The following is a 288,358-nucleotide window of genomic DNA, read 5'->3' as shown; positions in this document are numbered from 1 at the left end:
AAATGGGTTTGTTAGAGAAGAAAGAATGAATAAGTTAGAAGGGTTTAAAGTTGATTGCTCTGATTTTATTGAAAAGGAAGAAGGTGACAAAGGAGTTGAAGACTTTGAATGGCCCATATTTTGAAGCTTATTTGAATGATAATCACTTAAACTGGAGAACTTCAAAATTGGCCCATGTTTTGAAGCTTGTCCGAATGATGATCACTTAAACTGGAGAACCTCAAAACTGACCCATGTCTTGTCCTCGGACTTTTTGAAAGAGACAAGAGTATTTGGGACCATTAAAGAGTTTAAATAGTATTTTTGTATACTTTTGTAAAATTAGCTGTCAAACCCAATATTTTTAAAAAGTTAGCATATTTGAAAATATGCATAATTAAGTAGAATTTTTTTAAATTTTCCAATAATAAATAGCTCATATAGTCTTTACAGTATTATTAGAAGTCAGTAAGGTATCTCAAATGGCCAAATAATATTTTATAACATACTCCTTCCGTTTCCAAAAAAAAAAAAATTCCACATTTTCATATATATATATATATATATTTTACATTTATATTTTAACCTTCATGCATTGAAATTATAAAAGGTAAACATCACATCACTATATGAATAAATTTAGTAATTCATTCACTTCCAATATGACAAAAAAAAAATAAAAAATAAAAAATTACTAAAAGTCATTTTCTTGAGAAGTTAGATTTCCAAAAACAGCCTCACAGAATACCCTAGAGTTAAAGTGTGCTATTTAACAAAATGAAAAAATAAAATATATAAATAAAATAAATTTGTTTATTAATCTTGAAACATTTTTTTTTTTTTTTTATAAGTAATCTTGCAACATTTTTTTACCAAACATGTTTTCATATTTTTACTTAAAAAAATTTAGCAACACTCAATTTACTGTACATGTTTTCATATTATTATTTTCAAAAAATTTGCAACAAATTTTACATTAGCAAACATACTTCTAATTGCAATTGAGACACACTCCACAACAAAAGATAATTTCTATTTCAAATGAAAACATAAATGCAGTATAAATGGAAGAAGATTTAAAAGAAATTACTGAAAAAGCACCAAAGATGTCCATAAATGAATAGCACTTTGAAAAGAGCTTAGCTCTACCGTTGAGATTGAGAAGGAAATGACATAATACTGTAATTTCCAATTAGAAGGATACTTATTGAATGTCAGTAAATAAATATAAATTTGCAAATTATTTTTTAAAATTTTCTCAAAAAGAAAAATGTTTGCCCATAGATATAGAAACTATTTCACCCTCCGATTTTTGAATTCCCACCAATAAATTTTAACTTAGAGACTTGTTTACGAATCAAACAATAAATAATAAATAGATCATCTCAAAAATTTTATAGACATCTAATATTTACAACATTATTAGAAGTCCACAAGGTAGCTCAAACGGCCAAATGATATTTTATAGTAACATATTACTCACTCACAGCCTAAAAGGAGACCCAAGATTTAAAAGTATGCTACATAGAAATAACAAAAAATAAAAACAACAACAACAATTTTGTTTCTCAATCTTGTAATATTTTTTTACCAAACATGTTTTTATGTGATTACTATCAAAAAAAATTGCTAACAAATTTTATATAGCAAACATGCTTCCAATCATTATTAAATATACTCCACAATAAAAGGTAATTTCTGTTTCGAACTACAAATGAGCAAGAGAAAATTTGAAAAAAATTACAGAATAAACAATAAAGATGCGCAAAAATGGAGATGACTTTGAAAAGAGCCTTGCTCTACAATTGAGAAGGAGATGAAAGAGATGACATTTTGAAATTATTTTTCATTTTTGTTTCACCTCTCATAAATGTTTCAGTTTCAATTTAATCCAATTTCACACTCCATATTTTCTTTGCTAATGTATTATTTTTTGGACATCAAAATCTTGTTATATAAATTTTGACACATCCTGCAATACTAAGTTTTCTTCTACATTATATTTAAATGCAACATATAGCTTAAAAAATTAATTTAGCGGCAAAAAAATTACTTGCTTCTCTGGTGCAATAATAAAGTATTGATTGTGATGTTGAAACTGAATTTAATGCGAATGCGATTATAGAAGATTCTTTAATAACATTTTTAATTCTATCACAGCATAACGTTTTTTTTTGTTAGAAAAATAATTTGTACAACATTTAACATGCTGTAAACATATCTGCCTATCTGTTGGTGCAGAGGTAATAAAAAATATTAATAAGAAAGAAAAGAATGATGATACGAGTATTCCAAGTTGTGTGGCCATCCTTGTTTTGACTTTTGAGTGTGAAAAGTTAAACATAGGAATGCTTATACCTTATGTGTAGCGTTCCGACACTGATACACACATCAAATTCTGTTTAAACAGTAAACCACAAGTACAGCGTGGACACAATCATATAGTAATATAAATTTTTTATTACTATACATCTATTTAGTAATATTATTAAAAAAAAACTTTAATTTATTTATAATTTTTATACTAAAAATTGTTCTGAAATGAATTAAAAAATGAAATTATATCATTATTGTAAAAAATTTTATATCACATATGCTATTATTTCACTACTTTGTCATAATAGTATTTATATTATTTTTAAGATTATTGGGTAAACTTATGTTAGAATTATTCGAGAAGTATCAGCGAAGTGTTCGGAAAGTGTTGATGAAGTATCCAGAAAGTGTCGCGAAGTGCCCCAAATAATAAAATGAATTTTTATTTATGGACATGTGAAGTGTCGGACACGTATTCGACGAGTGTTCGAGAAATGTCGATGTCCGACATTGGTACAAAACGGGTATGGCTCTTTCGTAAAAGTTTCCGTTCATTTTTTTTTTTTTTTTGGTAGTATTTAATCAGACTCAATTTTGCATATAATTCAACTCGAAAAAAAAAAAAAAAAATTACATTGCATATGTAGCCAGCCAAAAATCATATACACATCCATCTTTCACGGCCAATAATTTCTCTCTACGTCACCACCAACAGTGGTAGTGTGGTGGTATCTCCTACCTCCCGGGTTCAAGTTTCCACATGAGTAAAAAGGATGAATTTGTTGCCAAAATATAATAATAATAATAAATAAATAAATAAATAAAAGAAATAAAATCAACTAATCCCTCCCTCATAAGCCTTTTTCCAACATTCAACTATCCAATATGTAGTATCAAATTTAATTATAAGCGAGGGATGTACAAAGGTCATGCAAGCATATAATAAAAGGACTGCACCAGCAGGAAGTTTGATTCGAAGCTTCGTGGCGCTCTTGCTGCTTTTTCTCAAAACCAAATTACCAAGCATCAAATAGCGACATCACTGTTCTAAATGGATTACCAAAATGAAATGTTCCAAACGCAGCATACATGTCTTAATTCTAAGCTGATTTATGAACTTTAAAGCAAGTCTGAAGTACCTTCGACTTTTGCTCTTATTTATTAAATTTGTCCGCATTGTTGAATGCTTTCTTAATATTGAATGGTTCCTTAATTCCACAAGATTAATCAACAATAACAATTCTTCATCTTGTTCTTTTCTTCTTATTTTCATTTTATTAATTTTACTTTTTTAAAAAATATATATTCCGTAATCAATAAGAAATTGAGTTTATGGTCTTTGGCCTAATTACATTTTGGCTATATATATATATTGGATATATATGTTGGAGTTGCTTTGCAAAATCAACCGGATCCTCTGATACCAGTTGTTGTGGCAAAAACGCAAATAACAACGCTGTTCAAGGAATAAACACAGGCAATCACGAAAAGAAAAATAATAATAATAATAATAAAATAAATAAATAAAAATAAAATCAATCACATAATAACATAAGATGTGTATGGTTCATTCAAATCTTAGGGTTACGTTCATGGAACGCACCAAACAAATTCTACTATGAAAAAGATATGAAGAATTTTCTCTCAATCTCTCTCAATTGTTCTTTCTTGTGTTGGTACAAATTAATTAATCATATAACACGTATGATGTTCTTTTTTTTCTTCTCTTTTCTCCACACCTTAAAATCTTATTAGAGTTTGATATATATAGTCCCAAATAATTTGTCCTACAATACTATAAGAAATTGCATTTTGTAGAATTTAAAACCAATAAAAAAGTTAAAACACATTAAGAAACTGAATTATATGAAAAATTCATAAGTAAAAAGATGGTACCTTTCGTTTTTAGCACAACATATTGAGGCGTGTCCGGTGGTTTCTTCTATGGGAATTGAATTTGAAGTTTTTAGGATAATTTAACACATAAATTTGCACAACCAAGAGATAGTAGGAGGAGAAGATAAACAGATTTGAGATTTAAAACAAACAAGCGCATTCATAAATAAGACGGATTTAATTGCGAACAATTTGATATGCATTGGGAAGTAATGTTAAATTGGGGTATTTTTTTTTTTTTTTGGTCTTAGTAGGATTAGGCAACTTGATACTGGTTTAACCTTTTATATACATATATATACTCCATAATTGATGCCCATTGATACCGGTTTAACCTTTAATAATGTCAAAAGCCCAGTCCAATTTTTTTCCCGGTCCAAACAGTTTTTCTAGAGAGAAAATGGAAAAAGAAAATAGAATAATCACCGGTTTGCTGCATGAGCATATTTGAAAAAAATTAATATTCAGGTTCATTAGTTTTGCTGTTTCGCTTTAACAATAGATGTACTAGATCTGGCTAGTAGACTGAATTATACGATGACATGTTTGGTTCAATGTCTTATAAACAAATGTGGAGAAGTAAAAAATAAAAAATAAAAACAAATAAATAAAGACGAAGAAAATTCTCGATAAATAAAAACAAAGAAAATTCTCTTCAGAAAATTATACAGTAAAAGAAAGCTGGTTCTTAAAAAAAAAAAAAGGAAGGCAAATGTAGAATGGATATCCGAATGGGCTTCCTAAAGTGGTCTATTGGTCTTGCATTGTCAGCCTAGTGATTGCGTGAAAAACAAAATAATTCCCAATTATGAAGGGTACTTATTGAATGTTAGTAGTAATTTTAAATATAAATTTGTAAATTAATTTGTCAAATTTTCTCAAAATAAAAAAACAAAAGACATAAAGTTTACTTGTTCATCAATCAAACTATATTAATTTGTTCTCAACTTTTGTAAACATCTAGTGTTCACAATCTTCTTAGAAGTCTGTAAATAACTCAAATGGCCAAACAATATTTTATAACATATTTCTTTCGTCTCAAAAATAAAGAAAAAAATAGTTTCCAAATTTTCAATTTTTTTACATTTCCATTTTATTGCAAAGAATAGGAGAGAGAGAGTTAACGTCGTTAAGGTAAAGGTTTTCCTATCTTAAAACATATCTTAAAATGGGGTGTAGTTTTCTAACTTTTATTAAATTAGTTGAGGTGATTTAACATAAGTCATAAATATATCTTAAATGACATATGCTTCCTAATAAAATTAGTTGAGGTGATTTAATATAAGTCATAAATATATTTTAAATGACTCATATCTGTTCCGTAAAAAATTCAATTTATGATAACTTAAAGGAGTTTTAACTTAGAGGATCCAAATCCACCCACATGAGACCCTAGATTTAAAGTGTGTTGCATAATAAACATAACAAAATGGGAAAAAATCAAGAAAGTTGTCTATGAATGTTGCAACACTTTTTTACCAAACATGTTTTTATATTTTTACTTTAAAAAATTTTGCAAAACTTTTTTATTAAATATGTTTTCATATTATTACTTTAAAAAAATTCAAAACAAATTTTACATTAGCAAATATGCTTTCAATTACTATTGAACACACTCCACAACAAAAGATAATTTCTATTTTTGAATGAAAACATAAACAAACTATAAATGAGCAGAAGAATATTTGAAAGAAATTATCGGAAAAGCGCCAAAGATATCCATAAATGAAGAGGAGTTTGAAAAGAGCCCTCAAATTTTGTAAACATATCTTTACAATATTATTAGAAGTCGGTAAGGTAGGTCAAATGGCCAAATAATATTTTATAACATACTCCTTCTATCTTAAAATAAAACAACATTTTTTATTTTTTTGGTTACATTTCTATTTTAACTTTCTAGAAATTATAAAAGGTAAACATCACATCACTATAAACCCACTATGAATAAATTTGGTAATTCATTTAATACCAATATGATAAAAAATTGTTAAAAATGTGCTACATAAACATAACAAAATGTTAAAAAAAACAAATTTGTCTATTAATCTTATAACATTTTTTACCAAACTTATTTTCATATTTTTACTTCAAAAAATTTTGCAACACTTTTTTATCATACATGTTTTCATATTATTACTTTTAAACATTTTGCAACAAATTTTACATTAGTAAACATGTTTCCAATTTCTATTCAAACGCACTCCACAACAAAAAATAATTTATATTTGAAATGAAAACATAAACACAGTATAAATTGAGCGGAAGAAGATTTGAAAGAAATTACTGAAAAAGCACCAAAGATGTCCATAAATGGACATGACTTTGAAAAGAGCGTTGCTCAACCATTGAGAAGGAGATGACGTTTCGTTTCAGCAATATTTTTTTTTGCAAATGTATTGTTTTCTAGTCATCAAAATTTTGTTATATAAATTGTGACACATCTTGCAATTCTGAGTGTTTTTCTACAGATTCATTTAAATGTTAAAACTACATTTCATGCATCACTTCCATCCTTCGGCGAGATAGAACTTTCCGTTCATTCTTTATGGTGTTATCGAACACAATAAAACGCAGTTTAACAAACTAAATGTAGATGGTTCTTAAATTATTTTAATTAGAAAATACAACGTGAATTTAATGAGGTTAATAAAAAGAGAAGAAAATAAAATAAAATAACTTTTTTTATAACATTTATAATTATATCAAAGCATAATAGACAAATAATTTTTTTATAACATTTCAGTAAATAGCATGCTGTAAAAATCTGTTAACGCGGGTGTAGGTGCAAAATTTCTCCCTATTAAAATAAATAAAAAGAAAAATACAACTCACTCAGAACAAGCAAATATAATACTCAGAGACAATTGTATAATACTCGATGTTTTTATTGGAGGTCTAGGCCTCTATTTATAAAAAAACAACGTGGTAGAATTATGGTAGGACTCGTCTGGTTTGTCCTCCAATCCATTCCATATATGACATTCTTTACAATTGTAATCCTTTCTTTTGTACAATTCTTTCCATGCAAAACTTTCCTTGCATAGAATCTGCTTTCTTTGCTGAATCCTTTACCTAGCAGGATGGTTTACCTTTAATTGAGATTGGGCTGTGTGTGGGCTGATCCAAATGATTCGGTAGATGGGCTTGGAGTTCAACCTTGGCTCCACGGGCTATTGACCCTTCCATTGGGCCTAAATGAGATTGTATGCATCTGGGCTTGGTTAATGGGCCGTATGGCCTGGGTCAGCAGTCTATATGGAAGCAAGACTTTGCCTGGGCTTATTCCGGATTGGGTTCTCCCAATTTGGGCTTAATACCGATCGGACCCTTGCTGTATCTACTATAAATTTGTAGTGTGATGATGTGGACTATTCTTACTAGAGGGGGGATTTTCTCCCTCCACACTTTGCCCCCAATTCCCTCTTTAATTGGACTACGACTCCTAATTAAAAGGGAATTGAAGTTGCACGGTTGCTAATTCTACAAAAGACAGTTCAAGGTGTGTCCATTGCCATTCTGACTAAAAGGCCTTTTCATAGTTCATTCCAGACTCTGCGACGTTCACTGTGCTTATTGCTTCAACGTGATCTCAGGTTAGTTCCTCATTCATTTGTTTAATTTCTTTCACATCATGAGCTCCTCATCCACTCACGACCGTACAGACCTTGTAGATTCAGATTCCACACCTTCTTCTTCTCCCAATCTCATTAGGATCCCTCCCCCTAGGGTTTCTGACCTCGTTAAATTCACAAACGATTCAGTTGTTCAAATGGATGCCCCCCTTTCACAAGCTGAAGTATCCACTTCTAGGTTAGATTGTATGTTTACTAAAGAGGAGAGAGAGGTAATTTTGTCTGTTCGGCATATCAAGTTCTCTATTGAGTCTGTAATAGAGGATTATGAGATTCCTGATGGGGTAGACATTGTTGAATACCCAGAAGGGGCTGATTTCAGTTCCAGCGAAGGCGTAGGGGACAATGAATTGTTTCTATCAGTTGGGCACCTTAACGCTCTCGGTTCCCTCTTCACCCCTTCTATCACATAGTCTTCAATAAGTTAGGACTTGCCCCTCTCCAAGTAAACCCTAACTTTTTTTAAGTGGTCTCGGCACTTCTAGTTCGCCGAAGGCTGGAGAGTCTTGACTTGACTCTTGCTAATTTACTCATTACCTACACCATCGCTAAGCATGGGACTGAGCTTGGCCGTTTCTACTTCACTTCCCCTCTTCAGCAGAGGATATGTACCCCTTCCTCCGAGAAGAAGTGGAAAGAGAGGATGATAATTATAAAGGGGAATTGGTTTGTGGATAAATCGAATGCCCTCCCTATTCCTTGCAAATTTGGGAAGCTAGGTATAGAATATCTTCCCCCATTCCATGAAAAATGATCTGGTTGTTTCCCCTGTCAGGTTTTATTATTTCGTCATACTTTTAAATTTTTTGGTCTTCTTTCAGTAATATTCCCCTATTCAGCAGCTAAGAAGAGACTTGTTTTTCTCAAAGCACAAGTTTAGAGCGAGCCCCCTTCTGTTGAGGAGTTACTCACTTCATCCAACCTTCAAGAAATTGCTTCCAGTGCCACAGCTGCAGACCTTATGGATTTGGCACTTTCATTCTTTGATAGCTTCCCTCTGACTGAGGAAGAAAAGCAGAAAGCTGAAGCTCTTAAGTAGAAAACTAATGAAGAACAACCTCTGCTAGTCATTAGGTTGACTGAGCATGTGAAGGAGGTAGATGAACCTCCTCTTAAGAAGATAAGATCAAACCTTCCTTCCAGTAGCAAGGGCAAAAATATCCACAAAAACAAGGGGAAGAAGGCTGGGAAAACTGACCCAAAGGAGGAAGTCTGGGATTATGTTCAAGCCGAATCTGGGGAACCTTGGAGACCTGTTTTCTCAAGGGCTAACAAATCAATCCTTCACTCCGAGGATTCAATAGTCTCTGACCCCTCTGTTGCCTTGGCGGTTGCTTAAGGGATGTAGTTACACAAGGATGAAGAGATCGTTGGGAATCTGGGGTTGGATTAGCTACTACTGTGATATCCCTCGGATCCGAGACACAGGTTAATCAGGCTCAGGCCCAAACCCGAGGGATATCAAACAATTAAAGTATTTTAAATCGAACACGGAATACAAAGTGAAATAAGAATTAAAATTTAATAAGTTGGAAGAAACTAAAAGAAAATCCTTGTGACAAAATTAATCAAATCCGATAATCCAAAACTCCATAAGTTTACAACTCGGGAATCCATCCATTGGACCCCTTATTAAAATTCTCAAACCAAAACTGAAATAATAGAAATAAAATCCAAAGCTAACATAGAGAAGATTCCTACATAATTGGAGGAATGAATATCTGTATCTGCTCTGCACGTCCGAGTTCTAATCCTGGAACTGACGAACACCTGAAAAATAAAGGAGTAAGTCAGGCCCACATGCAAATCCTGATCTATTATAATCCAAGCAGTAATCTGATACGCAGATACATCCTAAGAAGACTCAACAATATCTAGAGTAGTCCATATATGTATATAATACACACTATAGGACGCTCGCTAGTCCAGTAGGTCTGTCTCAGCCTGAATAGAAGGCAACATGCGAATACACACCCGAAGGTGGGCATGAGTACCTAGACCTACCATGGAACAACACCTATGTCCAGTTATCCATCCTAGGCAATATACGCACCCTAACCATGGTCCTGAGACTCAAGCTCATACCATGACACATATAATAAATATATAAAGTCCGTACTCCTCCTAATACAGAATATCATCCATCTGTGTAGTGGTCTGATATATGTATAACAAATCCATCCTGAAACCATAGTAGGTTATTCAATTCACAATTGATATGACACACGTAGGCGATGGACTTAACCTTTATGATTAATCCATACCTTAATCCAAATTTAGGTAGGGCTTAGTGTCTGAACTAATCCGTACCTAGTATGGCACCGTCCCATACCGGCGCATACTATCCTCCAGTTTACATAGTTAATAACACAGTATAATTATTTATTAACCACATCTCAGAATAAGCATAAATATAGTTTAGCATGTACACAACCAATTTATGCATCCAATATAACATTTAGATATCCCATTACAGTTCTTTATATAAATGAAAAGACTGTACATTTAGCTCCTCCAGTTAACATGGTTGATGAAAACAGTATCAGATACTAATCAACCATACTCCAAAATTTGCATAATTACAGTTTAACATGTGTATAACTAAATTATGCATCAAATAACAATTTTAGAATCCCAGTTCCAGTCCTTTAAATTGATAAATTAAGATTATACAATTTACTTCTCCATATAGTACCATAACTGATGCATTGTATAGCAGATTTTAAACATTAGTTAATTCCATCTAAGGACACATATATTTACACAGTTATATGCTCTTAACACAGCTGAAAACATGATTCCTAATTTAAGATCATGCAGAAAAACCAATTACTAAAACAGTAAGCAGTTTAATGTAAATATTCAATTATTCTTCTACGAGTCCTCTATTTGATTTTGGATTAATTCCCATCCTCTATAACTGAATGTGAGCTTGCTTCTTAACATTATTATAAGTCTCAAACACTTAATTACAACATTTAGTAGCTTTAAACAGTTCCAGAAAATTCAATTTCAGCCAAACGAACCATAAAAACCAGTTTCTGGACGTTTTAAGAGAGAGCAGGCTCTAGAAATTAAAGAGCCTGCTCCTTTTTTCTTCAGAACAGGCTCTAGGCTCTTTAAAACTGGCTCCACACACCAAGAGCCGGCTCCAACCTTCTAGGAGCCGGCTCTAAGGGATCTTAAGAGCCTGCTTCCTTTTCCCTTAGCAGCCTTCGTCCGTTTCGTTGTCTTCTCCGATTCCTGTGAGTATCAGTTCTCTGTAGTAACTTTTAATACATGTTTTAAGGTCTAATCCAATTCCAGATTGATTATAAAACAATGATATACAATCAAAACTTGAATTGAAAATAAATTGCTACACAACGGAGCAAGGTTATAAAGTTACAGTTTTATTACTATCTTTTTGAAACAACCAAGAACATGTTTAATTCCATGAATTTATACATTGATTAAACATGCATAAAGGTTATAATTAAGCCTTAGATTAATCCTTGGAGTCTTCCTAAACATGCACAGAACACAGATTAAAGAGATAGAGCAGAACAAGACTTACCTTGAGTTTCACTTTTGAAACTCTAAACCACTGTCTCTGAAGTTTCTGTCCACGTTCGAGACTCCTGTTCTAAATCTCAAGTGCTCTAGGTTCAATCCAGAAGCACTCCATCCAGTGTATCCTTGAACCTCTCCGTCAACCTTACCAGTTTTCACTCTCTGTATCTCTCTGTCTCACGGTATACGCATCAGTGAATAGGGTTTTTCTGTGTAACCCTAAACCAACGTATAATGCTGTATTTATAGGCTTTAGCACAACCCTAATTCTAATACAAAAACCAACCCTAAGTCGGCTACATCCGTGTAAATAAAACCCTAATATAAATATATATGTGCCTCCATACAGTCATGTTAAAACAATTTAAATATAATTAACTTAATTCAATTAAAACAACTAAATTATATCAGTTAAATAATTATCTAATAATTAATTCAATACAATTTATGCAAATATAAACAATTTCAAATAATGCAAATATAAGCAAACCGCTAGTTAAATAAATAAAACAAATAACAACAATTAAATAAATAAACAACTAAACAATTAAGCAAAAATAAACAAATAAACAAGTAAACAAAAATAAATGCAATGTAAACAATATAATAAATACCAAGACTATCCTTTTAAAATTAGGGGTGTTACAACTACCATCCGCCCCAGTTGATGCTGTGAAGGTTTATTCTTTTCCCTTCACTTGCTTAATTCTTCAGATTTCTTTTCACCGTATATTTACTAACATTGTTATTGTTGATTATGTAGAGTTTGTACCAGACTATGGCATTGTGTGCCACTGCTGAAGCTCAGTCTCTTTCCATTAATAAATTGGAAAGAGACTTGGGCAATGCTGAGAAGAAGGCTTCGCATTTTGCTATGAATGCGAAGATCGCTTCTGATGTGAGGGATGTCTACAAAAATCATTTGGCAGCTTCTGAGGCGAAGGTGGAGACTCTAAAAGCTGAAGTCCAGCGCTTAAATGATGCCATTGGTACCTGCATTACTGCTGGGAGGCAAATGCAAGGACGCTACTCCACTATTGTGCATTTATCCAGTGCAAAGGCTTTTAGGTTTGGCTTCAGCCAGGGTTCTGGTTACAAAGCAAAGGATCCAGAAGCCTTTGGTGCTGACATGGAAGTGTTCTTCATTTATGCTGAGGGTCCAAAAGCCCAAGAGGCTGAGGTGCTCTTTGCTAAGATGGTGAAGGCTCATCTAGAGGATCATCCAGCTTCAAGCTTGCCAGCTCCTCCATCTTCTGACTTGCCAGCTCCTTTATCCACAAGTCCAAATGTAGTGGATGCCTTTGACTCTGCTCCCTTTGATCCAAAAAGGATGTAAAGTTGTGTAACTTTTTTTTTTTTTTTTTCTCCTGTTTTGAAAGAATGAATGTAGAAACTATATATTTTTGCTCTTGAAATGCAGTAACTACATTTATTCTGAAGTTTCTTTGATGCTTGTGAATGCTTTTGGTTTTTACATTACTAAACTGTAATAATGTGCTCCTATCTTCAAGGAGGAAGGCTCATTGCCTGAAAACTTCATACCTATTGTGGTCCGAAGCAAAAATAGGAAAGATGATAAGAAGGGAATCCCTTTGACTGTTTAATTAATATCTGAGGATGGTTCCTCCGTCTAGTATTCTAACCGTCAAGGGAACCCTTCTTGCCACTGATTTGTACGGCATAGATATATCAATACTTGTTTTCCTTGTATTATTTCGATGTGGGACAAAACTTTCCAAGAATTATATACCGTTAGTCCATTAAAAAAGAATCGATGGGCCTGTTGCCATAGAGAACTTTTGCCCCCAAGTTGGTCTTGTACCTTACTGTCGTAGCCCCGGACTTAAATCGTCCGAGGTGGTATACTCTTTGGCTAGGAGCCTGAGAGGAATTGTATTGCACCGAACTCCTGTTGTCCGAAGTGATATGTTCCTCAATCACGAGCTTGGGAGGAGCTGTACTGCGCCGGACTCTTGAGGTCCGAAGCGATGTGTTTGGCTATGAGCCTGGGAGGAACTATTGTATGCCGGACTTTTGAGGTCCGAGAGCTGTGTTCCTCGGCAATGACCCTAAAAGGAACTGTATTGTGTTGGACTCTTGAGGTCTAAAGTAAGACGTTTGCTTTGTCGCGTCACTCATAGCTTCGTTTTCACTTCGCACGCTCTTATCTCTCTCGGCTACCACTTTAGAAGATAGTAATGAGTAGGGTTTATTTAGAATTGTATATATAATATGTTAAATTGGTAAGTGCAATAACATGACAAGGGATAATAGGAGTAACTCCATATATAATCGGGGCGGAGGTACCCCTCCCCCACCCCAAATCCGGTCAGTTTTTTTTTCCCAATCTCTATCCTACCCTATTTAAATAAACAGTTCTCTAAACCCATTTTAAACGGGACGGGGTGGGGGTGGGGCAGTTCCAACTAGATTGGGGTAAATTGCCATCCCTATTTGTAACAGTTGTAACCCTAGTACAATGGATTTCTTAGAATAAAAAAAGAAAAAAGACTAAAAAGGGGGAAGTAATGGTGATCAAAATCTCTTCAATTCTAGTACAAGGAAAGTTAATGTAACAGTTGTGTATTGTCTAGATAGAAAGTTACTACCACCTACTACTAAAAATATAGATAGAAAGTTAAAGGTAGTAGAAAGTTAGTAGCCCCAAAAATAATTTTATTGTAAACTTAATTTATCGTCAAAAAATTCATAATAAATTTTAATTTGGTCTTTCAAAATATTTATTAGCCCAAATCAAAAAATATATATGTTACTTAATTTGCATATCGATCTCATGTCCCATGCCTTCGTTGAGGTTATGGAAGAAGCTTGGTACCTGGTTATATTTGTTTTTTGGAAGTTGAAAGAATTACACACACACTCTACTTCTACTGAGGTTCGTACTTCCGACCTCCCTTTGGGAAGGAAGGGGTGATACCACTGGGTCAATTGGTCATTTGGTGATCGATGGTTATATGTTAATATAAAGTTATATGGTCTAAGACAAATTAACACGCATCTTAAATTAAGTCTGGTTCAAACCCATAAAATATATTTGTATTAAGAGTAATTTTTAAAAATAATTAATATACTCAGACATGCATACTTCTACAAAATTGAACCATCAAAGCTTAAGATTTTTTTTTTTTTTTTTTTTTTTTTTTTTTTTTCGGTGGAAAAATGGAGGACATACCACTCAAGTCAAAACCTTTAACTAAGTTATATCACTATTTATATATTTTTTCGACAATATAACAAATTTTAGCAAGATGGGGTAAAAAAATATTTGAACAAATGATTCGTACAATAATAAAAGTTAGGATTGCTAAACATGAAAACACTTGGTCATATATGTATTTGATTCATCTCTCTCAGTCCTCTGGATTTTTATAAAACCAAGAATGAGTAATGGATTAATTTATACAATTTACACCCAGCACTTAATGCTGGCCAAAATAATAATAATAATAATAATAGTAGAGAAGCTGTCCAATTGAACAAGGAAGGGAATGCGCCAGATGGCATTCAACCATTGGTGACTGAAATGCTGATGTCACTGAAAATGAGTAGAGCCTGGGTACAACTCTATAAAATATTGACCAGCAAATGGGTCTAGGCCACATGGTTGCTTTTATCAATTATTTATTAATATCGTAATATGTCACAAAGATAAAGATACACATAAATAAGTAGTAATGTGTTTTTTTTTTAAACTACGAAAAGATAAATGATTTTTTACTGCAAAATTTCAAAGTTGTTTTACAAAAACAAGATAAATTTAATTTGCTTTAAATTACAAATATATTTTATTTCTTGATTGAGAAATTTTTTATTGCTCATTTGTTATATAAATATGTATTTGTCTTGATAAGTCAAATCCATGTGATTGGTAATAAGTTACTGAGTTTTTTTTTCTTAAAAAAACATAGTTTATGATTCGATTCGATTCTAAACAATAGAAATTCTGATTTTAATTTTAAATTTTTATGAATCGTTAAGAATCGATTCAATACCAATTTAATCTAAATTTGTAACGAATCAGATCATATACATCCTTAAGAGTTTATACTATAGGTAGGGCTGATTGATTAATTATTTTTAATTTGTTCTTTAGTTCTCATGTGGAAATTAAAGCACTGGACTTTTTTATTTTATTTTTTATATATCTAATTGGTCTTTGTAATTGAGGGGGAAGTGCAGAAAACACCCCTGAAGTATATTTTTCGTAGCACTTTTATCCCCTATTTGAAAAAATGTGCAATAAACACCCCTAATCTTTTAAAATTGTGCAAAATTACCACTCCGTCAGAAATCTGTCGTAAATTACTGCTGTAATACCTATTTTGCCCTTTTACTCTTCCCAAAATGTCCAAGGGGGTATATATGTTACGAATCTCATAGTGTAGGTGTGTTTTATGCACATTACCTTATATATATATATATATTATTTTTTTCTCTATATTTACCCCTTTAGTGTTTTCTCTCTCTATACTTCTTCTAACATTTCTCTCTCTCTCTCTGTCTATTTTTTTTTAGCTAGAGTCAACTTCTTGTATGGCTGGAGGGATAGTGGGAATATTGATCCGGCTTTGCTGGTGGTGAGAATGCTTGGTATGCTTGCTTGTCTGTGAGTATTCTTCTAGTTCTAATCCTAGAGCCTCATTCCGTCAGTTGAGCTCTTTCTTACTTCTCAAACCCCTTTCATCTTTCCTTTATGCTTACATACAATAATATTACATGGAATCTTCAACCTCAAGAAGTCGTTCTTACTCATATGGAAGGGCGAAAGAATGTTACTGCCATTGTAAAGTTAGAAGTCCTTTAAAGATTTCAAATACAGAGAGAAATCCGGGTAAAAGGTTTTATGGTTGTGCAAACTATAGAACTGGTTTATGTGGTTTTTTAAGGTGGAAAGATGAAGAATTGCCCGAGTACTACCGTAAATTAGTTTGGGATCTTATGACAGAGGTGCAAGAGTTGCAACAAACTAAAACATCAACAAGAATTTCAGAAGCACCCATGAATGTGAAGGATGAAAGGTTATTGGAGTTAGAAAATATGATAGTAGACTTGAGAAAAGAAGTGAAAAAAAATGCTCCTACTGTTGGCGGAATATGTTGTGGTTCATTTGGCATTTTTCTCTTTGGCGTTTTTACCTGTATTGTATTTCTTAAGATAGTGATGTGAATTTCTTATTTGACTTCCTGTATTGCATGCTTGTATTTTAGTTTCTATTGTATTTTAATGCCTGTATTGTGGTTCTTGTATTACGTGAAATATTGCATTCAACTTTAATGCTTCAACTATACAAATAAAAAACTGTCATCACTAAACATTTAACCAAATCAATTCATTCATCTAACCTGTCATTAATCATAACCATTCAATTAGTGCAAACCATATATATCAAACCATTCAACTATACCAATGCCAAATTTTTCAAACCATTCAAAAAAAAAAAAAAAAAAAAAAAAAAAAAAAAAAAAAAAACATACAATGCACATCATAAACTTGCAGGAACTGGAATAATTAATTTACCAAAATAATCATCCTAAACAAAACCCAATTTCACCTTCAGTAAATGTACCACTTTCAACACACACACAAAAAAAAAAAAAAACCCATGTAAAACCATTTTCATCAAGTCATCCTAGTCAAAAAGTAAGCAGGCCTACACAAGTCATCCTAGTCAAAAAGTAAGCTGGCCTATACAAAAGTAATACTAGTCCCTGCAACTCCACAACTCCAAAAGTAGTACTATTTTCACCATCTACACAAAAGTAATTGTTGTAGTAATTTAAGTCATACACTACACAGTCCTGTAGTCAAAAAGTAAGCAGGCCTATACAAAAAGTAATATTAGTCCCTGCAACTCCACAACTCCAAAAGTAGTACTATTTTCACCATCTACACAAAAGTAATTGTTGTAGTAATTTAAGTCATACCCTACACAGTCCTGCATATATTGCTGAGATACCAAAATCCATTAATAGTCCCTGCAAACTGGCCAACAAGTAATGACCTGGAACATTAAACAAAGTATGAATAAGAACCCGATCAATGCAAACTATCCTAAAACTAAATGCAAACTGTCCTAAAAGTAAAAACACATAAATGCCACCAGTTTATATAAATGTCAATTCAATGCAATTCAATGTGTATAAGCATCTAATTTTGTACTTCACTATTTGATTCCACATTATGGGTTATATTCTTACAGGCTGTTCAGTATTATTTGATCCACTCTATAAGAGAGGTAGGAGATCCCATTTACTGTAACATGGGATTGAATGCAAATTGAATACATATTTAACAAATGCATTAGTATTTTCATTTGAACTGAGCAACCTGCCCGCCTGGATGGCTCTACATCATGGTAGGGGTGGGTTTGTGGGACAAAATATAAGATAGTATGAGGTCCTTAAATTGCATAATCATTAATAGTAAACATAACGTTCCACATGAACAAATCCTTTTAGCATCAAATGTTATGGATTACAGTTAACATTAAAAATAAAAAAATATCATTGTTGTGATAGATTTCACTGTTTGGACTGATAACAATATATCATTCATTTACTTTTGTATGTCACAGTGTATACTCAAAATTGTGAAAGATTTGCAACCTGATGGTATTTCCAACTGTCCCACCAAAAAAAAAAAAAATTCCACTGTATGTTGCCCCACCCTTGACTTTGGGATGATTTTGAAAATTGTTTTCCTTTTCCAGGGTGTTCGTGGGAAGAGGATTCCCCTTCCCAAATATGTTCTATTGATATCCTTATTCTGGAGATGCACTAATAAAGAAACTAGTCTAACATAATAGGCTTGATCCAGAATATTGGGACAATGACAAATAAAAGGAAGGAGTATGTAGACACATGAGTGAATTAATGGTTAATATAACAGGCCCCAACAAACTAACCTGGTAAGAAAGAAAAAGAAAATGAAAATATTGAATACAAACTTGTACAAAAATAGAAACAGAAAACGAGGGGGGATAAAAATAGATAAAATTTAAAAGGAAAATAAGGTTTATATGGCTTGTCTACAAGCATCATATGCTGACATGTCAACATATTTCCCAATTATGGTTTTTGAGTGTTATAAAGAGAAATATTATGAGAATGATTAAATTTTTAATTTCAAATCAGGTTTATATGACTTGTCTACAAGCATCATATGCTGACATGTGAACATATCCCCACAAACACTAAAATAAAGTTTGTATGAATTTCTACAATTTATAATAAAATCAAACATGCAAGGCAATAAAAGGCACAAATAAGTATTATGTTAATGCAAATACCTAATACCACCAGTCTTGGCTGTCTTGGGTTGCTTGTGATAGGAGAGTAGGTATGTCAACAATTTGAGATTGTGTAACATTAATAACCTGTTTATACAGTTTTGAACAATTAATTATGTCATATTAAAGGCACAAATAAGTATTATGTTAATGCAAATAGAGTGTTAAGCACAATATATCTCACTAGTTGTGATTGGAACATCTACAAAGTTGGAAGTCCTAATGTCAACACTGCCTAATGCACCCCTTCCTTGTGTTGTCAGTCCACTGCTACTACTGCCCCAACCACTGCCAAATGCACCCCTTCTTTGTGTTGTCACTTCACTGCTACCACTGCCCAATGCACCCTTCCTTGTATTGTCACTCTAATGTTACCACTACCCCTAGTCTTTACTGTTTTTCCTCTCTTAGTCCTTCTAAAAGTCCCATTACCTCTTCCTTGTGTTGTTCCTGCTGCTCTTCCTCTCCCAATCCCTCTAACAGTCCCATCACCTCTTCCTTGTGTTGTTCCTGCTGCTCTTCCTCCCCCAGTCCCTCTAACAGTCCCATCACCAACTTAATTCTTAACATCTTAAATGTCACCACTAGAAATATGCAATATTCCAAGTTGAGGGTTTGAAGGCCTGCCTCCCTTGCTTCTTGGTGGTCTAGACTCTACTGGTTGATTTTTGCAGGTCCTTGCATTGTGATCATGAGCTTTACACTTTCCACACACAATGTATGGTCTTTGTCTGAATATATTTTTTGATTTAGATGTACCTTCACTATGAACTTTCATTCTTGCTTTCTTTGGCCTTCCAGGAGGTTTCCTAGTTATTGGAAAGATTAAAGGCACAAGTGACAGTTTCTTCATGTGCCTAAGGACCAATGGATTGATCTCGAATGCATATCCCTTCAAAAATGTTGACCTATGGTGGTAGGCATCAACATATTCTTCAATAGGTAGTTTTTTCTTAGTCATAACAGCAATGGCATGCTTGCATGGGATACCTGTGACATTCCATTCCCCGCATGTACAACTTATCTCTTGTAGATTTACAGACTCATTGTCAATCTCATCTTGGACATCATAACAAGATAGTGAAGAAAAATATACTACACAATTCTTTGATTCCTTCTTGTTTGCCAACACTTTAGCCTTTGCAGCTGGACACAAGAGCCCTTTTTGTTGTTCCATGTATTCCCTCCTCTCATGAAACCTTGACATTAAACCCCTTCTAATCATCTCAAACATTGTAATGATAGGTTTGTCTCTTGCCTTTAATATGTGTGAATTCCATGATTCACACATATTATTACTATTAAGACAACACTTGGAAGCATCTGTGAACTTAGACTTGGTCCAAAACCTAAATGGGATTCTGCACAACCAGTCATATGCCTCACCATTGAGTTCCCTTATATTATGCATATGTTTCTCAAACTCAGGTTTATTGAATGCATTTGCAGCATTCCACACCATTTGCTTCAACTCCATGCCTGGATATTTCTTCTTAAAGTTCTCATGCAAGTGCCTAACACAAAACCTGAGATCTTGACCACCATCCAAAGATGCAAGTGTGTCCACCAAGCCCTAAAGGTAACATATAAAACAATTTCTCAGTTAGTTTTACATATAAACTGCATTTAAAAAAAAAACTGAATAACTTCAAATAACTGAATTACTTAAAAAATAATAATAATAACTGAATTACTTCAAAAAAAAAAACTGAATAACTGAATTACTTCAAAATAATAAAATAATAAAACAAATTTACCTTCTGTCTGTCTGAAATCCAAGTTATTGCTTTGTGGGGACTAATAACAACCATTAACTCCTCCATGAACCAATCCCAGCTGTCTTTAGTCTCTGCTTCAACAACAGCAAGTGCAATGAGATAAAAACTGCTGTCTCCATCTCTACCAACAGCATTAAGCAGAATCTGATTATAAGGAGTCTTCAAGAAACACCCATCCAGTCCAATAAAAGGCCTACAACCCTCCTTAAGGGAAAAAGACTCTCTCAAATCTTGTTGACATCCCATCAGGCTCCAACTTTGTCTTTACTTTGCAAACACTACCAGGATTTGTCTTCATTACAAGGGCAAAATATTCTCTAATTTTGGAAAACTGGTGCTCATGGTGACCTTCAATAATCTACAAGGCCTTCCTCTTTGCCTTCATCACTTTGAACCTAGACACTTCAATCTCCAAGTTATCAGCAACATGGTGTTGGATACCATCATTTTTCCATTCAGGTAGCTTCCTAAATTTGTGCACATACTTCTTTGCAATGTAGGTAGAAGTTGCTTGCCTATTTATCTCAACTTCAGGGCAATCAGGATCATGAGGTTTAATTGTACTTAGCTCAAAGCTGCCATTTCCTCTCAAAGAAGCATGTATCCTTCATCCACATCCATTCACACATGTAGCAGTGACCCTTGTTCTTTCATTCTTCTTAAACCTTGTATCATACCTGTTAGCAATAACATGCTCTCTCAAGACAGCTTTAAATTCTTTAGCATTTGTAAACTTCATGTCTATAACCAATTCTTTGTTCCTTTCATCCCTTGCAATTTTGGTTTTTGGTTGTTTAGGTGCACTATTAATCTCTTCATCATCAGATTCACTGTGAATACTCTATAACTCATCACTTGGTGCATATAGGGACACATCATCCAATTCCTCATCATCCACTTCAATATTACCAAACTCATCATTCTCAACATTCTAATTTTCAGTATTGCCATCACAGTCAGCATTCTCATTCTCAGCATTTTGATTTTCAGCATTGCCATCATTGCCAGCATTCTGATTTTCAACACTGAAACCACTGTCATTATCAGTGTCAACTTCTTCTTCCACTGATCTAACAGCTTCATTATCCTCTTCATTTGGCTTGCTGACATAAATGTGGATCTGTGGAATATTTTTGTATGTCTCAAACATAACCATCACACTTAGGTCATTAAAAACTTGTAATAAATGCCCATGGATGAGATCCTTGTAGAAAATCTTGCTATGTGCATTCAAATGAAGGCTTTTGAGCATGCCTTGAAGTTCAATGTATGACATTGTATCACTATCCACATTATCAAACAGCTCCAACTCACCTCTAACATACTTGTTACGCTTGTCGAAATTGCCCGAATGAGGCAGATGAATTAAATGACTTGTCTCCATCTTCTAAATAGTTACAAAGTACACAAAAGCATTAACAATGACTAAAACTTTGAAACTATCCATGCATATCAGAGCGGGATCTATAGATCCGTCGTACAATATACATGGCATGGATACTAAAAAATATGGTTAGTATACATGTACAATAAAGAATAATGTGAAAATAAAAAAATAAATTAAATGACTTGTCTCCATCTTTTAAATAGTTACAAAGTACACAATAGCATTAACAATGAGTAAAAGTTTGAAATTATCCATGCATATCAGAGCGGGATCTATAGATCCGTCATACAATATGAATGGCATGTACACTAAAAAGCATGGTTAGTATACCTATACAATAAAGAATAATGTGAAAATAAAAAAATAATAAAGTTATTATAGATATGCAATATAAAAGTCTGTATACATGTACAATAAAGAATAATGTGTAGCAATAAATAATAAAATTGCAGTGTGTTTGGAATAATTATTCAAAGACAAGAATAAAAAAAAAGCCTAACTTTTTAGGCTATGTGGTCCACCATTATAAGAACCACCAACTCTTAACCACATAAACAAACAACAAAAATATATAAAATGACAAAAATGTATTGAATGAAGATAGAACTAGCTAATTTGACAACTTATAGTAAATATATATATACATATATAAATAATCTGTTATGCTAGGGACCACAAAAACAATCAATATGTTATGCTAGGGACCACAAAAGCAATCAGAAAAAAATTTACAAATATTATCAATCCTTTTGTAGTTGTGTGTGTGTGTGTGTGTGTGTCATGTAAATTCAACTCCTGCATTAGCTGTGAAAAGAAACATGATCTACCATTCTTTTGGCTCGTTTACAAATATTATCAAGTTCATTATATTTAATTTATCTTATTCAAGGTTTCCTGAAGCCAACAAACAACAAAGAAGTAAAAAAAAAAACACTTATAGAAATAGCCAATTTGACAACTTATAGTAAAAATATATATAAAAAAATAATTTGTTATGCTAGGGACCACAAAAACAATAAATATGTTATGCTAGGGACTACAAAAACAATCAGAAAAAAATTTGAAACAAAAACCCTAACAAAGAAGTAACAAAAAAAAAACTACTGTATCAAACAAATACAAATTTAGCCTTTTGGACAAACCACTGTAATATGGATCACAAAATCAATCAATTTTCACAAAGTCAAAAGCAAAAAAAAAAAAAAAAAAAAAAAAAAAAAGGAGTCGTAGCATGTCAATTACAAAATAAAAACATAAAAGCTTAACTTTATAGACATATTGGAGAGAGAGAAATATATATATAGAAATCCTAACATATATCATAAAGAAGGAAAAAAAAAACCTTAACAAAGAAGGAAAAAAAAACCTTAACAAAGAAAGAAAATTACCCTAACAGAGAAGGAAAAAAACCCCTAATAGAGAAGGAAAAAACCCTAATAGAGAAGGAAATGTAGTGCGGTGATTTAACATAGAGAAAAAAAAAATACCCATCAATAAATTACATATATTAAAACTCTAATACAGAGAGAGGAAAAAAAAAAAAAAAAAACATAACAAAAGAAGGAAAAAAAAAACCTTAACAAAGAAGGAAAATGCAGTGCAGTGATTTAACCAGAGAGCGAAAAAAAATACTCATCTAAACTCTAATACAGAGGGGAAAAAAAACCTAATAAAGAAGGAAAAAACCCCTAACAGAGAAGGAAATAAAACCCTAACAAATAAGAAAAGAAACCCTAACAAAGAAGGAAATTAAAATCCTTACCGAGAGAAAAATCACATGGACATTAAAAAAAATAGAAAGATAAATAAGGGTTACCAAGAACTTATATTCAGGTTTCGTAGAAAGACACGAACCAACCTTCGATCTTTATACGATTTATACGTTTAGGGTTAATGGAACTTAAAGCTAGGGTTTTTGGTTTGCAATGGAAAATCGTGATCGCGATCGCAACCTAAGGCTAGGGTTCTGGTTTCTCTCTATAGAACGTGACCCCTCCTTGTTATGATGAGAATATGGATCTAGGGCTTCTGGTATCAAGAACGTGAGGTTTTGATTGCAACAGGCTAGGGCTTGTGGTCGCTATCTCAAGAACGCGAGACAGTGATGATGCAAATGAATGGAAAATGGAATGATTTACAGTTTTAATGAAAATGGGTGTCTGGCAAAACAAAACGACGTCACTTATTTAGTGTGTTCTTTTTGGTCTTTTTACAATTTTTATTTTTATTTTTTATATATATTTAATAAAATGCTTTAGTAAGGGTATTTTGGTCAATTTATGTTTTAAATGCGTGAGGGGGACCTAATTGCACCAAATTGAAACTTGAGGGGTATTTTTTGCATGGGAAGGGTGTGATATGCACTATATGCATACTTCATGAGTGTTTTTTGCACTTGACCCGAACATCTCCAAAAAGCCCGCGAGAAGTCTGTGGAGTCCTTTACCAACCTACTTCTTTTGATTTCAATTTGAGGATGACTTTGCTTCTTGGAATCTTAAGTGTGCATATATTCTTGCTCTAATTTTTATTTTTATTTTCTTAGCCTTTTGGATCAAAAGATGGATCTGGTTGAAAATACTTTATGGTCTATGTCTATTCTACAATGTATTCAATAATGACGAGTTTTTTTATTTATTTTATGATGTCATTAGTACACTTAAAAAACAATTAAAATTGAAGATATTTCTAATACATAAATCACACAATTATTTGCATACTCACTAAGTTCCCTCTCCATATTATTTAAATTTTATTAGTTGTGTCTCAAAGTCCATGTGGTTAAGTCTAATAATAAAATATTTTACAAACATCTCATAAAATGATATATAAGAGGAATCTTTACTTTTTGGATGGATTCATCTTGTCCTTCAAATGTCCTGTGAGAGAGTCCCAATAATCTGCTATTGAAATCTCGTCTTCAGAATTAAGATCTTCATTAGGATCTATACTATTTTGAAATTACATGAGATTTATTTATTCATTTAAAAATATAGTAATGCTACAAAGAGATTCCAATGGATCTAGAGGTTTTTTTTTTTTTTTTTTTTTAATTTTTATTTATGATAAGTCAAATGAATTATTTAACAAGTCTTCTCATGACTCTTAATAGCATTGCCCATAAAAAAAAAAAAATCATTAGGAAAAGAATCACCAAACAGGGTTGCTTCGCCCGGTAAATTACACCTTTAATAAGTTTTCTTCAGTCAAGCCCAATGTGGTTAACTTTTTTCTGTTTCCTTAAAAAAGAAACGGTAAGAATATTAGTAAAAAAATAGTCTTTAATGCTATGAAAGCTTTGTAACAGCTGTAACCCTAGTACAATGGATCTCTTACAATCAAAAAAGAAAAAAAGAAAAAAAGAAAAAGTGGGAAGTAATGGTGATCAGAATCTGCATAGAAAGTTAAACGTAAAGAAAGTTAGAAGCCACCAAAAATAATTTTATTGTAGATAAACTTAATATATGGTCCAAAAATTCATAACAAATTTTAATTTGGCCTTTTAAAATATTTTCAAAATCTTTATTAGCCCAAATAAAATAAAAAAATTACTTCATTTGCACAGACATTTTATTTTTATTTTTTATTTTTACCTTCTTTGGAAAAGTAAGAGATTGATATTGCTAGGCCAATGACCCATTGGTTCATATAGACCTATATAATATTCATTATATGAATTTAGAAGAGGAAAAGAAGAAAATTATACAAATGTACCTCATGTCTAATAAAAATGAATAATTTATTTTTAATGATATAATATTTGTAAATATATATATTTTTTAGTTGATACCCACACAGGTCACACACATGTCTCAATTGAGATTATGGGAGAAGTTTGGTACCACTAGTATACTGAGAGTTAGTTATATGTTAATACAAATCTAAAATAAAGTTATATGGTCTATGACAAATTGACACGTGTCTTAGATTAGATCTAGTTCAAACCCAAAAAGATGGAACTAAACAGGAATCAGCCATCGATCAACCCATTTTGGGGAATTATTCTATGATGAATTCAATTTGAGCAACAAGTATAATATTCTTAGAGTTTAATATGACCTCCAACATTTTGAATGCTTAATCAAGCTTAACACCTAAACTCTTTTTTCTAAGCTCGGCTTAATGACTTATAAATGTGGATTAGTTTTCAATTAAAAAGTAAAATTTGAAAATTGCTGGATAAAAGAATCACCAAGGATTGCTTCGCTCAGTAACTATACCTTTAATAAGTTTTCTTCAGCTCAGAAATTTCTCTGCCGAAGTAAAAGTAAATGGCAGGGCATGGCCCCCTGTCCTTTTCTTTCCCTTGGGCATCCTAAAATAGAAAATTGTAATAATTGTCATTTTGTAATTTTTCCAAGAGAGGAAACAAGTTTGGTTGCTTGTAGGAACACTTTATTTAATAAGCCAGTGGAGTTGCCACCCACACCCACCGACATATATTATATCTATTATCAACACACTCACCGACACAGAGCGAGAGCGCAGAAGTACAGTTTCTACACCTTGATATATAGTTGATAGGAATATACTACGTATATGGTTTCAATGAAACCTTGGAATCCTATGCTATGTGTTCCCATCTTGTAAAGGTGTGGTCCCCACTCCCTATTCCTAACAGCTGTGCATCTCCGTGTGGTCCCCACTCCTAACAGTTGGGGTATCTATATAAAAACAATGAAACCTTGGTGGGTGATTTGTTAATATATATATATATATATATATATATAGATGGTCTGCATACTTGTAAAGCAGGGTGTGGTCCCCACTCCTAACAGCTGGGTATCTCTGAGTGGTCCCCACTCCTAACATGAGGGGTATCTACATAAAAACAAGTTGAACATAATAATATCCTTATAGTTTAACTCCTAGGAATGTAATAATATCCTTATAGTTTAATTTCACCTCCAACGTTTTGAATGTCTAATCAAGTTAGAACACTTAAACTCTTTTTTCTAAGCTCGGTTTAATGACTTATAAAAGATAGACAATCAGTAAGTGTAACATATTTAATCAATATCGCTTAAAATTACATATAATTATTCAAAACAATAATAAAAAATGACATTACCATATTGTCATAAAAATATAAATAGAAAGGAAAAATGTAATATGAAGAAAGGATATGTGATCTAATAATGCCTCGACTGACTACTAGATGAAAGCATGTTCTCAGGCACATGGGATAATTAATATATATATATATATATTTTTCGGGCAAATGAAATCATTTAACCAATCTTCTCATAACTCTTAATAACATTACTCATTACAAAAAAAAATTCATTGATAAAAGAATTACCAAACAGAATAGCTTCGCTAGTAAATTACACCTTCAATAAATTTTCTTCAGCTCAGAATTTCTCTGTGGAAGTAGAAGTAAATGGCAGGGCATGGCCCCCTGTCCTTTTCTTTCCCTTGGGCATCCTAAAATAGAAAATTGTAATAATTGTCCTTTTTGTAATTTTTCCAAGAGAGGAAACAAGTTTGGCTGCGGAAGACTTTATTTAGTTCGGCAGAGTTGCCACCCACCACATATATTGTCTCTATTATCTGTTGAGAAACGTGTTAGTTTTAAAAATTTTTCGAGGGATTTAAATTCATAAATCTTAATTCATTATATAGAGACAAGTTTTATACAAAAATAAAACATGATGTATCATTCAATTAAAAGATTGAATACTTACATTAAGGTTTGAGTAAACCTTAGATCTCTCCTCTAAAGTGAACGTTCTCACTTATTGTAGATCCCTTAGCAAGATGCATTCTTCTTGAATCTCCATCTTCTTGGTAATTGTTTTGCTTTTAGGAATCACTCATATGCCTCCATGAATGACCTTGGAAAACTAGGTTTGTGGGAGCCTCCATTAGATGAGAACATAAACCCTAATTTTCTAGAGAGAGAAAATATATTCCTTTTCCCTTCTACTAAAAATCACTCCTAAAATATACATAGACCATGTATATTTATAGGCAACATAAAGGTAAAGAAAAGGAAACAACTAATCCTTCTCAATCTCTAATTCACATGTCTCAAATCTAATATGATTCCAATATCAAGTTGGGCTATGAGTGAGAATCCATTGGGCCTATTATTTTATTGGTTACAATGAATTAATAATTGGCCCGGTCCATGGACCCAATTCAATTAATTCATAAATTAATTTCTACTCCACTAAAAGAAATTAATTGAACTCCAATTAAATAATAAATAACCTCTAAGTCAATATCGCACTTTGACCCCTCTATGCATAATTAATTATCGGATAAATAAAGCCATCAATCCGACTACTTAATTAATATATTTATTTTGGTACCTTTGATTATTTTCGGCTCGATCACAATAAAACATTTGTTTGACAAAAATAATAATTTAATAAATAAATATATAATAAATCATTTTGTCTAAAAACATACGAAGGCCTTCGAATTTACTTTGTGATCAACCATAATCAATACAAAATAAATACAAGTAGCAATGATGCAAATATTGAAAATATAACCCTCTAACTATTAATTACATAACTACCCAAAGTGTCGGTCTAAGGATTCCGAAGAATCCGCTGAACAAATCAAAGTAATTATTAATTAATAAAAGAGTCTATAATTTTCTCATGCTTAAGAGTCAAATGCTATGACGGTGTTAGGGAGCAACTGCATACGACGGCTCTCGCAATATATCTAAACCTAACGCGGATTCAGTTCAAGTCTTAATTAATTATGAGTCCATCCATAATTACCGACTATGAACAATTTATAATTACTATGTATATATCATGCATTGATTGCCATCACATACATATATATAAATATTTCTTGTAATCACATGGACACTATCAATTTCATAGTGAATCGAAACATAATACATTGAATTCACCAATTATATAAATCATAAATATTTCAGATATGTCAGGAACATATGTCACTATAATCCAGATAGGAATTTGCTATGCCAGGGCATATAAATCCCAACAGCTCCCACTTGCCCTCATAGCCAATTCAAATTGCATCTAACTCCAATGTTATCTAGGTGTTGATCAAAACTATTGATCGATGACACCTTTGTTAATGGATCAACAAAATTGTGTTCCAATGCAATGTTCTAGCCACAAGTACATTTTCCTGCCGGACAATATCATGTAGAACATGATACTTCCTATCAGTGTATTTTGTTCATTTATGGAACCTTGGGTTATTGGTTTGGACTACTTCTGCACTATTGTCACAACATAGCTCAATAGGCAGGCTAGTATACTCCACAACCTCTAAATCAGTGAGATCAAACTAATAGGCTTCCTTTGCCGCCTTTAAGGCTGCAATATATTCCACCTACAGGTTTGAGTCAGCAGTTAAAATCTGCTTAACAATCTACCAACTGATCTCCCTTCCATTAAGTGAACATACACTAAGTCATGAACCTCATAGTATCTACTTCTGATTGAAAATCAGAACTAGCATACCTGACTAGGACCATATCATCACATCCATAAATGAATATGATATCATTGGTTCTCCTTAGGTACTTAATGATATTTTTCACAATAGACCAGTTGTCAAGTCCAGTATTGGACTGATCTCTACTGACTATCCCTACTATGTAGCGGATGTCATGTTTGGTATAGACCATGGCATATATGAGACTCTCATATGCCGAAACATATTGTTCCATTCTCATTTGCTCAATCTCCTTTGATAGTCTTGAAAAACTACTTACTAGAGAGAGCCATCCATATCAATAAAGCAAGAACTCATTCTTTGAGTTATGCATGCCAAACCTGGTCAAAACTTTATCAATGTAGGATTATTAAGATAAGCCTATTTTCCTTTTAACCTGATCTTGCAAAAGCTTGATCCTAGGAATCTAGCTTACATCCTGAAAATCCTTCATTTAAAAGTAATTGAACAACTACCTCTTTATTGATGACACAACTTCCACATCATTCTAAATGAGTAGGATGTCATCAATATATATAGAATTAGAAAAATAATGACATTCCCTTGTACACTCATGATTTATTCACTAAGAAATCTTCTAGTATCATTTTGTAGATTAACTTGCCTTCCATAGGAATCACCCTACTAGAAAGTTCTACAAGATCCCAGAATTTATTAGAATACATAGATTCCAACTCTGATTTCATAGTAAATCACCAAAACGATCTGTATCCACATCGGTTCACGCTTCCGTGTAGCTTACTGGGTCCAACTCATGTTTAACAGGGCTATCCATAATGGTCTCACCTAAAAACATGATTCTGTCGAATTGGATGATAATCCTCCCACTACATCAATGTACCGATGCAAGAATCTGTGTAGTAGATGATGCTAACGCATCAATAGGGAATTCATATATTATTCTCAATCTCTATAATAAGTGTGTTCATATGTGGTACATCTGGTACTCATACCAAATTCTCTAACATTATGCTACTAGGTATGTGATTCATAATATGATTCTCCTATAGATAAACAGTGAGTGAAAACAATCAACTTTTATCTTTGAGATCATAAAATAATCCATCCTAGTGACATTTAGAGTAGCTATCAAATCTAGCATGCCTATGATCTGCTTCCAACTTACTTGTCCATATCAAGCGCACATGTGCAAGACTACCCCATATGTGCATATGATTCAAACTAATATTTAGTAAAAAACACAGCTCAACGGTATCCTTGAGACAGACTAAGATGGAATGCAGTTCATACTGCACATCGATGTCATTAACGCTAAACTCTTAAATGAAAGAGATAATGTAGCATAGCTGATCATAGATCTAACCATGTTAAGTGGAATTCTGTTATTCCTTTTTGACACCTAAATACATTTAGCGTCAATTGCGGAAAATTGGTACATAATACCCTCATTGACCATATAGTCTTTGCACTATCCCAAGAAATACTCATATCCTCGATCAGATCGAAGTGCCTTGATAAGTTTACCTAATATGTGTTCCACATCCGTCTTAACCTTCTCAGAAAATACCAAGAGTTTAAGACTTGTGTTGCATCAGATAAACTTATCCAAAACGTGTAATCTTGCTTGGATGTTCATAAGACCACACGTGTCAGTGTGTACCGACTCCAATTGTCCTTTATGTCTATTTCATCTGGCTGATTAAGCCCTAAGAGTTATATATCCTTCAAAACAGGGTTCACAAGTTTGGTTTAGGCTCCCCTGCCTCACTAGGTAATTAACCTTCTTTGACCAATCTTTGAATCTTATTTTGATTGATAACAACCCAAAAATAGACATTAAAAATACAATGAGTCAAGAATAACAATTTTTCTCTTAACATTCAATCTAGAAGATGCAACATTAGTTTTTACATCCTGCAAATCTTAAGAGTTTGTGATTATAGTATATTAACCATCTTTCAATGCACCAGAAGCAATCGCATATCTATTCAATTTTATAAAACTAGTTTTACAAAATAACAACACAGTTTTTATAAACCAAAAGTGAAATAAGAATGAGATTGTGTTTCACTTCTGTGCATAAAGATAGTTCTCTAATACTAATATCCTCATACTCTCTAATTTTAGATGTAATACTCCCACTGACTTAACTACAACCTTGGCATCAGGTTAAAAGATAAATATATATCCATATCATCAAGGCTTCTGGATTCCTGAAATCCTTACAATAAATTGCAAACATGTTTAGTGGCTCCAGAATCTATCCATCAGGAATTAATAGACGCAACCACATAACATGGCTCAATGATTAAATATATATTTTCCTATGCCACGTCATTGCTTAAACAGTTCGTCCTTTAGTGTTTTAGTTAGCGACAAAAGAAACAGTTTTCTTCGCCCTCAACATACACTGCCTTATTCCCTTTAACCTTTTTGAATACCCATGTTTTGTGCTAGCCTAGTCCTATTATCATCCTTCTTCTTTGCTTTGCCCGTCCACTTGGGCCTAGAAGAAGATGGTATAGACTAGGTTAGATTGATAGGAACACCCATACTCTTGATTATCCCTTCATCTGTTACCAATTCTATAAGAATATCAGCGAGTGTAAACTCAAACTGATTCCTTATTTAGTTCACTCTAACAGAGTCGAACGAGTTTGGTAACAAGGCAATAATCATGTCAACTTGAAACTTACCACCCAAGTCAGCCTTATTGATCTCCAGCTAATTTTTAAATAATAAACAATCATTTTTCAAAATTCGATTTCATACTGAAGTTCCTTAGGCTATCTTGATCCTATTCAAGTCTGATATAGTACTTTGGCATACTCTCTATCTAATCTCACCAAAATATCTTATTGACATCTAACATGATGCTTGAAGAAAATAAAATAATGTAAATGTTAGCTTTGGAGCGTATTCGAGGTAAACTCTAGAATATTGCACCAATTCATCTCATTTGCCTTATTTCACTTATTCAAAGCATTAATGTTCTCTTGGGTATCTTAAAGTAAAAGGATTAGGTTTTAGGAGTAGTAAATACATTTGTACCACCACGTTGTGAATAAAATATCTAAGTTCATTTCTCAGTCAATATTAATGAGATCCAGTTACATTGAATATGTAAGCAAGCAGATACACTGGATTAGACATAATTAATCTGAATATAAATGCATTCATACAATATGCAAGGTGAATTATTAATACTATCATGCATATTTAAAATTAAAATGAGTTTATTAACCACATAATATAATAAATCTCAATCGAATAAGAGATCATTATCATTATTGGTGAACAATCCATTTTAATTAATGTGGGTCCCTCAACACTGTAGCATAATAAATCAACCAATCAATATGTCAATAACTTATCCTGTTGGAGGAGTTCATTATTACTATTGTTGAGATTCATTTACTATTAGGCGAGCACTTCCATTAAAATAGTATGTGGGTCCCTTAACCACTGCATGAAAAATCGGATAACCAATACACCAATAACTTATTCGGTTGGCGAAGTTCATTATTGCTATTAGCGGGCAAATCCCATCATCTCCATATCTCTTAAGACAATGCCTTGTCTATCTATATGAAATGATTCACGATTATGTTTAGCCTTTCTAAAATCACCTAGTGTAGACCACTCCGTTGGGGAACTAACACTATTGATTTTAGATTGAGTGTATAACGTTATTAATGCTCTAATGAAAAATAAAATATTAAATATTTTGTCATTATAATCTAGACTCTTTAAATCATGCGTAGGGCCTTATTTTTAAAGATCTAATTACAATGAACATTTAATACTATTATTTTCATGAGACAACCATTCTTGTAATATTAAGACTCTTCAAATCATGCGTGGGGCCTTATTTTTGAAGATCTAATTACAATGGTTTTAATAACGAAGGCCATGGGGTAATGTATAAAAATCCCCGCTCCCACTCAATTTTTAATCATTCATAATTAGGGTTTTGAATTTATTCATTTACATGATATAATGTATGCAAAACGTCTTGATTTTAATCCAATTAAATTTAGAAAATATTTGGACTTAAATGATTCACTAATATTTAATTTGAGGCACACTTCAAAAATAATTTACAAAAATAATTTTTCGTTTCCCAATAAGTGGTCTCTAATTAATTAGTAATCAAATCCAATTAATTTTTATAATTTAATTAATATAAATCAAGTTATTTAATTAAATATCATGGATCCAATGCATGAATACAATAAACAATTAATTATTCCATGCATCAGTTAAATAAATAAATAACAGACAGAAGCAATTTAAATGGCCAATGGATTCAGCTTTTAACATTTAGTTACTCTAAGTATTGTACGGGCGTCCTTCAACAGTCCGTCAACACCTATAGGAAGCTGGTACGCGTTAGGATAAGCAAAATGCCGCTTGGAACGCCCCCGGAGGACCCTACACGCACTGGCATGCGCCTAGGGAAGCTGGTATGCATCCCCACGCGCTTGGAATAGCCATAGGCGCGTGGCACGCGTCTTCACGCGCTGCCACACGCCGGTGACATCATTGGGCGCGTGGCACGCGCCATCACGCGCTGCCACGCGTGTTGAGCTTCTGAATGTACTGGCGCGTGTTCCTCACGCACCAGCTTTGTTCCTAAGGTGCTGATTGCACCATCCCACGCGCCACATGTGATAAAAGCTCCTATTTTGATTTAATCCAGCGGTAACTCATCAGGTTGCATAGTATGATTGTGTACCGCGTCACACCTGATTGATCAAGACTTCCAGCAGTACCTCTCGCCGTCGGCTAGCCTCCGGTCACCGGAAAATCGCCGAAAAATACCAGAAATTAAATAAAATAAATAAAAAAAAATTCCAGAAATTAAATTAGGCCTTAAAAAATTCCAGAAAAATTCTGAAAAATTTCTAAAAAATCGTAGAAAATTCCTGAAGCCTAATTTAACCCTCTCGGACCTTCTTGAAGCTTCATAACATCCTTTGATGAAGATTACATGGCTTTAAATAAATTTACAATTTGAAATACAATGGAAAAAATTAAATTACATCATTGAACTTTCAAACGGCTAAATCAAAGCCTTAATTACATTCATCCAAAGATAAAATTACATTCCAATAACCTATAAGCTTCATCCATGGCCCAAATATTCATCAACATTCATCCAATCACAAATATACATATATCATGATCATATAAAAATATATACATATGCATATATAAATTTGGATCCATGAATGATGATTTTCATAAAATCATGATCTCTAGTAATGAATCAAACCATGCTCTGATACCACTGTTGGGAAACGTGCTAGTTTTAAAAACTTTTCGAGGGATTTAAATTCATAGATCTTGATTCATTACATAGAGACAAGTTTTATGCAAAAATAAAGCATGATGTATCATTCAATTAAAAGATTGAATACTTACATCAAGGTTTGAGTAAATCTTAGATCTCTCCTCTAAAGTGAATGTTCTCACTTATTGTAGATCCCTTAGCAAGACGCATTCTCCTTGGATCTCCATCTTCTTGGTAATTGTTTTGCCTTTAGGAATCACTCATATGTCTCCATGAATGACCTTGGAAAACTAGGTTGTGGGAGCCTCCATTAGATGAGAACATAAACCCTAATTTTCTAGAGAGAGAAAATATATTCCTTTTTCCTTCTACTAAAAATCACTCCTAAAATATACATAGATCATGTATATTTATAGGCAACATAAAGGTAAAGAAAAGGAAACAACTAATCCTTCTCAATCTCTAATTTACATGTCTCAAATCTAATATGATTCCAATATCAAGTTGGGCTATGAGTGAGAATCCATTGGGCCTATTATTTTATTGGTTACAATGAATTAATAATTGGCCCGGTCCATGGACCCAATTCAATTAATTTATAAATTAATTTCTACTCCACTAAAAGAAATTAATTAAACTCCAATTAAATAATAAATAACCTCTAAGTCAATATCGCACTTTGACCCCTCTATGCATAATTAATTATCGGATAAATAAAGCCATCAATCCGACTACTTAATTAATATATTTATTTTGGTACCTTTGATTATTTTCGGCTCGATCACAATAAAACATTTGTTTGACAAAAATAATAATTTAATAAATAAATATATAATAAATCATTTTGTCTAAAAACATACGAAGGCCTTCGAATTTACTTTGTGATCAACCATAATCAATACAAAATACATACAAGTAGCAATGATGCAAATATTGAAAATATAACACTCTAACTATTAATTACATAACTACCCAAAGTGTCGGTCTAAGGATTCCGAAGAATCCGCCGAACAAATCAAAGTAATTATTAATTAATAAAAGAGTCTATAATTTTCTCATGCTTAAGAGTCAAATGCTATGACGGTGCTAGGGAGCAACTGCATACGACGGCTCTCGCAATATATCTCAACCTAACGCGGATTCAGTTCAAGTCTTAATTAATTATGAGTCCATCCATAATTACCTACTATGAACAATTTATAATTACTATGTATATATCATGTATTGATTGCCATCACATACATATATATAAATATTTCTTGTAATCACATGGACACTATCAATTTCATAGTGAATCGAAACATAATACATTGAATTCACCAATTATATAAATCATAAATATTTCAGATATGTCAGGAACATATGTTACTGTAATCCAGATAGGAATTTGCTATGCCAGGGCATATAAATCCCAACATTACCAACACACCCGCCGACACAAAGGAGAGAAAGAGACAGCAGAAGTAGCTGACGAGGAGAGAGAGCAGAGGTACACAAATTACCGACATATATTCACGACCCTTTTCACCCACCCACTAGGACAAACCCACCGACCGACAGAGAGAAGGGGAGAGTGCAGACCCACCGACAGCCACCGACAGACAGAGAATGAAAGAGAGCCCACCGTTTATCAGGTACTTTCATCATTTTATTATTATTATTATTAATTTTTTGTTTCTCTCTCTCTCACCATTACCAACTCATTTGATGAACCTTCCTCTTTCCCTTTCTACCTTTCTTTTTCCTCTTTCTTTCTCCCTTCCTCCCTCATCCTCCTCCTCTCTTTCATTTCCCCAAACTTTCATCCCCTCTCCCTCCTCCTCCGACTCCAAAACCCTAACCCTAATTCCACCCCTCGCGTCTTCTTCATTGCCGCCTCCCCGCACCACGCCAGCGCCGCCGTCTAGCCCTAAATCTAGCCACTGTCGTCGTCAGAGTTGAAGACAACCAGACGGCCAAGAATAAATTGCCGCCATCGCCGACGTTACGATTTTGGCATGACCTGCCGTCGCCATAAACCACCTCACCGCCGCCGTGATTAAACCTGATGTGTGAAGTTGCAGAGAGGGGTATGAAATGGGTTTGGGTAACAAACAAAACCCATACATACAAGTTAACAATGTTTCTTTAGACAATTGAGTGATTAAGGCATAGAAAATCCTATTTCGGTAATTAATAAAAAAAATTAGGAACCTCAGTACCCTATCTCTTCTTTTGACCAAAATCCTAGTTGAGAATCTACTATTGGAAGCAGTGTGAGGTAGTTCCCCCTTCCAACACTATGGAATTCACTCAAAAGCATGTATTTTGTAAGTATTTTAATTTTCAAGAAGTAACTTAACTTTAGAGCTTTACCCTATATTAAACTGAAATATATGGGTTTTGAACTTCTGATCTTGTAGATTTTGTATTTTGCAGTTGCAGAGAGAGGGAGAGAGAGAGGGCAAGTTTAGAGTTGAGAACGAGAATAGAGATGGAGGCGATTGGGGAGGCTGAAATGATTTGCCCTAAATTTTTTTTTTCTTTTTCTGGTGGCCCATCACCCATGGGCCTGAGGCCCCAGCGAAAGCCTTTGGTATGGGCCTGCCCTGTGCTTATTTGGCTTGGGCCGTGGCTGAGTTGATTTGGGTGAGCTAATTTTGGGGTGAACTAGTACTATTAATAATAATAATAATTATTTTATTATTATTATTATTATTATTTTTTTTTTAAAAATTTTTTGGACTGATTAAAATTTTACAAAAGTACTTATACTTTTTGTTAAAATTTTAAAAGTGTCCTCACTTAATTTTTAGTTTAAGTCATTTACTATCATACAATTTTCTAGATCCGGATATAAAAATTATATGGATTGATCAAATGCCCAAAAAATAGCAAACATAATTCTTTCACTCTTTAATGAATAATAATATAAGAGAGAGAGACCTTAGTGAGTCAAAGTGACATTTTTAGATAATTGATATTTAACTTGAAAGAAAAGATTTGGAATTCGACAGCAAATAAGAGTTTAATTTAAACAATAGAATCTCAATTGTGAAAATAAGAAGCATATGATTGATCTTCTAGATGTAATGGTTTTGATTTATTTAATTGCATCATAAAAGATGATGACAGCTATGATGATCATCATATGATATGAACTCCATAAATGCAGCCTAACAATTAAAAAACAATTTAAACTTTATGAAGAGTTGAAGCTCTTTTTTTTTTTTTTACTAAGAGTTGAAGCTGCAAAAGTTACTAAAACATGACCACCAATTTGAGCATTGTTACACTTTATGGTTGATTTTTCTCATTATAACAAAGACTTTTAATTAGTAATAAATATCTAGATGATGGGTTTTTGGAGATGAGAAAGAGAGGGATATCTAGATGATGGGTTTTGGGAATGGAGGTGGGTTGGCAGAAGGTGGAGATGAGAAATCTAGATGGGTTTGATGTATTGACCGATATAAATTGATTTGATCCAATTTTATTTATTTATTTTTTAAAATTATACTAAGTTAGGACGCGTGTTCAATTTTTATTACTCCACATTACTTATCATAAGGGAGTCCCTTCTCATAGGATAGGAGACAAGCATTATCCATATAAAATTGTTTGTTGTATAATACTTTCTTTAAGTATTTTGTAATGTAAAGTGTTACATAAATACATGACTACATGAAGACAAGGTATAATAAGAATATAATAGCACAAAAAACAAAAGATTTGGCTTGGTGATTTGGGTGATGAGACTATTTACAAATAATAACATTGTGAAAGAGGCAATTGAAATGACTTCTCTAAAGGCCAAAAACTCATGAGCCCGGTTGGATTTAGGAAAGCAATCCATTAACATCTTATAGATTGGATGTCCCAAAAACAGAGCATATACAGTATATATATACACACTTTTATTTAACATTATAAGAAACTCACGTCGACCCGTTTCCTTTAATATTGGGTGAGAAAGTTTTACTAAATTAAAACGGTTGGGTAATCAACTCTCAATTACCCTCTAGTCACTCTCTCATCACCGGATTGATGAATATCCGTTACTAACTGTTGCTATATTGTGCATAGATCGTAGTATCTGATCTCACGGGTCAGAATTGATTAATCTGATACCTGTGTTTGGGTTTGGGCCATTAGTTTTGTTTGGGTTATCTTTGTAATGGGCTAAATGTTCTCATAAGTTGTGTATATATTATATATCTAGAAAAAGTATAATTAAAAAATGAAAAAGCTAAAAATAGATGGAAATTAATATGAGAATGAAATTAAATTTTCTTTAACAATTGTTTTAATTTTTTAAAAATGTAATTTTAAAATTTATTTTGAATACTTTGATTCCACTTTGGCAATGATTTATCATTATTACCTCAATGAAAGATTTTGTTAAAGAACAATTTATAACTAAACAAATTTCACAAGGTTGAACAAAATACGACTATTATGATCAAAATAGAGAAGTATTTTAGTAATTTATGCGTTGTGTAGTTACAAAATTTTTCTTTTACAATTAAAAATATTAACATATATAATAGGATTATTGTTATTCGCATTCTTGTGATCTTGCTCCCACAATATCATTATTGTTGTTGGAGATTAATATATAATTTTAAATATTTTTCTTGGAAACACCATTTTAAGAAATTTTCTAGAAGAAAATTTTGTTCATTTTTATCAGACATGAGCGAAATTAGTATAATTTCCTTCTTTTGTCTCTTAAATTAATATCATGGATATTATACATGCCTATGTAAATGAAGTAAAAATTTGTTGCGTAGAGTCTGCAATGATAATGAACTTACATTTTTGTTTCACGTGATTTGGGTTTTCAAAAGCATGTATGGCTAAAATGTTCTGAGTTGAGGAGTTTTATGGAGACACAAAGTAATTTTTTTTTTTTTCCAAAATCTCTCGTATGTTTTGGAATTGTTGAAGGAATTGTATATATATTTAAGTTACACCTCTATAACAACTTTAACTTTTGGAGTAAATGGTTGTTAACATGGTTTCAAAGCCAAATGTCTCGAGTTCAAACCGTACCATCACCTTAATTAATAATTATTTATTTTTAAAAAACAAGTGTTGGAACCAAAAAAGGCCACATGAAGGGTGCCGCTTTTGGAATAGATGGTTATTAATATGAATTATTTTGAAGGGCCAATTGTAAATTTATATATATATTGAGACCATAGGTTTATCTACAAAAAAATTATTTTGGGGGGCTACTAAAAAAAAATTTTGAGAAATTTTGAGGGGACAATGGCCCTTCTTGCCCCCTACTAGCTCCGCCCTTGTATTCTAGTTGAGAAAGGAAGTCCTCAAAGCAACTAGTTTGTGAATGTTTAAATTGCTCCTTTTAAATGAAAAATCTCAGGTTTTAACATCTGAGTCTGAAAGAAGCTTGATAGAGGAGGTCAGACTTGTAAAGTCGATTTTCAGTCAAATTTGGAACATTCACAATGGCCCTCCAAAATGAGTGAAGTTAAATTCACAATGCCTTTGTTTTAATTTTTGTGTATGTTAATAATAAAACTATATTTTTCTGTCTCTTTAAAATATTTCCGAATACATCCTAATATAGGTTTAAGAGATAATTAGAGAATGTATGCAAATATATTAAATAGATATAAAAAACATAAATTTAATTCATGCCTTTCGAGAATGAACCTTGATGCCGATAGAGGTTGGTGAGTATAAGATGGAGAACATAGGACAATCAGAGTGTGTTTGAGGCTAAATCAACCATGAAGCAAAGGGATCCAAATGGTAGAATTCTGTTAGGCAAACCTCAAGTTCTCCAACTTTTTATCATCCCCAAATGACACAGTAGATGTCATTGATAAGTAATTTTACATTGAGTGAAGGTTTTCGTTTTGAAATCTCGAAAGGAAACTATAGAACCCAAAGCTTGTTTTGATTTTTCTTTTTATCCAAGACCCTGTTATTAGCTAAAAAATGTTGCATTAGAGATTCACAAAAATTCATTTTACTGTGTTCTTTCTTTAAGTTGTGATAAAACATCATGTCTAACTAATATTACGGAAATATCATTGTTGACATCCACATGACTCGTTAAAAAAACTATTAGCTTTGAAGTTAGTTTCTGCCCGACCAACTTGCACAAAATTAACTTGAAATTTCAACATGTTTTATATTTTTATATCTGACATAGCTTACTAGTTTTAGGCTCAATGTAATTAGATAAAACAAAATTTCATCATTTTTACCATCCCATAAGTGCAGAAACATAGTGCGATGGTATATATGGAGTTGAATCATATTAGTGACTTTATATCCTTTCCTAATATTGTTTCTATTTTCCTTGCATTCTCATGGGTGCTACACTTAATAGTAAAAAATATTTTCCTTGTACGTTATGAATTATAGTTTTATTAAGAGTGCTTTTACGATTAACTTGACAGTTTTCATCCCTCTTAAGGTTGCTTACTGTAATTAGATGTAGAGAATAATCCTGCATTATTGTCCTCTATTTGATCAGCGCAACGGATAAAATGGCCGCATTTTTTTTCTAAATAAAGAAATAATTGATATTCTCATCGAGTAACACATACATATCTATTTATAGTTGGAATTCCTTATTTGTCAACAATAGATTTTGATATTTATTTGCTTGATTTTACTGTGTCGAGAGAGGATCACTTTTCGAGTTTTCTTTTTGTTTTTTCTTCTTTATTTATTTATTTATTTTTAGACAACATCACTTGATCTAGCTATCTTTATTGTTCATTCTGTTTTTTAAAGATCAAAGGAATCAATTATGGGTTAGAAGAACATTTGTAGATTATATATTTTTATTGCATCTATTAATGTGAAATTTGATCTCGTTGTTCTATGTTTTGATGATATGAAAGATTGTTGATGGAGGCAAAATGTATCTCTTTCTCTATGTTATGTACTTGATGTATATGTGAGTTTCTAATTTCCCTGATCACTGTACTTTTTTCAGATTAGTTGCCCGAATTTGAGTGCGTGTTCAGGTAAAACTTTCGTCTTTGAATCCCTTTTTATTAAATTAACTTTATATTGAAGAGTGTAGAAATTATGAGGCTGATGGTTGGAGGAGGTATGTACAGTAGTTAGTGTTCAATTGCTCCTTGGAGCAAAAAATTATATACTCACTTTTAATTGTAACCTTCGGATCTAATCCTACGGCAATTACTGCATTTACTTTTATTATCTTTATTTTAAGAAACTTACATTTTATTTTCATACCATTAAATATCGTAAAAGGAAAATGACAGAATTAAACAATTTATTAAACGAAACAAGAATAAAATAATATGGTTACTTTTTGCCAAATTCGCAAGCAGCCACTAAGACAAAGTAAAATTAATCTAAAATTAAAAGTCATCATTTTTAGTTTTTTTTTCCATACTTTATCAATTCTATTGATAAATTATGAAAAAACTTAGGATTTGCAATGATATTATACATGTTTTGGCATGCTTTTACTGATCAACACTTTGAACATTTAATTTACCAAAAAATATGAAAAATAAAAAAACATTGAGAACATTAAAGTGGATATATAATAATATATTAAGAGTTGTTTTGCATGATTTTTCTAAAAAATTTATGAAGCCAATAGTAGTCTCCTAATTCTAAATTAGTTGCTGAACAAATTCAAAATATCTTATTAAGCTGAGTATAAAACATGGATCAATATTAAAATTTGAGTTTTGATTATAATCAATACTTCTCAAACAATCTTTATTTAATGGCCATTTTATTTATCTCTTTTGATTAACTTTTTTTGGTTTCTATTGTTGCTGTTTGCAAATTTGTTGAATAAACAATTGGTAGTGATGGGGAAGTATTTTTTTACTGAATTATTTTATTTCTGTTTCCTTTAATAAATTGTCTAATTCTGTCATTTTTCTTTAACGATATTTAATGGTATGAAAAGAATATGGAAAGAAAATGTAAGTTTCTTAGAATGAAGAAAATAAAAGTCAATTAAGTAATTGCCGTAGGGTTAGATTCTACGGCTACAATTAAAAGTGAGTATATAATTTCTTGCTCCTAGGGAGCAATTGAACACTACTGGGGGTATGTATCTTCATTCTATAGTCCATAAGCAATTGTAACATTCCACTACAACCATTTACATTGCAAATTAAGAAAGTTGCACTCATTTCTTTCTCCTTACTCTATATTGGACATTATTTTTAGAAACATGTTTGCTTATGGGACAAATGATGGTTTCTATCTTAGTAGTTAGGTCTCTTCTATGGGTTCTAATTTCTATTTTTTGTGGATACTTTTGCTTCTTTTGCTCTTCCTTCTTTTAACTTTCTTTTCACAAGCATGTTCATAAGGTACTTTTTAACTTGGTAAACAACTTCATGTCAAATAACTCATTCCTAAAGTACATATAAGTGATTTCATTTGAGAAGTTAAGGGTCTACTTAGTTTGTAACTTTGAAAATAATTTTTTGTTTTCAGAGAACTAAACAAAAACTATGCTGGATTCAGTTTTCTAAATTCTGAAAACTCATGAGCTGTATTTTCTAATGTATTTATGTAAATTCTCCAAAATTGATTTGGTAATTAATTTTTATAATTAGGATAGTTAACCGATACATTGTAATTTATTTCTTCTTGTTATATTATTAGGGTTAGGGTTTTTATCTTGTATAGCTGTCGGCTCATCTACCCTCTATTTCCATGTATAGATTTGCTTAGGCAACACTCACTCACCTACTTCCCATCGTGACTTATATAAACCCCATCTGTGGTTGTATATTTTTATTCAATACAGTAATACAATACATTGTATTATCTCATTTTCTCTATTTCTAGCCGTTACAAAAAAGCTTGCTTTCATAGAACTATCTTTTATAGTTCCTTGAAAACAATGTTATATTTTCGGAATTCTTGAAAACTGTTTTCAGAGTTACAAACCAAGCATAAGTTTCTAGCAATTTTATAACCATACAAATCTCCTTCGAACTTTAGTAGTTTGATCTTTTTTCTTTTTATATGGTTTTAGTTAGCACTTATCAAATTGATTTGACTCAAGTGAAATCAAGGTTGTATTGTTCATCATATTGATGGTACATTAGATTACTTTGTCTTTAGCCCCCCCAACATGCCAAGAACCTTATTCAATTAAGATAAAAAAAATTAAACAACTAGATAACATCATGTTTTATCATTAAAGTGAGAAACCACTTGCTTACCATTGGGCAATCACTGAGTTGATGCAGATTTTTCCAACCTTGATAAGAATCTTGCTTGATTAAATTCAGTTACATATTTGAATGATATATTATGGTTCAAATCCTTATTCAAATTTTAAGCTTCAATCAGAATTGAATCAAGATCCGAGTAGTGATTCCATCTGATTAAAATTGGAATATGATGAAATATTTTTTATATTCTTTATAATTGTTTCTCAAGTGTTTTTTTAAATAGTTTAATTAACTATTTAATTTATGTGCATCAATACAATTAAAGGAAAAGAGAAAATGTAGTGTTATGTAATTATAAATTTTTGTTGAAGCCACCTTGTTAAATATATAAATTTAATTGTAATGTATATTGTTAGTTTGATGTATCAGTTTATATATTTTGCTGTAAGGATATATTTTCTCCTACCTTGTTAGATAGTCAAGTATTCGAGTTGTGCAGGTTTTTTCTTAACATTACGAGTTCCCTAGAACCCCAAATTTGTAATGTACTCGTAACTCCGGTAACATTTAAATATTCTCCCATGGTTGTGGATGCATCTCTGATGCATGCATATGACATACTCACATAAAGCTTGCTGGAAAAAGTATCTGATTCTTTACTTAGTTGCCAAACTACATCTCTCTATATGTCAATTTGCTTGTTCCGAGAAATTGTAAAATATTCTGAACTTCTAGCTCAATTTGTGTTCGGAACTTCTTGCCTCAATATATGTGGATATTAAACTTAGCAATAGGAATGTCACACTCTCAATGAATGAATTAAACTTAGAAGGATGCATTGATCCAAATAATGAATGAAGGACAACAGGGTGAAAATAGATAGATGGTTTATTATCAAACTACAATGTAAACATAATTCAGGTTTTTTTGTTATTGGGATAGGTGAATTCTTATAGATCCATCCCCCGAAGGAACCGGATTCAATTGGATTGGAATATGTAATATCATAATAATGGTAGAAATAGAATCACTTTTATTTTGATATTCTATACAAAATCCCATAGTATTCTCAATTTACTGAAATTTTAATTATCATTACAAATAGGCATAGCTTTGTGAAGTTTCTCATGTCATTTTCAATTACACCTCTAAGGCCTGTTTGGCATGCACTTTGTTTTAGGCGTTTTGTTTTTGGCTAAAATAGAAACAGTGTTACGTTTGGGAACGATATTTTAGACGTTTTGTTTTTGGCCCATGTTGTATTACTGTTATGGTTTGGGCCATCAACAGTTGTTAAAACAAGAAAAAATAACTTTTGGTGTTGTAGTTTTGGGTCACTGTTCATTGTGTAAAATAAAATAAGGCCGCATAAAACATGCTTTTGTTGCTAGTAACAAAAATAGCAGAAACAAAACGTATGCCATACGGGGCCTAAATGTTGTACAGTCTTACCCTCAATAAATTTTCATCTATCAAAGGGCCACAGTTTTTAGTTTCTTTTTATGGTACAGTTTCCGGTTTCTTTTAATTGATTTCAGATTGTTGAGTTGGTTTGCGTACTTAATTAGCTTCATCTTTACCCTTTTGAGTCCTCTACATCTATGCACATCTCAACTCAACAACTTGAATGATCTCAAACAAATTTTTTTTTTCCTTCAATACTACCCAGAACTAGAATATTGTGTTTAGATTGTGGTTGTGTTAAGCTGTAAAACTGCATCCAGTTGTTGGCACATGATTGTTTCTTTTCTGGACCTTCACTAACCAAACCCTCATTATTCTTAATCTAACTAGTATTTTCCTCTTCTGTTCTATCCTTGCACCTTCTTATATGTGTTTTAAGTTTTTCTTTTTAACAATGACACTATCTCAAACATGGATGTTGCTTATTGTTTCATTCCTGCTTGACAATAACACTATCTCAAACATGGGTGTTGCTTATTGCTTCATTTATATGGGTTTCTAGTGTAAAAGTCTTTTTATTTTTTTCCCAGAGTGTTGTAGGTTTGTACAATTGTACTTGTTTTCAGATCAGTTCTCTCAGGTTTTATTTTTCTTGAATATCACCTAAGCATTAGCTTCATTAATTGGAAGTGCCCAATCTAGATTTACAGCTTTTCCCCCTCTTTCTTATCTGTTTTTGTTTTACAACACAAACTGGCGCGCACACTTAAAAATTAGTCTCTCCTCTCTGCCACTGGCATAATATTTCCTCATCTTCCTCCTTGGTTCATTGTTTATCCTCACTCACTTTAGTCTCCATCACCCACAGCTAATTTCATATAACTGTTGTAAGCGAAAAAACAATTTCTACTATGCAATTTGATCTTCTGCACAAACACTTACAAGATCAAACAGGCCCTTAATCACGTCTCTTACTGCACGAGTTAATTGTTTTTGCAGATGCCTCGAGTACCTTTTACATATAGTTTTTTTCTTCTTATTGCATTTAGTATGGACTTTGCAATTTGGCTCTAATCAATTTGCTGCTTTTACATAGTGATGATTATGGGATCCCAAATATTTCATTTTTTTTTTTTTTTGAGGATTTCCCATGTAAATATTTGATATGATTTGTGTGACATTGTGGTGAATGGACTTAATTGTCATTTATTGCCTCAAATATCAGCAACAATTCCTGCTTCTCTATTGTCTCTTCAAGCTCTACTGTTGCTTAATGTTTTTACAAGTTGTCTCTTAGTTCATTATAAAAACCATAATTGTACACTAATATTTACATCAACAACCAAACCTTTTCCCCCGTCTGTTTTTCTGTGTTGTGATGAGTCATCTTTTTATTTTGTTTTTCTTAGGATGACATTGCAAGAACTGCATTCTCTGAAAACAAGAATTGATAACATGGCAGCAATCAATGCTGAAGATCCGGAGCTTGGAGAGCTCAGGAATAATCTGGAGACTATAGTCGACAATTTGCTGGGTGTAACAAGCTTTGTGATATCCAGTGAAGATGATTACCATGGACTATCATACTTGAAAAAAAATCGAGGATGGAAGCCTGGGAGAGTGACCGTTGATCCGGAACTATCCCCAGGGCTGAAGATTAGAATTACAAGAGGGTTGGCGGGGCTGGGCATTCATGTGAACTGATTATTTTAAGGTTCGACTGGGAGATATATATGAGATATTGAATCTATCCAGTCTAACTATTTTTCTCATGGTTTGAATATTCAGTTGGAAAGTGTTGGTTAGTTGCACGGTTATTATTATTATTTTTTCTTCTTCCAAATCGTACCTTCACAGTGCCAAAAACAAGAAATCTGCAAGATTGCTAAAAACAAATATTAAACAAAATCCATCTTAATCCTAAGCAAACTCAGCATTTATAGGTCGGGATGACCTTCCCAACTTGTCAGCACTTAGGCAGGTCAGGGAAGGGCAGCTTTGTTTTACCCTTTTGAGCAACAGGGGGCTTTAACTCATCCCAAAGCTCGGCTACTTGTCACGCCCCGCAACCAAGAGGCTAAACCACACAGGCGCCACACAGATGCCCAGCAGATGATGACATGGAGCCTGCATGGACCGGAGCTTTCTAGACTTCTCTACACAAGTATGGAACTTTTCAAAATTCTCTAGATTAGTGTGGAGTTGTTTAGCCTTTTCTAGACTTGTCTAGAGTTGTATAGAATTCTCTAGAATTCTCTAAACTTGTCTTGCACATTCTATATAGTTCTAGAATTGTGTAGATATTTTTTTGGAGGATTCTAGACACTAAATCTAGGACACACATTTGTACACATTTAGAATGTTCTTGTAAGGCCAAAGGCCTATAAATAGGAGGTGGGAGTTCATTTGCTCCTCACCAAGCAACTAAGTTGTAATCTTCTCTTCTTAAGCAATTCAAGTTCTATACATTCCCAAACTCTCTTGCTCACTTGCCTAATATCTTCCTACATAGCCAAGTAAGCAAAGCACTTGTCTAGCCTTAGTATTCACTAAGCTAGCACACTCGGGTAGGCTAACTTAACACTTCAAGGGGGCTTGAAAGTGTCTAAGGCCGCACGGGAGCTTGGAAAGGTTCAAGTCTGTGACAGTTGGTATCAGAGCTAAGGTTGTGAGGCGTCACACCTTGTATGGAGGAAGCTATGGTGGAGCTTTCAGACGTGACTGGCACCTAAGAGGAGGATCCACGTGGAAGGGAAACAAATCTCCCTTCGGTCGGAGTGAGGACGAGGGCTAGGTCGAAGGACATCATGGCGGGCTTAGAGGCACGTGTGGCAAACATGGAGGGGTCCATAGCCAACATGTTGGAGCAGCTTGAGGATGCTCACCAGCGCATGGATGGGCTGGAGTCGGAGGATGCTGAGGTCCAGAATACTGTCAAAGGGTCACTCAATGCCCTAAGTGGTGACTTTCGACAGGAGCTCCAAGCACTTCGAGAACTTATGTTGGGCGAGTTTGCCACCCTACGTGGCTATGTTGATCAGGAGCTTGGCACTTTCTGCGAGCAAATGGAGGAAATGTGAGCGGACTGGACATTGTGCAAACGGGCGGTGGCGTCCGACATAGCTACTACAGGGGTAGTAGCACCCGGGGTTGATATTCCCAAGCCTAAGTGCTATGGTGGGAACCGGGTAGTGAGGGAGTTGGAGAACTTCCTCTTTAGCATGGAGCAATACTTTGAGGCTACGGGCATGACCGATGAGACCATCAAGATACGCACGGTGACCCACTACCTCATCGACCATGCCATACTATGGTGGTGGAAAAAGTATGGTGACATGGGCAAAGGTACGGTCTCTATTGATACTTGGGCTGATTTCACTAGGGAAATTAAGAAGCATTTATATCCTAAGAATGCCGAGGATGAAGCCAGGGGCAGACTCCGAAGTATAAAACAGGTTGGGTCGATTCGGTACTATGTGAAAGAATTCACTAACTTTACTCTTGAGATCCCGGATTTATCCGACAAGGACTCTCTTTTCTTCTTCATGGATGGCTTACAGTTGTGGACTAAGACGGAGTTGAGGTGGTGCAACGTGCAAGACCTTGCCACAGCTATTGCAGAGGCAGAGTCCATTATTGATTTTAGCTTTAAGAAGGAACCCTCGTCCAAGCTAAAAGACAAAGACAAGGAAAAAAGGAGGTATGCCGGCAAAGGTGGGGGACACAAGGGCTCTGCACCCAACAAGGATTGGTCCCGTAAGCCAGGTGGTGGCCATGGTGGCAAAGAGGGAAGGGAGAACAAGGAAGGAGCACCCAAGCCTAAGGGTTCTTGCTTCATATGTGATGGACCGCATTGGGTAATAGATTGCCCAAAGCGGAAGACCCTCAATGCCATGACGAGCCGCTACGAAGAGCAACAATAAGAGGAGGCACAGATGGGTTCACTGCAAATCCTTAATGCCTTCAAGGCTAAAACTGAAGTCCCTAAGGCGGCGGCTAAAGGGCTAATGTTCGTGGAGGCGAGCATCAATGGGACACCTACACGTGCTTTGGTGGACACGGGTGCATCCCACAACTTTGTGAGCCTTGACGAGGCCAAGAGGTTGGACCTCAAGTATAGCAAAGAAGGGGGCTCCATGAAGGCAGTTAACTCGGCGGCAAAGGCTATACATAACATGGCACACGGCATCCAAGCATGCATTGGCGAGTGGGGTGGCCACATAGACCTATCGGTGGTACCCATGGACGACTTCAAACTAGTCCTTGGGTTAAAGTTCTTAGATAAGGTAAGAGCCTTCCCCATTTCTTTTGCTAACACTATGTGTATTATGGAAGGCAACACAATATGCATGGTCCCGGTGGAGCGAGGCGCCAAGTTGGAAGCCCAAGCTTTGTCAGCTATACAGTTCAAGAAGGGTTTCAAGAAAGGAGAGACTAGCTACCTTGCCATGTTACTGGAGACACCCGATGATGAGCTAGTCCCTTCCCTGCAAGAAGAGGTGCCTAAGGAGATATGAGCCGTGCTAGACGAGTACATGGACGTGATGCCTAAGGAGCTACCCAAGAAGCTTCCACCTAGGAGGGAGGTGGATTATAAGATCGAGCTGGAACCGGGTTCCAAACCCCCTGCTTTGGTGCCTTACCGGATGGCACCCCCAGAGTTGGAGGAGTTGCGGAGGCAACTCAAGGAGCTGTTAGATGCGGGCTACATTCGACCCTCGAAGGCCCCATATGGCGCACCGGTGTTCTTCAAGAGGAAGAAAGACGGGTCTTTGCGCATGTGCATCGACTACCGGGCGCTCAACAAGGTGACTATAAAAAATAAGTACCCCATTCCTCTCATTACCGATCTTTTTGATCAGCTTGGTGGAGCACGCTACTTCACTAAGCTAGACTTGCCCTCGGGGTACTACTAGGTGTGGATAGCGGATGGGGATGAGCCTAAGACTACATGTGTGACGAGGTATGGCTCTTATGAGTTTCTTGTTATGCCATTTGGCCTCACCAATGCACCTGTTACTTTCTGTACTTTGATGAACAAGCTCTTCCATCCCTACTTGGATCGCTTTGTGGTGGTATACTTGGATGATATTGTTGTGTATAGCACCACTCTGGAGGAGCACGTGCAGCACTTGAGGGCGGTCTTCCTAGTTCTACGGGAGAACGACCTATATGTGAAGACGGAGAAATGCTCCTTTGCCCAAGAGGAGGTGTTGTTCCTAGGGCATAAGATACGGGATGGCAAGCTGATGATGGATGAGGCAAAGGTGAGGGCTATTCAAGAGTGGGAGCTGCCCACTAAGGTGATAGAGCTACGCTCATTTCTTGGGCTTGTCAACTACTACCACCGCTTTATCAAGGGTTACTTAGCGAGAGCAGCCCCATTGACAGACCTTCTCAAGAAGGCGCGTGCTTGGAGTTGGACAGAGTCATGCCAGGGGGCATTTGATGACTTGAAGAGGGCAGTTACAGAGGAGCCGGTACTTAGCTTGCCCGACCGCTCCAAGTCATATAAGGTGCACACGGATGCATCAGACTTTGCTATTGGGGGCGTGTTGATGCAAGAGGAACACCCTATAGCTTCTGAGATGACGGTGGTCATCCATTGCCTACGTACTTGGAGGCACAACTTGCTCGGGGCACAATTTATGATTAAGATGGATAATGTTGCCACTAGCTACTTCCAGACACAAAAGAAGCTCAGCCCCAAGCAAGCTCGATGGCAGGACTTCTTAGCGGAGTTCACCTATCATTTTGAATACAAACCGGGCAAGGCCAATGTTGTGGCGGATGCGCTTAGTCGCAAGGCCAAGCTTGCAGCTATTAGTTGGCCCCAGCACCCTCTTGTGGTGCTGATCAAGGAGGGGTTGCAGCATGACCCTCTAGCCAAAAGCCTTATTCAGCTGGCTAAGGAAGGGAAGACTCGGCACTTTTGGTTAAAGGATGATTTACTTCTCACTACAGGGGACCGACTCTTTGTGCCCAGGTGGGGCAACTTGCGAAAGAAGTTACTACGGGAGTGCCACGACACCAAATGGGCTGGTCACCTAGGTATGCGGCGCACACTAGCACTCCTTGAAGATTTATATTATTGGCCTCGGATACGCGATGATGTGAAGACATATGTGAGGACTTGTCTTGTGTGCCAACAAGATAAGATTGAGCAACAGCATCTTGCGGGCCTACTGGAGCCATTGCTTATTCCAGAGAGACCATGGGAGAGTGTCTCTATGGATTTCATTACCTGCTTGCCCAAGTCAGAAGGTTGTGGGAGCATCATAGTGGTGGTAGATCGGTTAAGCAAGTATGCCACCTTCATACTTGCACCAGCAGACTACACAGCAGAGAGGGCAGCAGAGTTATTTGTTGACCATGTGGTCAAGCTTTAGGCAGTCTCGCAAAACATTGTCAGTGATAGAGACCCGCGCTTCATCGGTAGATTTTGGACGGGGTTCTTCAAAAAGATGGGGACGGATCTCAACTTCTCTATGAATTTTCACCCCTAATCAGATGGGCAGACGGAGTGCATCAATGCTTTCTTAGAGCTTTATTTAAGGCACTATGTGAGTGCCAATCAGTGAGATTGGGCCAAACTCCTTGGGGTGGTACAATTTTCTTACAACTTGCAGTGGAGTGAGGCTACCAATCGCAGTCCATTTGAAATTGTTACCGGACGACAGCCTATGACACCCAACGCCATTGCTTTGACTTGAGATGGTAAGAGTCCGGAGGCTTACAAATTTGCCAAGAAGTGGCATGAGGAGTCCAACTTGGCTAGGGCATACCTTGACAAGGCGGCAAAGAAGATGAAAAAGTGGGCCAACACAGAGTGAAGGCGGGTAAAGTACATAGTGGGAGACCAGGTGATGGTTAAACTACTACCCCAATAGTTTAAGTCCTTTCGGAGCATGCATAAGGGGCTAGTAAGGAGGTACGAGGTCCTGTTCCCTATTGTCAAGCGGGTGGGCAAGGTCTCCTACATGGTGGAGTTTCCACCCAAGTTGAAGATACATCCAGTCTTCCATGTCAGCATGCTCAAGCCCCATCATGAAGACACGAAAGACCTTACTTGGGGCATATCGCATAGGGCACCCACGGCCGTTGTCACATCTTTTGACAAGGAAGTTGATCGCATCCTTGCGGATCGTGCGACGAGCAGGAGAGGTGTGCCTAAATATATAGAGTACTTTGTGAAATGGAAGAACCTGCCAGATAGCGAGGTGAGCTGGGAGCACGAAGATATACTTTGGCAGTTCGCGGAGCATATCCAGCGGTTCAAGCAAGAAGACGCGACGAGGGCATCGCGAGCTTAGGTGGGGGAGAATGTCACACCCCGCAACCAAGAGACTACACCATGCAGGCGCCACACAGATGCCCAGCAGACGATGACATGTAGCCTGCATGGACCGGAGCTTTCTAGACTTCTCTACACAAGTATGGAACTTTCCAGAATTCTCTAGATTAGTGTGAAGTTGTCTAGCCTTTTTTAGACTTGTCTAGAGTTGTATAGAATTCTCTAGACTTGTCTTATACATTCTATATAGTTCTAGAATTTTGTAGATATTTCTTTGGAGGATTCTAAACACTAAATCTAGGCCACACATTTGTACACATCTAGAATGTTCTTGTAAGGCCAAAGGCCTATAAGTAGGAGGTAGGAGTTCATTTGCTCCTCACCAAGCAACCAAGTTGTAATCTTCTCTTCTTAAGCAATACAAGTTCTATACATTCCCAAACTCTCTTGCTCACTCGCCTAATCTCTTTCTACATACCCAAGTAAGCAAAACACTTGTCTAGCCTTAGTATTCACTAAGCTAGCACACTCAGGTAGGCTGATTTAGCACTTCAAGGGGGCTTGAAAGTGTCTAAGGCCGCATGGGAGCTTGGAAAGGTTCAAGTCCGTGACATACTCCAGAGTCCAGACGTAACAGAAGTAGACAACACAATAAATTTGGAAATTAACCCCCGAAAGCAAAACCGTTAGGTTTAGAGTGGCAATGTAAGATTGGTTCAAACATAACCAGCATCTAATGTTTCCATAACCTTTAGTGACCAAGCAGTAGTGTGTCATAATTAGCTAGTGTGGTCTACAGTTTAAATTTGTTCACCAAAAGCCGGACAGTATGCTTCAGCTTTGCCATATATACTTCAATTCCTAAGATGTCAGTAGTGGTAGAGACCATTTAATACTTCGTTCGTATATACTCTCATACCTCAATTTTGGTTGGACAACACCCCAATATAACAACCTTATTATACTAGCAACCATGAGATATTCCCTGAAGGCCAAGTCCAATTGATATCACATCTTCCTTCAAAAACTAATTGTTACTGAATCCACAAACAAAGGTATTTCTATTGCACTTGTCACATAGCTGAACCATTTGGCAGTCCAGCATTCCAAGGGAAGATTCCAAAGCTCCTATATAAGAACCTTCTCCATAGATTCATTAACTAAATTCATTTTTGGCATCCATTGTTTTAGAACCAAATAACAATTGGCAAACATCCAAGGACCACCTTCTAAAACAGATTTAGGAGGAAGAAAATCTAAACAAGAAAAATCCACTGCCCCCCACGGGGGGCGAAGCTTCTTGGTAAGGCTTTTGACCAATGATAAAGCCAGATTTTTACCTATGAAGTTGTTGACAAAGAGGTATGCTGTGTTAAAGGTCCAGCACCCTTAGAATCATTTTATTATTATTGTTGCTTTCTCAAGCATTTTTCCCAAATAGCATCCTTGCTATCTCTATCTCTCTCCCTCTCTATTTTAGTTTCGTTCTATTTCTCTCCCTATATCTCTGTCTCCCTATCTCTTCTCCCTATCACTTTCTATATCTATATTTTCTCCCATTTCTATTCTCATATTATTACTATATATTATTCACTAATAAAGTCCTTTTAATTAAGGCAATTAGAACTCAAAGAGGAGTTATATTTGTTCTCTTTCTCCTCGAATCGCCTAATAGTCAATTTTCTCAAAGAGACTGCAGTTGACAACTCACACTCGAACCATACAATTGGTTCTGAAATGCCATATTACATCAATTTCAACTGATCTTAGGAGCCGATTTTAGCGTCAACATTCTTGGCACGCCCGGTGGGACCCCACTAGGTGAGTGATTTATAGTAAAAAATATGTAGTCGTTTTCTCAATCGACATACAAATATTCTGATTAGTCAAATTAGCCGATGTACCAGTATTCTAATCAGCCATATGGTTGGCTAGACGATTATCGGCAAGTTCTAGCAAATGATTATCGACATGTTCTAACAGTCGATTATCGGTAGACGCCAATAGACACTGATTATCGGCATATTCCAACAGTCACCGATTATCGACAAGTTTTAGCAGCTGATTATCGGCATGTTCCAATAGTCGATTATCGGCAAGTTCCGATAGTCGATTATTGACAGACGCCAAAAGTCGCTGATTATAGGCAAATTTCAGCATCAGATTATCGACAAGTTTCAACAGCCGATTATCAGCAAGAAAGTTATGATACCCCTCGGATCCGAGACACGGGTTGATCAGGCCCAGGCCCAAACCCGAGGGAATATCAAACAATTAAAGTATTTTAAAGCGAACACAGATGACAAAATGAAACAAAAGTGATGGAATAAAACTGAAAGTAACATTAATTATAAAATCCTCCATATATAACTGAAAATTGCAAATCCAATCCTCCAAAACTTCAAGGTTATAACTTGGGAATCCACTGATGGACCCCTAACCAAAAGTTCAACTGAAACTGAAAACTGAAAATAGATAATGCTAGAAATATCGAGAGAAGTCCTACGTAATCAGATGAAGGTGAGACTGTCCTCGACAAGCACGATCAAGCTCTAAGGCTGGAACCGTCCTGTACCTGAAAAGAATAATAAAGGAGTGGGTCAGACCCACGAGCAAGTTCTAATCTAACTGCAATCCATACAGTGACCCGATACGCAGATACACCGTAGACACCTCACAATATCTATCTAGTCCATACGTATAAATATATCCACACTAAGGGACATTCACCAGTCTATAATAGGGGTCTCAACCTGAATAGAAGGCAACATGCGAATACGCACCCAAAGGTGGGCATGAGTACCTAGACCTAACAGGGTACACCTCAACCTATTATAACCAGCTACGCATCCACTGCATATACGCACCCTAACCAACGAGTCTGAGACTCAAGCTCAACTCGTGGTACCATAACCATATATATAAAGTCCGTCCAAATCCAGGGTATGCAGTTCAACTATTTATTAAACTGTCATACAATAAACCAACTAGTTAGTCATTCAACTTATTCAGTTGATATGACTTAACTACAATCCGTTAATCCAGGAAGTCATCCAACTTGTTTACAGCTGATCTGACTTAGTCACAATTAGGATTCGATATCTTTCAATCCATTCCATTAATCCATTAGGTTAGGTTTATGCGTTTTGAGCTAAACCATCCCTAGTATGTCACCGTCCCATACCGGTACATACCATCCTCCATATCCATGTAAATTACAGTATATATAACAGTTCAATAATTTACAGACCAAAAAATACCATCCAAACAATTGCAAAAAAATATTTAAAGCTTCAGCAATTTAAATCCAAGCATTTAACCATATAGTTGCAGGAGACGATTTAACAAATCAACAACTAACATCCAGAGCATGCATAGACCAAATTTAATATGTCAGGGACTCCATCATGCATGTGAATAGGTTAAATAATCCTATTATTAACCAATAAATTGCTAAAACAATTCAGAAGATTGTTTAAATATTTCAGCAGTTTAAGTCTAAGCATTAACCATATAGTTGCAGTAAACAATTTGATAATTCAGCAACTAGCCTCCTAAGCATGCATAGATCAAAATTAATAATTAAATGACCTTATCATGCACTTGAATGCATTCTAAAACAAGTTTTATAAACACATTATGTTCCATCAAATTGCTGAATTTTAATTCAACAATTAATTCAACTTCCATTTGTTAAGTGCCTTAAGTTTTACACTGTTTGTCCCGACAACTTAGAATTAAACTTTACTCAATTTAGGGTCTTAATAACACTCAAAAATTCATTCCTTGATCCCTCTATAAAGTTCTAAATTCATTCAAACAGTCTCCATGCTCCAACAGTGAACATAGTATGTAGAAAATTAAAAAAAATCGTAAAATAAATCAAAAATAACAAGGGAGCTTGCTCCAGAATTTGGAGCAGGCTCTTTTCCAGCCTAGAGCCGGCTCTAGGACTCCCTAGAGCCGGCTCCACTTTGTTGTGGGAGCCGGCTTCCACTTCTATGGAGCCGGCTCTCACCTCCTTTGAGAGCCTTCGTCCCCGGTGCCTCGTTTCAGCTCTTGTGCTCCTTCTCCGGCTTATTCCTAACCCTCTGTTAGTTTTTAAAACCAAACTTAGGTGTCATATTAATACCCAGTAGCATCCCAATGGCTTGATAACAACAATTAAAAACAATTACAGAGACTAAATTTGCTACCGAACTAACCTGCGTTAGGAACAAAACTGAAATTATAATTCTATTCCAACCTCTCTGTTTCTCTTCACAAACTGATCTTAGGAGTCTTATAACATCCCATTAACATCCCTAGGGTTTGTTTACAGAAGATAGAGGCAAGAATCATAACCAAAACTCAACAGATTTTTAATATGCTTTAATGAACAGAACAGGAAGCAACAATACACGAACTATAAACAGATTTGGATTCAATGCAAACAAATCATCAACAAGCATACATTGAACACATAAGTTTCATTTACTAATTAGTTAATCCCTAGAGACTATCTAGGTGCACAGAACACGAGCCAAAGGGAAGGAGAAAGAGAAGAACTTGCCTGTGATTTCAATTATGAAATCCCTGTGTCGTCTCCAAGTTTTCCTGCAATTCTGAACGCCGCCAAGCTTCCTATAACTCTGTCTCTAATCCTTACTCAACCTCCTTGGTCCTCTCTGTACAAATCCTCTTAAGCCTCACTCTGTTTTCCCACAGCTGCTCTCTGTTTCTCTCTCTCTGTATCTCACGGTCTCTGTTGTTTTTACAGAAATTACGTTTAATTATTCTCAAACCCTAAACCACCGTGACACACATACTTATAGGCTTAGTGATTAAACCCTAATCCATGTAACCTTAAAGCCAGAGCCCATCTCGGCCCATAAACCGACCTAAGATAAATACCTATGTCGGCCACCTATGTAATTGCAACCCTAAATTTAACTGTAACTTAAAACAGAATTAAATGAAAAAAATAATAAATTGAATTAAATCCACTTAACTAATTAATTTCAATTAAATAACCCAATGAAATAATTAAAACACTTAAACAATAAAATGCCAATTAAAGAATAAAAGATAACTTAATTCAATTTAAAAACACATGACACATAGGTAAACAATTACATCAAAACAATAAATAAAAATAATTAATCCAAATAATCATGCAAAAATACAATAAAAATAATAAATAAATGCCGAGACTATCCTTTTAAAATTAGGGGTATTACAAAAGTTGGCCAGAATGTAAGCAGAGGATAAAAACATTAATGGCTCAAATACGGGTAAAGCCAACAGTTGCTGATTATCGGCAAGTTTCAGTAGTCGATTATCGGCAGATGCCAGCAACTGATTATCGGCAAATAATAAATCAGCATGTCACCCCCGTATCACAATATTCGGTATTCGGGGGGCAGCCGATGGCCAATCAGCAAGAAAGTTGGCCAGAATTTAAGCAGAGGATAAAAACACTAATGGCTCAAATACAACACCCACCAGTTATGCCGATTCCCCTCAGAGAGAACAGCAAGAAATGAGGGAGATTGATTAGGGTATTAAAGAATTGATAGCTCAGTTTATCCAAGCTGAGGTAGCTCAAGGGCATAAACGTGCTCAGCCTATATACAGGAAACCTTATCCTGACTAAGTGGTAAATCATCATGTCACCCCTGTATCACAACCTCTGTTACATGAGGGGCTGCTGATAACTAGTACCGAAATTGGCCAGTTTTGCCAATCTCAGTAGGAAATTTTACCACAAAATCGGTAGCAAAGTTTGCCAAAATATTATCAGTTACTGACTGCCAATTATCGACAAGTTTCAGTAGCCGATTATCGGCAGGCAGTAAATCAATCACAATAGATGACTTATCAACAATAAAGTTGGAAAAGCTATTAGCATGTTACTGATGAATGGAAGGGTACAAATCGGCTGAAAGCAAAGCGGCCTATGTACTAGAATTCTTTGCCGATTATGACATCTAATAATCGGCAAAAACAATCATCAATTGAAAGAATTGTTTTAACTCACTGTTCTAAGCGCAATTTCAAGAAAAGAAGAAAAAAACTAGCCAATGTTAATTTCAAAAGGTTACTAAGAGCTCAGTTGGGAAAATCGGTTGAGGCAAAATCGGCTGAAAGAAAATCGGCTAAGAGAAAATCGGCTGAAAAATCAGCGGCTGTCGGGGGGCATGTGATTGCAAACCCCCAACAAAAGTTAGTCGATCCATATACTCCATTTTAGCGTGTCGATTATAGTGAGGTCATGCTTGCCGATCAATAGAATTTTGGGCATGATTCAGTCTTACCGATAGAGCTGAATGCAATATCGGCTGAAAAGAAATCAGCTAAGAAAACTCTTTCCTGGCAAAATGTCATAGAGATAATAGGCAGATCGGCTAGAATGATACTTCATAATAATTTAATTCATGCTGATTATGATCATATTTTGCTAGCGGAGTTGGAAAATGCATGGAGGGGTAAGTCCTTCATTGGTTTATGGGTTAACAATATCGGCAAACTTTCTGAGAATCTAGGAAGAAACCTAAATCGGCAGATTTGGTTAATATAAAATAAAGATCATTTTAGAGGTGATTTAGAAGAAATAAAGCTTTGGAGCTCATTGATTTGTAATCCGATTCCAAGTCAAAATTTCCTTCTAATGTACTTTAAATTTAAAATATCTTATCGGCTTGGACGGCCGATGGCCGACAAGACATTTAAAATTGGGGGGCATTATTGACACCCTTTTTGGTAAATTTTGTGGGTAGTGACCAGGAGGTGACATGGCAGTAAGCTAGAACTGAAATGAAATATTCGGCAAATACACAGGCATTGACGCGGCAATAGTTTGAATTGAAATAAGATCATATTTTTACGTGAATTCAAATTACATACAAAAGTGGAAGACATATTTGAATTAAATACTGGATATGGATAGTATATTCAGTATTTATCTTTTAGTGGATCTTAGTTACATAGTTATGGGTTATCTATAGGATTAGATTTTATTCGAAATTAATATTTAGTTATTTGATGATGTATTTAGAATGCTTATGCATAGGAGTTTGTTTTATGAATTCTATAAATAAACAAAGAGGCATGCTGTGTTAGAGGTCTAGCACCCTCAGAATCATTTTATTATTATTGTTGCTTTCTCAAGCATTTTTCCCAAATAGTATCCTTGCTATCTCTATCTTTCTCCCTCTCTATTTCAGTTTCGTTCTATTTCTCTTCCTATATCTCTGTCTCTCTATCTCTTTTTCCTATCACTATCTATATCTATATTTTCTCCCCTTTTTATTCTCATATTATTACTATATATTATTCACTGATAAAGTCCTTTTAATTAAGGCAATTAGAACTCAAAGGGGAGTTACATTTGTTCTCTTTCTCCTTGAATCGCCTAATAGTTAATATTCTCAAAGAGACTGCAGTTGACAACTCACACTCGAACCGTATAATTGGTTCTGGCACGCCCGCAATATATCAAATTAGAATCAGATCTTAGGAGCCGATTATAGCATCAACAGAAGTACACCACCAAGGTTTTTTTTTTTCCCACTTCAGTCAGCTGCCGGAATAGACTGAAATATGCCAAATTCATTGTTCAGGGGTTTATTTTGTAGTTCATGGGGTTAGTTGCAATATCCCAATAGTTCAGGGTTTATTTATTTATTTATTATTTATTTTTTTATATATATATTTTTTTGCATTTTACCTTATATATGTATGTATGTATTTATCTTCGTCTCTCTGTTTCTGGCTCTGTTTTACCCATCCACTTTGCAAAACCATAGGGAGAAAGAGATAGCCAAAATAATAAAGAGAAAAGAGAGAAAAAATTGAAAAAGATCATTGGCTTTCCATTGAGATGTCGTTCAAGAAAAAAATTCTATTCGATGTATTGCTGAAAGGAAGAAGTGGCTTTACATGTCCATTGAAGTTGAGAATTTAATGTCAACTCCAATGGATTCTTCCTTAATCTAATTGGCGATCAGAATGACATGTCCGCCAATCCAATAATTGAAGTTGCCTCCGTTACCTCACTTTCTCTCCATCAACTGCAAGACATGATAGTCTGAGGTTGGAACCGCATGCCTATTTCTGTCACTAGGCTTACTACTCTTCCAATTCGCTAGTTTTTCATGGATTTTCCAGCAATTCTCCCGAGTATGGCGCGGTTTGTTGCAGAAATCGCACCAGACCTGTGGCTTCTCTTTAGGTTTTCACTAAAAATTGACTGCTTTAGTAGCAACAATCTCGGCAACAATAAGGGCAGAACTCTCAACAGATCCGCTGGTAGTCTTCTTCCCCAAGATTACATGTCTGCGGCTCTCTTCTCTTCGAACCTCACCAATTAGAGGAAGTAGAGTCCTTCCAATGATTTGTCCCCGTACTTCATCAAATTCCATGTTGAGCCCAGCAAGGAATTTGTAAATACGATGAGCCTCCACGGTCCGTTTGTAGTGATTGACATCTTTAGTGGATTTCCATTCATAATCATTGAACAGATTCATGTCCTGCCAAATGCGCTTCAATGAATTGAAATATTTGGTGACCGAGTCTTCTTCATGTCAAATCTCATAAAGTTTTAAAGTCAATTTGTAGATCTAAGACTAATTTCCCAAATTAGAGTACATCTGTTTCACGTTGTCCTAGAGCTCCTTGGCCGTGGAGTAGCACATATAGTTGGAGCTAATATCCTCATCCATGGAGTTCATAAGCCAAGTCATCACCATTGAATTTTGTACATCCCAGGTCACGTAGCTGGTTGGACCATCGTAAATAATTATCACCATTAAAGCGAATATTGGTGATCTGAATCGAGTGAGAATCGGTATTAGAGGCTTGGGTTATCGGATTGGTTGACAGGGTTGTGACAGGCGAGGTTAGCATTGAGGAAACGTCAGATATGGCTGATCAACGAAGAAATTGTACAAAAAAGAAAATTAGGGTTTTTTTTTCTTTCTTTTTTTTTTTTCCTTCTTCTTACGGTGGCTCAGATACCATATAAATTTGAAAGGAAAGAAATTTGGAATAAACCTTTTCTCTATATTAGCTCACAATTCACAAATTTACACGGGTTCTCTTTATAGGATAGAATACACGCACATAACTAGTTGACCTAATTAATAATTTCCTAATTTACAACATTTGACCATTATTCTATTTACAGCAAATATCCTTCAAATATTATATTTACAGCTAATAATATTTGGTAGTATTACTACCGAATTTTTCATTTTCAACAGAACTGCATAAGAGAACAATACAGTGGCCTTCTTCAAAGTGCTCGCATGTACTTAACGCCTTACACAAAAAGAATTGACATCTTAAAAATGCCGGTTGGGTATCAACCTCCAAAGCTTCAACAGTTTGACGAAAAAAGCAATCCCAAGCAACATATCGCACACTTTGTAGAAACTTGCGGTAATGCTGGTACAAACGGAGATCTCTTTGTTAAGTAATTTGTTCGTTCCCACAAAGGGAATGCATTTGATTGGTACAAAGACCTCAAAGCTGGAGGTATTGACAGTTGGAAGCAGATGGAATGAGAATTTCTTAACCGTTTCTACAGCACTCGTCGTACTGTAAGTATGCTGGAGCTTACAAACACAAAATAGATGAAGGGTGAACCCGTGGTTAACTATATCAGCCGTTGGCGAGCTCTAAGTCTTGACTGCAAGGAGCGTTTGTTTAAAATTTTTGCAGTTGAAGCATGTATGCAAGGCATGCACTGGAAGCTTCTTTACATCCTACAAAGGGATTAAGCCTCGCACATTTGAAGAGCTTGTTACTCAAGCCCACGACATGGAGCTTAGCATGGAAAATCATGGTCCCAGAGAAGATGTTCCTGATATATCCGACAACCTTCAAGAAGATGAGGAAAGTGAGTTCGAAGAAGAAGACAATATACTTCCTAACTCGGATGACGAAATAACTTCATCTTTCATTATAAGCACCATCTCGAAAGACTTGCAACAAGAAACGCACCATGGTACCACAATGACTTCAATCAAAAATGCAAAATCACAGGGGGCATTAAGTCAAGGAAACCAAGAAGAAAATTGTTAAAGTGATGACGAGATAGTCCGTGCCCTCCTGTATAAGCTTGGATTGTTGTCTGATTTTTGCAAAGTTGAAGAATAATTAAAATTGAAGTGCTCCCCGATACAAGCATAAATTTTAGATGACACTCCTTGATATGAGTATAAACTGTTTATTTGAAAAAAGGACAAAAAAAAAAAAAAATCAAGAACTCCTTAATACGAGTTTAAACTATCTCCCAAAAAAAAAATTACACTCCTTGATACGAGTTTAAACTGTCTACCTGGAAAAAAAAAAATCAAGAACTCTTTGACACGAGTTAAAACTGTCTACCTGGAAAAAAAAATTAAGAACTCCTTGACACGAGTATAAACTGTCTACCTGAAAAAAAAATCAAGAACTCCTAGACACGAGTTTAAACTATCTCCAAAAAAAAAAAAAAAAAAAAAAAAAAAAAAAAAAAAAAAAAAAAAAAACTCCTTGACAAGTTTATAAACTTTTTCGAAAAAAAAAATTGAACTACATGATGACTTGATCCCTGTTCAAGGTACGTAGGCATCTTGGAGGCCTGTTCCAAGTCCAGTCCACCAAAAAAAAAAAAAAACCTCCTTAGAGTATGCAAAATGGCAAAGTGTGTTCATCACGAGATATCAAAAGGGTTAGTCTCAATTTGTCAATTTCACTTGCTGTCAAGATATTATTATCAATTATCATGCAATATCAAAAGCGCTCGTCGCCCCTGTCAACTTGGCACGCCACCAAATTGTAGCTGTAAAGAAAATTTTGGTCTGTCGCCAAATTGTAGCAACAAGAAATAAATTAGGCCCACCACCAAAGTGTAGCTGCAGACAATAATTTTGGTTCGTCACTAGAATTGCAGCTACAAAGGGAAATTTTATTCGTCAGCAAAATGTCATTACAAAGGAAAAAGATCTTTACCTTTTCGTTGAGCTGTCATTCAAGAAAAAAATTATGCTCACCATCGAGGTGTTGTTGAAAAAGATCTTTGGCTTTCCATTAAGTTGTCGTTTAAGAAAAAAATTATGTTTGAGATATTATTGAAAGGAAGAAGTTGTTTTGCATGTCCAATGAAGTTGAGAATTTAATGTCAACTCCAATGGATTCTTCATTAATCTAATCAATACCGAAGTTGGTGAAGTCGTAAGTGGCTTTGCATGTCCAATGAAGTTGAGAATTTAATATCAAGTCCAATAAATTCTTCATTAATCAGATTAAGACCAAAGTTGGTGAGTTCACATGTAGCCTTACTTGTCCAATGAGATGAACAATGTTCATTGTCAGGATTAGGCAATTGAATGCGTGTCCAAAGAGATGAACAATGCTCATTGTCAGGATCAGGCATTTGAATGGCATTGCGACCAAGAAGTGAGTTAGATACACTTAATGTGGTTCCTTGGCCTCTTCGACTACTTTCGCTCTCTAAGATAGTCATCTTTTGCTTTGTAAAACACTTGAATTCCACCATGATGGAATAACAAACAAAAATTTGAAGCTCGATCAGTGTTGTCTAAAAGGTGGGTTTCAATTTCTGCTACAGTTGACAAAATCAAGTTGGTATACCCAATCAAGCCCTTCAAAAACAAAATCCTTTAGAGAATCCTTAAAAACACTTGAATTCCACCATGATGGAACACCAAGCAAAAATTTGAAGCTCGATCGGTGTTGTCTAAAAGGTGGGTTTCAATTTCTGCTACAGTTGACAAAATCAAGTTGCTATAGCTAATCAAGCCCTTCAAAAACCAAAATCCTTTAGAGAATCCTTAAAAAAAAAAAAAAAAAAAAAAAAAAAAAAAAAAAAAAAAAAAAAAAAAAAAAAAAAAAAAATCCCCAAGTTAGAGGAACGTGAAAAAAAAAAAAAAAAAAAAAAAAAAAAAAAAAGCCGTGAAAAAAAAGAGCTTGAAAAAAAAAAGATAACTCATTCTTATGGAATCGAAGTTTATAGCACTTTACTCTGCTGGAGAAGAAGCTGAATGGTTGAAAAGCATATTGGAAGATATCCTAATATGGAACAAGCCAATATGACCCTTGACAATATATTGTGACAATATGGCTGCAATGCTTCGAGCTAACAGCGAGTGTTCCAATGGAAAATCTAGACTGGTGTGATTGAAGCACAATCATGTGAGAAAGATCCTTGCTAATGGAATTATTTCTACTCAGTATGTGAAGTCCAAATCAAATTTGGTAGGTCCATTGTCAAAGGGCTTGGGTAAGGACCAAGTGTCCGAGACATCGAAAGAGATTGGATTAAAGCCTGTAATTGAATAAGTTGTACTATTATGGGAACCCAACCTAGTGATATTTCTCCTGGGTTCAATGGGAAAACAAGTAACATAACAACTCGTGTGAGCACATCAATGTTCCTTTCCCTATGATGTGATGTGGTGCTCAATCCTGTAACCGAGGAGCTTGAGATTTAGATCTCTTAATGAATCTATAGATCGATTTTCGATTGGAGTGTACAGGATCTCTTCTGATAGATTCACCGACTAACCTTTGAGGAGGCTGAGACTTGTATCTCTTAATGAATTCTACAGATTGGATTTCCGATTGAGGTGTACACAATCACTCTTAATAGATTCACCGATTTATCTTGCAATGAGGAGGGTGAGATTAGATTCTCTTAATGAGTCCATAACCGGTATTCGGTTGGAGTGTGCAAGGTCACTCTTGATGGACACACCGATTTGAGTGTGGAAATAGGGCCGCTTCTATAGGATCCAGACATGTTTGATCCTTAACGACACTCAGAAGTATGGATTCCGGACACATGGCTGAAATGTGTCAAGCTTTAGTACTTTATCTCCGAATTGAAATGTGTGTGTAGTATTTCTTATTCATCAACGTGGTTCTTGGTTTAAGACATCGTTCACCAAGTTCCAAGGTGAAATCAAGGGTACTTACACTAGGTAATGGTTCAAGTCCAAAAGACACCATTATTGATGCACATGATTGTACGGATCAACAAAATGAATTTAAAACAAGTGGGGGATTGTTGGAGTTATGTTTCAAATTAATTTTTAGTAACTCCATATTTATGAAGACTTTAAGTCTTGGCTTTACTATATATTTATGAAGACATAAAGTATTTTTACAAACTCTAACTCAAAGGATCTTCACCTGATGCAATTAATCAACTATATTGATATATTATTTATGAGTAATTTTAAAGTATATTAAATAATTTATTTAATTGTGTCTTCTATATATGCTAGTATAAATAATAGGTTTTACGAAGCCAACAAAACACACTCTCTCGATACAAGTAAGAAAGAAAAAGAGATTTTATAAAAGTGTTTTCAAACTATTGAGTTTAAGTGTGTGAGTTTCATATTTTTTGTTAATCGGACGGAGATAAATACATAGGTTCATGAAGAACAAGTGCAACCTTCATGAATATACAGTTTTTATATCTGAGCTTAGTTGAATCCTGGAGATAGTGCTGCCATTTGTCTTCCGTTGCATGTGGGAGAGGTTTCAACCATCTTTAAGAAGCGGTTACGCGCCTCGAAGCCTCGATACTCACCGTTTTTAATATATTGGTTCCAACACCACTTGGAAAGTAAAAGAAAGGGGATGATTCCTACTCAACAATTTGATTAAAGTAACCATATTCGAATTAAACTTATACTGAGAGCAAAAAGTCCTCGATACTAGCATGGTTGATTGGTTGAAAGAAGGGAAAAATTAAAAAATAAAAGAAGAAAACATTGTGTTAAAGATGAATTCATATTGTCTGAGGACCAATAAGGTTAGAGATCTCAAGAGATCCTACTCCATGAGGAAATCTTGAACACTAGTAAAAATAAAGTAATCGTGTAAATTTTATGTTGGAAGTTCAAATGAATCAAATTTCCATTTGACAAATTTAATTAGAAAAACAATAAACCTCACAGTTTAGAAATACGGGTTGTAAAGTAAGACTCCTGTAACACAAATTTAAACAAGAATGGATATGCCTCTATCATGGGAGCAAAAACAAGAAGGCTTTGTTCATCACTTGCATTAATTCTCAACTCTAATCACTTAAAAAGCTAAGGAACAATAATTGGGTCTAAACAAGTAATGGATTACATAGGTCATATTCACAATTATGACACGGACATTAAAACCCTGAACCATAACATGACATGTTTAATTAAATAGGTTAATTGCGTCGACTCATTCACAACCCAAATCCAATTAAGATTAACTCAAACACGCTTCTCTTGTGTCATGTTGGCGAATCGTGTCGAACTTTGCCTACCTAATATAATGGAACCAAAATCATAGTCACAACTGCCCATCCGTTTAGTGGTATCTCCTACCTCCCAAAGTGCAAGGTGAGGATTCATATCGCCATAAGGGCAAGATGTGGTGTGAGTTTCTTGCCATAGAATTAAACAAATACTATTAAAAATATAAAATCTCCCTATATCAGATTGTAATTAATACTTCATTCTAAGCATTTTCCCAACATTCAACCATCCAAAATATAATACCAAATAAATTTATAAGATAAGGATTAATAAGCAAATAGCTTATACAAACATATAATTAAAGGATAACCAAATCTGCTCCTACAGGAAGTTTGGTTCCTAGCTTCTTGGCAAACTTTCTCGCTGCTTTTTCTCTCTTCGGCTGCGCGAACTCGGTGAACTCCCATGGGGTTCCTATCGCTAATGGATCACGAGGATCAAAAGTAATCTTCTCAAGTTTGATAGCACTTTTAATTAAATACATTGCAAGCTCAACATCATTTGTACGCCCAACAAATCCAATGAATTCCACCACCTTAAGATATTGATGGGTCCGAGAGGTAAACTTGTGGTGTTTTCTTTTTTGGCCAGCCTTCCTCCAATGCAGCTGAAACAAGGAGGAATGGAGTCATAACTAGACCATTAGCATACAAAACCAAATTATCAAATATCAAATCATAACAGTTCAAGTTAGAATCACGTCACTCCATGGAATAGCCACCACAGGCTCCATGGAGATCTAATATTAATAAATATAAAGGGGATACTCAAATATCTACCTTTTTACAAATTTTCTACTCTTCTGAAATATTCTCCAATATACCAATTTCTATAAATTCTTCCATGTTCTAAAATCCTCATCCCTCTACAAGCTATACTTATTATTTCTAGTCTTTTATATTATTGAAATGAAAATATAGCAAGAATAAGAAAATAAAAGGTATTATATCAGAATATATATGTATTCGTATGTACCACATTTTAATAAGCCAAAGTGTCCATTATTAATCACTAAAAACCTCCTGCTACTGCAGGGTCCTCGTGGAAAGTAAAAGAAAGAGGATGATTCCTACTCAACAATCTAATTAAAGTAACCATATTCGAATTAAACTTACAATGAGAGCAAAGAATCCTCGATACTAGCATGGTTGAAAGAGGAGGAAAAATTAAAAAAAGAAAACATTGTGTTTAGAGATGAATTCACATTGTTTTGAAGATCAATAAGGCTGTAAGGTTAGAGACCTCAATAGGTCCTACTCCAGGAGGAGATCTTGAACACTCATAAAAATAAAGCAATCTAAGAACGTGTAAAACTCTTAGGCAGTAAATATTAAATTAACATGGGAACATTCATTATTTACAAAATAAAAAATACTTGAACAAAGAGAATAGAGCAAGCTAAACATTGTAAGAGCATTTTCCCTATTAGTAGTAAAATTGTAATTTTGTAATTGCCATAAAAAAGTAATTACTAGAGAAAATTCAAAGTTTTTATGTTGAAGTCCAAATGAATCAAAATTTCCATTTGAAAATTCAATTACGAAAACAATAAACCACATGAAATGCAGGTTGTAAAGTACGACTTATTACCTTTAACACAAATTTAGACAAAAAAGGACATGCCTCTATCAGGGGAGCAAAAACAAGAAGGCTTTCATCATCACTTGCATTAACTCTCAACTCCAGTTGCTTGAGATTATTTAATATAGGAAATTGAGCAAACTTAATATCATGCTGAATAAACCAAAGAAAAAAAGAAAAAAATTATGTTAAAAAAATAAAAAACGATGGGGATGAGATAAAATGAATTAGTTAAAACTTACTAACCTCAAGGCTGATCAAATCCAGCGTAAGGCTCTCTAGCTGAGAAAGATAGCTCGAAATCTCCATAAAGTTATATATTAGATATATGGCATACAGACCCCCGATATACAAATCAACTGGCATCGGGACATTCTTAAATGGCAGGATTATTCTTGGTCCGAGATAGTGAAATGACATGAGATTCATTGCAGAAATCTCAATACTTTCCACATTGATGCAATAAGTTATTGCCAAGCGCTTCAATTTGAGTGACAGCTCAGGAACTTTCAGATTTACGAGACCAATAGAGTCGTGCACAAATAATTGTTCTAAAAATGGACAGTTAATTAAAAAGTACTCGAGAACTTGTCCAGTTACATTCACGTAATTCAGCTGGAGATTGGTCAGGAAATTGCAGCTAGTAAACCCATGAGGGTGATTTGTAATACGATAAATGTAATCCCCTTCCTTTCTAGTATACCGGTAAGTGTCTAAAAAGTCTAAATCAAGACTTTTAACTCTCTTTTCCAATGCAAAGTTAATCCAATTGTCAATATCAAATCTACAAGTTTCATCAAGATCAAATTGAACTCTAAATTCATCCAAACTTGGACCATTGTACGTTTTTAAGACTTGATTTACCCAACTCAAGTACGAAGGCCTTTCTTCTTCAAGTTGCTTATCACCCACTCTAATTCCATCTATTATATGTGCGGCATCAAAGTTCAAAGCAGTAATGTGTGTCCACATATACCTCCATCTCTTTGAAAGCACACTAGTTCTTCCAGCTTCTTTCATTGTCAATAGTGACAAGATTGAAACAAGGACAACATCAGGAAGTTCACTAATGCGATCCTCCAAACACGTCCCTCCTTTACCAGCCTTCTCACTATTCCAATTAAGGGTTAAAAAAAAAACAATAAAAATAATTAAGAAAGTCTGATAACAGAAACACTACAGCAGTGCCGAATTTTTGTAACAAAATTTCTTCATTTAAAAATTAAATAAATAAAGACGTTCAAATCATACATAAGTGAAAAGATAGAGTAAATTTTTTTACCATATTGAGGTGGTTTTCTCCATGGGTTTTGATTTTACAATTTTCTGCAGGAGAAGATGAACATATTAGAGATATCCACCCTAGCAGCTTGCTTTAATCCACAGAGACAAAAAGAGAGCAAGAAAAACAGAGCAATTTGGATTATATACGTACAAAAGGAAAGATGTTAAATTGGATTTGTACGAAATAGGTTTTTATTTTTAATTTTTTCCAATTTTACTAGGATTAAAATTAGGATTAGGCAACTAAGTCTCTGCTTCAACCCAATATGAGAGCTGATTCCTTTACAAAAATATAAATTAAATAACTTATTTCTCACGATAATTTCCCAAACTAATAGCTACTATTTTTGCCCAATAAACAATTATATTAATTTCAATAAAAACAAAATAAGTGTCCAAAAAATACCTGTATCAGAACAATGATTTGAATGCCCTTAAAATTTTAAAAAAATTCAAACTTGATTTTATACATATATATACACACACACACACATATGAAAGGGAAACTTACTAATTTTAGAAGGGTTTATTGCAGGTTCCCAAATAGGCAAAGAATAATTACTTAGAGAATTCACAGGCCGGATAGAAAAGATATAACTCAGGTTGTAAATTTGGAGAATACTTTTTCTTCAAAAGACTCAAACATGGCAGAATTTCAAAAAGTATAATGACATATTTTGGTTAAAATTTATAAAAACAATTCTAAAAAATAAATATATAAACTGTTAGTTTTGAAGAAATCGCCATCATCTCTTTTCATGAAATACGATTGACAAAAAAAAAAAAATAATAATAATAATAATAAATCATGATAAAAAATAAAACCTGACAAGATTTCGATCTACTGCAGTGCTTGACTTTATGATCCGTTGGAAAGAGACTTGTTTCGAGTCGTGCGGTAGATCTGAAGAGCACATGCCACTCTGAGCATCTGCACTTGTAGGGGTTTACTTTATCTTTTTAGGAAACCAACGGATTGTCAACTCTTCGGGGGACTAGGAAACCAACGGTTGAGATGGATTGAAATTTAATAATGGCTGATATGAAACTTGTATTCATATTCGGACGATGGACTAAACTTATATTCATATTGGTCTTCCTGGGCTAAACTCGTATTCATATTGGTCCTCTTTTGTGTATATATAGACAAATGAGAAGCCACACTTGCATTTGCTCATGTAGACATAGAATACGGGCTCAATGGCTGATTCATTTGAATCGGTCACACTGGGTGGTGTGTGGAAAGGTGCGTTTGGTCTTATTGTCTTTTTAAAAAATAAAAATAAATATGTAAATACTAAAATGTAAAAAATTGGGTCCTTTCAAGTAGATCTAGAAATAATTAGAGCCTCTCTTGTTTTTTGAATCATATGTGCATGTAACCTCATAGGTCAATTCTTTGGGTGTCCCATTTTATCTCAAGCAGCAAGACTAAAGCAACATCCATTTAAGCGTGTGATATCTAAAGACATCGCTCACAAGCCCTTCAATCACCAGAACTTCAGCCATGGAGATCTAGGAATGATGGATTTTCGTACAGAATCTAATGCCTAAATTAGATGGTGTTGATAAACTACAGTTCATTATTTGCAAATAGATGCACATTAAATGACTAATAAAGTACTACTTCCAAGAGAGAGTTGACTTAGTGAATAGAGTTCATTGCCAACTTACTATACAAATGAGAAGCCAGACTGCCTTTGCTCATGTAGACATAGATAAACAGGCTCTTCTCTGCGCAATATCCGACCAAATTCACGAGCCTCAACCGAAGATGAAGACAAGTAGAGAGCTTTAACGACCCAACCGGAAAAGCTTTACCGTCCATCCATGGAAATCGGTGAAGATCAGAGCTACACCGACCACACCGGCGAGAGCTCAACTTCGAATCTATGCTCCTCTTGGTGACAAAACGAAGACCCAACTAATGAACTTCAGCAATTAATCAATCGGCCAAGACCGTAGAGCAAGCAACTCTGGCAACAATGAACACCGGTGAAAGCTCCTGGTTCGTTTTATGCTAATACAGCGCATAAGCTTCATCCGGCGAGAAACACTGCGTATTAGCTTTATCACTGTGCGCCATCCGAAAACCAACCAAGATCAGGAAGCTTCAAGCCTTCAACGTCGTCACGCTCACGACCCAACTGGAGAAGCGTACAGAATTTCAGTGACCCAACAGTCCGGCGATCTGCCATGTGTTTGTGGAAGAACCGATCGATTGCGCCGGCGAGGTCGGAAGATTGGGTTTGGTTTGGCAGATCGACGAATGTGGTTTTGAGGAGAGAGAAAGGGGTGGGGCTTAGGGTTCCAAGAATTTGGCAGATCGACGAACAACATTAGATATTTCTATGTGATTTCTACTTAAGAAATTTGGCAGATCGATCGCTGATACGTGGATAAAGAAATATTGTTAGGTAATTCTATATAATTTTTACTTAAAGAAATATGTAAGAAAATTGTTAGTACCTTTAATATATTATATAATAAAAAAATACTGGCTAATAAGCCAACAACATTATATTATTTTAACTGTCTTCCTTCTAAATAATTCTTTTTATTTATGAGGAAGTCTTTTACTACTTGGTTATCAGTACGGATAATAAAATCTTCTAGTGCAAGATAGATATGAAATTTCTTTATTATTAATTTAACGACCAGAAGTTCTTTTTCATAAATAATATAAATCTTTTCGTTTGGTTTAAACTTGCCAGAATTATATCCATAAATCAATTCTTCTTTTTGAAGCTTTTTTGGAATATGAGTTTTTCGGGCTTTTATCTGGTGATTTGTGAAAATAGTTTCATTCCACTTGTCTTGTGGAATACCTTTTAAAACACATCCCCAACATAAATCTGAGGCGTCAGTTTCGAGAATAAGTTTATCTCCTATTTATGGAAAATAAACTTCAGGGATGTTCACAAGATCTCGTTTGATCTGTGGAACGATTTTCTTGTCGTCATCGATCCATTCAAAAACTTTATCTTTTTGCAACTTCTTTATTAAAGGAATTTCTTTTTAAGACAAACCTTTAATAAAAGTGCAACCATAATTCAAGATACCGAGAAAACTTTGAAGTTGTTTTTTATCTTGAATATCATCAGAAAATCATGAATTTTAATAATGATTTGATCATGTAGTTTTATCCCTTTTTGGGTTAAAACTAAACCTAAGAAATCAATAGACTCTTGTTCAACTTCTATTTTGTTTGGAGACAAAATAATTCCATGTTTTTGGAGTTTAGCGGATAGAAGTTGTAAATGTTTTTTATCATCTTCTCTTATTTTAGAGAAGACCAAAATATCATCGATGTAAATAACAACAAAATCTTTAAGGTCATTAAAAATCTTGTCTATCCATCATTGATATATCTGAGGTGCAGTATTGAGACCGAATGACATTACAGTCCACTAATAATGACCTCGTGGTGTGCTGAAAGCAGTTAATGGCTTTGATTTTTTTCTTAATTTTATTTGCCAAAAACTTGCTTTGCAATCAAACTTGCTAAAGATTTTTGCTCCGTGAGTTTGATTAATTAGAACATCTTTTCGAAGAAAAAAATAACCATCGAAAATCAAATGTTTATTAAGCCACTTATAGTTGATTACCATACGGGCTTTTCCTCTTTTGACCTCACTATGGTTTCTTACCATAAAAATAGGGCTACTATGAGGACTTTTAGTACATTCAATGAGCTTCTTTTCTAGAAGATCTTGAAGTTGATCATCAAACTCATCTATATCTTTTTTTAGATATATCATAGGTTTTACTCGGATGATGATATTGGAATCCCCAACATAAATCTGAGGCATCAGTTTCAAGAATAAGTTTATGGATTCCGATATCATCATCCGAGTACAACCCATGATCTATCTAAAAAAAGATATAGATGAGTTTGATGATTAGCTTCAAGATCTTCTAGAAAAAAAGCTTATTGAAGGTACTAAAAGTCCTCATAGTAGCCCTGCTTTTATGGTAAGAAACCATAGTTAGGTCAAAAGAGGAAAAGCCCGTATGGTAATCAACTATAAGCGGCTTAACGAACATTTGATTTTTGATGGTTATTTTATTCCTCGAAAAAATGTTCTAATTAATTAAACTCGTGGAGCAAAAATCTTTTGCAAGTTTAATTGCAAAGTAGATTTTTGGCAAATGATATTATAACTTTAAACAATACATTATCCATTATGGACTAAACAAAAAAAAAAAAAAACAAATAAATAAATTAAATTTTTTTAAAAAATTAAATTTTAAGCGAAAAAAACAAAAAAATAAAAGGTTTTCTAATTTATTTTTGGTTTTTTCCAAAAAGAAAAAAAACTTACAGCCAAACAGTGCCATAAGGCACTGTTAAAGAAAAAAGCTCCCCCAAAAACGACGACATTTTTGCAGCGAAAAAAAAAAAAAAAATTACAACAATCGTGCTTGGGTTGTGAGGTAGCCCTCGAGCCCTTGTGGGCCCACTCATTTTTTGCGAGATTGGTGCAGCACTTCTGAGCCATTTGGCTGGATACTCTAAGCAACTGTCTATTGCATAGCTGCTCAATACTCCAACCAACCCTTAAAAAATTTTAAAAAATAAAAATAAGAATAAGAATAAAAAGCCTTTAGACTCATTTATCATCTTTCTATTGAACTTTGACTTCCATATAATAAAAAAAGTAGTAAATATAAATAGAAAGTTAAGGGTATATTGTCTAGATGGAAAGTTAAAGGGGTAAAAATTATTATTATTATTATTATTATTATTTGGACGTATCATGCCATATCTAGTTTTGTTATAGGTATGGTTAACTTTTTTCTGTTTCCTTAAAAAGGGGGTAGGAGTATTAGTAAAAAAATAGCCTTTAATGCTATGAAAGCTTTGTAACTAGGGATGCCAATGGGGCGAGTTCGGGTAGGTTTCTTATTCCCTATCTCGGTCCCCGTTTAAATATGGCACCCCCAAAACTGCCCCATAACCGATTATTTTTTTACCCGTAATCCTCATAACCGCCCCCGCCCCATCTCTGCTTGCCCCGTCCCCACTCCGCCCCACCACTGCCCCGCCCCCTATTAAATTTGACAATTTTTTTCATTTTTTATTGCTACAAAATCAAACTGTGAAAGATAATCAAAGTAAAAACTAGATGATCAAATCAAACTATGAAAACAAAACCTAATTGTGAAAAGATAGAACTTATTACTTCAATATATATATATATATATATATATATATATATATATATATATATATAAAATTAGGGTTTTAACAATGATAGGAGATATGTGGCCGGAAAAGAAGAGAGATGATATGGTGAAGGACTAAAGGAGCATGATGGTGAGGGACTGAGAAGTACCAATTCACTTCATCGCTCGGCTAAGGTTGTGGAGATCTCTAGCTGGAGAAGAAAAGAGAGAAGATCTGAAGATGGTGAAGGAATTCACTTCATCGTTCAGCTAAGGCTTTGGAGATTTGTGACCAGAGAAGAAAAGAGAAAACCTGATGATGGTGAAGGTCTAAAGGAGGCCGTAAGACGTTTCTTTTGTCGCGCCACTCACTGTGATGACCCTGTGGGCGGGTGTGCTAGGGGCGGGTGCGAGACACTGTCAGGCTACCACACTGGCGAGTTATGGGTGCACAATCTCACATTGCCTGGGTAAAGGAAATGTGAAGTGCTTATATGTAGGTGTGTCACTTCAATTGGTATGAGGCCTTTTGGTAAAACCCAAGAACAAAATCGTGCAGGTTTAGGCCCAAAGCGGACAATATCATACCAAGTGGTGGAGTGGGTTGTTACAAATGGTATAAGAGCCTGACCCAGCTGGAAGTGTGCCGACGTGGACTTCGGGCCTCCAAGGGGGGTGGATTGTGATGACCCTGTGGGCGGGTGTGCCGTGGGCTGGTGTGAGACACTATCAGGCTACCACACTGGCGAGCTACGGGTGCACAATCTCACATCGCCCGAGTAAAAGAATGTGAAGTGCTTATATGTAGGTATGTCACTCCAATTAGTAGAGGCATTTTGGGTAAAGCCCAAGAACAAAATCGTGCGGGCTCAGGCCTAAAGTGGACAATATCATACCAAGTGGTGGAGTGGATCGTTACACTCACAACTTCGCTCTTACTTTTCATGCTCTTATCTCTCGGCTACTGCTTTAGAAGATAGGAATGAGTAGGGTTTATTTAGAATTGTATATATAATATGTTAAATTGGTAAGTATAATATAGATCTATATAATATTCATTATATAGATCTATATAATATTCATTACATATAAAGTTAATGTAATAGTTGTATATCTTCTAGATAGAAAGCTACGACCACCCACCACTGAAAATATAAATAGAAAGTTACTAACCCCAAAAATAATTTTTTTGTAGACTTAATTTATGGTCCAAAAATTCATAATAGAATTTATTTTGGCCTTTCAAAATATTTATTAGCCCAAATCAAAAAGTATATATATGACTTCATTTGCATATAGATCAATATAATATTCATTATATGAATTTAAGAGAGAAAAAAAAAATTATACAAATGTACCTCATGTCTAATAAAAATGAATCAATGAAGACCAAAAAGTATAAATGGAAAGAGTACACCAAACAAGAGATAGAAGATCTCTTATTACTATATATATTACTAAAGGGGCGCAAATCCTCTACTGTGAGAATCCTATGCGGTCCCCTGTAGTGACTTTTAAGTGGCCTATATTTTGCCACATCATTCTTCATTTAATAGCTCTTGAGGTAGCGTTTGGGTGCACCAATTACAAAAAATTAAAAACCTTCTTCACCACCATTTAAAAGTATCTTCACCCTCAAAATAAGGTATGCATATAATGCAGACTAAGTAATGTCACATACAAAATTAACTCAATTCAACATACTGTATTTGACAATTACACTAACATTTATAAGTACATTTCACCACCATTTATAAGTATGTTCACTCTCAAATTAAGGTATGCACATAAATGATGATGTTACTTTTAGACTCATGTGATGTTACTTTTTAGACTCATGTGATGTTATTTATAAATTGTGGTGAAATGTTACTTATAAATGGTGGTGTAATTATCAAATACGATCTCAATTGTCAAATAGTGGTGACTGACGTGGCCAAATATAAATCATATAGAAACTCATTGCAGGAGAACGCATGAGAATCCAGGATTTGTGCCCTATGATTTGTCGGTAGGAAAGAACCATGCGGAAAACAGGGCAGGGATTCTACTACCACCCACCACCGAAAATATAAATAGAAAGTTATAGAAAGTTAGTAGCCCCAAAAATAATTTTATTGTAGACTTAATTTATGGTCCAAAAATTCATAATAGATTTTATTTTGGCCTTTCAAAATATTTATTAGCCCAAATCAACATATATATATATATATATATATATATATATATTACTTCATTTGCATATAAATCTATATAATTTTCATTATATGAATTTAGGAGAGAAAAAAAGAAAATTATACAAATGTACCTCATGTCTAATAAAAATGAATAATTTTTTTTTAATGATATTATATATGTTAATATATATATTTTTTAGTTGATACCCACACACCCATGCTTCCATTGAGGTTCTGAAAGAAACTTGGTACCACTAGTACACTGACCGTTGGTTATATGTTAATATAAAGTTATATGATCTAAGACAAATTGACACGCATCTTAAATTAAATCTGGTTCAAACCTATAAAATATATTCGTATTAAGAGCAATTTTTTTAATAATTAATATACTCAAACATGCATACTTCTACAAAGATTGAACCCTCAAAGCCTTTTTTTTTTTTTTTTTTTTTTTCTCCGGAAAAATAGAGGACATATCACTCAAGTCAAAACCTTTAACTAAGTTATATCACTATTTATATATTTTTTTTTGACAATATAACAAATTTTAGCAAGATGGGGTAAAAAAAAATTGAACAATTGATTCGTACAATAATAAAAGTTAGGATTGCTAAACATGAAAACACTTGTTCATATATGTGTATTTGATTTATCTCTCTCAGTCCTCTGTATTTATATAAAACCAAGAATGAATGATGTATTAATTTATATAATTTACACCCACCACTTAAAGCAGGCCAAAATAACAATAATAGAGAAGCTGTCCAATTGAACAAGGAAGGGAATGCCCCAGATGGCATTCAACAATTGGTGACTGAAATGCTAATGTCACTGAAAATGAGTATAGTCTGGGTACAACGCTATAATATTGACCAACAAATGGGTCTAGGCCTATGTTTTTTTCAAACTACACGCAAAGATAAATGTGTTTTTTACTGTAAAATTTCAAAGTTGTTTCACAAAAACAAGATAACATTTCATTTGCTTTAAATTACAAATATATTTTATTTCTTGATTGACAGATTTATTATTTCTCATTTGTTGTATAAATATGTATTTGTCTTGATAAACCAAATCCATGTGGTTGGTAATAAGCTACTGAGTTTATTTTTCTTAAAAAAACGTAGTTTAATTCGATTCTAAACAACAGCACTTCTGATTTTGATTTTAAATTTTTATGAATCTTTGAGAATCGATCTGATACCAATCTAAAATTGTAACAAATCAGATCGTATACATCTTTAAGAGTTTATACCATAGGTAGAGCGGATTGATTGATTAATTATTTTTATTTTGTTCTTTAGTTCTCATGTGCAAATTAAAGCACTGGACTTTTTCGTCTGTTGGTAAAGGAAGATTCTGGCTGTGGTTCAACTTGAATTTCTTCGTCAACAGATTCTAAGTTGTTGGACTCGTTAAATTCTTCAGAATCAGATTGATCAGAAAGAACATTGATTTGTTCGTCTGATTCATTATCACTTTCAGATAAAGTTGTTTAATATCTGAAGTGTGTAAGGAGATCTTCATTTTGTAGGAGACCTCTCTAATCTGATTGATGATGTGGTTACTTTTATCAATAGATAGTTGAGGATTAACATACATCTGTCTTAGACAATCTAAGAAGTCGACGATGTTATTAAATTCATCACGATTGTAATTCTTTGACTTTTTATCATGAATTACAAAGATGTCCTCAGTTCCATAGTAAAGGTTTCTTACCTTTATTGTGGAAGTTGAAGTAGATTGTTTATCTACCTTTGGAGGAGGATCTAGATCAGAAGGGTAAAGATCAGATAACTTTGATTTCTTCAATTTTTCTAAATCGAGAATCATTTGATTAATCTGAACTTTTAGATCCTGATTATCAGTTTGCTGGATAAGCAGTGTTAACATATCCAACTTTTCATTTAAGGATACCATTCCTTGTTATAAATCATCGATAGATGTCTCTATTTGAGAGTTCGATGATTCGAGGCTATTTTGGAATTTGTGATGGTAAAATATATGCTTCATGTGACATTTAAGATCTAACAAACATTATGCTAATATGTCATGAGATAATTAACAATATGCTAAGAAATCATTAATTAAATATGCAACTCTATATTTAATTAAATATGCAAAATAAAGTAATAAATTAATAAATAGTAAATAAAGAACCTAGACCGAGGCTAGTATTGGATACTATGTCCTTAAGACAGATTCGCCCAGCTATGGTGCTAACGGACTCAATGGCGTCTATCTCCCAAGATACAATGGTTTACATCCACCAGTAGCAGCACTACAAACTCGTGGATACGGCAAACCTTCTTCGTGTAATACTTTATCTGACTCAAAAATGCGTCTATGCTATATAAATGTTGAATTGGGTGCAATTCGAATCAAATGGTTCGGACCAATCTTAATATGGCTCGATGAAATTGGATTAGGGTCTAAGTGGTTCGGACCACTTAACCTATGGTTTGAACCCACTTGGGTTGGGTTCAAGTCTAGAGAGGGAGATAGAAGAAAATGAAAATGAACCACTTGCAAATGATCCAAAGGGGGGTATTTATAGAAACAGAAATGCCTTTTCGGATTTGGTGTATCTCTTCATTATTGGACACAACCATTGCAATAGGTTGCAATGGTTCACATGGTGTCTGTTCACCACTAGACACATCTATTCCAATAGGTTGCAATGGTTCACATGGTGTCTGTTCACCAATAGACACATCCATTCCAATAGGTTGCAATGTGCCTTTTCAAGTGGGTGCAACCACGGGTTATGATGGTTCGGAAAAAGGTGTAACCATTTGAAAAAAATTAAAAAGTGGTTTTTTAATTTAAAAGGTGTAACCCTTTAGAAAAACTAAAATATGGTTTTTTAATTTAAAAGGTGTAACCTTTTAGAAAAACTAAAAAGTAGTTTTTTTAATTCAAAAAACCAACCACCCAAAAAACCCACCCATTTGTGAAACCCATTTAAATAAGCCCAGCCTAAAATTAGGCCCAATCCAAAATTCCAAAAAAGAATAATCTGGACTTTACAATTAGGCCCAAGCCCAAGCCCAAGCCCAAATCCTAAACTTAGCTTATTTAAATTTCAATTTGTTTCAACATTTTTTTTCATGTGGGACAAACACTTCCCACATTTTGCATACCCATTTAAGCTTATCAAAACACCACACTTTGGAGTTAATTTCTCATTCACCCGGAAACGGATTTGAGAAAGTAAATATACCACGTTCATCTCCTTACGGAGAGAAATGCGCTCGTCTAGAGATCCGCAAAAAATTATTAGCGGAATCTATTCCAAATCTCATCCAAAGTTTATGTTTTTAATGCCCCCGTTTCCAACAATTTGTTATTCCAATAATTAACTATATCAATTAAAAAATTCATTCCTGCGCCAATCTGGTTTAGATTTTGCAGATCTGAAGTTTCGTAGTGTGGAATATGAGTACAATTATTTGGGTCTTTTCCCACTATAGTACATATACAGCTTATAGACTTTTATTGTGCCATGAAAAATAGTTAATGGTTCTTAAGATTTTTTGATTCTGTTTAGGTGCCTAAAACCAAAGTTTCCTTAAGAAAGCTTAAACGTCACACTGATAATAGCTAAAACATGAAAATATGGGCTATAAACAGAAATCAAACATATGAGATTTATAACAGTAAACAAAGCCCAATAAAAGATACTGTAATAGAACTGATTGATCTGAAAACTTACAATGATATGCCAAGCTCGTAGTCCAGGCTCTGATACTAGTTATAACAAAATGCGGAAATATAAAAACTAAGAATGTTTACAAGAGAGAGAGAGAAAGAGAAAAACTTAAAACTTTAGATACTGAATGCTAAACAAAGCTTCGGTTTAAATAGAAAATTAAAAAGTTCTTTTTATTATTTGATGAATAGTAAAAGGACTGTTCATGAATAGTGTTCGGATAAAATGGAATCTGCTTTAATTGTTCATGAATAATGTTTTGTCAGCCACTTTTCACTGTTGATGAATAGTAGATTTGACATGATCTTCTTGTCGTGTGCTAGATGTTTTGCAATCGATCATTAAGGAGATACTGTTAATCTTCCATGGCATTGATGAGATTATGGAGTTCATACTCATTTAAAGGAAGACTGCTAACTTGGCTTTGAGCATATTGTTCATGCCAATCAACTTCCGTTTGTTCTGCACCCATGATGATATCGGGGTGGACATCTTTTGTGAGATTATTAATTTTTGTTAAGAATTCAATAGCTTCGAGACACTGTTCTTGACCATATTCTGGATAGTCCATATACAGCTGGGTGACAAAAAGTCTTCTGCCATCACAAATGGTGTATAGCTTTATATTTTCTGTTTGAGAGATGTTAACTGTAACTGCTTTGTGTCTTAGGTGTAGTAGACTTTTGATTGCAAGTTCAAAGGGCTTGACTTTATCTACAATATGATAAGAATTCAATACTGGATGATGATCAAATTCACTGTCTTCTGTGGTTTTGAGAAACTAGATCTTATAAGGCTGGAAAAATTTTGTTTTTTCTCGCCATCCAAGAGAACTGAAAATCCAAAAAGTCATGTTGCGACTAAATTTCCAATGAGCTGTTGTTTTGTATATCATGGTTTTGATCATTGCTGGAAAAGCGTTCCATGAAGTATAATCATGTGAGGAAAAAGTAATTTTGTTAATTACTCCCCAATCAACAGGTTCCATTGACCATTCAAAACCAAGAACAATGAAAAGAGTTAATTTAGGAAAATTTCTGTTATATATCATGTTGAAATGGTTTATTTCTTCATGATTGGCCAGATAGAAAATTTTGATTGTTGTAAAATGATCTTCTGTTTTGCAGAGGATGATTTTAAACAATTTAAGAGGGAACATGTTTCTTGCTTTTTCAAGAAGATACTGTTGATTTTTGCAAAAGTATTTTTTGGAAAATCATTTTCACCAACTAACTGGGCGAGTTTTAGAAAACAATTAATATGAGTTAAAGAAAATTCTTTTTCCCACTCAATTGTTAAACATATCTGGACGCAAAACTTTTTAAGCTCTTCGGTCATGGTTGTTTGTTCAGCGATGAGCGACGTAAGAGCACTCAGGTGTTGCCTGAATTTCTTATTGCAGTCTAGTTGATGCATTTTTCATACACCATTAACTTCTTCATAGAAGTTGTTTGGAATACCAGGATTGTAAAAGTTTTTTACTTCTACTATTTCCCGTCGTCTAGTTGATGCATTTTCCATACACCATTGACTTCTTCATAGAAGTTGTTTCGAATACCAAGATTGTAAAAGTTTTTACTTCTACTGTTTCCTGTCGTTTTGCAAAGTTTGCAAAAACATTTTGTGAAGCTTGACCCACATTATAGAATACTTGTTGAGCTTCTATAAGAGTGTCATAGGCTTTGAAACATGACCCATTGAAATTTTTTAAGTGTCCAATTTTTATTTATTTATTTTTTCCTTAGCCTTTTGGATCAAAAGATGGAAATGGTTGAAAATACTTTATGGTCCAAGTCTATTCTACAATGTATTTAATAATGACAAGTTTTTTTTTTTTTTATGATGTCATTAATACACTTAAAAAACAATTAAAATTGAAGATATTTCTAATACATAAATCACACAATTGTCTGCATACTCACTAAGTTCCCACTCCGTATTATTTAAATTTTATTAGTTGCTTTTCACGTTTCATGTGGTTAAGTCTAATAATAAAATATTTTACAAACCTCTTGTAAAATGATATTTTATACTATTTTGAAATTACATGAGATTTATTTATTTAAAAATATAGTAATATTACAAAGAAATTCCAATGGATCAAGAGCTATTTTTTTTTCCTTATGAAAAATAAAATTAATTATTTAATGAGTCTTCTCATGGCCCTTAATAGCATGACACATAAAAAAAATATTTCATTGGTAAAAGAATCACCAGATAGGGTTGCTTCCCTCGGTAAACTTCACCTTTAATAAGTTTTCTTCAACTAAGCCCAAACCGAATGTGGTTAACTTTTTTCTGTTTCCTTAAAAAAAGGGTAGGAATATTAGTAAAAAAATAGTCTTCTATGCTATGAAAGCTTTGTAATAGCTGTAACCCTAGTACAATGGATCTCTTAGAAGTACTCGAGAACTTGTCCAGTTACATTCACTTGTGTCAAGAGGAGATTGGTCAGGGGTCTAGCTAGGAAACCTAACAAACAATGAATCCAGACTATCTGTAATACGATAGGTATAATCCTCTTCCTCTCTAGAATACTCATGATGGTCTCTGAAGTCTAACTTAAGACTTTTAACTTTCTTTTCCATTGCAAAGTTAACCCAATTGTCAATATCAAATCTACAAGTTTCATCAAGATCAAAATGAACTCTGAATTCATCTATAGTTGAAACGTTGTTTGATTTCAAGACTTGATTAACCCAACTCAAACACAAAGGCCTTTCTGCTTCAACTTCCTTATCTCCTAGCATAAATGCATCAATCATATGTGAGGCATCAAAGTTCAAACCATTAATGTGTGTCCACATATACCTCTATCTCTTTGATAGGAGACTAGTTCTTCCAGCTTCCTTCATCATCAATAGTGACAATATTGAAACAAGTACACAATCAGGAAGTCCGCTAATGCTATCCTCCAAACACAACCCTCTTTTATCATCCTTCTCACTATTCCAAGTAAAGTGAAAAAAAAAAAAAAAGAGTATGTAATAACAGAAATACCACGGTGCTGCTGAATTTTTGTAACAAAATGTCTTCATGTAAAAATTAAATAAACAGATATACAAATCTAGATGCAAGTAAAAAGATGGTACCTTGTGTTTTTAGCAGTACATATTGAGGTGTGTCCATTGGTTTTCTCCATGGGAATTGATTTTGCAGTTTTCTAGATAATTTAACGTATAAATCTACAGAACTAAGAGAAGATGAACAATTTGATATACATTAGGTCTGTACCAAATTGGAAAGTCATAATAACATGTTTCTTGTGTCTTACTAGGAAGTTTAGGATTAGGCAACATGATAACGGTTTAACCATTAAAAAATGAGTAATGATAGGGAACCGAAAAGACATTCCTAAATTTGATGTGGTTGGCTATAGTGTTAAACAATTATTTTTTAAAAACTGTTTAAGTAGATGAGGTGAACAAAAACACGTAAGATTCGGGACTTATTCAAAAAAATTATTTGGTGACTCTACCATTTTCCTTAAAGAATATATATATACATACACGTTTAGGTCCGGTCCAATTTTTTTTCCCAGTCAAGTCGCTTTTCTGGAGGAAAAAAAGAAAAATAAATTAGAATAATCACGGGTTTTGCTGTTGGGGCATATTTGGAAGAAAAAAAAATTCCAAATCCATTGGTTTCATCGACCAATAGAGTGGGCTGAATATGAAGACTTTTTCTTCATTAGTGTAGGAAAGTACAAAAGACTCAAAACTGGGTAGGGTTTCAAAAGTCTTATGACATGTTTGGTTCAAATTTTTTTTTTTTTTTTTTTTTTTTTTTTCAAAACAACTCTCGAGAAGTAAATAAATAAATAAAAACAAAGAAAACTCATTTCAGAAAATTGTAAAAAGAAAGCTAATTCTAAAATAAATAAATAAAAACTTTTAAGGAAACTGTAAAAGACAGTTTTCACGAAATTACATAGATCACAAAGTCCCTGTTGTGATAAACTCGTACTCACGTACATCAAAGTCTAAAAATCACTTGTACTTTGTGCACATTATGATAAACACGTACTCTCGTACATCAAAGTCTTTGTAGCTTGTTTGAATTTATTGTTAATATAAATTGTTAGTTTGTTTTTATCGTATTACAGCATAAAACAGGTTTTATATGTTGAATTATATGGCTCAAAATTAATTTGCACAAAGCTTACAAGAAAATGAAGTATATTTGATTAGATCAAATATTAGCTACAAAAGTGTAATGATGAAGCTTGCACAAAGCTTACAAGAGAAGAATGTGTATTTGATTGGGTTAAATATTGGCTACAGAATTGTGAAGGTTTCAAATTAGCTTCCAAATGAAGTTTTGAAATTCTAGGGCAACAAGAATTATTCTTGGACAGCAAGTGCCATTTGGCTTCCAAAGGAAGCTTTGTAATATACTTGGACACCAAACCAAGTATTTATTTGGCTATAAATAGCCATTGTATCTCATGGTTCAAATAATCAAATCACAAGAGAGATAAAAACAGAGCTCTTAAGTGAGCTAATTTAGAAAGAAGAAAATATTATATATCTCCCTCCGTCTTAAGTGTCGCTTTGTGGCAATATGAAGTTTTAGATGTTTTGACTCAACAAGAGTTAGACATTTCTCTGGGAATGGAGAAACCTGAAGAAATGAAGGAAGAAGATTGGGAAAAGATCAATCGTAAGGATTATGGTCAAATTTGGCTTTATCTCGAGAAGGATCAGAAATATCTTTTTATGCACAAAACTTTAGCAAGCAAACAAGCTTTGGACGCAATTGAAGGACAAGTATTTGACAAAGAGCATTGAAAATCAGCTATATTTGAAGAATAAGCTCTTCCGGTTTGATTATAAAGAAGGTATGTCTATGTCCAAAATTCTTGCTGATTTGCAAAATTTGGATGTTAAAATTGATGATGAGGATAAAACATTATTATTGTTGAACTCTCTGCCTGATTTGTATGAACATCTGGTTACCACATTACTGTATGGAAAAGAAGAAATTATATATGTTGATGCCTCTAATACCCTCATGAATAATAAGCTTCGTAAGAAGGATAAGGAGGTTAATAGAGACTCAACAGTTGAAACTCTAACAGTATGTGGTAGAACAGATCAGAAAAAGTCTGGTAGTCGTGGAAGATTTTAATCCAGATTAAAAGGAGCATCAACTTCGTGCAAGAAAACTGTTGTAAAAGATGAATGCGCCTTTTGTCACAATAAAGGGCATTGGAAGAAGGATTGTCCTAAGTTGAAAAACAGGGATGACAAGAAGATTGCTGCCAGTATTCTAAGTAGTGACGATGAAGTTGCAGAGTTTGCTTTGATTGTATCAGGTGGATCCAGTTCTCAAGAATGAATTTTGGATTCAGGTGGTTCCTATCACATGTGTCCCAACTGGGAGTGGTTCTCCAGTTTTCAGGAGCTAGTTTCATGGGCAATGATTATGCCTGTCAAACAAGGGGAATAGAAAGATCCGTTTGAAGTTGCACAATGGAATAGTCAGAGTCCTGGAAGATGTTCAATATGTACTGGATTTGAAGAAAAATCTCATCTCACTTGGATTATTGGCAGCAAAAGGCTATGAGATCACACTAAAAGACGACGATCTAAAGGTGACCTATGGAGCTCTAGTTGTGATGAAGGGTACGAGAAAGAGTAACTTGTATTTTCTCCTTGAAATACAGTTAAAGGTGCAGTAGTTGTTGTAGACAGTTTAGAGGCACATAAATCGGATGCTACCAGATTGTGGCATGTACACTTGGGACATCTAGGTGAGAAGGCTTCGTAGGGACTAGTGAAGCAGGGTCTATTGAAAGGTGCTAAGACCTACAAGCTTGGATTTTTTGAACATTGTGTTTTGGGTAAGCAGACAAGAGTCAAGTTTGGCACAACAGAACATCGCATGAAGGGAATACTTGACTATGTTCACACATATGTTTGGGGACTTACCGGAGTTGCATCTTTGGGAGGTAAGCATTGGTTTGTTTCCTTTGTTGATGACTTCTTTAGACGAGTATGGGTGTACACCATGAAACATAAAGATGAATTCTTAAAAGTGTTCTTAAAGTGGAAGAAGATGATCGAGACCTAGATTAGCAGAAAAATCAAAAGACTTAAATCCGATAATGACGGTGAATACACATCGGACCCATTCTTGCAAGTATGTCAGGACGAGGGTATTGTTCGACACTTTACAGTTAGAGACACGTCGCAATAGAATAAGATGGCAGAACGCATGAATCAAACCTTGTTAGAAAAGGTTAGATGTGTGTTGTCCAATGTTGGATTGGGCAAAACGTTTAGGGCTAAGGTTATGACATACGCATGCCATCTCATTAATAGGTTGCCTGCAGCTACGAATGAGGGCAAAATGCCCATGGAGGTATGGTCTGGGAAACCTGCTGCAAATTATATTTTTTAACAAATATTTGGTTGTACTACCTACTTTCATATTAAGGAGAGTAAGTTGGATCCTAAAGCTAAGAAAGCCACATTCTTGGGCTATAGTGACGGTGTAAAGGGGTTTAAACTTTGGTTCCCTGAGTTGAAGAAAATCATTAATAGTAGGGATGTTACATTCGATGAGTCTTCGATGCTTTGGTTCCCCGAATTGAAGAAAATCATTAATATTAGGGATGTTACAATCGATGAGTCTTCGATGCTAAAAAGTTCTCTTACAGAGAACAAGACCAAAGAAGTTTCGCAGCAGGTGGAGCTTGAAGCTCCAATTGTTCCAGCTAGACCTATCAGTAACTCAGATGATGAGGAACCAGGTACAAATAAAGAGCAGGCTCCAACCCAAGAGTCTCCACAACAACTATATTCTATTGCAGTTGGTAAACCAAGAAGAGAAATACGGAAACCTGCACGGTTTACTAATATGGTGGCATACGCACTACCCATAGTTGATGATGACATTCCATTTAGAAGCTATCAGAAATTTAGAAAGTGTATATTAGAAGAAAGCAATGGACGAAGAAATGTTGTTGGTCCAACTTCCAAAGGAGAAGAAGGCGATAGGGTGTAAGTGGGTATACACCAAGAAGGAAGGCTCTTCAGGGCAAGACAGTGTGAGATTCAAGGCTAGATTGGTGGCGAAAGGTTACGGGCAAAGGGAAGGGATTAATTACAATGAGGTATTTTCACCTATTGTAAAGCACTCTTCCATTCGGATTTTACTAGCTTTGGTTACATAGTTTGACCTCGAGTTAGCTCAACTCGACGTCAAATCTGCCTTCTTACATAATGATTTGGAGGAGGAGATCTATATATCTCAGCGACACAGATTCAAGGTTGCTAGTAACGAAAATTGGGTTTACAAATTGAGGAAATCGCTGTATGGATTAAAACAAAGTCCAAACGATTTGATCAGTTCATAACAGGGCAACAGTACACAAGAAGCCATTTTGATCACTGTGTGTATTTTCGTAAGCTTCGTGATGGATCCTTTATATATTTGCTCTTATATGTTGAGGATATGTTGATTACATCTAAAAACAAAGTTAAAATTGATAAGCTGAAGATTCAGTTGAGTACTGAGTTCTAGATGAAGGATCGTGATGAAGCTAAGAAGATACTTAGAAAGGAGATTTATAGAGATAGAATAAAAGGCACGATTTGTTTGTCTCAGAAGTAATATTTGAAGAAGGTACTACATCGGTTTGGTATAAACTCGAATACTAAAATTTTAAGTAACCATTTTGTTGACCTTAAGGATTTCATCCAATGACAATCTAGGTGTTTTGATGATAACAAACCATTAATGGTGTTTAAGGACTAATGTTTACATTGAGTGTTATATAGATTATTCACATTCAAAGAATGACCTCAATGAAGCACTAAAGATCATTCAAAGTATTCCATTATTCAAGATCACATCAAGGAAAGAAATGGATACAATGAAGACATGAAGTTGCAAGGAACAAAATGCAATGTCCAAAGATAGCTTGAACTTCAATGAGCAAGAAAGCAACTCAAAGGAAGAAAGAAAGCAATACTACCTCAATCCTAAACGATCATGGACAATGCATGAAGAAAAGGGGTAGATAGGATGGTGAGTGTTTTGGATTCAATGTCAAAGTATTTATGAATCCATTTGAAGCTCATCTCTATAGGATCATGCATATTATCATCATTCACATTTTTCTTATATCCTTAGTAATAGACTTTGCACTTCATTCATAGATATTGTCATATGAAGTCTTTGCTAAGAAAGGGTTAGTTCAAGCTTGCATAAGCTTTGAAAGAACTCGCAACTTGAGCTAGAAATGCTAGAACCATGCACATTAATCATAAGATTTACTTTGGTGTCTAGAAAGAAAAGGAAAAGGCATTGAACTTAATATTTCATCTTTAAAGCCTTTGTTACCATAATTTAGTAAATGACTCTAGGACACAATAAACTTGATATTTATCATCCTTATATGTCCCTAGACTCTTAGAAATAGGTCTTGAACTAAATTGAACCATTCATCAAAGTCCTAGGTGCTAGAAAGATGGTTATCTCAAAAGAAGCAATTTTTAGCCCAGAAAATTTCCAGACCAGCCTATGCTAAAACTGCTATAACTATTTTTGTAGTTGGAATTTTTAAGTAAGGCTAGGTGCATTAGAAATATGACTTTGATCTCTTGAGTTTAGACTCAAATTTCACCTAAAAAGGATTTGAATTGAATGAGATATGAGCATTACAAAATGCATATCTCTGGTCTGCGAAAATTCTGACCAGGTTGCACTAAAATGACCATAACCATTTCTGTGGTTATAATTTTTGAGCAAGGCCAGTGGATTTAGAAAGCTGACTTCAAGGCAATAAATTTAGACTTAAATTTCACCTCATTTGGAGTTTCATGGACTGAGTTATGTCCATTTGAAGTCATGCCATTTTCTGTCAAAATCCAAAACAAGGTGTTGCCTCCATGAAAACTAAAGCAAGCACATTTTATCAATTGGAGCCGCCTCCCATTTTTATTGGAGCCGCTTCCCAATTATAGGAGCCGCCTCTTTGCACTCCAGTAGCCAAATTGTGTGTCGTAGAATGCATTTTGTGAATTGGAGCCGCCTCCCAGTTATTGGAGCCACCTCCCATTTATTGGAGCCTCCTCCAATTTTTTGTAGAGCCGGCTCTTGTAAGTTATTTGAATCTACAACGGCACTTTTCTGCATTTAAGTCTTCCAACTACTTCTAACAGACATATTAAGCTACGGCTGTCTATATAAAGAAGGCTCATTTTGCTGAAGCAAAAAGACCACCATTTTTTAGAGACATAATATTACATTTCAAGAGAGCTTTTGTTCTATCTTCTTCTCATCTCTCTCATTCACTCTTATTCTATCTTAAGAGATTCTAGCAAAGATTAAAAGGGCTTTTGCTCTTGCTTTAATCTTCATAGAGTTTTTGCTCTATTATTCACTTGAGAGATTATAAAAACTTACATTCTTCACTTATATCATTTTCTCTCATTCATATCATTTATAGAGTTTGAGCTTCACTTATATTCATATATACTCTAGTTGAGAGCTAAAGTTTGTACATCAATCTTTGAGAGATATTTCTTGTGAGCTTACACTTGTATATCTATCTTGAGAGAGATTCAATCTTGTATTTCAATTACAATCTTTTCTACAAACTTGTAAGGGTTGGTGTGACCCAAAAGAAGCCTAGGAGAAGGGTGTTCTCCTAGCAAGGAAAAGAAGCAAGGTCTTGCTTCATGTAAAGGTTTACTCTCCACCCGCAAGGAGAAGCTATATTGGATTGGGAAGTCTCAAGAGGGATCTTAAGCCGAGGAGTAGGAGTTTCCGAACCTCGCAAAAATCGCCGTGTTGTAGTTTGCAATGTCTTTTCCCTTATCTCTCTTATAATTATGCTTTAATTGCTTATTCCATATCTTGAATATTGCATAATTACTTAAATTGTTGAATAGAAATTGTATTTCTATATATTGCGAAATTTATCCATTGTTTGGCATTGACTCTTTTCACCCCCCCTCTAAAGTCAATTCTTGGGCAACAATTGGTATCAAAGCCTAACTCTAATTAAAGGACTTAATCGTCTTAGAGTACGATCATGGCCAACAATGGTAGTATCACCCACTTAGAAGGACAACCCAATGATAAACCTCCTTGTTTTGATGAAAATGATTATATCTATTGGAAAATTAGAATGAGGGCATTTCTAAAAAGTATTGATATTGATTTATGGAAAGTTATAGAATATGGTAGTCATATCTCAACCAAAATTATTGAAGGGATCAAAATTCCTAAATCGAAAGAGGAATGGGATGAAAATGACCATAGATTAGTTAAATGTAATGATTTAGCCATATGTTATCTTTATTGTGCATTAAGCAAAAATGAATTCAATAAAGTTATCTTTTGTAAAACGGCTAAAGAAATTTGGGACTTGCTTGAATTAGCCTATGTTGGATCAAGTCATGATAATGAATCAAATATAAATGAACCCTCTTGCATAAATGAGATGCATTGTAGTTTTACTAACATTACTAATTATTTGAATGTTATTGGTAGAACTAACTCATCCACCTATAGCGAAGAAAGTGATGAAATGCAAAAGAAGAGTATAGCTCTCCAAGCTTCTACCAAAGAAGCAAGTAACATCAAAGAGTTGGTTAATCATTGTCTCATGGCCAATGAAGATGAGGTAAATTCTAATCATGAATCCTTTGATTTAGAAACTTCCTATAATGAATTAGTTGATGAGCACAATGAATTACTTGATGCGTTTAAAGAGTTACAAAGTATGCTAGAAAATATGCTTGTAAAATGTGCTTCCTTTAAAAAGGAAAACCATGATATCATTCAAAGACATGAAAAAGTTCAAATAGAAAATGACTTTTTGAAAAAGGAAAATCACCATCTTGTGCAAAAATTAGAAAAGATTCAAATTGAAAATGAGTCATTGAAAAATAAAATGAAATGTGTATTTTCTAAAGAATCTTCATCAATTGATCTTATTCCCGAAAATGAGTCTTTAAAGAAAATAATTCATGATCAAAATGACATGTTAGCAAAGCTTACCAAAGAAAAGGAGAATTTGAGTACTATACTTAGAAATCAAAGAGATGTCTTTTTCAAAAATGAGATACAATATGATCCTCACACTAAAGATGCATGTTTGTTAAGAATAAAAAGGCCTTTGAATGATCACTTTGTCAAGAGTGGTACCCAATCCTCTAAATGCAATTATTGTAAAAGATTAGGACATAAGATTCATGATTGTCCATTTAGAAAGAAGTTGAGGTCAAAGAAGATTTGGGTTCCAAAAGGAACTTATGTTCCATTGCCTAACTTATATGGACCCAAGAAAATTTGGGTACCAAAAGAAGAATATGCAACCCTTTCTTATAGGGTTACTTAAGGGCATCAATTAAGGATTATGAAGGAAGCATCACTCTTGGGAACAACTTCAAGGGCAAGGACAAGTGGATTCTCAAGTTGGTGCCTAGAGCACAAAAGAAATATCATGCCAAGAATTTCTCAATCACAAAATGGAAAGGATGCATCACATTGAGAAACAATTCCCAAGCTAATGAAGTTAGCACCATGGGTAAAGAATTTCTTTCTCATTAATGTGCTTTTATATAAAGAATTCAATCGTGAAATTCGAAGCATGACATTCTTAATATGCTACTAGTTGCTAATAGATGTAAAAATGTACATGTTATAGATTTTGATAATTTTGCACGAAAGTAGTTTGTTTTGGCATATGAGTTATGAACATGCTAACACGAAATGATACTCTTCTTCCAAATAATCTTTAGATTAAGTATTCTCAATCTTTGTGAAAGATTTACCTTTTGGAAGATATGCCATCAAAGGAAAGCATACACTATCTCATGAAGACCATTAATGCTATTTCATTTGAACCTTATCAAATCTATCAAAGTAGCAATGTCTAAAACATCATCTATATGCCTTTGTGATCTTAAATGCTTTATCCATTTTATTGTGTCACTTCCATGCATATAGAAAATGAGGTTGTTCATCTTGAAAAGGTTTAGTTGGACTTAACAAAATAAGAAATCAAATAAGTCCTCAATTGAAAATCTCAAGGAACAAAACTCCATGGAAGAGCCATCTCATAAAATCTAAGAGTGAGAGTTTATAATGCCTTCCTAAGAGTGTTTGAATAGTTCACTTCATTATTTTGATCCATCATTGGAGAACATTCTATATGTGCTTGATAAAGATCTGATTCTCTCTTAAAGTTGTAAACTTTTATCTATGTTTCTTTTCATTCACATCATGATAGTTAACGTGTGTCATCATTGGCAACTAGACTAGAATATCTCTCCAAGTCTTCAACCTTGAAGAAGGAATTGAATGAATGACTTTGTGCACATGTGACTTTGATTAAAGGAACAAAAATGCTGTATGTTTTTGCATGAAATGATTTTTATCAAATGCATTTTTAAGTGATTTTAAATTCAAAAGTCTTTAAAAATAAACCACACGGATTTAATTTGCACTACATGCTTAAAATGATCTCTAGCCTATGTGTTTAAAAATAAGCTCCTAGAGCTCCTTTCAAAAGGCTTTGTGGTTTTCTAAAGAATGATGGCTTTTGAACAAACTTAATATCTTCATATATTATAGCTTTCAAAACCATTGCTGAAAATATGTTGATTGCACTTAAATTTTATCCTTGAATCAACATTCATGATTTACGCAAAGATGTTTAGCACTAGCATGCAAAATGATTTAACTTAGCATGTTGAGTAAACATGATTTCTTCTAAGGATTAAAACTCCTTAAGTTCATAAAAATAAAATTCACATATCTATTTGACAATTTAGTCTTGGGAATAAGTTATTCAAATAACAATTTGTTCTAGCTTAGATGACTAATGTGATAATTCAAGTGTAATATGCATTTCTAAAAATCCTATTCAGCATTCAAGGACAAAGCATATAGAAATTAAATACCATTTTCTTAGGGATCATGTTTCTAAGGGCAATATTAATCTTATATTTGTGACTACTGAAAAGCAAATTAGCTGACATCTTCACAAAACCACTCCAAGAGGAGAGATTCTGTCTACTCAGAAGAGAAATTGGAATGATCACAGAGCAGAATGTCATGCAGTGAAGTAGCAGCAGCAGAGCCGGCTCCAATCTAAATAAGAGCCGCCTCTATAGAAAACAAGAGCCGGATCATCTCATTCAAGAGCCGCCTCTCCAACCTGCATCCAAGAAAATCACAAATCCTAACTCTCGGTATCTCTAGAGCCGGATCACCAAATTTCATGAGCCGGCTCCCCAAAACCTGCATCCAAGTCCTAACTCTCGGGATCTCTCAAAACTCATCAAGAGCCAGCTCCAAAAATCAAGAGTCGGCTCCAAAAAGCTCTTGAGCCGGCTCCAATTTCCCATGAGCCAGCTCCAATCCATTGTCCCTCATTTTAATACCTCGGTAGTAGGTTTTTTTTAAAAAAATAAACCATCTTCATTCCAGAGAGCATTTTGGCTAAGCAACATTTCATCTTTCTTGGGCATCTTCACAAGTAAGTTTCTTTCATCAAATTTCCGTTAAAGATCTTGTGTTCTAGCTTTTTAGATGAACCTTCAGTGATTAATTTTTAAAATTCATCACTTTTAATTCATCATTCACTAAACCTTGGTACACACTGTAGCTTTTCTCTCTCACATGTAAAAGACTCATTCTAATGAGAATTGCTTAATCTATGGTTTCAATTACCTTTTGAAAATTCCAAATTTCTAGTATTTATGCAGAAACTACCATGTGTCTTTTGTTTAATCTATTAATTCATTATATATAGATCATATTTTAGAGACATATTGCATAACGTTTATTATCAAACCCAATCTGTTTTGAATTTATCTTTGAATAAGTTATAAACATGTGTTGTTTATGGTTCATTTGGGCAGTGTGTTGCAAGGTTCTATTGAATTTATATGCTTTTGTGATTCTAATTGCTTATCTACATTTTATTGGTATCACTTCTTGCATATATGAAATGAGGTTTTTCAGACTTAAAAATGTTTATATGGACTTGAGATAATGAGAAATCAAATAAGTCCTCTGTTAAGATCCTCAAGGATAAAATCTTCTTTGAAGAGCCATTTCATGAGAAGTAAGAATAGGAATTTATAATGCATTCCTTAAAATTGTTGAAGTTTTCATCACTTTAATCAATCATTGGTGAATATTCTATAATGGCTTGCTAGAGAAACCAATTTTTTTGTTATGTTTTTTTACTTTGCTCTTATACTATGAAAATCTACATCATAGTAGGTATTATGGGTCATTCTTGATAACAATTGGCATAATTATGATTATCCTTAGGCATAATTATTTATTATGATAATCTCATCATGATACTCATCTTAAAATGTTTATATGAAGATTTTCATAAAAAGTGGCTTGTTTTGGATTATGTGATTTGAATTTGCTAGCATGATTCAACTCTCTATCTTATCACGTTATGTCATTGCTTCATTGTTCCATTAGTTGGACAATCATTGAATAATATATGATGGGAGCATGTTCATCGGGGGAGATTATCAATAATCTCTTATGTATAAACATTACATGTTATACTAAGCTTAAAGGACTTATCTTTTTTTGTTAAACATGTCTTAAAATGACTTATTGGTCATTATATTCATTCCTATGAACTTTCATGATTTTGATGACATTTCCCTCTTTCTTGAGGATATCAAATGTGAAGAAATATATTAGGGTAGAAGTAGTCTTGAGTTCTAAAATTTGCCTCTAAAAGGTTGTTTGCCTTTAGGCTTATTCTAGTTTATGCTTCATTTTTGTTTCACGTTTGATTATGTATACTTTTGTATATGACATGAACCTTAAATGATGATTCGAACTCATGTTGTCAATGAAATTGGCCTCTTATGATATAATTGCTTATATGTTTCATCCTAAACATATTATAGTAACAACTACTATTGCCAATTCTTGATTATCATTACGTCACCATGTCAATTCTCTATACTAAATGATCAATACTAAAAGAAGATGTCTTGACCTCCCACCTTTTTGAGATGCCAAAGGGGGAGAGAAATGTGATGTGTTAAATGATCTAAAATGATTTATGATATATCAAGCATGCCATTTTATAACATTATGTTCAATGAATGCACTTTGATAGGGGGAGCATTTTTCAAATGCTACTCCATTTGCTTATGAACACATCAATGTTTTGTCATCATCAAAAAGGGGGAGATTGTTGACCTTAAGGATTTCATCCAATGACAATCTAGGTGTTTTGATGATAACAACCATTAATGGTGTTTAAGGACTAATGTTTACATTGAGTGTTATATAGATTATTCACATTCAAAGAATAACCTCAATGAAGCACTAAAGATCATTCAAAGTATTCCATTATTCAAGATCACATCAAGGAAAGAAATGGATACAATGAAGACATGAAGTTGCAAGGAACAAAATGCAATGTCCAAAGATAGCTTGAACTTCAATGAGCAAGAAAGCAACCCAAAGGAAGAAAGAAAGCATTACTACCTCAAGCCTAAACGATCATGGACAATGCATGAAGAAAAGGGGTAGATAGGATGGTGAGTGTTTTGGATTCAATGTCAAAGTATTATGAATCCATTTGAAGCTCATCTCTATAGGATCATGCATATTATCATCATTCACATTTTTCTTATATCCTTAGTAATAGACTTTGCACTTCATTCATAGATATTGTCATATGAAGTCTTTGCTAAGAAAGGGTTAGTTCAAGCTTGCATAAGCTTTGAAAGAACTCGCAACTTGAGCTAGAAATGCTAGGACCATGCACATTAATCATAAGATTTACTTTGGTGTCTAGAAAGAAAAGGAAAAGACATTGAACTTAATATTTCATCTTTAATGCCTTTGTTGCCATAATTTAGTAAATGACTCTAGGACACAATGAACTTGATATTTATCATCCTTATATGTCCCTAGACTCTTAGAAATAGGTCTTGAACTAAATTGAACCATTCATCAAAGTCCTAGGTGCTAGAAAGATGGTTATCTCAAAAGAAGCAATTTTCAGCCCAGAAAATTTCCAGACCAGCCTATGCTAAAACTGTTATAACTATTTTTGTAGTTGGAATTTTTAAGTAAGGCTAGGTGCATTAGAAAGATGACTTCGATCTCTTGAGTTTAGACTCAAATTTCACCTAAAAATGATTTGAATTGAATGAGATATGAGCATTACAAAATGCATATCTCTGGTCTGCGAAAATTCTGACCAGGTTGCACTAAAATGACCATAACCATTTCTGTGGTTATAATTTTTGAGCAACGCCAGTGGATTTAGAAAGCTGACTTCAAGGCAATAAATTTAGACTTAAATTTCACCTCATTTGGAGTTTCATGGACTGAGTTATGTCCATTTGAAGTCATGCCATTTTCTGTCAAAATCCAAAACAAGGTGTTGCCTCCATGAAAACTAAAGCAAGCACATTTTATCAATTGGAGCCGCCTCCCATTTTTATTGGAGCCGCCTCCCAATTATAGGAGCCGCCTCTTTGCACTCCAGTAGCCAAATTGTGTGTCGTAGAATGCATTTTTTGAATTGGAGCCGCCTCCCAGTTATTGGAGCCGCCTCCCATTTATTGGAGCCTCCTCCAATTTTTTGTAGAGACGGCTCTTCTAAGTTATTTGAATCTACAACGGCACTTTTCTGCATTTAAGTCTTCCAACTACTTCTAACAGACATATTAAGTTACGGCTGTCTATATAAGGAAGGCTCATTTTGCTGAAGCAAAAAGACCACCATTTTTTAGAGACATAATATTACATTTCAAGAGAGCTTTTGTTCTATCTTCTTCTTATCTCTCTCATTCACTCTTATTCTATCTTGAGAGATTCTAGCAAAGATTAAAAGGTCTTTTGCTCTTGCTTTAATCTTCATAGAGTTTTTGCTCTATTATTTACTTGAGAGATTATAAAAGCTTACATTCTTCACTTATATCATCTTCTCTCATTCATATCATTTTTAGAGTTTGAGCTTCACTTATATTCATATATACTCTAGTTGAGAGCTAAAGTTTGTACATCAATCTTTGAGAGATATTTCTTGTGAGCTTGCACTTGTATATATATCTTGAGAGAGATTCAATCTTGTATTTCAATTATAATCTTTTCTACAAACTTGTAAGGGTTGGTGTGACCCAAAAGAAGCCTAGGAGAAGGGTGTTCTCCTAGCAAGGAAAAGAAGCAAGGTCTTGCTTCATGTAAAGGTTTGCTCTCCACCCGCAAGGAGAAGCTATATTGGATTGGGAAGTTTCAAGAGGGATCTTGAGCTGAGGAGTAGGAGTTTCCGAACCTCGCAAAAATCGCCGTGTTGTAGTTTGCAATTTCTTTTCCCTTATCTCTCTTATAATTATGCTTTAATTGCTTATTCCATATCTTGATTATTGCATAATTACTTAAATTGTTGAATAGAAATTGTATTTCTATATATTGCGAAATTTATCCATTGTTTGGCATTGACTCTATTCACCCCCCCTCTAGAGTCAATTCTTGGGCAACACATTTGACCCCTCATTTCAACATCAATACTTTATTATCTCCAAGCACAGATGAAGAGAGTGCGCAAATGGCTAATGTTCTATATGCAAGTGCAGTTGGAAGTTTGATATATGCAATGGCGTGTACGAGACCTGGCATGTCACAGGCTATTAGTATGTTGAGCAAATATATGTATGACCTAAGAAAAAAGTCATTAGCAGACAGTGAAGTGGATTTTACGATACACCCAAGGTACTGTGAGAGTTAGTTTGAAATTTGAGTGGGATGATAGACTTGGTCAGCATTTGGTTGGATATGTGGATTCGGACTATGTTGGTGATTTGGATAAACGTCGGTCAACTACAGGTTATGTGTTTAAACTTGCTAGAGGACCGGTGAGTTAGAGGTCGACATTATAGCCTACAGTTGTTTTGTCTACTACAGAGGCAGAGTACATGGGAGTGATAAAGGCCATTAAAGAAGCCGTATGGCTACATGGGTTGCTTGAGGACTTAGGGATTATTCAGGAGCATGTTGATGTCTACTGCGATAGTCAAAGTGTTATCTATTTGGCAAAGAACCAGGTTTGTCATTCACGTACAAAACACATCGACGTTCGTTTCCATTTTATTTGTGAAATTTTGGATGAAGGCGACATTCTCCTTCAAAAGATTAGGACTGCGGATAATCCCGTAGATATGCTGACAAAGGTTGTGACTAAGTTCAAGTTTGAATACTACTTAGACTTGATTAACATCTTGCGAGTTTGAGTGTCTTTGGGCGCATTTAGAGGCAGTTCAAGATCATGCTTTTGGAATACTTCATTTTGGGAAAGGTGTACAGATTTTTCGCCAAGATGAAGATTTGTTGAATTATATGGCTCAAAATTAATTTCCACAAAGCTTATAATAGAAGGAAGCATATTTGATTGGATCAAATATTAGCTTAGCTACAGAAGTGTAATGGTGAAACTTTCAAATTAGCTTCCAAATGAAGCTTGCACAATGCTTACAAGAGAATGAAGTATATTCAATTGGATCAAATATTGGCTACAAGCTTTCAAATTAGCTTCCAAATGAAGCTTTAAAATTCTTTGGCAACAAGAATTATTCTTGGACAGCAAATGCCATTTGGCTTCCAAAGGAAGCTTTGTAATATACTTGGACACCAAGTAATTTTTTTTAGCTATAAATAGCCATTCTATCTCATGGGTTCAAATAATTAAATCACAAGAGAAGTTCAGTAGAGTGAGAAAAACAGAGCTCTTAAGTGAGCTAATTTAGAGAGAAGAAAATATTATATATTTTCTTATTTGTGAGCTTTTTATAACCCTTTGGGTTTTGATATTAGTGCATTGATCTTGAGCTGCCCGTAGATGTAGGCACATTGCTGAACCACGTAAATCCTTGTCTTCCTCTTTTGTGTGTGTTTTCTCCAATTTATTTTGTCAGTGCATTCTTCTTTAGTATGTGATAACAACCACCATTAGTTATTTGTTGGGCCCATGTTTCCGCACAACATTATATATATATATATATATATATATATATATATATATATATACTTACTAGGATGTGTTTGATACCACTCATCTTGGTACTATTTCAGGTTATAAGTAGAGACTTCCTAGGGGTCACTCATCCTGGTAATACTCCAGGTTGTATATTTGGCTCCCCGGGCCACAAACTTCCTAGGCCACCCATCCCCATCCAAACCCTCATCCTAATTAGACACAATATTATCTGCTTTTGGCTCTCCCGGCCAGAGATTTCCAAGGGTGTCACTCATCCAAACCGTCACCCTAGCTAGACACGATATTGTCCACTTTTGGCTCTCCCGGACCCAGTGGTACTACTCCAAACACGTTTCACTGCCATTATGGTTTTTTTTAAATGTATTGTGTCAAGAATGGTGTTGAATCTACATATAGCTCTTGTCACATTCACTTTTGTAGCTCACCCAGTGTGATAGCCTATCCGTGCCACCTGCACAAGCTTACACACCCTCCCACAAGGTCACATCCACTTTTGTAGCTCACACAGTGTGATAGTCTAGCCGTGCCACCTGCACACGTTCACACACCCGCCCATAAGGTCGCCAGATGAATAATCTTTTTCTATTATTTGATAATTTAACTCAGTACTTAATTTAATTGATTATATTTCATATAAAGACCACTTTAAAAATAGGTATCAATTAAACTAAGGTAAACTTTAAGTGAAGAGATTTTTTTTTTAGTAAATGAATGAAATAGATTTCACATATTATTACCAAACATTAAACATATAAATCTTAAAAAGAATTTTATTATTAGTACTTAAACTTTTAGAACTTGAAATTCAACTATTAAAATTTTCAATAATTAATTACACTTTACTTGTAAAATAATAATAATAACACACAATTTAGTTATTTCTATCAATATATCTCATACATAATGCAAATCATATTCTAGGCTAATTTTTTTTGTTCGTTCATGTTATGAATTAATCCCTTTTTGTATACACAATAATACAACTAGTTAGGAATTAATCCGCCCAAGATCACACACAAGTATACAATTACAACAAAGAGAAAATAAGATAGACAAACACAATATTTAATGTGGTTCGGCCATACCTGGCCTACGTTCACTAAGAGAAGAGATTACATTAATCATTATAGAAGAGATATTACAATGGTAGATCACACACACACTATCTCATTAGAAATAACATCAAGAGAGATGTCAAACACCGGATCGTACGCCACCACGATCTACCACTCTACGAGGCTTCCACTCGCTATTCGTGTTCACCACACAACATCCTCTCTACCTACACACTCACATATTTCTATGAGACTACAACACTCTACCTTTCTGGTGCCTCGGTGCACCCACTTTTTCCCTTTCTTCTATTCTCTCATCTTCCTCTTCTCTTCTCTGCATTCTTTATCACCATGTACCTCTATTTATAGGCATCCCCATCACTAATGGACGGCTAAGATGCAATCTCACCAATGGTGGAGATCGATTCTCTAGAATCTTCTCCCACCTTCTTCACACTTCTATATATATCTACAAGTATCTATAACATTCTAGAACTCTCCATAATACTCCACACAACTCTGGAGAACTTTAGAACCTTTCACACACTTCTACAATATTCTACACATATCTAGAATCTTACACATAACTCACAATTTCGGAATACTCTAGAAACTTCTCTCTTTATATATATATATATATATATATATATATATATATATATATATAGATATATATTGTCCTTTAATTTTCGTCATTTTTAACAAATCTCCACATTGACGAAAATTCTCCACCTTAATGCAAGATCTTAACATTTCATCCATCATGCATTTGAATTTTTCGTTTTTCTTCTTTGGATCTGCACCATTAATACACAACGATCGAACTCTTCAGGACAAACTTTCAGGTCTACACTTAGCTCGACATAGGGACTTCTCTCGAGCGTGACAACTTTGTAATTGTGCTATGAACTCCTCTCGATTCTCGACTTATCTAGCCTCCTGCTAGAGCAACCTTCCATCGTTTCCTTGTAGAACTCTCAAGTGTACTCCCCAATAGATAAGGTCCCTCATTGGCAACGCCGTCTCGTGAATGCTCGCCCTTGTTGAGACTAAAATTTTCCTTCCATCAAATTTCTCGATTGTATACTTGAAATCCGCTATAGCTTTGATACCACTTGTTATGAATTTATCCCTTTTTGTATACACAATGATACAACTAGTTAGGAATTAATCCGCCCAAGATCACACACAAGTATACAATTACAACAAAGAGAAAATAAGATAGACAAACACAATATTTAATGTGGTTCGGCTGCACCTGGCCTACGTCCACGGATAGAAGAGATTCCATTAATCATTATAGAAAAGATATTACAACGGTAGATCACACACACACACTATCTCATTAGAAATAACATCAAGAGAGATGTCAAACACCGGATCGTACGCCACCACGATCTACCACTCTACGAGGCTTCCGCTCGCTATTCGTATTCACCACACAGCATCTTCTCTACCCACACACTTACATATTTCTATGAGACTACACCACTCTACCTTTTCGGTGCCTCGGTGCACCCACTATTTCCTTTTCTTCTATTCTCTCATCTTCCTCTTCTCTGCATTCCTTCATCACCAGTACCTCTATTTATAGGCATCCCCATCACTAACGGACGGCTAAGATGCAATCTCACCAATAGTGGAGATCGATTTTCTATAATCTTCTCCCACCTTCTTCACACTTCTATATATATTTACAAGTATCTATAATATTCTAGAACTTTCCATAATACTCCACACAACTCTGAAGAACTCTAAAAACTTCTACACACTTCTACAATATTTTACACCTTTATACACATTTAGAATTTTTCACACAACTCTAGATAATTTCGGAAGACTCTAGAAACTTCTCTCTTACTATATATATATATATATATATATATATATATATATATATATATTGTCCTCTAATTTTCGTCATTTTTAACAGTTCAATATTCTATGCTAAATAAGATGATAAAGTATTGTTAGGGTATTAAAGCAGTGTACACAATACTGGGGATATCCAAACATGAGGAGGGTCCCAATAATTATGTTATATTTTCATTAGGCCCGCATGAATCCTGCAATTTGCAGCGTCCAGTACATGGAGTCCATTGGGTATGTATCCTACCAAAAAGATTTGATCAACCAGGTGAACTTCAAACTGCTCCAATAATTCAAGTGTTGGGTACACATCTGTAAATGGTGAGCCAATTTAGATTTGATTAATGTCACAGAGAAGGTCAACGTAAACAATCAATGAATTTGAGTTATAAACTTATAGTACTTGTAACATGCAGATAAGTTCAAATTTTAAATTATAATTTTTAATTGTGATAGAACTTATCTTTTGGATGACATTTTGGCTGGGAAGGAGTTTGAAGATAAACACATGGCGTGATTGGAATTGGAAGTCAAGCGAAAAAAATCTACAAGAAAAGAAGAGAACCGCTTAAATTAAAAATATATATATATGCGGTTGTGATCAGCATAAAATGACGCGAGGCACAATCTTAGAAGCAGCCAACCAATGCAACCTTGGAAGAATGATTGAGTTAATGAGAAATCATACAACAATACCAACGCTATGGTATCCCAACATGCGGGAGTATTGGATGATCTGAACATGTCATGTTATTGGTATGTAAATTACATTTACATGCTATCAATCAATTTAAATATTATATGTTCTTCGGATTAGTACATGCATGCATATATATATATATATGTACAAATATCTATTTTGTTTATAGATCTCCCTATATACAACGAAATATATTTGCTTGTTTTGTGTAATATGCTTGTACTTATTTTACATTGTCGAAATGAGTTCCAACACTTAGCTGAAAGATCCTGTGTTGGACAGTTGGGTGATATCTGTTTGTCGTTTCTTAATTATTATATATATATATATATCCATGACATAGAACTAAAATAAAGTTATTCCAAATTATCTATTCAAAGTATATAATATGTACTAAACTAAGATTATAGAACAAAATCTTCACTAGAATTGATTTGCTAGTCAAACTAATTCCTAATATCTATTTTAATATTTTAAAATTAGGTTAAGTGCAAAAGTACCCCTCTATATAGTACAAAAAAGTTTTTGTGTGTGATATAAAACTCCATATATTATTAATTTAGTACAAATACTCCCTATTTGCATAAAACGGCTATAATATCCTCTTGTCAATAAAATAAAATAATATTAAATAGACCAAGCAATTTAAAATTACCATTTTAGACAATTCTCAAACTCACCCACAAAGTTAACATTTTTGTGACAAATATATCTTTAAAAATACTCACATGACTTTTAATTTAATGGCTAATTGAGTCATTTTACTGTAAGCAATATCCATCTCTATGTGGCAATAATCCATGGCTGGTAGAAAATGATGCAGGACCAATAGAGTTATTAAGAGATTAAAAAATTTTAAAAAATTACTATTTTGAAAAAGCTTATGTAAATTATGTTTATTTTTTTTTATTAATCAAAGTAGGGTAAAACAATACTAGGGACCAATTTTTTTAATGAAAAATAACAGAGCTACATATATATATATATATATATATATATATATATATTATATTTTGTTTCATTGACCAAAAAAAAAAAACTAAAGAACATATTTGAAAAAGTAAAAGTAAATGATTTTATATGTATAATTGAAAAATTAGAAATTATTTATCAAAATTTATTAGGAAAGAATAAAAAAATAATTTGAAACCATTACATAAAATATGAAATTATATCGGTATAGTATTCATATAATTTCAGACCTAAAGAAATAAATATTTACATTTAATATGATTAGTACTAAAAGCAAAATTGTATAGTATTCATATAATCTGTGACCTACAAAAATAAATATTTATATTTAATATGTTTCGTACTAACACCAAAATTGTTAAACATTCATATAATATTTGACTTAAAGAAATAAATATTTGCATTTAATATGATTCAAACTAAAAGTAAAACAAAATAAGACAAAGTAAAAAAAAACATATTCTTTGATCTTGGTTATATGAGAAAAGGGCAAATTAGGATTCCAAAATTTATTTTAGGAGGATGCATTATGTACATAACCTATATTATATGAGAGTTTTCTGCACTTAATCTTTTAAAATTATATAATTTAAGGAGAGAATATTTTGATATTTTGAAATAAAAGTGTTAGAAAAATTAAAAAAAGTAATGCTAACAAAAGTGCCCGATAATTCTTGTGACAACCAATCACAAGAGTCCTTGGGTGTTGAAACCCAACACCAGAGCAACGTATTATAAAGATTAGTGTGAACTAGCATAGCATCTTTGTACCATTTAAAATGACCCCACGTGCAAATGATCTTAAATAAATTATAAATAACAATTTTTATTCAAAGGATATTCTATTAAACCAAAACTAACCAAAACTAAGAGATTATATTATTTATGATATTCTATCAAATAATAAATATTAAAAAATAATAAATATTAAATGTTTAAAAAGAAAGATTGAGAAAGATTTGAAGGGATGTTTATCCCTCTTATGATAGTAATTTAATTCTTATAAAAAATAAAAAATATTACAACTAATGCAATTTTTCTTTTAAAAATGGCGAATTAGACTAAAAAAAAGTTAATTGTCAAAAATTATTGTCTAATCGAATTACATGAGATACAACTCCTAACCCTAATATTTAATACTTCGTCAGAACATTCAACTACCCAATGTGTTATACCAGATAAATGTTAAGAGAAGAAATAATAAGACTATTTCCTCGTACAACATAAACAGCCAAGGAGCTAATTGTCAATAATAAATGATCTGATTAAAGTAATTATATTTGAATTAAACTTATAATAAGAGAAAAGAATCATCAATACTAGCATGGTTGGGGGAGGGGACACTACGTTATCCCCTCTCCAAGACATGTTTGATTCAAGGATTAAATCAGAAACGTTACGATCAAGAGGAGGATGCAAATTATAGCACAATCCTATCACCCGATAAATTATTAGATAATTTTGATTTATTTGATATTTGGTGGACTAATTCAATATAAATCCTTCAATCATAAAACTTTGTATTTATTAATATATTCTTGTAGAATCATTTTTTCAATCTAAAAATATGTATTTAACTGGTCCACCAAATAGCAATGGACCAGTTTACCGTTGCCGAACACTCACGTGCGACATTTAGATAAATAGGTTTGGTTTGACTAGTTGTAGTGGTTCATTCTTCTCTCTTAAGTTTAGCAAACCAACGGATGAGATGGGTTAAAATCTAATGGCTGAGATGGAGTCTTATTTGGATATGGGCTAATGGATTGTCAACTCTTTGGGCCTCATTAATGAAATGGTGAGTTGGGTCAAACTTGTACATAAATGGGCTATATATTTTAGATGTGGAATGGTATTACGAATGGGCTTTTGTGCTAAAGTGACATGGCTATTGATCTTGTGTTATAAGGCCAGCGATGCTGAGTTTAGATTCAGGGGTGTTCAAATAGCTAATCCGTTAAATTGATCTGAATCAATTCGATTTGTACTGTTCAATTCGATTTTTTATCTAATAATTGGATGATGTTTTAAAAATTGTCAATCCGTAATGAAGAAGTCGATTAATGAATTAAACTATGAAATAATCAAATCGATACATTAACTCATCCGATTCGATCGTGAATTATAATAATATATAATATTATATGTATACTGTAGTATATTATTTCTATTTATTTATTATTTGTTTTTAAAATTCAGCCTACGTGAGCTTATCCAACCCTAGGTTTTCTAACATCAGGTCTGATTGTGCCGCCTCCCAGTCTCTCGACTCTCTCTTCCTCAGTTCCTCATCTCAAGCAGCCATAACATCTGAAATATTGCAAATCTCCATCACTCATCATAAGGTACACAATCTCTCTTTACTTTCTCTCTTCATCACTCATCCCTTCCTAGGCCCCAATGTCCCTCTAATTTCTCTCTTCAAAATTTCGGCTTAAAAAAAGTGATACGGTACACAATAAAATAAAAACAGAGAAAGAATCGCAAACCCTAGAACTAGAAATTACCAGAAGCAGAGAAAAGGGTTTTGCAGATCAAAAAATGAACATATTTTATGTATTTATCTTGTTTCTCTGGAATCTTCTGAGCTGATAAATTTTTTGGATTTTAAGTTTATTTTTTTCTTTTCAATATTGTAATTTGTTGCAGTCTGATCTGAGTTCTATGATTCAAATAAATGAGCTTTCATTGTGCATTTTTTTTATGTGTGTATCTGTTGTAATTTGCTGTGGTTGGGAGGGGCAAAATGGAAAGAATGTTTGGGATTTGTTTCTGAAATGTGGTGCGATGACCAATCATTTGGCTTTTGTAGTTGAATGCTTAGATCTGATTTACTTCTCTTGCTTGTTCGAATTGGTGTGTTTGACCAATTTCTATGTTTTTTGTTCTTTTGTTCTTGTATGATGTTTGGTCTGTTTTTGTTGTTGTTGATAAGCCCAATCCGTGGGAGTGTATGAGTGGGCAGTGCGTGTTTATTTTGTGGTTATATAGAAATCCCCTTTTATTTATTTTTCCCCACCTTGCATCTTTCTTATTACTCTCTATGAATATCTGTTATTGTTTTCCCTTCGCATATTTATACATGGATAAATTTATATATACACACAATTTGTTATTTTTGTAACTAGAATACCCGTTCTGTATCTTTCTTCTATTAATTAGTACAGACCGCATAATGTAAGTAGTAGCAGAAGTATTGGACATAGTCCGACCCAATCCATTGTCATATTTTGTGAGATGATAGCTGTCATTTTAACTTTACACCGACCCATCAGAAAAGTAAACAATGTTTTTAATGAACCATCAATACAATATAGTACCACATGTATATAGTTAGAGAGAGAGGCAACAATCTTATTACCTCCCTGTCTCTCTTCCTCACACTTTCTTCTGTCCACCGACCTTCTCTTATTCTTATTCTTCCTTCACTCTTTTCTCCTCCGCCTCTTGACTCTTCACATGTTTATGAAACATCTCCATCTTTGTTTTAACAGGATACATCTCTCCATCAACTGATTTTGAAGACAACCCTCTCATTCTCAACTCTCTTTCTACCGGAATTATATTTCAGATCTAACAATCTAGCCATGCCTCCTCAATCATCAGGTACCTAACTCCTCTAATTATTCTTACTATTAAATCTTTGCTGATATATTGTTTTATTAATGGTTTCCGTACTTTTTTTTGTTAATGTGAATGAAAATGCTTCTAATTATATATTTATTTAGTCTGAAGTATTGTAATTTTGTTTCAATTTTGTCTTTCTAATATAGGTGTATTTCTTCGGAATACAGAGAAAGAATGGGGAATGGGTAGAGTAGGGAAAAAAAGGTGCACCCCTTTTTCGAAGGGAGAGAACAATCCACGTAAAATAACTGAGCTGCAGCGGAGTGACAAAGGTCTTCCCTCGAACTGCTCTGTAAATAAACACTGATATTGCAGAAGCGGGGAAGTCACGTAATAAAATGGAGGTGCAAATGTGCAAAGGCTACAAGGGGTGATACTTCATGCTTCACTTGCAAAGGCTACAAGGGTCCTTTCTTACTGCTATGCTTCCATGCTTCACTTCCTGATGGAGTAGGTCGTACCTCTCATTACTTGGGAATATGAGTTGCCACCGACAAGTTTGTATTATCTATTCCAACACTGAAAGTGCTCTTAGAATGATTTATATAATTCGATCTGTAATACTTAAAAATCTCTTGGCTGCTTTACTTGTCAACACTAAAAGTGCTCTTAGAATGATTTATATTATTCGATCTGTAATACTTAAAAATCTCCTCGCTGCTTTACTTGTCTCGCTTGTTCTTTTCATTCTCTATCCTTGTCAATGGGCCACAACTGTAGCAACAAAATAATAAAAAAAAAATGGTTGTGGAGTTCAATTGCAATCTCAACGACTCAACCCACCTTTATATGATACAGATTTGGAAACTTGTTTAGGCCATCATTTGTACCAAATTATGTTCGAATAGGAACATGGCAGGAGAGAGAGTTTACCTAATTATTCCAAAACTATGGACACTTCGTAGATTTTTATTCTTTTGAGAGTGTTTTGTATGTTTAGTTTGTGGGAAGCAAAAACTCATGGGAAAGTTGGGAGACAAATTACTGTGATTCATTTCAACAGTAAAGATGCCGAGTAGGCTTGTTGGGTGGCATGAAACTAATCCACAACATAAGAGTACATTGGTTTTAACTACGGTTGTAACTTGGGCTGGCCCAATCCAGCTTAATCTGAGCCCAGCCTCAATGCGGTTTTGGGTTGGATTGTGCTGGGCCGAGGTAACTTAAATTTGGGCTTCAACCCATGAAGCCCAACCCAAATATTTTTGAGTGGTAGATCCACTTGTGTTGCTTCATCAGAAAACAGAAATCATTATAATAAAATTGACCTTAATCAGATAAAAATAAAAATAAAAATAATAAATAATATATAAATAAATGGTCCAGAAAGGTATAAGAGAACAAAAAAAACTGGGATTTAAGACCATTAAGATACTTCATATCTGCAGTTCAGTATCACTTGCGCCAACCAAGTTAAAACACATGCAGATGCAAAAGCAACCAATGATTTCAAAACCCACCCATTAAAGCTACGTAAAATGTTTTTATTGTATTTTTATGTAAAATGTTCTTTTTATTTTTTATTTTCTATTTTTTATTATTTGGTGTTTGACAAAATATTTTTTAAATCAGTTTTTATGCACAACTAAACTCTTTCTTCAATGTTCCTCACCAACAAAGAATAGTACCCATAATTAACTCCCTATACTTCCTCTTGCAATTAGAACTTATTTTCTCAAGATTTAACTACCCAATATATAATACCAAATAAATTTATAAGAGAATGATAAATAAGCAAATAGCTTATACAAATATATAATTAAAGGACTACCAAAGCTACTCCCGCAAGAAGTTTGGTTCCAAGCTCCTTGGCACGCTTTCTTGATGCTTTTTTCTCCTCGGTATCTATGAATTCAAATGGAGTTCCTTTAAGAACAAGTTCATGTATCAAAAGTAATCTTCTCAAGGTTAATGGCCCTCCTAATTAAATACATTGCAAGCTCAACATCATTTGAACCTCCAACAAATCCAATTAATTCCACTACCTTAAGGTACTGATGGGGCCGTGATGTAAACTTTTGGCGTTTAATTTTTCGAAACGGCCCGATCCATATCAACTGTAACAAGGAGTAATTCAGTCATATGGTGCTTTATGCGGTAACAAGTACTCGGGAGAGAAAGAAAAAGAATAAATGATATTCAAATTCCACTTCGAAGTAGACCATTAGTATATGCTTTATACATGCAGGTAGACCAATTACCATACAAAACCAAATTTATAATCATCATAATGGTTCGGCCGGTGAGCACATGTGAAAGTTAGAAACAACTAGCTCGAGCCCTCCATGGAAATCAAACATCAATAAAATAAATATAGGATGCAATAAAAACAAGTGGTTAAGATTTAGTTTCTACCCAAATATCAACCTCTTTTACAAATTTTCTACTAGCTACCAATTTCTATAAATTCTTCCATTTTCTAAAACCCTCATCTCTTTACAAGACTGCATGCTTATTATTTCTAGTCTTTTATGTTATTGAACTGAAAATATAGCAGGCATAAGAAAAGCAAAAGTATAATTATATCATAAAATATCTGTATTTGTATCTACCACATTTTAATAAGCCAAAGTGCCCACTATTGATCACTAAAGATCCTGAAAGATAAACTAAACTCTTGCTACTGCAGGGTACCCTCGGGAAGTAGAAGAAAGATGGGATTTCTACTTTGACTTTGGCTTGCATTCTTAGTTTGAAAAAGAAAAGATACCAAAAAAAGTAGTATTGTAATGGACAGTGTACCTTGTCACCTTTCTAAGAGCTGATGAACTAATACATTGGTGGGTTTATTCTAAAGCATGTATGCACGGGCCTAAATAACATGGAATCAGTCACATCCTCAATCATGAAAATAGAGCAATCTAAGGACGTGTGAAACTCTTAGTTAGTGTTGTATTAAATCCACGTGGTAAAAAAAGAATGATATATATTTATTTACAAAATACTTGAACAATCAGGAAAATAAAACAAGCTAAACAGTGTAAAAGCATTTTTCCTATTATTAGTAATATTGTAACTTTGTAATTGCCATAAAGAAGGGGAGAATTGAAAGATTTTAACTGAATCAAAATTCCCATTTGAAATTTCAATTACAAAAGCAATAAACCTCACAGTTTCAGAAATGTAGGTTGTAAAGTAGACTTATTACCTTTAACACAAATTTAGATAAGAAGGACGTGCCTCTATCAGGGGAGCAAAAACGAGAAGGCTTTCTGCATCACTTGCACAAATTCTCAACTCCAGTTGCTTCAGCTTACTAAATACAGGAAAGTTGAAAGACTCAATACCATCCTGAATAAACAAAGAAAAATTAAATCTTATGTTAAAAAAAAAAAAAAAATGAATAAAATACAAATAAAGGGAAGGAGATAAAATCAACACAAACTTACTAACCTCTAGGATGGTCAATTTCAGAGCAAGGCTCTTTAGCTGAGAAAGATAGCTTGAAATCTCCAAAAAGTTATATATAAGATCATCACAATAGTCACCCTCGATATACAAATCAACAGGCATCGGGGACATTCTTAAAAGGCAGACTTATTTTTGGTCCGACATAGTGAAATGACATGAGATTCATTGCAGAAATCTCAGTACTTTCCACATTGAAACAATGATATATCGCCAAGCACTTCAATTTGAGTGATACCTCAGGAACTTTCAGATTGACAAGACCCTCAGACTTGTTCATAGACAATTGTTCTAAAAATGGACAGTTAAGAAGTACTCGAGAACTTGTCCACTTACATTCACCCAAGATAGCTGGTGATTGGTGAGGGAGTTATAGCTAGTTAATCCATGGGGGTGATTTGTAATACGATAAATGTAATCCTTTTCCAATCTAATATGCACATTGTCTGTAAAGTCTAATTCAAGACTTTTAAGTCTCTTTTCCATTGCAAACTTAACCCAATTGTCAATATGAAATCTAGAAGTTTCATCAATATCAAATTGAACTTTAAATTCATCTATACTTGGACCGTTGAATGATTTCAAGACTTGATTAACCCAACTCAAATTGTCAGGACCCAAATGTTCTAATAAAATCATCAATTCATTCAAATCCAAATACATCAAACTACATCCTGAATCATAAAAAAAAAAAAAAAAAATGCTTTTTTATACAAAGTCAATTTCCTCAAATATATACAAAAATTCTCCAAATAAATAAAATAAATCCTGTAACGCCGACTCTTCACCCTAAGCCCGTATCTAGCAATCCCCGTTCATCTTCGGTACCTGAAATTGGAGGGTGGTGAGACAGAAAGTCCCAGTAGGAAAAACCATAACAAAAATTTCACGGAGGTTTAACAAAACAGCTTCACAAAATATACACATTCATATGAATATATAAACAAAATAAATATGCATTTAATCAAAACATTTAATAAAACCATTTGAAGCAAAACCACCCCATGCCATTCAAGGTATAGAGAACCCTACATTGAAAAATGAATTATTTCTTCACTGGATCACCAAAGCCTCAAGCTCCAAACCTCCTCTGGAACTCTCGGCTCTCTCTCTGTGCTCAAACTCTCGCATTCCTCTATTTTTTTTTTCTCTCTCTGTTCTTTGTATTCACTCGGTGTACAACTCCTTCAATTTATAATGGTCTCCACCGACTTATAACTTACGACAGCTCACCATTGCAAAATCAAAATATCAAAACATAATAATTACCTTAAATGGACCACACCACACACCTTTTCTTCTTCCTAATCTTCTCATTTCTTATCTTCACTTTCCATACATATCACCTACCAACCACAACATCAGCCCATTACCAGCCCATGTGAAGGAAACCAAAGCAAGAAGAAAATTGAAAATAGATCCTCTCTAAGAATAGTTCTCTTCAGGCATCTATAGGTATTAATCTTACGACTCGTAAGGCGCCACATCAACAACTTATTTTTGACTCGTTCAAAACACTAAAAGTTACTACACTTTCTTAAAATATCTAACTATATTAAATTACAAGTTTACCCACATTAAAAAACTTTTTTTCTCTTCCTTCTCTTTCCTATGTATAACATATATATATATATACACACACACACATGGCTAGATATATATATATATATACAGATTATATATGTCGGAGTCTCGGGGATAGTGTCTCTGGCATCCATGCGCTCGGAGAAGGAGAATTTTTTTTTTTTAATGTGGGTAAACTTGTAATTTAATATAGTTAGATATTTTAAGAAAGTATAATAACTTTAAGTGTTTTGAACGAGTCAAAAATAAGTTGTTGATGTGTCGCCTTAGGAGTTGTAAGATTAATACCTGTAGATGCCTGGAGATAACTATTCTTGGAGAGGATCAGTTCCTAAAAAAACTTGGCCAAAAGAAATCCTCAGTGGGCCCCGCAAGTACACATTACCATCATCACACAACCTTTCTCTCTCTTCCCACTTCAGTTGCTCCCTCCTATCACCTTCATTAGACAATAAAAAAAATAATAAATAAATAAATATATATATATATATATATATACACACACAAAACTAAATCAATCCCCTTTTTCTCCTCGTGGGTCCCACCAATTTCCATTACCTTTTCTCTTTATCCCTTTGGCTGGTACACCTAGCTGCTTCCTTCAAACATACATACATACATATATATATATATATATATATAAACTAAATATAAAATAACAACTACACCTCCACAAACTCAAAAATTAAAATTATAAATTAAAATCTAAAAAAAATCCGGATTATCACACAAATACAAAGGCGTTTCTACTTCTACATGCTTATCTCCCAGTACCATTCCATCTATTACATGTGAAGCATCAAAGTTCAAACCAGTACCATTCCATCTATTACTTGTAAAGCATCAAAGTTCAAACCAGTAATGCAAGTCCACATATATCTCTATCTCTTTGATAGGAGACTAGTTCTTCTAGCTTCTTTCATTGTCAAAAGTGACAAGATTGAAACAAGTATAACATTTGGAAGTCCACTAATATGATCCTCCAAACACAACACTCCTTCATCAGCCTTCTCACAATTCCAATTAAAAAAAGGAAAAAACAATAAAAATAATTAAGAAAGCGTGAAAAAATAACACCACAGTAGTGCAGAATTTTTGTAACAAAATTTCTTCATTTAAAATTAAAAAAAAAAAAAAAAAAACATACAAATAAAAAAGAAAAGAAAAGAAGAAGAACATATTGAGGTGGGTCTGGTTGTTTTCTCTGTGGGATTTTTTATTTTGCAAATCAGGAGAAGATGTTAAAGATATCCAGACTCGCTTGCAATTTTGTTTATGAAACTGTGGATGTGGTTTAACCACGTCACCAAAGGTCAAGTCAAGATGATCCTACGTCAGTACCATCTTCGAGCAAGAAGACAAAAATGATAACACTTGAATGAGACAATCCACCTTAGCAAAAACAATAACTGGCCAATGGGCCTCAAACGCTGGCCTAACCAAACAAACTGTCGATCGACGGACCTTGAATCTCGATTCGGCTAAGCCACAAACTATCGATCAACGGGCCTTGAACCTCGATCTGACTAGGCCATAAACAATCGATCGACGGGCCTTGAACCTCGATCTGACTAGGCCACAAACCGTAAATCGACGGGCCTAGAACCTCGATCCGACCAAGCCATAAATTGTCAAGCGACATGCCTTAAACCTCGATCTGATCAAACCACAAACTGTCAATCAATGGGCCTTGAATTTTGATCCGACGCTACCACAAACTGTTGATAGGTGGGCCTTGCACCCAAACCCGACCAAACCGCAAGCCGTCGATCAACGGGCATTGAACGTTGATCCGACCCAACCACAAATGGCTAATTGATGAACTTTGAGTCACGGTCGACAGACTCAACCATGCGCCAAAGCAATGAAGGGTTATGGTAGGATTTTTCAAGGCCAAGGGGATATAGAAGGGATTTTGGAATGGAGGCTGGAAAATTAATAATGTCTTGCTCACTAAAGCAAGGCCCAATTTGAGGATAAAAGCAAAAGACAGCTGGAATAGTACAATTGCCTTTACAGCTAGCCATGTTCGGGTCACTCAATAGGGGAGGTACACTTGGCAACAGCTCCAGAAATATAGGGATTAGGGCATCATGACCGAAAAGAAGCATGGACTGTAATACCCCTAATTTTAAAAGGATAGTTTCGGCATTTTAATTATGGTTTCATTGCATTTTTGTTTGATTAATTGTTTATTTGCTAAATTGTTTAATTGTTTAATTATTTATTTTCTTTAATTGTTTGCAATTAGTTGTGTATGTAAATATCATTATGTGTTTAATTGGTTTTTTAATTGCATTAATTGTGTTTTTATTTTCATTAGTGGATTACTTGTATTTTTATTTTTCTTTAAATTGATTAATTGGAATTACTTGTTTTACTTGGATTAAATTAGGTTTTATTCTTTTAGCCGATTAGGTTTTAATTAAGGTTTCTGTTTTAGGTTAACAATTGGACTTAGGCTTGATTTGTGCCTATAAGAATACTGTTATAAGTCTACAAAAAGGGTTGGAAAAACCCTATTCACATACCAAAGAATTAGAGAGAAATAGAGAGAGATTTTGAGAAAACAGAGCCCGTTCGGTGAGGGTTTCGGCTGTGACTTAAAGGTCAGACCTAGGAGGAGGGAAGGTTGAGTAGTAGGAGGTTGAGTTGATGGTAAATAGACGATGTTGGAAAGCTTAAGAAGACGGCGACAAGGTTTTGACTCCAAAAACCACACAGGCAAGTTCTTTTCTTCCTCTCTCCCATTGGCCTATGTTCTGTGCATACCTAGATGATCTCTAGGATTTTAATTAAATATTAATTGAATCTTGCATACATAATATGTGCCAAATTGATCATCTGTGTATGTTTAATTTTGTCTGAAATAATTCTTGCAAGTTTAGTGTTCATCGTCTATTTCTAAAACATACAAATTTGTACTGTTTTAAATCGTTGTATTAATTCTCACTATTATAAACAAAGGACTGGGATGATACTGGATATATATTAGACTGTTAAGATCAGTTTTAAAGAAGAACAGAAGGGTAGGAAGAGGCCAGAGATGAAGTAGATGGTCAGAAACAAAGCAAAAGCGGATCAGTGCTCTTAAAGAGGGAGAGAACCGGCTCCAGGAGGTTGGGAGCTGGCTCCCCCTTTCATAGAGCTGGCTCCATGGTCCATTGAGCCTGCTTTGTGGTTTTGAGAGCAGGCTCCCTTGTTTTGATGCGTTCCGGAACTGTTTTGGGCACTGTTTTGGACGTGTTTGGTATTCTGGATGTTTCAAGGACTGGACTGAGGATTTTAAATGTAATTTCATGGGATTTTAAACTCTCTAATTGCATAATTTGATCTGTAGTACAAATAGAATGAATAGTATAAAAATAAGCAACTTTGCACGCTGTTAACGGATAGGAAGGATTAAATTGTTTAATCTTGTGTTAACAATTTAACGGACTGTAGCATGGACTCTAAACGTGATATTATGCTGTATTAGAACCCACAATGCATAATTTATCTCTATATGCTAGTGGAATTCACAGTATGGAAGTTTTAAGCAATGTCGCACACTGTTAATGGATATAAAGTATTTAGTTGCTTAAACTTATTTTATCAACTTAGATGACTAGAGTATAATTTCTAAATTTGTTTGGATGCATAATAGGGTCTTATACATATTAGATTTTGTTATGCTTCTCTTGAATTTTAATTGAAGAATTATTAAAATATAGTCTGTTAATTACATGGAATTAGGTGTTGGATTTTAATTGCTGAATTATTGTATTATATTCTGTTAATTACATGGAAATTAACCTAGATTTTAATTGAGGAATTATTAACTTATATTATGTCAATTATCTGGATTTATGTGTTGGATTATAATTGCTGAATTATTATATTAAATTTGGTCAATTATCTGGATTTATATGTTGGATTATAATTGCTGAATTATTACATTAAATTCTGTCAATTATATGGATGTTGTGGAGTGTATGCACCGGTATAGGACGGTGGCATACTAGGGATGGTTTAACTCAAAACACTAAGACCTACCCTGTTGGAATAAGGGAATTGATTGTAAAAATTGAATCCTACTTATATTTAGGTCAGATCAACTAAGTAAGTTGAGTTACTACATGGATTAATTGTTGTTTGGAGTTATGTCAGATCAACTAAATAAGTTGAGTGACTAACAGGATTATAAATCTTATGTCAGATCATTATATAATTGAATGACATACTCTGGTTTTGGACGGACTTTAAATATATGGTTATGGTACCACGAGATGAGCTTGAGTCTCAAGCTCGTTGGTTAAGGTGCGTATATGCAGTGGATGCGTTGCTGGCTATGATAGGTTGAGGTATACCCTGTTAGGTCTAGGTATTCATGCCCACCTTTAGGTGCATTTTTGCATGTTGCCTTCTATTCAGGTTGAGAGCCCCCTTTGTAGTTCAGTGAATGTCCCTTAGTGTGGATATATATATATATTTATGAACGAGATAGATATTGTGAGATATCTAGAATGTATCTGCGTATCGAGTCACTGTATGGATTATAGTTAGATTAAAACTTGTTTGTGGGCCTGACCCACTCTTATATTTTTCTGGTATCGGACGGTTCCGGTCTTAAAGCATGTTCGGGCTGTGCAGAGATGGTCGTTCACTCTACCGACGACATAGGATTTCATTCCATGTTTAAGATTTGGTTTTTATTTCCAGTTGTTTATGCTCAATTGGGATTTTGTTTAGGGTCCATTAGATGGATTCCCAAGTTGTACTCTTGAAAGTTTTGGAGAGTTGAATTATTTTAATCTTTAATTATGGAGGATTTTTATTTAATAATTTTTTCAGCTGTATTATTTATTTTCTTAATTTATTTATTTATTTTTTTGTATTCTGTGTTTGTTTATATATTAATTGTTTGACATTTCTCTCGGGTTTGGGCTTGGGCCTGATCAACCCATGTCTCGAATTCGAGGGGTATCACATGGACCCTGACCCATTTTGATCTAGAGGCCTAATAAATACCACCTGAGTGACCTAAGGCTATAAAAGAGGGCAGTGACAAAGGGCAAGGACCCTAAGGAATTGATGGCAATATCTTCCCTACCATTACTTTAATCCTCTAACTAGACTGATTTTCTCTCCTTTCTTCCACCCTTCTGCATTCCTTATATTGTTTAGTGATATATTCCCAGATCCTTTGATTATTCAACCACCGACGAGAAACAGGTGTTTACATTTGGCGACTCCGTTAGGGAATATCCTAGCAAAAAGATGAATCCAGATGAGGTCCCTCCTCCTTCGGCAAAAACAGAGGTGTCTGCTGTCGGAGAGCCACCAGCGCCAGAGCTACTAGTGCCAGAGCCACCAGCGCTAGTGTTACCAGCACCAAGTCTCATTCCTCAAGGTCAAAACACAGGTCTAGTACAAATGTTATTTTAGAGATGATGCAGAGTATCAACCACCAGCTGATGACCTGAATGGAGAAATTTGAAGAAACCCTTCATGTTCTTGACAAGAGGGTCTCAACAGCACCAACTACAACTTAGGTAGAAATGGTCCTAGCCAATCAGATGATGCTTACCACCGTCACTCTAACTAGCATGAGCTTGCCCCTACAGTGTGAGCAACAGACCATCATACAGTCGCCAAGGGGTCAAGACCACAGTGCAGATTTATTCTCACAGCCCATTCCAGAGCCCTATAACCCAGCACTGCAAGTAACCCCTGGAGCTCTTCCCACTTTTCCATCGCGAGGCAAAGAACCTATGTTCTACTCTCTACCTGCTTACACCCAAGCTAACCTTAAAACATATTTCCCCTCCCTTCTTACTCTTACTCTGCTCTAAAGAGGTGTTCACGTGCTCTGAAGTAAGCGACCTTTTCAAAAAGGGCACCCCAACCTCTCGCGCTTTGGACTTTAGCAGTGAGCCTCTTTACCATCGTGCTATGGCGCAAATCCCATACCCACAGGGATATTTGGTCCCTAAATTCCCATATTTCAATGAAAAACTGGCAATCCCAGAGAACATGTCATGCATTTTGTTGAAGTTTTGGGCTATTTTAGTGATAATTATGTTGTCCGCTTAAGAATATTCTCCAAGTCCTTAACTGACCGTGCATACCGTTGGTACTTCTACCTTAAACCAGACTCCATCAACACTTGGGAATAGCTAAAAGATTGTTTCCTCACCAAGTTATTCTAAGCTGAAGAATGTGTTACCACTTTCTCTTTAACAAAGGAGGCTTAGAAAGACAATGAGGATGTCCTTGCCTTCATCAACCAGTTTAGTGATCGTGTAGGTGAATGCTTGCAAAGCAGCAATGAAATTGACCTAGTTGACATTTGCATCCAGGGCATGCTGCAAGTCTATAAGCTCTATCTTGTTAACCTCAGGATCACAAGTTTTGGTGAGCTCAAGATTGCAGCCAGAAATCTTAATGATCTTAAGCCAGCAGCTGTTGTTAAGTATAAGCCTACTAAGTACGATTCCCCTAAGTTTGATGCCCTAAAAGTTTCCAACCGCAGGCCTGCACCTGCTACAACCATTGAAGAACGCCCACGAAAGCGATTTGACAAGGCCAGCCCAAGCCCACAGGTAAAGAGCTACCACCTTTCCCCATTCGTATTGAAGAAGTTAATAACACACTGGCCCAGTGGGTTAAGGATTGTGTTGTTGTTTTACCCACCCCATATCGCGAGACTACCCCAGCCAATAGAGTCAGTGTTGACTTCTGTGCCTATCATCAGAGTATCACTCATCCCACCATCAACTGCTGGGCCTACGTCGCCTTTTCCAATGCCGTATAGCAACAAGAGATCTTGAGGTTACCCCTCCTAAAGATGTTCACCAATTCCCATATCCCAACTATTGCACAGCTGCCATTACCTACTATGATTAGCTCGAAAAGACAAACCCAGGCTGTAATGACCCGGTCATTTTCCTTTCTTTCCTTTTTCTCAGATTTTTATGGATATTTTTTTTTTTCGTTGTCTTTTCTAAGTTTGGTTTCTCATCACTTGGTGTCATCTCGAGTGCTTGGGAATGGTTTTTGAGACTCTTTCCTTTGGATTGACAACTTCCTTTAAGGAACGAGTCATTTCCACATTTTTGCTTTTTGAAAACTATTCACTTTTCGGTTTTTTTTTTTTTTTTTTTTTTTTTTTTTTCCATTTGTCACTTTGTTGGCATAACCCCACTTTTCATGTTTGGATTTGAGTTTTGACTTCATAAGTTTTCATTCCAGTTGATTTTCTCAAAGCGCGTAACTTTACTTTTGGAGAAAAGCTCGCCGATTGTTTCCTTTTTCCCTTAGGGGCGTGGATGAAATGATTCTTCAGAAACATTCTTGTCTCTTGGGGTCTTTTTAATAAATATCTTCTTTAAGAGGTTTTAAGAATATATCCTTTGGAAGATCATGATATTTTCATTCTAGGCAGTTTTACAATTATCACTTTTTGTAGTGGCCATTATGTAATTGATAAAAATTATTGCAAAATGCCTCGTTTTGAGCCTGGATCCTCTCACGGGATTCATTTTCACTTTTCATCAAGTCACATACTCTTAGAATTGTCTTCTGATCATTTAATCCAGTTTTAGGGTTTCTGACCCCGATTGTCGCCGAACTTGTTCGGAGCATATCTTTTTGTTCAGAACTTGATTTTTGACGCCGTTTCTTTCGTTATTCATTTTATCTCATTTTGGTTCTTTTTTATTCACGGTGTTTTGCCGTTTAAGCGCGTCTGCTCAAATTTCACTTTTTTTGACCCGGCGGGACCCGTTCGTGACACTTTTAGGGTTTTTCTATAAATAGGGTGACTTAAGATGAAAAATCAAATTTTCTCATCTCTTTTCCCTCTCTTGGCCTGCAGCCAATAGGCTGCCACCCTTCTCTCTTCTTTTTCGGTCACTTCCCTTTAGTAAAATGTCATAGTGCCTTAGTGTTTAATGTTCGCTTTGACGAGGCCTTCGATTCCAACCGATTGGAATCCCATTTTAGCCATTTTTTGATTTTGGGTTTAAATCCAAGTTTGGATTTTGGTGTGACCGCCTTAGGGTTTAATGATCACCTTGTTGTCCCTGACGAAAACCCGAAGTATCGTCGGATTCGGGGCGGTTTCCATTTGGTATTATTTTAGATTTTCATCTCAAATTGAGGTAGGGGATGTTATATGTTTATATTTTTGTTGTCTTGTATGATATTGATGCTTATACAACTTGTATGCATGCTTTTGTCCATAATCTAGAATTTAATTTAATTATTTTCTTTGTGTAAGATTTAATTCACATGGTTGTATATGTGATGGAATTAAATTATGGCATGCTATTAAATTAAGTTTTGGTATGTTCTTTAACCTATGTTAAATTGAGGACATTTGAATTTGTTTTAAAATCTAGAGGAGATTAATTAATTTTATTTTAAGTGTTTTGTTCACTAAATTGGATTTTTAATTGATATTGTTGATGACCATACTATGTTCTTTAACATACATTAATTTGAAGCTATTCATAATTGATTTGAAATCTAGAGAATTTAAATATTTTATTTAATTAAATTCTATCTAATTATTCTATGGATTTAGTTATGCTTTAGAAGTTGTTTCTATGTATAAATCATGGATTTGGACTTGTTGTGTATTCACTTAGTTATGTTTTAAGCATTGAGTAACATTATTGTTAAATTTATATTCATGAGAACATGTTTCCAATATTGAATATATTATTATCTTGTGTAATGAATTGCACACTTTGTATTTGACATTATATATGCCATTTTAGAATTGAAACCCTAAGACATGGATTGTGTGGTTTCAACTTACTTATGCATTGAAGGTGGTTTCGTGCATTATTTAATTACGTATAAGTTATGAACTTATTTATTGATTTTAGAGTCACCTGGGACATTGTTACAAAGACATAGCTACAGTTTGGCTCTAGTACGGGAGGTACAAGTTTTAAGGTGGTATTCCCAGTGGGTTAGTACTCGAAATAACCATTTAGGTCTTGGTTTACTCCGAGATTTGATGTCCAAGTCTTCCACTATTTGATTTCGCATTTAATTTCAAGTTGACAACCAATGTTTAATTGTGACTTGTGATTTTGGTTATTGGCGATTTAATGTTGTTAAGTACATTTATGCATTATGATTTTTAATGAATCATTGCAATCTTGATGTTGTTAAGTACATTTATGTTATAATGTTCAAATGTAGCTTAGAAACGATTCTATTGATTCATTTGGAATATAAACGTCAGGTGGCATGACCCACTTTAGTTGTTTCCGCATTTTAGAGTTCAAGTTGATAACTTTGGTAATCTATATATTGTTGCGTGGTACCTTATGCTCCTATACTATTTAATTGCATAAAATGCAATTTATCATAGAAATGTTTTAAGGTAGCTTAAGATGCTCCTTGGGTCGAACTTTTGACATAAACGTTAGGTGGAATGAACCACGAGGGTTAATTTATACAAACTTGTAAAATGTTAAGTTTATGCATGTTCATTCCCTACAAGTAACTTGTTTACTCACTCCAAAGTTATCGGGTTATTTTTTTTCAGGCAAGAAGATGTGGTGTCAGGATGCATAATATCCCTAGGTTGTTTTGTTGATTTAAAGTTCTTTTAAATGTATTCTTGTTCACATGCAAGTGTTAGCATGTTTAAGTTTTGCTTATAAAGTTGTAATACTTAGTTAGGTTCAATATGCCATTTTTGTGTTATGATATGTAAAGTGTACTTGAATACACTATTTGGAACCTATTTGATATGTATGATTTGTGGCTAAGGGCCAATTACCGTATAGTTTACACTTTTGCCATTTGTTCCTCGTCCTTACTTTTAAAAGAGTATTTTAACCAACATTAGAGGTTTCGCATATGGTTTTGTAAATTCAATATGTATAGAGGCTTTGAGCCATTGTATTACATTTCTATATGTATTTTACACTTGTGAGTATGCTCACACACTTACACCAATCTAAAGTGTTGTTTTTGGACCAATGCATAATGGGGTTTGAGGCTTGGGTGAAGCCTCATCAATTCTGGTGTATAGCATCACCTTTTTCACCTTCTCGAGTCATTTCGACCGACTGAAATGCCATTTTGGTTGACCGATGGATTTTTGAATTTAATTGTACAGTAAAAACTCATTTTTCAGTAGTTTAGGTATTGTTTTGGTCACAACCGATCGACTGGTTCTTCATTTCGGTCTACCGAAGTGACTTTTTATCAAAATTCAGTTTTTTGGTGATTCTGGGTCCATTTTGGCCGACTTAAATAACTTTCACACAGTTGCCCTTCAGTTTTGTATAAGCCTTGTTCCTCTGACTTCAAATGGTCATAACTCTTTCATTCCTAATCCAAATTGGGTGATTCTTGAGTCTAAACTCAAGTATTTTGAGTAAACCTTCCAATGGTACCAATACCATTCTTAGATTCAAATTACAGTAGGATTTATTCATATTTTAGTGAGACACTGTCAGATTTTGTTTAAACCGGGACTGGGTGTCTTGTGAGATTCTTGGCCAAAGTTCTAAGAACCTCTTAAAATATTATAAAATAATTATTTTAGGTTGTATGGACCTCATTTGACTTGCTTGGAGTCAAATTTCCCTTCTTATTTGTAAATTGACCATTTTGCCCCTTGATTAAAGGATTTTGCACGTTTTGATTCTTATTTGCTCTTGTGTTTACCTTGAGTTTCGTGACTTCATGGAAGATTACATTGGTGTTTTAGGGATGATTTGTATCTCTACAGACTTTGGTTTATCTTTCGCTTTCCGCATTTCAGATCTGTTACCGGGTCAACTTTCGGGTCATCACTGACTCACCGGGGTGCAAAACACACAGGCCATAGTACAGGGCCTTTTACTTTAGAGGTCGATCCTTGCCTTCTGGTTGCCGCTGCCAAGCCCATCCCCTCTGGTGCAAAAAAGGTCCTCTCCTTCTTGATGCTGACAAATAAAGCCAGGCTGCCCAAAATCGACCCTTGTATATTTTGGCTTCGATCAAGGGGGTGGAGTTCAAGCGTGCTTTCCTTGATAACGGCTCTTTTATCAATGTCATGCCTCTCTCCATTTTTCGCAAGGTAGGTATCTTTGAGGACTGTTTGGTCAAAGAACCAATCAAAGTTATAGGATTTGGCAATGACCTTCGCCGAATGATGGGTTATGTTAACATTGATCTGGCTGTCAACAAATTCCAGGCTTCCATAAAGTTTCATGTCATTAATAGTGACACATCCTATCACATCCTACTCGGGCGCGCATGGATGCACCATTTTGGCATTGTCCTTTTCACTTACCATCAATGTTTCAAAGGCATTTGGAATAACAAAGTTGTCACCGTCCCTTGCTCAGATCATCCCTTCGCCACTTTTGAAGCTCACTACATCGACGCCTTGTTCTTCAACGAACTTAATGACTATGCACAGGGCTGCAAAGCCACCATCATCAACACTCCTCCACCAACTTGGGTTAACGCCCAGAAAGGTATCTTCCATCCACCAAAGGTCAAGTCAAGATGACCCACGTCAGTACCATCTTCAAGGAAGAATACAAAAATGATAACACTTGGACGAGACACCAACCTCAATTTGATGCCACCACAAACTGTTGATCGGTAAGCCTTGTACCCCGACCCAACCAGACCGCGATCCGTCGATCGATGTGCTTTGAACCTTGATCCGACCCAACCATGAATGGCTAATTGACGAACTTTAAGTCACGGTCAATAGATTCAACCGTACGCCAAAGCAATGAAGGGTTATGGTAGGATTGTTAAAGGCCAAGGGAAATACAGGCTGAAAAATTAGTAATGTCTTGCTTACTAAGGTAAGGCCCAATTTGAGGATAAAAACAAAAGACAGCTAGAATAGTACAATTGCCTTTACAGCTAGCAATGTTCGGGTCACTTAATAGGGGAGGTACACTTGGCAACAGCTCCAGAAATATAGGGATTAAGGTAACATGACCCAAAAGAGGCATGAACCCTGACTATTTAGATCTGGAGGCCCAACAAATACCACCTGAGTAACCTAAGGTTATAAAAGAGGGCAGTGACAAAGGGCAAGGGCCCTAATTAAGGAACTGACGGCAGCATCTTCCCTACCATTGCTTTAATCTTTTCACTGGATTAGTTTTCTCTCATTTTTTTTTCACCTTTTTGCATTCCTCATATTGTTTAGTGATATATTCCCAATTCCTTTGACTATTTAACCACCGACGAGAAATAGGTATCTACAGAAACAAACAGTCACGATCATAAAAAGACTGTTTATTCTATACAGAGAGAAAGAAAGCAATTTGATTATACACGTGCGAGAGAGAGGGGTTAAAAGCGACGTTAAATTGAGTTTTTCTACGAATTACTCCATAGGTTGTTTTTTTTTATTTTTATACTTTTTTATTTTTTTTTCTATGTCTTACAAGGATTAGGATTACGCACCTAAGTTACTATAAGAGGTTAAAAAGGTTAACATTGTCACCCAAAAAAAAAAATTAAATTAAATTAAATCAGTTATTTCTTATGATAATTTCACAAACTAATAGCTACTATTTTTGAAAAATAAACAATTGTATTAATTTTAATAAAACCCAAAATACAGATTTTTTATGATTGTCCTTAAAATTTCAAACCTAATTATATATGGTAACTTCCTAATTTTAGAAGGCTTCATTGCAGGTACCAAATAGGGAAAGAATAATTACATGTCAGATTAAAAAGATCTAACTCAGGTTGTAAATTTGAAGAGGGGCAGTGGATTGGAGAATACTTTTTCAGAATTTCAAAGGTATTATGACATGTTTGGTTCAAATATATAAAAATGATTCTAAATTTTTTTTTTTTTTAAAAGCAATCAATGTTCATAAAATGATAAAAGAAGGTTGGTTCTCACAAATATATATATATATATATATATATATATATATATATATATATGTGTGTGTGTGTGTGTGTGGCACAGTTTTTAAGAAATCGCCATCATCTCTTTTCATGAAATCCGATATTTATCACTCTGACAAAAAAGAAAAATCATGATGAAATAAAACCTTATAAATATTGCATAAATTCGATCTGCAAATATGATGCAGTGCTTGACTTTTTGAGAGAAACTTGTTTAGGAGCTTACTTAAGACCATATAAGGACTTAACTAATTTACACACCTTATTCTCTTATCCTTTAACCATAAATCCCTCAGGTTGCTCCATCTATATTTCTTTATCTAAGTCACCATTTAAAAATACAATTTAACACCTATTTGATGCACAACTAAGTTATGGATAGAGGATAAAGCTATTAGAATTCTAATGGTTGTGATATTAGTCATAGGGGAACATGTGTCAAAATAATCTATTCCTTTCTTTTGGGTGAAACCTTTAGCTATTAGTCGAGCCTTATACTTATCTATACTTCCACCGGGCTTTAACTTCCTTTTGAAAATCCACTTATAACATATAGCCCTATTACCAGAAGGTAACTCAGTTAAGACCCAAGTGTTATTCTGTAACATAGATTGAAACTCGTTATTTATAGCTTCCTTCCAAAAAGGAGCATTTAAAGATGACATTGCTTCTTTATTTGTAGTTGGATCACCCTCGACTAGGTATGTTAAAAAGTCATCTCCAAAATTCTTTTCTATTCTGTGTCTCTTACTTCTTGAAGTTCTTGTGGTTGAGAATCTTCCACTAATGGTGTACTAGTAGAAGATGCTAAATGACTATAATAGGTTGAAGATCTATTAACTATTTGACTTGGTATTCTAAACTTATAAGGAAATATATCTTCAAAGTAGGTAGCATCTCTAGATTCTATTATTAAATTTTTTGCTATATCACTAACTTCAGAGTTAAATACTAAGAATCTATTGGCACTAATACATTGAACATATCTTATAAAGATGGCATCTATGGTTTTAGGTCCTATTTTCTTTCTTTTTGGCTCCGGTAGGTGTACTTTAGCGAGACACCCCTACACTTTTAGGATTTGAAGATTAGGTACTCTACCTTTCCATAACTCATATGGAGTTCTATCATTATGTTGGACAATTACTCGATTGAGTAAGAAATATGCGGTGAGCATAGCTTCCTCCCACAAATTCCCGGGTACACCACTACTTAATAACGTTAAGTTAACCATATCCATGAGAATTCTATTTTTCCTTTCGGCTACTCCATTTGATTGAGGTGAATATGGAGGAATTACTTCATGTATAATTCCATGTTCCTCACAAAAGTCTCCAAGTTTGTTCCAAGAATATTCTCCTCCTCTGTCGGACCTCAATCTTTTAATATTTTTCTTCAATTGATTTTCTACTTCACTCTTGTAAACTCTAAATCTATCAAAAACCTCATCCTTAGTCTTTATCAAATATACATAACAATACTTAGAAAAATCATCAATAAAAGTCACAAAGTATTTATTGCCACCCCTAGTTGGCGGTTTATTGGAATCACACACATCACTATGTATAACTACTTTGTGTGGTTTTCTAGGTTGTTTGGCTTGTACGCATATCTTACACTTATATTTAAAATTTACCTTCGACTTTGGGAATAAATTAAGATCCATCAATTTTTTAATTTTCTTCAGACTAAGATGTCAAAGTCTTCCATGCCAAACTATAAACTTGTGAAGAGATTCCATTCACATCGAAAATAACATTCAACTTAAATAATCCCTCACTATTATAACCTTTACCCACAAAAATAGTGTTCTTTGTGATTACAACTTTATTTGACTCCATTACAATATTAAACCCTTGTTGAACTAAAAAAGGTCCACTAACTAAATTTTTCCTTACTTCGGGTACATGTCGCACATCCTTTAAAGTTAGAATCTTCCCAGAGGTCATCTTTAATTTCACGTCTCCAATTCCATGAATTTGTATAATAGAATTATTTCCTAAGGTTACACTTCCACCATTAAATTTTTTATAAGTCTTAAAATAGTCAGTACTAAAGCATACATGCACATTTGCCCCCGAGTCTAACCACCAATCAATGTTATCATAGGTAAGATTAATCGAAGGATTAAATCCGAGGGCGAACTTGCTAGAATTTCCCATCTCTATCATCATTAGTATATTACTTAGACCTTAAATTAAATTGGATATCAAGTCTACTTACGTGAAAGTTGTAGGGTCAATCTCCTATTGAAATTAAATCATTATAAAATTTTCAACAAAATATAAATCAGATGCAGATCATCTAATTAAAGCAAAATGATGCACAATATAAAATACACAATTTAAAATAAGAATAAAATAGTTTCAATACTAAAGCAGTTTCAATACAACAATTTAAATGTCCAAAACTGATTTCAATAAATTGACTTCTTTGACAAATAATAGTAACTGTTTTCTAATAATAAACTAATCTAGTTTTAAAAAATAAATTGCCTTATATATATATATATATATATATATATATATATATATGATCTAGTTTTTTAAAATAAACTGCCTTATATATATATAACTCAATGCTAAAACAGTTCTAAAAACACCAATTTAAATTCAAAAGTGCTGAAAAACTGTTTCCCAATAAATTGTTTCCTTTTGAAAATAGAACCTTTTCCAAAAAATTGACTTTCATATAAAACAAATTATAAATTAAAAAATGTTGAAACTGTTGTATATTTCAATAAATTGAACTCGCCAAACATAATCAACACAACTCTTTGCAATACCTTTTATTTATTTTTTAATATTATATACGAAAAAAGAAAGACATCTCGCGAAACTTTGGGCTGAGGTCAAAGTCAAGCATAGCCGTATTGTAATTTTAATTTCCAAAACAAAACACGTTTTGTTCACTATAAAAAAAGATTTAGTTCTTTTACAGATTGGGCAATAAGTCAAGAAGCTATTTAGCAAAACTATCAACTTTAAACTGTTATGGAAATATAATTTTATGCACTAAAATATTATAAATGAATCGTACTAAAATATTATATAAATATAATTGACAATTAAAGTAAGTTTTGCAGAAATTAAATCAATGAGAATATGGTAGTTTTGTATGATATTAGTTGCATGCAAATATATATATAGAAACACAATTTAAATATAATTGTTACATGTAAAAGACAATGAAATAAAACAAATAAAATATAAAAGTAAAGTTAAAGAAAGGCTGGCTTGATATAGAGAGGCATGTGATAAACATGTTGACCTAAAGTTGATAATCCTTCTCTACGTGCAGGTGCAGACGGTGCTAGTTAACTCCAAGATACAATCCGATCAGCTCTCAGTGGCGCCTCCTCTATGTGCACGACCACATGAAGGTAAAAGCACCAAGTCTCCAATGTCGAGTTACCCAAAATAGTGAAATATAGGTGAAATATATGAAAGATATCGATAAGATAATCGCTGGAAAAGTAATACGCAAATATGGTAGAGCAGATTGGTATATCTTTGAGTACATCCTATTGCCATATATGTAGGCCTCCTCAAAGAAGCCAAAACGGCTAACACTTTATTTGCTATAATAAAACCCAATATATTCTATACGTTATATTATAACGTTCATGTAAATTAATTCAGTAAGTTACAATATAAAATTCAAATAATGAAATTAAATAATAAAGGGATATTGAAATATTTTAAACTAATTTTAAAATCTTTTAAAAATCTCAACAGTTTTAACCTATGCAATATCATTTTTAGATATACAAGAATATTGTACTATTTTTCCTTCTCTAGAATTTTGTCCCACTGGTTTTTCTTAACAAGGTTTTAACGAGGCATATTCTTAGTGTAGTATAGTGTCAGGGACTCAAGGGAGAGTGTTATATATATATGTAAGTGGGGTCCACTCATATTTATCCTAAATATTAGCTTACGAGAGAAGCTCCTTACTTAGCTTATACATGAAGCTCATTATTTAGCTTACAAATGAAGCTCGTTATTTACCTTTTAGAAGAAGCTCATTACTTAGCTTACAAAGAAAGCTCGTTATCTACCTTTTAGAAGAAGCTCCTTAATTAAGCCCATTTTTGAAGCTATATATATATATATATATATATATATATATATATATATATATATATATTGTGGGTGTCACTTATCAAACGCTGACATGGCATGTTGATAAGTCAACATAGCCTTTAACTAGGACCCCATGGCAAGTTGAAAAGTTAAATAACTACACAAGGCCTTGGCATCGCACCAGACCCATCAAGCCTCGATGACCTAACCCTCGAACACCTCAAGCTCTAGCATCACACTAGGCCCACCAAGTTACGAGTCCTTAACTTTCAAGCACCTCAAACCATGGCATCGCACCAGGCCCACCAAGCTTTGAGGACCTAACCCTTTAGCACCTCAAGCCCTAGCATCATACCAAGCCCACCAAGCTTCGAGGACATAACTTTCGAGCGCCCCAAGCCCTCGCATCGCACCAGGCCCACCAAGTTTCGAGTCTCTAATCCTCGAGTACCTCAAGCCCTGGCATCACACCGGGCCCACCAAGCTTCGAAGGCCTAACCCTCAAGCGCTTCGAGCCCTGGTATAGCACCAGGCCCACCAAGCCTCAAGGGCTTAACCCTCGAGCATCTCAAAGCCTTGGCATCACACCTAGCCATCAAGTTTCGAGTTAACCCTCAAGCAACTCAAACCTTAGCACTACGTCGGGTCAATAAAGCCTTGAGAACTCGAGCAAACCAATAGCGCTCGAGGACAAAACACAAAGGTTCTTCTAGGCCCTTATGATACTTCAAAACACTAAAGCCCTAGCGAGCTCACCGGTAGAAAACCATAGATCCTACATAGTATGAAATGAAGGTAGGGCCTTCGAGGCTCTGAGGAATCTAAAACTTGGGAAACTTAGAAAGATCTTGGACTGGTGGATGAGAAGTAAAGAAATGCCTTCGCTCCTAGTAAGGCCCAATCAACGAGATGATAGGATTATACACATTATGATAGCAAACCTTAAAATCATATTTAATGTTATGTTAGGCTTGACCAAACGACGACCAAACAACATTTAATGCCCCAAATGGGGGAGAAACAACAAAGTGACATAGTGCATGACTCGATGAGAGGATTTGACCTCTTAGGCTCCTAGGTCCATCAGGACTATCCATATGATCTTGGTTAGGAGCTAGACACGCGAGAGACCACTGGTTAATGACCAACATAATCTAGGCTTATAAATAACACTATCGCATGAAAGAATAAGTAACCACAAAAAGAGCTGTTACAACACTGTATACTTGCCCTACCACCATCTTAATTTTGAAGATTGGTCTTCTTCTCTTCCTTCACCAAGCATCTTCTCTGCTTCCATCATATTTGTATATTTGATATCACCATCATACACTTGTTTATTGTATTAATCAAAAAGAACACCTACATAAATATCTTGTGAGCTTGTGTTTGAGAGATGTACTTGACAAGTGAATAAAAGAAACCTTTACTTTACTATTTTATGTCTCATTGTTGTTTGATCTTTGTTTAAGTCTCTCTCCTCTTGGCATATCTATAATACTCCTAGTGTTTTATTTATATATATTTCGCCCAAAAGTTCAAACTAACGCACAAATATCTATAATATTATTCTTATAAGACTCGAAAAATCAATCTCTTCTTTAAAGAGGACAAATAAACATTACTTTCTTTTTACAAATAATTTTAAAACATTAAATATTAGAGGAGACTGGTGTATAATAAAATAGACTAAAAAAAGGAATACAATCTCACTCATTTTAAAAAAGAGAGCATGCTGATGATGAAGAGATATGCTTAATTAGTGCTCCAAACACAACGCAACAAATCATGAAATAGTTCAGATTCTTTGCAATGCAATACGATATTGTTGATGACCTACAACACTTGTGCAACAATGTTGTTATACGCATCGAATACCTACAACACATGTGATTGCATACGTGCGCGATAGGAGTCCGATGCCACTTTACTTATATTTTATTATTTATATATGTTTATTAGGTAAAGAAGCAAAGTTATTACACTCAGACCTCTGAGATTAATTTGAGGTTATTAGACTGGTTAAGTGACTTCTTACAATGACACCCGAAAGAGAAAAGTCACTTATGCCCTTCAAATTATATAATATTTCTTGAACCATTTAAAGAACATTTTACCCTCACCACCACTCGGACACCAACCGAGACGGCTAGATAGAAACTGACCTCGCCATTTGATTTCCCTCAGTTTCTGAGCCTCATGTGCAAGAACCGTTGCTGTCGAACACTCAGTTAGTTAAAATCATTACAATTCCGTGGTCATCCGCTCCGATGGAAATGGCGTCGATATAGTAATTTCTGATTCTGATTCTGATTTGTTAGGAATGTTAGGGCATGCCACTGAGGTTGTTCACGCAGTAGTTCCTTTTCTCCAACAGAATGGAAGTGGTAGTCTGGATATTAATGGTGTTTGCTCAAATGCTGAGAGGTAGTGGCAAAACCCGAGTCCATTTTATATTATGAATGGGTTGTTTAGTTCATCTTGCATATCATCTGGCTCTGATTAATGCGTATTATGTTAGAAAATTTTAGCCTACTTAAATGTGTTCAACCTAATTAATAAAGGTATCCTTTCTCGTAGATCATATAGTTATTAAAAACTTAAGGCACACCAGGTCGCTATAGTCTCATATCTTGTCAAGGTTTTGACTTATGAGGACATGCTTTTGCTTCATTTGATATGATATAAAGTCAGTATTACGGCATTGTTAAACATATGCCCATTGCATCATGCCTTACATATCTGACAACAATCACGAGATATCCATCAATAATATATTATGACCTCTGTTTTTTTCCTTTTCTTTCCCCCTTTTTATTTTTTTATTCTTTTGTGTGTGTAGTATGTAAGTGCGAGGGATGTCATTGTAAACTAATATTCTAACATTGACTGTTTTCTCTCTATGTAAATGGTAGATTACTTGTACTTCACTTGATTGAAAATAATGGGGTACTCCAGATGGCTAGAGAATTCGGTGGTGCTTGTCCATCTCAAGGTCTTAGCAATCAACAGCTCAAGCAAGCTGTCTCTAGGATGGCACAGTTTGTTATGTTTGTTCCTGACAAAGCATGATTGATAGCCCCAGATTCACTTTCATCACAGTATCCTCATTTTTTTATTTTTTTTTTGCGTGGAAGAATGCTAGGCTTTGTTGCATGACTGCATGTGTTTGTGTGTGTGATATTTAGGAGTTTGCACTTTAACATGTTTCAATGTTATACTTTCTACCAACAAAAATCATTTATTTTTATAAATATTAATATGGGGAAAGGGGTAAAGTGTTAGAGGATGCTCATGACCTATGTTAAAGACTTTCTTACCCTTGGCAGGACACTAGTTAAAGACCTGTTGTAACGGATGGGCGCTTGAGGCTGCATACCCACCCATTTATACCCATGTCACTTCCCATCCGGATCCGATGTGGGACAAGTTTCCCCTTGTAACATTCTCCCCCACCCGAACTCGCAACGCCCTCGTTGCGGTTGGGCCACCCTGCCTACCCGGGGTGGCACACCCGGACGCCTTCCGGGCCGGGCGCTTGACGTGGCACCGGATCAAGGACTGGGTCTGGCTCTGATACCAACTGTAACGGGTGGGCGCTTGCCCATTTACCCAAAAGCTCGAACTGTTAGGTAAGGCTGCATACCCACTCATTTATACCCATGTCACTTCCCATCCGGATCCGATGTGGGACAAGTTTCCCCTTGTAACACCTGTCTACTTAGAAGATCTATATGATTATCTGTTTATCCTCATTCTTTCTTCTTTATTTCCTTTCACAGTTATTGTTAATTCTATACCATAGAATTTCAGTTTGTTCTTCAAGCAGATTACTGTGCAACTTCTTGCTGGGGCACAAGAATGGGATATGAATCTAGGTGATAAAGCATACATCTTCAATGATAATGATATGGATGGTACCATCCTATTTGTTGGAGAATCATTTGCTCGCATTTGTCGGCGAGGGTCTGTAGATAATATTAAATACTACAAGCACTACAACTGAAAGCGTGAGACATTTCCATCTGCACTTTATGTTGCAAGGATAGATATAAACTATCCTAGTAACCCCCAAAATTCTCCTCAAAGAATTGTATGTATATGTCTATTTCTGTGGTGTGTATTGGAGAGCTTAACCATATCAGGTTGCTTCAGTGGGAGTGCACTCTGCAAGAATTATTCTTAGACTGACTTGTAATTGTAGTAGTTACTCAGAAGTCATAACTACCAAGGCACCATTACATTGTTGTACCGTCCTGGTGGAACTAAGCCCAAGAAAGTACACTTAATTTCCTCGACAACTTCATTTGTTATCTTGTCATGCGAGTCTATAAATTTTGAACGAAGTATCAACTTTTACTGTTAACAGATGTGCTCTTAAGTGAAGTGATCCCTCGAATTCTTAATCATGTCCGGACCATCTTGTCATCAAAAAATGATGTGACGGTTGGCGAAGTTTTCGAGTCAAAGTCTGGTTCCCGATTCTGGTTGAAGATGATGGAGGCAATTAAAGACCCCCATGCTATAGAAAGAATGTCAAAACAACTTTTGCATAAATTAGGTTTCAACACGTGAGTGATGTTGAGCTTATTGGATATTATAGATATTGTTTCATCGGTTGTATGAGTTCCAAATATCAGTGACTTGAATGTACGCATTTCTATGCATTTTTATTTATTTTTTTAATTTTTTTTGGGAGTCGGAGGATACTGCCAGGGCATCTCTCTCTCCATATTCACATTGTGCACTTCATTTTAGTAACTACTGATTATTTATTGTACAATTTACAAATGAAGCATAAATGAAGCAATATTTTATTTTATTTTATGTTTAGTATTCAAATTGAAAGCGAGGGTAACTGTAAAGAGAATTAAGTAACAAACAGGGTCGTCAATATGTACATATGTGTGGGTCCAGGCTTCATTGGCACTGATCATCATACACGTGCACAAGCAGTTAAAATTCACGGCAGCCAGGTCCCTGGTGAAGCATGGTTAAACAGAATTTGTAATTATATATCCTTGTTTTTGTAAACTGCTTAGTACCAAAATCCAAGCCAGAGTAGAGAGTATAAAGCAATAAAACAAGTTTGTCAATCTTTACAAGTGCATGGGCGCAGGCTTCCTTGGACCTGATCATAAGAAGTAGCCTGGTAGCCATTGAAGTTCGTCAAATAAAAGGCTAACCCAGGCAACGAGACACCTGCCATAGCGGGATCTGGTGAAGTTTAAATGTAAGCAGCCTTACCTTTGCATTTAGTGAGATTCTTTCTTATTTCTAACCCATGACCTCCAGGTCAAAATGAGTCAACTTTACCGATGCGCTAAAGCCGGCCTGCCCTCAATGAAGTTCGTTAAATAGAATTTCTAATTACTGATCCTTGTTTTAAATTGTTTGTAGATAAAATCTGGCACTGCTGTTTACCATTCTCGATAACATATTCAAAGGTTTACTCCTACATTACTAGATCTTGATTTTTTATATTTCCCCTTTTCAGGTCCATGTTTGTTAATTTTTTTTTTTAATTTTTTTTTTTTTACTCTAGAAAGTATTTCCTATCCGTTGCCTGAGATGGATCCTTCAATTTGCTGTTATTGAATGCCTCCCTGATGCTGTTTGGCAAAGAAAATGTCATAATATTCGTAATCTCGTAGACACAGTTCGGCGTCTTGTAGCAGCATGGTTTAACTAGAGTTCGTGCAATCAGCCTCAATGGAGCAGCAGGCTCGTATCCTTTCTTATTCTTTACCTTGTTGGATCAAATATCCCCAACTGCCTTGAGAGAGAACTTCCATGGTTAGGGGGAGGACAAAGCCTGTGGTACTTTTAATTTTCATTAAATTTAAATAGTTGGACTTCTTTCTATCTGCGTATACCGTTTAAATTTATAATTCGCTTCATCTGTTACTTCCAATTTGTTGTTCCATAGCCCCTTAATTCAAGATTTAGATATAACTGCAGCGGTATGGATTTCCCTGGAGAAGATGTCAAAAGAAGATTTAGATGCAACTAAGGATGTGATGCACTCAATTCTTCAAGAAGTCAGCTGTAATTTTGTTCCTCACTATTGGTAGATTATCTTGCAGTATGTTGACTGGTGTTACTTGCACCTTTTCTAATTGCTGGCAGGTAGTCCGGAGATCCCTGCCCATTTGGTTCGAAGAATGTCTTGCAGTATTGCTTTAGTCTTTTCCAATGTCATTTACCCAAAAAAATCCTCGGTATCTTGATGATAGCTGTACCGGAGAGACCATTGTCTGGGAATTTGGCTTAGCAGCCACGGAGGAGGGTACCTCCATGTTGCCAGAAAATGAATGTAATAACATGATCCACGATGGGATAGCCAATAATGTGAAAGGTAGAAAGAAGAGAATATCAGCATTTAAGTTGCTTGATCCTGATGAGATTACTGGTCCATCTACACTGAATCATGAGGCCGTTTCTGGTGAAGATGATGAGAATGACGATGCAAGTGAAATTTCTGAAACATAAGTGATGCATCATTACAGCCATATGATTTTACAAATGATGATACAGATTTGAAAAGAAAGTTCTCACAGTTGGTTGATGTGGTTGGAGCACTAAGAAAATCTGGTGACACGGATGGTGCAGTCATTCTAGTTCATTGGTGTTCTCTCTCTCTCTCTGAAGGTTAATTTCTAACCTTATCATGATATCTGTGAAATTTACAAATTTGGAGCATTTTTTGGGATCTCCCTTGGTAAACATTTACACAATGTGATTTACAATCTCATCAATTGACGCTCTCTCTCTTCTTATGTTTCTCTGAGAATTAGTTTCTAATGATATCATGAAATCTTTGAAATTTAAAATTTTGGAGCTTTTTTTGTGTTCTCCCTTGGTAAAGATTACACAAGACGACTGCAAATCTCGTCCAATTCATCTATTAAATGTCTAGTTATTAATATTAAGTGAAATAGATGGTTTCATTTTCTAGTTCAGTTGGCATGGCTACCAATTTATCCATGAAGAAGTTGTGTAACCATTAAACCACCGGTCTTCAGCAAGTTTTCCTTGTCAAATACCAAATTAGATTCCCATGGGTCTGTTATTTAAGAAGTTGGTGAAACAATCTCTCTTCTAGAAAGTTTTATAAAGGGTTCTGGATGTTGCTGAAAATCTTGGGCGTACATCGCCTGATGAATTGAAGTATGTAACAGGTGATGTGGTCAGAAGTCTTGTACAGGTTCGTTTGTAATGACCCAAAATGATACTAATCATAAAAAAAATTGGGTTAACTTCAGTTACACCCCCTAAGGTATGTCCAAACTTCAAGGAGACCCCCCACGTTTGCAAAAATTCAATTAGACCCCCTACTTTTTCTGACACACATCAGTCTCTCCCCTCAGTCAACGGTCAAAACTGGTCGGAAATACTTTTTGATGACATCAACAAAAAAAGTAGATTAAATGCCCAAATTGCCCTCCAAAGTCATGTTTGGCTATAGACATGACTATAGTCTATATATTAGATAAGAAATCGTTGAGTCTTCTTCCCCATCTATGAAAACTCAACGCCTCTATTAATGACTAGCCTGTTCCACCATAAGATACCTTAGGTAGACGTTTTATATACAAATCCAAAAGAAAATAAATCAGAAAAAACACTTATTACAGAGAGAAGATAATGGAGCACCCACAACAGTAGCAGCAGCAGAGGTTGTGACAACCCAAATTTTAAAGAGATGAATTTTTATTTATTTCATTTGTTATCATTAAATTTTGTTTTAATTGAAGACTTGCCAATTAGAGATTTGGGTTATTGATTATTAAATTGGAGACTATGATTTATATTTAATCTATTTTAGAGATTTTACCCACATGAGATTTTATTGGTTTGATTTTCTCCCGAAGCATGATTATATATGTTATATATATTTAGTGTATCAGTTGAAGCAATGGGATGCACCTGCTGAATTCAAAGAGATAAAGTTATGGGTTTTTTTAGTTTGGTTGCATTTTGTATATATATATACATGTGATTCAATCTTATAGAAAAGTGTGGTGCTGGTAGCGAGATTGAGAGAAAGAGAATTGAATGGAAAATGGTTATTTCACGGGGCCCACAGGGAATGATGTTTAAGGAATTATTGTTTTGTTTCATTTTATAGGATATATTTACATATATAGATTGTCTGATGGAGCTAGGAGGAGGGAGCAGCGAAATTGGAAATGGAAAAGGTAGTGTAATGATATTTTTATGGGACCCACAAGATTGATATTTAAAGGGATAATGGGATTTGGTTTTGTATACATTGTATATGTATATATTTATGTTTCTTGTCTGATAGAGGAAGCTAGCAGCTGCCGACAGAAATTGTGGCTTTTATTTGCGGGTCCCACTAGGATTTTATTTGGGCAACCTTTTTGACCTTGCTTTGTTTACGTGGGGCTATTGGAGTGTGTGTTGTCTGTATATCGCAAATCAAAGAGCAGAAAATAAGATGAGATCAGGAAATTAAAGTGGAGAGCAGAAAGTGGTTGGCATTACATTGTCCTTTCATATTGATATCTTTTTTGTAGGTGAGGCTATTATAAATTGAAGGGGTTGTGCACTATGAAAACACAGTGACCGAAAGAAAGAGAGTGAGAAAGCCTAAATATAGACAGTGAGTTTTAAGGGAAGACAGAGGGTCGAGAGTTGCAGAGGCCACAGCGGAAGCATGAAAGCTTGATGATCCAGTGAGGAGATAATTCATTTTCAGAGTAGGGTTCTCTATACCTTGAATGGCATGGGGAGGTTTTGATTAAATGTTTTATTAAATGTTTTGATTAAATGCATATTTATTTTGTCTATATACTCACATGATTATGTACGTTTTGTGAAGCAGTTTTATTTAAACCTCCATGAGATTCTTATTATGGTTTTTCCTACTGGGACTCTTGTCTCACCCCCTCCCAGTTTCAGGTACCGAAGATGAACGGGAATGGCTAGATTCGGGCTTAGGATGAAGAGTCGGCGTGGAGGATTTATATTTTCATTTGGAGAATTTTTATGTATATTGAGGAAATTGAATTTGTATAAAATAGAGGGCAATTTTTTTGATCCTGGGTATATTTTGATGTATTTGTATCTGAATAAATGGAGGATTTTATTGGAACAGTCGGGTCGTGACAGAGGTCGAGCGATGATCTTCATCGCCGACAAGCTCCTCACCAGCCGTGACTCATTGGCAGCAAGATATTCAAGATCGCCACTCAGTACCACCGACTCGCACTCCTCTTTAACGAAACCCCTTTTAATTTAGAGAACACTAGCTAAACTGAAGACATCTACTAATTTAGTGAGAGAACAACTGAGAAAGAGAGGAGCTTAAGACAATACCTACCAAAAATCTCTCTCTAGAAATGTCTGATTTAAAGGGAAATAAGAAGAGATTAACAATCAACCTCTCCTTCTTCGATAACCCATTAAAATCAACTACCAAATCTCTAAAGAACTTCGAGCCAAACGGTGTTGTAGGGCTCGGAATTGTTGCCGTTATGAACGAATTGGATCAAACCCCCGATCCATTTTCCCCTGCTAAATCTAACAGAAACACTGTTTTGGCGGTTTCACCGAGATCCACCGCAATACCGATAGTGAACATCAACAATAATAGCTTTGTTTCTGCTAAATTTAACGGTGTTGCTAAGTTTGGGTGATCCAAATTGGAGGAGGAAATGGAGTTGTCTAAGGGGTATACTTGTGTAATTTCGCATATCGAGAACAATCTGATTAAGAAGCGAGAGTACTTTAATGGTGATTTAGCTAATTGGTTTGAGAATAGCACTAGTTATTGGATGAGTTATGGAGTGTTCTCTGCTTTTTCGCTGCCGAGTCACGGCCGCGATGGACTCCGCGGCGACGTAGCATCGGCCTTGATGGGGTTTCGGACAACAGATTTTCTGAGTTCTTCCTATCTCTGCAAGAAGAAACTTTATGGACTGGACATTTTCATGTACAGGTACATACATACACACGCATATATATGTTCCTATTTATTTCAATTTCTCTGTGTTGTTCTTTTTTGTTAATTTATTTTGACTATAATTTGATTTCCTGGGGATTTTCTGGAATTTCTGAGTTTCATAACCTCCATCCCACTGTTTCTTCAAATCCGACCCACAACAATTCAATTTAACTCATCAGTTCAACCATTCTCATCAATATATCATTGAAATAATCTAATAAAATCATCAATTCAACCATATGTATCCATCAAGCTCGCGGATCTGATTGAGAGCATACTCGGTCTGGTACTAATTCTCCGATATTGGGTGTCTGAATTCAACGAAGAATTGGGGAAAACTCGTCGGTGACTGCTGCAGCTTCGTCCACTTTAATTTGTACCCTCAACGATCTTGGTATCGAAAGTTATACGTCTGACTAAAGCTCACCGGACCGTAACCTACTGAAATTGAAGTTCGTCGAAACTAAAGCTCACGGTTAGGTCGATGTATCTTCGTTTTCTTCCTAGTCGATCTCTCAAGCTTTATGCTCATATCAATAGGTCGCTGAAACTTTGACATTGAATCGCTGAGACTCTAAACTGAACTGCAAAGCAATGAGACTAATTTTGTAACCTGACTTTGCTATTGAGATACGAGGGATGATAAAAGATTAGCTGACTGTTTGGTTCAATAGATAAAATTAATTTTGGTGGGAGTTATAAAATATGTTGTTTGGTCAAGTGTATACAGGAAAACGACAAAAGGGCAATTTAATCATTTCATTCATTTATTTGTTTTTGTCAGCCGACAATGTCTGACAGGGGGGTTTGACTGAATTTTTGCAAATGTGGGGGGGGGGGGGGGTGTTTCTCCTTGAAGTTTGGACATACCTCAAGGGGTGTAACTGAAGTTAACCCAAAAAAATTCGGCATGACCTCTGCTAAAAAAGGGTTTTACCACAACCTATTGAAATGTTTTAAATAAAAAAAAATGTAATGGCCTCACTTGGCCATAAACTAATCTATCATATCCCAACACACAATGCAAATAATAGAAAACATTCCCAAAATAACAATATACATATAAAAAGAGTCCCGTTCCTCTAACTTCTTTAAAAAAAACATGGAAACGTCAGTCCACTACCTAGTCCCATACTCCTTTTTAAGGAACATACTCTAATTACGTCAATTTATAGTTCATGAAATATCTCTGAAATCAAAAGCCAATAATTTATAACATTATATAAATTATACTAAAGTGTGAAGATTTATATTTACAAAATTTTAAAGTTCTAAAATAAAAATAGCAAAATATAAATCTCCAATCCCATCTAAACTTGTGAGGGATGGTTGTCCGCTACCTCCTTTCCGTATCCTGAAAAATAATAATAATAAAGGGGTGAGCAAAATTGCTCAGTAGGTGGTGCCTAAAACACACTTCTTGTGACCCCATGAATCCAAGCAATGAATAGAAATAAAGGGAACGAGATCACGCTATACCGAGGAAGAATACAATACAATTTCAAGGCTAAAAACCAAATAATGTCATGCTATGAAATGCAATGCCGTGCTATGTCACTCCCCATTTTCAAAATCCAAATCCATCACTTTTCAAACTGTTAATATAATCCGTCTATTGGTGACTCTGCAGCGACACGAGAGAAGGATTGGCTACTGTCCCTGACCTTTGATACCCCCGCGGCATCATTTGGGGCCCAACTAGCTCAACCACGCTAGGGTGATTTTCTTAGTTTCCTCTAGGTTATATTAAAACCACGGCCTTTTGGTGACTTCGCGGCGACCAGGTTTTCTTAAAACCATTTTATTTAAATAAACTCCATAACATCATTCAATCCAATTATTACCTCGTCAAAACATACAATACAATTATCTAATGCCTGAGATCTCGAAACCATCCTCAATCATTCTATTATTCCTCAATAGAATCCCACATTCACTTTCTCTTGCAAATTAGCACTCAAACAACACTAATATTTGTCCTCAAAACACTGTTCGAATCAAGCGCCTATAAAAACATCCAAGTGCACGACTCATATCACATCACCTAATCATCCTCAAACTCACAGTTCATGACTCATCCCCTAGCCATCACTGCTAGTACCAGACACTGGAAAACACATAATCCCTATTAGGCAACTCGTGCCTCATACACCATCGGTCAAGACCACTCTCAGAACAAGCACAACTAAAACCAATGACTCCACCTCCCTCTATGGGAGTGAGTTGACCCATTCAACCAAATCTTTACCGGTGAACTTTAACAGCATAACAAACCACACATGCTTCAGCCCATCTGCGGATGCACACAACTCTTAAATGGAGAACAAAACTCCCAACAAACGACGTCCTTGCTAGGACTAGAACAAATGGAAGGGTAACGAACTCCGCTCTCACAAGAGACTGACAACTCGTACTTGAATGCACCTGACACCCTGTCACACGTTGTCCATCAATCGTCTAACCGTGGACACCCAATCTCACCTAAGATGAACTTAGCCCCTTACACACAAGGAGAAGAACTGGATACCGGTACGTAACTACGAACACTAATCTAGGGGATCTCTTGCACTAACGGACCGTCATACACAATCAACACTGGAACCTTGCATACGCTACCCCGCAACACCCATGCTAACCAAAACCAATCAGGTAAGAGCACCGACGCTCACGGCACACTGGCACCAAAAATAATCACTGCCCTTCGGACACCACGTCCCATTCTACCTAGAATCAGTTACCCCCCACCGACAACCTCTATGTCGTGAAACAACACAACGACACCAAATCCCTCTCTACCTTCCCAGGTGATACTGCCTCAAACATCATGCACACAAGACCCGTGACCTTTGTCACAACAACCCACTGACTCATCAAAAGAAAAAGGTGCCTATCTGGCAACATCATCCTCACTGGCTCTAAAAACTAATCCGACCACAATCGCCTTAACTGGCGCACAATCCCATCACCTACCTGACAACATACAACAAACAATTTATAATCCCCAAACCACATTCAGGTCATACCTCAAACCATTCTATTCATCAATACGAAGACATCATGTCACAACGCCTCTACTACCATCATCCTCGAATAACAACTCGAACTCACGTCCCACCGACTCAACAGGCTACCGCCAAGCGATCCCCCACAAACATCCCTAGGATAACACCATCACAACAAGAGAGTATGTTTCACTCTCGATACTCCCCACAGTAACCACTACTTATTACCAGAAAAATGACCTCTATACAGCAATGCCATGCCGACAAATCCCAAAGGAAAAATGAGCACAAAACACCAGAATGCTCAACATCCAAATGTCTCCTCAAACCATCTACAACATAATCAGTCGTTAACACTTAATCGGCTACTCCGACCATTCTTCCTAAAACAATATACATACTCAACCAAAGAAACCTTATGCCCAGCTGTCAACACCATCACTTTCCCCTTTTACCGTTCCTCAGAACACCCTTGGCACGACAAAAGTCAAATGAGGCTACCAACTAGACCTACGAGATCACCCTCGTCCCAATCATTCTAATCATCAGTCTATCTCTTCGGATCCTCAAACAACCAGCACTATCTCCTGATACCCCAGACACAATTGAAATACAACCCTAGTCCACAACTTTCAAATTCTAAAGCATAGTCCATGTAGCACACAATACCCACCATCTATCACCTTATCTACAATCGACCAGCACTTTAATGACCCCATACTACCTACCTTATCGCACAACCTTGCACTACACAAGCTAAAACTGACCACAATACCTCACCTCGAGACTTTCTCGACAATCGTGACAACCTATAACCCTGCTCATCCACCGTGTTATACAATTAACCCACCGAGAGTTAATTACCCGCAACACGCTCCTATAGCTGTCTGAAATGAGGATCACTCCTCAACTAACCAGTTTCTAAACACAGACTCTTTCAAGACCACACGAAATGGTCCACATCCTGCAATCGGTCATCCGGGACTGCCATGACTCCAGTCAAAGCCTACGTTACCCTAGACCTACAGAGTCCAACAAGTCCTTTTAACAGTCGTAACCGACACGCTTCCTCGGACCATACCAGAATACTATAAATACACGTCTACAACCCTTAGACTACACATACTCGTAACTCAAGCAACCTCTATCACACCTACCACAAACCAGTTCGAAAAAAACCCTTGTACCAGACCGTGACCTTAGTCATAAATACTAACTTCTAAAAGTTATACACACCTCACGAAAACCTCACATCGTCAACCTAACCTCCACGATCACAGGAACCCACGCGCCAACACATGAAACTCATACGTTTCACCCTAGACATCGCACTATGCCATAACAATCATTCGATGGTGGTGCCCCAAGTATTACGCCCTAAAAACAACGAGAAAATTGAAGCAACCATGCACTAAATAGCTTGATCCACGTGCTAAAGACCTAAACCATTCGTTCGATAAGAACCGGCACCCAAACAACCCTAGAGTAACCGAGCTCTTCCCATACTCAGGTCAAAAGCTACACAACCATCAATGCTACAATAAGTGCTCCACCGTACTAGCAACCATCCCGTACGCAACTGTATGTACACATGTGAATATACATACATAATAACCGTACCCCATACCATGATATAAACGTGTCCCATCATTTAAAAGTAAAATAAACACCCCGTCTTCCATTTTTTTTTTTTTTAAATACTTTTATAACCATGCCTAAATAATCGTCATAATACCATACTAGACATACCTGCACCTTACGTGCTCACTATTTGTCACATTATCATTTAAAATAAAATTGTACACACCGTGCCTACTACTTGCTGTTACCACCTAAATCACATTTGTCATCATATCATAATTAATATGTTTTTAATTATTTATATATTTCATTGTCATAACCATATAACACACATTTTAGTAATTAAACACGTAAGCATGTGAACACTTAGCAAATAAGCATACCTTTTAAAACCTTAAACACCTAATCAAGTAAGCATGCTTCTCAAATAACAAATACTTTTAACACATAAGCACATAAACAATGCAATCCACCTTCTACATAACCCTAGGCAGGCCTCTACCAGTTGTCCTACTGGTTTTCGAACCTGGCTCTGATACCAAATTTGTAACGACCCAAAATGATACCAATCATAAAAAAAATTCGGTATGATCTCTGCTAAAAAAAGGTCTTACTACAACCTGTTGAAATGCATTAAAAAAAAAAAAATGTAATGGCCTCACTTGGCCATAAACTAACCTATCATGTCCCAACACACAATGCAAATAATAGAAAACATTCCCAAAACAACAATATGCATATAAAAAGAGTCCCGTTACTCCAACTTCTTTAAAAAAATATGGAAACACCAGTCCACTACCTAGGCCCATACTCCTTTACAAGGAACGTACTCTAATTACGTCAATTTACAATTCATGAAATACCTCTGAAATCAAAATCCCATAATTTACAACATTATACAAATTATACTAAAATTTTACATAATAGTGAAGATTTATATTTATAAAATTTTAAAGTTTTAAAAAAAATTAGCAAAATATAAATCTCCAATCTCGTCTAAACTTGTGATGGATGGTTGTTCGCCACTTCCTTTCCGTGTCCTGAAAAATATTAATAATAAAGAGGTGAGCAAAATTACACAGTAGGTGGTGTCTAAGACACACCTCTTGTGACTCCGTGAATCCAAGCAATAAATAGAAACAAAGGGAACGGGATCATGCTGTACCGAGAAAGAATACAATACAATTTCAAGGCTAAAAACCAAATAATGTCGTACCATGAAATGCAATGCCGTGCTATGTCGCTCCTCATTTTCAAAATCCAAATCCATCACTTTTCAAACTGTTAATATAATCCTTCTGTTGGTGACTCCGCAGTGACACGAGAGAAGGATTGGCTACTGTCCCTGACCCTTGGTACCCCCGTGGCGTCATTTGGGCCCAGCTAGCTCAACCACGTTAGGGTGATTTCCCTAATTCCCTCTAGGTTATCTTAACACCACGGCCCTTTGGTGACTCTGCGGTGATCAGGTTTTCTCAAAACCATTTTATCCAAATTCTCCCCAAAATCCCTTTTTCTTTCATTTCAAATCTCTTTGCCCTTTCCTTTCATGTCCAATGCTATGAATGCATGTCACGTACTTTTCCAATAATATGAAAATAAAGGAAATTTACATTACACAATTTAACATGCTTCTTCATAACAAGTTCTAGGAAATTAATAAATACCATAGGCATAGAAATTAACATTTAGGCATGCTTTTCATATAATTCCATCAACACACATAAACATAAATTTCAAATACAACAATTACATCATTTTAGAAGCAATCAACCCAAATTAAACATGCTTGACATCAAATTTTGAAAGAAAATTCACAAGAGAACAAGAAATTAGGAACTAGAAACCCCTACCTCTTAAGATGCAAAAACTCCAAATTTTGTACCCTAATTTCGAAATTCCTAGGGTTGGCCAAATAAGAAATGCTTATATCACTGTGTAGATCTCAACAAGCCCTCTAATTTGCCGCAAACGGCTCCAACAAACTCAATCAAAATTTGAAGCTTTGAAGAAAATGAAAAAAAGAAAAAGAAAAAAAAGAAATAGAAATAGAAAGAGAGAGAAGGAGAGTTCCAGCCAGTGTGCCGACTCTTGGCTGTCTGCTCTGTCTGTGCTCACGATTCTCTGTGTCCCCTCTAATTTCTTTCCTTCTCAGTTCTCAACGCTCTCTGTATCCTTACATAGTACACACACCCCCCTCAATAGCGCACACATTATTTGAAGGCTTATCTACCAACAGTACAACAAATATCACAACAGCTCACTCCATCAGACCACGTGAACAGCCCAAGTCCACTTAACTTTGGCAGTAAAATTCTTTGTGAGTCCCGCCAAAGCATCACCTTATCACAATCCTCTCTCTCTTACTTTCGGCAGCCCACCTGCTGCTATTTTCCACTTTCTTCCTATCTCAATATTCCATCACACATAAACACATAAGATTGACTTAGTCAAAAGCTTGCATTAAACTGATACACCATATATATATATATATATATATATGACTAACAAAACAAGCCATAGGACCCACCACCAACATTACCAATCTTTCCATTTCTCTAATTTCAGCTTGGACCTTATCTTCTCCATCACACAAGGTACAATATGTATATACATATATATATATATATGCAACAATTAAATCAAACAAACTGAACAGATGATTGACTTAGTCAAAAGCTTGGATTAAACTGATACACCACACATATATATATATATATAACCAACAAAATAAGCCATAGGACCCGCCTAGGGATGACAAATTCCCTATCCTCGCCGTGCCCCGCCCCGTTTATAGTGAGGATAGAGATCCTTTTAGCTAAATGGGGATAGGGATGGGAGCAATTTATCAATCCCCGCCTGGCGGGAGCGGGGGTGGGGTTAGGGTAAACCCGCCCTAACCCACCCCGATTAGATGTGAAGTTACTAATATACCCTTATATATAATAATTTATTACTAAATTAGATTTATTATATATATGAAAATAAGAAAAAATATGTTTTTTTAATAAATAAATAAAAAAAAATTATGAGGCCGGGGCCAGGGGCAGGGACGGGGATATAGTGTCGGGGGCTCGGCGGGTATGGGGATTCTGGCAAAATTTTAAGCGGGGATGGGGAATGAAAAATGCATCGGGGATGGGGATGGGGATGGGGAATGGAATCCCCGCCCCACCCCACCCCGTTGCCATCCCTACACCCACCACCAACATTACCAATCTTTCCATTTCTCTAATTTCGGCTTGGATCTTATCTTCTCCTTGAGACAAGGTACAATATGCATATACATATATATATGTATGCAACCACTAAATCAAACAAACTGAAACATTGACCCTCAATTGGGTAAATCCAATTATAATCAAATAATTAATTATGAAAACCAAAAATATAATGAAATAAATTAAATCTTAAAAATTCGGGTTGTGGCATTGATAGTCACATCTCCATTCGAATCTCTTGATACTTTGAACAAATTCTAATGTAGATGTGAGCCAACGGATAATGATACTTGACGTCATGACGGAGGCAGCGCAGGAGCTTGCTTATGCTAGAACCATGAAAGCAAAACATCAGCCAAGAGCCCTCATATCAACCACTTTAGAGACTCAATCGTGGTTCATTCCTAGTAGTGTGGGCCTCCTGAAGCTGGTTTGTGGAAAGAGATCTCACAAACGGGAACTCTATTAAATTGGTCAAACTCGTATGAGAGAGAACTTCCCCCAAAACGGGGTGTGATCAAAAGAGGAAAGACACGCAGATGGAGCCTCCAATCAGCAAATATACTAGAAAACCAGGTGGAATGGTCCCAAAATAAGTTTCCTCAATATGCAGCAGCACTTATGCTTCCCGCCATGCAGGGATTTGACTTTGCTGGGTAGGGACTTTATTGTACTGGGGAAACTTATTGTACTGCGTGCTTCCCGCCATGCAGGGATATGCTTGGTGTTTGTATGAAATGCGCAGCCATGCATCCAGAGGCATCTGCTTTGGCCCTTCCCCAAGTGGATATGTGAAGTTCCAGGTACCTTACATCTTTCATACATTGACATAGAGCAGGATCCTGGGGGTTGTGCCTACGGGTCAATGGCATGTGGCAGCATGGAATTTACTATTTAAACTGGTCCATAAGGATTATACAAGAAAAATTATGTATCAGGTGATTAAAGTGGTAGTTTTTCTTTGTCACTGAATAGTAGTAGGTTTGCCCTAGCTTGTTTTGTTTTCATATGCTTCTGACATATGTTTCATATACAGTAGCGTTTTTGGTCAAGGATCTGTTTGTTTGTTTGTGGTATGTTTTGATTAGTTTAGTTGACTTCAAACAAGTAATGTTAAATTATGTGCTTGATTTCTGAATTTAAATGAATAGATGAAAGTTCCATGCATCTATACGGATATGTTTGTATGTGGTTTGATCAGTTTGTTGACTTATGATTATTAATTTTTTTTTTTTAACCTGGCAAAGACAAACACAACAAACCAAAAAACAACCAAAACAATTAAGACCCAACGTCCGCTACAGCAAAAGGGGCAACGGACGGAGGTAGAGATGACAGCAGTTGATCCAACCCAATCCCAGGCTGCGAGAGAGCTGCCAAAGTATGAGCCACCTGATTTCCTTGACGACACACATGAATCAAAGTAGCATACGAAAACCGTCGCATGTCCCGAGTAATATCAAAACATACAGAAGCAATTTCTGACGGACAAGTCCCACCATTCAACACCCCATCCACAACCACTTTTGCATCCGACTCAAACCACAGGCTAGAAAATCCCAACTCCAAAGCACAAAGGATAGCACGCTGACACACCAACGATTCGGCCTCCAAAGACGATGAAGCGGAAAAAGGACAAAAAATAATCGCTTGAAGCACATCCCCAAGAAAGTCATGGAAAATGGCGCCACCGCCCCCTGCAAAGACTGCCGAAAAAAAACACATCAAAATTGCACTTGACAATGCCCGAAGGAGGAGGAGTCCACAAAACCATTACAGTGCGGTCTGGGCCTGGCTGCAAAGATAAACAAAGTAATCGAGCATCATGAAACTCCCAATAAGCGACGACAGCCTTCTGCACCACAACTTCAGACCGTATTTTTGGACAACAAAGGGAAGATCGGTGGATAAGGATATGGATTGCCATCGATCAAAACTCCCAATCCAACATACCGCTTAAGCCAGGAACCCATCCAGGCTGACCACCCACAGAAACAGCTAAGTTGAGACTGGATGGAAGAAAACCCAACCGAAAACATCATGGAGAGAACAGAAAAAACTCTGATGAACAGATAAACCTCTACAGGGAGAGAAAAAACACCTCTGATGAACAAAGAACAAACAGAAAATTAGTTGAAATGTTATTTTGCAAAGTTGTATGAAACTGGTGAGGCAGTTGTCTAAATAGCCCAATATAAATTACATATGTCTTTTAAAATTTTAAGAAATCATGATTCTACTACCACCCACCACCGAAAATATAAATAGAAAGTTAGTATCCCCAAAAAATAATTTTATTGTAGACTTAATTTATGGTCCAAAAATTCATAATAGATTTTATTTTGGCCTTTCAAAATATTTATTAGCCCAAATAAAAAAATATAGATATTACTTCATTTGCATATAGGGCTATATAATATTCATTATATGAATTCAGGAGAGAAAAAAAAATTTATACAAATGTGCCTCATGTCTAATAAAAATGAATAATTTATTTTTAATGATTATATATATATATATATATATATATATATATATATATAGTTGATACCCACACACCCATGCCTTCATTGAGGTTATGGAAGAAGCTTGGTACCACTAGTATACTAACCGTTAGTTATATGTTAATATAAAGTTATATGGTTTAAGACAAATCGACACGCATCTTCAATTAAATCTGGTTCAAACCCATAAAATATATTTGTATTAAGATAAATTTTTTAAAATAATTAATATACTCAGACATGCACACTTCTACAAATATTGAACCCTCAAACCTAATTTTTTTTTTTTTTTTTTCTCCAAAAGAATGGAGGACATACCATTCAAGTCAAAACCTTTAACTAAGTTATATCACTATTTATATATTTTTTCGACAATTTAACAAATTTTAGCAAGATGGGGTAAAAAAAATTGAACAATTGATTTGTACAATAATAAAAGTTAGGATTGCTAAACATGAAAACACTTGTTCATATATCTGTATTTGATTCATCTCTCTCAATCCTCTGGATTTATATAAAACCAAGAATGAATAATGTATTAATTTATATAATTTACACCCACCACTTAAAGCACGCCAAAATAATAATAATAGAGAAGTTGTCCAATTGAACAAGGAAGGGAATGCGCCAGATGGCATTCAACCATTGGTAACTGAAATGCTGATGTCACTGAAAATGAGTAGAGTCTCTGGGTACACTCTATAGTATTGACCAACAAATGGGTCTAGGCCACGTGGCTACTTTTATCAATTACTTATTCATATCGCAATATGTCACAAAGATAAAGTTACGTGTAAATACGTAACAAATTGTTGTACGAATATTTTTTAATGATTATTTATGCATAATACATATGTAATTAGAATATCTTATTTTTTTATTTACGCGATTTGTTATAATGAATTGTCAGACTTATTTATTTTAATCAATCCATTTATGCTTAAATAAAGAAGTGGCGTTCAGCTTGGTTCAAAATGTAGGAACTAGCGCTATGGTGTCGCTTTTGATCTACTCCCGCCCCTCCTGCGCTCTCCATTTATATATACTATGCATAAATAACTAATTAGAAACATTCGGTATAACAAATCAGTACAAGTATTATTATTCTTTTTTTAAAAAATTACACGCAAAGATAAATGATTTTTTACTGCAAAATTTCAAAGTTGTTTCACAAAAACAAGATAACATTTCATTTGCTTTAAATTATAAATATATTTTATTTCTTGATTGACAGATTTATTATCACTCATTTGTTGTATAAATATGTATTTGTCTTGATAAGTCAAATCCATGTTGTTGGTAATAAGTTACTGAATTTCTTTTTTTTAAAAAAATATAGTTTATGATTCGATTCGATTTGATTCTAAACAACAACAATTCTGATTTTAATTTTAAGTTTTATAAATAGTTGAGAATCGATCTAATACCGATTTAATCTAAAATTATAACGAAACAGATCCTGTACATCTTTAAGAGTTTATACCATGGTTGTTAAAATCGCGATTCCAACTCGTAGAATCGTGCGATTTTACGATCCAAATGCTCAAATCGATCCGAATCGCAGGAAAATTGTGGCTTTGGCAGAATCGTGAGTTGAATCGCCGGAATCGTACGTAAAATCGTGGAATCGTACGATTTTATACGATTCCAACGATTCTGAATTATCCACGATTACGGCCTTGTTTTGGGTTTAAGAGTTGTGAAGAAACCCTAAATCAATTACCACAGTGCAACAATTCCATCTCTTTCGCGTCCTCTAGCACAACTCTGAGAAGAGAAAAGATGCCGAGGACAAAAACAATGCTAGGGTTTTGGTGAAGAAGAAGCAGAGGAGGAGGAGAGAAGGAACAAGAGGCTAAGAGAGCTTACTTGAAAAAGACAATAGGAGCTGCCGCTGCCGTTGCCGCTGTGGAATTGCAACGGGGGAATTTTGGTCTCTTCAGTTCGTCTGCGCCGGCTGGGGAATTTCACTCTCTACAGATGGGCAAGTTGAGACTTGCCTAAAAAAGATTGGTCTTGGGCCTTGTACTTCTCTTGGGCTCTATTTGTTCTGTTATATAGCTGGGCCAAACGGGCTTTGCAAACTTTAAGTTTTTGAAGCCCAATGTAATATTTACATTTATATAAAATTTGTCTTACATTCCAAAAACTAAATAAATTAAATTTTAAAAGAATTTGTTAATAATTTTATATGAAATTATTCTTTTATATATATATATATATATATATATATATATATATATATATATTTGTGTGTTTGGCTTATTTTTTATTTATTTTGAAAATAATTTTTGTTGAAAAAGTTAGTTTGAATTGTATTTTTATTAATTTGGTAGAATCTTACGATTTATGATCCGATTCTACGATTCCGATTTTACGGAATCCAAAACGTTAGAATCCCGATTTTAACAACCTTGGTTTATACCATAAGTAGAGCGGATTGATTAATTATTTTTATTTTGTTCTTTAATTCTCATGTGCAAATTAAAGCACTGGACTTTTTTATTTTATATATCTAATGGGTCTTTGTAATTGTACAACACTAAAAAGCCCGGGAGAAGTCTGTGGAGTCCTTTACCAACCTACTTCTTTTGATTTCAATTTGAGGATGACTTCGCTTCTTGGAATCTTAGTGTGCATAGATTCTTGCTCTAATTTTTATTTTTATTTTTATTTTCTGGATCAAAAATGGAAACCGTTGAAAATACTTTATGGTCTAGGTCCATTCTACAATTTATTCAATAATGACGAGTTTTTTTATTTTATTTTATGATGTCATTAATACACTTAAAAAACAATTAAAATTGAAAATATTTCTAATGCATAAATCACACAATTCTCTGCATACTCACTAAGTTCCCTCTCCGTATTAGTTAAATTTTATTAGCTGTGTCTCACGTTTCATGTGGTTAAGTCTAATAATAAAATATTTTACATACATCTCCTAAAATGATATTTTATACTATTTTGAAATTACATGAGATTTATTTATTCATTTAAAAATATAGTAATTCTACAAAGAGATTCTAATGGATCAAGAGTTTTTTTTTCCCATATGAAAAGTCAAATAAATCATTTAACAAGTCTTCTCATGGCTCTTAATAGCATTACTCATAAAAAAAAATATTTCATTGGTAAAAGAATCACCAAACTGGGTTGCTTCGCTCGGTAAACTGCACCTTTAATAAGTTTTCTTCAGCTAAGGCCAAACCCAATGTGGTTAACTTTTTTCTGTTTCCTTAAAAAAGGGTAGGGATATTAGTAAAAAAAAATAGTCTTGAATACTATGAAAGCTTTGTAACAGCTGTAACCCTAGTACAATGGATCTCTTAGAATCAAAAAAGAAAAAAACAAAAAGTGGGAAGTAATGGTGATCAGAATTTGCATAGAAAGTTAAAGGTAAAGAAAGTTAGAAGCCACCAAAAATAATTTTATTGTAGATAAACTTAATATATGGTCCAAAAATTCATAACAAATTTTAATTTGGCCTTTTAAAATATTTTCAAAATATTTATTAGCCCAAATAAAATAAAAAAATTACTTCATTTGCAGATAGACTTTTTTTTTTTTTTTTTTTTTAACCTTTTTTGGAAAAGTAAGAGGTTGATACTGCTAACTCATTGACCCGTTGGTTCATATAGACCTATATAATATTCATTATATGAATTTAGGAGAGGAAAAGAAGAAAATTATACAAATGTACCTCATGTCTAGTAAAAATGAATAATTTATTTTTAATGATATTATATATGTTAATATATATATTTTTTAGTTGATACCCACACAGGCCACACACACGTCTTCATTGAAATTATGAAAGAAGTTTGTTACCATTAGTTTACTGACAGTTGGTTATATGCTAATATAAATCTAAAATAAAGTTATATGGTCTAAGACAAATTGACACGTGTCTTAAATTAAATTTGGTTCAAACCCATGAAGATGGAACTAGTGCTACAACAGGAATCAGCCATCGATTAATCCATTTAGGGGAATTATTCTGTGATGGATTCAATTTGAGCTACAAGTATAATATTCTTAAGAGTTTAATCTGACCTCCAACGTTTTGAATGTCTAATCAAGTTTAGCACCTAAACTCTTTTTTCTAAGCTCGGTGACTTATAAATGTGAATTAGTTTTCAACTAAAAGAAAGAAAAAAAGTAGAATTTGAAAATTGCTTTGGTAAAAGAATCACCAAACAGGTTGTTTCACTCAGTAAACTACATCTTTGATTAGTTTTCTTCAGCTCAGAAATTTCTCTGTGGAAGTAAAAGTAAATAGCAGGGCATGGCGCCCCTGTCCTTTTCTTTCCCTTGGGCATCCTAAAATAGAAAATTGTAATAATTGTCCTTTTGTAATTTTTCCAAGTGAGGAAACAAGTTTGGTTGCTTGTTGGAAGACTTTATTTAATGAGCCAGTGGAGTTGCCACCCACCGACACATATTATATCTATTACCAACACACCCACCGACACATTACCAACAGCTGAGGAGGAGAGAGAGAGAGAAGAGCTGAGGTACCTTTTTGTACTCTTCTTTTTTTCTTTTTTTTTTTTTGTGTTTTTTTTTTTCCCTGTTCCTCTTCTGTACTTTGATTTTTCATTTTATCCAAGAACAGGTTATTAACTAAAAAAATGTTGCATTACATATTCACATAAAATTATTTTACTGCATTCTTTTTTTAAGTTGTGATAAAGTATCATCGTCATGTCTAACTAATATTGTTGACATCTGCATGACTTATTAAAAAAAACTATCAATGGTAGCTTTGTAGTTAGTTTCTGTCCTACCAACTTATTCAAAACTAACTTGAAATTTTAACATGCTGTTTTTATTTTATTTTATTTTATTTTTATATTTGACATTGCTTACTAGTGGTTTTTATTATTTTTTATTTTTATATCTGACATAGCTTACTAGTTGTTTTTATTACTTTTATTATTTTTTTAAAATCTGAATATAATAATATCCTTTTTTTCTGTTCTTTTCGTTTTTTTTTTTTTTTTGTCTGTTATTTTCTTTATTATTATTATTTTTTTCAGGTTCTTCTTTTTTACTTTTTTATCTTTCTGTTCTATAAAAAAGATCATAAAAATTTCACTGTTTGCAAAACAAGAATTTCAGACCTTGATTAGTTGATTTAGAAAAAAATTTAAAACAAAAGCCATACGTACAAGTTAACAATGTTTCTTTAGACAATTGACTAATCAAGGCATAGAAAATCCTATTTGGGTAATTAATAAAAAAATTACGAAGCTCAGTACTCTATCTCTTCTTTTGACCAAAATCCTATTTAAGGATCGACTAGTGGAAGCAGTGTGAGGTAGTTCCTCCCAATACTATGGGATTCACTCAAAAGCATTGTTTTTTATAAGTATTTTAATTTTCAAAGAAGTAACTTTAGAGCTTTACTCTATATTAACTACTTTTGCTTGTCAAAGTTCTTGTTATGAATTTTTTTTTTTTTTTTCTTTTTTTAGTTCTGAAAAGATTTCCATTACGTAAAATTAATTAATATTATTATTTTTTTAATGCAAAATTAATCAGAAGTCCCTTGTATTTACATGAAGGCAGTGGAAGGGTGGTCATTTTCCTTGCCTTGATATATAGTTGATAGGAATATATATGGTTTCAATGAAACCTTGGAATCCTAGGCTATGTGCTCCCATCTAAGTAAGGATAAAACAAATATATATATATATATATATATATATATATATATATATATATTGATGGTCTGCATGCTTGTAAAGGGTCTGGTCCCCACTCCTAACGGCTGGGGTATCTCCAGAAAAACAATGAACCCTTGGTGGGTGATTTGTTAATATATATATATATTTTGATGGTCTGCATGCTTGTAAAGGAGGGTGTGGTCCCCACTCCTAACAGCTTGGTATCTCCGTGTGGTCCTCACTCCTAACAGGAGGGGTATCTCCAGAAAAACAAGAAACCTAAAATGAGTTATAATAAATTGGAGACAAGGTTAATCCAGCTCCTCCTTGCAACTGAGACATTTGGCAACCAATCCGATATATGGATTACTGCTTTATTAGGGACCACTTACTTCATACACACCTACCATACGACTATTTATTATTGTTTTCATTGATTATATATATATATATATATATATATATATATATATATATATTTGTTTTCCTGAAATAAAATATAGATTATGGTGATTATCTCAAAATGCAATGCATTAAATATGCACATAAATTCATTTTATTACATTCTTTTTTCAAGTTGTGATAAAGCATTATGTCTGAGGAGTATTATGGAAATATCATTATTGACATCCACATGAATAGTTAAAGTAGTTTCGTAGTGAGTTTCTGTCCTGCCAACTTACACAAAACTAAAATGAAATTTTAACATGTTTTTTTTAATTATATTTTTTAATATTTATTATCTTACCTAAGCTTCTCACTAGTTTTTGGCTCTATGTAATTAGATAAAACAAAATTTCATCATATTTATCATCCCATAAATGCAGAAACATAGTGTCTTGGTAAATATATGGAGTTGAATCACATTAAGGGGTATAGAACATAAGCAGACCCACCAAACACCAAGAAGTTAATGGCCTTATATCATTTCCTAATATTTTTTCTATTTTCCCTCCATTCTCATGGAGTAGTAGATATAGTTTATAATTAATAGGAAATAAATTTTCATTCTACATCATGTAATTCTAGTTTTTTTGATAGTGCTTTTAAGATTAATTTGGCAGTTTTCATTTCCTTAACGCTAGTTACTCTAATTAAATATAGAGAATAAAAGTGTCATATATTTTATCAGCATGATGGATAAAATGACCAATTGATCCCTGGCTTTTTAAAAAAAAAATAAATAAATGATTGATAAAACATATTCTTATTGAGTAACAGATACATATCTATTTATAGATGGAATTCCCTATTTGGCAACAATAGATTTTGATATTTGTTTGCTTGATTTTACTGTGTTGAGAGAATCATTTTCTTTGTTTTTGTTTTTTTTTTTTCTTCTCGATTTTTTTTTTCTTTTTCACACAACATCACTTGATTTAGGTATATATTTATTGTTCATTCTATTTTTCAAGGATTAAAAGGATCAATTATGGATTGAAAGAACATTTGTAGATTATACATTTTTATTGCACTAATGTCTATTAGTGTGAGATTTGATCTCGTTCTTCTATGTTTTGATGATATTGAAAGATTGTTGGAGGAGGCAAAATGCTTCTCTCTCTATGTTATGTACTTGACGTATATGTGAACTACTAATTTCCTTAATCATTGTACTTTTTTTTTTTCTTTTTTTTTTTTTTTCTAGATTTGCTGCTCGGATTTAGTGTTTTCAAAGGATTGTTTGGTTGAGGTAAAACTTTTGTCTTTGAATTCCCTTTTTATTAAATTAACTCTATATTCAATACTACTAGTATAGAAATGATGAGCCTGAGGATTGGAAATGCAATTGTAACCTAAGCAATTATAACATTCCACTAGCATCATTCACATTGCACATTAAGAAAGTTGCTCTCATTTTGTTCTCCTTACTCTGTATTGGACATTATTTTTAGAAACATGTTTGTTTGTGGGACAAATGTTGGTTTTTGTCACAGTACTTAGGTTTGTTCTATGGTTCTAATTTCTGCTTTTGGTGGGTACTTCTTCTTTTTTCTTTTTCTCTTCCTTGATTTTCTTTCCATTTCACCCACATGTTCATTAGGTACTTTCTAACTTGATAAACAACTTTACATCGGCTTAGTTTGTAATTTTGAAAAAATTGAAAATTAATAAAAAAAACTCTACTTGGTTTAGTTGAAAACTCAGTAGTTATAAAAAGACATATTTTGCATAGAACTCTCTTTTATTGCTCTCTAAAACAACTTTTTATTTTCGGAGTTCTAGAACTATTTTCGAAATTGCAAACCAAATAAGCCCTAAGCCTCCTACAATTTTATAACCATACATAATTCTCCTACAATTTTATAACCATACATAATTCCTTCGAACTTTAGTAGTTTGATATTTTTTCTTTTTATATGGTTTTAGTTAGGACTTATCAAATTGATTTGACTCAAGGGATCAAGTTTAGCAGTTTAATCTTTTTTCTTATTATATGGTTTTACTTAGACTTTATCAAATTGATTTGACTCAAGTGAAATCAAGGTTGTATTGTTCATTATATGGATGGTACATTAGATTACTTTGTCTATAGCCCACCCAAACATGACAGAAACCTTACTCAATTAAGATCAAAAAATGAAATAACTAGATAACACCCTATTTTATGGTTGAAGACAAACCACTTGCTTACCATTGGGCTATCAATGAGTTAATGCAGATTTTTCCAACCTTAATAAGAATCTTGCTTGACCAAGTTCAGTTTCCTATTTGAATGATATCCTATGGTTCAAATCCTTGTTCAAATTTTAAGTTGTCGAATCAAAATCCGATTTTAGTGTTCCATCTGATTAAAATTGGAATATGATAAAGTATTTTTTATATACTTGATAATTGTTTCTCAAGTTTTTCTTATAGTTTTATGATATATTTAATTTATTTGCATCAATACAATTATAGAAAAACTTCTAAGCTTTGAGAGAAAAATTTAGTGTCATATAATTATAAATTTTTCTTGAAGCCTTTGTTAAATATATAAATTTAATGGTAGTAAAACATGTATCAATTTATATATTTTGCTATAAGGATATATTTTCTCCTACCTTGTCAAATAGTCTAGTTTTGGCTTTTCTTATCATTACGAGTTCTCTAGAACTTCAATTTTGTAATGTACGTTGTCCACATAATCACATAAACCTTGATGGAAAGCATCTGATTCTTTACGTGAATATTAAACTTAGTAACAGGAATGTCACAAAATCACAATGAATGATTTACACTTCGGTTTTTAATGTCTACTTAGATGGACGTCTTGCTCCAAAAAACTTAGTAACAGGAATGTCACAAACTCATAATGAATGATTTACACTTCGGTTTTTAATGTCTACTTTGATGGACGTCTTGCTCCAAATAAAGGTTAACCTACTAGGTGGAGTGATCGAGTCCCAAATTTCTTTGTTCACTAACCGATGTGGGACTCGTTCAACTACCTAACAATCTCCCGTGAACGAGGCTCACCCGGTAGATAGAATGTCACCGGTCTTACCACTAGTTAGGGAATCTTGAGTCCACATGCGGTTCCAGCTAGGGGATCTTGAGTCCAAGATGCAGTTTTTTGGGACCTGGCTCTGATACCCGTTGTTGGGCTTATGGGTATCTAATCCAAAAGGTTAACGTATTAGGTGGAGTGACCATTGCCTCATATAAGTCTCAGATTTCCTTGTTTATTAATCAATATGGGACTCATTCAACTACCCAAAACAAATAAACAATGAAGGACAAAAGGGTAAAAATAGATGAGATGTATTTGTTATTAAACTACAATGTAAACATGCATTCTCAATTTACTAAAATTTTAATTATCATTGCATATGGATATAGCCTGTGAAGTTTTCTCATGTCATTTTTAGTGCTTCACATTACACCTTTAAATTTTGTACACTCGTGCCCTCAATATTTTTTTCCATTCATGACTTCAATTATCAATATCAAATTGCCACGGTTTTCAATTTCTTTTTATTGGTTTTAGATTGTTGAGTTGGTTTGCTTACATAACTAGCTCCATCTTTACCCCCACTAGATCTACACACATCTCAACTCAATAATTTGAATCATCTCAAACATCGTTTTCTTTTATTTTTTTTCTTTTATAATTTTCTTCAATATTATCAAGAACTAGAATATTGTGTTTAGATTGTAGGATTTGTCGTGGTTTTGTGGAGTCTGATTATGAGAAAGATTTTTAGGAAGATTTAATTATATGAAAACTTCCGTTTCCTGATTTGTTTTAATTTTCTTATTAGTTTTGGATTCTACAAAAGGCAAGTTCTTATAGAACAAGTTTGGGACTCTATATATATGAACTCTAATAAGATTTTAGGGTGTGGTGAAAAAAAAGAAAAGAAAAAAAGATCATCATACGTATTGTATGATTGATTAATTTGTGCCAACACAAAAGAGAGCAATTGAGAGAGATTGAGAGAAAAATTCTCCATTATAATTCTTCATCTTTTTCATAGTGAATTTGTTTGGTAACCCTAAGATTTGTGTGAACCATTTATATCTTGTGTTCTTGTGTGTATTTTTTTTTATTCTTCGTGATTGTTTGATTATTTCTCGAACAACGTTGTTTATTTTACGTTTCCGCACAACAACTGGTATAAGAGGATCCCATTGATTGTGCATAGCAACTCCAACAACTGGTAAAAGAGCCTTTGGTTGAGAACTTAGGGCACAGAAGGTGTTTGAAAAACTTTCAAAAGTCTTTAGATGAGATCTGTCCGTTCGAGTGGGAGTAATTTTGGCATCAGAAGATAAGACATCGACATCTATGATCGAGACGTTCGATGGCACAAACTTCAATTCTTGGAATATGCAAGTAGAAGTCCTTTTGTTTTAGAAGAATCTGTACCACCCTTTGGGAAAGAGGCCAGAGGATACAAAGTGTAATACCCCAAACCCGGGGTCCGAAATTCTAACCGGGTACTTACCCAAACCCGAGAACACCCAAGGGTAAAATGATCAACTTATGTATAAAAGTGAATAAAATGATCCTAAGTGAGTGATACAAGGTCAACATAAGTCTAATTGGTCTTTTGGACCCCATGTCAAAAGGTTCTTAAACATAAGAATGACGGTTTCACACCATTTTACCTTTTAGTTACAAAGATTTTAGGAGTAATTTGTACTAAAGAGGCCATAACTCTTTCCACAAGTAGAATCTATGGCTGGGATTAGTATTATCGGATAGATGACTTCGATTCGATCAGTTTAGACTCAAGAACAGCCCAATTTGAGTTTAAAATGAGGGAGTTATTGTTGTTTGAAGTTCGGGTCAACATCCAGAAAACTGCTCTCGGGATTTCACCATTTTAAACCTTGTGCTTGAGCACAAAGCCATATTTTGACCTTGGCTTGGTTCTAAGGTGTCCCTTTGATTATAAGGCCATCACACACCAACCTATCCCAAATGTGTGCTCCTAGGTCTAGATTTACATGGTCATGATATACATAAAATCAAATACAAATTGATACAAAAAGAGTTTGAATAAACATGCCTCCATTGTTCCATTATATACATCCAAAAACATAATGTTTTTAATGTCCATAATTACAAGTCTTAAAGTGGAACATTGATACATTTACAAGGCCAAATTTTAGATAGCTTCGACATAACATAAGTCAAGTCTTTACAACATAACATTTGCACAATAAAAGAAATCACATTTCATAATCCCATTGCCATCTATGCTTGTGGATAGATTAGGGCTGACCACGGATCGGATTGGTTCGGTTTTGGGTAAATTCAAACCAATTTGGTCCTCACGGATTGGCTAAATCTGAAACCAAACCGATCCGTGGGGACTATCAATCTGAACCAAACCGAACCTTGAAATAATAGATTGGTTCGGTTAGGTTCCCACGAATTGAGCTTTTTCAAATAGTCCAATATTATATTGTAGTTATGGTCCAGCACAATATATGATTATATTTTACTATTTTAGTTATGCCTCAGCCTAAACAATAAATCTGTCAAAACAGTATGTTGTAACTTGTAACACATTTAATCTTAAAAAAAAATAGAGTAAGAAAGCAGCATAAATCATCCAAAACTGAAAATAATATTATAGTACCAAATATATTTGATCCGAATAGAGCAAAACAAAATACCGAAATCATATTGTTCATCTTAAAAAAAAAAAGAAAAAAAAAAAAAAAAAAGAGAAAAAAAAAAGGAGGTCATTAGGTCCGGTATCCATCTGAATTAAGTTAAGCTGGTCCAATATAATAATAGCAAGCACACATGATCCTATACTACGGCAAGTCCACATCTGAAAGCTAGCATCTAAAAGGTGGCAGCAAGCAAGGCCAAGGCAAGTTATCATGAGATTAAATCTCAATCTGAAATTGTAGTCACATCTACAAAACAACATAATTTAATTAAATATCCATAACATGACCCATATATATATATATATATATACACACACACATATACAGAAAGAGACAGAGAGTCAAAGGTTGGGAGTAGAAAACTTAGGGTTAGATACGCTTATGTGGGGCTAAATTTTAAAAACAAATAATAAATAAAAATTAAATAAATAAAAATAATATATTACAGTATACATACATATATATATATATATATATATATATATATATATTTGTATATGTTATATAATATAATTCACGGATCGGATCGGTTAACGGATTGGTTCAGTTTTTTCAAGGTTCAATCCGTTAATCGAACCGCACATTGTGGATTGCTAATTTTTAAAACCATCACCGAACCATTAGATCAAAAAATCAAATCGAACTACACGGATTGGATTGGTTCGGATCGGTTTGACGGATTAGCGGATTATTTGAACACCCCTAGGATAAATGGCTTCCACAACATCCTTTTCGTAACCTGAAAATGGTAATAAGGAGTGAATACAATGGCTCAGTAGGAGATGCCTAAAATGCACTCATTAATGCCTCTGTGAATCCAAACAAAGAATAGCTAATAGGAAAGGGGCCATGCTTTTTCGGGGATAATTATCATTCTACAACGCAATTCCATGAACAAAATGAAATGCAATGCGTATGAAATGTCAATGTCTCTCCCCATTTCCAAATTTTCATCAAACATTTTCCCACAATTTCAGTTTTTGTTTTCATTTCAAAAATACAATCGCCTCTTCTTTTCTTTTTTTTTTTTCAAAATCTGTTCTGCCCATTTGCTTCCCAATGTAATGTATGAATGACACCCACTTCATAATGTCATGGCATTCCCACATATATAGAATTTCAGTTCTATACATCATGCTTTGATAACTAACTAACAAGGCAGTTTTGAAAACCACAACACCACAAAGCTTAAAGCAAAACAGTCCGAAGATGTAGGCACATTAAACATGGAAATTTCAGATTTTGCAACAAAAAAAACACAACCATTGTAGTTACTAGATTTTCAGTCTTTTACACACATAAGCACAACCAACATCTATAATTCCCCAAGAACTCATTTCTATAGTTGACAAGTAATTTTACATTGAGCGAAGAAGGTTTTCGTTTTGAAGTCAGGAAAGAAAATATAGAACCCAAAACTTGTTTTGAATTTTTTTTCCTAGACCCTTTTATCAGCTAAAGAATGTTGCATTAAATATTCATATAAATTCATTTTATTGCATTCTTTTTCAAGTTGTGATAAAGCATCATGTGTAACGAGTATTATGAAAATATCATTATTGTTATAGTAATTTCAGTGGTAGTAGCTTCGTAGTGAGTTTCTGCCCTGCCAACTTACACAAAACTAAAATGAAATTTTAATATTTATGATCTTACCTACGCTTCTCACTAGTTTTTGGCTCTATGTAATTAGATAAAACAAAATTTCATCATTTTTATCATCCCTTAAATGCAGAAACATAGTGTCCAGGTATATATGGAGTTGAATCACATTAAGGTGTATATAACATAAGCAGACTCACAAAGCACCAAGTAGTTAATGACTTTATATCATTTCCCAATATTTTTTCTATTTTCCTTGCATTCTCATGGAGTAGTAGATATAGTTAATAATTAATAGTAAATAAATTTCCGTTCTACATCATGTAATTCTAGTTTTTTGATAGTTCTTTTAAGATTAATTTGGCAATTTTCATTTCCTTAACGCAAGTTACTCTAATTAAATATAGAGAATAAACGTGTCCTATACTTGATCAGCACGATGGATAAAATGACCAATTGATCCCTGCCTTTTTTTTTTTGTTAAATAAATAAATGATTGATAAAACATATTCTTATTGAGTAACAAATAAATATCTATATTTATAGAAGGAATTCCCTATTTGGCAACAATAGAATTTGATATTTGTTTGCTTGATTTTAATGTGTTGAGAGAATCATTTTCTGTGTTTTTTTTTTTTTTTTCTTCTCGATTTTTTTCTTTTCTTTTTCACACATCACTTGATTTAGCTATATATTTATTGTTCATTCTATTTTTCAAGGATTAAAGGGATCAATTATTGGTTGAAAGAACATTTGTAGATTATACATTTTTATTGCACTAATGTCTATTAGTGTGAGATTTGATCTCGTTCTTCTATGCTTTGATGATATTGAAAGATTGTTGATGGAGGCAAAATGCTTTTCTTTCTCTATGTTATGTAATTGACGTATATGTGAACTTCTAATTGCCTTAATCATTGCACTTTTTTTTTTTCTAGATTTGCTGCTCGGATTTAGTGTTTTCAAAGGATTGTTTGGTTCAGGTAAATTTTTTGTCTTTGAATCCCCTTTTTATTAAATTAACTCTATATTGAATACTGAGTGGTATAGAAATGATAAGCCTGAGGGTTGGAAATGCAATTGTAACATAAGCAATTATAACATTCCACTAGCATCATTCACATTGCACATTAAGAAAGTTGCTCTCATTTTGTTTTCCTTGCTCTGTATTGGACATTATTTTTAGAAACATGTTTGTTTGTGGGACAAATGTTGGTTTTTGTCACAGTAGTTAGGTTTGTTCTATGCTTCTAATTTATGCTTTTGGTGGGTACTTCTTCTTCTTTCTCTTCCTTGATTTTTCTTCCATTTCACCCACATGTTCATTAGGTCCTTTCTAACTTGATAAACAACTTTACGTTGGCTTAGTTTGTAACTTTGAAAAAACTGAAAATTAGTAAAAAAAACTCTACTTGGTTCAGTTGAAAACTCAGTTATAAAAAGACATATTTTGCATAGAAGTCTCTTTTGTAATTCTCTAAAACAATTTTTTTATTTTCGGAATTCTAGAACTGTTTTCAAAATTGTAAACCAAACAAGCCCTAAGCCTCCTACAATTTTATAACCATACATAATTCCTTTGAACTTTAGTAGTTTGATTTTTTTTTTTTTTTTCTTTTTATATGGTTTTAGTTAGAACTTATCAAATTGATTTGACTCAATTGAAATTAAGTTTAGTAGTTTGATCTTTTTTCTTTTTATATGGTTTTAATTAGCTTTATCAAATTGATTTGACTCAAGTGAAATCAAGGTTGTATTGTTCATTATATGGATGGTACATTAGATTACTTTGTCCATAGCCCACCCAAACATGACAGAAACCTTACTCAATTAAGATCAAAAAATGAAATAACTAGATAACACCCTATTTTATGGTTGAAGTGACAAACCACTTGCTTACCATTGGGCTATCAATGAGTTAATGCAGATTTTTCCAACCTTAATAAGAATCTTGCTTGACCAAGTTCAGTTTCCTATTTGAATGATATCCTATGGTTCAAATCCTTGTTCAAATTATAAGTTGTCAAAACAAAATCCGATTTTAGTGTTCCATCTGATTAAAATTGGAATATGATAAAGTATTTTTTATATACTTGATGATTGTTTCTCAAGTTTTTCTTATAGTTTTATGACATATTTAATTTATTTGCAACAATAAAATTAAAGAAAAACTTTTAAGCTTTGAGAGAAAAATTTAGTGTTAAATAATTATAAATTTTTCTTGAAGCCTTTGTTAAATATATAAATTTAATGATAATAAAACATATATCAATTTATATATTTAGCAATAAGGATATATTTTCTCCTACCTTGTCAAATGGTCAAGTGTTGGCTTTTCTTAACATTACAAGTTCTCTATAACTTCAATTTTGTAATGTACGTTGTCCACATAATCAAATAAAGCTTGATGGAAAGTATCTGATTCTTTACTTGGTTGCCAAACTATAACTCTCAATGTACGTGAATATTAAACTTAGTAATAGGAATGTCACACACTCATAATGAATGATTTACACTTCGTTTTTTAATGTCTACTTAGATAGACGTCTTGCTCCAAATTGTTGATGGGTATCCAATCCAAAAGGTTAACCTATTAGGTGGAGTGACCATTGGCCATATAAGTCCCAGATTTCTTTGTTCACTAACCGATGTGGGACTCATTCAACTACTCAACAGTCCCCCGTGAATGAGGCTCACCCAGTGGATAGATTGTCACCATTCTTACCGTCTTCCCACCAACTAGGGGATTTTGAGTCCACATACAGTTCTAGCTAGGGGATCTTGAGTCGAACATGCTATTTTTTGGGACCTAGCTCTGATACCCATTGTTGGGCTTATGGGTATCCAACCTAAAAGGCTAACATATTAGGTGGAGTGACCATTGCCCTATATAAGTCTCAGATTTTCTTGTTTACTAACTAATGTGGGACTCGTTCAACTATCCAAAACAAATAATCAATGAAGGGCAAAAGGGTGAAAAAAGATGAGATGTATTTGTTATTAAACTACAATGAAAACATGCATTCTCGATATAGCCTGTGAAGTTTTGTCATGTCATTTTCAGTGCTTCACATTACACCTTTCAATGTTGTACAATCGTGCCCTCAATATTTTTTTTCCATTTATGACGTCAATTATCAATATCAATTGGCCACGGTTTTCAGTTTCTTTTTATTGGTTTTAGATTGTTGAGTTGGTTTGCATACATAACTAGCTCCATCTTTACCTCCTCTAGATCTACACAGATCTCAACTCAATAGTTTGAATGATCTCAAACATCTTTTTCTTTTATTTTTTTTTCTTTTTTAATTTTCTTCAATACTATCCAGAAGTAGAATATTGTGTTTAGATGGTCAGATTTGTTGTGGTTTTGTGAAGTCTGATTATGTGAAAGATTTTTAGGAAGATTTAATTACATGAAAACTTCAGTTTCTTGATCTGTTTTAACTTTCTTATTGGTTTTGGGCTCTACAAAAGACAAGTTCTTTTAGAACAAGTTTTGGACTCTATATATATATGAACTCTAATAAGATTTTAGGGTATGGTGAAAAATAGTGAGAAGAAAAGAAAAGAAAAGAGGATCATCATACATATTGTATGATTGATTAATTTGTGCCAATATAAGAGAGAGTAATTGAAAAAGATTGAGAGAAAAATTCTCCATTGTAATTCTTCATCTTTTTCATAGTAAATTTGTTCGGTACGATCCATGGATATAGAACCATGTATATCTTGTATTCTTGTGTGTGGTTTTTTTTTTTATATCTTCGTGATTGTTTGATTATTTCTCGAACAATGTTATTTATTTTGCGTTTCCGCCACAACAACTGGTATCAGAGGATCCCGTTGATTGTGCATAGCAACTCTAACAACTAGTATTAGAGCCTTTGGTTGAGAACCTAGGGCACAGAAGGTGTTTGACAAAATTCCAAAAGTCTTTAGATCAGATCTGTCCGTTCGAGTGGGAGTAATATTGGTATCAAAAGATAAGACATCCACATCTATGAATAAAAAGTTCGATGACACAAACTTCAGTTTCTGGAAGATGCAAATAGTAGACCTCCTGTTTTAGAAAAATCTATACCACCCTTTGGGAGAGAAGCCAGAGGATACAAAGTGTAACGCCCTAAACCCAGGGTTGGTTCGTAATGCTAATCGGGTCCTTACCCGAACCCGAGAACACCCAAGGGTAAAATGATCAACTTAAGGTATGAAAGTGAATGAGATGACTCTAAGTTAGTCATACAAGTTCAACATAAGTCTAATTAGTCATTTTGACCCATGTCAAAAGGTTCTAAACATAAGAATGATGGTTTCACACAATTTCACCTTTTGGTTATAATGATTTTTGGAGTAAGGCCATAACTCTTTCCCCAAATAGAATCTATGGCTTGGATTAGTACCATTGGATATATGACTTCGATCCGATCAGTTTAGACTCAAGAACGACCCAATTTAAGTTTAAAATGAGGGAGTTACGGTCGTTTGTAGTTCGGGTCAACATCCAGAAAACTGCTCTTGGGATTTCACCATTTTGTGCTCGAGCACAAAGCCATATTTTGGCCTTGGCTTGGTTCTAAGGTGTCTGTTTGTTTATAAGGCCATCATACACCCTTCAAACCTGTCCCAAATGTGTGCTCGTACTTCTAAATTTACATGGTCATGATATACATAAAATCAAATACAAATTGATTCAAAAAGAGCTTGAATAAACATGCCTTCATTGTTCCATTATATACATCCAAAGACATAGTGTTTCTACTGTCCATTATTACAAGTCTTAAAGGGGAACATTGATACATTTACAAGGCCAAATTTTAGATAGCTTCGACATAACATAAGTCAAGTCTTTATAACATAACATTTGCACAATAAAAGATATCACATTTCATAATTCCATTGCCATCTATGCTTGTGGATAGATGTCTTCCACAACATCATTTTCATGACCTGAAAATAGTAGTAAGGAGTGAGCACAACGGCTCAGTAGAAGATGCCTAAAACGCACTCCTTAATGCCTCAGTGAATTCAAACAAAGAATAGCTAATTAGAAAGGAGCCATGCTTTTTCGGGGATAATAATCATTCAACAACACAATTCCATGAATGAAATGAAATGTAATGCACATGACATGTTAACGTCTCTCCCCATTTCCAAAATTGCATCAAACATTTTCCCACAATTTCAATTTTTGCTTTCATTCTTTCATTTCAAAAATACAATCTCCTCTTCTTTTTTTTCAAAATCTGTTTTGCCCATTTGCTTCCTAATGTAATGCATGAATGATACCCACTTCATAATGTCATAATGTCATGGCATTCCCACATAGAATTTTAGTTCTATACATCATGCTTTGATAACTAACTAACAAGGCAGTTTTGAAAACCGCAACAACACTAAACTTAAAGCAAAACAGTCCTAAGATTTAGTCATATTCAATATGGAAATTTCATATTTTGCAACAACAATAGCAACACAACCATTGTAGTTACTTGATTTTCTGTCATTTACACACATAAGGGCAACCAACATCTAGAGGGGCAAAATATCAGTTTTCTAAAGCACACAATACACCAGTTATATTGAAGTTAAAATTTCAGCATTTAAACACATATGGCCATAAAACAACTTACAACAAAATAGTCCCAAAATGTAAGGTACATTGAGTATGAAAATTTCAGTTTTTATAGCATGAACAATACAACCATTATGATTACTAATTTTTTAGTTTTGTGCACATAACACAATCAACAATTAGACGGACTCAATCTCAGCATTCAAAACACATAACACCTCAATACTATATAAGCTAAAATTTTAGATTTCTAACTACACAAAATAGTCCCAAAAATTTAGGTCATTCAACATAAAATTTAAGTTTGTAAAACAACAGCATCATCATGCTAATTACCAAAATTTCAGTTTGCATTCATAAACAAAATTGACATATAAAGGAGCACAATTTCAGTGTTTAAAACACATAACATATCATTATCACATAACCACAAATTTTAGATTTAGTAACATAACACACTTGTAAGGAAAATCCAAGTAAAAAAGAACTTCAAAAACAACCCCCAAAATCGTACTCCAATGTTCACCCAATGCCACCCAAGAACCACCAAAGGAAGGGGGAAAAAAAGAAAAGCAAAACTCTCTCTCGAAACACCAACCAAATCCCACTTCTAAGGGGATTTCGAAATTTCAGCAAGGAGGAAGTGGTCTAATTTTTACATCAATGGAATGCCCTCTCTCTAAGGAACATTTTCTGTTCCTATGGCAGCCCCAAAATCCTATTAGAAGGTCATCAAATTCAAACTCTAAAAAGGGGAAACAAAGGAGGAAAAATGGTGTAAGGAAGAAGAAGAAAGAAAAGAGGGGAAGAAGAAGACTGAGCATACACACGAAATATAAGTCAAACATAGAAGAAGAATCTGCCACATATGTATACTTGTGTCATTAGGGATGGCAAAATCCCCATATTCAGTGGGTCCCCGCCCTATTTATGGTGGGTTTGGAGACCCATTTATGTAAATGGGGAGGGGATGGGGATTGTATTTGAAACTCCGGCGAGGGATGGGGCGGGGGTGGGTAATCTCGCCCCGCCCCATTTATAGTATATTTTTACAAAATTGCCCTTACATGTTATAAAATATTACTAAATTACATAATTATATATATAATATATTCACTTCTAAAAGAGAAACCCTATATCTATTCCCTTGCAGCATAGAGAAAAAACATAGTCGTTGTGCATCAAACATCTGATCATGTTTTAAATTGTTCTAATTGTGCTGAAGCTTTATTTAATTATTAGGTTGAAAAATATTATGGTTGTGTTGATTTTGTTAAAGGTGAATTGGAATTTAAAAAATGTTATATGGGGCAGGGTGGGGCGGGGATGGGGGCTAATGTGGTAGGGCGGGGCGGGGATGGGGAAGGGGGTTGAAAATTAAACGGGTATGGGGGCAGGGATGTGGGTAAAAAATTTGACCAGGGATGAGGATGAGGATGGGGATTGGGAATGAGATCCCACCCCACCCGCCCCATTGCCATCCCTATGTGTCATCACACATGCATGGTCAAAGGGTGGACCAAGTAAAAGACTAAAATACCCTTCTAATGATACTAAATCACTAAAATGCCACTTCTAAGTCAAATGTCAAATCTGCCCTTACACAAAAGATAAATAATAATTAAAACAATTAATAAATGCTAGAAAATAATTTTAGGATCCAAAAATCCGGGTGTGGGACCCACATAGGCCTCCTGGACCGAAAAATAAAAAAATGGCAAAATGACTAAAAATGCATTTCTAAGAGTTCTAAACTTAAAGAAATACCCCAAATCACTCTCAGAACCCTTGTGACATGCTAACCAGTGCGTGGCATGCAAAATAAGGTGCGAAAAATAAAATAATCCGAAAAATTCCCGAAAAATGGAAAAAGTGCGAAGCATCACAAAAAGGATGTAGAATGGGAATTACTTAATAGAAAGGCTCTTGGCACTGTCAGATTGACGCTGTCAAAGTTAGTTGCCTTCAACATCAAGATCGAGAAAATGACGAAGTCTCTCATGGCAGCCCTTTCTAGCATGTATGAATAGTCTTTTTGTAGCGAACAAGGTGCACTTGATCAAGGAGTTATTTAACATGAAGATGGTCGAAAGTGATAAGTTCAACGAACATCTAAATGTGTTCAACGAGATAGTTGGTCAATTAGAGTCTATTGATATCAATTTCAAAGACGAGGTCCGAGCACTGCTAATTCTAGGGCAGTTACCTGAGAGTTGGAGTGGCAAAATTTTGAACGATCAGTAGCTCTCTGTGGGGAAGACGAAGTTGAAGTTTCATGAAGTTGTGAGCATGATTTTGATTGAAGAAATCAGAAGGCAAACAATAGGAAATTCCACCAGTGGTTCGGTATTGAATGTTGAAAGTAGGGCAAGGGTTTAAATAAGAAGAAGGGCAACAATAATAGAAACATAGGCAGATCTAAGTTAAGGAATAGAAGGGCAGAGTCTCAAAATTCCAGGAATTCCACAAATTGATCTCAGTGATGTTGAGTATTGGAATTATGGAAAGAATGGACATTACCGTGTTGATTGTAGACTTCCAAAGAAGGGAACCGAAAGAAAAATTAAAGCAAACGTTATCTCAGAAGAATCAGATGATGCATTGATATGCTCTTTGAGAGCAAGGTGGAGTCATATGTTTTAGATTCCGACGCATCGTTTCATTGCACCTCAAGCAAATAACTATTTAATAGTTATGAACTGGGTAACCTTGGCAAAGTGTATCTTGGTGATAATCAGCCTTACAGCGTCGTTGGCAAGGGTGAGTGCAAATCAAGTTGAATGGGTCAGCTTAGAAGTTGAAGGATATGAGACACATCCCTGACTTGAGGCAGAATCTGATTTTGGTGGGACAATTGTCAGATGAAGGTTTTGTTACAACCTTCAATGGAGACTCGTGGAAAGTTTCTAGAGGTGGTATGACTATTACACGTGGTAGGAAATCTGACACTCTTTACATAATTACCTGTGCTTGTGGGTTTATAGCACTTGCAGAAAACAGAGAATATCACAACCTTTGGCACCAGATACTAGGTCACATGAGTGAAAGGGGGCTCAAGATTATGCACTCAAAGGGGAAACTACCAGGCATATGGGCAATTGATATTGACTTCAGTGAGAGTTGCGTAATAGGCAAACAGAAGAAGGCCAATTTCAAGAAGAATGGTAAAGATCTCAAAAAAGAGAAACTTGAGCTAGTTCACACAGATGTCTGGGGGCAGCCACTGTCTCATCCATTGGCAGAAAATCCTACTTTGTGACTTTTATTGATAATCACACGAGGAAGGTATAGGTTTATTTTTTGAAGCACAAATCTGAGGTATTTGATGTGTTCAAGAAGTGGAAGGCCATGGTAGAGAATAAGATGGTTTTGAAGATCAAAAGGTTGAGGTTAAACAATGGTGGTGAGTATGAAGACACTGGGTTCAAGAAGTTCTATTTTGATAATGGGATCAGATTGGAAAGGACTGTGTAAGGAACCCACAGTAAAATGAGGGGGCAGAACGGATGAACTGAACATTGATAGAGAGAGCCAGAAGCATGCACATACATTCGGGTCTACCCAAAGAGTTTTAGGCAGAAGCAATCAATATAACATCCTACCTAATTAATAGTAGACCATCTATGCCTTTGGAGCATCGAATACCGGAAGAGGTATGGAGTGGTAAAGAGTTAAATCTTTTATAGTTGAAAGTTTTTGGTTATATTACATATGCGCACATGCTAGGGGAAAACTCGACCCCAAGTCATTAAAATGAATCTTCATTGGGTATGGCGAAGATGAGTTTGGTTATCGATTCTAGGATAATCAGAACAAGAAAATTATCAGAAGTAGAGATGTGGTTTTCAACGAGAAGGTGATGTACAAAGATCGAGATGCATCATAGTCAACTAGTCTTGTACATAATAAGCCAGATTTTGTTGAGTTAGATGATGATCTAGAAAGTATTATCGCAGAGCAGATAGATGAAGGTTCTTGGCTAGAACTCACAGAGCATAGTTCACCGTGGATTCCAACTCCTAAGCCTGCACCCAAAAGGTCCACGCATCTTTATGTACCGAATCGGCGGTATATAGATTATATGTTGTTTACAAATGATGTTGTTTCAGGTTGAAGATGCTTGTAATGTCTGTGTATATAATTGTGTGTGTGTGGTGTAATTTAAAAGTAAAAGAAAAAAAAAAGGTGGGACCCACATCCCTTTTAAGTGAATTGTGAGACCAAGTTTGGTCTCTGCCTTTTCTCTTTCTCTTTCTCTCCCGACTCTATCTGCTGTCGATTTCTCTTTCTTTCTTTTTTTCTTTTTTTTTTTTCACTTCAAGCTTTCATTGCTGATTTCTCCCTCATTTCTTGGCGGATTAAGGTGCCGTTTGAGGCAAAACGAAGCCCACTACGAGCTCTACGCATCCGTATGAACAATTCCAGATTTGGTGCCCTCATTAGAGTTCGAAATTCAAGACCCATTTTAAGGGTTTTGTGCAAATTTGAGGTAGGGGCTCTTAATCCACAAGTTTCTTGCTCCTATGTGAATTACATCTTCTAATTTAATGCTAGACATGCTTACTTATGCTAGTTATAGTTTAAAGAAATTATAGCATGTGTATGTGGTTATGTGAGAACTTGTTTTAAATGTTTTATGTGGAAATTCTTGCTTATGTGATGACTTATATATGTTTGTTGTGCTAGATGCATTGTTGTACAAGAACATGTTAAAATCCTTTGAGAAATTCTTGCGAAATTATGTCTTGCTTACTTAAATAGAGTTGAATGTGAAATGATGATTAAATTCATGGTATTGATGCACTCATGCACTTACATTGGGCATGAAACGGGAAGAATGAGTTTGAAATGAAAAATGGGATTTTGGGAAAAATGATTTAATGAAACGGTTTTGAAAAACTTGGTCGCCACGGGGGTACCAAAGGGCCGGAGTGTTAATATAGCCTAGAGGGGATTAGGGAGTCGCTCTAGCGTAGTTGAGCTAGCTGGGCCCCATAATGACGCCGCGGGGGTACCAAGGGTCAGGGACACTAGTCAATCCTCCTCTCGTGTCGCTGCGGGGTCACCAAAGGGCGGGTTATATTAACAGTTTGAAAGTGATGTTTGAGAACAGAAAATGGGGAATGACATTGGTATGCATTTGTATTTCATGGCATCGTGTGGGTTGTACTTGAGTTTGGTTGGAATGTTGTATTATTTCCTGACATTGTATGATCCCCATTTCCTATTGGCTTATTCTTTGTATGGATTCATAGGGACACAAGAAAAGTGTCTAAGTGTCACCTACTGAGCGTATAGCTCACCCCATCATATTCTAAATATTTTTCAGGAAACGGGAAAGAAGTGACGGATGACTTTCCACCACAGGCCTAATTTGGTTTAGAAGACTTCTTTTTACTATTTTTGTATTACGTCCCATATTTTTTGGTAAAATCTTAGTTTGTTATATTTGGTATAGAGATTTGTGAACTCTTGTTGTTGTAACTATATTTTGGGACTGTATTTATGATATTTGGATGATATAGTATGTGGTTGTACCACCATGGAGTGTAATATATGATATTTGTGTTGGGACAGGTTTAAAATTCTTTTAAATAGGTTGTGGTAGGCCCATTTTTTAGGGGAGGTTATGCCGAATTTTTTTTTTTTTTTAAATGGTAACAGTTTAGGGTCGTTACAATGCTAGCAAGTGGGAGCTTGCAAGGGAAGATGAGATGAAGTCCCTTTTCTCCAACAAAACATAACAACTAGCCAAATTGCTCATGGGGAAGAAAGCTCGTCACAACAAATGGGTGTACAATGTAAAAAAAAAACTCGATGGTTCCAAAAGATACAAGGCGAGATTGGTGGCCAAAGGCTTTCATTTCCCCGGTTATGGAACTGAGTACCATTCGCTCAGTTCTTAGCATTGTTGCAGCAGAAGGGTGGCACCTTGAGTAGTTAGATATCAAAACTGCTTTTCTCTATGGTGACCTAGGGGAGGAGATTTACATGCAACAACCGGAGAGTTTCTCAGTCAAAGGGAAAGAAAAACTAGTGTGCAAGTTAAAGAAAAGCTTGGATGTTTTGAAGTAAGCCCCGAGACAGTGGTACTTTATGAAGCGACATGGCTACAACAAGTGCAATGCTAACCATTACTACTACTTCAAGAGGTTTTAGTCAAGTTTCATTATCCTTTTACTTTATGTTGATGACATGTCAATGGCAGGTTCTGATTTTGAAGAAATTAGTAAATTGAAGAATAGTTGTCTAATGAATTCAAGATGAAGAATCTTAGTGCAGCGAAGCAAATTCTTGGGATGAGGATTAGCAGAAACAAGTAGAAGGTACTTTACAGTTGTCTTGGACTGAGTACGTTGAACGGGTTCTGAAGAGGTTTAACATGAATAATGTTAAGATGGTGAGTAGTCCCTTAGCTAGTCACTTCCGATTATCTCAAGATCAGTATTCGAAGACAAATGATGAGAAAATCTTTATGGCTAAAATTCCATAAGCCTCAGCCATTGGAAGTTTAATGCATGTTATGGTATACATAAGACCAAGCATTGCATATGCTGTAAGCATGTTCATAAAGGATCCGGGCAAGCTACACTGGGAAGCAGTGAAGTGGATATTAAGATATCTACGGGATACCACAAACAGATGCCTATGTTTTAGAAGAGGTGAGGTGAAACTACATAATTATGTAGATTCATACTTTACTGGTGAGTGGACCATAGAAGAAGTACTATCGGATATGTGTTCATGATGGATATAACTGCAGTTAGTTGGGTTTCGCAAATATAGAGGATTATAGCGTTATACTACAGAAACAGAGTATGTGGCGATGAAAGAGGCCAATAAGGAGATGATTTGGTTACAAGGTTTGTTGACAGAGTTGAGATTCGAACCGGTGAAGAATGTTTTGCACAGTAATAGTCAGAGTGCGATACATATGGCAAAGAATTTAGCATTTCATTCAAGGACCAAGCATATATGACTTTGGTATCACTTCATCAGATCTTTGTTAGAAAATGGGGTGTTGACACTTGAGAAAATACTTAGCAATAAGAATCCGGCTGACATGTTGACCAAGATAGTGACCATGGAGAAACTGAAGCTGTGCACAACCTCAGTCGGTTTTTTAGCTTGAAGACAAAGATAAGCGCACCAACAATACATGGGAGATGCGTGAGAAGAAAATGGAATGAGTTTATAAGTGCTTCAGCCTTCAAGTGGGAGATTGTTGTGATTTTATAGATTCTGATTATGTAAAAGATTTTTAGGAAGATTTAATTATAAGAAAACTTTAGTTTCTTGATCTGTTTTAACTTCTTTATTGATTTTGGACTCTACAAAAGGCAAGTTCTTGTAGGACAAGTTTGAGACTTTATATATATGAACTCTAATCAGATTTTAGGGTGGTGAAAAAAAAAAAAAAAAAAAAAAAAAAAGGGGGAGAGGATGTTGTATGATTGATTAATTTGTACCAACACAAGAGAGAGCAATTGACAGAGATTGAGAGAAAATTCTCTATTGTATTTATTTATCTTTTTCATAGTAAATTTGTTCGAACAGGGACATAACCCTAAGATTTGGGTAAACCATATATATCTTATGTTCTTGTGTGTGATTTTTTTTATTCTGCGTAATTATTTGATTATTTCTCAAACAGCGTTGTTTATTTTGTGTTTCCACCACAACAACTAGTATAAAAGGATCCGGTTGATTGTGCAGAGCAACTCTAACAAGATTTTTAAGATGTAAAGCTAAATCCAGCTCTTGGTATATGATGGTTTCTTTTTCTGGACCTCACTAACCAAACCCTTATAATTCAAATTCCAACCAGTTTTTTCCTCTATGTTCTATCCTCACATCTTCTTATATGTGTTTTTAAGTTTTTCTTTTTAACAATGACGCTGTCTCAAACATGGGTGTTGCTTATTGCTTCATTCTTGCATTTATACGGGTTTTTAATGTAAAAGTCCTTTTCTCTTTTCCCCAAAGTGTAGTAGGTCTGTACAATTGTACTTGTTTTCTTATTTTTCTTAAATATCACCTAAGCATTAACTTCATTGGAGTGCCCAATCTAGACTTGCAGCTTTCCCCCTCTTTCTTGTCTGTTTTTGCTTACTTTTGCTTTATAACACACACTGGCGCTCACACGTATAATGTATGTATAAACCATGGTTGTTAAAATCGCGATTCTGACTCGTAGAATCGTGCGATTTTGCGATCCAACTTGCCCAAATCGATCCGAATCACAGAAAAATCGTGGCTTGTGCAGAATCGTGAGTTGAATCGTCGGGATCGTACATAGAATCGTGGAATCGTATGATTCTATACGATCCCAACGATTCTGAATTATCCATGATTGTGGTCTTGTTTTGGGTTTAAGAATTGTGAAGAAACCCTAAATCGATTACCACAGTGCAACAATTCCTTCTCTTTCGAGGCCTCCAGCACAGCTCCGAGAAAAGATGAGATGCAGAGGGCAAAAAGAATTCTAGGGTTTTGGTGAAAAATAAGCAAAGGAGGAGGAAAGAGTGAACAAGAGGCTAAGAAAGCTTACCTAAAAAAGACGAGAGGAGCTGTCGCTGCCGCCGGGGAATTGCAACAGGGGAATTTTGCTCTCTTTGTCTGCCGCTGGGGAAATTTCACTCTCTTCAGATGGTGGCAAGTTGTTGGCCTAGGTTGGACTTTCCTAAAAAAGATTGGTCTTGGGCCTTTTACTTTTCTTGTGCTATATTTGTTCTATTGTACAGCTGGGCCAAATGGGCTTTGCAAACTTTAAGTTTTTGAAGCCCAATGTAATATTTACATTTATATAAAATTTGTTCTTTCATTCCAAAAATTCAATAAATAAATTAAATTTTAAAAGAATCTGTTGATAATTTTATATGAACTTATGTGTGTGTGTGTGTGTGTGTGTGTGTGTATTTGTGTTTTTGACTATTTTTTATTTATTTTGAAGACAATTTTTGTTGAGAAGGTTAGTTTGAGTTGTACTTTTATGAATTTGGTAGAATCTTACGATTTACGATCCGATTCTATGATTCCGATTCTACGGAATCCAAAACGATTCTAGGTAGAATCCCGATTTTAACAACCTTGGTATAAACATAATATACAGAATTGGTCTCACCTTTGGTTGTTTATCCTAACTCACTTTAATCTCCATAACCCACATCTAACTTCATATAATTGTTGTGAGCAATGCTAACTTCATTTACAATGACATACCATATGCTTACTTAAGTGACGCATTATGCCAACTTTGTGATCTTAAATCTTCTTACTATGTATGATTTTGTTGTTATCTAGTGCTTATGATCCATATGGAACTTTTTTATATAGTAAAACGACCACTGCAAAAGGAGCTTTAGAGTCGATTTCTCTCATTTTTGTGAGCCATTATTTTTTGGGGCTTATTTGTAGGTGTGACGAATTATATTTTGTTATATTTATCTAGATGTGGTTTTAATATGTTTTATGGGACAAGTGCAAAAAATACCCCTAAAGTATATACTCTGTGTAGCGCTTTTACCCCATATTTGAAAAAGTGAAAAAACACCCTTAATCTTTTCACATTGTGCAAAAATACCACCTCTGACATAAATTAATGTTGTAATACCCGTTTTGCCCTTTTACTCTTCTAAAAATGTCTAAGGACCATATATGCTACTAATCTCATAGAATAAGGGTATTATGTGCACATTACCTTATATATATATATATATATATTGAAACTTTTTTCTCTATATATCTCTAAACATTTTTTTAAAAAAAAACCTTGAGAATTTGTAGAATAAGGATTTGAATTTTTTGAGACTCCAGTTTACTCTTTTCTACTAAATTTTTTGCTCTTTATTATTATTAATTTTATTTTGTACCAACACTGTGAAAAAAAAAAAAAAAAATCACAATATTAGTGTGCATTGGTTTTCAAAGTTTGGAAAAAAAATTGTATTCATTAGTTTGCACTTTTTTTTTTTTTTTGAATTTTTATCTTTACTTTTATTTTATATTTTTATCTTTACTTGTCCATTATCGGCATCCTCCAATAATGTCATTTTATTAAATTGTTTATTTTTATATATTTTATAAAATGGTTGAGTAAGGGTAATTTAGTCAATTTAGGGTTTAAATTTGTCAGAGGAACCTATTTGCATCAGATTGAATTTAGGGATGTTTTTTGTATGAGAGGGACATCCACTAATTGTGTCCTTTTCGGTCATTTTACAAAATTATTTATTTTTATATATTTTATAAAATGGTTCAGTAAGGGTAATTTAGTCAACTTAGGATTTAAATTTGTCAGATGGGCCTACTTGCACCAAATTGAAACTTTAGAAATATTTTTTGCACGTGAGGGGTGTGATATGCACAGTAAACATACTTTATGGGTGTTTTATGCACTTGACCCTATGTTTTATATGTGGTAATGCTTATTTATTCTGCAATTGGATTTTTGGTGGTTTTCTAAAATTTGGGACAAGAAGCTTGTTTAAAATGTTAGGTTGTATAGAATTTTGTAATTTTAATTTTACACCACGGGGATACGCGTATCCTATACATGTATGGTGGACTTATTCTATTGCTATCATTAATGTTATTTTTTCCCCATACAAAATGTTGGTGAGTACTATTGTTTTGTCTTCCAGATTTAGGAAAGGAAAAGAAAATGAAAGGAATTAGAGATGTTATTATTCTCATATTCTCTTTTATGTTTAAATGGGATTAGAAATTAAAATATATTATCTCTATTTTTTTTTCTTTGTCACTTCCTATTTCCACCATAATTAAATAAGAGAGAAGAATTTCCTAAAGAATAGTTGTACTAATGGAATCACTTTTCTTATTACAACATCAAACAGACATTTAATCACGTCTTTTGTCGCGCAAGTTGAATGACAATTAATTGTTTTTTGCAGATGCCTTGAGCACCTTTTACATATAGTTTGTTTGTTTTTTTTTTTTTTTTTTTTTTTTTTTTTTTTTTTTTTTTTTCATATTGCATTAAGTATGGACTTCGCAATTTGGCTCTTACAATTTGCTCCTTTTACATAATGATGATGTGTAGCTTTCCCCCTCTTTCTTGTCCCTTTTTACTTGTTTTTGCTTTACAACACACGTTGGCACACATACCGTATAATGCATTTATAAACATAATATACAGAATTAGTCTCACCATGACATTCTCGTTCAGCCTCTTCCTTCCTTGGTTTGTTGCTTATCCTAACTCACTTTTTAAGTAAAATGTACAAAGACACTAAAAAAGGTAGAGCATCCTAAAAGAATTACACAAGGCCAAATAGGGCATTCAAACATTCAAAGAACCCAAAAAGTCGACAATCTCTTCTAAAGATCTATAATATCTCTCTGCAACCCAACAAAAAAGAGTAGAAATAATAAATAATTTAAGCATAGAACTAAGAATCTCCTTTCTTTCGAAAGATCTCGTCTCTCTCACGCCAAATACACCATCAGACATACAAAGGCATAACCCTCCTAACATCCCGGACTTGGGCCCCCATTATTCAACCTCTCCAAACCTTAATCAACCCTTTGAAAGATTTGGGCATGACCCACATAATTTCAAATAAACCAAGCATCAAATCCCAACACTCTCCATATATCCTAACTCACTTTAGTCTCCATAACCCACATCTAACTTCATATAAATGTTGTGAGCAATGCAAACTTCATTTACAAAGACATACTATATGCTTACTTAAGTAACACATTATTCTAACTTGGTGATCTTAAATCTACTCACTATGTATGATTTTATTGTTATCTAGTGTTTATGATTCATATGGAACTTTTTTTTAGTAAAATGACCACTGCAAAATGAGCTCTAGAGTCGATTTATCTCACTTTTGTGAGTCATTGTTTGCCGGAGCTTATTTGTAGGTGTGACGAATTAGATTTTGTTATATTTATGTAGATGTGGTTTTAATATGTTTTATATGTGGTAATGTTAATTTATTCCTGCAATTGGATTTTGGTGGTTTTCTAAAATTTGGGACAAGAAGCTAGTTTAAAATGTTAGGTTGTATCGAATTTTGTAATTTTCATTTGACACCACAAGAATACAAGTATAGTGGACTTATTCTGCTGCTGTCATTAACGTTATTTTTCCCGAATACAAAATGTTGGGGAGTACTAATGTTTTGTCTTCAAGATTTATGAAAGGAAAAGAAAATGAAAGGAATTATAAATGTTATTATTCTCATATATATCCTCTCTTATGTTTAAACAGAATTAGAAATTAAAATATATTCTCTCTCTCTATTTTCTTTCTTTGTTACTTCCTATTTCCACCGTAATTAAATAAGAGAAAAGAATTTCCTAAAGAACAGTTGTAGTGGAAGCATTTTTCTTATTACAACGTCAAACAGATCTTTAATCACGTCTTTTGTTGCACAAGTTGAATGACTATTAATGCCTTGAGCACCTTTTACATATAGTTTTTTCTTCATATTGCATTTTAGTGGGGTATTGTGGTTGGTATTAATTGTTATTTGTTGCATAAATTCCTGCTCCTCTATTGTCTCTCCCAGCTCTACTATTGCTTCATGTTCTTCCAAGTTGTTCATTAAATTTTGTTTAGATATACAACCCTGTGGTGAGTCATGTTTTTGTTTTGTTTCTTGTAGGATGGCAAATTTAGAACAGCTTGTTCAGGTCCAAAATGAGATTGACCAAACCGACAGTGATATTGCAGAAGCAAGGAAGTCACATAACAAAACAGAGGTGCAAAGGCTACAAGGGGTCCTCTCTGAATTGAAAAATAACTTGAGGAGAGAAGCGGATGCTTTACTTGATGTAACCTCGTTTGTGGTATCCACTATAGACGAGTTTACTGCGATATCATTTCTCAAAGGTCGTGGGTGGAGGCATGGAAGTGCCACGGTTCCAGATGAAGTAGGTCGGACTCTAAAGGAGTCATTAATGAGAGACCTGGAAGGTAAGGGAATAAAAGTAAAAAGGTGAAAGAGCTGCAACTTCTAAACAAGTTTGCATTATCTATTCCAACACTAAAAGTGCTCTTAGAATGATTTAAATAATTGGATCTGTAATACTTAAGAATCTCCTTGCTGCTTTACTTTTCTCGCTCTGTTATTTTCATTCTCTATCCTTGTCAATGGGCAACAACTGCAGCAACAAAATAATAAAACAGAAAATGGTTGCCTTGAGGTGAAGTTTGTGGTGGGTGGATTCAACATATTGCATTCTAACTTGGACCAGTCTCATCTGAGTTCAATTGCGATCTCAACCCACCTTTAGTACGATACAGATTTGGAAAATCTCCAAAACTTGTTTAGGCGATCATCTATACTAAATTATGTTCTAATAGGAACATGGAAGTCAAAGGAGAGAGAGAGTTTACCTAATTATTCCAAAACTATGGAGACTTGGTAGATTTTTTTTCTTTTGAGAGGACGTCCGTGATTTGTATCTTTAGTTTATGCGAAGCAGAAACTCATGGGAAAGTTGGGAGACATAAATTAGTGCGATTCATTTCATGAGTAAAGATGCTCGAGTAGACTTGTTGGATGGCATGAAACTAATCAACAGTGTATACATTGGTTTTACCAGGGTGCAACTTGGGCTGGTTCAACCCAAGCCCAACCTCAACCCAACTCCGGGTTAAATTGGGCTGGCCCGAGGTAACTTAAATTTGGACTTCAAACCATGAAGCCCAACTCAAATATTTTCAGGGTGATATGGGTTAAGATCCACATGTGGTGCTTCATCCGAAAACATAAATCATTAAAATAAAACTGACCTTAAAAAAAAAAAAAAAAAAAATGGTCCAGAAAGGTATAAGAACAAAAAAACTGGGATTTAAGACCATTAAGATATTTCATTGCCAGACCTGCATAGCCATGTTTTGGAACCACTAGAGTTCTGCGGTTTAGTATCACTTCCGTCAAGCAAGTTAAAACACATGCAGATGCAAAAGCAATTAAAAGCAATCAATGATTTCAAAACCCACCCCATTAAGGCTACATAAAATGTTTTTATTGTATTTTTATGTAAAATGTTCTTTTTATTTTTTATTTTTTATTTTTTGGTGGACAACAGTTCTAGATCAGTTTCTGTGCACAACTAACTTTCTTTCTTCAATGTTCCTCACCAACAAAAATAGCACCCCTAATTAACTCTCCCTTTCTCACTTTCTTCAGTGTTCCTCACCAACATGAAATGGTACCCCTTGAACCATTCCCCACTCCTCGTTACTCTCTCTATGCCAAACCATCCCTTCCTCTCCTCGTTACTCTCTCTCCACTCTCTCTATACCAAAACATATTCTCGACCCAAATTTGTTCTTTGACCAACTCAAATTTCAAACTTGTGTCATTTATCTCTTCTTTGACTCTACGTATACATACTGTTCGGCTCCTAAAAACTGGGGTCCTTTCCAAGTGCAGAAAGGAGGGTGAATGTCGGGCGTGCCAGGAACTGCTGTCGTTCCAAAGTGGATATCGAACAACTATCCAGTAGGAAATTGTAGGGATCAGGCGATTGAATGAAGGACTGGAATTACCACCTTTAAGGGTTCTTTTTGCCTTGAAAAATGACTTTCGGACTGAACTACGGCTAGTGGAAAGGAAAGCTGTATTGAAAGTGCAGGACTTCAAAGTAAATTGCTGGAAAGTAGGAATAATAAGTGCAAGACTTGAATTAAACATATTGAAATTGCATTACACGAATGTAAAGATACATTAATGTAAAGAAATTGAAGTGTTGTTGGTTGTGTGTTGAACAGGGTTTACAAACTAGCTCTAAGTGTTCTATTTATAGAGCCCCTCCATGCATGTAAACTGGTGTTTGGCAGCCTTGGTAGCTTCCACTTGGCCAAATTCTAGACTGCCAAGTGCCCCCACGTTCTTTTAGCGGTTATAACTTTTTCTTCCCATCTCCTTCTTCCTCGGCTCTATCGTAGACTCTTCCTTCTTCAGACACGATTTAAACCACTTTCTTCAACAACTGCTTCAGTTAGTAGTAGTTTCCTTAAGAAATTTCACCACTCTCAACCGACGCTTTCTTGTTTGGCCAAGTGTCCCACGATCTCAAGTAGTCTTCCTCTTCTGTAAAGCCTTCCTTTTATGGTGTTGTGGTCTCTGACTTTTAGTAACCTCCTCATCGTGAATAATATTTCAAATATATATATATATATATATATATATATATATATATATATCAAAAATATAATTGCCTACGTCTCTTAAACTTTGATAACTTCCATTCTGAGACTTTCCTTCTAGGTTTAGAGTTCATGGGCCATGACCTCCTAGATTTTAGGATTGTTTCATCGTGGGATTATATCCAACCCACTTCCTTTCCTTTCATAGACCACGATTTCCTGGATTTTAGGCTGAACCCTCCATATGAACTTCATGGTGTCGTGGTTGTGGTGCACTTCCCTAATTTTGGCAACCTCTCCTCAACCTTGCCTCATTAGACTTCAAGGCATCATGGACTCACAATAATTACTCCATCATGGGTTATATATATATATATATATATATATATATATATATATATATATATAGAAATAAATTGAATCCCCACGGCCTGCTGAATTTTAGCAACAAAGGTTGACCTTGCTTAGGTAGTTGCTGATGTCTCCTAAACATAAAGAGAAAATATTGCCTCCACGTCCCCTTTACGTGAATTGGTCAACTTTAATTTAAATGGAAAATACCCATTTAATTGGTATCTTATAAGAATAGGAACTTCCAATAAATTCGTCTTTAATAGAATTAATCCACCATGGCAAGTTTAATGAAGCTCACCATGTGTTGAGAACCAATTGGTTGAATTTGTCTTGAATAATTGCATGAAGTTGCATGTATGGTAGTATTTTCATAAAATAATTCCTTCGTTCCAAATAGGAATTTGTAGGTCATCACTTTAAAGATGGCAAGTCCTAATAGGACTCACCTCTTTTCTCTTAGGATAAAAAACTTTATATGGTAGGATTGTACTGACCCACTTGTCTTTGACTGCTACGTAAAATTAAATAGCTTTAATACTCCAACAACAACTTATTAGAGTTGCGATACAGCGTGGTACGTTCCATTGGAACTCGCCACATGTCGCCTTTCCATTGGGCCAAAATAATGGAGTAATATGCCCCCTAAATTCTATGCCTTGTGGAACAACTTGAGGATAAGGCATGGGTTTGAATTCTGCCATCATGAAGAAGAAGAAAAAGAAAATGAAAAAGAAGAAGTGGAAGTACTGGAAGAAAGAGAGGATGTTTTGTATAAAGCAAATGGATAAGAAAAGTTTCTCAAGTACTTTCAATATGGCTGGACTTAACCTGGAATGGTTAACATGGAAATGCATGTATAACAAGCAAGATGAGTAATTTCTAGTATGAATAGAACCTGGACCATGTAATATTGCCTCTTCTCAATGAAATGCTCCATACTTAGGAAATCAGCTAATCTTGGAAATTCTGCTAAGTCCGCCTCATAACTCTAGCCAATGTACCTTTCCAAGTACTTAGCTTTTCTTTCTTGGAATGGCCGAAGTATGGCCATTACGCTCCCTTTCCAACTTTCCAGTTCACTTGGAAAGGACGGTGCCAGCCACATTATGTGGCTGGCTGAATGACTGTGGCTTTTCAGTCTTCATAGATAGAAGGATAATACTCTTTCAAGTATACCCCATTCACATGATGCTTATGGGATCCTCCATCAATCAAAATGTAATGTGGCGCCAAAAGCTGAACCCTCTTGTCCATATTGGTACTAAGCCCCTGCAAGAATTGGATAATTGGTGTTCTCCAATCTTCCAAGTCTAATACATCTATATCAATATTGAAAATCTCCCATGTCCTTTTGGCAGGCTTGATCTTTTTTAGCTCATCAGTTTGGAAATGACCTGCCATCTTATGTCGTGACTTTACAGAAGGGAGAGTACTTCTTTTGATTATGATCATGGTCTCTTCTACACCCAGTGGGACTTTCACTCTGGAAGCTAGCTGTGCTAAATCATCAGCCTCCGTATTCAAATGTCTTAGCCAATATTTGAGTTGGAAGTCATTAAACTAGCAAAGTAATTCCAAGGGCAAAGAATGGAAGGCCTCAAATGCCAGTTAAGACACCTATATTCTTGAGAAAGTTGGTTGAGTATCAAATTTGAATCTCCAATAATCTAGACCTTCTCCACTTTTAGCTCTAGCAGGATTTCCAGCCGTAGTTCAGCTAGATATGCTTTCAGCCTGGCAAGGCAACTATTAACCACCTGGCCAAGTATCCCATCTTCTTTAGGTTTCTCTTCCATAAAAACTTTTATTTGAGATGTAGTGCTGAACACTGGCCTTAGGTAGAATTGTTGGCCTAGGTGTTCCTTAGAAAAGCTCCCTTACGTCTTCTTCAGTGAGAGTTCTCCTCATGGTGGCCTTCCTTGGATGGCCCTTGCTATCCATTCCAATAAATCTGATTGGAACAAATTCATTACTATATAACTCGGCATCCGCATGGTAGAAGCTTGCTACAAATGGCCGGTCATTAGCTTCCACCACTTGTACCTCATCTCCATCCCAAAATATTAGCATTTGATGGAGTGAAGATGGAATGCAAAAATTTAGGTGAATCCATTTGCGGCCTAAGAGCAAATTATAAGCCGCAGTAAACTCAATAACAAAGAAGGCTGTGATGAAAGTTCTATCTCCCACCGTTAATTCCAACGGTAGGATTCCTTGCGTCTTCACTATTCCTCCCGTGAATCCACTAATGGATACATCAGTTGGAATGATATCTTCAGGAGACTTTCCAAGCATGCGCATAACATTGACTGGAACAACATTCAATACCGAACCATTATCCACCAGAACTCTTGTTAAGGGCCTTTCTTCCACTAGTACCTTGATATACAAAGGTTTAAGCTGTTGAGTCATACCATACGGTGGCTTTTCCAACACAGTTTTCTTTGGCCTCGTGGGGCTGTTCTCTTCAATCACAACCCCCTTTAATTTCTGGAGATGCTCAGCTTCATCTTCAAAGACCTCTTCTATATGAATACCATTATTTGGTTCTATAATAGTTGTCCTAGAACTAGGCTGTCCTAGGCTTTCCATGGGAGAACTTATATCTACAACATCTCCTTCCATTGAATTGGGTTGATTTGGCTGTGGCTCAAAAAATAGGGGAAGAACCACTACCATATTGCAAGTAAATTCACCTGGAAGGCTCCCAAAACAGATTTCTTGCTGCTGCTAGAACTGTTGGGAATTTTCAAATCTATTTTATCTTTTGTAGGAAGATTGTCTGTAGTAAAGGAATTTCTAACCTCTGAAACCAGATCCAATAAATCATTAGGATCTCTAACCCCTCCTTTAGCTGGAAGTTTAGACAAGTCTGATAGCTTAGTAGTCTTCTTTGACCAATTAGTCTAACCATGGTTTTTCTCCAATAATTTCCTTCTTTCAGCCCTCTTCCTTTGCAGCCTTCATTTTTGTGTGCGAGTCATATAAGAGTCATCATGAATGGGAAACTTGGGATGATTAAGCCTTCTCCACCCCTTATCTTGCGATGTAGGAGGTCTAACCATTCTTGGTAAGAAATGCTCATTCCCCCTTCTAACCCATACCTCCGAGGCCATTTTTGGCCTGGAATACCTGTCAACTTCAGAACCTCTGTCTTGCCATCTACTACTTTCAAACTTTCTTCTAAGACGAGGCCCTGCCTGATAGGAAATTCTATTCATTTCCATACTCCTTGGAAGGAATTCTGGTTTCCTTGTTGCTGCCCTTCTTTCTGTATGGACCTGGTTTTCCTTCTCTGGAATGGTTACAGTAACTATGTTTTCCACCTTTTAAAAAGTCAGCCGATCATGGACCTTCTTTTTTTTGGCCTCGGTCATCATTGGACAGCTTCTCCTTTGGAACATCTCTATGATAGCCATCATTCTGAATTTTACACCTGGGGCAACAACCTTGCTAGATTAAGGCTAATTGAGCTTTACGGAGTTGCTTTTCCAACTCGGCCACCGTTTTTTCCAAGGATACTGCAACTTCAAGACTTTCAAGTTTTCCACTAGCTCTTGAATCTGCCATGTCCACCTTCTTTTTAGGGTGTTCTGTAGCAAGGGAAGTAACGTTCATGGCAACAACCTTGGGGAAAGGATTTTCATCAACACCCATGACTTCTATTTTTTCTGGAAACTTCAACCTGCCATCTTCAATCGCCTTTTGCACCATGTTACGGAAAATCACATAATTATTAGTGGAATGCCTCCATGAATTGTGAAATTTGCAATACTCTTTCTCAGCCATTTCTGAGGCCGATGGCATCTTGTGGCCTGTTGTGAAAATCAGTTGCTTGTCAACCATGAGCAAATCAAAAATTTACTCGGCTTTAGAGATGTCAAAAGAATAACTCTTGGAAGGGTTTACTCCCTTCCACTTGGAACCAGAAGCGACTTGCAAGTTGGCCGTGGTTGATTTTGGTTTTGTCAAGGCCTCACAAGTATAGGCCTTTTTTATGTTGAGCTTAGCTACATTTACTTCAAACTCCCCTTCAGTTTCAGTGGTATACACCTCATAATTTGGATCACTATAGTAAGTGCCCTTGGAAGAGCTCTTTCGGTCTTGCTCCTCACGAAGGAGCTCTTTATACTTAGCCACTCTGCCAGCCAAGTCAAACAAGTCATGAAATTGTACACCTTCAAACTTCTTACGAAGTTCAAATTCTAGGCCGTTCACAGCCATCTTCATATATTCTTCCGGTGGCAAAGACAAATTACATTTGAACTTGGCCCGCCTGAATCTGGAAAGGAAGCTCATCACGGACTCTCCAGGTAGTTGATGAAGTCTAGAAAGGTCTACTATAGACACTTCAAGCTCAGCTCTGTAGAACTGAGTATGGAATAAATCTTCAAATTACTGCCAACTTTGAATGGAGTTGGCTGGCAAGTTGGAATACCACCTAAAAGCATATCCAATCAGTGTGTTTGGAAACAAGCGTACTTTCAGCGATGGATTGGCTGCTGCTTCTCCACATTGGACAGTAAACCGACTGATATATTCTAAGGTAGACTGGTCGCCCTTTCCATTGAACGTTACAAACTCTGGAATTCTGAAATTCCTTGGAAATTCTACTTCATCAATAAACTCTGGATAGGGCTTTCTGTAAGTTGGCCTTCCATCCCTTCGAGTTAGGCCAAATTCTTGTTGAAGGAACTCTGCAAATTGGCCTCTATCAAGTGCCATAGGTTGTGGAGGGTTGTTGTCTAGCTAACATTGTGGTAGGTTGGCCGCCTGATGCCCCCCACCTGCCATAAGCAAGGGGTTGGCATCTGCATAGTTGTTTCTACCACGATTCCTTCCTCCTTGGTCAAGAAGTGGCTCCCTTAGAAAAGGTTGCCACCCAACCGCCATAGAAATGACCCTAGGCGGCCTTGCTAGAGCAGGTGTAGCTGGTTGAATGTTCACAGGTGGGACATTCTGTTATGCTTGAGGGATGTGGTATAGTCATGGTTGGCCAGGATGATCATGCCAAGTCTGCTGTGGAAATGCCACAGGTGGGGAATTCTGAACTTGCTGAATGGTTGGCATAGGCGCAGCTTATGGAACAGTCATCTATGCCACTAAAGCAGTCACAGGTGCAGCTGGAATATAAGTCTATGTCATTGGAAGGGACTGCACCTGCTACTGAGTTGGAGGGAATGGCCCTGCATGTTGCTGAGAGGAACTTCCTTCAATAAATGTGGTCGGCCTACTAGCTTGGAAGGCCGACTATTAAGACCCTTTAGTGTTGTTTGGCCGAGAGGCCAAACCTTGGTTTGAGCTTCCAAGGGTCTGTTCCAACATAGACTCAAACCTTTGAAAGTTTCGGTCTACCAATTCTTCAAACTTTCGGTCTTAAGAAAGAACAGCTTTAGATTGGTCTTGAGTAACTCTGGCTAAGTCTTGAGCGACTTTAGCTTAGTCTTATGCAAACCTATCTTGTTGCATTGCCATCATACGGATGTTGTCCATGATGGGTCCATTTGCCATTGTTTGAGCAAATTTTTCCACCATATCATTTTCATCAAGTGCAAATCGTGAACTTTCCACTGGAAGTTCACTGGCTTGTATCTCTTCTAGTTCGGCAGGGTCTTGGACAGACTTGTCTTGCCTTCTTCCACCGGCCATTGAACAATCTGTCTAGATGTCCCGCCGGGCGTGCCAATATGTTCGGCTCTTAAAAACTGGGGTCCTTTCCAAGTGCGGAAAGGAGGGTGAATGTCGGGCGTGCCAGGAACTGCTGTCGTTCCAAAGTGAATATCTGAACAACTATCCAGTAGGAAATTGTAGGGATCAAGAGATTGAATGAAGGACTTGAATTACCACCTTCAAGGGTTCTTTTTGCCTTAAAAAATGACTTTCGGACTGAACTACGGCTAGTGGAAAGGAAAGCTGTATTGAAAGTGCAGGACTTCAAAGTAAATTACTGGAAAGTAGGAATAATAAGTGCAAGACTTGAATTAAATATATTGAAATTGCATTACACGAATGTAAAGATACATGAATGTAAAGAAATGGAAGTGCTGTTGGTTGTGTGTGTTGAACAGGGTTTGCAAACTAGCTATAAGTGTTCTATTTATAGAGCCCCTTCATACATGTAAACTGATGTGTGGCAGCCTTGGTAGCTTCCACTTGGCCAAATTCTAGACTGCCAAGTGGCCAATGTTCTTTTAGCGGTTATAACTTCTTCTTCCCATTTCCTTCTTCCTCTATCGTAGACTTTTCCTTCTTCAGACATGATTTAAACCACTTTCTTCAACAACTGTTTCGTTTAGTAGTAGTTTCCTTAAGAAATTTCACCACTCTCAACCGACATTTTCTTGTTTGGCCAAATGTCCCACGATCTCAAGTAGTCTTCCTCTTCTGCAAAGCCTTCCTTTTATGGCGTCGTGGTCTCTGACTTTTAGTAACCTCCTCATCGTGAATAATATTTCAAATATAATTGCCCACGTCTCTTAAACTTTGATAACTTCCATTCTGAGACTTTCCTTCTAGGTTTAGAGTTCATGGGCCATGACCTCCTAGATTTTAGGACTGTTTCATCGTGAGATTATATCCAACCCACTTCCTTTCCTTTCATAGACCACGATTTCCTGGATTTTAGGCTGAACCCTCCATATGAACTTCATGGCGTCGTGGTTGTGGTGCACTTCCCTAATTCTGGCAACCTCTCCTCAACCTTGCCTCATTAGACTTCAGGGCATCATGGACTCACGATAATTACTCCATCGTGGGTTAAATATATATATATATATATATATATAATAAATTGAATCCCCACGGCCTGCTGAATTTTAGCAACAAAGGTTGACCTGGCTGGGGCAATTGCTGTTGTCTCCTAAAAATAAGGAGAAAATATTGCCTCCACGTCCCCTTTACGTGAATTGGTCAACTTTAATTTAAATGGATAATACCCATTTAATTGGTATCCTATAAGAATAGGAACTTCCAATAAATTCGTCTTTAATAGAATTAATCCACCGTGGCAAGTTTAATGAAGCTCGCCATGTGTTGAGAACCAATTGGTTGAATTTGTCTTGAATAATTGCATGAAGTTGCATGTATGCTAGTATTTTCATAGAATAATTCCTTCATTCCAAATAGGAATTTGTAGGTCATCACTTTAAAGATGGCAAGTCCTAATAGGATAGAAAACTTTATATGGTAGGATTGTACTGACCCACTTGTCTTTGACTGCTACATAAAATTAAATAGCTTTAATACTCCAACAATAACTTATTAGAGTTGCGATCCAGCGTGGTAAGTTCCATTGGAACTCGCCACATGTCGCCTTTCCATTGTGCTAAAATAATGGAGTAAACACATACACATCCTTGAAGCTCTTCAGTATTGTAATCCAAACACGGTAAAAAATGGCTTTTGAGTTCTAGAAGCCAAAAACGGCTTTCAAAAAGCCAATCCAAATGAGCCTGTAGAGAGAGAAGACTGAAGATTAGATTTATAGATTGAGGGGACTTAAAAAGATTAGTTGTTAGAAGAACATATAGGTTCAATAAAAATATGGATGGTTAAATGACCAACGGTAGCCTATAAAAAATGACTTCAATAAACTTTTTTGGTAAATTATTTTCAATCATTTGGATTGGACTTTGTGTCCCGATATGCGAGTTTTTTGTAATGGTATTAAAAAAAAAAAAAAAAAAAAATCATATTCAACACAGCTCATTCATCTTTATGGACTGTCTAATGGTATCACCTACATCCCAAAAGGTAGGGTGACGGGAGGGTTCATGTCCAGGTGGTATCCGAGTTTTTTGCAATGGTATAAAAAATAATACTACTTCCTCTTGCAACTAAACCTTATTTTCCCAAGATTTAACTACCCAATATATAATACCAAATAAATTTATAAGAGAGTGATTAATAAGCAAATAGCTTATAAAAATATATAATTAAAGGACTACCAAAGCTACTCCAGCAGGAAGTTTGGTTCCAAGCTCCTTGGCACGCTTTCTTGATGCTTTTTTCTCCTTGGTATTTATAAACTCGAATGGAGTTCCTTTAAGAACTGGTTCGCATGTATCAAAAGTAATCATCTCAAGGTTGATGGCCCTCTTAATTAAATACATTGCAAGCTCAACATCATTTAAACCTCCAACAAATCCAATTAATTCCACCACCTTAAGGTACTGATGGGGCCGTGATGTAAACTTTTGGCGTTTTATTTTTCGAAACGACCCAACCCATAGCAACTGTAACAAGGAGTAATGGAGTCATATGGTGCTTTAGTATACAAAAGAATAAATGACATTCAAATTCCACTTGGAAGTAGATCATTAGTATATGCTTTATGCATACAAGTAGACCAATTAGCATGCAAAACCAAATTTATAATCATCATAATGGTTCGGCCGGTGAGCACATGTGAAAGTTAGAAACACGTAGCTCGAGCCCTCCATGGAAATCAAACATTAATAAAATAAATATAGGATGCAATAAAAACAAGTGGTTAAGATTTATTTTCTTGCACACAATTGCTTTGGATGAAACAGATGTTTCTGGGTTATGGAGTTGATCAAGGTACTATTGCTATTTTTTGTAATAATACTAATACAATAAATATTTCAAATAATCCAGTTTTGCATTCTAGAACTAAGCACATTGACATTCGACATCACTTTCTTAGAGAACTTGTTGAACAACATGTCGTGTCTTTGGAAAAAGTGCATACTAATCATAATTTGGCTGACATTCTTACTAAGCCATTAGATGCTCCTAAGTTTTCTCATCTTAGAAAATCAATAGGCGTTTGTAATCTTGATTAGATGTATTGCAAAGAAATAATCTAGAAAAGCAAAAGTATAATTATATCATAAAATATATGTATTTCTATCTACCACTTTTAATAAGCCAAAGTGCCCACTATTAATCACTAAAGATCCTGAAAGATAAACTAAACTCTTGCTACTGCAGGGTACTCTCGGGAAGTAAAAGAAAGATGGGATTTCTACTTTGACTTTGGCTTACATTCTTAGGTTTTTTTTCATCTTTCAAATTTCCGATAGGGGTTTCTTAGTTTGAAAAAGAAAAGATACCAAAAAAAGTAGTCTTGTAATGGACAGTGTACCTTGTCACTTTCTAAGAGCTGATGAACTAATACATTGATGGGTTTATTCTAAAGCACGTATGCACGGGCCTAATAACATGGAATCAGTCACATCCTCAATCATGAAAATAAAGTAATCTAAGATGAGTAGCTAAGTATTATCCATTGTTTTTTGCAGATGCCTTGAGCACCTTTTACATATAGTTTTTTTTTTTTTTTTTTTTTTTTTTTTTTTTTTTTTTTTTTTTTTTCATATTGCATTAAGTATGGACTTTGGAATTTGGCTCTTACAATTTGCTCCTTTTAAATAGTGATGATGTGCAGCTTTCCCCCCCCCCCCCCCCTCCTTTTTTTTTATAAGTAAAATGTATAAAAACACTAAAAAAGGTAGAGCATCCTAAAAGAATTACACAAGGCCAAATAGGGCATTCAAACATTCAAAGAACCCAAAAAGTTGACAATCTCTTCTAAAGATCTATAATATCTCCCTACAACCCAACAAAAAAGATTAGAAATAATAAATAATTTAGGCATAGAACTAGGAATCTCTTTTCTTTCGAAAGATCTCTTATTCCTCTCAAGCCAAAAACACCATCAGACACACAAAGGCATAACCCTCCAAACATTCCAGACTCGGGCCCCCATTATTCAACCTCTCCAAACCTCAATCAACCCTCTGAAAGATTTGGGCATGACCCACGTAACTTCAAATAAACCAAGCCTCAAATCCCAACACTCTCCATATATCCTAACTCACTTTAATCTCCATAACCCACATCTAACTTCATATAAATGTTGTGAGCAATGCAAACTTCATTTACAAAGACATACCATATGCTTACTTAAGTAACACATTATTCTAACTTGGTGATCTTAAATCTACTCACTATGTATGATTTTATTGCTATCTAGTGTTTATGATCCATATGGAACCTTTTTTTTAGTAAAATGACCACTGCAAAATGAGCTCTAGAGTCGATTTATCTCACTTTTGTGAGTCATTGTTTGCCGGAGCTTATTTGTAGGTGTGACGAATTAGATTTTGCTATATTTATGTAGATGTGGTTTTAATATATTTTATATGTGGTAATGTTTATTTATTCCTGCAATTGGATTTTGGTGGTTTTCTAAAATTTGGGACAAGAAGCTAGTTTAAAATGTTAGGTTGTATCGAATTTTGTAATTTTAATTTAACACCATAAGAATACAAGTATAGTGGACTTATTCTGCTGCTGTCATTGATGTTATTTTTCCCGAATACAAAATGTTGGTGAGTACTAATATTTTGTCTTCAAGATTTAGGAAAGGAAAAGAAAATGAAAGGAATTATAAATGTTATTATTCTCATAACCTCTCTTATGTTTAAACAGGATTAAAAATTAAAATATATTGTCTCTCATTATTTTCTTTCTTTGTTACTTCCTATTTCCACCGTAATTAAATAAGAGAGAAGAATTTCCTAAAGAACAGTTGTAGTGGAAGCATTTTTCTTATTACAACATCAAACAACTCTTTAATCACGTCTTTTGTTGCACAAGTTGAATGACTATTAATTGTTTTTTGCTAATGCCTCAAGCACCTTTTACATATAATTTTTTTTTTTTTTTTTTTTCGGAAGTTTTTTACATATAGTTTTTTCTTCATATTGCATTATGGACTTCGCAATTTGGCTCTAACAATTTGCTCCTTTTACATGCATAGTGATGATTATATCTGATACCCCCGGATTTTCCGAATGCGGGTTGGCCAGGCCCACGCCCGAATACCCGAGGATATCAAAACAAATTGATAATAAACGAACACAGAGTACAAAAGAATAAAAAAGAATAAATAAAATGCTGACAAGAAACTAAAATGATAATCTAATAATAAACCTCATAATATATTTCCATTAATTAATAAACTCTTCTGATACAACTGATTCTCCAAAATACAACTCGGGAATCCATACTGTGTGGACCCCTAGAAAATCCAAACTAAACAAATGACAGTAATCTAAAACAGGAAACTGAATCATAAAGGAACTCCTATGTAGCATCGGAAGAATGAAGTAGACTGATCCCCACTCAACACGAACAACCTCTACTCGTGACGAATACCTGAAAAATAATGGTGGGTCAGGCTCACAAACAAGTTCTACTCTACTACAGTCCAAGCAGAGATCCGATATACGTATACATCCTAGTCAATCCAACAGTAACTAGTAGTCCATATATATATATACACACACTAAAGGAACCTCACTAGACTATAGGGTTGTCTCAACCTGAATAGTAGGTAACATGCAAAACGCACATATAGTGGGGCATGAGTACCTAGACCTACCAGGGTACACAACTACACTATATCTAGCTACACATCCCTGGCGATATACGCGCCCTAACCATTGATCTTGAGACTCAAGCTCATATCATGGCACCATACTTATATATATAAAATCTAGTAACCATCCTATCCAGTATAAATTAATCCTCCATAAGTCATTCAACTTGTTCAGCTGACCTGACTTGAATATAAGTAGGACTTAACATTTTAGTTAATCCATTCCCGTATATAATAAATTAATCCTTTATAAGTCATTCAACTTGTTCAGCTGACCTGACTTAAATATAAGTAGGACTTAATATTTTAGTTAATCCATTCCCTTATATAAAATAGGTAGGACTTAACTGATAAGTTAATCCATCCCTTTATATAAAATAGGTAGGACTTTACTGATAAGTTAATCTATCCCTAAAATGCCACCGTCCCATACCGGTGCATTAAACCACACAATCCAACAATTGGTGTAACAATTAAGGAAATACATCAAACATTCCATAAATAACTATGATAAATATAATATCAAGTTATCACATAATAGGAATGACTTATTATTTCTTTAAACTTCCTATATCATACGTCCTACGCAAACTGAATCTTATACATGATGATATTTTATTATACTGTTAAATAAGAATTCTCTATATCCAATTCATCCTACACATTTAATCTTAATTGCTAAAATATTTTAAAAGATTAAATTCATTCGTTTGTTTAAAACATTCAAATAGCAAGCATCATTATGATTGAGTCTATTTAAATTTATTAAAACCCAAACCTAGTCCCTATTTAATGTTCAGGAATCCTAGGCATGTTTCTACGTTCCATCATTCCACAGATATGAAAAATACATAATTTAAACATGTAAAAATTCATATAAGAAATCAAATCAAAATCATGCATTTTATCAATTCATAACACAAGAACAAATATGAACCAATTTCATAAAACCTATGTTCTAACCCAATTAAACATGCATAATTATTTAATTTTATGTGTTTAATAAATCATAGAATTTCCTAGGCATGTACAGAAATAAGAATCAAAGGGAAAGAGATAGAAAAAGAACTTGCCTTAAACTTTCGGATCGAAAGTTAAACTTCTTCTTCCTTGATCTTCTCTCTACAGGATTTTTCTCCTCATTCCTTCCTTTTCCTCCTTCCCTCTCTAACACTATCTCTCTAGTATATATCACATGAATATTTCTCACCACTTTTTACAACCTATAGCTATATATTTATAGGCTAAATAAAATAACCCTAACCCTTTCCCCAATCCAAGTCAACTAAAAAAAAATGAAAATAAAAATATTAAAAAGGTAAGCAAAATATGTTACGTATATAATTTATGTATATGTTTATTAAATAAATAAATTATACACATTCTATTATTTATTAATGGATTATCCAATAATATTTAAGTTACCATAATATTATAAAGTAACTTAAAACATAACACGTATCAAATCTATGTATATTTTTATTATTTAAATAAACATATACATCAGATTAAATATTACTACCCAAATTACCATAAAAGTAATTAATAAATTACTTTCTCTTTTATATATATATATATATATATATATTAAAAAGGTAAGTAAAATATGTTACGTATATAATTTATGTATATGTTTATTAAATAAAAAAATTATACACATTCTATTATTTATTAATGGATTATCCAATAATACTTAAGTTGCCATAATATTATAAAGTAACTTAAAACATAACACGTATCAAATCTATGTATATTTTTATTATTTAAATATAAAACATATACATCAGATTAAATATTATTACCCAAGTTACCATAGAAATAATTAATAAATTACTTTCCTTTTTATATATGTATATAATATATATACATACATTATCCATGGGTAATAATCCATACATATCCAACCTCCTATCCAAGTAGTCCATGGGACCCAATTGGTTGTCCCATTATTACTAACCATAACCATAAAAGAAAAATAAAATAAAATAATAAAAGAAAAGAAAACATTTAATTTACAATTAATCAAAACACCATTTAAGCACATAATCTAATTAAACAATTAACACATAGACAAATACAAATAATACATAGACACATAATCAAATAATCAAGTAATACCTAATTCAATTAAACACATAAGCAATTAGTCAAATAATTAATTAAATAATTAAAAAATATAATTAAAATAAATAAATAAATATCGAGACTATCCTTTTAAAATTAGGGGTATTACATTATGCATGGGATCCCTTGTTTTTTCTTTCATATTGCATTTAAGTAGGGTATTGTGGTTGGTATTAATTGTTATTTGTTGCATAATTTCCTGCTCCTCTATCGTCTCTCCCAGCTCTACTATTGCTTCATGTTCTTCCAAGTTGTTCATTAAAATTTTGTTTGGATATACAATAGCGAGTCATGTATTTATTTTGTTTCTTGTAGGATGGCAAATTTAGAACAGCTTGTTCAGGTCCAAAATGAGATTGAGCAAGCGGATGATGATATTGCAGAAGCGAGGAAGTCCCATAACAAAACAGAGGTGCAAAGGCTACAAGGGGTCCTCTCTGAATTGAAAAATAACTTGACGAGAGAAGCCGATGCTTTAATTGATGTAAAATCATTTGTGGTATCCACTAGAGACGAGTATAAAGAGATATCATTTCTGAAAAGTCGTGGGTGGAGGCATGGAAGTGCCACAGTTCCAGATGAAGTAGGTCGGGCTCTAAAGGAGTCATTAACGAGAGACATGGAAGGTAAGGGAAAACACGTAAAAAAGTAAAAGAGGCTGCAACCTCTAAACAAGTTTGCATTATCTATATTAAATTATGTTCTAATAGGAACATGGCAGTCAAAGGAGAGTGAGAGTTTACCTAATTATTCCAAAACTATGGAGACTTGGCAGATTTTTTTTTTCTTTTGAGAGGACGTCCGTGATGTTTAGTTTATGGGAAGCAGAAACTCATGGGAAAGTTGGGAGACATAAATTAGTGTGATTCATTTCAAGAGTAAAGATGCTTGAGTAGACTTGTTGGATGGCATGAAACTAATCAACACTATATACATTGGTTTTACCCAGGGGTGCAACTTGGGCTGGCTCAACCCGAGCCCAACCTCAAACCAACTTGGGCTGGCCCGAGCTAACTTAAATTTGGACTTCAACCCATGAAACCCAACTCAAATATTTTCGGGTGATATGGGTTAAGATTAGGGATGGCAACGGGGGCGGGTTTGGGCGGGTTTTACCCTCCCTCGCCCCCGCAACCGTTTAAAAACCCCACCCCTATCCCCGCCCAAAACCGCAAAAACGGGGGGGCTTTCCACCCCATCCCCGTAACCGTTTAACATTTTTATCCCCGCGGGTACCCGCCCCGCCCCGTTTAAGACCATATATTTTAGAAATAAATTTGCTATTTTTTTTCCCCTCATCTTTAGTTATTCACTATTGCAACTTTCCTTCTAATCAAATTCATTTGTTACTTTAATATTATTGTATAGGGTACTTAATATATATACTGGGAAATATATATACTAATGAAATAAGGGTACTTAAGTAATTTACCTATCTAAACGGGGCGGGACGGTGCGGGGTGACCTCACCCAACCCCTGCATCAAACTCGTGCGGGTTTTTATTACATCAAACCATTCCCGCCCAAATAAGCTAAACGGTCCCCCATAACCGTCAAAAACGGGGTGGGGTGGGGCGGGTAACCGCGAGGGCGGGTCAAATTGCCATCTTAACTTAAGACATGTGGTGCTTCATCAGAAAACAGAAATCATTAAAATAAAATTGACCTTAAGAGAAAAAAAAAAAAAAAAAAAAAAAAAAAAAGGGTCCAGAAAGGTATAAGAACAAAAAAACTGGGATTTAAGACCATTAAGGTATTTCATTGCTAGACCTGCATAGCCATGTTTTGGAACCACTAGAGTTCTGCGGTTTAGTATCACTTCCGTCAAGCAAGTTAAAACCCAAGTCACATAATTTGTTCAAACCACTGGCGCTCCATTGTTCCGCGTGCAAATTGGCGTTTTGAGAACGAATTCGCCAAAAATTCATGCTCTCGTTCTTTTGTATTCGCGAATTCAATTTAAGAATTCACTAGTTTTTAAAGTTCAAATCGACGAATTGTGTAGGTAAAATCGCGTATTTTGTTCAAGAATTCGACAACTTTTGACAATAAATTCACGAATTTAGTGTGAATTTTGAGAAATTTTGATTTTACCCCCAACTTAAATAACCCAAATAAGGTTAATTATGTTAAAAAGTAATCAATTTAATTTAATTAAGTAAACTTTGTCCTTTATAGGTAAAAATCAAATAATATAACAATATACTTAATATTTAATAATACTTATTTATTAGTAAAGAAATAAATGAATGAATAATTTTTCATATTCTGATTGTGATTTCTCAATTTTCTCTCTGCTATTAAGTGTTCGGTTCGTGATTCTTGAACTTCTTTTACTAGTAATTGACTCTTGATTCACTCTTATAGTCTTATTCTCGTTCCATCATTTCGTATTCTTTGTGCTATTTCATATACTTTTCTTATGCTTTTGAACATTACTATTTCAAAGACAATAATTGTCATCTTGAGAATTTAAAGCATGTTAAATGTATAAAAGACAATGTTTTTTATCATTGTTTTTTCTATTATGCCCTATTCACTGTTATGTTTTTATTTTTATAATGTAACTTGTTTGATTGTCATGTTTGCTAATTTATGCATTTTTATAAAGCAGGTTATATTACTTGAAGCTCTTCGGCATTGTAATCCAAACACGATAAAAAATGGCTTTTGAGTTGTAGAAGCCAAAAGCGACTTTCAAAAAGCCAATCCAAACGAGCCTATAGAGAGAGAAGACTAAAGATTAGATTTATAGATTGAGGGGACTTAAAAAGATTAGTTGTTAGAGGGACATATAGGTTCAATAAAAATAGGATGGTTAAATAACCCAAGGTAGCCTATAAAAAATGACTTACATAAATTTTTTTGGTAAATTATTTTCAATCATTTGGATTGGGCTTCATGTCCCGCTAGTTTTTTGCAATGGTATTAAAAAAAAAAATCATGTTCACAACAGCCCTTCATCTTTATGGACTGTCTAATGGTATCACCTACCTCCTAAAAGGTAGGGTGAGGGGAGGGTTCATGTCCGGGCATGCGAGTTTTTTGCAACGGTTAAAAAAAAAAAAAAAAAACACTAATTCCTCTTGCAATTAAACCCAAGATTTAACTACCCAATATGTAATACCAAATAAATTTATAAGAGAGTAATTAATAAGCAAATAGCTTATAAAAATATATAATTAAAGGACTACCAAAGCTACTCCAGCAGGAAGTTTGGTTCCAAGCTCCTTGGCACGCTTTCTTGATGCTTTTTTCTCCTCGGTATCTATGAACTCAAATGGAGTTCCTTTAAGAACTGGTTCACATGTATCAAAAGTAATCATCTCAAGGTTGATGGCCCTCTTAATTAAATACATTGCAAGCTCAACATCATTTGAACCTCCAGCAAATCCAATTAATTCCACCACCTTAAGGAACTGATGGGGCCGTGATGTAAACTCCTGGTGTTTTATGTTTCGAAACGGCCCGACCCATAACAACTGTAACAAGGAGTAATGGTGCTTTAGTATACAAAAGAATAAATGACATTCAAATTCCACTTGGAAGTAGATCATTAGTATATGATTTATACATGCAAGTAGACCAATTAGCATACAAAACCAAATTTATAATCATCATAATGGTTCGGCCGGTGAGCACAAGTGAGAGTTAGAATCACGTAGCTCGAGCCCTCCATGGAAATCAAACATCAATAAAATAAATATAGGATGCAATAAAAAACAAGTGGTTAAGATTTAGTTTCTACAACTGTCCACCCAAATACCAACCTCTTTTACAAATTTTCTACTATCTGCCAATTCCTATAAATTCTTCCATGTTCTAAAATCCTCATCTCTTTACAAGACTACATACTTATTATTTATAGTCCTTTATATTATTGAACTGAAAATATAGGCATAAGAAAAGCAAAAGTATAATTATATCATAAAATATATGTATTTGTATCTACCACTTTTAATAAGCCAAAGTGCCCACTATTAATCACTAAAGATCCTGAAAGATAAACTAAACTCTTGCTACTGCAGAGTACCCTCGGGAAGTAAAAGAAAGATGGGATTTCTACTTTGACTTTGGCTTGCATTCTTAGGTTTTTTTTTTCATCTTTCAAATTTCAAATTATTAGTAATATTGTACCTTTGTAACTGCCATAGAGAAGCGGAAAATTGAAAGCTTTTAACAGAATCAAAATTTCCATTTGAAATTTCAATTACGAAAGCAATAAACCTCACAGTTTCAGAAATGCAGGTTGTAAAATAAGACTTATTACCTTTAACACAAATTTAGACAAGAAAGGACATGCCTCTATCAAGGGAGCAAAAACAAGAAGGCTTTTTGCATCTCTTGCACAAATATTCAATTCCAGTTGCTTCAGCTTATTAAATACAGGATATTTGACATACTCAATGCCATCCTGAATAAACCAAAGAAAAATTAAATCTTATGTTAAAAAAAAAAGGAAAAAAAAACGGAATAAAATACAAATATAGGGAAGGAGATAAAATCAGCACAAACTTACTAACCTCTATGATGTCCAACTTCAGAGCAAGGCTCTCTAGCTGAGAAAGATAGCTTGAAATCTCCAAAAATTTAAATATAAGATCATCACAAAAGTCACCCCCGATATACAAATCAACAGGCATTGGGACATTCTTGAATGGCAGACTTATTTTTGGTCCGACATAGTGAAATGACACGAGATTCATTGCAGAAATTTCAATACTTTCCACATTGAAGCAGTGACATATCGCCAAGCACTTCAATTTGAGTGATACCTTAGGAACTTTCAAATTGACGAGATCCTCAGACCTGTCCACAGACAATTGTTCTAACAATGGACAGTTAGTTAAGAAGTACTCAAGAACTTGTCCACTTACATTCACCCAAGATAGCTGGAGAATGGTGAGGGAGTTACAGCTAGTAAACCCATGGGGGTGATTTGTAATACGATAAATGTAATCCTTTTCCACTCTAGTATGCACATTGTCTGTAAAGTCTAATTCAAGACTCTTAACTCTCTTTTCCATTGCAAACTTAACCCAATTGTCAATATAAAATCTAGAAGTTTCATCAATATCAAATTGAACTCTAAATTCATCTATACTTGGACCGTTGAATGATTTCACGACTTGATTAACCCAACTCAAATACATAGGCATTTCTATTTCAAGTTGCTTATCTCCCAATAGCATTCCATCTATTACATGTGAAGCATCAAAGTTCAAACCAGTAATGTAAGTCCACATATATCTCCATCTCTTTGATAGGAGACTAGTTCTTCCAGCTTCTTTCATTGTCAAGAGTGACAAGATTGAAACAAGTATAACATCAGGAAGTCCACTAATATAATCCTCCAAACACAACCCTCCTTCTTCAGCCTTCTCACTATTTCAATAAATTAAAAAATAAAAAATAAAAATAAAAAAACAACAACAACAAAATAAAAACAATTAAGAAAGCGTGATAGTGCGGAATTTTTGTAGCAAAATTTCTTCATTTGAAAAAAAAATTAACTAAAAACATACAAATAACACACACACCCCCACAAAAAATAAATAAATAAATAAATAAATAAAAATACCATATTGAGGTGGGTCTGGTTGTTTTCTCCATGGGATTTTTGATTTTACAGATCAGCAGAAGAAGATGAACAGATTTGAGATATCCAGACTCGCTTGCAATTTTGTCTATGAAACAAAACAGTCACGATCATAAAAAGACTCTTTATTCTATACGGAGAGAAAGAGAGCAATTTGATTATACACGTGCGAGAGAGAGAGAGAGAGAGAGGTTAAAAGCGATGTTAAATTGAGTTTTTCTACGAAATACTCCGTAGATTGTTTCTTTTTATTTATTTATTTTTATTTTATTTTTTATACTGGTTTTATTTTAATTTTTTTCCATGTCTTACCAGGATTAGGATTACGCACCTAAGTTACTATGAGAGGTTAAAAAGGTTAACATTGGCAAAAATAATAATAATAAATTAAATTAAATAAGTTATTTGTCATGATAATTTCACAAACCAATCTACTATTTTTGCACAATAAACAATTGTATTAATTTTAATAAAACCCAAAATACAGAATTTTTATGAATGTCCTTAAAATTTCAAACCTAATTATATATGGTAACTTACTAATTTTAGAACGCTTCATTGCAGTTACCAAATAGGGAAAGAATAATTACATGTCGGATTGAAAAGATCTAACTCAGGTTGTAAACTTGAAGAGGGGCAGTGGATTGGAGAACACTTTTTCAGAATTTCAAAAGTTAAATAAAAACGATTCTAAAAATTGTTTTTTTTTTTAAAAAAAAAAAAAATCAATGTTCAGAAAATGATAAAAGAAGGTTGGTTCTCACAAATATATATATATATATATATATATATATATATATGTGTGTGTGTGTGTGGGGCACAGTTTTCAAGAAATTGCCATCATCTCTTTTCATGAAATCCGATCTTTATCTCTATAACAAAAAAGAAAAATCATGATGAAATAAAACCTTACAAATATTGCATAGATTCGATCTGCAAGTATGATGCGGTGCTTGACTTTTTGAGAGAGCACATGACTCTCTGAACGTCTAGTTCTAGGGGTTGATTCTAATCTCTTAAGTTTAGCAAACCAACGGTTGAGATGGATTACAATTTAATGGCTGAGATGAAATCTTATTTGGATGATGGGCGGGCTAATAGAGTTGGGCTAAACTTGTACTCAGGACAAAACCTTTTAAATATGGAATGGTTATGCGCATGAGTTGTTTTACTTACAAAGAGGCCATTACATGCTCTATTGGTCTTGTATTATAGGGGCAGTGATACGATGAGTTTAGACTTTAGAATGCAAACAATATATTTAATTTTATGCCTAGCTTCTAATTATTTATCAGATTAGGAAGAAATAATTTTTACTACGCACAAGACTATCATAGGCTAAAGGATATTGTTTGTTTAGTAATTAAACAAGCTATATACTTGAGATGTTTTAATATCTGAGTTCACTCAACGAAGCCATTTTTCAACCACTTGGGAAGTAGACATCTTAAACTCAACTCACTTGTAATATTTCAGCTTTTCGAACTGCAGAATTAGAAGGATAGGAATCCAAATAGTTTGTATGATGATAAAAGAATCCAAATGTCATAATTGTCAAATATACTTTTTGTTCTTGCGCGCTTACATGTTCTAGGAAACAGCATGATCTTATAGTTGTCCCTTAAATATGCTTCTGTTTGTTCCTAGAGCTGATCTCCATCACATCTCAAGGAATTTGAGTATAAGAGAGCAATGCGTTTGTGGGAGGTATTGTGTACGCATCATCTATCAGAGCACCTCCACCTATGTGTTTGTGTTTTGGGTACCACGGCAAAATTATCGGCCAGCAGAGGGATTTTGACACGCTATTGAAAATGAGTGGTTAAATTGAGCTCCCCGATAATTGTCCGACCATTCGCTGTTAAGAAAGATCCTTTTTCCTATCGAGAAAAGAACTCATCGGCCATGAAGTACCATATTTTTGTGCAATTGGTGTCCTTATTGTTGGGACTTTGGCATAATTTCATTGGTTGAATTTTGGCAGAATTTTATTGGTTGAATGATGCAATTATGGTAGTCAACTGTTTAGTCATGTGGATGACTTAATGAGTAAATTGAGGGTTTGATAAGGTAATAAGCAAACTTTAAGGGAAGAAAATGATAAGGAATGAATTTCTTTGTGCGGGCCATAAGTTAACTATCCAAAGGCGGCAACTTTGTCCTATAAATTAGGCATGAGACGCAATGAAAGAAGTGTGATCCTTTACTGATCCCTGCAAGATCCTTCAGAGAGATATTCTAATCAAGAGGGTAGAGTCAGAATAATTATTGGGGATTTTCTTGAGAGCGTTTGGTGAGCTTTTCTTCGTTTGGTGGGTGACGTTTGATTGTGAGAAGAGTGATTATTTCCTGGAAGAACCAAAATGTTCTTCAATTTGTAATCTTCTTCTATATTGTGATACGTATCATATCGCCTGTGGACGTAGCCCTATTTTTGAGGGTAAACCACGTAAAATCTTATTTTGTGGTGTGTTTCTTTTCATCTTTATTCATATCTTCTTGTTATAAGATTTGCCATCATTGTGTGTATATTTGTTTCGGTTTCTATTGCTACCAAACAAATTGGTATAAGGAGCTTCTATTGTGCCCAACAAGTGATATCAGAGCCTAGGTTGCAAACTAAGGTCTTTTGGGATGGCTTCCAAATCTATGAGATATGAAGTTGAGAAATTTGATGAAAAGAACAACTTTGGGATGCGGCATGTTGAGGTGAAGGATATTCTTGTTAATGAAGGTTTGATAGAAACCTTAGATGATAATCCTGATCCAGCGAAGAAAGACGGATGAGAAAAGCTTTTTATTGAAGCTTATTCTATGATCCGATTGTGTTTGTCAAAGGAGATTAAGCATAATGTGATGACAGAGATGTCAGCAAGGGAGATTTGGGAGAAGTTTGAAAAACTTTATTTGGAAAAGTCACTTACAAATCAGATTAATCTCAAGAAAGAGTTCTACCGTTTCAACATGAAAGGAGGGTTCTATGATGCAAGACCATCTCAATGAGTTTAATAGGCTTCTCTCAGAACTATTAAACATTGAGGTAAAATTAGATGACGAAGACAAAGTCTCGGTTCTCTTGGCTTCTCTTCCCATGAGGTATGATCACTTGGTGGCTACTATATTATATAGGAAAAAGAATGTAGTCTTGGATGAGGTCAAATCAACACTTCTCTCCCATGAGAATAGGAGGAAAGTGTTAGAGATTGACAGAGATGGAGAGGCCACGGTCTTAGCTGCAAGGGGGAGGACAAAAAATCGAGGCTCAAATTCAAATAGCTCTAAGTCCAAATCAAGGAATTATAAGGACAAGAAGTGTTACTACTGTCATGAGTTAGGGCACATAATTATGCATTGTCCCAAATTAAAGGCAAAGAATGGGAATGGCAAAGAGAAGATTCAAGAGGCAGATTATGTGGTAGCTGCTACAACGAGTGATTCAGAATATGGTGATTATGTTCTCATGACAACTTCATGTTTAGGTATGTCATTTAATAACAGTTGGATTCTTGATTCAGGCTGTTCCGTTCATACGTGTCCCGGTAGGGATTTTTTCTCCTCATACAAAGAGGTGACAAGTGGTTCTATTTTGACAACAAAAGGAAAAGCCTTCAAAATTTTAGGAATTGGAACAGTCAAGATCGATCAAGACGCACGATGGGTTAGTGAGAATATTGTCAGGTGTACGACATATATCGGATTTGAAAAAGAGCCTTATTTCAGTAGGTGTGCTAGGCTCCAAAGGTTACAGGGTTGTAACAGAGGGTAGAGTTATGAGGGTCGTGATGGGTTCTCTTCTGGTGTTACAGGGAATCAAGGTAGGTAACTTGTATATTTTCTAAGGGAATACAGTAACAGGTAGAGCTATTATAGGGTCTTTTACAGTGAGCAGAAATCTGCATTCGGGTCTTGGAATATGAGGAATTATAGAGAAGAGTGACGATCTTAGTTCTCAAAAGGGTTGTGAGGGGGCTACACAACGTTATGGGAGAATAAAATCCATTTTTTGATGGCAACCGAAATTACAACATTCCTTACAGGGAGGCAGACCTATAAGGACAGATGTGGTGGTGACTTGTAACAATCTTGGTGGACGTAACATAGCCCGTTTGAGTGCCACTAAGATTTCTGGGAAACAAGTAGTTGATCACATTAAAGATGCGAGGGAAAGTCAGGGACGTCCTATTCTCCACAAGGATGAGAATATAACTTTTCATTACCAGCCGGTGGTTTGTGGGCTGTTGGTGAAGGTTGCTAGAATAGATGTCAAATTTAGAACTTTTGAGGGTGCTTTTGATAAGCATTTAGAGTTTGATAAAAATACTGGAGGCATGTTTATGGCCGTGCAAGACGTGTTTGGGTTGAAGAAGAAGATCCCAAGGGTTAGGTTTGATGAGGACCCAAACTTAACTAAAATTCTTCATTAATTTGGTTTTTTTTTTTTTTTTTTTTTTTTTTTTTTTTTTTTTTTTTTTTTTTTTTTATTTATGGCGATGTTGATGACTTTTTTTTTTTTACTCACATTCTGGTGGAGAAAGTCTCTTTATGGTGGTGCCTTATTATTTGTTTCAAGGTGGAGAAATTTTGCCGAGGTAGAGATTGTTGGGATTTTGACATAATTTCATTGGTTGAATTTTGGCAAAATTTTATTTGTTGAATGATGTAATTATAGTAGTCAACTGTTTGGTCGTGTGGATGACTTAATGCATAAGTTGAGGGTTTGATAAAGTAATAAGCAAATTTTAAGGGAAAATTAATAAGGAATGAATTTCTTTGTGCCACCAATAAGTCAACTCTCCAAAGGCGGCAACTTTGTCCTATAAATTAGGCATGAGACGTAAAGAAAGAAGTGTGATCCTTCAGTGATCCCTATGAGATCCTTCATAGAAATATTTTGATTAAGAGGGTAGAGTCAGAATAAATGGGGATTTTTCTTGAGAGTGTTCGGTGAGCTTTTCTTCGTTTGGTGGTTAACGTTTGATTGTGAGAAAAGTGATTATTTTCTGGAAAAACCAAAACGTTCTTCAATTTGTAATCTTCTTCTATATAGTGATACGTATCATATCGCCTGTGGACGCCTATTTGTGAGGGTGAATCACGTATAAATCTTGTCTTGTGGTGTGTTTCCTTTCATCTTTATTCATATCTTGTTGTTATAGGATTTGCCATCATTGTGTGTATATTTATTTGTTGGAGACCGAAGTCGAGAATTTGCTAGGTTTAACTAGTTTTGTTATAGCTAGTGAAAATGAATTACGTGCACTATCTTACTTAAAACAAGTTAGCGGATGGAAGCACGGTAGTGCGACCATTGATCTGGGAGTACCTCGTGGCATGAAGGAGACACTTAGAAGATGGTTGCAAGTGAATGGTAAAGATCCTGAACTTGTAGAGCTCAGGATTAATCTGCAAAGAGAAGTGGACACTTTGCTACCTGTAACTAGTTTTATTATAGCTAATCAAGATATTTTTTTTGCTTTCCTAAGCAAATAGTTAAAGACTTAAAATACTAAATCCCTGTTATGATAAACTTGTACTCACGGACATCAAAGTCTAAAATACTAAGTCATCGTTATGATAAACTCGTACTCAGGGACGTCAAAGTCTAAAAATCACTTGTACCTTGAGCGCATTATGATAAACTCGTACTCTCGTACATCAAAGTCTTTGTAGCTTGTTTGACTTTATTGTTAATATAAATTGTTATTTTGTTTTTATTGTATTCTATTACATCATAAAATAGGTTTTATATGTTGAATTATATGGCTCAAAATTAATTTGCACAAAGCTTACAAGAGGAGGAAGTATGTTTAATTAGATCAAATATTAGCTACAGAAGTGTAATGGTGAAGCTTTTAAATTAGCTTCCTGATGAAGCTTGCACAAAGCTTACAAGAGAAGAATGTATATTTGATTGGATTAAATATTGGCTACAGAAGTGTGTAATGGTGAAGCTTTCAAATTAGATTCCAAATGAAGCCTTGAAATTCTAGGGCAACAAAAATTATTCTTGGGCAGCAAGTGGCATTCGGCTTCTAAAGGAAGCTTAGTAATATATTTGGACACCAAGTATTTATTTGGCTATGTTCAAATAATCAAATCATAAGAGTGAGAAAAACAGAGCTCTTAAGTGAGCTAATTTAGAGAGAAGAAAATATTATATATTCTGGAAAATTACTAACTTGTCTTTTTAAATTTTGAATATTCAAGTTTGAAATTTAAACTCAAAGCACATATATGGAAATATGTGAAATATATTGTTTGAAAAAGGAAAGTGGACTATTATTTTGGGACAGACAAAAAAGGAAAGCATAACACTTATTTTGGGACGGAGGTAGTATCTTATAGTTCAAATAATCAAATCACAAGAGTGAGAGCTCTTAAGTGAGCTAATTTAGAGAGAATAAAATATTATATATTTTTTCATTTGTGAGCTTTTTGTAACCTTTTGGGTTTTGATATTAGTGCATTGATCTTGAGCTGCCTGTGGATGTAGGCACATTGTCGAGCTACGTAAATCCTTGTCTTCCTTTTTTGTGTGTGTTTTCTCCAATTTATTTTGTGAGGGCATTCTTCTTTAGTGCGTGATAACAACCACCATTAGTTATTTGTTGGACCCACGCTTCCGTATAACAAATTGGTATCAGAGCTCCACGGTTCGTATTCTGTCCGGGTACTATTCACATACAAAACTATTCAACGTGGTTTTTTTTGGAGAATTTTTTTTTTCCTAATAAAAAATTCTTTTGGGTAATCGTGATTGTTGAAAATAATATGGCAATTGAAAATTTTGATATTGAAAAATTTGATGCGCGTAATAACTTCAGCATGTGACAATACGAAGTTTTAGATGTTTTGACTCAACAAGAGTTAAGACTTTTCTCTGGAAACGGAGAAGCCTGAAGAAATGAAGGAAGGAGATTGGAAAAAGATCAATCGTAGGGATTGTGGTCAAATTCGGCTTTATCTCGAGAAGAATTAGAAATATCCTTTCATGCACAAAACTTCAGCAAACAAGCTTTGGACACAGTTAAAGGACAAGTATATGACAAAGAGCATTAAAAATCGGCTATATTTGAAGAATAAGCTCTTCCGGTTTGATTATAAAAAAGGTATGTTTATGTCCAAGCAACTGGACAATTTTATCAAAATTCTTGCTTATTTGCAAAATTTGGATGTTAAAATTGATGATGAGGATAAAGCTTATTATTGTTGAAGTCTCTGCCTAATTCGTATGAATATTTGGTCACAACACTACTGTATGAAAAGGAAAAAATTATTATATGTTGATGCCTCTATTACCCTCATTAATAATGAGCTTCGCAAAAAGGATAAGGAGGTTAATAGAGACTCAACAGCTGAAGCTCTAACAGTATGTGGTAGAACAAATTAGAAAAAATCTGGTAGTCATGGAAGATCTCCATCCAGATCAAAAGGAGCATTAACTTCGGGTAGGAAAATTATTGCTAAAGATGAATACGCCTTTTGTCACAATAAAGGGCATTGGAAGAAGGATTGTTCTAAGTTGAAAAGCAGGGATGACAAGAAGATTGACGCCAACATTCCAAGTAGTGACGATGAAGTTACAAATTTTGCTTTTACTGTATCAGTTGGATCCAGTTCTCATGAATGAATCTTGGATTCAGGTTATTCCTATCACATGTATCCCAACTAGGAGTGGTTCTCTAGTTTTCAAGAGCTAGACGATGGAGCTATTTTCATGGGCAATGATCATGCCTGTCAAACAAGGGGGATAGAAAGATCCGTTTGAAGTTGCATAATGGAACAGTTAGAGTCCTCGAAGATGTTCGGTATGTATCGGATTTGAAGAAAAATCTCATCTCACTTGGATTATTAGTAGCAAAAGGCTATGAGATCACGCTGAAAGGTAATGATCTAAAGGTAACCTATGGTGCTCTAGTTGTGATGAAGGGTACGAGGAAGAGTAACTTGTATTTTCTCCTTGAAAGTACAGTTAAAGGTGCAATAGTTGTTGTAGATAGTTCAGAGGCAGATGAATCGGATGTTACTACATTGTGGCATGTACGCTTGGGACATGCAGGTGACAAAGCTTTATAGGGACTAGTAAAACAGGGTCTATTGAAAGGTGCTAAGACGGGCAAGCTTGGATTTTGTGAACATTGTGTTCTGGGTAAGCAGACAAGAGTCAAGTTTGGCACAACAGAACATCACACGAAGGGAATACTTAACTATGCTCACACAGATGTTTGGGGACTTACTAGAGTTGCATCTTTAAGAGGTAAGCATTGGTTTGTCTCATTTGTTGATGATTTCTCTAGACGAGTATGGATATACACCATGAAACATAAAAATGAAGTCTTAAAAGTGTTTTTAAAGTGGAAGAAGATGATCGAGACCCAGATTGGCAGAAAAATCAAAAGACTCAAATCAAATAATGGCAGTGAATACACATCGGACCCATTTTTTGCAAGTATGCCAGGACGAGGGTATTGTTCGACATTTTACAGTCAGAGACATGCAGCAATAGAATAGGGTGGCAGAATGCATGAATCAAACCTTGTTAGAAAATGTTAGATGTGTATTATCCAATGTCGGATTGGGCAAAGCGTTTTGGGTTGAGGCTGTGACATACGCATGCCAGCTCATTAATAGGTTGCCTGTAGCTATGAATGAGGGCAAAACACCTAAGAAGAAAGGCTCTTCAGGGTAAGACAATGTGAGATTCAAGGCTAGATTGGTGGCTAAAGGCAATGCGCAAAGGGAAGGGATTGATTATAATGAGGTATTTTCACCTGTTGTAAAGTACTCTTCCATTCGGATTTTGCTAGCTTTGGTTGCACAGTTTGACCTCGAGTTAGCTCAACTCGACGTCAAAACTGCCTTCTTACATGGTGATTTGGAGGAGGAGATCTATATATTTTAGCGACATAGATTCAAGGTTGCTGGTAAGGAAAATTGGGTTTGCAAACTGATGAAGTTGCTGTATGGGTTGAAACAAAGTTCAAGCGATTTAATCAGTTCATGAAAGGGCAACAGTACACAAGAAACCATTTTGATCACTGTGTGTATTTTCGTAAGTTTCGTGATGGATCCTTTATATATTTACTCTTATATATTAATGATATGTTGATTGCATCTAAGAGCAAAGTTAAAATTGATAAGTTAAAGATTCAGTTGAGTATTGAGTTTGAGATGAAAGATCTTGGTGAAGCTAAAAAGATACTTGGAATGGAGATTTGCAAAGATAGAATGAATGAACGATTTGTTTGTCTCAGAAGCAAGATTTGAAGAAAATACTACACGGTTTGGTATAAACTCGAATACTAAAACTGTAAGTACCTTTTTAGCTTTCAAGATCAATACTTTATTATCTCCAAAAATAGATGAGGAGCGTGCATAGACGAAGAGCATGCGTAGATGGCTCATGTTCCATATACAAGCGTAGTTGGAAGTTTGATGTATGCAATGGTATGTACGAGACCTGGCATTTCACAGGTTATTAGTATAGTGAGCAGGTATATGCATAACCTAGGAAAAAGTTTATTGGCAGACAATGAAGTGGATTCTATGATACACCCAAGGTACTGTGGGGGTTGGTTTGAAATTTGAGCGGGATAATAGACTTGGTCAGCATTTGGTTGGATATATGGATTCGGACTATGCTGGTGATTTGGATAAATGTCGATCAACTACAGGTTATGTGTTCACACTTGCTAGAGAACCGGTGAGTTAGAGGTCAACATTACAACTAACAGTTGTTTTGTCTACTATAGAGGCAGAGTACATGGCAGTGACAAAGGCCATTAAAGAAGCCGTATGTCTACATGGGTTGATTGAGGACTTAGGGATTATTCAGGAGCATGTTAATGTCTACTGCAACAGTCAAAGTGCTATCTATTTGGCAAAGAACCAGGTTTATCATTCACGTACGAAACACATCGACGTTCGTTTCCATTTTGTTCGAGAAATTTTGGATGAAGGCGACATTCTCCTTTAAAAGATTAAGACTGTGGATAATCCTGCAGATATGCTGATAAAGGTTGTAACTAAGTTCAAGTTTGAATACTGCTTAGACTTGATTAACATCCTACGAGTTTGAGCATCTTTGGGCGCATTTAAAGGCAGTTCAAGATCATTCTTTTGGAATACTTCATTTTGGGAAAGGTGTATAGATTTTTTGCCAAGATGGAGATTTGTTAAATTATATGGCTCAAAATTATTTTGCACAAAGCTTACAAGAGAAAGAAGTATATTTTATTGGATCAAATATTAGCTTAGCTACAGAAGTGTAATGGTGAAGTTTTCAAATTAGCTTTCAAATGAAGCTTGCACAAAGCTTACAAGAGGAGGAAATATATTCGATTGGATCAAATATTGGCTACTGAAGTGTAATGGTGAAGCTTTCAAATTAGCTTCCAAATGAAGCTTTGAAATTCTTTGGCAACAAGAATTATTCTTGGACAGCAAGTGCCATTTGGCTTCCAAAGGAAGCTTTGTAATATACTTGGACACCAAGTATTTTTTTTTTTGGCTATAAATAGTCATTGTATCTCATGGGTTCAAATAATCAAATCACAAGAGAAGTTCAATAAAGTGAGAAAAACAGAGCTCTTAAGTGAGCTAATTTAGAGAGAAGAAAATATTATATATTTTCTCATTTGTGAGCTTTTTGTAACCCTTTGGGTTTTGATTTTAGTGTACTGATCTTGATTTGCTCGTGGATGTAGGCACATTACCGAACCACGTAAATCCTTATCTTCCTCTTTTGTGTGTGTTTTCTCTAATTTATTTTGTCAGTGCACTCTTCTTTAGTGTGTGATAACAATTACTAATAGTAATTTGTTCGGCCACGCTTTGCACAACATTATATATATATACATATATATATATACTTACTAGGATGTGTCTGATACCACTCATCTTGGTACTATTTTAGGTCGTGAACAGAGACTTCCTAGGGGGTTACTCATCTCCAGGTTGTATATTTGGCTCCCCGGGCCACAGACTTCCCAAGTCACCCATCGCTATCCAAACCCTTTTCCTAATTAAACACAATATTATCTGTATTTGGCTCCCCCAAGCCAGAGACTTCCAAGAGTGTCACTCATCCAAACTCTCACCCTAGCTAGACACAATATTGTTCACTTTTGACTCTCTCGGACTCAGTGGTACTACCCCAGACACGTTTCACTACCATCATGGTTTTTTTAAAATGCATTGTGTTATAGAATAGCGTTGAATCTACATATAGCACTTGTCACATCCACTTTTGTAGCTCACCTAGTGTGATAGCCTATCCGTGCCACCTGCACACGCTCACACACACGCCCACAAGGTCACATCCACTTTTGTATCTCACCTAGTGTGATAACCTAGCTGTGCCACCTGCATACGCTCACACACCCGCCCACAAGGTCGGCAGATGAATAATATTTTTCTATTATTTGATAATTTAACTCAATAATTAATTTAATTGATTATATTTTATATAAAGACCACTTTAAAAATAGGTATCAATTAAACTAAGGTAAACTTTAAGTGAAGAGATTTTTTTTTTTTAGTAAATAAATGAAATAGATTTCACTTATTACTACTGTAGGTGCAAAATTTCACCCAACCAATTATGATCGAGAAAAAATAATACAACACACTCCACAAATAATAAGAATAAGCAAGAACAGTGTTTATTGAAGAATTGAATTGCTTGCCCTTTTATTAGAGGTCTTGACCTCTATTTATACACAAAAGTTGGTCGAATTATGGTAGAACTCGCGTTGCTTGTCCTCCAATTCTTTCCATATATGACTTTCTTTACAAATAGAGTTCTTTCCATTGTATGATATTTCCGATGTAGAATTTTCTTTGTATAAAAACTTTCCATCTGAGTTAACTCCTTTGTTAAATAGGACTAAGCCATACTTAGTTATACTTGGGCCGGATGCGATTTAGTGTAAGTGACTTGACTAATGGACCAAAACTCCAACAGCGGTGATGTTGGGCTGATCGGTACTTTTGTCTAGCTTTGGAGGCCCAACATAAATGATAACGGGTTAAAGCACAACGTAACTTGGGCTTGATCTGGATGGGCTTCTGGGATCTCCAAAATACAGATTTGTATAATGGTGATGTGTCTCATTCTTATTAGAGGAAATTTTTCCCTCCACACTTTGCCCCCAATTCCACTTTAATTGGGTTACAGCTCCCAATTAAAGGGGAATTGAAGTCGTGTAGTTGCCATTCTCGCACGAGGCATTTCCATTCGCGTCTATTGTTATTTTGACTCAAGGGCTTCTTCAAGACTCATTTTTGATCTTAGTGTACTCATTCTATCTACTGCGTTCTTCATACTCTTCATATCTCTAGGTTAGTTTTTCTTTCCCTTCTTCCAATCTTACATTATGAGTACTTCGACTACTCCTGAGCGTATAGAGATCGTAGATTCTGAGTCCCCACCCTCGTCTTCCCCTAATCTCATTAGGGTTCCCCCACCTAGGGTTTCGAACTTCCCTAAACCTGCAAATGACTCGGTTAATTAGCCGGATGCTTCCCTGATCCAGGCTAAAACATCCACCTCTAGGTCAGACAATATCCTCACTAAGGAAGAAAGGAATCCAATTTTATCTATTTGTTGCATCCCGTTCTCCATTGAATCCGTAATGGAAGAATTCGAGATTCCCGAGGGGCTAAAAATTACAGAATACCCCAAATGCGCTGATTTTTGGGCCGGCGAAGGCGTTGGAGAAGACGAGTTGCTCCTTTCTATTGGGCATCTCAACGCTCTTAGGTTCCCCCTTCATCCTTTCTATCACTTAGTCTTCAATAAATTGGGGATTACACCCCTACAAGTAAACCCTAACTTCCTTCGAGTAATCTCAGCATTCCTCATTCGTCGATGGCAGGAGAGTCTTGACCTGACTCTGGCTGACTTATTGATTACTTATTCCATTTCTAAGCATGGGACCGAACCTGGTCGTTTCTTTTTCACCTCCCCCTTGCACCAAAGGATATGTACAGACCTCCCTATTTTTGAGAAGAAGTGGAAAGAGAGGATGATAATCGTTAAAGGGAGATGGGCTGTGCCCCAATCGAGCAAACTCCCAATCCCTCGCAAGTTCGGGAAGTTAGGTATAGAACATCCCCCCTTTCTTCATGAAGATTGTTCAGGCTGTTGCCCATGTCGAGTCTAATTCTTTCGATATATTTACGAGTTTCTTGGTGCTTTTTCAGCGATATTTCCTTCTTCGACTGCCAAGAAGAGGCTTTCCTTCATGGAAGGGCAAGTTTGGAGTGACCCTCCTTCGGTTGAGAACTTGCTCACTTTTGCAAATCTTAAAGCAGTTGCTTCCAGAGCTGTAACCACTGATCTCATGGACCTCTCACTTCCGTCATTCAACAGCTTCCCCATGACTGAGGAAGAAAAATAGAGGGCTGAAGCCTTGAAGAGGAAGGCTGCAGAGAGTGCCCTATTGACTATATTGTGCACAAACGAGCAGGAGAAGGAGATTGACAAAGTCCCTTTGAACAAAAAGGCGAGGCTGAACCCTTCTTCAACCACAAAACTCAAGGGTGCTTCCAACCCAAAAAGCAAAGGGAAGAAAGCTGAAGAGGTTAACCCTGAAGATGAAGTCAGCGCTTATGTCCTTGTTGAGGCCGGGGCACCTTGGAATCCTTCCTTATCGGGGGCTGACAAGTCCATCCTCTATGTTGGTGATTCTATGATCACTGACCCATCTGTAGCGCTGGCCGTCGCTCGGGGAATGTGGCTCCCCAAGGATGAAGAAATTATCGGCAGAATGGGATTGGAACAGCTACTTCCATCCGCCCCTGTTCGAGCCATAGAGGTTTGCTCCTTCCTTTGTTTCCATTGTCATAATTATCTTACCAATTTTTTTACATTGTTATTGTTTTATGATGCAGGGCTTGTATCACACTATGGCCCTCTGTGCCACTGTTGAGGCTCAGTCTCTTTCTATTAAGAAGTTGGAGAAATACCTCAGCAATTCTGAGAAGAAGGCATCCCATGCCATTGCCAATGCACAAATTGAATATGAGGCTCGGGATGTTTATAAGAAGTGTCTGGCTGCTTCTGATGCAAGAGTTGAATCACTAGAGGCTAAAGTCCAGCGACTGAATGATGCCCTTAGCACCTGCATTATTGTCGGGAGGCAGATGCAAGGTCGTTACTCCAGTTTGGTGCGCTTGTCGAGTGCAAAAGCTTACCGGTCCAGCTTTAATTAAGGCTCAGGCCCTAAAAGGATAGATCTTGATGCTTTTGATGTTAACATAGGGGTGTATTTCCCTTACAACGAGGGTCCGAAGGCTCAAGAGGCTGAGGTGCTTTTTGCTGAAATGGTGCAGGCTCACCCGAAAGATCCTCCAAGCTCATCAACTCCTGTAACTCCTGGTCCTTCAATTCCTTCACCTGCAAGTCCAGCTGTGGTAGATGCTTTCGAATCTGCCCCATTTAATCTGAAGAGGAAGTAGGATCAAGTAACATTTTTCCTTTTTTCTTTTGTAATGAAACATCATTGAGAATGGTAAACATGAATGATATAACCTTGTTTCTTAAGTTGTGTTACTTTTATTCTGCTTCGACTGAGTATGCTTGTATGCCTCTGATATTGCACACACTCTGTTGGACGAGATTTTTTTTTTGTATGGAAAGTACCCTGCCTGAAGGTCCCTTATCTGTTTTAGTCCGAAGCAAAATAAATAAGATGTGAAGAAGAAATCTCCTCTAACGGTTTATCTGATAACAGAGGATTGCTTTTTCCTTTGGTGATTTTAACCGTCGAGGGACCCTTCTTGAAATGAACTGAAGCAAGTATATTTATACTTGTTTCTTCTTGTAGTTTTTTAATGTGGGACAATCTCGTGGCTTAAATTACCGAGTTTAGAATCAGCGAATATGAGCATGAGAGTAAGGTTTTCCGAGCCGGACACTTTGGGTCCAAAGTGAATGAATTACTCCCCGGCGCTGAGCCTGAGGGATGTTTTGCTGAGCCGGACACTTAGGGTCCGAGGTGAATTAATTACTCCCCGGCGCTGAGCCTGAGGGATGTTTTATTGAGCCAGACACTTAGGGTCCGAGGCGGATTATGTACTCCCCGGCGCTGAGCCTGAGGGATGTTTTGCTGAGCCGGACACTTAGGGTCCGAGGTGAATTAATTACTCCCCAGCGCTGAGCCTGAGGGGAGGTTTGCTGAGCCGGACACTTAGGGTCCGAGGCGAATTAATTACTCCCCGGCGCTGAGCCTGAGGGATGTTTTACTGAGTCGGACACTTAGGGTCCGAGGCAAATTAATTACTCCCCGACGCTGAGCCTGAGGGATGTTTTGCTGAGCCGGACACTTAGGGTCCGAGGCGAACTAATTACTCCCCGGCACTGAGCCTGAAGGGAGGTTTGCTGAGCCGGACACTTAGGGTCCGAGGCAAATTAATTACTCCCCGGTGCTGAGCCTGAGGAGAGGTTTGCTGAGCCGAACACTTAGGGTCCAAGGCGAATTAATTACTCCTCGACGCAGAGCCTGAGGGAGGTTTGCTGACCCTGACACTTAGGGTCCGAGGCGAATTAATTACTCCCCAGCACTGAGCCTGAAGGAGGTTTTCTGAGCCGGAAACTTAGGGTCCGAGGCGAATTAATTACTCCTCGGCGTAGAGCTTGAGGGAGGTTTGCTGAGTCGGACACTTAGGGTCCGAGGCAAATTCATTACTCCTCGGCGCTGAGCCTGAGGGAGTTTTGCTGAGTCGAACACTTAGGGTCCGAGGCAAATTAATTACTCCCCAGCGCTGAGCATGAGGGAGGTTTTTTGAGCCGAACACTAAGGGTCCGAGGTGGTTAATTACTCCCCGGTGCTGAGCCTGAGGGAAGTTCTCTGAGCCGGACACTTAGGGTCCGCGGCGGGTTGGTTTCTCCTCGGTGCTGAGCCTGAGGAGAAGTTTGCCTATATATTTATTCTTCTCTTTTTTCCCTTTTTCAAATAACTTGTCATGACGCCGAGGACTCAAAAATGATAGGAGGCCAAGAAAGCGAGTAACAATGGCTGGGAAGTTTCCTATTTGTTTACTTTGGAGACTTTCCTCCATTGATACTCCCTTCTTGGCATCCAAATGTAATGGACTACGCATATATTAACCACATTTCTTTTCTATCTTTATCCGATGTGGGACATGAACAAAATTTTGTCAAAAAGGTCGGTGTAAGGAATGCCTCTGGTATTAAGCTTGACAGCCTTTACTACTAGTGGGCCCTCCTTACACCGCAATCAGCTATTCAAATATTCTCATATATAATAGAATATAACTCACACGTTTTTGTCGATGTGGGACAGAGAGTTTTAACCATAGGTCAAAACGCATGCTTTTTAATAACTTGTTATAAGTCAAAACGCATGCTTTTTAATAACTTGCTTCCAACATTGCTTTGCATAAAAGCATAGAATTGCATAATCACAGAATGGTAGTATGGCCCCCATTTTTATAGAAAGAAACAAATGAAATAGAAGCAAAATAAAGAAAAATTTGGTTCACTATGGGCTTACGTAGCCTTATTTGTGAAGAATTCTTAATAAAACTAACAAACTTATTCAATGGAAATACCTTTTAAGGTGTATTACATTCCAAGGACGCGCAATGGGACATCCGTCAGCTTCAGCCAAGCGATATACGTCCTTCCCCACTACTTCGGTAACCCTGTAGGGTCCGATCTAATTAGGTTCCAGTTTCTTTACATGAGCTGTCTCTTGCTTCAGAACCCAATCGCCTTCCGTAAAGCTCCTGAATCTGACACGTTTGTTATAACTGTTGTGCAGCTGCTGCTGATATGAAGCAAGCCTAATTGCTGCAGCATCCCTTTTTTCATACAGGAGATTGAGACTATGCCCAAGCTGCTGACTATTGTTTCCTTCAAGCAACAAGGATGTCCGAAGGGTTGGAATTGCCACTTCGGTTAGGATCACAGCTTCGGATCCATAAGCTATGGCAAAAGGACTTTCCTCCGTGGGCTGCCGTGGTGTAGTTTGGTATGCCCAAAGCACCTGAAGGAGATTCTTGTACCATTTTATTTTGAGTTTCTCCAACTTCTTCTTTAAACAACTGAAAATGGTACGATTAGTTATTTCAGCCTGTCCATTCCCTTGTGGGTGACTGACTGCAGCTAGCTTTTGTACAACAGAATTTTGTTGTACTTTTATTGTTGAGGTTCTTACCATTCCATCATAATGACTTTTGGGACCCCAAACCGGCAAATGATGTTGTTCCAAAGGAAACTTTTTACCTGCTCATGGGTCACACTTAAGTAGGCCTCGGCTTCTACCCATTTAGTGAAATAATGTGTAGCCAGTAGCACGTACTCCTTTTGTTCCACAGTCTTAGGTAAAGGGCCCACCATATCAATCCCCCATTGTGCGAATGGCCATGGATTTGCCATTGCATATAAATCTTCGACAGGTTGATGCTTCATGGGACCGTGGCATTGACATTTTTCACATCTTTGAGTATACTCCTTTGCGTTTCGGGCTAAGTACGGCCAGAAGTAGCCTTGAGTCAGAACTTTATGTGCAAGGGATCTACCCCAGAATGGTTGCCACAATCTCCATCATGGATTTGTTTCAACACCACAAGAGCCTCAGTAGGGCTTAAACATTTTAGCTAAGGGCCTGAAAATGACTTCCGGTATAACTGGTTGTTAATGATGGCATATTTAGCTGCAGTGAGTCGGAGCTTTCGTGCTCCGGGCTTTTGGTTTGGAAGAATTCTATGCTTGAGGTTGGCTTCCAATGGATCAATCCAGCATGGTTCTCAAGGAATAACTAGAATCACCATTACTTCCTACTGAGGATTAATGCTGGGCTCGTCTAATACGTCAATCGGCACAATCCGAGTTAGATCTTCATTTGAAGATGACGCTGTTGTGGCCAATTAATCTGCTTCGGCATTCTCAATACGAGGTACCTGACAGAATTTGATTTGATCAAACCCCCGTCTAGCATTCTCTACAGCCTCTTTATATGCTTTCATTCTTTCCTCTTTGGGATGGTACTGACCTGTCACTTGATTTATAACAAGCTGTGAGTCACTAAAAACCTTTAAATAACGTACCTGGAGGCTGCTGGCCAATTGAAGACCAGCAAGTAACGCCTCGTACTTGTCCTCATTGTTCGTAGCAGGGAATTTCAAGCAAATAGACTACTGCAACTTGGTGCCTTCGGGTGTTGACATAACAACCCCTACCCCTGCACTTGTTTGATTCGAGGAACCATCGACCCGAAGCTCCTACTATGGTTCAGGGGGTTCCAGCTCATCAGGAGTGTCTTCATATTCGAGAAGAAAGTCTGCTACGGCCTATCCCTTGTGCGACACCTTCGGCTCATAAGTTATGAAGAAGGAACTAAGCTCGATAGCCCATTTGATAATTATCCCAGATAGATTAGGCTTAGAGAGTACACCCCGTATAAGATAGTTGGTGAGTACCACAATGCTGTGAGATTCAAAATAATGCCGAAGCTTCCTCTTGGCATAGACCAAGGCTAAGATGATTTTCTCTGCTTTGCTATATCGTGTCTCCACATCCATCATTGTCTTACTTGTGTAGAAGACTGGATATTGCCTCTTTCCTTCCTTTTTAATCAATGCTGCACTCATCGCTATACTAGAAATTGCCAAATACATAATAAGAACCTCCCCTGGTTTTGGAGAGAACAGAATTGGTGGTTCGGCCATGTAACCTTTCAACTGATTGAGGGCCTCTTGCTGCTGAGGTCTCTATATATCTTTATTCTTAGATCTTATAGCGTCGAAGAATGGTTTGCACTTATCTAACAATCGGGATATATACCGGCTGAGGGCTGCGATCCGACCTGTACGACCTTGTACCTCCCTGCGATTTTTTGGTTCCTGATTCTGGATGAGGGCCTTAGCCTGAGCTGGACTTACCTCTATTCCTCTTTTATTCACTATGTGGCCGAGGAATTGACCTGATGATACCGCAAAGGAGCTTTTGGATGGATTCAGCTTCATGTTGTACTTTTTCAAGGTATTGAAAACTTCCTGGAGATGCTTCGGATGGTCTTCCTTCTTCACACTTTTGACCACCATGTCATCTATATATGCTTCAACTGTCTTTCCCAACAGATTATCAAAGATCTTGTTGACAAGGCGATGATAAGTAGCTCCAACATTCTTTAGTCCGAAGGGCATGACCCCATAAAATTAAGTCCCCTTTTCTGTAATGAAAGCCGTTTTTTCTTCATCTTTAGGGTTCATAGGAATTTGATTGTATCCCGAGTATGCATCAAGGAATGTCAACCTCTCATAGCCGATGGTAGCATCAACCATCTGATCTATCTTAGGCAGAGGGAAGCTATCTTTAGGGCAGGCTTTGTTAAGGTTGGTATAGTCTACACAAACCCTCCACTTTCCATTCTTCTTCTGTATGACCACAATGTTTGACAGCCACTGTGGATATTGCACTTCTCAAATGAAACCTGCTAGTAACAACTTGGTCACTTCTTTAGCTATAATGTGATTGCATTCGGGGGGTGAACCTTCGGTGTTTCTGCTTAACCGGTTTGAACTCCGGATCCACCTTTAGACTATGGCAGGAGACTAAAGGATCGATCCCCACCATGTCCGAGTGATCCCATGCAAAAGCCTCTGCATTGCTTCGGACAACATCAATTAACACCTCCTTTTCTTCGGACGTGGAGGAAGAGCCTAAGTAAGTGACCTTCTGAGGGTCACCGAGGATAACTTCCATGGCTTCAAGGGTTTCCTCGGTAGGCTTCACAATTTTGTCTTCCTCCTCTACCCTAAGATACTTGGGCAGAGGGCTCTGTAATTGTTATTTGGGTATATTTTTGGAAGCCACACCTGGTTGCTATCGAGTAGACACCTGGTTGTTATCGAGTAGACACCTTCTTTGCTTCAGCCTGTGTCAACATATAGCATTCCTTAACTGCGACTTGATCGCCCCATAGATTAATCACTTCTTTTCCGTCCGGAGATAAATACCGCATCACCTGGTGAAGGGTGGACAGAACTCCTCTCATCTGGTATATCTAGCCTCTTCCCATGATGAGATTATATAAAGGATAGATCTCTGTTAAAACAAAGTTCTCCTTCAGCGTCCTCTTCACCGCAGTTACGGATAAGTCTATTACTCCAAGGGGATTTATTCTTGTGCCATCGAATCCTATCAACGGGCTGGAGGTAGGTCGAATAGATGATGACGGGATCTCTAGCTGCTCAAAGACCGTCTTTGTGATAATGTTGGCGCTACTTCCTGGATCTATCAAAACCCTCTTGATCATACAATTGGCCACTAACAGACCGATGACCAATGGATCCTCGTGGGGGAGTTGAACTCTGGACAGGTCGCCATCTCCAAATCCAATACTGATGCTTCCCGAAGCGATTACATTGACCGAGGATATCTTCCTGAGCTTGTGGGCTGCCTCAATCTAGATCTGTATACCCCCTCGGATTCTTGATCATTTTCAGACCTGCCATGTATTGCATGAATGACTTTTACTTGCGTACCTTCCACCTTGCGGGGATAGACCTCGCGGGGCTTTGCATACTCCTTTGTCACGAGGTAATCCGCCAACTCACCTCTGGCGATCATATTCTCCACTTGTCGCCTAAGGAATCTGCAATCATTGGTTGAATGCCCATAATCTCGATGATAAGCGCAATGCTTGCTTTTGTCCCTTTGCTCTACGAAGTTGTGAACTTCATCTTATTCTCTTGGAAGAGCCGAGCCAAGGTAGTTCGGAGAGGTGTAAATCCTTTCTATACCCTTTGCCTCTTTTCAGGTGCCTTGGTGATCGGCGTTGAGGGACGTTGGTTTTTCTGAATCTTTGAAGTTGGAATTCTTTCTCAAGGCTTGTTCTCCACCGTCACGAGGGTGGCATGCTACGCTCGGTGGGCTATATTTTCCTCGAGCCGAATGTAGATCTGGGCCCTGGCATTAAGAGTCTGCATGTCGGGAGGAGAATATTTGACCAAGGAAGTGTGGAACTTCATCCCCTAAATCATCGCAAGTTTAAATGTCTCTATAGCAGTCGCAGGATGACAATATGCTATTTCTGAGGCTTCCATGTTGAATCTTGATAAGAAATCCTGCAATGTTTTCCCCTTCTTTTGCCTTACGGTGAAGAGGCTGGCAATGCTCTTCTTTTGCTTCTTATTTCCGCAATATTGTGCCAGGAACATAGTACACAGAGTTACGTAATCCAGGATGGACTTATGCGGTCTATTCTTGAACCACTCTAGTGCTGCTCCTGTTAAGTTGGTAGGTAAAACTCTGCATATCCAATGGTCATTACGATCATCCAAAGCCATCTTTTGGGCGTAATGATCTAGGTGCCGAAAAGAATCCCCCGTTCCATCAAACTGGGTGAAAGAGGGCATGGTAAATTTCTTGGGCCTTTCGACTAGATACACATCGTCAGTGAAAGGAGTTTTAACCAAGGAATCTTTGTGTTCTCTAGCCATCTCAGCAGGTGTCTGAATCTTCAGGAGTCTTTTCTCATCAAAGGCATCTTAAACACCTGCCCCATCTGGGATTCCATTGGACCACACCGTGAGCTTATGGCTGGATTCAACTTGCTCATCCTGTGTGTGACGAGGGACGTTATTTGAAGCCGCAGCCTCGGATCTTGCCCTCCGTTATTGCTGAACCTCATTTGGCTGAGCCTCATTGGGTCGTGCCCCATTAGGTGGAGCCCCATTAGATGGAAGTCCGGTAATCGGAGGAAGATTCTGATTAGGGGTGCCGCTGTGTCACCCACTGGTGGTGGTGGTGCCAACTGAGCCATTGCCGTTTACAGAGTGTTATTCTGCTGTTGAAGCAAGGCGATCTGCGCCACGCTTGCTTCATTTACCTGACAAAGTACGTTAAATTGGTGTAAAAACTCTTCACGCATCTTCTGCATCAATTTTGTCTGTTGATCCGTTGAAGATCCTCCGTTCGACATTCTAAATGGTAGTTAAGAAGAGTGGGAATATATTTGCACACGAGTTCCCACAGACGGCGCCAAAGTATAGGTGCAAAATTTCACCCAACCAATTATGATCGAGAAAAAATAATACAACACACTCAACAAACAATAAGAATAAGCAAGAACAATGTCTATTGAAGAATTGAATTGCTTGCCCCTTTATTGGAGGTCTCGACCTCTATTTATACACAAAAGTTGGTAGAATTATGGTAGGACTCACGTTGTTTGTCCTCTAATTCTTTCCATATATGACTTTCTTTACAAATAGAGTTTTTTCCATTGTATGATATTTCCTATATAGAATTTGCTTTGTATAAAAACTTTCCATCTGAGTTGACTCTTTTGTTAAATAGGACTAAGCCATACTTAGTTATACTTAGGCCGGATGCGATTTAGTGTAAGTGACTTGACTAATGGACCAAAACTCCAACAGCAGTAATGTTAGGCTGATCGGTACTTTTGTCTGGCTTCAGAGGCCCAACATAAATGATAACGGGTTAAAGCACAACGTAACTTGGGCTTGATCTGGATGGGCTTCTTAGATCTCTAAAATGCAGATTTGTATAATGGTGATGTGTCTCATTCTTATTGGAGGAAATTTTTCCCTCCACAACTACCAAACATTAAACATATAAATCTTAAAAAGAATTTTATTACTAGTACTTCAACTTTTAGAACTTGAAATTCAACTATTAAAATTTTCAATAATCTATTGCACTTTACTTAAAAAGAATTTTATTATTAGTACTTAAACTTTTAGAACTTGAAATTCAACTATTAAAATTTTCAATAACTAATTACACTTTACTCGTAAAATAATAATAATAATAATAATAATAATAATAATAATAATAATAACAACAACAACAACATACAACTTAGTTATTTCTATCAACATATCTCATACATAATGCAAATCATATTCTATGCTAATTTTTTTTTTTTTTTTTTTGGTTCAATATTCTATGCTAATTAAGATGATAAATTATTTTTAGGGTATTGAAGTGCTGTACACAATATTGGGGAGATTCAAACATGAGGAGGGTCCCAATAATTATGTTAAATTTTCATTAGGCCGCTTGATTCCTGTAATTTGTAGCGTCCAATACCATTGGGTATATATCCTACCAAAAAGATTTGATCCACTAGGTGAAGTTCAAACTACTCCAATAATTCAAGTGTTGGGTACACATCTGTAAATGGTGAGCCAATTTAGATTTAGATTAATGTCACAGAGAAGGTCAACATAAAAATCAATGAATTTGAGTTAGAATAGTGATACATTTACTGAACCAAACAACTGAAATAATAGTCGAATCCTATATGGCATAACCACGTAATTCATTAACTCATTCAAGTAAGAGACTAAAAATCTCTTGGAAGCTAAAACGGTTTATCTTCTCTTTCTTCCTCTTCGTTAGGGACGCTCTCTCGTCTAAATTTCCTTTCCCTCTCTATCCGATTTCTGTAGGTATTTGGAAGTCTTTCATGGACACAGTTTTTAACAGCTTGGCATTGAGATGTTAAAAAAGTGTTTTTTTTTTTTTTTTTTTTTTTTTTTTAAAGGAAGAATTGGTGCTTAAAATCAAACAATGGATACAAGCTGCTAATTGTCTCCTAAATATCTAGGCGAGTGAGGAGAAAGAATTTCGGTGACTGGTGAGCAAATCTTTGAAGGTTTTGCAGATGATATATGTTTCATGGAAACATTTCTTACCTTGGAACCTATGCTTAATTTAGAGTTGGATGAGAAACTAATAAATAAATTTAAAAAAAAAATGGAACAGAACCTATGCCTAAGTAGATAGAGCAAGAGAAGACAAGTTAAAGAAGATTATGTCTGAATTTGTATTGATGAAGGAATTTACAAGCTAAAAATATCAAGAAAACAAGGGCAGTTTACTGGGTGTCATTCAACAACTTCTATGGATGAAAGTATTTTAACATCTGCTTAGAATCTGTTACAGAGTTTTTGCTTTTTGGTTCCAATTATGTAAACATGTATGTTGTTTTAGGTCTCCAAAAATATGTATGACATTCAACGTGAAGTAAAGATGTTGCAGGCAATGGCAGTCCAGCCGGTGATTATACCTTGTTTTTTTTTTTTTTTTCCTCTTTTTGAACAAAGAAATACATCAGTAAAGAGTTAGAGGTGCATAATTCTTCTAATTCGGATCAAAGTCTTAGTTTAATGCTTAGGTGGTTGAGATAACTTATAGCCTTGCCAATGTCTGCTACCTCCACTTAGGAGCAAACTTTTATTCCTTAGATTTACAGAGATTGCACTGGAGAGACAAAAATTCATGGCACAAATTCAATACAACAAAAAAAGTTGTATTTCGAATGGTGTCTTATAAATTTAGATTTAGATAAAAAAGGGTGCAAGAAATTAAGTTGCCAATTGGAAAGAGAAAAGAGAGAAATAATAATTGATGGGAGTCTAGAGAGCGAGAGAGTCCTAAACGAATAGGAGAGAGAGGAGAAATTGTTTTAGTCTCTCTCCTATTACGTGGCTACCACGTTAGATTTGGTGATTTTTTTTGGTGGTTAGGTTCGGTAAATGTATCACTACTCTTTGAGTTATAGTACTTGTAACATGCAGATAAGTTCAAATTTTAAATCATAATTTTTTAATTGTGATAGAACTGATCTTTTGGATGACATTTTGGCTGGGAAGGAGTTTGAAGATAAGCACATGGCATGATTGCAATTTTGAATAGAAGTTAAGCGAAAAAATTCTACAAGAAAAGAAGAGAACTGCTTATATTAAAAAATAAAAAATAAAAATAAAATAATAAAATAAAAATAAAAATAAAAATTTATATGCGATTGTGATCTGCATAAGATGACGTGTGGCGCAATCTTAGAAGAAGTCTATGAAGCACGGACATGGGATACGGGTATTACAAGAATATGGTGACACAACAAATTTCAAAAAAATAAGGCATGGACCCGGTGGGGATACGCTTATAAAATTATATAAAATTATATATATGTATATATACAATTATATATTCAAAATTCACAATATCATAAATCTAACCTCCTCTAAAAATTAATGCAATAAAAAATATTTCAATTAATTAAGAACAAAGCAAAGTTATCAACAACTTTACAGTTTACATTTTACACACATCCACAAATATAATTGTTCAAATTTCTCTCTGTTTTTCTTGCTACAGTCTAAAAGTTCATTTAATTTCAGTACTAAGACGAATGAATCAAATAAAAAACTAAGCATAATGGAATCAAAAGAGTTAAACTTCTAAAATTACATTAGGCACCCTATTTTTCTCAAAAAATATTGCAAAATATACCCCGTCGTGTCCGGTAAGTGTCCTCTGCGTGTCCCAGTCGTGTCCATCCCGTGTCCAATAAAAAATAATTTCTTGACACGTCACAGAAGTGTCAAAAAGGTGTTCAACACAAGTACAGGACCCCTGAAAGGGGTGGTGTTGCCTAAGAAAAAGCCAATTGACGAGGCCGCTTGATATACGCCAAAATAATGTAGTGAATGTGCGGTTCAAGAAAAACCTTTTAGGTCAAGTTTAAATTTATGAAACCACTACCACCACTACTACTGACGTAGCAAGGGCGAGTAGGGATCGTCCCATGGGATTGGAGTCGTACTAGCTTGTGGAATCACTATTAGGGTTAATAGGTGGAGTGATCAAACAAATGGTTGGTTGGATGATTAAACTAGAGAACAAATTAAACTAAATAATTGAATGCAACAAAGAGTAAGTAAGAGAGAGAGAGAAATCTTGGGGTTTAAAGGTCACCACCAAGCAATGATTTTCTACACCCTTAACTAGTAATTAATAAGGGAAATGTGTGTTGCAATATTGATGTGTGTGTGTGTTTGGTTGATACAATTAGCAATGGTGACCAATTAAGCATGCATTGTATAATCAACATGTGAAAAGTACAATATATCTAGCAATTAAGTATTTATTGTCTAAATAGCATGTGAAAATCACAATATATCTAGCAAGTCATTAATCCTTTCATTAAGCTCACAAGCTAAATACACCACAAGGTTAGAGACATATGCTACTTACATTCAAAAGTATGGAACATCAAACAACAAGCATAGATTGTCCTCCCATCTAACAACTATGCTACCATTACACTACAATTAAGTTAATGACATGAAATTAAACTAATTAAGCTAAGGGAGAGGCACAATCCATCAAGAAATGAGCATGGACCATTTAGAAAATTACAAGAGCATTCCTTTAAGCACTATGTTTTGACAATCTCTAGATCTATAGCATTAATACACATAGACATGCATCAATAACACAAGAGACAAAGACAAACATATGAACATCTATTCTAGCATACATAGACATATGGATAGAATGAAATGATCAATTGGAAGCATTAAACCACATAAATCATTGAATAGACAAGATCTATATATATAAAAGTGCCAAAACATGTATTACAACACTTATCCCTCAATAATACACAAAATCAAGATGTAGAAAGCATGCTTGGAGATAACTCTAGCCCCAAGAGGATGTCTAGCCACTCATGGTAGTGCTTCTCCAACCCTCAAGGGCTAACTCCATGGTAGAGATTTGCTCCTTGGTTGATAAAGAGTCTCCAATGGTGTCTCTAACCTCCTCCTCCTCTAAGCTTGCTCTCCAAGAGATGATATGATATGCTGTTAAGTGATATTGTGTAAAAAGTAATCCTTATCCTTATATAGGTAGGTTAAAATGGCACCCAAAATGAGCTGGGGTCGTGCACAAAATATTCCCCAATGATTGGATAAAGGACAACTTTCAATGAGCTAGAAATTTAACTTTTTCGCACTCGAGGAAGTTGGATCGATCGAACCTTGGACTTAGATCGATCGAATATGGTTAAGATCTATCGAACTTAGGCTGGATCGATCTTCATTGGTGGTGCTTTTTGGATAAAGACAAATCTGAGATATTTTGAAGATATTTTTGGGAAAAAGGACAAAAGTGGTTGGTAGGGTGGTACAACTAGATAAGATCAATCATTTGAATAAAGACAAAGCAGTTCGATCGATCGAAGAATGATGTTGGATCGATCGAACTTTTGAAATCACTAAAATGTCATCATGGCTCTGATCCATCTTGAGGTGCTGAGATCGATCATGTTGGATCGATCGAACTTTGATCTAAGATCGATCGAAGATGTTGCTTTCCACCTTTTTTTTTCCTTTTGCTTCCACTTGGCTCCTTCTTTAATTCATCCCAGAATTGCTTCATTTCTGTTCTTATTTGGCTGAGTTAGCTTATTTTCAGGATAAGCGCCTAAAAATGGAAATAATACAAAATCAATCTAAAACGGTAAAGTAAGATAGATAAAGGTACTAGAATGCCTAAGCTTAAGGGGTTTAAATACGCACTTTTCAGCACTCATCACACCCCCAAAACTTAAATATTGCTAGTCCCTAGCAATGAACTACGAAGTAAAGAAATGAAATGAACAACTAATTAAATTTGAACTAGAAAGCAATAAATGAATAACGCCACTTTCGTAGGGAACACTATTGCATTTAGCATATGCAACAAGCCTTTTAAACCCCTAAGTTACCCCTAGTGGACGAGTGAAGTCTCGTGAGGGTTTCCAGAAATGGTACCCACAAACATTAAGCTCATTCTATCAGAAGAGGCTCCAATATTGCAAACAAGCATTAGGAGAAAACTACCTCAAATATGCAATTTTTCAAACATTTCTGAGCAATCTCCCAAAATTTCAATATCAAGCAAGCAAGTGTGGTCCTCCATACATCAAGAAAATGATCATGCAAATCAAAAACAACTCTAGAATCCTTTTTGAGTGGACCGGCATCAAATGTGTTGCTTTCTTAGCTAACTAAAGAATTAATCACATTCTTACCCTCAAACTAGCACACAAATCTAGTACCGATCATCAAGATAAAAAGTGGACCTTTTATTTAAGCTTTATTGTTCTAGGTACGCTTATTCTTTTCACTCGATTTTTTATTTTTTTTTATTTTTTTTTTAGAATTAAAGATGGAAGCATGGTGCAATGTGTTGATCTATTAAGCTTTCTAGTGATTCATGAAGTCGAGCGTTAGGTCAATGACTCCCAAACCAGACGACTTTAGGGCATTAGGTATTCAAACACCCCTACAGACTTACAAGCTCAAATCAACTAGGCTACAAATCAAGACAACCTCCATCTAATCATTTCTCATTTCTCACCTTTTGGGAGAAGTCCTCACTTTTTTATTGCTTTTGCTTTTGCTTGCTTGCTTCTTCTTTTTTATTATTTATTCATTTTATATATATATATATATATATATATATATATATATATATATTCAATTATTAACCTAGAGTTTGGGCCCTCCACCTTTCGGCGCGAGAAGTTCAGTGCTTGATGAGGCTAAAATCCCGGCTACTTAGTGAAAAGGGATTGTTATCTACCTTTATCAAGAATGAAAGCTTTCAATGCACTACTAGCTCAATTGGGATATAGCCAATTCAATAATTAACAAAGCATGTACCCCACAAATGAATGCTAGTATGCGCCGGTGCTAGTGTAGAATTCTAAAGTGAATCTCAAAACAATCACAAAATCAAGATGAAGTGGACCACAAGTGCCAGCAAGATATCAATCTTTCGAAAAAATTTACTCCTAAATGGCATCCATAAGGCATACAAAGAGTATTGGACTCTCAAGTCAAGTAATTTTTAAATTTTAAGCAATATAGTCCTTAAAAGATTAAAATCATTGCTAACATCAATCTCAAATCTCAATCATGCGTTTAAGTTTCAAACTTAAGTAGAATGCAACAAAGACACCTTACCCCCAAACTTAAACTGCACATTGTCCTCAATGTGCAATGAGAACAATGGAAAAGATGGAAAGAGTATACCGCGGTGATGTAAACATGAAGCCCGGCAATGGTCCAATATGAAAAGGGTCTCTCCCAAACTTGGAATCAACCACCTATTTGAAAAACCACACTAACAAACTCACATCAAATATCAAATGGGATAAGAATAATCAAGCATTCTAAGGCAATATAGCACAAGATGAAAGAAAGATATGAGATCAAGCCCAATATAAATCATAAGGTATGCATGACTACACATAAGGGCACGATGGTGGAAAATATTATTATTTTATTTTATTTTATTTTTAATTTTTTAATTTTCATTTTTTTTATTTTTTATTATTATTATTTTTTTTGTATAAACAAAATGAAATAAAATAAAATAAAATAAATATTTTTGGATTTTTGAAAATTAAAAAGTCAAACAGAGTCAAACCAAAGTCAAAATAGAGAATTGAAGAACTGAGATCAATCTGAATAAAATGTTCAATCGATCAGATAGAGGGCAAAAATATGTAGGTTTTTGGTTCAAAAATTTGGCTAAGTGTTGGAACTTGAAGATCGATCGAACATTGAAGTTGGATCGATCGAAGAACTTCAGATCGATCATGAAATGTTTTCGATCGATGAGACAGAGAACTAAAATATACAGGTTTTTGCAGGCTCAAAATTTTCTAAGTGTTGGATCATGAGATCGATCAAACTTTGAAGTTGGATCGATCGAAGGTCTCCTGATTGATCTAAGAATAAGTTCGAACGATGGGACAGAGAGGTGATTTGGATGCAGGTGGATGCAGGTAGAAAATTTTTCTAAGTGTTGGATACAGGTGGAAGTTCGATCAACCGAACTCTTATTTGAGATTGATTGAACTTATGTAAAATGCTCAATCACAACACAAAATTTCAAGCAATCCTAATCACAGTTCCTATCAATGCATATGAACCAAAAATAAGTATCTAAACTTCGCAAGAAATGAAATTTAAGATAGAAATGAGGGAGGAATAGGGTTTCGACACCCTACGAAATGTCGTGCTAGTTTTTAACGTCTCTAGCAAGACATTGGGCCCATTTAGCCCGGATCAAAGATCTTGTAATACATCCCCTCCTTGTTGGGGTGGTAGATGCTTTGAACTCCACCCAACAAATGGTTCTTTAAAGAACTTGTTGGATTAAGCTCAAATGAAACTTTTGATCCCTTGTCAATGCAATCTTCTATGTGTTCATACACCGGGTTAACTAGATGTGTAGCTTCCAAATGTCTTTGAAAGACTTGACCCTCGATGTAAGGTTTCAGCCTCTGTCCATTAACCTTACAAATGTTTCCTTTCTTCAATTTTTTGATTTCAACCGCTCCATGAGGTGCAACAGAGATGATTTCATAAGGACCCTCCCATTTGGTTCTTAATTTCCCAGGAAAAAGTTTCAGTCTAAAGTTGAAAAGCAAGGCTTTTTTACCGGGTTCCAAAGACTTTTTCACAATATGCTTATCATGAAAGGCTTTGGTTCTTTCTTTGTAGAGTTTGGCATTATCATAAGCATTGTGTCTCAATTCTTTTAACTCACTTAATTGAAGTAGTCTATTCTTTCCGGCTTTATCAAGGTCAAAATTGAGCTTTTTAACTGCCCATATGGCTTTATGCTCTAACTCAACCGGAAGATGGCAAGGCTTTCCATATACAAGCCTATAAGGAGATATGCCAATGGGAGTCTTGTATGCCGTCCGATAAGCCCACAAAGCATTATATAGCTTCCTTGACCAATCCTTTCGGGTGGTGTTAACCGTTTTCTCAATAATATGCTTAATTTCTCGGTTAGACACTTCAACTTGCCCACTTGTTTGAGGATGGTAGGGAGTGGCTACCTTATGAGTGACGGAGTACTTAAGAAATAAGTGCCTCAAGAATTGATTGCAAAAATGTTTTCCTCCATCACTTAATATAACTCTTGGCATACCAAAACGAGCAAAGATATTCAATTTAATGAATTGAATGACCACGGAGTGGTCATTTGTTTTGGTAGCACATGCTTCCACCCACTTGGAGACATAATCAACAGCAAGAAGAATGTATTGAAAACCATAGGATATAGGAAAAGGACCCATAAATCAATGCCCCATATATCAAAGATCTCAACAACAAGTATATTGGTCAAGAGCATCATATCTCTTCTAGACATTGTCCCCATCTTTTGACATCTCTCACATGATTTGCAAAAATTATAGGCATCTCTATGATTAGTGGGCCAAAAGAGCCCACTTTGAAGAACCTTCAAGGTGGTCTTATTTGCACTAAAATGCCCACCACATTCAAGAGTGTGACAAAACACTAGGATGCTTGGAATTTCACTCTCCGGAATGCATCTTCTCACAATTTGATCCGGACAATATCGGTATAAGATAGGGTCTTCCCAATAGTAATTCTGGATGTTGGCAAAGAAACTATTCTTTTCGTTCTTCGACCAAGAAGTTGGTAGCTTGCCTACTGCCAAATAATTCACAATGTCGGCAAACCAAGGCATTTTTCCATTGGAAATTTGAAAGAGTTGTTCATCCGGAAAAGAATCACAAATTGGTAGACTAGGGAAAGGCTCTATCGATAACCTAGAAAGATGATCGGCAACCACATTTTCGCTACCTTTCTTGTCCTTGATTTCAAAATCGAATTCCTGAAGAAGCAAAATCCATCTAATTAGCCTAGGTTTTGTTTCCCTTTTTGTCAATAGATGTCTGAAGGCGGCATGATCAGAATAAACAACAACCTTGGACCCTAAGAGATAGGAACGAAATTTATCAAAAGCATATACTATGGCAAGTAATTCTTTCTCAGTAGTGGAGTAATTCAATTGAGCTCTCGAGAAAGTTTTACTTGCATAGTAGATGGCACAAGAAAGCTTACCTACTATTTGTCCTAAAACTGCTCCCATAGCATAATCAGAAGCATCACACATGATTTCAAATGGCAATGACCAATTGGGAGGTTGCATGATAGGAGCAGATGATAATAATTCACGCAATTTATGAAAAGTGTCTAGGCATGCTTGGTCAAAGACAAAAGGAGTTTCCTTGGCAAAAAGGTTGCACAAGGGTCGAGCAATTTTGCTAAAGTCTTTAATAAAATGGCGGTAAAAGCCAGCATGACCTAGAAAGGAACAAACCTCTCTCACCGTTGAAGGTGGAGGAAATTCAGAAATAAGCTCGACCTTCGCTTTATCTACCTCTATTCCTCTCCTTGAGATAACGTGACCCAGAACAATACCCTCTTGAACCATGAAATGGCTCTTTTCCCAGCTAAGTACAAGGTTGATTTCACGACATCTCTTAAGCACTAGATCTAAATTTTTGAGGCATGCATTAAATGAAGACCCAAAAACAGAAAAATCATCCATGAAAACCTCTAGATACTCTTCCACCATATCCGAGAAAATTAACATCATACACCTTTGGAATGTGGCGGGTGCATTGCACAAACCAAAAGGCATCCGTCTATAAGCACATGTGCTGAATGGACATGTAAAGGTGGTTTTCTCTTGGTCTAGTGGGTCGAGGACTACTTGATTGTACCCCGAATAGCTATCAAGGAAGCAATAATATTGTTGCCCGGCCAATCTCTCTAGAATTTGATCAATGAATGGCAAGGGAAAGTGATCCTTCCTAGTGGCGGCATTCAATTTGCGGTAATCAATGCATACACGCCATGAATTGGCAGTACGCTTAGAGATTTCCTCACCCTTTGCATTCTCAACCACCGTAATCCCCGATTTTTTGGGAACTACTTGAGTTGGACTCACCTATTTGCTATCAGAGATTGGGTAAATGATTCCGGCATCTAAGAGTTTGACAACTTCTTTCTTAACTACCTCCTTCATGTTTGGATTAAGTCTCCTTAAGCATCCCTAAAGGGTTTTACATCATCTTCCATAAGTATGCAATGCATACAAATAGAAGGGTCAATTCCCTTAAGATCAGCCACACTTCATCCTGTGGCTTCCTTATTTTCTTTAAGCACACTTAAGAGATCATCTTCTTGGTCTTTTTTAAGACTTGAAGAAATGATAACCGGAAGAGTCTCTTTTGGTCCTAAGAATGCATACTTGAGATTGGAAGGTAGAGTTTTAAGCTCAACAATTGGTGGAGAGACTAAAGATGAAACCGGTGGAGTGCTAGAGAGTGGAGGAAGAGGTTCGATTGGAGTTTTCCAAGATGGAAAATCTAATCTTGCAACAGATTCCATGAGATTGCTTACTTCATTTATTGATTTTTCATCATCAAATCCACAACTTCCATACATTTCAAGAAGACAAGAAGCAAGAGGATCATCAGATAAAAGAGATGAAAGATTATTCTCAATTGGTTGTTTCATTACCATCGTTGGAATCGATTCCTCAACAACCTCATCTAACACATTAACAAAGCAACACTCATCTTCATCTATGGGATGTCGACTTGCATGGAAAGCATTAAGTTTGATCATCATGTTGCCAAAAGAATGGTCCATAATCCCTGATCTACAATTAATTGTTGTATTTGCGATGGCAAAGAATGGTCTTCCCAAGATGATTGGGATGTGGTTGGAGGGATTAGCAACTGGTTCGGTATCAAGAACTACAAGATCAACCGGAAAGTAGAATTTATCCACTTTGACAATGATGTCCTCAACCATGCCCTTAGGTGTTTTGACGGATCTATTGGCCATTTGAAGCACCACCGATGTTGGCTTCAATTCATTCAACCCTAATTGGACATATACGGAGTAAGGAATCAAAGTAACACTTGCACCTAAGTCAAGAAGAGCTCTACAAATTTCATGGGTCCCGATTACACAAGAAATAGTCGGAGTACCGGGATCTTTGAACTTAAGTGGAGTGTTTTGTTGAAGAATGGAGATCACTTGCTCTATGAGGAACATTTTTTTAGGGCTTAGTCCCTTGCTCTTCCTCTTTTGTGTGCAAAGATCTTTCAAGAATTTTGCATAAGTTGCAATTTACTTAATGGCATCCAAAAGAGGAAGATTGATGTTGACTTGCTTAAAAACTTCCATCATGTCATGTGTTTTCCCTTCTTGCCTCCCATAAGGCGAAGTTTCTTTTAAAGCATAAGGGAATGGAGCTTTTGGCTCACAAGACTTTGTAATTTGAGAGGATGATGGAGAAGATTGAGAATTCTGGTTAGGAACATTTTCTTTCAAAGAAGTAGGAGTGGAATTGGGAATTGGATAGGTGACAACTTTAGGTTGCACCGATTCATTGTCTTCCTTTGGTAGTTCAACCTTATTGTCCACTTGCTTACCACTTCTCAAGGTGGTGATGGCTTGCGCTTGAGCTTGGGAAGAACGCCCCGATGTAGGGTTTACTTCCACACAAAATTGGGCTTTTGGATTCCTCTCGGGTTGACTAGGCAATTTCCCAATTTCTCTTACATTCAATGCATTAGCTATAGTCCCAATTTGGGATTCAAGCTTTGATATGGATCGAGAGTGGGAATGCAACATGTTGTTATCCTTCTGCAAGCTACCCAAGGCTATCAAAACCTGATCTTCGAATGTAGAATTACTAGAAAGTGCTTGAGGATAATGAAAGCCAACTTGGAAATCATATATTTGAGGATGTGAGAGATCATTCATTCTTTGATGATGGAAAGAAAAAGAAACAAACCCTTGAGAACCTCAATTTCTTTTATGAGGTGGAATGTATTTTCTTTGAAAATTTTTAGCTTGATAAGGGCTTGAGCTTTCATCCACAATGGAACATATGCATTTGAATAGGGGTGAGCAAATATAGCATTAACTTGTTCAAAGTGTTCATTAACAACATGTCCATGGGGAGAACCAAAAGTAGTATGCAAAACAGTTGAACATGTCATGCAAGGCTTACAAAGATGAGTTGTATGATGAAAAGGAGATGAATTGATAGCCTGTTTTTGATTCAACAAGAATTGATCAAGCCGAGAAGTGTAATATTTGTGCAAAGAATTTTCACTCATTTTTTCAAAAAGGTGCCAAATGTCATCTTCATGCTTCCCAAAATACGAACCTCCACATGAGGTATCAACTATGTCCTTTTGCATGTCGGATAGGCTTTCATAGAAGTATTGGATAACTTGCCATTTTGGAATACCATGATGCGGACACTTTCTTAGCAAGTCATTCAATCTCTCCCAAGCCTCATACAACAACTCTCATTCCTTTTGAGAAAATTCTCTAATTGAAGCACACATTACATTGGTCAAACTTATGGGGTAAAATTTTTTTAAAAACTCATTTTTGCATTTGTACCCAAGATATTATTGAATTTACCCCTAAAGTATTGAACTAATGCTTTGCTTTGTTTTTAAGCGTGAAAGGGAAGAGAAGTAATTTAAGAACTTCCTCCGGGACATCCATGTACCTCACGGTGGAACATAATTCAAGAAATTCATTAAGATGCTTATATGGTTCCTCTTCATCTAAGCCATAAAAGAGTGGACACATTTGAATGGTCTCGGGCTTGATTTCATATTAATTAGTCGCAAAATTAGGCAACACAATGCAAGTAGGTGCATGGTATGCATGAAGATTATAATGATCACGAAGGACTATTGGAGGAATTGGAGCTTAAACTCCGGGGTCATGTTGATTAAGAGGTAGGTTTTGCATGAAACGTAGGTCTAAGTAGCCAAGATTACCCTCTAGATTTTCCATGTGAATGCCTAGAATGTATGATATGACAAGGTTTATACGAGACTACAAGCAACACACAAATCACAACAAAACAAGCAAACATTCATCCTTCGCAACAAATCAACAATCAACAAACTTGCTCCACAAACAATGTTCCCATACTCCCATGCTCAAACAATATACAAAGAACAATTAAGAAAGCCTCCACGCAGGCTCACAATTTATCTAAGAAATTAAAAACAAGCCTCTACGCGGGCCGACGATTTAACTAAGGGATTAAGTAAGAAAAAACTCACAAAAGTCCTTTAGCACTTCAACGCCAAATTTATAGCTTAGCTTAGCAAATTTTTTTAAATTTTTAGCATTTTTCCTTGCTTGCTTAGCTCATTTGCTTGGATGCTCCTTTGCTTGGCTCCTAGCTCAATGCTCCTTGTCAAAGATGAACAAACACAATAAGTAATCAAAAGAAAAATAAAAACAAAGTAAAGACACGATCAAAAGAGTACAAATTCCTAATTGAAACCACAAACATGACGTTGCCTAATCCCCGGCAACGGCGCCAAAATTTGACGACGCCGCTTGATATACGTCAAAATAATGTAGTGAATGTGCAATTCAAGAAAAGCCTTTTAGGTCAAGTTTAAATTTATGAAACCACTACCACCACTACTACTAACGTAGCAAGGGCGAGTAGGGATCGTCCCAAGGGATTGGAGTCGTACTAGCTTGTGGAATCACTATTAGGGTTAGTAAGTCGATTGATCAAACAAATTGTTAGTTGGTTGATTAAACTAGAGAACAAATTAAACTAAATAATTGAATGCAACAAAGAGTAAGTAAAAGAGAGAGAGAAATCTTGGGATTTAGAAGTCACCACCAAGCAATGCTTTTCTACACCCTTAACTAGTGATTAATGAGGGAAATGTGTGTTGCAATATTGATGTGTGTGTGTGTTTGGTTGATTCAATTAGCAAGGGTAACCAATTAAGTATATATTATCTAATCAACATGTGAAAAGCATAATATATCTAGCAATTAAGTATTTATTGTCTAAATAGCATGTGAAAAACACAATATATCTAGTAAGTCATTAATCATTTCATTAAGCTCACAAGCCAAATACACCACAAGGTTGAAGACATATGCTACTTGCATTCAAAAGTATGAAACATCAAATAACAAGCATAGATTGTCCTCCCATCTAACAACTATGCTACCACTACACTACAATTAAGCTAATGACATGAAATTAAACTAATTAAGCTAAGGGAGAGGCACAATCCATCAAGAAATGAGTATGGACCATCTAAAAAATTACAAGAGCATTCCTTTAAGCACTATGTTTTGACAATCTCTAGATCTATAACATTAATACACATAGACATGTATCAATAACATAAAAGATAGAGACAAACACATGAACATCTATTCTAGCATACATAGACATATGGATAGAATGAAATGATCAATTGGAAGTATTAAACCACATAAATCATTGAATAAACAAGATATATATATATATATATATATATATATATATATATATATATAAGTGTTAAAACATGTATTACAACACTAATCCCTCAATAATACACAAAATCAAGATGTAGAAAGCATGCTTGGGGCTAACCCTAGCCCCAAGAGGATGTCTAGCCACTCATGGTAGTGCTTCTCCAACCCTCAAGGGCTAACTCCATGGTAGAGATTTGCTCCTTGGTTGATGAAGAATCTCCAATGGTGTCTCTAGCCTCCTCCCCCTCTAAGCTTGCTCTCCAAAAGATGATATGATATGTTATTAGGTGATATTGTGTAAAAAATAATTCTTATCCTTATATATGTAAATGGCACCCAAAATATTCCCCAATGATTGGATAAAGGACAACTTTCAATGAGCTGGAAATTTAAATTTTTCGCACTGGAAGAAGTTCGATCGATCGAACCTTGGACTTGGATCGATCGAACATGGCTGAGATCTATCGAACTTAGGTTGGATCGATCTTCATTGGTGGTGCTTTTTGGATAAAGACAAATCTGAGATATTTTGAAGATATTTTTGGGAAAAGGACAAAAGTGGTTGGTAGGGTGGTACAACTAGATAAGATCAATCATTTGGATAAGGACAAAGCAGTTCGATCGATTGAAGAATGATGTTGGATCGATTGAACTTTTGAGATCTCTAAAATGTCATCATGGCTCTGGTCCATCTTGAAGTGCTGAGATCGATTATGTTAGATTAATCAAACTTTGATCTGACATCGATCGAAGATGTTGCTTTCCACCTTTTTTTCCTTTTGCTTCCAATTGGCTCCTTTCTTTGATTCATCCCAGAATCGCTTCATTTCTGCTCTTATTTGGCTGAGTTAGCTTATTTTCGGGATAAATGCCTAAAAATGGAAATAATACGAAATCAATCTAAAACGGTAAAGTAAGATAGGTAAAGGTACTAGAATGCCTAAGCTTAAGGGGCTTAAATACGCACTTTTTAGCACTCATCACCAATCAAGTTGCAACCTGGGAAGAATGATGGAGTTAATGAGAAAGTATACTAACAATACTAAGGCTATTTTATACTCCATTCCTTTCAAAGGGAATTTAACTTTATAAGAAGGTAATTTTAGTAATTTTGTTTTATTATATTGATAGTGAATGAATTATCAAATTCTATTTATTGTGGGTCCATACAAATGAAATGATTCACTTTAATGCAAGAAGTTTAAATTGGTAATGTGACCAAAAAAATGGGATAGTTAAAAATGGAAAGATTTACATTTATTTTGGGATGGATAGAGCATATGGTATCCCGGTTTAATGCACAATAATGTTTTCTTTTTTATTTTTTATGTATCAAAGTAAATTGAGGGGTTATACAACTGTGCATTGGTTAGGGTACCCCCTTTAGGGAGTATTGCGTGATCTGAGCATGCCATGGTATGTCCATCTACAAATAAAAATTGATGTCAACCAACTTAATGTTGTATGGTCATCGGATTAGTATGAGCATGCATATCTATACACACACACACACGCACAAATATCTATTTTATTTATAGATCTCCGCATATACAACGATATATATTTGTTTGTTTGTATGATATGCTTGTATTTATTGTACATAGTCGAGATGAGTTTGTACACTTATAGCATCTCCAACCGTTGTGCATATATTTTTGTGTAAATCTGATATGTCAGAGTAGATTTACACAAAAATTTTGTACTACATATTTTTAGCTTCAACAGTTGTTTTATATCTTTTGGGTAAAAAAATATCCTCTAATAACAATCGACCACGTGTCATACCCAAGGCCCTACAAACCTACTTGATTCACTTTACTTTTTAGCGATTAAACCTCACAACCTAATCCTCTTCAATTAGGAAAAAAAAAAAATTTCCCCTATATTTCACTTTCCCACCCCGCCAATGGCAAACCTTTCCCGCCGCCACCAGAATTCTTACTTAATAACAAATAATAAAATAAGATTCAAGTGTGTAGAAACTACAGAAACCAAAAATATGCAATAATAATTGTGATTGAATTGACTAATCACCAAAAAAGAAAAAAAAAAATTGTATAATTGCAATTATATAAAATCGTGATTAAAATATATATCTAATCTTTGGCTAGTACATATGTGATACCCCTCGATTCTAGAGCCACTGGTGATAAAGTCCGGGCACAGATCCGAGGGATACCAAACAATTAATATATAAACAAGCAAGAGTACAAAAGAATTTAAAATAGAATAATACGCAGAGCAGAAATCCAAAATAAAAATCCTCAAACTTTAAATAATATATTAATATTATTTAAATCCTTCAAATCCGTACAACTTGGGAATCCATCTAGTGGACCACTAATAATTCCAACTGATAAATAAATTTACAGAATAAAATCCAAACTAAAATAAGAAAGAAAATCCTATGTAGTCGGAAGAGTGAGTGTCTATATCTGCATCAACAGGATCAAGCTCTAAGCCTGGTATTGTCGAACACCTAAAAAATAAGAGTGGGTCAGGCCCACATGCAAGTTCCATCCTACTACAATCCGTACATAAACCCAATACGCAGATACATCCTAGATAGCTCGGCAATATCTAAAATAGTCCATATAGATATAGATACACACTATAGGATATTCACTAACCTATAGTCATCACGCCTGAGTAGAAGGTAACACGTAAAACGCCGTAGCGTAGTCATACACACCTAGACCTACCAAGGAACTTCATTAGGTCCAGTTATCCATCCACGCGATATACGCATCCTAACCATGATCAGGAGACTCAAGCTCGTATCATGGTACTATAAGTATATATATAAATTCATTCCCAGTGTAGAAAAATAAAACAAATATCCATTATGTCGTTCAACTATTTTAGTTGACAGGACATGCATCCATATAGGATTTAACTATTTTAGTTAATCCATTCCTTATGTATGAAGGGGTAGGACTTAGCTTTTTGATTTAATCCATTCCTGATATGTTACCGTCTCATACCGGTACATATAATGCAAATGATCCACAAATGATGCACATTCATTAGAACATCAAATACATCCAGAGTCCGACATAACAGCAATCAGATATAAACAAGATTCTATTATGCATACAGTACATGATTAAAATCAAGAAACATTCGTTCAAATTGCTACAGTAATGATAAATAATTTAAACCATCCATTCCCCATATAATTGACAGAATAAAAAATATATTAGTTCAGCAATTAACATCCATAACATGATGTAATGATTTTCAGAATTTTAAACTGACCACATTATATTAGAAATCCGAAACCATACTCTCATACTAGTTAATTAAAATCACTAAAATAAAGACTAGTAATGAAATCCTCCACAATCCTTGACGGCATGAAAGTTAACATTTACATCACATGACGTCCATTTGACCGTCCACTCCAAAACCTGTGCCTGATGTAATATGACACTCTGAAGTCTAAACTGCATAGTATATGAAACCCCAACAGTATTCCCATACTAGTCCATTTAGTTCGTTAAAACAAAATTAGCAACTAAAATTCCTACCACTCCTGACAACATGCCATTTAATATCTAAGTTCATGAAGTCTGTGACCATGTCCTAAACTGACCTTTTTGGCCTCCTTTAATTTATATATATAATTTATATAACATCCCAAAAATAATTCAATGCCAGTTAGTTTAAGTTATTAAAACAAACTTAGTAACTTAAACCTTCCTCCTTCCTTAACAGCATGCCTATTCTACGTTTCCGTTTCATGATGCCCCTTGGGATTAGCACCCTAGCATAAACCAACTATTCGAGGGTCTTAATAGGTTAATTTTTACACATTTGGAACCCCCTTTATTTTTCAGTAATTACCTTTAAGCCCCTGAAATCAGAAAAATATCCGAAAACGTAAAAAAAAAACCACTCACTGAGCAATTTCAAAAGAGGAGCCGGCTCCACAAAAGTATGGAGCCTACTCTACCCTCTTGGAGCCACCTCCACAAGAGTGTGGAGCCTCCTCCACTCTCTTAGCCTCCATTTTTTCCTTCTCTGTTACCTCTGTTTGCCTTCTCCGCTTCCGGTAAAGCTTCAGTCCTCTGTCCCACCTTTGTTAAAGATATTTAAGGTTCAATTTAAGTCCTAACAACCCTAGAAACTTCTCCAATTCTAGTATGAATTAATTGACAAAAACATAAACCATAATTGAAACAGTTTATGCTTCCTCTGTTTGCCTTCTCCGCTTCCAGCAAAGTTCAACCCTCTGCTCCAGAATTTTTTTAAAGTTCTTAGGGTTCAATTAAGTCCCAACCATCCTAAAGACTCCTCAAATATCAACAAGCATTGCTTGACAAAAATTTAAAACTGAACAAAATAGTTTATGCAAGGAACACAATTTCAGTTCACCTAAATATACGAACAGTTTAAAGTCTGTTACCATGCATCAAAATTCCATTTTAAAGTTTAATTAATTTCCTGGAGACTATATAGAATGCACAGAACACAAGTTTACAGGAAGGAGATAGAATGAAACTTGCTTTTAGGATTCGGTTTGAAACCTTCAACGCCATCTCAAGTTTCAGAATTCTCTAAGATCATTCCTTCCTCTGATCACTGTTTCATCCCTTTGTTACTTCTTAATTCCATCCCAAAGCAACCCCTTCTTTTTCCTCTAGCCTTACAGGTGATCTCTCACGACCCTCTCTTATTCCCTCTGCAGCTTCTCTCTGTTTTTCCTCTCAAGATACTATGTCGTGAATAGGGTTTTCAACCTAGCAGACCATACTGTCTTATATATATAGGTTCCTGCTAGACCCTAATCCTAATTCCACGACTATTTAAAAGTCGGCTAACTAATCTTCAAAACCCTAAACCTACACTATATACACTACCATCTTTTAACCTACTTTTAATTAACTAAATTACATCACAATTAAATCATCTAATTAAAAACAAATAAATAATTATAACTACATAAGTCACTTACAACACATTGACAATTTCAAGTCAAATAAATAATTAAATAAAAACACAATTAGACAATATTAATTTAAATAAACACAATTAATCAATTAAGAAAACAAAACAACTAAGTCACATAATTAAATCAATTAAATGAAAAACAAAATTAAATTATCAATTATATCCTTTTGAAAACTAGGGGTATTACAACATATTTATCTCATTAGAATAGAATGTAAGAGGATAAAAAATCTAAAAAGAAATTAGAATCTACAGATATGATTGCAGAAGATAAGATGAAACAAAAGTGACGAATCAAACTATTTTTATTAAATAAATAAATAAAAGATGGTCGAGCAGTTCTTACCTTGCCGCCAGTTACAGATTCTTCTCTATGACGCTCTAAAAGTGAGAAACAAATAGGCGTAAAGGAATTAGAGAGAAGAAAGAGAACCGCGAGTGAGAATGGGGGAGGAGAGAGAAAATATGTTGGCATTTTCTAGTGCAGTTGGCATGGCTACCAATTTATCCATGAAGAAGTTGTGTAACCATTAATCCACTGGTCTTCAGCAAGGTTTCCTTGCCAAATACCAAATTAGATTCCCATGGGTCTGTTATTTAAGAAGTTGGTGAAACAATCTCTCTTCTCGAAAGTTTTATCGCACAAGTCGAAAGGGTTCCAGATGTTGCTGAAAATCTTGTGCGTGCATCACCTGATGAACTGAAGTATGTAACAGGTGATGTGGTCAGAAGTCTTGTACAGGTTCGTTGCTCTGATTCGACTATTGAGGGGGAAGAAGAATCAGCCAAAGAAAAGAGGCAAGAGGCACTTGTGGCATTGATTGTCACATCTCTATTTGAATCTCTTGATACTTTGAACAAATTAATGTAGATGTGAGCCAACGGATAATGATACTTGATATCATGACGAAGGCAACGCAGGAGCTTGCTTATGCTAGAACCATGAAAGCAAAACATCAGCCAAGAGCCCTCATGTCTGTTGGAAATGGGGGTATTAAAAACATAAACTTTGAATGAGATTTGGAATAGATTCCACTAAGAATTTTTTGTGAATCTCTAAACGAGCACGTTTCTCTCCACAAGGAGATAAACGTGGTATATTTACTTTCTCAAATCCGTTTCCTGGTGAATGAGAAATTAGCTTCGAAGTGTGATGTTTTGATAAGCTTAAATGGGTATGCAAAATGTGGGAAGTGCTTGTCCCACATGGAAAAAATGTTGAAACCAATTAAAATTTAAATAAGCCAGATTTGGGCTTGGGCTTGGGCTTGGGCTTGGGCCTAATTATAAAGTCTGATTATTCTTTTTAGTAAATGAAATTTTGGATTAGGCCTTTATTTTTGAGCTAGGCTTATTTAAATGGGTGGTTGGTTTTTAAATTTAAATTAAAAGTTAGTTTTTTTTCCAAAGGGTTGTATCTATTTTCGAAAGGTTGCATCTGTTTTCCAAAAAGTTATATTTGTTTCTAAATGGTTGCAACTTATTGGAATAGATGTGTCTATTGGTGAACAGACACCATGTGAACCATTGCAACCAATTGGAGGGATGTGCCCAATGATGAAGAGACACATATAAATGGTTGTGTTTAATGATACAGAGACACACCCAATCCAAAAAGGCACCTCTATTTCTATAAATACCCCTTTGGGCTGCCATTTGTTTTTGTTCAATTCAATTTTCTCTCTCTCCCTCTCTAGACTTGAACCCAACTCAAGTGGGTTCAAACCATAGGTCAAGTGGTTCGAGCCACTTAGACCCTAATCTAATTTCATCGAGCCATATTAAAATTAGTCCGAACCATTTGGTTCGGATTGTATCCAATTCAGCATTTATATAGTATAGATGCATTTTTGAGTTAGAGAGAGTATTACACGGAGGAGGTTCGCCGTATCCACGAGTTTGTAGTGCTGCTACTGGTAGATGTAGACCGTTATATCCTGGGAGATAGACGCCACTGAATCCGTTAGCACCATAGCGGGGTGAATCTGTCTTAAGATTGTTGTTAAAATATATGCTTCATGTGACATTTAAGATATAATAACCCTTATACTAATATGATATGAGATAATTACTAATATGCTAAGAAATAATTAATTAAATATGTAACTATATATTTAATTAAATATGCAAAATAAAACAATAAATTAATAGATAATAAATAAAGAACATGGATCAAGACATAGTATTCAATACTAGCCTCGGTCTAGGTTCTTTATTTATTATTTATTAATTTATTGCTTTATTTTGCAATTTAATTAAATAAATAGTTACATATTTAATTAATCATTTCTTAGCATATTGTTAATTATCTCATATCATATTAGCATAAGGGTTGTTATATCTTAAATGTCACATGAAGTATATATTTTAACAACAATATCAACCAACCGTGGTTCATTCCTAGTAGTGTGGGCCTCCTGGAGCTGGTTTGTGGAAAAAGATCTTGCGAACGGGATTTCTATTAAATTGGTCAAACTCGTATGAAAGAGAACTTCCCCCAAAATGGGGTCTCATCAAAAGAGGAAAGACACGCAGATGGAGCCTCCAATCAGCAAATATACTAGAAAACCAGGGATTTGACTTGCTGGGTAGGGACCTTATTGTACTGGGGAAACTTATTGTACTGCGTGCTTCCCGCCATGCAGGGATATGCTTGGTGTTTGTATGAAATGCGCAGCCATGCATCCAGAGGCATCTGCTTTGGCCCTTCCTCTAGTAGATATGTTAAGCTCCAGGTACCTTACATCTTTCATACATTGACATAGAGCAGGATCCTGGGGGTTGTGCCTACGGGTCAATGGCATGTGGCAGCATGGAATTTACTATTTAAACTGGTCCATAAGGATTATACAAGAAAAATTATGTATCAGGTGATTAAAGTGGTAGTTTTTCTTTGTCACTGAATAGTAGTAGGTTTGCCCCAGCTTCTTGTGTCATTGCTGATTTGCCACTGGCCTAAATGATTCGTTTATTTGTCATTGAGCTTTGTCTCCTGTTTTTCATGCAGCGAGATATGCCAACATGTAGAAGCGTATGTCAGAAGATCTACCCTTTTTGCAGCTTCATGCATATTGGTGGCCCTTCACCCCTCTTATATAGCATCTAGTTTGGTTGAAGGAATCCTGAATTTCTAAAGGGCTTGAGTAGGTCCGAAGATGGGCTCTTCATGTAGCTGAATCAGACACAGATAGAGGGTGTTACATGGTAAGCATCATAAGCTGAAGTGCATACATATAAATATGCATGGACCAAGTTATAATATTATATTATATGAGAAATTCAAACGGGCCTTAATAATATTAGTTATGAGCTTATTCACAAGCCTGCACAAGTTTAATTGGAACAAGCTAAGGCTTGGTTTGTTTGTAAATGAGCATTCAAATTTAAAATTGAGCTCATCTCTCCTTGATAAATGAATACGAGCCAAGTCTTTAGCAAGTTGTGCCTGAGCTGTTCAAGAACAGATTGATTGCTTTTAACCACTTATAGGAAATTGTTTACAGAGCATTATCAATGTGTTCCACTGTTGGGAACTTTTAGTAATAGTGGTACCCTGGTTATTTCTTACAAAACATATTATGTATTTTCATTTTAATTTCTGGGGCTTGGTTTGTTTTTCTTAACCGTCATAACAATCTTGATTCATGAAACATAATGGGATGTGAACCCAAAGGCCAGAGTGCAAGTTAACGCACTGAGTTGATTACAACTTCTATCATAAATCAACCTCCTATTATTAATAATAATGGGAACTTTTAGTAATAGTGGTACCCTGGTTATGTCCTACAAAACATATTATGTATTTTCATTTTAATTTCTGGGGCTTGGTTTGTTTTTCTTAACCGTCATTACAATCTTGATTCATGAAACATAATGGGATGGGATATGAACCCAAAGGCCAGAGTGCAAGTTAACACACTGAGTTGATTACAACTTCTATCATAAATCAACCTCTGTGAGACTTAAAAATTGAGATTCTGTTATTGGATATTGTTGGCAACCAAGGGGAACTATTATTTCCCCCCTGCGGGTATTGTTACCTGCCTTTATAGTGACACTCCAGTAATTTTAATTTTTTCCATTGATTTAAATTAATAAATTCCCATGCCCACGTGACCATTTAGACTCTCTTTTCAATCTCAGATGGCTATGACACGTCTCCAACTCCATGCTTAGATGGCCCACCTAGAACATTCATCCTTCGCTTCACAAAGACAGTGGTTGTCTCATCTGCTTCTCACTCCAATTTTTCTGTAATTTTATTGATGTATCATATTTTATGTATCTGTTTTAATCAAACATAGTGTGCTTATGATGTTTACCGCGCATTAGTCACATATTGTACCGTTCATGCTCTCTTTTGAAATTATTTTATGGAGCGAGTTCACAAAACCTTAGAATGTCGCCAAGCTTATGTATGACTGTGTGACCTTTGAACAGAGTTTGGGTAGATCAAACTAAAGTTATAGGGTGATGGTATGTGTAGAGAAAGTAATAGACATATAGGGGTGGCAAATGGGCGGGTTGGACCGGGTTTGGGTTGAGTTGAAATTGGACGGGTCAATATGGGTCAAGACCCATATTCAACCCATTCAGAATGGATTAAATTCTAACATTGAATTCAAGTTTGAGTTTCAAATGTGGCTTATGTTATTTTATCTTTTTCACTGTGCTATATACAAGCACGAGAGGTGAGGTGCCGTGCCGACCTTAGAGCTTGGGTTGAGTCAGTCCGAAGCGATAGTCAGAAGCCAAATCCGAGAAGCGCGTGAGTTGCACGGTGAGTTTTAGATCTTATGGTGAACTTGCACAAATCACACACCCACTATATTTTGTGAATTTCTATACTCACATACCCATTTTTCTTAATCTCTCAAATCACACACCCACCACCCACTTTTCTGAATCTCTCAAATCACACTCTTACTTACACACCCACTTTTCTAAATCTCTTAAATCACACACCCACTATATTTAATCCGCGAATCGGATTTTTACCGGCCTAATCTGTTATCCAATCCGTGAGTGTCATGTACAATCCAATCTGATCCGCACGGATCGAACCAGATTAGATCAAATTTGTAGATTCACTTTTTGATGTAGTCGATTGAATTTTTTATACAACAATAAACCAGAAACTATTTTTTTTTTTTTTTCACCTCTAATTTAACAAACTAATTGTCTTATAGTTAAATATATAAATTTAACAAATAAGTATTTATTAGTTCTAAAATTCTCACTTTATTTCTATAAGATAGCAATAGAATTAAAAAGAAAAAGAACCAAAAAAACACACCACTGCCACCAATAAAAGCCTCACCAACCAACATCCCTCAACCCCAAACAAACCCAAATGAACCCTATGTTTATTATACCCAAGCCACAACCTACTGTCGTCAAACCCCAAACCATCACTAGAGATCACAACTATCATATCCCTGAGCAACCCATCAAACCCATTTCGGCAACCCAATCACCCTTACCAATCTACCCACTATGGAGGGAAAAATTTCCTCCAATAAGAATGAGACACGTCACCATTATACAAATCTGTTTTTTGGAGATCTCAGAAGCCCATCCAGATCAAGCCCAAGTTACGTTGTGTTTTAACCCGTTATCATTTATGTTGGGCCTCCGAAGCCAGACAAAAGTACCGATCAGCCCAACATCACTGCTGTTGGAGTTTTGGTCCATTAGTCAAGTCATTTACACTAAATCGCATCCGGCCCAAGTATAACTAAGTATGGCTTAGTCCTATTTAACAAAGGAGTCAACTCGAATGGAAAGTTTTTATACAAAGCAAATTCTACATAGGAAATATCATACAATGGAAAGAACTCTATTTGTAAAGAAAGTCATATATGGAAAGAATTGGAGGACAAGCAACGCGAGTCCTACCATAATTCTACCAACTTTTGTGTATAAATAGAGGTCGAGACCTGTGAAACCCCCTAATTTGGGAACACGGGTTGATCAAGTCCGCGCACAAAATTAAGGGATATCAAAACAATTAAAGTATTTAAACAAGCACTGAGTACAAAAAGAAATAAAAAGAATAAATAATTCGCTGAATGAAAATCTATTAAATAAAAATTCCATTAATAATTCTCCCAAAAGTTACAATTCAAAAATCCTGTAAATCAAGGATCCCTGATAACATAATCCAATAATCCAATGGTCTTTAAATAATATCCATTATTTAACAATAAGAAAATATCCTACATTGAAATAAGATGAATGAATGGATAAGTCCTCCAGCTGCGGATCCTCAACCTTGAGACTTGAACTTCTAATAACCTAAAAAATAAATCGCGGGTTAAACCCTACGAGCAAGTTCTCTCTACCAGACCTCTGAAAACCAATAAATAGATTACCTCTGATCAAAAGCAAAACTAATAAAGTCTTTATCTTTAATGTACATAATTATATACAATATAACTATCATAACTATTACCAAGTTCATCAATTCCAAAACCATTATCAATGATTAATTAATAATCAAACCCAGTCCAATCCACAATTTCTTTTAAAGAAACTACTCTAACCCTAACTCCATCCTAGACAGCAATTTAATAACTTAAACCATAAAATATAATTAAAAGAACATTTTATTTAATTTCCAAAACCAATAATGATTTTAAGTATTTAAATCACACAGTCAATAACTAGACTTTGACAAATCACCCATATCACTACCAGTATTATTTTACTAATATGTATAAAATAACACACTAAACTATAAATACTAAACTATTCTACTTTAAGAATATCTAATCCTAATCCAACTTACACAAATAGTAACCATAGATGATATATTTTAATCATCTAACACACAACAATATAGTTACACTTTGGCCAATCAACCATCCCATTATAAACATATTTATTTATATATAGGCAACTCACCCATGCCTCCTTAAGTATGTTTATTTATACATTGGCAATTCAACCATGCCTCCACAAGTATATTTATTTATACTTTTAATTAGCAACTCATCCATGCTTCCTATGTATGTATTATATTCATACACATATTTAGGTAGTATATTTAACCCTTTGGCAATTCATCCATGCCTACACTTTAACCATGAATCAACCTTTAACTTAACCATTCACTGAATCATACATATCCATCTCATGCATATTATACGCATAACATTAATTTAATAATCAACCTATCACGATATACCAAATAAGAATGATACTATTAATCATCTTAAATGATATATTCATATATATATATATATATATATATATATATATATATATATATATGTATGTATATACTTCCCTCTAAACCAATCACATATTAGTTAATTCATATATATACATATATAACAAAAAAATATATATATGTACACTTCCTTCCATAACTAATATATTAATTAATTATAATTATGCTAATTAAATGTAACTAGTTATCGTAGTAGCATCCTTTAACCCTCAAACACCTAAAACACATCCCCTAGTAATTAATTTCAACATTCATAAACTTGAAATCAGCTCTGGGACATTATCGGACTCTACAGTAACTTTCTGGAATCCCAAACACCTCCCTACGCGGCCCCACACTCTCCTAAACACCCTGCACGCGCCTCCACAGCCTTTTCCACGGTCGCACGCGCTCCCACGCGCCGTTACACGAGGTGGGGGTTTGGCACACGCGCACACGCGCTTGGATGCGCTACCACGCGCACGTACGCGCTACCACGCGCGCTGGTTGGTCCTCTTGGTGACGCGGCGCGCCCCCATTGGCCGGTTGCATCGCGTTCCTATAGGTGCGCTGCACTGAATCAATCCGCCATCTTCAATGGTCCAGATCCGTGCGCTCCATAACATGTGTACACCGCGCCGCAGCTGATCAGTTCTAATATCATCACCATGCATCAGCGGCCCAGATCTGCAAGCACACCATAAAATCTTGTTCCGCACCGCATCAAAACCTTTGACTAAATATAAATTAATCTCAACGCTTCATGCTCCGTGTGCACTGTAATAGCATACATTGTGTCGCACCAGATCCCCATCCCATTTTGATGCGTCGTAAACAGAACCACAGTGTGTATATATATATAACCAGTATTTATATATATATATGTCTATAATTTTCCAAGCAAATAATTGAAAAATAAATTCTAATAAATTCCTAAAAATATAGAAAAAAATACCAGAAAAATTCAGAAAATTTACAGAACAATTCTAGAAAATAAATAAACCCTAATTACCCCTCTTGGGTCACAGATCCACCTATAAATTGATTTTAAAATATATATACAACATCTATATATACAATTAAAATCCAATACTCCAAAATTAAAAAAATAATAATTCATACTTTTAAATAATCCGTTCTAACCATTATTTAATGAATAAATTTAACCTAAAATTTTGATATTTAAGGTAAAATATTTATGAGTTCTAAGAGGAGAGTTAGAGAAAAACTCACCTGAAGTTTTCGAAACGAAACCGACGCTTCAGACTTTGATCATCTCTTCCAATCCCAACGTCCTCCTCCTCAGATTTGGCCTCCTCTTTATTGGCCTTCTCCTTATCTCTCTCTCTTATTTTTCTAATGTGTAAAAACCTTTCACCCTAAATCCTTATGTGTATATTTATACACATTAAATTCCTAATCCTATTTCAACTAAGACTATGAATTAAAATAATAACAATTAAATAATATATATCTATAAACATATATTATATTACATATATATATATATATATATATATATATACATACCTTCCATAATTAACCCATTGGTTAATTAAATCATATATACATATATATATATATATATATATGTCCTTCCATAACACCTATTAAATATATACTTAAATATATATTTATAATTATACAAAAAAAATTATTAAAATAATCACTTAACCATGGGCCTTTATTAATTAACCCAATAAGGCTCCATCCAAGCCCAAGACCATATCCATTGGTTCCACTCCCCCTAAGCCCAAACCTATTAACTTCAATAAATTAATTAATCCCATTAAATCTAATAATTACAATTAATTCACAATAAAATCACACTATCATAAAATTACACATGGTCAAATAAACAACTTAAAAATAACACAATCATGACATTCTTATAAAGCAAACCAACACACCAATTCAATCAATAATCAAGCACACCCACAAACAATCATCATATTCAATCATGAAATATATATAAAAAAAAATCATTTAAAAATAAAAATAAAAGCAATTAAACCCAAATAAATTAAATAAATCATTTAAAAATAAAATAAAAGTATTTAATTACAATTAATAAATCCTTTAAAATATTAGGGTATTACAAGACCTCCAATAAAGGGGCAAGCAATTCAATTCTTCAATAGACACTGTTCTTGCTTATTCTTATTGTTTGTTGAGTGTGTTGTATTATTTTTTCTCGATCATAATTGGTTGGGTGAAATTTTGCACCTACCCTTTGGCGCCATCTGTGGGAACTCGTGTGCAAATATATTCCCACTCTTCTTAACTACCATCCAGAATGTCGAACGGAGGATCTTCAACGGATCAACAGACGGAATTGATGCAGAAGATGCGTGAAGAATTTCTACACCAATTTGACGTACTTCGTCTGGCAAACGAAGCAAGCGTGGCACAGATCGTCTTGCTTCAACAGCAGAATAACACTCTGCAAACGGCAATGGCTCAGTTGGCACCACCACCACCAGTGGGTGACACAGCAGCACCCCCTAATCAGAATCTTCCTCTGATTATTGGACTTCCACCTAATGGGGCTCCACCTAATGGGGCACGACCCAATGAGGCTCAGCCGAATGAGGTTCAGCAACAACAGAGGGCAAGATCTGAGGCTGCGGCTTCAGATAACATCCCTCGTCGCACACAGGATGAGCAAATCGAATCCAGCTATAAGCTCACGGTGTGGTCTAATGGAATCCCAGATGGGGCAGGTGTTTAGGATGCCTTTGATGAGAAAAGACTCCTGAAGATTCAGACACCTGCTGAGATGGCTAGAGAACACAAAAATTCCTTGGTCAAAACTCCTTTCACTGACGATATGTATCTGGTCGAGAGGCCCAAGAAATTTACCATGCCCTCTTTCACCCAGTTTGATGGAACGGGGGATCCTTCTCGGCACCTAGATCATTACAACCAAAAGATGGCTTTGGATGATCGTAATGACCCTTGGATGTGCAGAGTTTTTCCTACCAGCTTGACAGGAGCAGCACTAGAGTGGTTCAGGAATAGACCGCATAAGTCTATCCCAGATTATGTAACTCTGTGCACCATGTTCCTAGCACAGTATTGCGAAAATAAGAAGCAAAAGAAGAGCATTGCCAGCCTCTTCACCATAAGGCAAAAGAAGGGGGAAACATTGCAAGATTTCTTATCACGATTCAACATGGAAGCCTCAGAAATAGCAAATTGTCATCCTGCGACTGCTATAGAGACATTTAAACTTACGATGATTCAGCGGACGAAGTTCCACATTTCCTTGGTCAAATATTCTCCTCCCGACATGCAAACTCTCAATGCCAGGGCCCAGATCTACATTCGGCTCGAGGAAAATATAGCCCACCGAGCGCAGCATGCCACCCTCGTGACGGTGGAGAACAAGCCTCGAGAAAGAATTCTAACTTCAAAGATTCAAAAAAACCAACGTCCCTCAACGCCGATCACCCAAGCACCTGAAAAGAGGCAAAGGGTAGAGGAAGGATTTACACCTCTTCGAACTACCTTGGTTCAGCTCTTCCAAGAGAATAAGATGAAGTTCACAACTCCACAGCCAATAAAGCAACCCCTGGAGCAAAAAGACAAAAGTAAGCATTGCGCTTATCATCGAGATTAGGCATTCAACCAATGATTGCAGATCCCTTAGGCGACAGGTGGAGAATATGATCGCCAGAGGTGAGTTAGTGGATTACCTCATGACAAAGAAGTATGCAAAGCCCCGCGAGGTCTATCCCCGTGGGTGGAAGGTACGCAAGTAATAGTCATTCATGCAATACATGGCAAGTCTGAAGATGATCAAGAATTCGAGGGGGTATACAGATCCAGATTGAGGGCAACCCACAAGCTCATGAAGGTATCCTCAGTTAATGCAATCGCTTCGGGAAGCATCAGTATTGGATTCGAAGATGGTGACCTGTCCAGAGTTCAACTCCCCCACGAGGATCCATTGGTCATCAGTCTGTTAGTGGCCAATTGTATGATCAATAGGGTTTTGATAGATCCAAGAAGTAGTACCAACATTATCACAAAAGCTTGAGTAGCTAGAGATCCCGTCATCATCTATTCGACCTACCTCCAGCTCGTTCATGGGATTCAATGGCACAAGAGTAGATCCCCTTGGAGTAATAGACTTGCCCGTAACTGCGGCGAAGAGGACGCTGAAGGAGAACTTTGTTTTAACAGAAATCCATCCTTCATATAATCTCATTATGGGAAGAGGCTGCATACACCGAATGAGAGGAGTTTCGTCCACCCTTCACCAGATGATGCGGTGCTTATCTCCGGATGGAAAAGAAGTGATTAATCTATGGGGCGATCAAGTCACAGCGAAGGAATGCTATATGTTGACACAGGCTGAAGTAAAGAAAGTGTCTACTCGGCAGAAACCAGGTGTGGCCTCCAAAAATATACCCAAATAGTAATTACAGAGCCCTCTGCCCAAGTATCTTAGGGTAAAGGAGGAAGAGGAAATTGTGAAGCCCACCGAGGAAACCTTTGAAGCCATGGAAGTTATCCTCGGCGACCCTCAGAAGGTCACTTACTTAGGCTCTTCCTCCACGTCCGAAGAAAATGAGGTGTTAATTGATGTTATTCAGAGCAATACAGCGGCTTTTGCATGGGATCACTCGGACATGGTGGGGATCAATCCTTTAGTCTCCTGCCATAGTCTGAAGGTGGATCCAGAGTTCAAACCGGTTAAGTAGAAACACCGAAGGTTTGCCCCCGAACGCAATCACATTATAGCTGAAGAAGTGAACAAGTTGTTACAAGCAGGTTTCATTCGAGAAGTGCAATATCACAGTGGCTATCAAACGTTGTGGTCGTACAGAAGAAGAATGGAAAGTGGAGGGTTTGTGTAGACTATACCAACCTTAACAAAGCCTGCCCTAAAGATAGCTTCCTTCTGCCCAAGATAGATCAGATGGTTGATGTTACCACCGGCTATGAGAGGTTGACATTCCTTGATGCATACTAGGGATACAATCAAATTCCTATGAACCCTGAAGATGAAGAAAAAACGGCTTTCATTACAGAAAAGGGGACTTATTGTTACAGGGTCATGCCCTTCGGACTGAAGAACGCTGGAGCTACTTATCAACGCCTTGTCAATAAGATCTTTGATAATCTATTGGGAAAGACAATTGAAGCATATATAGATGACATGGTAGTCAAAAGTGTGAAGAAGGAAGACCATCCGAAGCATCTCCAGGAAGTTTTCAATACCTTAAAAAAGTACAATATGAAGCTGAATCCATCCAAGTGCTCCTTTGTGATATCATAAGGTCAATTCCTCGGCCACATAGTGAATAAAAGTGGAATAGAGGTAAGTTCGGCTCAGGCTAAGGCCCTCATCCAGAATCAGGAACCAAAAAATCACAGGGAGGTACAAGTTCTTACCGGTCGGATCGCAGCCCTCAACTGGTTTATATCCCAATTGTCAAATAAGTGCAAACCATTCTTCGACGCTATAAGATCTAAGAATAAAGATATATGGCAACCTCAGTAGTAGGAGGCCCTCAATCAGTCGAAAGGTTATATGGCCGAACCACCAATTCTATCTGCTCCAAAACCTGGGGAGGTTTTTATTATGTATTTGGCAATTTCTCGTATAGCGATGAGTGTAGCATTAATTAGAAAGGAAGGAAAGAGGCAATATCCAGTCTTCTACACAAGTAAGATAATGACAGATGCGAAGACACGATATAGCAAATCAAAGAAAATCATCTTAGCCTTGGTCTATGCCAAGAGGAAGCTTCGGCATTATTTTGAATCTCACAGCATTGTGGTACTCACCAACTATCCTATACGGGGTATACTCTCTAAGCCCGATCTATCTGGGAGAATTACCAAATGGGCTATCGAGCTCAGTTCCTTCAACACAACTTATGAGCCGAAGGTGTCGCACAAGGGACAGGCCGTAGCAGACTTTCTTCTCGAATATGAAGACACTTCTGATGAGCCAGAACCCCCTAAACCACAGTAGGAGCTTCAGGTCGATGGTTCCTCAAATCAAACAAGTGCAGGGGTAGGGGTTGTTATGTCAATACCCGAAGGCACCAAGTTGCAGCAGTCTATCTGCTTGAAATTCCCTGCTACGAATAATGAGGCCGAGTACGAGGCATTACTTGCTGGTCTTTAATTGGCCAGCAGCCTCCAGGTACGTTGTTTAAAGGTTTTTAGTGACTCACAACTTGTTATAAATCAAGTGACAGGTCAGTACCATCCCAAAGAGGAAATAATGAAAGCATATAAAGAGGTTGTAGAGAATGCTACACGGGGGTTCGATCAAATCGAATTCTATTAGGTACATCATTTTGAGAATGCTGAAGTAGATCAATTGGCCACAACAGCGTTATCCTCAAATAAAGATCTTACTCGGATTATGCCGATTGACGTCTTGAACGAGCCCAGCATTAATCCTCAGTAGGAAGTAATGGTGATTCCAGTTATTCCTCGAGAACCATGCTGGATTGATCCATTGGAAGCCTACCTCAAGCATGGAATTCTTCCAAACCAAAAGCCCGAAGCACGGAAGCTCCGACTCACCGCAGCTAAATATGCCATCATTAACAACCAGTTATACCGGAAGTCATTTTCAGGCCCTTACCTGAAATGTTTAAGCTCGACTGAGGCTCTTGTGGTATTGAAACAAATCCATGATGGAGATTGTGGCAACCATTCTGGGGGTAGATCCCTTGCACATAAAGTTCTGACTCAAGGCTACTTCTGGCCGTACTTGGCCCGGAACGCAGAGGAGTATACTTGGAGATGTGACAAATGTCAACGCCACGGTCCCATGAAGCATCAACCTGCCGAAGATTTGCATGCAATGGCAAATCCATGGCCATTCGCATAATGGGGGATTGATATGGTGGGCCCTTTACCCAAGACTGTGGAACAAAAAGAGTACCTGCTATTGGCTACAGATTATTTCACTAAATGGGTAGAAGCCGAGGCCTACTCAAGTATGACCCATGAGCAGGTAAAAAGTTTCCTTTGGAACAATATCATTTGCCGATTTGGGGTCCCAAAAGTCATTATGATGGACAATGGTAAGAACCTCGACAATAAAAGTACAAGAAAATTCTTCGCTGAGCATGGAATTGTACAAAAGCTAGCTGCAATCAGTCACCCACAAGGGAATGGACAGGCTGAAATAACTAATCGTACCATTTTCAGTTGTTTAAAGAAGAAGCTGGAGAAACTCAAAATAAAATGGTACGAGAATCGCCCTCAGGTGCTTTGGGCATACCAAACTACACCACGGCGGCCCACGGGGGAAAGTCCTTTTGCCATGGCTTATGGATCCGAAGCTGTGATCCCAACCGAAGCGGCAATTCCAACCCTTCGGACATCCTTGTTGCTTGAAGGAAACAATAGTCAGCAGCTTAAGCATAGTCTCGATCTCCTGGATGAAAAAAGGGATGCTACAGCAATTAGGCTTGCTTTATATCAGCAGCAACTGCGCAACAGTTATAACAAACGTGTCAGATTCAGGAGCTTTGTGGAAGGCGATTGGGTTCTGAAGCAAGAGACAGCTCATGTCAAGAAACTGGAACCTAATTGGACCGGACCCTACAGGGTTACCGAAGTAGTAGGGAAGGGCGCATATCGCTTGGCTGAAGCTGACGGACGTCCCATTGTGCGTCCTTGGAATGCAATACACCTTAAAAGGTATTTCCATTAGATAAGTTTGTCAGTTTTATTAAGAATTCTTCACAAATAAGGCTGCGTAAGCCCACAGTCAGCCAAGTTTTTCTTTATTTTGCTTCTATTCCATTTGTTTCTTTCCATAAAAATGGGAGCCATACCACCATTCTGTGATTATGCAATTCTATGCTTTTATGCAAAGCAATGTTGGAAGCAAGTTATTAAAAAGCATGCGTTTTGACCTATGGTTAAAACTCTCTATCCCACATCGACAAAAACGTGTGAGTTGTATTTTGTTATATATGGGAATATTTGAATAGTTGATTGCGGTGTAAGAAGGGCCCACTGGTAGTAAAGGCTGTCAAGCTCAATACCAGAGGCATTCCTTACACCGACCTTTTTGACAAAATTTAGTTCATGTCCCACATTAGATAAAGATAGAAAAGAAATATGGTTAATATATGCGTAGTCCATTACATTTGGAGGCCAAGAAGGGAGTATCAATGGAGGAAAGTCTCCAAAGTAAACAAATAGCAAACTTCCCAGCCATTGTTACTCGCTTTCATGGCCTCCTATCATTTTTGAGTCCTCGGTGTCATGACAAGTTGTTTGAAAAAGGGAAAAAAGAAAAGAATAAATATATAGGCAAACTTCTCCTCAGGCTCAGCGCCGAGGAGAAACCAACCCGCCACGGACCCTAAGTGTCCAGCTCAGAGAACTTCCCTCAGGCTCAACGCCGAGGAGTAATTAACCCGCCTCGGACCCTAAGTGTCCAGCTCAGAGAACTTCCCTCAGGCTCAGCGCCGGGGAGTAATTAACCCGCCTCGGACCCTAAGTGTCCGGCTCAGAAAACCTCCCTCAGGCTCAGCGTCGGGGAGTAATTAATTCGTCTCGGACCTTAAGTGTCCGGCTCAGCAAACCTCTCTCAGGTTCAGCACCGGGGAGTAATTAATTTGCCTCAAACCCTAAGTGTCCTGCTCAGAAAACCTCCCTCAAGCTCAGTGCCGAAAAGTAATTAATTCGCCTCGGACCCTAAGTGTCTGGCTCAGCAAACCTCCCTCAGGCTCAGTGCCGGGGAGTAATTAATTCACCTCGGACCCTAAGTGTCCGGCTCAGCAAACCTCCCCTCAGGCTTAGCGCCGGGGAGTAATTAATTCGCCTCGGACCCTAAGTGTCCGGCTCAGCAAACCTCCCCTCAGGCTCAGCGCCGGGGAGTAATTAATACGCCACAGACCATATGTGTCTGGCTCAGCAAACCTCCCCTCAGGCTCAGCGCTGGGGAGTAATTAATTCGCCTCGGACCCTAATTGTCCGGCTCAGCAAAACATCCCTCAAGCTTAGCGCCAGGGAGTAATTAATTTGCCTCGGACCCTAAGTGTCCGGCTCAGTAAAACATCCCTCAGGCTCAGCGCCGGGGAATAATTAATTCGCCTCGGACCCTAAGTGTCCAGCTCAGCAAACCTCCCCTCAGGCTCAGCGCCAGAGAGTAATTAATTCGCCTCGGACCCTAAGTGTCCAACTCAGCAAAACATCCCTCAGGCTCAGCGCCGGGGAGTAATTAATTCGCCTCGAACCCTAAGTGTCTGGCTCAGTAAAACATCCCTTAAGCTTAGCGCTGGGGAGTAATTAATTCTCCTTGGACCCAAAGTGTCCGGCTCAACAAAACATCCCTTAGGCTCGGCGTCGGGGAGTAATTCATTCGCTACGGACCCAAAGTGTCCGGCTCGGCAAACCTTACTCTCACGCTCATATTCGCTAATTCTAAACTCGGTAATATAAGCCACGAAATTGTCCCACATCAAAAAACTACAAGAAGAAACAAGTACAAATATACTTGCTTCAGTTCATTTCAAGAAGGGTTCCCTCGACAGTTAAAATCACCAAAGGAAAAAGCAATCCTCTATTATCAGATAAACCGTTAGAGGAGATTTCTTCTTCACATCTTATTTATTCTGCTTCGGACTAAAACAGATAAAGGACATTCAGGCAGGGTACTTTCCATACAGAAAAAAAAAAAAAAAAAAAAAAATCTCGTCCAACAGAGTGTGTGCAATATTAGAGGCATACAAGCATACTCAGTCGAAGCAGAATAAAAGTAACACAGCTCAAGAAACAAGGTTATATCATTCATGTTTACCATTCTCAATGTTGTTTCATTACAAAAGAAAAAAAAAATGTTATTCGATCATATTCCCTCTTCGGATCAACCGGGGCAGATTCGAAAGCATCTACCATAACTGGACTTGCAGGTGGAGGAATTAAAGGACCAGGAGTTACAGGAGTTGATGAGCTTGGAGGATCTTTCGGGTGAGCCTTCACTATTTCAGCAAAAAGCACCTCAGCCTCCTGAGCCTTCGGACCCTCGTTGTAAGGGAAAGACACCCCCATGTTAACATCAAAAGCATCAAGATCCATCGTTTTGGGGCCTGAGCCTTAATTGAAGCCGAACCGGTAAGCTTTTGCACTCGATAAGCCCACCAAACTGGAGTAACGACCTTACATCTGCCTCCCGGCTATGATGCAGGTGCTAAGGGCATCATTCAGACATTGGACTTCAGCCTCCAGCGATTCAACTCTTGCATCAGAAGCAACCAGACGCTTCTTATAAACATCCCGAGCCTCATATACAATTTATGCATTGGCAATGGCATGGGATGCCTTCTTCTCAGAATTGCTGAGGTCTTTCTCTAGCTTCTTAATAGAAAGAGACTGAGCCTCAGTAGTGGCACAGAGGCCATAGTGTGATACAAGCCCTGCATCATGAGACAATAACAATTTAAGAAAGTTGGTAAGACAATTTTGACAATGGAAATAAAGGAAGGAGCAAACCTCTATGGCTCGAACAGGGGCGGATGGGAGTAGCTGTTCCAATCCCATTCTGCCGATAATTTCTTCATCCTTGGAGCCACATTCCCCGAGCGACGACCAGCACTGCAGACGGGTCAGTGATCATAGAATCACCAACATGAAGGATGGACTTGTTAGCCCTCGAGAAGGAAGGAGTCCAAGGTGCCCCGGCCTCAGCAAGGACGTAAGCACTGACCTCATCTTCAGGGTTAACCTTTTTAGCTTTCTTCCCTTTGCTTTTTGGGTTGGAAGCACCCTTGAGTTTTGTGGTTGAAGAAGGGTTCAGCCTCGCTTTTTTATTCAAAGGGACTTCGTCAATCTCCTTTTCCTGCTCATTTGTGAGCAATATGGTCAATGGGGCACTCTTTGCAGCCTTCCTCTTCAAGGCTTCAGCCCTCTATTTTTCTTCATGGGGAAGCTGTCGAATGATGGAAGTGAGAGGTCCATGAGATCAGCGGTTACAGCTTTGGAAGCAACTGCTTTAAGATTTATAGAAGTGAGCAAGTTCTCAACCGAAGGAGAATCGCTCCAAACCTGCCCTTCCAGGAAGGAAAGCCTCTTCTTGGCAGCCGAAGAAGGAAATATCGCTGAAAAAACACCAAGAAACTCGTAAATATATCAAAAGAATAAGACTCGACATGGGAAACAGCCCGAACAATCTTCATGAAGAAAGGGGGGATGTTCTATACCTAACTTCCCGAACTTGCGAGGGATTGGGAGTTTGCTCGATTGGGGCACGGCCCATCTCCCTTTAACGATTATTATCCTCTCTTTCCACTTCTTCTCAGAAGTAGAGAGGTCTGTACATATCCTTTGGTGCAAGGGGGAGGTGAAATAGAAACGACCAGGTTCAGTCCCATACTTAGAAATGGAATAAGTAATCAGCAAGTCAGCCAGAGTCAGGTCAAGACTCTCCTGCCATCGGCGAATGAGGAATGCCAAGATTACTCGAAGGAAGTTAGGGTTTACTTGCAGGGGTGTAATCCCCAATTTGTTGAAGACTAAGTGATAGAAAGGATGAAGGGGGAACCTAAGAGCGTTGAGATGCCCAACAGAGAGGAGCAACTCATCTTCTCCGACGCCCTCGCCGGCGCAAAAATCAGCCCTTTTGGGGTATTCTGCAATTTTTACCCTCTCGGGAATCTCAAATTCTTCCATTACGGATTCAATGGAGAACGGGATACGACGAATAGATAAAATTGCATTCCTTTCTTCCTTAGTGAGGATATTGTCTGACCCAAAGGTGGATGTTTTAGCCTGGATCGGGGAAGCATCCGGCCGATTAACCGAGTCATTTGCAGGTTTAGGGAAGTTCAAAACCCTAGGTGGGGGAACCCTAATGAGATTAGGGGAAGACGAGGGTGTGGACTCAGAATCTACGATCTCTATACGGTTAGGAGTAGTCGAAGTACTCATAATGTAAGATTGGAAGAAGGGAAAGAAGAACTAACCTGGAGATATGAAGAGTATGAAGAACGCAGTAGATAGAATGAGCACACTGAGAACAAAAGCGAGTTTTGAAGAAGCCCTTGAGTCAAAATAACAATAAACGCGAATGGAAACGCCTCGTGCAAGAATGGCAACTACACGACTTCAATTCCCCTTTAATTAGGAGCCGTAACCCAATTAAAGTGGAATTGGGGGCAAAGTGTGGAGGGAAAAATTTCCTCCAATAAGAATGAGACACATCACCATTATACAAATCTGCATTTTAGAGATCTCAGATTCCCATCCAGATCAAGCCCAAGTTACGTTGTGCTTTAACTCGTTATCATTTATGTTGGGCCTCCAAAGCCAGACAAAAGTACCGATCAGCCTAACATCACCGCTGTTGAAGTTTTGGTCCATTAGTCAAGTCACTTACACTAAATCGCATCCGGCCCAAGTAAAACTAAGTATGGCTTAGTCCTATTTAACAAAGGAGTCAACTCAGATGGAAAATTTTTATACAAAGCAAATTCTACATAGGAAATATCATACAATGGAAATAACTCTATTTGTAAAGAAAGTCATACATGGAAAGAATTAGAGGACAAGCAACGCGAGTCCTACCATAATTCTACCAACTTTTGTGTATAAATAGAGGTCGAGACCTCCAATAAAGGGGCAAGCAATTCAATTCTTCAATAGACCTGTTCTTGCTTATTCTTATTGTTTGTTGAGTGTGTTGTATTATTTTTTCTCGATCATAATTGGTTGGGTGAAATTTTGCACCTACACCCACAGAACCCATCAACCCAAGGGGCGGGGCCAGGATCTTGGGGTGGGGGGCCAAACTTATTAAAAAAAAAAAAAAAAAAAAAATTCATAAGACTATTTTAAGCCTACCAAAAAAAAATTAAGTCAAAATAATACTCCATATTACTATTCATTATATTCATACCAAAATATATCAAGCCAAACTTTTGTCAATTTGTTTAAAAATAAAATCTAGTAATTTAAAGAAGAGTTTTATATTAAAAAAAAATAAAGCTCCAACCCCTAACAAACACAAATAAGATTAAAGCCAAATTTTAAAAACACTCAATTAAAAAAATTACACTTAAATTTATAAATAAATAAAAAATTCATGTAATAATAGCACACATTTAAAAATAAATAAAAAAAAAAAAAAAAAAAGCACAATCGTAAGAAAAAAATATTTAAAAAATTTATATTTTTGAAAATTGGTGAAAATTGATTACCTAGTCCGCTATTGGGTCCGTTGTGATTTTTGAGATGCAGTGCGTTCAAAATCATAGATATGGAAGCAGAAAAATCAAAATCAAAATGTAAAATGAGAGAATTTTGAACCTGAAAACAGAACCGATGAAAATAATATTAAACTTCGATTGATTTAGATTTTTGAGATGCAATGCTCAAAAATCAAAACCATACAATCTGAAAACAGAAAAAACAAAGTGGAGAGTGAAAGAAGAAAGAATGGGATTGACATTGTTTTGATTGTCTCGATTGTCGGAAGCTTCTCTAGTTGTTGTCATCGAAGAGTCTCTCGGTCGTCGCCATCGTCCAAGCTTCCTCTGGTTGCTGCTGGTGGATAGTGAACTTGCTGCAGAAGTATAAATATTTTGTATTTTGCATATCATGGACACAAATATCATAATAATTTTATTTTTTAAAATGTTGATGATAGTTTCAGGATTATAAATATATCACTCAAGTCACTATCATTTTTTTAAAAAAATTTCTCATTTTTGAGAGGATAACATACGAGGAATTTGGAGGGATAGCTATTCCTCCAAATCTCTCTCCATCCTTTCTTTTCTCTCAATTTAAGACAACTCAAACACAATCTACACTATCCTTTCTTTTCTTTTCTTTCCAAATTCCTCCAAATCATTCAATTCAAATGGAACCTTAGGATGACATTGTGGTAGCTCGCCCATCATCCCCATTTCTCATATGTCGGTCTGTATTTAGATCCTCAAAAGCAACCCTGAAGTAAGCTGATCGGTAGAATAAGCCGATTGAGGGTGATCGGGATGTTAGCCTTATGTCTCTATTCTAGTTGAGTAAGGACTCATAACAACTAGTTTGTGAATGCTTAAATAGCTATTTCTTAATGAAAAATTTTGAGTTTTGCTTAAATAGCTATTTCTTAATCTGGAAAATTCAGAATGGCACTCCAAAATGGGTGAAGTTAGATTCAAGAAGGTTGCTGGTACCTTAGGCTTGTCTCTCCTTAAGCTCATTCTTTCTCTAGGATTTTCTATCCGAGCTACTTTCTTTAACATAACGGCTATATAAATTGAAGCTAACATGCCCTTTGATATAGCTTTTGTTAAAATATTTACCAATACATTCTAATATATTGTATAAGAGAAAATCAGAGAATGTATGCAGTGTATTAGATAAAATAGATGTAAATAACAAACATCTAATTCTTGACGGTGTTTGAGGCTAAATCAACCATTAAGCAAAGGGATCCAAATGGTAGTGTCTTTACAGGAAGGATTCAAAGGAGGAATTCTTGAGCAAGAGGCTATGCTAAATTATGTTACGGGTTCTCCACTTTGTATAATTCCCAAAGAACTCATTTCTATAGTTGACAAGTAATTTTACATTGAGCGAAGAAGGTTTTCATTTTGAAGTCCGGAAAGAAAAATATAGAACCCAAAGCTTGTTTTGATTTTTTTTTTTTCCAAGACCCTTTTATCAGCTTAAGAATGTTGCATTAAATATTCACATGAATTCATTTTATTGCATTCTTTTTCAAGTTGTGATAAAGCACCATGTCTAAGGAGTATTATGGAAATATCTTTATTGACATCCACATGAATTGTTAAAGTAATTTCAGTGATAGCTTCATAATGAGTTTCTGCCCTGCCAACTTACACAAAACTAAAATGAAATTTTAACATGTTTTTTTTTTTTTTTTTAATATTTATTATCTTACCAACGCTTCTCACTAGCTTCTCACTAGTTTTTGGCTCTATGTAATTAATTAGATAAAACAAAATTTCTATCATATTTATCATCCCATAAATGCAGAAACATAGTGTCCTGGTATATATATATATGGAGTTGAATCACATTAAGGGGTATAGAACATAAGCAGACCCACAAAACACCAAGTAGTTAATTAATGACTTTATATCATTTCCATATATTTTTTCTATTTTCCTTCCATTCTCAGGGAGTAGAGAGAGTTTATAATTAATGGTAAATAAATTTTCGTTCTACATCATGTAATTCTAGTTTTTTTGATAGTGCTTTTAAGATTAATTTGGTAGTTTTCATTTCCTTAACGCTAGTTACTCTAATTAAATATAGAGAATAAACGTGTCCTATATTTTATCAGCACGATGGATAAAATGACCAATTGATCCCTGCCTTTTTTATAAAAAAAAAATAATAATAAATGAATGATTGATAAAACATATTCTTATTGAGTAACAGATACATATCTATTTATAGATGGAATTCCCTATTTGGCAACAATTGATTTTGATATTTGTTTGCTTGATTTTATTGTGTTGAGAGAATCATTTTTTCTGTGTTTTTTTTTTTTTTTTTTTTTTTTTTCTTTTTCACACAACATCACTTGATTTAGCTATATATCTATTGTTCATTCTATTTTTCAAGGATTAAAGGGATCAATTATGGATTGAAAGAACATTTGTAGATTACACATTTTTATTGCACTAATGTCTATTAGTGTGAGATTTGATCTCTTTCTTCTATGTTTTGATGATAGTTGATGGAGGCAAAATGCTTCTCTTTCTCTATGCTATGTACTTGACGTATATGTGAACTTATAATTTCCTTAATCATTGTACTTTTTTTTTTTCTAGATTTGCTGCTTGGATTTAGTGTTTTCAAAGGTTTGTTTGGTTCCGGTATAACTTTTGTCTTTGAATCCCCTTTTTATTAAATTAACTGTATATTGAATACTACGTAGTATAGAAATGATGAGCCTGAGGGTTGGAAATGCAATTGTAACATAAGCAATTATAACATTCCACTAGCATCATTCACATTGCAAATTAAGAAAGTTGCTCTCATTTTGTTCTCCTTACTCTGTATTGGACATTATTTTTAGAAACATGTTTGTTTGTGGGACAAATGTTTGTTTTTGTCACAGTACTTAGGTTTGTTCTATGGTTCTTGATAAGGAAAAATAACCTACCTTGACCAGTCGTCAGACCTCTCCAACATATTTTGTTATCAGAGATAAAGATTTTTCTCAGATAAAAATGATGACATTTCTTATCCAGGATAATGAATGACGACGTAGTTCAACAGGGTGAGGATAACCTTGGCACAATTTGAGGAAGTCAAAGGAGTAAATCTTATCCCCGAAAAATCTGGCAACAAATGATCTCCTCTGATCTCACACAAGCAGATCTCCCACGGAATCAATTTGATTCCAATCGACAGCCATAAATAGGGCACCAAGCCGTTAAAGAAGGTACGAGAAAAAACCCCTAAACATGATATACATAATTATTATGTGATACGATTACAAGTACTAGCTTGATCATCGGAGGGTCCTCTGGCACCCCACTGGTGCTATTTGAGATGACGTCCTTTTATTTTGCAGATAAACGCCGTCGTTCCGAGTCACGAGGATTTTTGCATCAACAGCTGGCGTCGTCTGTGGAAACGATTAGTTCTCTCAAGAAATAGTAATCCCAAAGCGACTTGGCTCGGACGGCGAGACGAAAGTTTTCGATTATGGAAACCATCCCAAAGTCATCAGTTGACAACGGGTTTCCATGTTCTCATACAAGGACGGGTCTCTACATTATGATTACCCATCCATCAAAGCCTCCACCTACCAGACGACAGTCGTCACCTCTCTTCCTTTGCAGGAATTGTCTATCGACTTTAGATTATGCAGAATTTTGGATTGATAATCCATGGCAGGTTAATTTTCAGTAATCATTTCTAACACAATCTAATATTTTTAGACAACTGTAAATTGTTGCAGCACCAGGCACCCCGTCTGCTGTATAAACGTCTATAGCATGGGTCATCACCCAAGACCCACCATCGGGGGCAAAATAGTGGATCACACGATATCAATCGTCGATCTACATATGATGACAAGATTTAGAAGATCGACGTACCAACCTTGGTACATCGAGCTAGTAGGGTTTCCAGCTTCTTTCCTTCAGCGACCCCTCGGGGGAACTAGTCGTCCAAGACCAGTGCCTGATCCTCTAAAACCATAACCTGACAAATCTCTACACACCGGGAAAGACTCTAAGTTCAGTAAAGTTTTTACAATCAATGAGTCCACCATGTCCAAGGTGGTCCCATGAGGTTTTTAACCATCAAGCACCAATAATGGTCTTTTCAACCTAGAACCAAGCTTAGTCACATGAACTTTAAATTTGACGAGTCACTACCACTATAGCCACAAAGCAAGGCAAGCATAAAGGATAAGTCCACGAAAGTGAAAAACTTTGACTCCCTTATTAAAGGGTAAGCATATAAAGCTTGGGCAAAATATCCCCTTATTAAAGAGGCTAGCTGGGTAAGGCTCGTAAAAAATAACCCTTTAATAAAGTTGCAATATCCCCGTATTACAAGGGATGATAATGAGTGTCCTGTATTATAAGGACTCGGGCCAAAAGAATCCCGTAATCAATATCCCCATATTACAAGGGATGATAACAAGTGTCCTGTATTATTATTTCCCTTATCAATAGGGCATACTGAGTGAAACTTTAACATATTACAAACTCCTTACCAAAGGAGTAACAAAAAAACCTAATTCCCTTACTAAAGGGACGAGCTGAGTGAAGCTTGTAAAACCTAATTCCCTTACTATAGGGACGAGTTGAGTGAAGCTCGTAAAACATGTTCCCTTACTAAAGGGATGGGCTGAGTGAAGCTCGTAAAACATGTTCCCTTACTAAAGGGATGGGCTGAGTGAAGCTCGTAAAACCTACTTCCCTTACTAAAGGGACGGGCTGAGTAAAGCTCGTAAAATTTAATTCCCTTATTAAAGGAGTGACGAGCTGAGTGAAGCTCATACAATTTATTCCCTTACCAAAGGAAGATTACCCATGGGAAGAGTACCTAATGATACAAAAAATAGTACCCAAGGGAAGATTACACAAGGGTACCAAAAATAGTACCTAAGGGCAGAGTACCAAAGGGTACTAAAAAATAGTACCCAAGGAAAGATTACCCAAGGGTACCAAAAATAGTACCCAAGGAAAGATTACCCAGGGGTACTAAAAATAATACCCAGGAGTAGAGCACCCAAGGGGAAGATTACCCAAGAGTACTAAAAATAGTACCCAGGGGCAGAGTACCTAAGGGTACTAAAAATAGTACCCAGTGGCAGAGTACCCGACAGTACTAAAAATAGTACCCAGGGGCAGAGTACCCGACGGTACTAAAAATAATACCCAAGGGAAGATTACCCAAGAGAAGATTACCCAAGGGTACCAAAAATAATACCCAAGGGCAGAGTACCCAAGGGTACCAAAAATAGTATCCCTAGGGACTATTACCCAAAGGAAGAGTAGCCCAGGGAAAAAAATAAAATAAAATTGTTACTGTTCATACGAACAGTACCCGCAGGTACTGTTCCCAGGGCAAGGAAAAAGAAAAAAAAAAATTATTGCTACTATTCATATGAACAGTACCTGCGAGTACTGTTCCCAAGGCAAAAAAAAAAAAATTGACATTCCCAAAGCTAGACGAGCAAGCTTGAGAATAAGGGGCAACTGAAAGGGAAAAATAACCTACCTTGACTAGCCGTCAGACCTCTTCAACATATTTCGTTATCAGAGATAAAGATTTTCCTTAGAAAAGAATGATGACATTTCTTATCCAGGATAATGAATAACGATGTGGTTCAACAGGGTGAGGATAACCTTGGCACAATTTAAGGAAGTCAAAGGAGTAAATCTTATCCCCGACAAATCTAGTAACAAACGATCTCCTCTGATCTCGTAGAAGCGGATCTCCCACGGGATCAGTTTGATTCCAATTGACAACCATAAATAGGGCACCAAGCCGTTAAAGAAGGTACGAGAAAAAACCCCTAAACATGATATACATAATTATTATGTGATACGATTACAAGTACTAACTTGATCATAGGAGGGTCCTCTGATGGCACCCCACTGGTGTCATTCGAGATGACGTCCTTTTATTTTACAAGTAAACGCCGTCATTTCGAGTCGCGAGGATTTTTGCGTCAACAGTTCTAAATTTCGCTTTTTGTGGGTACTTCTTCTTTTTTCTTTTTTCTCTTCCAAGTACAATGCTAACCATTGCTGCTACTTCAAGAGGTTTAAATCAAGTTTCATTATCCTTCTACTTTATGTTGATGACATGTTAGTGGCAGGTCCTGATTTTGAAAAAATTAGCAAATTGAAAAAGTAATTATCTAGTGAATTCGAGATGAAGGATCTTGATGCAACAAAGCAAATTCTTGGGATAAAGATTAGCAGAGACAAGCAGAAAGGTACTTTACAGTTGTCTCAGGCTAAGTACGTTGAACGGGTTCTGAAGTGGTTCAACTTGAGTAATGTTAAGGCGGTGAGTACTCCCTTAGCTAATCACTTCCGATTATCTCAAGATCAGTGTCCGAAGATAAAGGATGAAAAAAACTTCATGGCTAAAATTCCATATGCCATGGTATGCACATGACCAGACATTACATATGCAGTGGGAGCAGTAAGCAGTTTCATAAAGGATCCGGGCAAGCTACACTGGGAAGCAGTGAAGTGGATATTAAGATATCTACGGGGTACTACAAATAGATGCCTATGTTTTAGAAGGGGCGAAGTAAAGCTACATGGTTATGTAGATTCAGACTTTGCTGGTGAGGTAGACCACAGAAGAAGTACTACCGGGTATGTGTTTAGGTGGGTACAACTGCAGTTAGTTGGGTTTCGCAAATACAGAGGATTGTAGCATTATCTACTAGAGAGACAGAGTATGTGGCAATGACAGAGGCCAGCAAAGAGATGATTTGGTTACAAGGTTTGTTGACAGAGTTGGGATTCAAACAGGTGAAGAATGTGTTGTACAATGATAGTCAAAGTGCGATACATCTGACAAAGAATTCAACATTTCATTTAAGAACCAAGTATATAGGACTCCGGTATCACTTCATCAGATCTTTGTTAGAAGATGGGGTTTTGACACTTGAGAAAATACTTGACACCAAAAATTTCGCTGACATGTTGACTAAGAAAGTGACCATAGAGAAACTGAAGCTATGCACAGCTTCAGCTGATTTTCTAGCTTGAAGATAGAGAGAAGCACACCAATATGCATGGACATGCATGAGAAAAAGATAGAATGAGTTTACAAGTGCTCCAGCTTCCAAGTGGGTGATTGTTGTGGTTTTGTGTTTTAGGAAGATTTAATTATATGGAAACTTCAAGACTGCTAAAGTTTAAGGAAAATTCAGTTTCTAGATTTGATTTAACTTCCTTATTCGTTTAGGGAAAATTGAGTTTCTTGATCTAATTTAATTTCCTTATTGGTTTTGAATTCTACAAAATGTAATTTATTGTAGGACAAATTATTTGGGGCTATAAAAATCAACCCTAATAAGTTCTTAGGGTATGGTAAAGAATATAGAGAAGAAAAAAGAAAGGATCATCATACGTGTTGTGTGATTGATTAATTTGTGCCAATACAAGAGAGACTAATTAAGAAATATTGAGAGAGAATTCTCCATTGTAATTCTTCATCTTCTTCATAGTGAATTTGTTCAGTGTACTCCATGGACGTAGCCCTAAGATTTGGGTGAACCATGTATATCTTATGTTCTTGTGTGTGATTTTTTTTTTTTTATTCTTCGTGATTACTTGTTTATTCCTTGAATAGCGTTGTTTATTTTGCGTTTCCGCCATAACAACTGGTATCAAATCCAGTTGATTGTGTAAAGCAACTCCAACATTTAGCCCACCCAAACATGCCAAGAACCTTATTCAATTAAGATCCAAAAAATTGAACAACTAAATAACATCATGTTTTATCATTAAAGTGAGAAACCACTTGCTTACCATTGGGCAATCAATGAGTTGATGCAAATTTTTCCAACCTTGATAAGAATTTTGCTTGATTAAATTCAATTACATATTTGAATGATATCTTATGGTTCAAACCTTATTCAAAACCAACATACCAGTGGCTTAGCGATACCAAGCTCCTACTTCTTAAAGAGAGGTTAGGAGTTCAAGTCTCAATGGAGTCATGTGTGTGTGAGTACCAATTAGGAAAAAAAAAAAAAAAAAAAAAAAAAAAAAAAAAAAAAAGAGAATCTTTATTCAAATTTTAATCTTCAATCAGAATTGAATCAAAATCCGAGTAGTGATTCCATCTGATTAAAATTGGAATATGATGAAATATTTTTTATATTCTTTATAATTGTTTCTCAAGTTTTTTTTTAATAGTTTAATGAAATATTTAATTCATTTGCGTCAATACAATTAAAGGAAAAGAGAAAATTTAGTGTTATGTAATTATAAATTTTTCTTGAAGCCACCTTGTTAAATATATAAATTTAATAGTAATGTATATTGTTAGTTTGATGTATCAGTTTATATATTTTGCTATAAGGATATATTTTCCCCTACCTTGTTAAAGCAGCTCCAACCCAATGTTATTTGGGCTATTATTTGTAAAATATAGAAGATGGGTTTCAAATGGGCTCTCTAATGGGCTGTCATTTTGCCTACCAAATTTTAACTTTGCCAATTCTAGTGCCAATTGTAGCATAAGAAATGGCAATTGCTATTTTTGCCCGACTCCTATTTCGCTCCTATGTCTCTAGGGCAACAGAGAGAGAGAAGAGAACGGCAGCAACTGACGGCGACCAGCGACAGAGAGAGAGAAGAGAACAGCTGCTATTTCTCAATCAAACCCCACCACCAGCATCTCAATCAGAGTTTGACCTCAGCCCTACCCTCCTCTCTCCCTCTCTCTCTCTCCTACACCACACACTCTCTCCTCAAACCATATACTACTCGCCTACACCATAGCCACTCCTCCGTCGCTTTGAAACTCTAGAAGGAAGCAACAGGTATGAAATCTATATATTTGCATGTATATATATATATATATATATATATATATATATTTGTATATATATGCTTTCTAATTTAAAAAATTTTAATTTCATTCTAAAATCTGGCATGGGCTTTGTATTTGGGATCCAGATTTCTCTCTCGGTGCATATGTTTTGTGTTGATTTGATTTCCATGTTTGTGTATATGTATTTTGCAGTCTTCAATTCAATTTCCGTGTTGATTTGTTGATTGGCTTTCTTTATGTGTTCTTTCTGCGATTTCCCAATTAGGTCTTGATTCTTAATGATCTGTTTTACAAGTATATTTATTGGGTAATTGCTAATTTAAGCTCCAGCCTTATAATATGAAGTGAATTTTGGATTAATTTCCATTATGTGTATTAATATGAAGTTCTGCTAGCTGTTGACAATTTCTGAAACTTCATACATCTTTTTTTTCCCATCAAATAAATGGAACTATTTGGAAATTCATTTTTCTCATCTTTTTTTACATATTCACTTGTTTACATATTCCCCAATTATTTCACTCAATTGTTAGTTCTGATATTCATCTATTTGGAAATTCATTTTCTCATATGAATGGAAAATTCATTCCCAGAATTGTTGGTGCGGATTTTAACTTTAGTTGATATTTGGCTCTTATGATCTGGGAAACAAATTGGGAATACATAATCAATAAATTGATTTTAAAATATTCAGTTCCCTTACTTTTGCATCACTAGAAGGTAAATTACTAATCACAATATAAACTCGTGATAATTCTTCCTCACTTATACAATTATTGGTCTTTTCTCCTGTATCATAAATCATTCTCTCTCATTTTTTCTCCAATAAAATCATTTAGGTGTATCATAGAACTATTGGTCTCTACACAATTAACTCTACCTTCCAATGAGTACATCTGTAAAGAAAGAACTTTTGAGTTTGACAGCTTCCTTAGTTTAGTATCTATGGAAATATAGTAACTACTTAGTTTTTAATAACAACAAGTGGTCTGAATTAAATGAGACGTTGAAGTCTGAATGTAATCTTTGAGTTTTGGGTAAATGGCATATAACCCCTGAACTATGCCAGCACTTTAATCCCTTGAACTATAGTACTATTGGCAGTTAACACTCTAAACTATTGTATGCATGTGTGTATGTGTGTTGAAACTATTTTGATTAATATAATGAGTCACTTTTTCTTAATAGAAAAAAAAAAAAAAATGGTACAATTTCTAGAATTATGGAATTTTCAAACTTAAATATTTTTGTTTAGATGAAACATAGAAAAAGTTGGTTTAGGTTACAATGTTATATGTTGTTATAGACTATTTTAGGTTACAATGTTATATGTTGTTATAGACTATTTTCCTACTATATAAAATATCAGTAGGTTCATAGCCAAATTAGGTTTAATTTTAGGTTAATTTTTTTTTTTCACAGACCCTTGCTTTGATTTGGCATATTGATAACTATCAATGGAAGTCTCTCAATCATCAACAAAGCGGGGAAACGCATTGACGCTGGATTAATATATAGCAATTTACAATGCTTGGTTGAGCATCACCCAAGATCCAATTGTTGGTAACTCACAATCACAAAGTAAGTTTTGGAATCGGATATTCCAAAATTATCTTGATCACAGCAACGACGAAAATGGTAGAACACAAGTTTCTATCCAATCTCATTGGGGCATAATCATGAAGTGTTGCGGTAAATATAGTGGATGCCTCAGAAAAATTGAAAATAGACAACAAAGTGGAATCAATGAAACAAATAAGGTGAGATTTCTACTTTTCTTGTTAGTTGTAATTTTAATTTTTATACATTTAATTTTGTTTCATATCATTTTTTAGGTTTTTCAAGCAAAAAGTTTGTATTATGCAAATGAGAAGAAACATTTTTCTTTTGATCACTGTTGGGCAATCTTGGAACATGCCATTAAGTAGGAAGATTGGGGATCCTCCAAAAAGCCAAAGTCTTCTGCAATGACCCCATATTCCTCGTCCCCATTTTACTCTTCTGCATCTCAAATTCCTGAGACACCCATTTCTCTCAATTTCGATCAAGATCCAACAGCCCCAAGAACCAAAAGGCCTAGTGGAAGGAAAGCTACAAAAGAAACACGTAGGAAAAGCAAGATAGCAGATACTTCAGATACTCGTTTTTGTGATTTGATGGAAAAATTTAACAAAAATACAACTGTGGGTAGAATGAAGAAGTTCGAAATAAAAGAAAGAAAGTTAAAGTAATGGAACAAATAAATCAAAAGGAGCAAGAAGAGAAAGAAGCCAAGGAAAAAGAAAGAGATGATAAGATTATGATGATGGACCTTTCCAATATGGACCCTCAGGCGAAAGTTTGTTATCAGCTGCGCAAGAATGAGATTCTTGCCAAACTACAAGCACGCATAACAAACTTTGATTATTATGTTCTTCTTCTCCCATTTCCACAATGAAGGACACGTGAAGATGTGATTTCACTTTTGCAACTAGTTGTTGCCGTTTTGTGTAAATGGGCAGTCAAAAACAAATCTTCGGATTTGGAGGGGAAGTGTGGCCCTCTTTAATGTTCCTTTTGTGTAAATTATAACTATTTAGTGTTCCTTTTGTGTAAATCAGAACTGTTTAGTGTTCCTTTGTTTTAGTCAGGGAAAAAAAATTAGTTAAGTCAGCTTTTTTTACTTAAAGCATGCCATTTTTTTTTTTTTTTTTTTTTTTGTAGGATATGCATGATTTCCTGTTCAATGTTTGGAAAAACCTTTGCTTATACCACCTCAAATTAGTTTTAATCAAGTACATGAAATATGGATAATTCATTGATTTTTTATTTTATTTATTTTTAATAAGGTAAACAAGCCAAATATTTTTATTTATTTTTAATAAGGCACAGAAGCCAAATATTTTTATTTATTTTTATATGGCAAACAAGCTAAATAAAATACAAACACTCACAATGTCTACAACTTGACTGGTAATGTGCCTAATATTAATATTACTGATGCAAATATGAATGGTGGGAATGGTAGTTGAAAAAGAATAGTGGTTATGTCAAAAAATAGTATTTTGCATGAAATGCACCATTGGAGCAGAATTGCTAAAATGTAGCATTTTGACACTGTAGCACCTGTCAAAATATAGATTTAGCATGCGAAAATGGCTTTTAGCATTGGAGATGCTCTTAGATAGTCAAGTATTCAAGTTATGCATGTTTTTTCTTAACATTACGAGTTCCCTAGAGCCTCAAATTTGTAATGTACCTATAACTCTGGTAACATTTAAATATTCTCCCATGGTCGTGGATGCATCTCTTGTGAGATATATTTTTGTAAATTGGCTTATTCCATTGTCAAAACAAGTCCGATCTAATTTTTCAGTTCAAAATTTCAAAGATTGAAGATCGGATGTGGATGTGAAGAAAGTCAAGTGTTCATAATCTACTACACTCCGAGATAATGAGAACGATGCTCTAAGAAGGTTGAGAGGTAGTAAGAACAGTTAGGAAGGGTTCTGGAAGGTTCGGAACAAGTTTAATTGCAAAATTTCAAGACTGGTCATCTTGAACCAGTTCAAGAGGGCTGAACCGTTTCAAGAATCCGTGGGATTACTTACTGTCCATCTTGAACCGATTCAAGATGGCTGAACCGGTTCAAGAAGTCCTAGATGCATCAGGTTTCCAAGTTTCCTTCTTCTGTTGTTTCCTTTTTGATCCCAACTTGTTTCCAAGTCTTGTGCACGAAATTTATCATATTTTTTGAGGGATTAGGACTTTCAAAACTCTATATAAACCATGTCATATACATTGGTTTATTTTATGGCTTTAGGGAAAATCAATTTTATATTTTGAGAAAGCCTTCTAGAGAGAGAAAATTCAGAAAATCAAATCTGATTATTCTGAATTTATTTATAAGAGCATACACATATATTCATGAGTGATTTAGTGGTGTTGTTCTCTATCTCATCGAAATTGGAGCTATACTAAAGATTCAGATATTCCAGATGAGAAGCAGGATTTAATTCTTCTACAATCGAGTTCAGATCTTGAAGAAGAGAAGTAAACGCAATCACACTTTAAAAGGTTGGAGCATTCGTGGAGTGTTGTCTAATCCACCTGCTACTCTTCTACAAATATCAAGTGTAAGCCTTAAGGTCAAGTTACTGTTGGACAGGGAGTCGCAAAGCCAGAGGATCGTCGGCAGTTGGTGTGGTGTAGAACGATAGGGGGTGAGCCAGAGTCAAAGTTCGGTATACTTTGTTTCAAACATAGTGGATTAATTTACTTTGGACTGCATAGTCCACGAGGTTTTTTTCATAACAGTTAACGTATTTTATCAATTAGGGTTTCCTCACTAAAATCCTGGTACAATCTCTCTAACTCTGACTTGCTTTACTTTTCATATATTTGTAATTGTGGATGTTTAAATTGATAATATAATTTAATCAATCATAAATTGAGCAAGTTGACCTAATAATTAGATCTAGGTCATTAAAGGAGTTAATCACAATTAAAATCAACTAACTGTTTCCGTACCCCACATAACTCTCGTTTCACATCTCTGATGCATACATATGACATACTCACAGAAAGCTTGCTAGAAAGTATCTGATTATTTACTTTGTTGCTAAACTACATCTCTCTACATGTCAATTTGCTTGTTGCGATAAATTGTAAAATATTCTGAACTTCTAGCTCATTTTGTGTTTGGAACTTCTTGCCTCAATATATGTGGATATTAAACTTAATAATAGGAATGTGACACTCTCAATGAATGAATTAAACTTAGAAGGATGCATTGCTCCAAATAATGAATGAAGGACAAAAGGGCGAAAATAGATGGATGGTTTATTATCAAACTACAATGTAAACATGTATTCTCAATTTACTGAAATTTTAATTATCATTACAAATAGACATAGCTTTGTGAAGATTCTCATGTCATTTTCAATTACACCTTTAAATGTTGTACAGTCCTGCCCTCAATAATTTTTCGTCTATCAAAGGGCCACAGTTTTTAGTTTCTTTTTATGGTACAGTTTCCGGTTTCTTTTTATTGATTTCAGATTGTTGAGTTGGTTTGCATACTTAGCTTCATCTTTACCCTTTTGAGTCCTCTACATCTACGCACATCTCAGCTCAACAACTTGAATGATCTCAAACAAAAAAAAAAAATTCCTTCAATACTACCCAGAACTAGAATATTGTGTTTAGATTGTAGGTTGTGTTAAGCTGTAAAACTGAATCCAGTTGTTGGTACACGATTGTTTCTTTTCTGGACCTTCACTAACCACCCTCATTATTCTTAATCTAACTAGTATTTTCCTCTTCTGTTCTATCCTCACACCTTCTTATGTGTGTTTTAAGTTTTTCTTTTTAACAATGACACTATCTCAAACATGGATGTTGCTTATTGTTTCATTCCTACTTGACAATAACACTATCTCAAACATGGGTGTTGCTTATTGCTTCATTTAGATGGGTTTCTAGTGCAAAAGTCTTTTTATTTTTTTCCCAAAGTGTTGTAGGTTTGTACAATTGTACTTGTTTTCAGATCAGTTCTCTCAGGTTTTATTTTTCTTGAATATCACCTAAGCATTTTTTCTCTCAGGTTTTATTTTTCCCCCTTTCTTATCACTTTAATCTCCATCACCCACAGCTAATTTCATATAAATGTTGTAAGCAAAAAAACAGTTTCTCCTATGCAATTTGATCTTCTGCACAAACATCAAACAGGCCCTTAATCACGTCTTTTATTTCACGAGTTGATTGTTTTTTGCAGATGCCTCGAGTACCTTTTACATATAGTTTTTTTCTTCTTATTGCATTTAGTATGGACTTTGCAATTTGGCTCTAATCAATCTGCTGCTTTTACATAATGATGATTATGGGATCCCAATTTTTTTATTATTATTATTTTTTTTTTGAGGATTTCCCATGTAAATATTTGATATGATTTGTGTGACATTGTGGTGGTTGGACTTAATTGTCATTTATTGCATCAAATATCACCAACAATTCCTGCTTCTCTATTGTCTCTTCAAGCTCTACTGTTGCTTCATGTTTTTACAAGTTGTCTCTTGGTTCATTATAAAAACCATAATTGTACACTAATATTTACATCAACAACCAAACCTTTTCCCCCTCCCTGTCTGTTTTTCTGTGTGTGATGAGTCATGTTTTTATTTTGTTTTTCTTAGGATGACATTGTAAGAACTGCATACTCTCAAAACAACAATTGATAACATGGCAGCAGTCAATGCCGAAGATTCTGAGCTCTCCAAGCTCAGGAATAATCTGGAGACTGAAGTCGAAAATTTGCTAAGTGTAACTAGATTTGTTATATCTAGTGAAGGTGATTTCTATGGACAGTCTTACCTCAAAAAAGTTCGCGGATGGAAACATGGAAGTGTGACCATTGATCCGGAACTATCCCATGTGCTGAGGACTACACTTACAAGATGGTTGGTGGGGCAGGGCATTTATGTGAATTGATTGTTGCAACCTGTAAATAAATTTTTTCGCTTTTATAAGCGAAAGAATTAAAGACTTAAAATACTGCGTAAATCACTTGCACTCCGTGTGCATTATGATAACCTGTAAATAATTAGAACTCTGTGTCTACCACTTAAAAGAAACATCAGCTTTAAGGGTAGAATGGTCCAAGTATTTTCAGGTTGGACTGGGAGATATATATGAGATATTGAATCTATCCAGTCTAACTATTTTTCTCATGGTTTGAATATTTACTTGGAAAGTGTTGGTTAGTTGCACGGTTATTATTATTTTTTCTTCTTCAAAAATGTACCTTCGCCAAAAACAAGAAATCTGCAAGATTGCTAAAAACAAATATGTTGAGACTTGTGAATTATCTCAGCTATGTTTCGGTTGAACACAATGAAAACATTATAAAAAAATTGAATATATAGAAAAGCTATTAAAATGTGCTTGACTGAATCATAGATGAAAAAAAAATCAGTAACATGAGTAAACAAGATAAGAGAAAGAGGACATCCATGTCTAAGCCCTTTCCGAGGTTGAAAGTATTCCACAGGTGAGTCAGGTGACCCATTAATTAAAACTGAGAACCAAGCAGAGGATAAACACTCTATAACCCAGTTGATCCACTTAGTACCAAACTCAAAATCTCAAAAGCTGTTTTCAAATCAATCTTTAAGGCCATAGTAGGTTGAGTTCTAGAAGAATTAAATCTCCTAACAAGTTCATTCACCAGAATCACATTTTCTTGAATTTTCTTGTCTCTAATAAAGGCTGTTTGTTCCACCCCCACCAATTTATGCAATACACATCTCAATCTATTGGCCATAGTTTTAGTAATAATTTTGTAGATAGTGGAGCATAATGAAATGGGTCTGTAATCAGCAGCCTTTGCAGACTTGGGAATTAAGCAAATAAAATAAGAAATAGTACCTTGAGACAGCTTGCCTTGGAAGAAAAAGAATTGCATTAACCACCTCACTGCCTGCAATATGCCAAAATTACTGAAATAACCTAGGAGGAAAACCATCAGGTCCTGGACTCTTGTCTGGGCCAAAATGATCAACCACAAATTTAATTTATGCTGCAGTTACAGGAGTTTCTAACCCTTGGGCTTCTTCTAAGGACAAATTTATTCTAGGGGCAGCAGGAAGTTGCAAATCTGAAATCATCCTTTCATAACTATAGAGACCCTGATAATAATCCACAACTAGTCTTCCTGGTCAGTAATCCAAACCCCAACTTCATCTTGGATAGCAGAAATTGCATTCATATATCTGTGTTGGGCCACTTTTTGGTACAAGAACTTGGTGCATCTATCATTATCTAGAAGCCATTTAATTCTGGACTTTTGAGCCGCTTCATTTTTCAGCGCATTTTCCAAACCATCAGCTCCTCGTTCCATTTGAACCTTTTCCAGCTTACTTCTATCTGAATTTTGACATGTTTGAACACTTTTTTATTCCATTCTTTAACCTTTGTTTTAACATTTTTCAATTTCCTCGTGAGAATGAATAAAGGATTACCCAAAACACCATGCCCTTTAAAATTTTCAAAGGCATGGGTTTAGAGGCTAACGTGTTGCAAGAATGAAGAACTAAAGAATAATGATCAGACATATTTGCAGCAGAAAGACAGATCTTAGGGAATTCAGTAAGCCACTCCTTGCTTACCAAACATCTATCAAGTTTGGCATGGACCATTCTATCCTTTCACCGCCTATTGCACCATGTCCAATCCCCATTCACCGTAGGAGTATCAATCAAACCATCAGCTAAGGGTGAAGAATTGAATTCGTCCAGAATTTGTTGAGGGATAGGAACACCACCACTCTTTTCATTCTGATATCTAACCACATTCCAGTCACCAAGGACCGCCTACGGCTTATCCACTATCGAACCACATTGAATTAACCCCTTCCAAAGGCTTTTTCTTTGGCTTTCAGTATTAGCAACATATATTGGAGAAAAAAAAAAAGGTTTTTGACATTACTTAGGGAATGGCCAAATTTCTGACAATGAGTACATGGCTTAAGAGCCCACTGATATTCAAATTTAACCTCTACACATTTAGATTCTTCCACCATAAGATCCACAAACTCCAGGGAACTGGCAATTGACATTAATTTCACCACACACTCTGGCAAAGCTAATTCGAGACATAGCTTCAGTTACTGAATCCACAAACAAAGGTATTCCTATTGCACTTGTCACACAGCTGAACCCTTTGGCAGTCCAGTATTCCAAGGGAAGATTCCAAAGCTTAACCCATATAACAACCTTCTCCAAAGATTCGTTGACTAAATTCATTTTTGGCATCCGTTGCTTTAGAACCAAATAACAATTCACAAACATCCAAGGACCACCTTCTAAAACAGATTTCGGAGGAAGAAAATCTAAACAAGAAAAATCCACTGCTGTGAGGAAGAACTTCACACAGTCCAACAATTCCCCCCTCAAAGCTTCATAGCAGGGCATTTGACCAATGACCTATGAAGTACACCACCAAGGTTTTTTTCCACTTAAGTCAGCTGCTGGAATGGACTGAAATATGCCAAATTCATAGTTCAAGGGTTTATTTTGTAGTTCATGGGGTTAGTAGCAATATCCCAATAGTTTAGGGTTGTTGTATTTTTTTTTTTTTTTTGGCATTTTACCCTATATATATATATATATGTATGTATCTTCGACTCTCTGTTTCTAGCTCTGTGTTATCCTTCCATTTTGCAAAACCATAGGGAGAAAGAGTGACCAAAATAATAAAGAGAAGAGAGAGAAAGAATTGAAAAAGATCTTTGGCTTTCCATTGAGATGTCGTTCAAGAAAAAAATTATGTTCGAGGTATTGCTAAAAGGAAGAAGTGGCTTTGCATGTCCAATGAAGTTGAGAATTTAATATCAACTCCAATGGATTCTTCATTAATCTAATTGGCGATTAGAATGACATGTCCAACAATTGAAGCTGCCTTCGTCACCTCACTTTCTACCCAACAACTTCAAGACATGATAGTGAATTGCATAAGAGAATAATACAGTGACATTCCTCAAAGTGCTCGCATGTTCTCAAAGCCTTACAAAGAAAGAATTGACATCTTAAAAATGCCAATTGGGTATCAACCTCCAAGGTATCAACCTCCAAAGTTTCAACAGTTTGAAGGAAAAGACAATCCCAAGCAACATATCGCACATTTTGTAGAAACTTGTGACAATGCTGGTACAAACAGAGATCTCCTTGTTAAGCAATTCGTTCGTCCCTCAAAGGGAATGCATTTGATTGGTACACAGACCTCAAAGCTGGAGGTATTGACAATTACGAGCAGATGGAACAAGAATTTCTTAATCGTTTCTACAGCACTCGTCGTACTACAAGTATGTTGGAGCTTTCAAACACAAAACAGATGAAGGGTGAACCCGTGGTTAACTATATCAACTGTTGGCGAGCTCTAAGTCTTGACTGCAAGGATCGTTTGTCTGAAACTTCTGCAGTTGAAGCATGCGCTGGGAGCTTCTTTACATCCTACAATGGATTAAGCCTCACACATTTGAAGAGTTTGTTACTTGAGCCCATGATATTGAGCTTAGCATGGAAAATCATGGTGCCAGAGAAAATATTACTGATATATCCGACAACCTTCAAAAAGATGAGGGAAGTGAGTCCGAAGAAGAAGACAATATACTTCCTAACTCGGGTGACGAAATAACTTCATCTTTCATTATAAGCATCATCTCGAAAGACTTGCATCAAAAAACGCACCATGCTACGACAATGACTTCAACCGAAAGTGCAAAATCACAGTGGGTATTAAGTCAAGGAAACCAAGAAGAAAATCGTCATTCCTCCAGTATAAGCTTGGATTGTCGTCCGATTCTCATAAAGTTGAAGAATAATAAAAATTGAAGTGTTCCTCGATACAAGCATAAACTGTCGATGACACTCCTCGATATGAGTATAAACTGTTTGTCTAAAAAAAGGAAAAAAAAAAAAATCAAAAACTCCTTGATACGAGTTTAAACTATCTCCCAAAAAAAAAAAAAAAAAATTGACACTTCTTGACACGAGTTTAAACTGTCTACCTGAAAAAAAAATCAAGAACTCTTTGACGCGAATTTAAACTGTTTACCTGAAAGAAAAAAAAAATCAAGAACTCCTTAACACGAGTATAAACTGTGTAGCAGCAAAAAAATAAATAAATAAATAAATAAAATCAAGAACTCCTTGATACGAGTTTAAACTGTCTCAAAAAAAAAAAAAAAATGACACTCCTTGACATGAGTTTAAACTGTTTACCTAAAAAAAAAAAATCAAGAACTCTTTGATACAAGTATAAACTGTCTCAAAAAAATAAAATAAAAAAGCTCATTGACACGAGTATAAACTTTTTCGGGAAAAAAAAAAAAAAAAAATTGAACTACATGATAACTTGATCCCTGTTCAGTGTACGTAGGCATCTTGGAGGCCTGTTCCAAGTTTAGTCCCAAAAATTAAAAAAAAAAAAAAAAATTAAAAAATAAAAATAAAAATAAAAATAGAAACTCCTTAAAGTATGCAAAATGACAAAGTGTGATCGTCACGAGATATCAAAAGGGCTAGTCTCAATTTGTCAGCTTCACTTGCTGTCAAGATATTATTGTCACTTATCATGCAATATCAAAAGTGTTCATCGCACCCTATCAACTTGGCACTCCACCGAATTGTAATTGTAAAGAAAATTTTGGTATGTCGCCAAATTGTAGCTGTAAGAAAGAAATTAGGCCCACCGCCAAAGTGTAGCTGCAAACAATAATTTTGGTTCTTCACTAGAATTGCAACTGCAAAGGGAAATTTTATCCATCAGCAAAATGTCATTGCAAAGGAAAAAGATCTTTGGCTTTTCGTTGAGCTGTCATTCAAGAAAAAAATTTCTGCTCAACGTCGAAGTGTTGCTGAAAAAGATCTTTGGCTTTCTATTGAGCTGTCGTTCAAGAAAAAAATTATGTTCAAGGTATTGCTGAAAGGAAGAAGTGGCTTTGCATATCCAATGAAGTTGAGAATTTAACGTCAACTCCAATGGATTCTTCATTAATCTAATCAAGATTGAAGTTGGTGAAGTCGTAAGTGGCTTTGCATGTCCAATAAAGTTGAGAATTTAATATCAAGTCCAATAGATTCTTCATTAATCTGATCATAACCAACGTTAGTGAGTTCGCATGTAGCCTTGCGTGTCCAATGAGATGAACAATGTTCATTATCAAGATCAAGCAATTGAATGCATGTCCAAAGAGATGAACAATGTTCATTGTCAGGATCAGGTATTTGAATGGCATTGCGATCGAGAAGTGAGTCAGATACACTTAATGTGGTTCCTTGGCCTCTTTGACTACTTTCGCTCTCTGAGATGATCATTTTTTACTTTGTAAAACACTTGAATTCCACCATGATGGAACAACAAACAAAAATTTGAATCTCGATCAGTATTGTCTAAAAGAAGGGTTTCAAAATTAATTTCTGTTATGGTTGACAAAATCCTTTGGAGAATCCCTGAAAAAAAAAAAAAAAAAAAAAAAAATGGTGTGTGAAAAAGCACATGCCACTCTGAGCATCTGTACTTGTAGGCGTTCACTTTATCTTTTTAGGAAACCAATGGATTCTCAACTCTTCGGGGGACTAGGAAACCAACGGTTGAGATGGATTGAAATTTTATAATGGCTGATATGAAACTTGTATTTTATATTTGATGATGGGTTAATGGATTGTCAACTCTTTGGGACGAGTTGGGCTAAACTTGTATTCATATTCGGACGATGGGCTAAACTTATATTCATATTGGTCTTCTTGGGCTAAACTTGAATTCATATTGGTCCTCTTTTGTGTATATATAGACAAATGAGACAAATGAGAAGCCACACTTGCCTTTGCTCATGTAGACATAGAATAAGGGCTCATTCATTTGAACCGGTCACACTGGGTGGTGCATGGAATGGTGCGTTTGGTCTTATTCGTTAGTCTTTTTAAAAATAAAAATAAATATGTAAATACTAAAATGTAAAAAATTGGGTCCTTTCAAGTAGATCTAGAAATAATTAGAGCTGATATGTGCATGTAACCTCATACCGCTAAACAGTCAATTCTGTGGGAGTCCCATTTTATCTCAAGCAGTAAGACTAAAGCAACATCCATTTAAGCGTGTGATATTTAAAGACGTAATTGTTCACAAGCCCTGCGATCATTAAAGATCTGGGATAAAGATCTAGGAAGAGGGATGGATCTGTGAAGGCTCAATGAGACCACCCATTCTCACTTAATTTTTTTATTATTATATTTTATATCTTTAAATTTATTCTTTTTTGTATTTATATCTATAAAATTTTACAAATTATTTCTACTGAAATTATAAAAAAATTCCGTAAATTTATCCTTTCATATGAATTACAAAATCCGCCCACGTCTAGGAATGATGGATTTTTGTACAGAATCTAATGCCTAAATTAGATGGTGTTGATAAACTACAGTTCATTATTTGCAAATAGATGCACATTAAATGACTGATCAAGTACTACTTCCAAGAGAGAGTTCATTTTCTGCCAAGACCGTTGAGCAAGCAACTCTAGCAACAATGAACACCGGTGAAAACTCCTGGTTCGTTTTCTGCTAATACAGCGCATAAGCTTCATCCGGCGAGAAACACTGTGTATTAGCTTTATCACTGTGCGCCATCTGAAAACCAACCAAGATCAGGAAGCTTCAACATCGTCACGCTCACGACCCAACTGGAGAAGCGTACGGAATTTCAGTGACCCAGCAGTCCGGCGATCTGCCATGTGTTTGTGGAAGAACCGATCGATTGCGCCGGCGAGGTCGGAAGATTGGGTTTGGTTTGGCAGATCGACGAATGTGGTTTTGAGGATAGAGAAAGGGGAGGGGCTTAGAGTTCCAAGAATTTGGCAGATCGACGAACGTGATTGATGATGATGATGATGATGATGATGATGATGATGATTGTCTTGGTGGAGCTCT

At 35.5% G+C, this 288,358-nt stretch overlaps 3 protein-coding genes, 2 long non-coding RNA genes and 1 pseudogene across 6 annotated transcripts; 3 read left to right on the top strand and 3 right to left on the bottom strand.

Annotated features, from left to right (window-relative positions):
- Nucleotides 1-17,321: 17,321 nt before the first annotated feature.
- Nucleotides 17,322-20,708, bottom strand: LOC132305300 (uncharacterized). Its single transcript, XM_059802964.1, has 5 exons — nucleotides 20,442-20,708; nucleotides 19,444-20,257; nucleotides 19,079-19,220; nucleotides 18,685-18,771; nucleotides 17,322-17,397 (listed from the first exon to the last, which is right to left on the bottom strand). The coding sequence occupies exons 1-5, from the start codon at nucleotides 20,706-20,708 to the stop codon at nucleotides 17,322-17,324; spliced, it is 1,386 nt and encodes a 461-aa protein (XP_059658947.1).
- A 46,295-nt stretch (nucleotides 20,709-67,003) lies between these two features.
- On the bottom strand, nucleotides 67,004-71,768 carry LOC132305298 (F-box/FBD/LRR-repeat protein At1g16930-like). The gene is made up of 4 exons (XM_059802963.1): nucleotides 71,647-71,768; nucleotides 68,533-69,397; nucleotides 68,296-68,439; nucleotides 67,004-67,312 (listed from the first exon to the last, which is right to left on the bottom strand). The coding sequence occupies exons 1-4, from the start codon at nucleotides 71,766-71,768 to the stop codon at nucleotides 67,004-67,006; spliced, it is 1,440 nt and encodes a 479-aa protein (XP_059658946.1).
- A 34,666-nt stretch (nucleotides 71,769-106,434) lies between these two features.
- Nucleotides 106,435-108,519, top strand: LOC132303830 (uncharacterized). Its single transcript, XR_009481357.1, has 3 exons — nucleotides 106,435-106,596; nucleotides 107,746-107,857; nucleotides 108,025-108,519. It is a non-coding gene; the product is annotated as an uncharacterized LOC132303830 (long non-coding RNA).
- A 26,863-nt stretch (nucleotides 108,520-135,382) lies between these two features.
- On the top strand, nucleotides 135,383-249,919 carry LOC132305297 (uncharacterized; annotated as a pseudogene).
- LOC132303829 (uncharacterized) lies at nucleotides 145,055-146,686 on the bottom strand. Of its 2 annotated transcripts, XR_009481356.1 has the most exons (3): nucleotides 146,256-146,686; nucleotides 145,619-145,981; nucleotides 145,055-145,442 (listed from the first exon to the last, which is right to left on the bottom strand). It is a non-coding gene; the product is annotated as an uncharacterized LOC132303829 (long non-coding RNA). The 2 variants fall into 2 exon arrangements; XR_009481355.1 differs by lacking the exon at nucleotides 145,619-145,981.
- A 5,735-nt stretch (nucleotides 249,920-255,654) lies between the features above and the next one.
- On the top strand, nucleotides 255,655-256,497 carry LOC132305296 (uncharacterized). Its single transcript, XM_059802962.1, has one exon. It carries the CDS (start codon nucleotides 255,655-255,657, stop codon nucleotides 256,495-256,497), a length of 843 nt encoding a protein of 280 aa, XP_059658945.1.
- Nucleotides 256,498-288,358: the final 31,861 nt, after the last annotated feature.

The sequence above is a fragment of the Cornus florida genome, unplaced genomic scaffold, assembly GCF_030987335.1.
Source record: "Cornus florida cultivar Cherokee Brave unplaced genomic scaffold, ASM3098733v1 CherokeeBrave_3.0.0_Hap2_Chr04, whole genome shotgun sequence".
NCBI lineage: Eukaryota > Viridiplantae > Streptophyta > Magnoliopsida > Cornales > Cornaceae > Cornus > Cornus florida.
This window is presented reverse-complemented; position numbering and strand designations above follow the sequence as displayed.

Coding starts and splice junctions, on each gene's coding strand:
- LOC132305296 (XM_059802962.1), top strand. CDS start 255,655: ATGGCTAGAGAACACAAAAATTCCTTGGTCAAAACTCCTTTCACTGAC.
- LOC132305300 (XM_059802964.1), bottom strand. CDS start 20,708: ATGGGATGTCAACAAGATTTGAGAGAGTCTTTTTCCCTTAAGGAGGGT. Junction 18,772..19,078: donor GGACTAAGAGAGGAAAAACA/GTAAAGACTAGG, acceptor CTGTATAAACAG/GTTATTAATGTTACACAATC. Junction 17,398..18,684: donor GCCAAGACTGGTGGTATTAG/GTATTTGCATTA, acceptor TTAATGTTCCAG/GTCATTACTTGTTGGCCAGT.
- LOC132305298 (XM_059802963.1), bottom strand. CDS start 71,768: ATGGCAGATCGCCGGACTGTTGGGTCACTGAAATTCTGTACGCTTCTC. Junction 69,398..71,646: donor TGGTTTTCGGATGGCGCACA/GTGATAAAGCTA, acceptor TAATTGGAATAG/TGAGAAGGCTGGTAAAGGAG. Junction 68,440..68,532: donor TGGATTTGATCAGCCTTGAG/GTTAGTAAGTTT, acceptor TGGTTTATTCAG/CATGATATTAAGTTTGCTCA.